At 38.4% G+C, this 288358-nt stretch overlaps 1 protein-coding gene and 2 long non-coding RNA genes across 4 annotated transcripts; all 3 read right to left on the bottom strand.

Annotated features, from left to right (window-relative positions):
* Positions 1 to 133518: 133518 nt before the first annotated feature.
* LOC132342416 (uncharacterized) lies at positions 133519 to 140607 on the bottom strand. Its single transcript, XR_009490782.1, has 3 exons — positions 139321 to 140607; positions 137277 to 137326; positions 133519 to 133823 (listed from the first exon to the last, which is right to left on the bottom strand). It is a non-coding gene; the product is annotated as an uncharacterized lncRNA (long non-coding RNA).
* A 1619-nt stretch (positions 140608 to 142226) lies between these two features.
* On the bottom strand, positions 142227 to 150569 carry LOC132342442 (uncharacterized). Its single transcript, XM_059875655.1, has 2 exons — positions 144389 to 150569; positions 142227 to 144110 (listed from the first exon to the last, which is right to left on the bottom strand). The coding sequence occupies exon 1, from the start codon at positions 149140 to 149142 to the stop codon at positions 148138 to 148140; it is 1005 nt and encodes a 334-aa protein (XP_059731638.1). The 5' UTR covers positions 149143 to 150569; the 3' UTR covers positions 142227 to 144110; positions 144389 to 148137.
* A 5603-nt stretch (positions 150570 to 156172) lies between these two features.
* On the bottom strand, positions 156173 to 261743 carry LOC132342441 (uncharacterized). Of its 2 annotated transcripts, none has more exons than XR_009490815.1 (5): positions 261595 to 261743; positions 238350 to 238540; positions 236925 to 237046; positions 229302 to 229399; positions 156173 to 156292 (listed from the first exon to the last, which is right to left on the bottom strand). It is a non-coding gene; the product is annotated as an uncharacterized lncRNA (long non-coding RNA). The 2 variants fall into 2 exon arrangements; XR_009490814.1 differs by lacking the exon at positions 156173 to 156292 and adding an exon at positions 220911 to 221071.
* Positions 261744 to 288358: the final 26615 nt, after the last annotated feature.

Here is a 288358-nt window from a genome sequence, read left to right as displayed (position 1 = left end):
GAAGTCGCTCAGTCGTGTCTGACTCTTTGCAACCCCATGGACTGTAGCCTATCAGGCTCCTCCATCCATGGTATTTTTCAGGCAAGAATGCTGGATTGGATTGCCATTTCCTTCACCAGGAGATCTTCCCGACTCAGGAATCGAACCCGGGTCTCCCGCATTGCAGGCAGACGTTTTACCATCTCAGAACCAGGGAAGCAAAGAGAAACTAAAAAGCCATTTGATGAAAGTGAAAGAGGAGAGTGAAAAAGTTGGCTTAAAGCTCAACATTCAGAAAACGAAAATCATGGCATCTGGTCCCATCACCTCATGGGAAATAGATGGGGAAACAGTGGAAACAGTGTCAGACTTTATTTTTTTATCACTCCAAAATCACTGCAGATGGTGACTGCAGCCATGAAATTAAAAGACACTTACTCAAGCAGAGACATTACTTTGCCAACAAAGGTCCATCTATTCAAGGCTATGGATGTGAGAGTTGGACTGTGAAGAAAGCTGAGTACTGAAGAATTGATGCTTTTGAACTGTGGTGTTGGAGAAGACTCTCGAGAGTCCCTTGGACTGCAAGGAGATCCAACCAGTCCATTCTAAAGGAGATCAGTCCTGGGTGTTCATTGGAAAGACTGGTGCTAAAGCTGAAACTCCAATACTTTGGCCACCTGATGTGAAGAGTTGACTCATTGGAAAAGACCCTGATGCTGGGAGGGATTGGGGGCAGGAGGAGAAGGGGACAACAGAGGATGAGATGGCTGGATGGCATCACTGACTCAATGGACATTAGTTTGAGTGAACTCCGGGAGTTGGTGATGGACAGGGAGGCCTGGCCATGTTGCAATTCATGGGGTCGCAAAGAGTCAGATATGACTCAGCGACTGAACTGAACTGATACTCTACCTCAATACAAAATAAAAAGTTTGAAGATTGGAAAAAAAAAACAAAACTTTTTTTTTTTTTTAATTTAAAAATAGATGGACAGAAATTTAAAAGAAACAGTCAAGAAAGGTCAAGAAAGAAACAGTCAAGGAAGGGTCTGATAAAATCATATGCATCCTAGTATCTGGAAGTCTGTCTGCATTTATAAGTATGAAGCCTTACAAGAGTGACAGGAAAGGATACCTCTGAGCCGAAGGTATTAAAACTAGTACATTTCTTGAACTTTGATGGAATGGAGTGGTAGTTTGGGAGTTTAAGATTTACATGTAAGCACAGCTATATTTAAAATGAATAACAAATAAGGTCCTACTCTATAGCACAGGGAGCTCTACTCAATGACATGGCAGCCTGGATGGGAGGGGAGCTTGGAGAAGAATGGATACATGTGTATTATATACGGCTGAATCCTTTTGTTGTTCACCTGAAGTGATCACAACATTGTTAATCAGCTCCACTCCAACATAAAAAAAAAAAAAAAAATCAGTAACGGAAAAGGTAAAACTCTGCCAAGTATATGACTATAATTATTTATAATTTTTCAATATAATACTAAAAAGACAAACCTTTTTTCATGGGAAAAAAAAAAAAAAAAGAAATCTGTTTATGAGCCACACACAGATCCAATGGTAAATGCTGTAGATCTTAAGGGTACAAAGGACTTGAGCTCACCTACTGACCAGTAAGTGACTTACCACTAAGCTGTGGTCAACTTCTATCTCACTAAAAGCAACCTTCCAATTTTTCTTCAGTCTTATATCTACTCCTATTTCTATAACAATTTATCTCTTTATGTGTCATATAACTGAACTTGTAGAAAATAAAAAAGTATCAATCATCCTCTATTTCTCTATTTTTAATTCATGTTCTACTTACTACTTTGACAAAGATGATCCTTAATAATGATCCTTTACAACATCAAAATCTTTTCTGCAAATCTTGCTCTCATAATTATGTGCATGTCCTGAGAATACAGGTTATTAGATTTAAGGTAATTTTCTCTCAAACTTTTGAAGGAATTTTCCTTTTCTTGCCTCTAACATTTCTGTTAAGAAAACTGAAACTCATTTAATTATGGATATTTAATATAATTGGTGATTAATCACTTTGTCTGGGCAATTCTGGTACACACTGATGCCTACAGGGTCTGTGACAGCCGTGTGCTGAGCAAATCTATTGGTGCCATTTTTTCAATAATAGTTTCTCACTTTATGTCTCTGTTTCACATTTGTGGAATTCTCACAATATTTCAAAATTTTTCATAATTATATTTATATGAACAGTTATCTTTGTTATTGTTGCAAAAAATTTAAACTCACTGAAGGCTGGCATTTTTGTTAATAAAATATGTTAACATATGTTTTGTAAATTTTTAGACATACTTACACTTTATATAGTGTAAACATAACTTTCATATGAACCAGCAACCAAAAAGTTCATATGACTTGCTTTATTCTAATATTCAATTTACTGCTGTGGTCTGGCACTAAACCTATAATATCACCAATGTATACCTTGTAAGTCCAGCCCCTCTGCATCTTTATGCATCTGCCACTTATATTGCTGGACTGATCACCCAATTTTTAAAATATAATTTCTGAAATTTTCCACTTTTATAAAAAACAAATACCTTACCAAATTATTTTCCAAACCTTTTTGTTATATATTAACTTTTATAATATTTTTAATTTCAAAGATATTAATATCTCTCATTTTGATTGCTCCTTTTCTCAGCACCACTTCTCCTCTCTCTCTCTCTTTTTTTTTAGTATACTTGACCCAAGGTCTGAAAAAATTAATAATTCTATTGCTCCATATCCAATGTTCACCTCCTTGGCACTCTTTTTTGCTCCCTTCTTCAAGTTTTTCCTGTTAATTTCTTCTTGGTCTTTTGTGTGAGAAGATACATATATATTTTTTAAGATATATATAAGATATCTTCAGATATATATATATATATATACACACACACACACACACACACATATATCTTAAGATATATATAAGATATCCTAAAATATATATCTTTAATAATATATATATATATTTAAGCAAAAATATATATAATTTTTGCTTAAAGAAAGAAAAGAAAGTGGGACACTACAAAGCTCTCAGCCAATGATGCACTGCCCCAATCAATCATGAAATCATGAGACTTAAATAACAATTTTCAGCCTATAGGAGACTAATGCTTGCAGAGTACAGTTATTTCTCTTCACATTTTTCTTCATTTTTACTGATGCCAAATTAGCACACATCTTAATTTCCTTAAATTTATTTTATTTTATTTTTTTAGTGCCATGTCTAATGAATAGTGGAAAATGGCTTTTATTTGGGGGGGGTGTCTGTGAAGAGAGAGATTGTATCTTGAAAGTAATGTTTTTATTGTTTAAAAATACACATAAGGATACATAAAATATGCATACATAAAAAAGACTTACTTCTAATAGCAGTTGTAGTCATAAGACACATATTTGTTCTGACAGTAACCTTAGTGAATGCTTTAACTAAATCAAGAAATTGGATTTGAAGAAAATTATGTGGAATTTTCCTCCATCTATAAACATTTGGGGAGAGGGGAGCCATTATGACTAATCATAAATGTTTATGAATATTTTACAGAAAAAATATAAATTTAAGGTCAGCTGAAAGATTGTAAATGCTTCTTCCAAGTAAAAGAACATTTACTTAGAGGAAAATGGGAATCAGTTCAGACTTCCTTGAACAGCATTTTTTTACATGGACAAACAGTGTTATAAAAAACTTCTATAGGGGAATAAAAGCATTATTAAGTGCATTTTAATGTCTATCATATGTATTCTAATGGACCAAATTTATGATAGAAGAATAGTATTTTTCCTTTTTGTACATTGGAAGCCAGATATAAGTGAAATAATTATATATATAATTATATATATAACTATATACATAAATATATGTATAAATATTATGATAATATATGTAAATAGTTATATATGTAATATATAATTATATATATGTAAATGTTATCATATGTCCATCCTATGGAATTTATAACATCTTGTACTATTCTAGATTCCTGAAAAAGCTAGAGTTGCTGTATCTTTGCTTTAAGAGTAGTTATTGATCCTATCTATTATTTTATATAGAGAAATTTGTGAGGAATGCAAACTCCTGCAATTCTATACCTATCTTTATGAGAAAGCATCATTCGCTTTACAAGAACTAAATTATGATGCAAGTTCTAGGAACAGAATGTATATAGATTGAAATTTATGTGCACTTTTGATTCTATGTAGTTATGTAGTTAATTTATGTTTTGTTGTTAAGATATGTAGAAGGAAAGTAGGTTCAAATGCAAGTCTCAATGTTTAAATGCTTTGAAACTGATTTCTATTTAATGTCACTTAAAGAAAGGCAATGACAAAGAATGCTCAAACTACCTCAAAATTGCACTCATCTCACATGCTAGTAAAGTAATGCTCAAAATTCTCCAAGCCAGGCTTCAGCAATATGTGAACCGTGAACTTTCTGATGTTCAAGCTGGTTTTAGAAAAGGCAGAGGAACCAGAGATCAAGTTGCCAACATCTGCTGGATCATGGAAAGAGCAAGAGAGTTCCAGAAAAACATCTATTTCTGCTTTATTGACTATGCCAAAGCCTTTGACTGGATCACAATAAAATGTGGAAAATTCTGAAAGAGATGGGAATACCAGAGCATCTGATCTGCCTCTTGATAAATTTGTATGCAGGTCAGGAAGCAGCAGTTAGAACTGGACATGGAACAACAGACTGGTTCCAAATAGGAAAAGGAGTATGTCAAGGCTGTATATTGTCACCCTGCTTATTTAACTTATATGCAGAGTACATCATGAGAAATGCTGAACTGGAAGAAACACAAGTTGGAATCAAGATTGCCAGGAGAAATATCAATAACCTCAGATATGCAGATGACACCACCCTAATGGCAGAAAGTGAAGAGAAACTAAAAAGCCTCTTGATGAAAGTGAAAGTGGAGAGTGAAAAAGTTGGCTTAAAGCTCAACATTCAGAAAATGAAGATCATGGCATCCAGTCCCATCACTTCATGGGAAATAGATGGGGAAACAGTGTCAGACTTTATTTTTTGGGGCTCCAAAATCACTGCAGATGGTGACTGCAGCAATGAAGTTAAAAGACGCTTACTCCTTGGAAGGAAAGTTAGGACCAACCTAGATAGCATATTGAAAAGCAGAGACATTACTTTGCCAACAAAGGTCCGTTTAGTCAAGACTATGGTTTTTCCTGTGGTCATGTATGGACATGAGAGTTAGACTGTGAAGAAAGCTGAGCGTCAAAGAATTGATGCTTTTGAACTGTGGTATTGGAGAAGACTCTTGAGAGTCCCTTGGACTGCAAGGAGATCCAACCAGTCCATTCTGAAGGAGATCAGGCCTGGGATTTCTTTGGAATGAATGATGCTGAAGCTGAAACTCCAGTACTTTGGCCACCTCATGTGAAGAGCTGACTCATTGGAAAAGACTCTGATGCTGGGAGGGACTAGGGGCAGGAGGAGAAGGGGACGACAGAGGATGAGATGGCTGGATGGCATCACTGAGTCGATGGACGTGAGTCTGGGTGAATTCCGGGAGTTGGTGATGGACCGGGAGGCCTGGCATGCTGCGATTCATGGAGTCGCAAAGAGTTGGACACGACTGAGTGACTGAACTGAACTGAACTGAACTGAAAACAATGTTGGAGCTATTTGAGCAGATATAAACTATCACAGACAATTTGCTGTATAATAACACTGCCTCATTGCAATACAGCCATTACATAACTTTACATGTAAATTAAGCTATAATAAGACATATGTTTTAGCTGCTTTTAAGTCTACTGCCCAGAAAGTCAAATTCATTTAAAGCTGCTGATGCTTTTATAATATATATAGCTATATACTAATCTTGGTTGTTTTTAGAAAAACAAAATCTGTATATGTCTACAGGTCAGCTCATGTTAGAATTTGACCTGGATCATGCATTTGCTTTGTCAAAAACATATTGTATTTTATGCTTTGGAAGTAATGGATGTTGAGGTTCATTTATCTAAGTCCACTGAAGGAATAAAACTTGAAAACTACATACATAACTTCCTTCATTAAGGGCGTACTGACCATTATCGAAAGAAAGAGGTATTCATTGCATTTAAAAACCTATGCAGTTTTTTAATGCAGAGGAGGTTGACTTCAGCTGCATTAAGTAAGGAGCTGCTGACACAGTGAGGATTATACTGTAATATGGAACAGGATGACTAAATGATGTACAAACTTCCTACCAGAGTGGTATGTAGGATACTGGAACATATGGTTTAGGACTATTTTTTCCCTCAATAACTATAGATTCTGGCCAGATATTTTTGTTGATTTGTACAAAATCTCTTGATTACAGTCCTCAGCCATCTGCTATAGGGTAGCAACATATGAAAATTTCAGCAGTAAGAACACCTTAAAACTTATTTGTGAAAAGGATTTGAAGTCAAAATAACCAAGGGCAAGGCAAGGTGATCAGCTGCAGTGCAGTCAGGAGCTAATTTATGCTAAGAGCAAAGAGGATGAAAATTTTACAAAAGTAAAAGAAAGACATGTATGTTCTCTTGTTATGTATAATTCACATAGATGCTGAGTCTTTGTTCATATCAACATATTTTACATTGTAATATTTGGAAATTATCAGAAATTATCTGAAATATAAAGCTAATAATAATTAAATTTTTATTATAGAGGAAACTTGAGTAGATTATTATCACTATTATATCATAGTTTTAATTACTTGATACTTAATAATCTAAATAATTCCATGATACTTAAGCTAGATTTAACAAGGTCACCATATCATTGAAATTTCACTTTCACTGATCACATGTGATGACTCAAGTTTACACACCTTTGTAAAATGTATATTCACTTTTCTCACTTGTCACCTCTCTCTCTTGTTCTTGCATTCTCTCACTCTAATTCTCCTCACTTGTATTTCAATTACAGCATAAATATTTCCTCCCACTTTTATAATCTACCCTTTTACATTTTCTTTGCTGATGGCACTTCCTATTTGCACTTCTCAATATATATAAATTTCCACATTTCTCACATTCTTGTTATTTGACAATTCCATTTACCATTTCATAATGTCAACTACCATGGTTATGCACAGAAATTCAGAATCAGTCTCAAATTTGATAATCCAATGCCAACAGTATAATCTTAAAATACAGACACTGAATTTCTCTAATAATTGTCAGTCATGAGCATCTTCTCAAGTGCTTCTTGGCCATCTGCATGTCTTCTTTGGAGAAATGTCTATTTAAGACTTCTTCCCATTGTTTTGGTTGGGATGGTTTTTGTTATTGAGCTGTGTGAACTGATTGTATATTTTGAAAAATAAGCCCTTAACATGGTGGAGGAATAGGACAGGGAGACCACTTTCTCCCCCACAAATTCATCAAAAGAACATTTGAACACTGAGTAAATTCCACAAAACAACTTCTGAATGTTGGCAGAGGACATCAGGCACCCAGAAAAGCAGCCCATTGTCTTCGAAAGGAGGTAGGAACAAATATAAAAGATAAAAAGAGACAAAAGAGGTAGGGATGGAGATATGCCCCAGGAAGGGAGTCTTAAAAAGAGAGAAGTTTCCAAACACCAGGAAACACTCTCACGGGTGAGTCTGTGGTGAGCCTTGGAATCTCAGAGGGCAACATAACTGGGAGGAAAAATAAACAAATAATTAAAACCCACAGGTTACGTGCCTAACCGTAACTCCCAGTGGAGAAGCAGCACAGAAGCCTACATCTGCCACTAGCAAGTGGGGGCTGGGCAGAGAGGCGTGGGCTGCATTGCTTAGAGTAAGGACCGGGCCTGAATGCCCCGAGGCCAATCTGAGGGAACTAACTTGAGATAGCAAACCAGACTGTGGGATAGCTACCCTGCGAAAAGCCCTAACCTAAGACACCGCCAGGCCCACCCACAGAACAAAGGACTGACTAGAGATAGCCGGCTGCAGACCCACCCGTCTCCTGCAGGAGACAGGCAGGTGAGGGCAGTTAGAGCCAGAAGTGGGCAATCGTGGCCCCATAGAGGCATTATCTACCAAATGGCAAGCAGGCTTTGTTGCTAACCAAAACTTCTTGGGATTCTGGATGGTCAACATCCGCCTGAGAAGGTGCACCAGTTATACGCCCAGAAAACCAAGTGGCAGGGATGGGGGAGGTGGTAAGTCACAGTGACTGCGCTCGCCAAACACTGGGTCACCTGAGCTGCTCGGACCTGGGAAGGGCACAAAACGCAGGCCCAACCGAGTCTGCGCCTTTGAGGAGTACTCAAGTACCTGAATCTGAGCAGCTTAGACCTGGGAAGTGCACACAACCCAGGGCCCGCCTCAGACAGTTCCTGGCAGAGCAACCAAGAGCCTGAGCAGTGTAGACTGGGAAAGCACACATGCAGTGAGTGGGGGCAAACCCAGTGTGGCCTAGACACTGCAAGCACAAGCCAGTGTTATTTGTTTGCAGTGTTCCTCCCTCCCCACAGCACGACTGAACAAGTGAGCCTAAAAAAGCGTCCCCACCACCCCCTTATGTCAGGGCGGTTATTAGACACTGAAGAGACCAGCAAACAGAAGAAGGTAAAACAGAGGGAACCACCTTGGAAGTGACAGGTGCAATAGATTAAAACCCTGTAGTTAGTTCCGACTACATAGGAAGGGGCCTATAGATCTTGAGAAGTATAAGCAGGATCAAGGAACTATCTGAAAATGAACTAACCCCACACTGTCCACAACAACACCAGAGAAAGCCCTAGATATATTTTTACTATTGTCATTCTTTAAATTAATTTTTTTAAATTTTTAAGTCTTCAATTACTCCTTTAATTTTCATTTCTATAACCTACTATTACTTTGCAAAAAAAAAATACCCTATTTTTTAAAGCAAACTTCATATATATATATATACACACACACACACACACACACATATTATAATTTTTGGCTTTTTTTTCCCTTTAATATTGTATTTTTGAGAATCCAACCTCTATTCTAGATTTTTAAGCTTTGCTTTTTGGTATTTGTTATCAATTTTGAACCTTTAAGAATCCAGTCTTCAGCATCCATTTTGACTTGGGAGTGAGATTACTGGCTGGACTGCTCTCTCCCGCTTTGGACTCTCCTTTTTCTCCACCGTGTTGCCTCTATCTCCTCTCTCCCCCTTCTCTTCTCTACCCAACTCTGTGAATCTCTCTGTGTGTTCCAGGCTGTGGAGAATACTTAGGGAACTTATTACTGGCTGGATCTGTCTCTCTCCTTTTGATTCCCCCCTTTTATCCTCCTGGCCACCTCTGTTTCCTTCCTCCCTGTTCTCTTCTCTGTGTAACTCTGTGAACATCTCTGAGGGAGCCAGACTGTGCAGAGCACATAGCGAAGTGATTGTTGGCTAGCTTGCTCTCTCCTCTTTTGATTCCCCCTCTTCTCCTCCTGGTCACCTCTATTTCCCTCCTGCTTCTTGTCTTCTCCATATAATTCTGTAACATCTTCATCTGAGTTTGCATAGTTGTGGGAGCTGAACTGTATGTTTGCTGGCAAGTGCCAGGTCAGAGGGCATACAGTTTTATCTATAATCATAGTACAAAAAATCATGGCAAAATTTAAACAACAATTGAATAGTGCCTATCACAGAAAATGGATTCTAGTTTAAAAATTGAGATTCATCAAAAATCTCACCAAAAACAAAATGCCAGCCTGGTCCTAATTCTGTCATTTTCATCTGTCTCCCTACAGTTTATATTCCTTCTTACTACCTACACTTAATGACATTACAAGTATAAGCACAAAGTATTATCCAATCCATTTTACTTTTCTACCACTATTTCTATTCTGCTAGGTTTTTTTTTTTTTTTTTTTTTAAATACAAGTCTCCATCATCCTGTTCTACATCTTTCTTTGCTTTATGGTGATTGATATATGTATATATTATTTTCTATGATAGTCATCATTACATATTCACCAGAATTAAAATATAACTTTTCCAAAGGAACATTTTTAGTTCAGTTCTTTCCAGAGAACACTGGGGTTGGCTTCTTTCTTGTTATCCAGTGCCTCCTGTAGCTTTTAAGCACCACAATACCCTGTATAGCCTTAATTTGAACATTCTTCTTCCTCCCAACTTCACTATTCATTTATATACATTTTTATATATTATAAATCTAAAAATGTTCCTTATCTTCTCATATCTTGATTTAGCATACTTGGTTTTCAATCAAAAATGTTTTTCCTGGACATAAGTATACCTATGTCTGATTCTTGTTGATGTTTGACAGAAAATCATAAAATTCTGTAAAGCGATTATCCTTCAATTAAAAAATGAATTAAGTTTAAAAAAAAGTTTTTTCCTTTTTCCCTGCAAAGGCTAGTTTAAAACTGTGAACTTTTCTGCCCAAGCCTTCAAAATCGTCCCAGTGTGTTTCTCAGTTTTTCATAGCAGTAGGTTCACTGATACAGAGAAGGCAATGGCACCCCACTCCAGTATTCTTGCTTGGAAAATCCCATGGATGGAGGAGCCTGGGAGGCTGCAATCCATGGGGTCGCTAAGAGTCAGACACGACTGAGCGACTTCACTTTCACCTTTCACTTTCATGCATTGGAGAAGGAAATGGAAGCCCACTCCGGTGTTCTTGCCTGGAGAATCCCAGGAATGGCTGAGCCTGGTGGGCTGCCATCTATGGGGTCACAGAGTCGGACACGACTGAAGCGACTTAGCAGCAGCAGCAGGTTCACTGATAATAAAATCAAAGATCTCCCTTTCCTTCCAATTCAAATAACTTTTCATTCACTTAAAAAACACTGTACTTTCATTCACAGTGCCTTTGTTCTGATATTTTTACTCCTGCAATAATTCTTCATTATAGTCTGTAAAACCTTTCTTATATTTCAAAGTCAGTTTGCATCACCAACTCTTCTATGATCGCTTACTGGTTGAGTTTAATTACAGTATATTCTGCTCCATTAAGCTAGTATATCACTTGAATTATTCACAATGATCAGACTCTTGCCTAATGGTGTTTTGCTTGTATCTCAAAACCTATAAATCACAAACTTTTTCAAGTTTATTATGACCTTGATGTGTACAACTTTATGTCTTTCTTACCATGGCTCTGTTTATGTAAGTAAGTAATCACCAAATGTTTGTAGAATCAATGAAAGAGCTACTGAAATCCAAGTAGATTAATTTGAGGGGCTATTTGGACTAAATATATTTAACTGCATGGAACACGTGGTGTTCAAATGTTCACAAATTGAGTTGTTCATACAATTGAAATTTGTTAAATTGATGTGTAATTAGTTTGGTGAAACTGATTCATAACTTAAATCTCTTGCTTATTAGGTCAACTGGACAGAATTAACATGCTAATATATGTATTTCCAGTATAACCTCTCAGTCTCCTGAAATTCAATGGAACCACAATTGATGCAAATGAAGGAAGGAATCAACGAATTATAAGTAGATTGTTTTTCATTTTTCAATTATATTTTCAAAATTCAAAGGCATAAATATTGATGCAAATCTCAGGATCTGACTACACAACATCAAAAATTAGCAAGAATAAGTAAAATATGTGATATATTATTCATATTGTTTATTTCTACTGAATGAACTATTTTTGACCTCACCTGTATTAAGTTGGCTGAATTGTGACATTCTACTTAAAATTAAATTGTCCAAATTATCTCTTGTATTTACTCTGAAGAATCATGTCCTTTAAAAGAAAGACCAAACAAAATCTCCCAATCCTAATGACAGATTAACTGAATGTGAACATATGGATAAATTATATGAATGTTTGAAACATTAAACTATTTGATATCTTCTGAGAAAAATATTGATTAATTAAATTTTTCTTTTCAAGCAAATCAAAATCTTTGGCCATGATAGTGTAAACACACAATAATTTTACATGTCACAGAGCTTAAATTTTAACACGTGATATAAATAGAAAATTTTGACATGTGATATAAATGTTTACTTAAAAACACATTATTTTTAAAAGAGCTCAAAATTTGAAAGAGCTAAGAGTAACCATATATATATATAAAATTGTTTTTGTCTCAACTTTTTATAAGTTTTTAGTTTTTTCATTTGTTACTACTTACTCCAGTGCTGAGAATACCATCAAAAACCATTGCCGTCACACAGTAGAACTGATTGTAAAAATGGCTTGAGTGTTCTATTTAGAAGAGTCATCCTTAATCTCATACCTTTAAAATGATAACTTTTAAATTTGGGATCTTATTTGATTTTAAATCAAAATTAAGAATTCTGGGTAGTTAAAATTTTGATATATCTCTTTAAATGTATCAGTATGGTTATTCTATCAAATAGGATGTTAGTTATAGACATGGAAATTAGTTTAAATTATCCTTTGAGAAAATCAAATATATAACCAAAGTTATTGATTTGCTAGCTTTATGTAGACCCAGTTCAAGACTAATTTCATTGATATCTTCTGAGAAAAATATTGTTTTTCTAAACTATTTAGAGCAGTTTATATTGAAACACCTTGATTTCCTGAGTTTTGTTCTTGAGAGCAGCTGAAACTTATTGGACTATAAAAGCAGAATTACCTGGAGCAGAAGGTATTTTTAAATACATGTTTTCCAAAAGTAGGCAGCTGCTCACTGCATGAGTTCCTTGAGCACTCCTATGCTCAGCAGTTAAGTGTCTTTACTTGAAGGTGTCAGGGCAAGGAAGATCACCTCAACACATTGTTTTTCTATTATTTTTACTATGGTCTTAGTACTATCAAAGGGCTGATATTTAATAGCAAAGAAATTTAAAAGATACTTGGAGTAAATTGAGGTTTCTATTTTAGAGGAAATATTAACAGCTAATCTTCACAGTCACTTTATGAGTATTTCCCAAAGACTAGGAAAGTCACTCTACATTTTCTGTACAGAGAAATAATTCTGCCTGGAACACTTCCTTTTCTTTGGCTGTTTTATCACCTTTTTTTTTTTTCCAAATATTAACTTGTAGTTTCATTCTATCCAATAACACACTGACATTTGTAGTACTGAACGTAATTAAGTTAAAATGAAGATAACATTTGTATTCTTATCATATTCTCTGCCTTTGTACTTAAAAATGTGTAAATACATTTATTAGATGATTGCTCATAGAAAATGTGAATAACACTTTTTTTAGATATGCTAACCTATCACCAACTATGATAATTATGCCAGGTTAGAATCATTAAAAATGTATCTCTGTATCATGAAAATATGCTTCAGGATTTGTAGCCTTTTTGGCCTGTATTGATAGGTGTATAAGGAGAATGACACTCTTTTGAAGTGCAAGTCAAGGAAGTCCTGCATTAGATAGCTAGAGAGCACAGAATTGTTGGATAAACAGAGAAAAACAAACTCTAAATTGACAGAGAATCTTAACAGTTGATGAATTACAGTTGTCTCCTCTCCCCCAGAAAAGTAAGAAAATAACTAAATGTTTATTTTTCCCATATCTAACATTGAGTGGTCAAGGGTATAATGCTTTCCTTACAGTCAAACATGAGGGAATGGGTGAACACTAATTAAAGTAACACAAGCCACCCTTTGGTCCCTTCCCAGGAAGTTGATACTGTCTTGTGAGTGGCAGGTACCTAGAATTAATTGAGCATCTCATTCTTCAATTATATCTTTTGCAAACTCCAATCTTAGTATTCTTTTTCAGTCTTTGAAATGTATTTTGCTGTCATATATACAGCTTTCTTTTTGGTTGGCTGTAACTCCCACACTCTTGCATACCTATAAAAAAGTAAATATATTATTTTTAATTGCTAACTCTTATAATGATTTAGTTGAGATTTATTAAACTAAGAAAAGGGTTTACTTTAAGTAATAGGTAGAGCAATTGTCCCCAAAGATGCTCATGCCCTAATCCCAGAACCTGTGAATGTCACCCTCACTGATATAAAAGAGACTGTGGAATCTTGTGATAGGAAGGTTATTCTGGATTATCCTAATGGGCCCAGTATAATCATAATAATCCTTTAAGAAGGAGTCAGAGGGCCAGAATCAAAGAGCTGTGACAATGGAATCAGATATTTAAATGCAGGGCATTGAAGATGGAGGATGAAACCACGGCCAAGAATGCAGGTGACCTCTAGTCTCTGGAAAGACAAGGAAACAGATTCTCCCCCAGGACCACCAGAAAGCAATGCAGTCCTAGGAGCAAACTTTTTACCCAGTAAGACCCATTTCAGATTTCTGACTTCCCAAAGTGTTAGGTAATAAAATTGTGCTGTTAAACTACCAAGGTTTTAGTAATGTGTTAAAGCAATAGAAGGTCTGTAATGGACTCTATGCAGAAAATTTTATGTGGAAAGCATAAGCTTCAAGAAAATTCACTAAAAAAATTCCCAGTGACAATGTATAGGATGATTAATTCAGAAATGGACTAAATTGCTAGATTATACTTTCCTTGTATTTCTCAGAGTCTAGAGGCTGTCCACATTCCTTGGCTTGTGGTCTTCTTGTTCCATCTACAAAGTGACCAACAGTGCATCTCCCTGAACATTTTTCAATACATCTTATAAACCTATCCAGAAAGTTTTAAATTTTAAGAATCCATATAATTAGGCCGATCCTTACTTGATCATCAGGGATAATCTCCTCATTTCAAGGTCCTTCATTTAATCACCCCCACAAACCCCCTTTTGTTATGGAAGGTAACATATTCACAAATTCTATGAATTAGGATGTGTATATTTTAAAAGTTCCTATTCTGCCTGCCGAAGAAGGCAATGGCACCCCACTCCAGTACTCTTGCCTGGAAAATCCCATGGGCAGAAGAGCCTGGTAGGCTGCAGTCCATGGGGTCGCTAAGAGTCTGACACTACTGAGCAACTTCACTTTCACTTTTCACTTTCATGCATTGGAGAAGGAAATGGCAACCCATTCCAGTATTCTTGCCTGGAGAATCCCAGGGACGGGGGAACCTGGTGGGCTGCCGTCTATGGGGTCGCACAGAGTTGGACACTACTGAAGCGACTTAGCAGCAGCATTCTGCTTGCCACAGTAATCTACAACATTTCATTTTTTGTAACATTAGTGACTTGAGAAAATTGTCATTTCCTCCTCCAGGGAATCTTCCCAACCCAGGGATTGAACCCATGACTGTTATGTCTTCTGCATTGCAAGCAGATTCTTCACAATTGAGCCATTGGGGAAGTCTGAGAAGTAAAGGAAACAAATTTAACTGTTGACAAAACTACTTTGATTGATAGGATATGAGCTATCATTACACTGTTGTTTCTGTTCAGCCACTCAGTCATGTCCGACTCTTTGCTACCCCATGGACTGCAGCATGCAAGGCTTCCCTGTAACTCACCATAACACGGAGCTTGTGCACACTTATGTCCATTGAGTCGGTGATGCCATTCAACTATCTCATCCTCTGTCATCCCCCTTCTCCTCCCCCTTCAATCTTTCCCAGGATGATGGCCTTTTCCAATGAGTCAGCTCTTCACATCAGGTGGCCAAAGTATTGGCACTTCAGCCTCAGCATCAGTCACTCCAGTGAATATTCATGATTGATTTCCTTTAGGGTTGACTGGTATGATCTCCTTGCAGTCCAAGTGTCTCTCAAGAGTCTTGTCCAATACCACATTTCAAAAGCATAAGTTCTTCAGTATTCAGACTTTTTCATGATCCAACTCTCACACTGATACATGATTACTGGAAAACCATAGCTTTGACTAATAGACCTTTGCTCTGCTAATGTCTCTGCTTTTTAGTATGCTGTCTAGGCTTGTCACGGCTTTTCTTCCAAGGAGCAAGTATCTTTTAGTTTCATTGTTACATAGATAACTGTAAATTTTAAATTTTTATTTTAAAAACCTAAACCAACCACCAAAATGAGAACACTAAGTATTAAATGAAGTATGTAGACAGATGAAGGCTTTTAGCTAACTCTAAAAACAATATGAAACAATTCAATTTGCAATCTATCTGTTCAAAAAGCTGAGACACTGTCTTGAACAGAATTTATGCAACTTCAACTGTCAGAACATGGAATATGGTAATTTAACAAATTTCTGAGCTGACCAGATGAGAAAAAAGGCAATGATAAATTAGAATGTGTCAAGAAGAGAGTGATTAGAATGAGAAACAAAATGAAATTAGGTAGGATGAGAAGCAATTTAGACAATTGAAAGTGGCAAACCAGGATTAATACAAATATGGTGGTTGTCATTACACATCAGAAGTCTATGAAAGAAATTACTGTTTAATAAGAAGTTTTTCTCTTACCATGTCAATTTTCTCATTTGATTGTCATAATCTTACTCTATTTTTATATTTGTATAGAAACCTCAAAATATTTTTGAAATAAAAGTAAAGACCTATGTAAATTAAAATCATAGGCATAAACTATGAAATTGAATTTATATGAAATAGTTATCTGGACAATAACATTTTATCAGAAACTAACATTCTCAACAAATAATTGAGTTACACAACTCTAAAATTCATTATACTTCTCATTTAGGACAAATTGAGATATAAAGTTGATGAATTTGTTAAAGGACACATCAAATCAACGTGTTTCTCTCAGTAACTTTATATTTCTAATAATTAATAGGTTTCACAGATAAATAAATAAAAATATAGAACCCTCAGTAAACTTTGAGTTTGAGATAAACAGAAAGCTTTTAATATATTCACATTCCATGCAATATTTGTTTCCTATCTGAAATTCAATATAATTCCTGTATTTATCTGGGCAATCCTAGTTGATTAAGAAAATATAACCATAAAAAAAAATCCACAATTACATGTAAAAAAGACCATTCCAAAACGTCAAGATTTACTTCAATGAGAAATAAAGACATGTGAATGAAGAAAGCTTGATGATTGCTCATTTTTATGAATATTTGCTTTCTAAGTATGTTTAAAATTAATGTTATCTTTTTATCTTCATTCTGTGTTTATGGGTGGCTTTTTATGTCTTGCTTATTATTATTTAATGAAAGGAAACAGAAGAACTTTGAAATATACAAAAATAATTTGATCTCAAAGCAAAAGTAGATCTAATTAAAAATTAATTAATCTGAAAGAAGATCCATCAAAGAAGTCAAAGCTATAATATTTAATAAATGGATAAAGATGATATATCCAAGATTTCTTCACAATAAGTTCAACATAATTACTTTATTTATGTTCCAAGAGTTTGGAATTTGCCTTTCATTTTGGATTATTATTAAAGTTGTTTCATTAATTACTATGTCTATAGAGAGAATCCTGGATTAACATAGAATAACAGTCTAGAATTTAGAGGTATAACACATGATCTCATGTTAAAACAAAAAAATGAAACTACAGATTATTTATGAAACATTGTTTCTATCACAGCCTGCATGTAACTCTGGAGAGTGTTAAATTACATTGGAAATGGCATTTACAACAACAGAAATGGATCTTGAGGTTTTTATTGTAAATGAAATAAATCAGAGGGAGAAAGACAAATATTGTATGTTCTCATTCATATATGGAATCAAAGAAAGCTGAAATCAAAGTAAGAGTGTATAATGGTAATTGCCAGGGACTGGGCAGTAGAGGAAATCAGGAGACATTGGTCAAAGGCAACTGATACCCAGCTATAAGATGAATAAGCTCTGTGGACCTAATGTGCAGCATGATAACTATAATTAACAATAATGTGTTATGTACTTATAAGATGTTATCAGAGGATCTTAAACATTATTACCACCACCAAAAAAAGTAATTAAGTGAGGAGACAGCAGTATTAACCAACTTTACTATGGTGGACATTTTGAAAGACATACATGAAACAAACTACAGTTTATATGAGCTTTAAAACATACATATGTTCTGTGTCAATAATATCTCAGGCTATCATACATAATAAAGTAAGTCAGAAAGAAAAACAAATATTGTAAATTATTGCATATATATGGAATCTATAAAATTGTGCAAATTAACCAAATTGCAGGCTAGAAATAGAGATACAGACATAGAGAACCAGGTATGTGGACAGCAAAAGGGGTATGGAAGGCTGAGATGAATTGGGAGATTTGGATTGACATATACAAATATCCTAAAGGAGATCAGTCCTGGGTGTTCTTTGGAAGGACTGATGCTGAAGCTGAAACTCCAATACTTTGGCCACCTCATGCGAAGAGTTGACTGAGTGGAAAAAACCCTGATTCTGGGAGGGATTGGGGGCAGGAGGAGAAGGGGACAACAGAGGATGAGATGGCTGGATGACATCACTGACTCGATGGATATGAGTTTGGGTGAACTCCAGGAGTTGGTGATGGATAGGGAGTCCTGGCATGCTGCAATTCATGGGGTCGCAAAGAGTCAGACATGACTGAGCGACTGAACTGAACTGAACTGATATACACTACCATGTATAAAATAGATAGCTGGTGGGGAGCTTCTGTATAGGACAATATGTTCAACTCAGTGTTCTGTGATGAGCTAGAGGGGTTGGACACAGGTGGGGTGGAGTGAGATCCAAGAGGGAGGTGGGACTAGTGGTAAAGAATCCTTCTGACAATGGGATGCAAGAGACACAGGTTCAATCCCTGTGTTGGGAAGATCCCTTGGTGTAGGAAATGGCAACCCAGTCCAGTATTCTTGCCTGGGAAATTCTATGAACAGAGGAGTCTTGTGGGCTACAGTCCATGGGACTGCAGAGTGTAGGACACAACTGAGCATGTACGTGGACATGCACACACACACACATACACACACACACCATAGCTGATTCACTTGTTCTGCAGCAGAAACTACCACTACAGTGTAAAGCAATTACATGCCAATAAAAAATAAATGAAAAAAGAAAAGACAAAAAAAATAATTCAACAAAGCTGAAACACATTTTAAATAAAGTAGGAAAAGTATCTAGTAGAAGTTTCAGTGGTTTGCAGGACAGACTCTAAAACTAGTTTAAATTTTTTGACAAAAGATCTAATGGAGTCCTATGAATGAAGCAGGAAATTAGGCCCAAAATCATGCTAAAATATTGCTTTCCTTCCATTTTAATTTAAATATGATAACTTAACATTATCTGATCTGAGTTGGCTTATTTTTTCCATGCTCACTAAGTCGGATCCCCAAGTTTGCTGTAGTCTCCTTTGTATATAATATTCCTATTATAGTTCATTGCAGGAATACTTGCCTCTTGTTGGTATTTGGTTATTGTTGTTATGCTCCAGATAAAGTTCCCTTTTGACTATTCTTAAAATAAGCCTGACAGATAATAGACAATACACACACACACACAGAAGTTGCTCAGTGGTGTCCGACTCTTTGAGACCCCATGGATTTTAGCCCACCAGCCTCCTCAGTCCATGGGATTTTCCAGGCATGAATACTGGAGTGGGTTGCTGTTTCCTTCTCCAGGACAATAAGCATTATACAAATTCTGAGTCTTTTTAAACAAATAGATTTTAATGACTATGCCAAAATACAATTGATACTTGCTTTGAGATGAATAGTGCAGGAGAGATAAACATTAAGACAACCCAGAATTAAAGATGATAAATTTCAATTACTAATTCACAAATTTTAAATGTTATGGTATTTATTAAATATATATGCCATGTAACAATCGCAGTTTTTAAGAGTTGCTAATTTTAAGAATAATTTTGTTAGTTAGAATAGGAAAAAAGAGTCCAAAATAGCAGCAGCTAAAAGACAAAGAAAGGAAAAAGCCCATTAAAAATAGAATGAAGGAAAGTCCAAGGACCAGAGTGAGAACCTCAGGTGCAGCAAATAGCCCTCCTGGCTAGCCCAATTTACATTGTGCAGGCTCAGGAGGAGGAGAAAAAAATATATATATATATGAAAAGAGGAGACAAAATTGAGCCTCTGGCTTCTCTTCTCTTCGTGTCTTTTGTGTTGGCCCACCCTCATGCCTTGAGGATGTATTTTCCTTTGCTTGCCAAATAAAACTGAGCTGTAACACTGAGCTGTAACACTGGTTGATCAGTTGCTTCAAAGTTTTACTGTGGCAAGACAAAACTGAAGAAATAACACACTCCCGCAACACAAACCAAGCTGTAACACTGAGCTGTAACACGGGTTCATCCGTCAGTTCAAATTTTTGCTGTGGCAAAACAGAACCAAGGAAATTACAAACTCCCCCAACATCTCTGGTGCCATGACTCAGATTTAACCTGGCTGAAATAACCTTGGCTTGGCCCCCACAAGGCAGAGGCCAACCACAGCAGAAGTCCAACTTAGCGAAAGCTCCTTTAGTGGAAACTGAACACGAAGAAAATACAGTGCAGGGAAAATGACATGAAGCCTAGAGTGCTGGAAACAGGTGGCAAAAACCAACTCAGCAGAAAGCTGACATGGCTCAGTCTCAGATTCCAGAAGACCTCTGGATAAGGTTGGAGGTCCTTGCTCCTATGGCTGGAACGATATATGGCTAACAAAATCTTAATTCCTTAACAAACTTTTATTTTTTGTTTCCTCGAACCCCCTGCAAACAGGCGAGTGGCAGTGGGTGTAATTTAGGGACCTGGCAGGGGCTACTTAGTAACTGTTGCCCAAGCAGGTGGGGGTTATTCTGTACTTAATCTTCTGTGTGCCAAGGACCAAGCCAACGAAAATTGTGAGCATAGGTCAGGTATTTAGTAGATTTTCCAGCAGGCATGAAGGGGATTCCTCTGCACGTTTTTCCTGCGCTTTTTCCTCCCATCCTTCAGCTCCTCTCTACATCTATGCCATTGTTTACAAAGCACTGGGCAGGTCATCATCTTTCCGTTTCTGAAAGTTGTTCTTAAAACCGTTTACCTCAGATTGGGACTCAAACCCACGTGGCAGGGACTCTGTGCTTTGCTTAGTCACTCACTCATTTCTGACCAGGACTTGAGCCCGGCCAAAACCCACGGTGCCTGGTTTCAGGACCTAATGAAACTCAGGTTCTTGATGTTTCACTGAAAAAAAAAAAAAAAATTTCATTGACAGACACAGCGATAGGCAAGATGTAGACTTGATTGGATTCAGAGAGAAACACACTTCAAGAATGTGGGCCATCACAGAGGGGAGTACAGTGGCCATGGAATGTGGTGTGGTTAGTTTTCAAGAGCTGGATGATTTCATATGCTAATGAGTGGGAGGATCATTCCAACAACTGGGGAACCAGTTACTCCTCATCTTTTAACAGTGACTTGGAACTGTTCTGGCACCTCTGTGTGTGTCATTTAGCTTATAGTTTGAGGATCAAGGTTTAGCTGAATTTGCCTTGTCTGTCATCCTGGACCATTTGGTTTTAATGGGTTTATATTATGCCCCTGTGCTATGTTATTCTTTCAAAAGTTGTGCCCTGCCCACTTCCCTCCTCTTTCATGCTCTTTTCATGTGCCCCATCCAGGCCCACAACGTTGCCTCTACAGTCTTCTGGAGGGACAACCAGAAAAGAGCTGGCCCTTGGGAGGGAAATACTGAATAATATCCTCTAGATATTCAGGCCTTCATCTTCCATGTTTCTTACAACATGTGCAACAACAGCATCTCTCAGTGAACCCGCTAGGGCGGGTGACAGGCACACAATGCCTGCCAGAAGCCCATCTATTGATGGCATCCCTTCAAACAATTGGGCTTCCAGGGATAATGTTTGCCACTTTGGGAGTTAGCCCTGCAGGCTGTTTGGGCCCAAACCCTTAAAACCCTTCTCCTAAAATTACAAACATACCCATGGATCAAATCTCCACTTCACTTTTATGGAACATTTGGTTTGTTGCCTCTTATCAATTTGTTCTTAAGCCATTTACTAACTCCTACAGCCAGGACCCTTCCCCCTTGTAGGCAAAATCGTTCCACCCTACTTATTATTAAAATACTCTTAATGCCCCTAAGAGGACCAGATAAATCATGCCTTTGTCATTACTTCTGTTATTACCTAAAGTATGTCTATGACAACAAAATGCTTACCATTGGAAACACCGTAAACTGCTTTTAGGTAGGACTAGGGGTAAAGAAGACAATGACAACACACTCCAGTACTCTTGCCCAGAAAATCCCATGGATGGAGGAGCCTGGGTAGGCTGCCGTCCATGGGGTCACTGAGGGTCGGACATGACTGAGCAACTTCACTTTCACTTTTCACTTCCATGCATTGGAGAAGGAAATGGCAACTCACTCCAGTGTTCTTGCCTGGAGAATCCCAGGGACGGGGGAACCTGGTGGGCTGCCATCTATGGGGTCGCACAGAGTCAGACACGACTGAAAGCGACTTAGCAGCAGCAGGACTAGGGGAGGAAATCAATGACTTACATCCCCTCAGAGCAATAAAAGGATAAGGCTTATGGCTGCTTCACCAGATTCCCAGTCTCACGGTACAGGCTTGAATTGCTTTACACCATTATACTTATTACCATCCATGGTGGACAAACCAGAAATGAGCTAAGATTACAACCCTTTAACCCTACCCATCACTGGTCATGCTAGAGACTTTTGTGATGCCCAACTCCAGTCCAGGGGTCCCAGGATATCGACCTGCCTTAACCTGCCTAGGGATCTGGTCCTTGGAAGGTTGCCATGCCTCAAGCTATTTGGGGATCCATCAGTCCAGGGATCCAAGGAGGTCAACATGCCTCAACCTTCCCAGGGACTCAATTCTCCGGAGGTCAACTGTCTCGACCTGCTCAGTGATTCGATCTCCAGGAGGCTGTCATGCCTTACCCTGCCTGGGGATCTGCACCCTGACTCGGGGACACCTAGCTCTCAGGTTGCAACAGTACTGGGTAAGATAAGCTTCAAAATGACTCACCCCTAAAGGAAGTCCACCCATAAAATAGAAGGAGGCCTATTAGTTTTTTCTTCTTTTCCTCCCTGTCATCACTATCTTTCAGGTGGGAAATAACCAATCCACTTCCCAACAGATGCCCTTGAGATGCATCCTTGATAACTGGAACCTGTTTCACCATCTAACTAAGGAGAAGCCGCTCAAAATTCTTTCATACCTCTGCATGGCCACAATATCTTCTGGGGGATAAGGAACACTGGCCTGAGGATGGGAGTTTTAATTACAATACCATCCTGCAGCTAGACTTATTCTGCAAAAGACAAGGTAAATGGACAGAGATCCCCTATGTCCAAATTTTCTTCTGACTAAGAGATAGGAAGGAATTCTGCCTTAAGTATGGGATTGTTGTATGTCCTGAAAGTGAGCCTACTTGGAAAATGGTGACAGACACATACAACAAAGAGAAGGAAGCCCCCTGTTAAGGCTCACCTTCCATGGCTCACAAGTTGCCTGGTGCTCAACCTTGTATCCAAACGTGCCCCCATATCCAGGAGCACCCCCTCCACAAAAGCCAACTTGAGTATATCCCTTAGTTGAAATTGGAGGAGAATTCAGACCAATCTGGGTCAATAAGCCCTTTTCCCTCTTAAAACTAAGACAGATCAAACAAGACCTGGGAAGCTATACAGATGACCCAAACAAATACATAGATACATTCCACCACATTATCTTGGCCTTTGACCTGATGTGGAAGGATATCATGGTCATATTTATTCAAACTTTATCTGACCTTGAGTATGCTAGGGTCTTAAAGGAAGGTCACAGTTATGCTACAGGGCTTCATATGTCAAACGATAAATACCCAGTGGGGAAAACTGTGGTCCCTTCCTCAGAGCCTAATTGGAATTATAATGACCCTGAGCACATCTTGGAAAGGGATCATTTTCTGATCACTGTAAAGGCAGGACTAAAAGCAGCCCAGCAAAAAGTAAACAGCTATACCCAGGTCTCAGCAATAACTCAGGAACCCAATGAGAACACCAATGCCTTTCTGGAAAGGCTAAAAGAAACTCTCCAAAAGTTTACCAATCTGGACTTAGACTTTTATGAGGGACAGGTGATTTTAAAGGAAAAATTCATGCCCCAATGGGCATCAGACATTGGGATAAAGTTACAACAGCTACAGCACCAGGACCCTGCTGCTTCTTTAGATGAGATGGTCCAGACAGCCACCAATACCTTTTATAACATGGAACAGGAAAGGGAGGCCAATGCCCAGGAATGGGAGAGAAAGAAAGAGACGAAGCATGCCCAGATGCTGGCTGCCCTCTAGGGAAGCCCTATGGCAAATCCTAGATCCTTAAAGGACAAGACACAGGGCAAATGCCTAATGTGTAGACAGTCAGGGCATTGGGCCAAATAGTGTCCAAACTGTGACGTCTCCTAAAATAGCTAGCTACAAATGCCATCATTTGGGACACTGGGTGGCACTCTGTCCTTGGGACCCAAGAGCCTCAAGGTCAAGTGCCAAGCCTTCCCTCATGATGGTTCAAAAGAACTGAAGCAGCCCACTCCAGCCAGCTCACCTGTCACAGATAACCATCATGGGGCTGGAGCCAAGGGTATAACTGGTTGTGGCAGGTAGGTCCAAGATTTTATTGGTTGACACAGGGGCAGCTATTCTGTCCTGATCTCCTACTCCAGAGCCTTCTCCTCCCAAATCTGTACCATTTTAGGTACCACATAAAAAACAAACACAAAACGATTCTTCTGAGCACTTGTTTGTTGCTGAGATGGACAAATATTTTTCCACAAGTTTCTGGTGGTCCCTGAATGTCCTACTCCCTTATCAGGAAGAACTTTCCCTGCATTTGAAATCTTGCACCTATTGCAGTCCTGATAGAAGATGCATTAAAACTCTCTTTTTTGGGAAAACTAAATCTCTTTACCAGCCACCAAGTGAAACAACTCCTGAATGGGAAAGACCATTTATGGATGTCTGATCAAAGGACCCTCAGATATCAAGTGGTGCTGATGGAAAACCCAGGCCTGACTATATCGCTTTGTGAGGTTATTAACCCAGCCACCCTCCTGCCTACCCCCAAGGCTCTTTCCCCTTTCACTCTTGCCTATAAACCTTGAACCACTGGACAAAACCCCGTGAGGGATTATCAGAGGATCCTCTGACCAATCCTGAGGAAATCTGGTACACTGATGGAAGCAGCTTTGTCTTGGATGGAAAAAGAAGAGCCGCATATGCAGTAGTCTCCAATTGTGAGACCACAGAGGCTAAACCTTTGCCACCTGGTACTTCAGCCCAATTACCTGAGCTCATAGCCCTGACTCGAGCTTTAGGGCTGGGAAAAGGAAAAATAGTAGCCATTTACACTAACTCCAAGTATGCTTTTCTGGTGATACATGCACATGATGCTATTTGGAAAGAAAGAGCCCACTTCACCACTGGAGGATTCCCAATCAAATATGGTGATCAAATCCTTAGACTTTTGGAGGAAGTCCATCTGCCCGCTGAGGTTTCAGTCTCCCATTGTAAAGGACACCAAAAGGGGAGCGCGGAAGTGGCACGAGGGAACCAAGCAGCTGATCAGGCAGCTAAGAGAGCAGCATTACAGAACAATGACCTAATAGAGGTTGCCACCTTAGTTCCACAGACTAATTTGCCAGAGACTCCTTTATATACTGAAGGTGAGACTCTTAAAGCTAAGAGTGAGGGCTTTCAAGAAGATCATATGGGGTGGTTCCAAAAGGAGGGACTAATTTTTCTCCCTGGGAACCTCCAATGGAAGTTGGTTAACTCCTTACATGCCACCCCACTTAGGGGAGAAGGTCTCCCAAAGAATACTAGAAAGGTCCTTCAGAGGAATAGGCCTCCAAATGACTATAAGGCAAGTGGTCTACTCTTGTCCCACTTGACAATTAAACAACCCCCATGGAGCTTGAAAACCCCAGCTGGCCCAGTCCATCCAAAGGCATGGGACCTCCCCAAGAGAGGACTGGCAGATGGACTTCACCCAGATGCCAGTTTCTCAAGGGTATAAATATCTATTCGTCATGATAGATACATTCACAGGATTGATTGAAGGCTTTCCCACCCGGACTGAGAAAGCTGAGGAGGTGGTAAAAAACTGCTGCACGAAATCATTCTGAGATTTGGTTTGCCCAGGTCATTACAAAGTGACAATGGGACACTATTTACTTCTAAGGTCACCCAAGGGGTCTCCAAAGCATGGGACATTATTTATTATCTCCATTGTCCCTGGAGGCCTCAGTCTTCAGGAAAAGTAGAAAGACCTAACAAATTCTTAAAATCAGTAATATAAAAAATAACCCAGGAGACCTCCTTGGAATGGAAGGAGACTTTACCAATAGCTTTTCTCCACACCCGTTTTGCCCTTAAGGTACAGGTTGGTCTTAGTCCTTATGAGATGCTATATGGGAGACCTTTTGTTTATGTCAATGACCTCTTCCTAGATCCAGAGGGTCAGATCCTCTGGTCTTATACCATGGCCACTGGGAAACTCTAATAAGATATACACTTGTGGGGTGTCAACCAGGACGCAAAAGATTCTAAAGAGCCACCACTATATGTTCCAGGGATTCAAATACTAATTAAAGCCTGGAAAGATGAGTCCCCAAAGGCTCAACTCCAGCCCACATGGAAGGGTCCCTACCCTGTAATACTTTCTACCCCCACATCAGTCAAGGTACCAGGACATGACTCCTGGATTCACTACTCATGAGTCAAGCCATGGAAGAAAGCAGAAGAGGACACTCAGACCTTCCTGGGAGATCTCAGATACCTATTCAGGACTACAAATGAATGCCATTCTAACGAACACCCCCAAAATTAGGTTTCTGGAGATAAGATTTCTCAGGATGGCTATAAAAAGCCAACATAGCTTGGCAGGGGTTATACTCCACAATAGACAGGAGACAAATCTCCTGATCCCTGAAAAAGAAAATCATCCCTACAGGATCTCAAAAACAAGCTGTAGAGTTCTATAAATAAATGCTATAATCATTTCCATTTTTAATTATGTTTTAATTTAAGGATAATTGCTGTATAGAATTTTGTTGTTTTTGATCAAACCTCAACATGAATCAGCCATAGGTATACATATATCCCCTCCTTTTGAACCTCCTTCCCATCTCCCTCCCCATCTTACCCCTCTAGGTTGATACAGAGCTCCTGGTTGAGTTGCCTGAGCCAAAGAGCATGGAATTTTACTCAGTTATACAAGGGGATATTACTCAGTCATAAAAAGGAATGCATTTGAATCAGCTCTAATAAGGTGGATGAACCTAGAACCTATTATACAGAGGGAAGTAAGTCAGAAAGAGAAGAATGAATATCATATTATAACACATATATACAGAATCTAGAAAAATGGTGCTGAAGAATTTATTTACAGGGCATAATCATCTCCATTTTTGAGATGAGGAAACTGAAAGTAAAAATCACTTTCTAAATTTTTTACACTGAGTATAATGGTGAGGCCACATTTCACAACTTTACTCTCTGGTTCCCTGGAACAGCTAATTTCTGATACCCATTAATATGTCTGAAATTCTGCTTTGTGTGTAATTATTGTACTATTATAAAACTGAACTTGATAAGGCTGTATTTATAATACTTTAGGTGCAGTAAAATCTCTAAATACTTACATGCAGCATTGTATCAATGAAGTCAAATAAGCATAGCCTGGCAATTCTGTAGTTGTAGAACACTATTTTTAGCAACTATATCATCACTACTCATTTGGAAATAAATATATAATTATTGGCAGTGATACAGATTGGATTAAGTGATTCCTAGCAATGTGGCTTCTCTGTGTTTTTCCAGTTCAATGACAACATAATAAAATTAATAACAAATTTGTTATAACAAATATCAATACTTTTATAATTTTCATATAAAACATGAATCAAGTGACTGTGAAAGAGCAGCATGCAAAGAGCAGGAAATAACAGCAAAGAGAGAGAGGGATAGAGAGAAAACAGAAGAAGAAAGGAAGTAAGATGGGAAAAAAGAGAGAGTGAAAAGATTAAAATTCATAATATGGCAATTGCAATCTCAAAAATGACAGAATGCTCTCTGTTCGTTTCAAAGGCAAATCATTCAATATCACAGTGATCCAAGTCTATGCCCCAACCAGTAACGCTGAAGAAGCTGAAGTTGAACGGTTCTATGAAGACCAAAAAGACCTTTTAGAACTAACACCCAAAAAAGATGTCCTTTTCATGATAGGTGACTGGAATGCAAAAGTAGGAAGTCAAGAAACACCTGGAGTAACAGGTAAATTTGGCCGTGGAACACGCAATGAAGCAGGGCAAAGACTGATAGAGTTTTGCCAAGAAAATGCACTGGTCATAAAAAACACCCTCTTCCAACAACACAAGAGAAGACTCTATACATGGACATCACCAGATGGTCAACACCAAAATCAGATAGATTGTATTCTTTGCAGCCAAAGATGGACAAGCTCTATACAGTCAGCAAAAACAAGACCAGAGGCAGACTGTGGCTCAGACCATGAACTTCTTATTGCCAAATTCAGACTGAAATTGAAGAAAGTAGGGAAAACCACTAGACCATTTAGGTAGGGCCTAAATCATATCCCTTATGATTATACAGTAGAAGTGAGAAATAGATTTAAGGGCCTAGATCTGATAGATAGAGTGCCTGATGAACTATGGAATGAGGTTCGTGACACTGTACAGGAGACAGGGATCAAGACCATCCCCATGGAAAAGAAATGCAAAAAAGCAAAATGGCTGTCTGGGGAGGCCTTACAAATAGCTGTGAAAAGAAGAAAAGCGAAAAGCAAAGGAGAAAAGGAAAGATATAAACATCTGAATGAAGAGTTTGAAAGAATAGCAAGAAGAGATAAGAAAGCCTTCTTCAGTGATCAATGCAAAGAAATAGAGGAAAACAACAGAATGGGAAAGACTAGAGATCTATTCAAGAAAATTAGAGATACCAGGGAACATTTCATGCAAAAATGGGCTAGATAAAGGACAGAAATGGTATGGACCTAACAGAAGCAGAAGATATTAAGAAGAGGTGGCAAGAATACACAGAAGGACTGTACAAAAAAGATCTTCACAACCCAGATAATCAACATGGTGTGATCACTGACCTAGAGCCAGACATCCTGGAATGTGAATTCAAGTGGGCCTTAGAAAGCATCACTACGAACAAAGCTAGTGGAGGTGATGGAATTCCAGTTGAGCTATTTCAAATCCTGAAAGATGATGCTGTGAAAGTGCTGCACTCAATATGCCAGCAAATTTGGAAAACTCAGCAGTGGCCACAGGACTGGAAAAGGTCAGTTTTCATTCTAATCCCAAAGAAAGGCAATGCCAAAGAATGCTCAAACTACCGCACAATTGCATTCACCTCACACACTAGTAAAGTGATGCTCAAAATTCTCCAAGCCAGGCTTCAGCAATATGTAAACCGTGAACTTCCTGATGTTCAGGCTGGTTTTAGAAAAAGCAGAGGAACCAGAGATCAAATTGCCAACATCCGCTGGATCATGGAAAAAGGAAGCGAGTTCCAGAAAAACATCTATTTCTGCTTTATTGACTATGCCAAAGCCTTTGACTGTGTGGATCACAATAAACAGTGGAAAATTCTGAAAGAGATGAGAATACCAGACCACCTGATCTGCCTCTTGAGAAATTTGTATGCAGGTCAGGAAGCAACAGTTAGAACTGGACATGGAATCACAGACTGGTTCCAAATAGGAAAAGGAGTACATCGAGGGTGACAAGTATATTGTCACCCTGCTTATTTTATTTATATGCAGAATACATCATGAGAAACACTGGACTGGAAGAAACACAAGCTGGAATCAAGATTGCCGGGAGAAATATCAATAAGCTCAGATATGCAGATGACACCACCCTTATGGCAGAAAGGGAAGAGGAAGTCAAAAGCCTCTTGATGAAAGTGAAAGTGGAGAGTGAAAAAGTTGGCTTAAAGCTCAACATTCAGAAAATGAAGATCATGGCATTTGGTCCCATCACTTCATGGGAAATAGATGGGGAAACAGTGGAAACAGTGTCAGACTTTATTTTTCTGGGCTCCAAAATCACTGCAGATGGTGACTGCAGCCATGAAATTAAATGATGCTTACTCCTTGGGAGGAAAGTTAGGACCAACCTAGATAGCATACTCAAAAGCAGAGACATTACTTTGCCAACAAAGGTTTGTCTACTCAAGGCTATGGTTTTTCCAGTAGTCATGTATGGATGTGAGAGTTGGACTGTGAAGAAGGCTGAGTGCTGAAGAATTGATGCTTTTGAACTGTGGTGTTGGAGAAGACTCTTGAGAGACCCTTGGACTGCAAGGAGATCCAACCAGTCCATTCTAAAGGAGATCAGCCCTGGGATTTCTTTGGAAGGAATGATGCTAAAGCTGAAACTCCAGTACTTTGGCCACCTCATGCAAAGAGTTGACTCATTGGAAAAGGCTCTGATACTGGGAGAGATTGGGGGCAAGAGGAGAAGGGGACGACATAGGATGACATGGCTGGATGGCATCACTGACTAGATGGACGTGAGTCTGGGTGAACTCAGGGAGTTGGTGATGGACAGGAAGGCCTGGCGTGCTGCGATTCACAGCGTTGCAAAGAATCAGACACGACTGAGCGACTGATCTGGTCTGATCTATTGATCAACTCACTGGGTATATGACATAAAGGAAGACTTCCATGTCTGTCACCAGTCTCAGCTCTTGGGCACTTCACAAGTTATAGAATATAGCCTCACAGGTTGTGAATTTCGTTTTTAAAGGTAGCGTTCAGGTTACAGTAAGATGATTTCAACTACTTTATCTGGAGCTTGAATAAAAAGAAAAAGTATTTGTTTCAGAATGGAAGAGAAAAAACTTGATAAAAATTTTTGAGAAACCTTATATTTTATTACGTCTGAATTGGGCTATAAGGAGTTGATGACCTGAGCCAGAGTCAGCTCCCTTTCTTATTTTTGCTGGCTTTATAGAGCTTCTCCATTTATGGCTCTAAAGAATATAATCAATCTGATTTCGGTGTTTACCATCTGGTGATGTCCATATGTAGAGTCTTCTCTTTTGTTGTTGGAAGAGGGTGTTTGCTATGACCAGTGTGTTTTCTTGGCAGAACACTGTTAGTATTTGCCCTGCTTCATTCTGTACTCCAAGGTCAAATTTGCCTGTTACTCCAGGTGTTTCTTGACTTCCTACTTTTGCACTCCAATCCCCTATAATGAAAAGGACATCTTTTTTGGGTGTTAGTTCTAAAAGGTCTTGTAGGTCTTCATAGTACGGCTCAACTTCAGCTTCTTCAGCATTACTAGTGGGTGCATAGACTGGTATTACTGTGATATTGAATGGTTTGCCTTGGAAATGAACAGAGACCATTCTGTCGTTTTTGAGATAGTATCCAAGTACTACATTTTGGACTCTTTTGTTGACCATGATGGCTACTCCATTTCTTCTAAGGGATTCCTGCCCACACTGGCTCAGATCATGAACTCCTTATTACCAAATTCAAAGCTAAACTGAAGAAAGTAGGGAAAACCACTAGACCATTCAGGTAGGACCTACATCAAATCCCTTATGATTATACAGTGGAAGTAAGAAATAGATTTAAGGGCCTAGATCTGATAGATAGAGTGCCTGATGAACTATGGAATGAGGTTCGTGACACTGTACAGGAGACAGGGATCAAGACCATCCCCATGGAAAAGAAATGCAAAAAAGCAAAATGGCTGTCTGGGGAGGCCTTACAAATAGCTGTGAAAAGAAGAGAAGTGAAAAACAAAGGAAAAAAACAAATATATAAGCATCTGAATGCAGAGTTCCAAAGAATAGCAAGAAGAGATAAGAAAGCCTTCCTCAGTGATCAATACAAAGAAATGGAGGAAAACAACAGAATGGGAAAGACTAGAGATCTCTTTAAGAAAATTAGAGATACCAAGGGAACATTTCATGCAAAAATGGGCTCGATAAAGGACAGAAATGGTATGGACCTAACAGAAGCAGAAGATATTAAGAAGAGGTGGCAAGAATACACTGAAGAACTGTACAAAAAAGATCTTCACGACCCAGATAATCAACATGGTGTGATCACTGACCTAGAGCCAGACATCCTGGAATGTGAATTCAAGTGGGCCTTAGAAAGCATCACTACGAACAAAGCTAGTGGAGGTGATGGAATTCCAGTTGAGCTATTTCAAATCCTGAAAGATGATGTTGTGAAAGTGCTGCACTCAATATGCCAGCAAATTTGGAAAACGCAGCAGTGGCCACAGGACTGGAAAATGTCAGTTTTCATTCCAATCCCAAAGAAAGACAATGTCAAAGAGTGCTCAAACTACTGCACAATTGTACTCATCTCACATGCTATTAAAGTAATGCTCAAAATTCTCCAGGACAGGCTTCAGCAATATGTGAACTGTGAACTTTCAGATGTTCAAGCTGGTTTGAGAAAAGGCAAAGGAACCAGAGATCAAATTGCCAATATACACTGGATCATGGAAAGAGCAAGAGAGTTCCAGAAACACATCTATTTCTGCTTTATTGACTATGCCAAAGCCTTTGACTGTGTGGATCACAAGAAACTGTGGAAAATTCTGAAAGAGATGGGAATAACAGACCACCTCACTTGCCTCTTAAGAAACCTATATGCAGGTCAGGAAGCAACAGTTAGAACTGGACATGGAAACACAGACTGGTTCCAAATAGGAAAAGGAGTATGTCAAGGCTGTATATTGTCACCTTGCTTATTTAACTTATATGCAGAGTACATCATGAGAATTGCTGGGCTGGAAGAAGCAAAGCTCAAATCAAGATTGCTGGGAGAAATACCAATAAGCTCAGATATTCAGATGACACCACCCTTATAGCAGAAATTGAAGAGGAACTAAAGAGCCTCTTGATAAAATGAAAGAGGAGAGTGAAAAATTTGGCTTAAAGCTCAACATTCAGAAAACGAAAATCATGGCATCTGGTCTCATCACTTCATGGCAAATAAATGGGGAAACAGTAGAAACAGTGTCAGACTTTATTTTTGGGGGATCCAAAGTCATTGCAGATGGTAAATGCAGCCATGAAATTAAAAGATGCTTACTCCTTGGAAGGAAAGTTATGACCAACCTAGATAGCATATTGAAAAGCAGAAACATTACTTTGCCAACAAAAGTCCATCTAGTCACGGCTATGGTTTTTCCAGTGATCCTTTATGGATGCGAGAGTTGGACTGTGAAGAAAACTGAGCACCGAAGAATTGATGCTTTTGAACTGTGGTGTTGGAGAACACTCTTGAGAGTCCCTTGGACTGCAAGGAGATGCAACCAGTCCATTCTAAAGGAGATCAACCCTGGATGTTCTTTGGAAGGAAGGATACTAAAGCTGAAACTCCAGTACTTTGGCCACTTCATGCAAAGAGTTGACTCACTGAAAAAGACTCTGATGCTGGGAGGGATTGGGGGCAGGAGAAAAGGGAGGAAATGGGGCAGGAGGGAGGAAAAGGGGACAACAGAGTATAAGATGGCTGGATGGCATCACCAACTCTGTGGATGTGGATTTGAGTGAACTCCAGGAGTTGGTGATGGACAGCGAGGTCTGGCGTGCTGCAATTCATGGGGTCACAAAGAGTCGAACACCAATGAGTGACTGAACTGAAGTGAACTGACTGATGTTTTATTAAATGTCTAAATATGGTCACCGTATTTAAATATGGTGTTGAAGGGAAATTTGAAATTAAAATTTAAAGGACTTAAAATTTCACCTGGAAATTTACATAAATAGTATTTCTCACTAATTTCTCTTTTCCAAACAGTTTTTTGAATAACATAAAAATTCGTTACATTAGAAAATCTACTTGTACAAGTTCAATTTACAAACCATAGACTACACCAAGATAAATGGTCATAAAAACTCAATTTTAGGCAGATTACTGAGATAATATAAATTTCAAATTTCTAGAAATCATGGGTTAAAATATTTGATGAGAAATATACAGTCAGCAAAAACAGGACCAGGAGCTGACTGTGGCTCAGATCATGAACTCCTTATTGCCAAATTCAGACTGAAATTGAAGAAAATAGGGAAAACCACTAGAACATTCAGGTAGGACTTAAATCAAATCCCTTATGATTATACAGTGGAAGTGAGAAATAGATTTAAGGGCCTAGATCTGATAGATAGAGTGCCTGATGAACTATGGAATGAGGTTTGTGACACTGTACAGGAGACAGGAATCAAGACCATCCCCATGGAAAAGAAATGCAAAAAAAAGCAAAATGGCTGTCTGGGGAGGCCTTACAAATAGCTGTGAAAAGAAGAGAAGCAAAAAGCAAAGGAGAAAAGGAAAGATATAAGCATCTGACTGCAGAGTTCCAAAGAATAGCAAGAAGAGATAAGAAAGCCTTCTTCAGTGATCAATACAAAGAAATGGAGGAAAACAACAGAATGGGAAAGACTAGAGATCTCGTCAAGAAAATTAGAGATACCAAGGGAACATTTCATGCAAAAATGGGCTCGATAAAGGACAGAAATGATATGGACCTAACAGAAGCAGAAGATATTAAGAAGAGGTGGCAAGAATACACTGAAGAACTGTACAAAAAAGATCTTCACGACCCAAATAATCAAGATGGTGTGATCACTGACCTAGAGCCAGACATCCTGGAATGTGAATTCAAGTGGGCCTTAGAAAGCATCACTACGAACAAAGCTAGTGGAGGTGATGGAATTCCAGTTGAGCTATTTCAAATCCTGAAAGATGATGCTGTGAAAGTGCTGCACTCAATTTGCCAGCAAATTTGGAAAACTCAGCAGTGGCCACAGGACTGGAAAATGTCAGTTTTCATTCCAATCCCAAAGAAAGGCAATACCAAAGAATGCTCACACTACCATACAATAGCACTCATTTCACGCACTAGTAAAGTGATGCTCAAAATTCTCCAAGCCAGGCTTCAGCAATATGTGAACCGTGAACTTCCTGATGTTCAAGCTGGTTTGAGAAAAGGCAGAGGAAACAGAGATCAAATTGCAACATCCGCTGGATCATGGAAAGAGCAAGAGAGTTCCAGAAACACATCTATTTCTGCTTTATTGACTATGCCAAAGCCTTTGACTGTGTGGATCACAAGAAACTGTGGAAAATTCTGAAAGAGATGAGAATACCAGACCACCTGATCTGCCTCTTGAGAAATTTGTATGCAGGTCAGGAAGCAACAGTTAGAACTGGACATGGAACCACAGACTGGTTCCAAATAGGAAAAGGAGTACGTCAAGGCTGTATATTGTCACCCTGCTTATTTAACTTCTATGCAGAGTACATCATGAGAAATGCTGGACTGGAAGAAATGCTGGACTGGAAGAAACACAAGCTGGAATCAAGATTGCTGGGAGAAATATCAATAACCTCAGATACGCAGATGACACCACCCTTATGGCAGAAAGTGAAGAGGAACTAAAAAGCTTCTTGATGAAAGTGAAAGAGGAGAGTGAAGAGTGAAAAAGTTGGCTTAAAGCTCAACATTCAGAACGAAGATCATGGCATCCGGTCCCATCACTTCATGGCAAATAGATGAGGAAACTGGAAACAGTGTCAGACTTTATTTTTCTGGGCTCCAAAATAACTGCAGATGGTGACTGCAGCCATGAAACTAAAAGATGCCTACTCCTTGGAAGGAAAGTTATGACCAACCTAGATAGCATATTCAAAAGCAGAGACATCACTTTGCCAACAAAGGTTCGTCTAGTCAAGGCTATGGTTTTTCCCGTGTTCATGTATGGATGTGAGAGTTGGACTGTGAAGAAGGCTGAGCGCTGAAGAATTGATGCTTTTGAACTGTGGTGTTGGAGAAGACTCTTGAGAGTCCCTTGGACTGCAAGGAGATCCAACCAGTCCATTCTGAAGGAGATCAGCCCTGGGATTTCTTTGGAAGAAATAATGCTGAAGCTGAAACTCCAGTACTTTGATCACCTCATGCAAAGTGTTGACTCATTAGAAAAGACTCTGATGCTGGGAGGGATTGGGGGAAGGAGGAGAAGGGGACAACAGAGGATGAGATGGCTGCATGGCATCACTGACTAGATGGACGTGAGTCTGGGTGAACTCCAGGAGTTGGTGATGGACAGGGAGGCCTGGCATGCTGTGATTCATGGGGTGGCAAAGAGTCAGACATGACTGAGCGACTGGACTGAACTGAACTGAACTGAACTGATATAGTGTTATTATGTCAAATTTATTTGAGTCAAATTCATCTGTTCAGATGCCATTCTTTTGCAAGTGTAATTTTTCACTTGTCTTCAGCATTTGATATTACTATGTTTATGTATTCACATTTTCTTAATCTTTTCATAAATTGCTTGGGTTATAATTTTTTTTAATTCTTCTACTTTGACACATTAAGGTCATTTCTAATCTGTCTCTGCTTTGACTCTTTGTGACCCCTTGGACTGTAGCCTGCCAGGCTCCTGTTTCCAAGGGATTCTCCAGGAAAGAATACTGGAGTGGTTTGCCATTTCATTTTCCAGGGGATCTTTCCTCCGCAGAGATCAAACCCAGGTCTCCCAGAGTGCAGGTAGACTCCTTACCATCTGAGCCACCAGGGAAGCCTCTGGATGCTACATAAAATTTACTTCCTACTTGAAGGACTAACTTGCTGTCTCAAATTGTATTTCCTTGAATGTTTTCAAATTTAGACATCCTTTTCTTTATTGAAGGGGCTTCCCTGGTGGCTCAGCAGGTAAAGCATCTGCTTGCAATGCAGGAGACCTGAGTTCGATCCCTGGGTCAGGAAGATCCCCTGGAGAAGAAAATGGCAAACCACTCCAGTACTCTTGCCTGGAAAATCCCATCGACAGAGAAGGCTGGTAAACTACAGTCCATGGGATTGCAAAGAGTCGGACACGATTGAGTGACTTCACTTTTCTGCCGGGGTCTAGCCCCAGCTGATCCAGGGTATTCGAAGCGGGGACGGTGTCGGCGAGGATCAGGATACAATAACTTCAATTAGGTATTAATTAGAGATGTAAAGAGTAATAGAATGAGGATAGCTCAGTAGGAAAATTCAGTGGAGAAAAGAGGCTGAGTAGCTTGGTTTACACGGGAGACCAATAAAACTTCAAGACAAGAAGTTTGCACCACTTACATAGGCCGCAGGCGTCCTTCCGTTCTCCCGAAGGAGAGGAGACACTGAGGCCTCCCTGGTCGGATCTTAGAAGCCCAGGCATAATTAGTAAGCATGGCGGGTTCCGCGCTCCAGATGGAGACTCAGCCAGAATTTGAGAGAGAGACATGGGGAGACCAGTCTTTAGAGGAAATGATCCCAATTCTTTATTTTCTGTGGTCTACTTTTATACACTGAGATGTTATGCAAGTCATGTGGGGTCAGCAGTCCTGACTTTTATCAAAGTCAGGTGCTTCATACAAATGTATACAGAGTTCTTAGGGGTGTTACATCATCTTCTGGTCAGGGGGCCTGCTGACAATTTATGACCCTCTCCTTGTGACAGTGGTCAGTCAACCAGGACACTTATTTCTCCAGGGGTGATTATTCTTAAAACAGACTCCACCTTCCGAAGGTACCAGATAAAGTTACATTCCTATAGGGTGAGGGTGTAGTGGGTTTTAATTAAGGATAGAATTTACTTAGCCTAAGGTCTAACATGATTAATATCAAAGGTTAATACTTGTTTCTTCTATATATTCATTAATGTGTATAAGGGCAGGGGATGTGGAGACCTAGCAACAAACATTGGCTCAACAAATGAAAAACCCTTCACCAATACAATTTCTAATCAGCCCACTATACTTATACTAATAATTTTCTAACTTCTCTAAAGAACCTGTTTTTAGAAGGTTTAAAGCATCTCGTGCCTCTCACAGTTGGGAGGCTGTGAGCAATCACATGTAGCCGGACAAGCTTGTCAGGTAGGCTAGAGAACCTTCAGAGGAGTTTGTAGGTTGAAACACTCCTATCACGCCCAGGAATTATTATTAACTGGAGCTTTAAGGTACTCCTTCTCTGAAAGAGGTGGTGGGGGACAGGCCCCCGTAAAGTCAGAGGTGTAGGTGAGAGCACAAAGTAGCATAGTAGGCAGGCTCTGGTTATGGGGGTAGATGCTCGAGGATTTCCAGGGCGACTCCTGAGGCTCGATCCTGCCTTTGCGTATGTCAAGCCTCCTTCCTCATGACCTTTGCCACGGGCCGAGTGCCTCACTCTGGCCCCCAATATCTCCCCCTTTTTTATTTCTTAAAACAGCCAGATGCAGCTCAGTTGCAAGCTTCCAAATACTCTGCCTAAAATTCCTGACAATACAAGGAAGTTTTCCCAAAACTCGAGTCTTTGACTTGGGAGTCAGCGTTTGTCCCAAGATATACATCACATCCTTCCAAGTGAGGTCATAAAGCATAGTAACACCCTTAAAAGCTCTAATATATTTTTCTGGGTCCTCTAAATAGTCTCCCAGATCCTCCTTGATTCTTTGTATTTCTTGATAAGAGAAAGGCTTATTAACTCTCACAGACTGATTATTTCTCCCGGTGGGTGTTTCAACTAAAAGGAGCAAAAGGGAGGGCACCATATTCATGAAAACAGAGGCATGGACCTTGCTCAGTATATCCTTTCCCAAAAGGGGTGAGGGAGATTCTGGCACAATCAGAAACTCGTGTGAAAACAGCACAGAATCCCAGTTACAAGATAAAGAATAACTGAAATAATACCTTTTGGCTAGTCCAGACAGTCCCATTATGGAAGCGGATGGGGAAGAAAGTGGGCCAGGGGCTTCAGTAAGCACAGAAAAAGTTGCCCCAGTATCTAAAAGGAAATCGATGGATTGGCCCCCCACAACTATTAATACCCGGGGTTCCGCAGGTGTAATTAGGACTGGAGCTTGTGTGGGGACCCCCGGGCACCTTCAGTCCTGATTGTCTTGAGAGTCCGACCCCTGAGACCTATGCCTCTGGGGGCAGTCTCTCTTCAGTGTGGTCCTTTGCAGACCGGACATAGAGCCAGGGGCGGCTTAGATGCCTGAGGGCAATCCCGCTTGAGGTGCCCCTCCTTTCCACAGTAATAGCAAGCCCGTCCCTTTTCACCTAGGCCCCTCTGGGAATTTTTCTCAGGCCGTTTAAGAACGTTTTTCATAGCCATGGCGAAGGTTTCTGCCTTTTCCTTTGTCTTTTTTTTTGCCTTTCTTTCTTTTCCTCATATTCCCTACCATAATAGACTGTCTGAGCCAGCCGTAACAGAGTATCTAAAGACTGATTTGGTCCATACGCCCATTTTGATAGCTTATGGCAGATATCTGGAGCCGACTGAGTGAGAAATCTATCCTTTAAGATCACTTTTCCCTCTTCACTTTAGGGATCAATCTCAGTGAATCTGCGAAGGCCTTCTCTCAATCTATCTAGGAACTTACCAGGAGCTTCCTTCTCCTCCTGTTCTATGTCTGCCAATTTGCCATAGTTTAAAGGCTTAGAACACGCCTAGGTCCTTCAAGAATACATCTAACAAAATGACTCTGATCCCATCTTCCTTTGGCTGTGTTGTAGTCCCAGTATGGCCCTATAGTAGTGATTATGAGAAGCAGGATTAGAACACCAATGACAGCATAACTATGGATATTAGACAGAATATTTTTTCCAGAAATAAAGTTAGAGAAGATGTGAAAAAAGTCATTAGCTGCTCCAGCGGCGGTAAAATCCAGTCGAGAGTGTTCCAAGGTCTGTATTTGATTATGAAGTTTCCCTAAGTCCAGGCCAATATCAGAACTATTCCAAACACCTGAGATATGATTCTTAATCTTTTCCCATTTATAATCTGTCTCATTTACCTACAAAGATGTCATGCATATCCACCTGTAATCAGCGTGGCATGTCAAAGCCATTTTCACCTTTAAAGCCTGTAACTCAGTCCCAATATGCATAATTGCCTCTTCTAAGGTGTCTACTCTCATCTCCAACTTTCTATCTATAGCTTCCTGTGTTGCTAGAGTTAGAGAAACATTTTTAGACATGGTATCAACATATTGGGCACTATGCACTTGTTGAGTCAATGATATTGCTGCCACAGTAACAGAAGTAATTGCTGCTATTAAAGCTGATATTCCTAAAATAAGTAAGCCCACAAACCATCGTGTACTACTACTCTAAAACTGTATATCCACATACTTTGATTAGTTTCCCCACCATCAGTTCAGTCACTCAGTCATGTCTGACTCTTTGCAACCCCTTGAGTTGCAGCACGCCAGGCCTCTCTGTCCAACACCAACCCTCAGAGCTCACCAAAACTCATGTTCATTGACTTGGTGATACCATTCAACCATCTCATTCTCTGTTGTCCCCTTCTCCTCCTGCCCTCAATCTTTCCCAGCATCAGGATCTTTTCAAATGAGTCAGCTCTTCGCATCAGGTGGTCAAAGTATTGGAGCTTCAACTTCAACATCAGACCTTCCAATGAACACCGAGGACTGATCTCCTTTAGGATGGACTGGTTGTATCTCCTTGTAGTCCAAGGGACTTTCAAGAATCTTTTCCAACACCACAGTTCAAAAGCATCAATTCTTCAGCACTCAGCTTTCTTTATAGTCCAACTCTCACATCCATACATGCCTACCGGAAAAACCATAGCCTTGACTAGACGGACCTTTGTCAGCAAAGTAATGTCTCTGCTTTTTAATATGCTTTCTAGGTTGGTCATAACTTTCTTTCCAAGGAGTAAGCATGTTTTAATTTCATGGCAGCAATCACCATCTGCAGTGATTTTGAAGCCCCCCCAAAAATGAATTATCTCACTGTTTCCCCATCTATTTGCCATGAAATGATGGGACCAGATGCCGTGATCTTAGTTTTCTCAAGTTGAGCTTTAAGCCAGCTTTTTCACTCTCCTCTTTGACTTTCATCAAGAGGCCCTTTAGCTCCTCTTCACTTTCTGCCATAAGGGTGGTGTCATCTGCATATCTGAGGTTATTGATATTTCTCCCAGCAATCTTGATTCCATCTTGTGCTTCCTCCAGCCCAGTGTTTCTCATGATGTACTCTGAATATAAGTTAAATAAGCAGGGTGACAATATATATCCTTGACGTACTCCTTTTCCTATTTGGAACCAGTCTGTTGTTCCATGTCCCCCATCTTAGTGAATTGTGTAGCCCTTTTCTTTTTTAAAGGTTATATATATATATATACACACACATATATACACATACATACATACATATATGTAATCCAGATGCACAATAATACTTACAATATCAAGCAATGAGTCAAAAATACTAAAAATGCAAAGAAGCAGGAAAATATTATCTACAAATCAAGAGAAAAAAAGTCAAAAGAAAATGGACTCAGAAATTTCAAAGATAATGAAACTAACTGACAATGACTATAAAGAAATTACTATAAATAAGATTATGATTATAAAGAAACCATGAATACAAAATAAAAGCTATATAAAGGTAAATGAAACTGCTAGAGATGAATATAAAATCTGAAGTAAAATATTCACTAGTTTTGATTAACAGTTTAGATACTGCAGAGAAAAATGAAGTGAATTGAAGACTTGGCAATAAAATTAGAATTAAGCAGAGAGAAAAATGTTGAAAATTTAACTTAATTTCAGTGAACGGCAGAAAAATATTGACCAGTTTAGAATACATGTTATTAGGTTCCAAAGGAGAGGGAAGTAGTAGTAAAATATTAGAAAAATTAATGACTGAATATATTCAAATTTGATTCAAAGCATAAAAACTTCAACGAAGGAGATTATGGGAGGCAGTTCAGAGACACATACTCTGTCCACATCTAAGAGCATACTTTAGGGTGAAAATAAAATAAAATAGAAATAAAATGCATTTCTCCTAAGACTGAGAATAAGGCAAGAATATCCATTTCAATATCTCTATTCATCATTTTAGTGATCATCATTAAGCTAGTGGAAAAAAGCAATAAAAACAAATTACATAGAGACTAGAAAGAAAGAAGTGATATGTTCTTTATCTCACAACATGTTATGTATTCAGAAAATTTTAAGAGTTGTGCACATTTTGCATAAAGGACCAGCTATTAAATATCTTAGACTTAGACTTTAGGTCATCAGTCTCTTTGGCAGTAACTCAACTCTGGAATTGTAGTTTGAAAACTGCTGTAAACAAATGTAGACAGATGGCTGTGGAAGTATTTCCATAAAATTTAGCTTGTAAAAACAGACCAGTGGTATCAGCAAAAATGGAGGTGTAAAAGCTTCACCAGGTGCCTCAGTGATAAAGAGTCCACTTGCCTGTTCAGGAGATGCAGAAAACTGGGGTTTGATATCTAGGTTGGGAAGATCCCCTGGAGCAGGAAATGGCAACCCACTCTAGTATTCTTGCCTAGAAAATCTCATTGACAGGGGAGCCTGGCAGTCTACGGTCCATGGAATCACAGAGTCAGACACAACTCTGTCAGATACGACTGATCACAACAACTGTCCTGTTGTTGTTGACAGGGAACTTTAGGTTCCATCGCTCCTCAGGAACAATAAAACACATGTCAAACTGCCAGAAACAACCTTCCTGTGCCTCTGGAAGATATTTACAGCAACAAAGCAAATGCTTAATCAGAATAAAGGCCACTGAAAGAGAGTAAGAGATTTTTGTGGCATACTAACTAACCCTCACCCTCAACCCTTCTCCACATGGTGGTTATCTTGAAGGTAGTAGCCTGTGTCCTCATGTGGACAGATAATTCTTGAGGGAGCAGAACAGACTTTGTGTATTGCTTCTCATCCTGCCAACTATGCCAATTATATCACTGATCCTGTTCCTGATATCTAGTGTCTTGCTGTTCACACCATTTGCACTGTGTGCTGAACCCAGGGAAGGCAAGGCGTGAGCTAAAAGACTGAAAGGAGACTCAAGGAGCCATAGCAACCTCAGACATTTTTATTCTTTCCTGGCTGATGAGCAGCCATAGGATAACCCTAACACAACACAACCTCTCTCCTGGCTAACATAACAGCTGTAGCAGTAGACATACTATCTTCTCTCCTTCCGTTGTTGACCCAACGGACACAGCTGTGATGCAGCAGTAATGCCACCACTTTCTAGGTGGAGGTCCTACAGGTATACCACACAAAGATGCCCAAGATCAAGCAAGTACCACGTGACACGCATGCACTGAGCTGTAAGTTAGCTCAGCTGTTATATAATCACTGTTTACAAAACATGGGGCAAGACAGTCTGATCACACCATCTTGGCTAATTGGCTGTCTCCCCACACTTTTTAGCCAGGGCATTGTATTTACGTATTTGCAACTGACTGGTGTTCCCAACCCTCCCTTAGGATTGCCACTGGGGGCTACCCTTATCAGGTCAGAGACACTTTGCAGTCCTCAAAATACAGCAAAAGCCAAATGGGAAGGAAAAAAAAAAAAAAAAAGATGCTACTGAAGGGGAAGGGGGCACAAGGGATGTGAACCAATAACAGAGCAAACAACGAACACATTAAATTATGAGAGGGGAAGCCAGGAAGTGAGTGTTTCAAGGGAATAGTGATTACTCTCAGAACAAACAAGAAAAAGAACCTAGGCAGAGTGGTGAATGTCCTGGTTCAGCACTAAAGTGTTGCCCAGGATCAATATGCAAAATTTTCGGGAGTATTATTTCTTTTCTTACTTTGCTTTTCTTTCCCTTAGCCTTTTTTTTCTTTTACTTTTTTCCCCCTCTATCTTCTTTCTTCCTCTCTTGCTTGCTCTTTTTTCTCAGTCTTTTTCTGCTCATCATCATATTAAAATTGTCCATTTTTGTAACAAAAATTTTTTAAAGATTGCAAAGAAGCAAAAATATTATACATTTATAGGAAAACAAAAAAATCATAGGAAAACTGTCCATAAGAAGTGCAAGATGTTGGATTTTCTAAATGAATACTTTAAATCAACATTCTTAAATATTCTCAATAAATTAAAGTAAGTCAGTAACAGAGAGTAATCAATGTATGAAGAAATAAAAAATCAATAAAGAAATGAGTATAAAAAGAAACAAGATAGGGATTCTGCAGCTGAAAAGTAAAATAGCTGAAATGAAAATTTCACTGGGGCTTTTCAAAAGATTTGAGAAAATAAGAGGGAACCAACAAAGTCCAAGATATTACAATCTTGGACTATCAATTCTATCAATCAGATGGAAAATAAGAAATGAAAATGAATAAAGAAAACTGAATGGGGTTTTAGAATCCTATGGGACACTATGAATCATACCTATATATTCATTGTGGAAGTTCAAGAAAGAAAGAGAAAAAGAAATAGAATATCTGAAGAAATAATAGCTGAAAAAATCCCCATATTTCTTGAAATACATGCATCTAGAAAGATCAGGAGTTCAAAGAACTCTACGTCATTTAAACAAAGAAATCCACACTAAAAATGCATTATTCTTAAGCTCTAGATATCGAAAGATAAACAGAATCTTGAAAGCAGCAAGAGATAAGTGACATCACATTCAAAGGCTACTCAATAAGATTAACAACTGATTTGTCCATAGGAACATTGAGGGGGAATGTCAAAGTGCAGAAAGTAAAACATTGTTGATCCTCAAGAATAAAAGAGAAATTAAGATTTTCTCAGATATACAGAGCTGAAAGAGTTTGTTTCTAGTATAACCTACTTATTAAAACTACTAAAGGAAGTCCTTCAGACAGAAAATAAAAGACACTAAGCAGTAACTTGAAGTCAAGTGAGGAAAGTTAAAGCACTGATACAAGTAACTACACAAGCCAACATAAAAGTCAGTATTATTTCATATTTTGCTTATCATTGCATATCACAATATGCATATTACATATTATTGCATATTTTGTTAATACCTTTTTACCATATGATTTAAAATATAATTACATATAATAATTAAGTCTATCTTAATGAATATACAATGTATATAGATATAATCTTTAAAATTTTAAAAAGTAGAGAATATGAAATTAAACAACTATGATGTATAACAGAAGTTTTGTATAATATTGAAACAAAGTTAGTACTAATTGCTATACATTTAAGGTGTTAATTTTAATCCCCAAAGAAAACATTAAGAAAATAATTTTAATTATACATAAAATATCAAAATGATATACTGAAAGGAAATTAAACACAAAAATAATGAAATGGAGGAATTCAGGACCAAAAAAGATATACAGAAAACAAGTAGCAGAATAGCAGAAGTCTGTACAAATAACTATTTAAAAACTAAACAGATTAAATTCACCAGTGGAAACACTGATACATGCAGGATGGATAAGAATTACAATACAACTACAAACTGTCTACAAAAGACACATTTTGAACCAAAAGACACAAATAAGTTGTGTGAAAGGACTGAATGATATATCCTAAGTCAACAGTAACTGACAGTGAACTGCAGTGGCCGTACTAATATCAGAGAAAATAAAATAAAGCAAAGGGGCTTCCCAAGTGGCACTAGTGGTAAGGAACCCCCTGCCAAAGCAGGAGACATAAGAGGCACAGGTTCCACCCCTTAGCCAGGAAGGTCTCCTGGAAGAGGGCGTGACAATCTACTCCAGTATTCTCGCTTGGAGAATCCCATGGACAGAGAAACCTGGCAGAATACAGTTCAGGGGGTCTCAAAGAGTCAGATACGACTGAAGTGACTTAGCACAAGCATGCACACATAAAGCAAAACAAGCAGAAGGAAATAAAGATTATAGTACTACTGCTAAGTCACTTCAGCCGTGTCCGACTCTGTGCGACCCCCATAGACGGCAGCCCACCAGGCTCCCCCATCCCTGAGTTTCTCCAGGCAAGAATACTGGAGTGGGTTGCCATTTCCTTCCCCAATATGTGAAAAGTGAAAGGGAAGTCGCTCAGTCGTGTCCGACTCTTAGCAACCCCATGGACTGCAGCCTACCAGGTTCCTTCATCCATGGGATTTTCCAGGCAAGAGTACTGGAGTGGGGTACCATTGCCTTCTCTGAAGATTAAAGTAGAGATACGTAAAAAGCACAGTAGAAAAACAATAGAGGAAATTATTAAAACTAAAAGTTTGGTCTTCGCAAAGAACAAAATTGACAAAAGTCCTAGACTGACTGAGAAAATGAGAGAGTATGCAAGTAACTAAAAATTAGAAGTTAATATAGGGACAACAGTAACATTTTAATTTTAAAAAGTATAAAAGGATCATAAGAGATTACTATACAGTTGCACAGGGTATCAGTTTTCTAAAGGGCTTCCATAGCAAAGTACCAAAGACTGGGTAGCTGACAAGATAAATTTATTATCTCCCGTTTCTGGAGACCAGCAGCCTAAAATTGTGTGTTTTCAGGGCCATACTCACTTTGAAACATATGGGAGAATCTTTACTATCATTTTTCTGGATTCTGATAGCTTTATGCCAATCTTTGTCATTCATTGGTACATAGATGTGCATGCATGCTTCGTTGCTAAGTCATGGCCAAGTCTTTTAGACCCCATGGACTTGATGGGGCCCACCAAGGTCCTCTGTCCATGGGATTTTCTTGGCAAGAATATTGCAGTGGGTTGCCACTTCCTCCTCCAGGGGTTCTTATATGTTACTCAAAGCCTCTATCTTCACATGGCATTTTCTATGTATCTCTTTACATAATCTCTCTGTGCATGTTTAAGTCTGACTTGCTATTTCTCTAAGAACACCGATCATAATGGATGAGGGTCCACTCTGCTGCTGCTCAGTCGCTTCAATCATGTCCAACTCTTAACAACCCTATGGACTGTAGCACATCAGGCTCCTCTGTCCCTGGGGTATAATTCCAAATAAGTGCCTCATTCTAATCCAGGACAAGATGAAGATGCCTGATTTTTGCCACTATTTCCCATTGTACTGGAAGTTCTACCCAGAGCAATTATCTAATAAAAGAAATAAAACAAAACTAAGATGGAAAGTAAGACATGAGACTATATCTGTTTGCAGATAACATGATCCTATAGGTAGAAAAATACAAGGAGTACACCCACAGAAACATATGCTACCAAAGATAATAAGCAAATTCAGTAAAGTTACAGAGCTACAAGGTCAAGTCAAACAAGTCAGTTGTATTTCAATACCCTATAAATAAACAATGGGAAATAAAATTAAGAAAACAATTCGATTTACAAGAGTATTCAAAATAATGAAGTATCTAAGAGTAAATTAAACAATGAGGATTAAAGACGTATACAATGAAAGCTATAAGATATTGTTAAAATAAAGAATACTCAAATAAATGAAAAACGTCCATGTTCATGGATTGGAAGACTTGATATTGTTAAGATGAAAATACAACCCAAATTTATCTATAGTTTCAATGCAGTCTTTACTTAATTTATTGAACCATTATTTCAAAGACTTTTTTTTTTGTAAAAAATGTAAAATCCAATTCTCAAACTCATCTGAATTTGCAAGGCATTCAAAATAGCCAAAACAATCTTGAAAATAAGATCTAAGCATTCATAATTTTACATTTCTAAACTTATGATAAATGTACAATTATCAAGACTTTGTAATACTGCCACAAGTGTAGACATGAATCAATGGAACATAATTAAACTCACTGTGGTTGTTGTTCAGTCCCCCAGTTGTGTTTGACTCTTTGTGACCCCATGAACTGCAGCACGGCAGACCTCCCTGTCTCTCACCATCTCCTGAAGTTTGCCCAAGTTCCTGTCCATTGCATTAGTGATGCTATTCAAGCATCTTATCCTCTGGTGCCCTCTTCTCATTTGCCCTCAGTCTTTCCCAGGATCAGGGACTTATCCAGTGAGTCAGCTGTTCACGTCAATTGACCAAACTACTGGAAGTTCAGCTTCAGCATCAGTCCTTCCAATGAGTATTCAGGGCTGATTTCCCTTAAGATTGACTGGTGTGATCTCTTTGTTGTCCAAAGGACTTTCAGGAGTCTTCTCCAGCACCACAATTCAAAGGCATCAATTCTCGGGCACTTTGCCTACTTTATGGTTCCTCTCTCACAACCACACTTGACCATGGGAAGATCATAGCCTTGACTATATGGATCTTTGTCAGCATATCTATGGTTAAATTATTTTTAACAAGGGTACCATAACCATTCAATGAGGCAAGAAAAGTTTCTTCAGCAGTGATTCCTGGGTCAGTTCAGTGCAGTTCAGTCACTCAGTCTTATCTGAATCTTTCCAACCCCATGAATTGCAGCACACCAGGCCTCCCTGTCCATCACCAACTCCCAGAGTTCACTCAGACTCACGCCTATTGAGTCAGTGATGCCATCCAGCCATCTCATCCTCTGTCATCCCCTTTTCCTCCTGCCCCCAATCACTCCCAGCATCAGAGTCTTTTCCAAAGAGTCAATTCTTCACATGAGGAGGCCAAAGTACTGGAGCTTCAGCTTTAGCATCAATCATCCCAAAGAACATCTAGGACTGATCTACTTTAGAATGGACTGGTGGGATCTCCTTGCAGTCCAAGGAGACTCTCAAGAGTCTTCTCCAACACCATGGTTCAAAGCAACAATTCTTGGGCACTCAACTTTCTTCACAGTCCAACTCTCACATCCATACATGACCACTGGAAAAACCATAGCCTTGACTTGACAGACCTTTGTTGGCAAAGTAATGTCTCTGCTTTTGAATATGCTATCTAGGTTGGTCATAACTTTCCTTCCAAGGATTAAGTGTCTTTTAATTTCATGGCTGCAGTCACCATCTGCAGTGATTTTGGAGCCCCCAAAAGTAAAGACTTACACTATTTCCACTGTTTCCCCATATATTTCACATGAAGGGATGGGACAAGATGCCATGATCTTCGTTTTCTGAATGTTGAGCTTTAAGCCAAATTTTTCACTCTCCACTTTCACTTTCATCAAAAGGCTTTTTAGTTCCTCTTCACTTTCTGCCATAAGGGTGGTGTCATCTGCATATCTGAGGTTATTGATATTTCTCGCAGCAATCTTGATTCCAGCTTGTGCTTCTTCCAGCCCAGTGTTTCTCATGATGTACTCTGCATATAAGTTAAATAAGCAGGGTGACAATATACAGCCTTGACGTACTCCTTTTCCTATTTGGAACCAGTTTTTTGTTCCATGTCCAGTTCTAACTGTTGCTTCCTGACCTGCATATAGGTTTCTCAAGAGGCATGTCAGGTGGTCTGGTATTCCCATCACTTTCAGAATTTTCCACAGTTTATTGTGATCCACACAAAGGCTTTGACATAGTCAATAAAGCAGAAATAGATGTTTTTCTAGAACTCTCTTGCTCTTTCGATGATCCAGTGGATGTTGGCAATTTGATCTCTGGTTCCTCTGCCTTTTCTAAAACCAGCTTGAACATCTGGAAATTCACAGTTCATGTATTGCTGAAGCCTGGCTTGGAGAATTTTGAGCATTACTTTACTAGCGTGTGAGATGAGTGCAACTGTGTGGTAGTTTGAGCATTCTTTGGCATTGCCTTTCTTTGGGATTAGAATGAAAACTGACCTTTTCCAGTCCTGTGGCCACTGCTGAGTTTTCCAAATTTGCTGGCAAATTGAGCACAGCACTTTCACAGCATCATCTTTCAGGATTTGAAATAGCTTCACTGGAATTCCATCACCTCCACTAGCTTTGTTCGTAGTGATGCTTTCTAAGGCCCACTTGACTTCACATTCCAGGATGTCTGGCTCTAGGTGAGTGATCACACCATCGTGATTATCTTGGTGAAGCTTTTATGTACAGTTCTTATGTACAGTTCTTCTGTGTATTCTTGCCAACTCTTCATAATATCTTCTGCTTCTGTTAGCTCCACACCATTTCTGTCATTTATCAAGCCCATTTCTTTGCATGAAATGTTCCCTTCATATCTCTAATTTTCTTGAAGAGATCTCTAGTCTTTCCCATTCTGTTGTTTTCCTCCATTTCTTTGTATTGATCACTGAGGAAGGCTTTCTTATCTCTTCTTGCTATTCTTTGGAACTCTGCATTCAGATGTTTATGTCTTTCCTTTTCTCCTTTGTTTTTCGCTTCTCTTCTTTCCACAGCTATTTGTAAGGCCTCCCCAGACAGCCATTTTGCTTTTTTGCATTTCTTTTCCTTTGAGATGGTCTTGATCCCTGTCTCCTGTACAATGTCACGAACCTCAGTCCATAGTTCTTCAGGCACTCTATCAGATCTTGTCCCTTAAATTCCTGGATAACTGGTAATCCATTTGTAAAAGAGTGATATTGGATCCCTAATTCATACTACATACAAAGTCAATTCGAAATGGAGTAATAATCTAAATATAAGATTTAAAACAATAAAACTTTTAGGGGAACACATAGAAGTAAATATTTATGACCTTGAGGTTTGCAATGGAGTTTTAGATATTACATCGAAATTTTGAACTGCAAAAGAGGAAAAAAACAGATAAACTCAACCTCATCAAAATTAGGAATTTTTTCAACATCAAAGGTTATTTCTAAGAAAGTGAAGAAATAATGTACAGGACAGGAGAAAATGTTTGCAATTTGAACATCTGATATGGGTCTAGAAGCAGAAAAAGGCAAGGAAAATGAATTTTCCACTAGGTCCCCTAGAGAGTAATTCAGAGTTTTAATGCCTTGATTTTAGTTCAGTGAAATCTACTTCAGAATATTGACATCCAGTAATGTAATATAATAAGTATTTTTAAAATGTAAGGTGCTAAATTGGTGGCAATACTTTCAGTAGCAATAGGGAATTAATGTTTCCTAACCAGGTAATATCTGGCAGCTATTTTAACCCATGACTTAATCTATATGTCAAAAATAAAGATAATAAGCATAATAAACTCAACAATTTATTAGCAAGATGAATGAAGCAATGCATACAAAATCCTTATCTTCATAACTAGCAATTGGAAGTGTTTAATAAATGTTCATTTACTCATTGAGATTAATCAAGCATCTACCATCTGTTAGAAATGCAAAAACACAAAATAATTGTCTGAGGAGGTCTTACAAGTAGCTAAGAAATAAAGAGTAGCAAAATGAAAAGGAGAAAAGGAAACATATACCCATATGACTACAGAGTTCCAAAGAAGAGCCAGGAGAGATAAGAAAGCCTTCATAAGTGGTCAATCCAAAGAAATAGAGGAAAACAATAAAATGGGGAAGACTAAAGACCTCTTCAAGAAAATAAGAGATACAAAGGGGACATTTGGTACAAAGATGGGCACAAGAAAGGACAGAAATAGTATGGACCTAACAGAAGGAGAAGAAATTAAGAAGTGGCAAGAACACACAGAAGAACTATACAAAAAAGATTTCAATGATCCAGATAATCATTATGGTGTGATCACTTACCTAGAGACAGAAATCCTGTAGTGCAAAGTCAAGTGGTCCTTGAAGCATCACCAGGAGCAAAGCTAGTGGAGATGATGGAATTCCAGTTGAGCTACTTAACATCATAAAAAATGATGCTGTGAAAGTGTTGCACTCAATATGTCAGCAAATTTGGAAAACTCAGCAGTGGCCACAGGACTGGAAAAGGTCAGTTTTCATTCCAATCCCAAAGAAAGGCAATGCCAAAGAATGTTCAAACTACTGCACAGTTGCATTCATCTCACATATTAGCAAAGTAATGGTCAAAATTCTCCAAGCTAAGATTCAACAGTACATGAACCAAGAACTCCCATATGTTCAAGGGGAACTTAGAAATGCCAGAGGAACCAGAGATCAAATTGCTAACACACATTGGATCACAGAAGAAGCAAGAGAGTTCGAGAAAAATATCTACTTCTGTTTCATTGGCTATGCTAAAGCCTTTAACTGTCTGTGTCACAACAAACTGTGGAAAATTCTACAAGAGATGAGAATACCTGACCACCTTACCTGTCTCCTGAGAAACATGTATACAGGTCAAAAAGCAAGTTAGAACTGGACATGGAAAATGGACTGCTTCAAAATTGGGAAAGGATTTCATCAAAGCTCTGTATTGCCACCCTGCTTATTTAACTTATATGAAGAGTACATCATGCGAAATGTCAGGCTGGATGAAGCACAAGCTGGAATTAAGACTGCTGGTTGAAATACAATTACCTCAGATATGCAGATGACACCACCCTTATGGTAGAAAGTGAAGAGGTACTAAAGAGCCTTTTGATGAAAGTGAAAGAGAGGAGTGAAAAAACTGGCTTAAAATTTAACATGCAAAAAATGAAGATCATGGCATCTGGTTCCATCACTTTATGGCAAATAGATGGGAAAACAATGGAAAAAGTGACAGACTTTATTTTCCTGGGCTCCAAAATCACTGCAGATGGTCACTGCAGCCATGAAATTAAAAGAAGTTTGCTCCTTGGATTCTTGCACCAAAGCTTTGATGCCTTTGAACTGTGGTGTTGGAGAAGACTCATGAGAGTCCCTTGGACAGCAAGGAGATCCAACCAGTCCCTCCTAAAGGAAATCAGTCTTGAATATTCATTTGAAGGACTGATGCTGAAGCTGAAACCCCAATACTTTGGCCACTTGATGCAAAGAACTGACTCATTTGAAAAGACCCTGATGTTCAGGAAGATCGAAGGCAGGAGAAGAAGTGGACAACAGAGGATGAGATGGTTGGATGGCATCACTGATTCAATGGACATGAGTTTGAGTAAACTCCGGAAGTTGGTGATGGACAGGGAGGCCTGGTGTGCTGTAGTCCATGGGGTCTCAAAAGAGTCAGACAAGACTGTGCAACTGAACTGAACTGAACTGAACTGTTCCTTGAAAAAAAAGCCATGACCAACCTAGACAGCATATTTAAAAAGCAGAGACATTACTATGCCAACAAAGGTCCATATAATCAAAACTATGATTTTTCCAGTAGTCATGTATGGATATGAGTGTTGGATCATAAAAAGGCTGAGAGCCAAGAATTGAAGCTTTTGAACAATGGTGATGGAGAAGACTCTTGAGAGTCATTTGGACTGCAAAGAGCTCAGACCAGTCAATCCTCAAGAAATAAATTCTGAATATTCATTGGAAATACTGATATTGAAGCTGAAGCTCCAATATTTTATGCACCTGATGCGATGAGCCAACTCGTTAGAAAAAATCCTGATGCTGGGAAAGATTAAAGGTAGGAAGTTAAGGAGATGACAGAGGATGAGATAGTTGGATGGCATCACTGACTCAATGGATATGAGTTTGAGCAAGCTCTGGGAGATGGTGAAGGACAGGGAAAACTTGCATGCTGCGCAGTCCATGGGTTTGCAAAGAATATGACATGAGCAAGTCACTGAACAATAACCATGTATTAGCTTCTATTCTAAGGGCTGAAAATACAGAAGGGAATAAAAGGGAAAAAATAATGTTCTCATGTTACTTAAATTCTGCTGCTGCTGCTGCTAAGTCGCTTCAGTGGTGTCCGACTCTGTGCGACCCTATAGACAGCAGCCCACCAGGCTCTGCCGTCCCTGGGATTCTCCAGACAAGAACACTGGAGTGGGTTGCCATTTCCTTCTCCATTGCATGAAAGTGAAAAGTGAAAAGTGAAAGGGAAGTCGCTCAGTCGCAACCGACTCGTGGCGACCCCATGGACTGTAGCCCACCAGGCTCCTCCATCCACGGGATTTTCTAGGCAAGAGTACTGGAGTGGCTTGCCATTGCCTTCTCCGTAAATTCTAGAAATAGCTTAAGTTTCTCTGTATTGATAAGTTTTCTAAATATTTTACATATATTAATTCATGCAGTTTTCACAATAACCATAGAATTTCTATTATCACTCTTGCTTTACAAATTAGAAAATTAACTTGCCTAATGTAAGTTGGAGAGCTAGAGTATGAATCCAGACCGCTTGTCCTGGAATGCATGCCCATAAATTTTATGTTTTCCTACCTCATATTGTACTCTGATTATATTATTATAATTATAAAATTTAATGTTTAATGTGAAGGGCTTGATCCTGACTTGATAAAATGTGTTTACAGTAAAGAATGAAAATGTTGCTTTTTGGAGGATAATCTGATGACAATGATAATGAATTAAATTAGCAACTGATAAGAGCACAGTCATACAAGATTCACCACTTAATTCATTATTCCAAACAACATATAGTTTATTTAGGATATAAAGATAAAATATTGAGTAACAACTTGATATTGGTGTACACATGATTCTGATATTTGAAAAATAATTTTTGAGACCAAAAGTGCATGTGGAAAGTAGATTGATGGTATTTGAAGATTTCTGGGATAAATGTTGAGTAATTTTTTATTAAAGTATTCTTTCTTATTTTCATACTTTAATGACAACTGTAGGAAGACACATATATTTCTAAATATTGAATATGGTTTTCCTTTCAGTTATGTTTTTGAGGAACTCTACCCTTTTCTATCTCTAAAATGAAAGTGAAGTCATTCAGTTGTGTCTGACTCTTTGTGACCCCATGGACTGTAGCCTACCAGGCTCCTCCATCCATGGAATTTTCCAGGCAAGAGTACTGGAGTGGATGGCCACTTCCTTCTCCAGGAGATCGTCCCGACCTGGGGATCGAACCTGGGTCTCTTGCATTGCAGGCAGACGTTTTACCATCTGAGCCACCAGGAATTTTGAATTTGTTTTATTTAGTTTTGTCATTCTTCTAGATTTTTTTCTACTTCTACTTTACCATCATGTGACTTTTTTCTGGCTTTTTTAAAGCCATCATGTAGCTATTTAAGAATATACATTTATATGTAAAGATGTTTAAACCACATTGAGAGAGTATTTAAAATTTTATGAAAGAAGAAGCACAGTAAGATATTTCTATATTTATAAATAACCACAATATGTATAAATATTAGCTTGCCATATATGCTTGGGCATATATATATATGCAAACACAATATGTCATGTTTTATGTATAACCTTACAGAAAAAGCATAAGTAAATATATATAATGCTTAAAAATAGCTTTTTTTCAATAATTAAATTAAATTTTTCCTTATTTCTTATATTTTTAAATTTTTCTACAATGAAGAATCCATTGTACATAATTAAAAAATAATTGAAATATTAACTTGTTGATCAACAATATACAGTGCTACAGGAGATCAAATTTTGCTACAGAGTAACAGCTGTTCATTGTCCTTAGCAGTGAGAGGGTTTGTTGACAAGTTTATGAGAGTAGTTTCAAAAGACTATGATGACTGAGACCACAGTAAGAATTAAAAGGCATTTATGCATCAATCATTGAAAAAATGAAATAAGTAGTAAAGAACATCTTCAAATGTGTGAATCTAGGTCCTGCCTTTCCAAAGAGGAAAGATTTGATATATACTTATGCTGATTTGTGAGAATGGTTGAAGATATAGATGAGAGGGAGTATACTTGTTAAGTAAGATTTTTGAGGAGAAAAAGAGTAGATGGTGTTTAGTTCACACATAGAGTGTTAGTCATTCAGTTATGTCCAGCTCTGCAACCCCATGGACTGCAGCCCACCAGGCTCCTCTGTCCATGGAATTTTCCAGGCAAGAATACTGGAGTGGGTTGTCATTTCCTACTCCATCATACATAGAGAGACAGATCTTTTTTGAAAAGAGAACACTTTCATGTTATCCAATTAACATGAATGAAGACAACTGACATTACAAAAATGAAGAGTGGGGTATAGATTTTGATCTATGAAAGAAATACAGAGTATGGTATTTTAAAATGTTTGTAGACTCAAAAATATCTTTATGTTTGTTCTATAATTTATACATAAGGAGCAGCATGTTTTTCTTGATGTAACAATGGAGATTCTCATGAAGAATCTTGGCTCACAGAAACGTTTTGTTTATGCTTCAGAGAAATTAGAGAATTCCAAATTAAAATATGGACTTCTTTCTTGTTTTCAAAAACTGAAATTGTTATTTTTTGATTGTATTTCTTAATTTGTTACTTTGTGATTCTAAAATTTCCCATAATAGCAATACTTTTTTTTTATTTTATTTTTTAACTTTACAATATTGTATTGGTTTTGCCATATATCTTGAAAATCACAAGCCTGGACAAGTTAAGCTGTTTTGATTTGGGGTGGGGGTGGGATGCATTTTAAGAAATCTACAGCCCTCCAATCTCTGCTGCACACCACTGCATTCTACTTCTTAAAACCTATGTAATTTTTCTCATTGTATGTAATTAATTAGAACCCTGGGAAGTATCAGTTATATTAACAAAAAAGATGCCTACTGTTTAGACAGCAAAGGAATACCATTGCTCTCATCCCCCCAAATCAATAACCTATGTGTAGGAATGTTATTGACTATGCCAAAGTCTTTGACTGTGTGGATTAAAATCAACTGGAAAATTCTGAAAGAGATGGGAATACTAGACCACCTGACCTGCCTCTTGAGAAATTTGTATGCAGGTCTGGAAGCAACATTTAGAACTGGACATGGAACCACAGACTGGTTCCAAATAGGAAAAGGAGTATGTCAAGGTTGTATATTGTCACCTTGCTTATTTAACTTATATGCAGAGTACATCATGAGAAACACTGGGCTGGAAGAAATACAAGCTGGAATCAAGATTGCCGGGAGAAATATCAATAACCTCAGATATGCAGATGACACCACCCTTATGGCAGAAAGTGAAGAGGAACTAAAAAGCCTCTTGATGAAAGTGAAAGTGGAGAGTGAAAAAGTTGGCTTGAAGCTCAACATTCAGAAAACGAAGATCATGGCATCTGGTCCCATCACTTCATGGGAAATAGATGGGGAAACAGTGGAAACAGTGTCAGACTTTATTTTTCTGGGCTCCAAAATCACTGCAGATGGTGACTGCAGCCATGAAATTAAAAGACGCTTACTCCTTGGAAGGAAAGTTATGACCAACCTAGACAGCATATTGAAAAGCAGAGACATTACTTTGCCAACAAAAGTCCATTTAGTCAAGGCTATGGTTTTTCCAGTGGTCATGTATGGATGTGAGAGCTGGACTGTGAAAAAAGCTGAGCACTGAAGAATTGATGCTTTTGAATTGTGGTGTTAGAGAAGACTCTTGAGAGTCCCTTGGACTGCAAGGAGATCAGCCCTGCATGTTCTTTGGAAGGAATGATGCTAACGCTGAAACTCCAGTACTTTGGCCACTTCATGTGAAGAGTTGACTCATTGGAAAAGACTCTAATTCTAGGAGGGATTGAGGGCAGGAGGAAAAGTGGACAACAGAGGGATGAGATGGCTGGATGGCATCACTGACTCGATGGACCTGAGTCTGAGTGAACTCCGGGAGATGGTGATGGACAGGGAGGCCTGGCGTGCTGCGATTCATGGGATTGTAAAGAGTCAGACACGACTGAGTGACTGAACTGAACTGAAGAATGTGGAGGGAGGGCCAATTATCTGCTGTGTTCTTTGATGAGGCCCTTATATCTCAAAGCTGCATTCAGGAAAGCTAGAATCTCCCATGAATGTTGTGGGTAGTCAGACTGAGAAATTTGTAAGGCTGAGGTGTACATTAACAATAACAGTTATCTTTGGACTCAAGTTCCAAATCAATGTTAGATTTATTTTCTTATATAGTTGCCTATTTCCCTTTTGTTGTGTTTTCAGTAATATTTCAATGGAAGTTTGGAGATGAATATATCAGGTTTCAGTATACCAAAGTAATGTAATTTCACCTAAGTAAGGCTCAGTAGTAAAGAATCTGCCTGCAATCCAGGAAAGGTAGATTTGATCCTTGTGTCAAGAAGATACCCTGGAGGAAGAAATGACAACCCACTCCAGTATTCTTGCCTGAGAAATCCCATGAACAGAGAAGCCTCGTGGCTTACAGTCCATAGGGTCACAAGAGTCAGACGTGACTTAGCGACTAAACCACCACCACTGAGAGTATATTTCTTACCAGTTTTGCCCCACTTTTTCCATCTAGGCATTGTGTGCTCTCTGTTTCTCTTAGTGAAATAATGTCTCATGAAAAGGTACAGAGTGAGGGATATGGAGAGAGATGTGTGATGTGGAAAAAGAGAGGAAAGTAGTAAAGAGGAAGGGGGAGAAGAGAGGGAAAGAAAAATAGGAATAAGTTCTTGCAACCTAATAATATAACACATTTATTTGCTCAGATGATGGATCTGAAAAATAAACAAAAACAACTTTTGCAACAGAAAATCTTTTTTCATATATTATCTGTATTTGGGCTGGAAAGAGAAGAATGCTGAGTGGAAGCAATGAAAGAAAAGGGCTCTAGGCCCAGGCAAGTGAGATAAATTCTGGAAGACTTTGTGGAGAAAAATGGAGAGACTATCATGAGATGACCAGTCCTTAGACCTGTAAGTCCATACCCAGCACCTGAGAGCCAGGTCAGCTCCCCCAAGGACTCCCTCTTCATGAGAACATGTAAACTACATGAATCCAAGAAGTTCCTCGGATTATTTTACCAGTTGGCTTCTAGTTCAAAGCAGATCCCCTACCACCTGCTGAATGTTTAATCTACACAGCCATTCCCTAAAACCTGAACTTCCTTCCACCTACTCAGTGTATCAAACAATCCTTCCATCACCAGGAACATGTAAAAGTCCCTCAAGAAAGTGAACAGGTACCTAGACATCTACGATTACACTCAGAACAGTGCTCCAAATTCTCAACCAATAATTAAGTCCTTCAAAATCTGGAATGATAATCCCCAGGTACGAGTCTACTTTCCAAGCCAGTATCAGGGTCATATTGATTGGCACTAGATGAAATCCTTTTCAGAACTGACACAGGGCAAAACCATACCCTTATCATACAAATTGAGGAAACTGGATATAATCCTGAAAGCAATTGGCAACACTTGCTCTGTTTTAAACAAGAGGCTAGAATAATTTTATTATTATTATTTTTTTTAATTTTAAGAATGTTGCTCTGATTCTAGTGTGGAAAATGGAGATAGCAAGTTGAGGTTAGGAGACATTCTAAGTAGAAGAAAGACCTGGAGGAAAAGAGGTTAAAATTTTAATTGACATATGTGACCTAGAATAAGGTACTTAATTTCTTGGAATTTAATCATAAAATGAAAATAATCATTGACACACAATTATGTTTTAAGATTTCATTTGTATGGTTCCTATGACCATCTGACATTGTGCAAACACATAATACAAAACTTCTACCACCAAAGTGTTAATTCTGTAAGGGGAGAGAGTACATGTATGCCCATATTAAGCACATAAATGCTTTTTCAATTAATGATGAATATCTGTATGTACAATATTAATTAATGTATCATACTGTTTAAAATAGGATCAATTACCATGAACTTCTAAAATTTATTTAAAAATTTTATTTCCTTGTACAGTTGATCCTTGAACCACACAGGTTTGAACTTCATGGTTCTAGTTTGTATGTTGTTTTTTTCAATAGTAATACTACAATACTACATAATTCATAGCTGGTTGAACCCACAAATGCAAAACCACAGATATGAAAGAGTGAATACTAAGGAACCAGAGACACCAAGGACAGATTACAAATTATGTACAAATTTTGGACTGTGCAGAGGGTTGGCATGCCTCACTGCATGTTGTTCAAGGAACAACAGAGTTTAATGACTTTTCATAAGAATGTATAATCTAGAACACATAGTTGAGTGTATAATTAAAGAATACATGAGGAAGATAGTAGGCTTTTAGTGACTCTTCTTTGATGCTTAAATACATGATGTGCACAGACTTAAGATAAATGCTAAGATGTATAAATGGAAAGAATCTATTCAATGATAAACATAATTTTCAAAATGTCAATGTGTTGAATGTCATAATTATTTGATTCTAATACATAGCAATTAGTAAATTTTCCCATAAGACTTAATTTTTCATACAGGTAGATAATTAATGACTTTACTATCATCCCCTAAATTAATATTGTTTAATGCTCAATCTTTCAAGCTTGGATGAAAACTTCCTTTTGGAAAAAAGAAACGTTTCAATTAAAAAATGTGGGATTATTATATGTTATGTCTCTTTTGAAAACGCAATTTTTCAAGAGTATATTCTTTAATTATATTTTAAAGTATGACTGCATCTATACAGGAAACACAGTGAAACTCATTGCCAATTTATTCCAAAACTCATTTTTTTTACAAATGGATGATAACTTAGAAGTTCATTACCAGTATCCATGACTGTCTGAAAAGAAATTTCCTATATGTAGAATGATATTAATTTCCAAGGATAGAAATTTCTTAAGTCTAAATGATAGCGTACCTCTCTGAAAAAATGAACATGTATTCAATTTTATAAAAATAGATACGTACACTAGTGGTGTTATTTTATTCTATGCAAGTCAAATATTCTTTCAAGTAATAAACAAGCCACAGGTATATTTAATAGAAGAAAAATTCCTTAAAATAAAATTAAATATTCATTTTAAATATTTATTAAATAGTTATTAATAAAATAAATTGTTTTTATTATTAAGTATTTATTCTCTAGTTACTGTTTGTATACTTTCTAATAAGGAACCAACATAGTGGTTAAAATTACAGACATATTCAAGGACCCAAGACCTCTAGTAATCTCTGTGCTCATTGCTAAGATGATAATAACAGTACATTTCTCATAAAATTATTAGTAAGATAAACTGTTTGTATATAAATCCTTAAGAGTGCCATATATATGTATAACTCCAGAAATAAACTTATGATTATGATTAATGGTTTATATAATACAATTATATCACTGACATTTTCACAAACCCAGTTATAAAACTAGGGAAAGAGTATGTGAAAACAATGTATTTTAATGTCATGTGCCATGAAAATTAAGCAGACATCTTATGGCAGACAAATGTGCATGCTAATTATTATTAGCATACTCATTAAAGCTTCAATATTCTAGCTAACTCGCTGTAAAGGAATTTAATTAGTTTGATCCTGTAAGACATCTTTACTCCCAGAGTGTCACACAAAGACTTTTCCATCACTGCTGTGGAGTAGCTATTAATTTGTTTGGCATAAAGTATGTGGACACCTTATCTTTGGCAAAGGAGGCAAGAATATACAATGGATTAAAGACAATCTCTTTAACAAGTGGTGCTGGGAAATCTGGTCAACCACTTGTAAAAGAATGAAACTAGAACACTTTCTAACACCATACACAAAAATAAACTCAAAATGGATTAAAGATCTAAACATAAGACCAGAAACTATAAAACTCCTAGAGGAGAACATAGGCAAAACACTCTCTGACATACATCACAGCAGGATCCTCTATGACCCACCTCCCAGAATATTGGAAATAAAAGCAAAAATAAACAAATGGGACCTAATTAACCTTAAAAGCTTCTGCACATCAAAGGAAACTATTAGCAAGGTGAAAAGACAGCCTTCAGAATGGGAGAAAATAATAGCAAATGAAGCAACTGACAAACAACTAATCTCAAAAATATACAAGCAATTCCTACAGCTCGACTCCAGAAAAATAAATGACCCAATCAAAAAATGGGCCAAAGAACTAAATAGACATTTCTCCAAAGAAGACATACAGAGGGCTAACAAACACATGAAAAGATGCTCAACATCACTCATTATCAGAGAAATGCAAATCAAAACCACTATGAGGTACCATTTCACACCAGTCAGAATGGCTGCGATCCAAAAGTCTACAAATAATAAATGCTGGAGAGGGTGTGGAGAAAAGGGAACCCTCTTACACTGTTGGTGGGAATGCAAATCAGTACAGCCACTATGGAGAACAGTGTGGAGATTCCTTAAAAAACTGGAAATAGAACTGCCTTATGATCCAGCAATCCCACTGCTGGGCATACTCACTGAGGAAACCAGAAGGGAAAGAGACACGTGTACCCCAATGTTCATCACAGCACTGTTTATAATAGCCAGAACATGGAAGCAACCTAGATGTCCATCAGCAGATGAATGGATAAGAAAGCAGTGGTACATAGACACAATGGAGTATTACTCAGCCATTAAAAAGAATACATTTGAATCAGTTCTAATGAGGTGGATGAAACTGGAGCCTATTATACAGAGTGAAATAAGCCAGAAGGAAAAACATCAATACAGTATACTAACACATATATATGGAATTTAGAAAGATGGTAACAATAACCCGGTGTATGAGACAGCAAAAGAGACACTGATGTATAGAACAGTCTTATGGACTCTATGGGAGAGGGAGAGGGTGGGAAGATTTGGGAGAATGACATTGAAACATGTAAAATATCATGTAAGAAATGAGTTGCCAGTCCAGGTTTGATGCACGATACTGGATGCTTGGGGCTAGTGCACTGGGACGACCCAGAGGGATGGTATGGGGAGGGAGGAGGGTTCGGGATGGGGAACACATGTATACCTGTGGCGGATTCATTTTGATATTTGGCAAAACTAATACAATTATGTAAAGTTTAAAAATAAAATCAATCAATGCAAAAAAAAGAAAAGAAAAGCTCTTTAAAATTGGCTTTCACTAAACAGAAATTCAGAGCTGAGCTGTGTTCAGAGTTGGGAATTCAGTAACACACTGATGACACCAAGGACCCTGATTATTTTTCACCCAACTTTGTTGCCTTTAAGGTGACAGCCTTGCCCTAAGCCTGGCTCCTTTCACAGACATAAAGTTTGCTAAGGTCATGCCAGTTCAGTTCAATTCAGTTGCTCAGTTGTGTCCAACTCTTTGCAACCCCATGAATCACAGGATGCCAGGCCTCCCTGCCATCACCAGCTCCAGGAATTCACTCAAACTCATGTCCATCGAGTTGGTGATGCCATCCAGCCATCTCATCCTCTGTTGTCCCCTTCTCCTCCTGCCCTCAGTCCCTCCCAGCATCAGAGTCTTTTCCAATGAGTCAACTTTTCACATGAGGTGGCCAAAGTTTTAGTGTTTCAGCTTTAGCATCATTCCTTCCAAAGAAATCCCAGGACTGATCTCCTTTAGAAAGGACTGGTTGGATCTCCTTGCCATCCAAGGGACTCTCAAGAGTCTTCTCCAACACCACAGTTAAAAAGCATCAATTCTTCAGTGCTTAGCTTTCTTCACAGTCCAACTCTCACATCCATATATGACCACTGGACAGACCATATCCTTGACTAGATGGACTTTTGTTGGCAAAGTAATGTCTTTGGTTTTTAATATGCTATCTAGGTTGGTCATAACTTTCCTTCCAAGGAGTAATTGTCTTTTAATTTCATGGCTGCAGTCACCATCTGCAGTGATTTTGGAGCCCCCCAAAATAAAGTCTGACACTGTTTCCACTGTTTACCCATCTATTTCCCATGAAGTGATGGGACCAGATGCCATGATCTTTGTTTTCTGAATTTTGAGCTTTAAGCTGACTTTTCACTCTCCTAAGGTCATGCCAAAACACAGTAATTATCTGAGGTATAAAGGGAACTAGTTTTTCTGTGGGTATCCTTAGAAAGAAAGAAGAGAGAAAGAAAAGCATGACCAGAAATACAAGCAGACTTCTCTTTAAATGTCACTGGCCAAAACTGGATCCTAACCCCTCAACCAATTACTGGTGAAGAGAATGGAAACCAATGCAGTCTTACATCCCAAAAAAAGAATGGTGAAAATATAAACACATTAATAAAAAGATGATTATGTTACTAAAAAGAAACAGGGAACTACATTTGTTAGACAACAGTACCTGCTTACATAATCAGGAACAGCTCTTTCTCCCAAAATCAGATATGACATTGTACATTATCAGTTTTATATTTGATTAGTTAGATAAAAAAATGGTAGACTTTGTCAAAGCCATTTGTAATACAATCTATCAAATCGATAAAATAAAATGAGATAAATGCATTAATAATTTATGAAATTAATTATTCATCTTTTTCTTGCCATAAAATTGACAATTACATCCCAGATCTGAGTTAGGTGTTTAATATAATTTGGTAAACAAAACACATATGGTGGACATATGATACTAAGAATCTTATAGTGATAAACCAAACATTAATATACAATAGAGATATAAATAGAGAATATAAATGATATGAAGGATAATTACAGGATACTATGACAGAGTGAAATATGAGGGAGGGGGAAAGGAGATATGCTAGACTGTGAGATCTGAGGGATTTCAATTGATCTCAAATGAGAAAATGACATTTGAGTCCTGAAAGATGAGTTGTTGTTCAGTTGCTAAGTTATGTTCAACTCTTTGCAGCTCCATAGCGCATTCTCCTCTGTCCTCCACTATCTTCCAGAGTTTGCTTAGATTCATGTCTATTGAGTCAGTGATGCTATGTAACCATGTCATCTTCTGTCACCCACCTTGTCCTCCTGCCCTCAATATTTCCCAGCATCAGGGTCCTTTCCAGTGTGTTGGTTTTTCACATCAAGTGGCCAAAGTATTGGAGCTTCAGCACTGATCCTTCCAATAAATATTCAGGGTTGATTTATTTAAGGATTGACTGGTTTGATCTCCTTGCAGTCCCACGGACTCTCAAGAGTCTTCTACAGCACCACAGTCCAAAAGCATCAATTCCTTGGTGCTCAGCCTTCTTTATAGTCCAACTCTGACAATGGTACATGACTACTGAGAAAACCATAGCTTTGACTATATGGACCTTTGTTGTTTAAGTAGGTATTGACATTCCTTTCTTGACCAAACTTTATTCAGGTTCTATAAACTTTTCAAAGGCCCACTTTGTGTCTTTCTCCGTGTCATCCAATCTTCACCAGACTCCTGATAGGTCAGTTTAACCAGAGTTCCCCTCACCCCAAGGCTTCCTCTTAGTTCTATTTTCCATCCACTTACCCCCTTACCCTGCTTCTGGGTTGTAAATCCCCTCTGACCCACAGTGTATTCAGAGTTCAGCCCAATGTCTACTTAAAATTCCAGCAGTGTCCTACACCTGTCCTGAGAGCCCTTCCCCTTGAGTAAAGTCTGATTTATTGTGCTTTAACTGTGACTCTACTTTTCCTCCACAACTCCAGGTCTAGGCTATAGCTAGTGGGTATCTTAGACCACATCGTTGTTTAGCTTTCCTCACTTACTCTACACTACTTTTCCCTATACCCTTATGCTGAGACCAATCCTTCATTTAAAATTTAAAGGATCAGCTAGAATATGATCTATACTACTACTGTTCCACTTTCTTCCCTTTTGTTCTCTTAAATCATTTCCAACTAGACTTTTCTCTAAAACTATTTGGGTAAATGTCATAAATGATATGCAGATTTCCCCCCAAAATGATCCATCTTGAATTCTCATTTTACTAGAATTTTCATCACTGCTTAATTCATCACCAATTCTTTCTTTAAATATTTCTTTTTTTCAATTAGCAAAATATTATTCTCCCCCATTTTCTTGCTGCTTCCTCATGCCCACTGCTTCACAAATACCTTGCTTTTCTCTTCCATCTTCTAGACTTCTGTTGGAGTAACTCAGGACTCAAAAAATGACCTCCTTTCTGCCTCTATTGTTACTGCACAGGAGATTGGAAACAAGCTTTAAATACCTTCTTTAAGCAATTCACTTCCACTTTATATTTTTACTCTTCCCATAAATTATAGAATCCCTGTTTATCATCTTTACTTGGATTTGCAATAATCGTCTAAAAACAAGAAACTCAAATATTCTAAGAAACTTAATTATCTGTCTTCAAATCCACTCTTCTATAAAATGTCCACAACACTGCAATACCACAATTCTCCCACTAGCCAAGGTACAAAATTTGATATTATCCCTGACTGATTCTTTCTCACAGATTTGATAAAAAGTCAGCCAAGAAATGCTGCCTAAATAACTTCATCATCACAAACCCAGGTCAAGCTTTTCTTCTCTCTCATCATTGAATTTGATTCCTTGTTTCCTCCCCTGGCACAGACAAGTTACTGTCTACATAGTAACAGGAATGATACTTTATAAGTAAGCTTCATTCACAATTATGGTCAGGACCCTTCCATATAGTTAATTTCACATAGAATAAAACTCAAATGTCTTGAGGTGTTCCATGATTCCTGAGCTCATTTTTGCTCCTCCCTCCCCTCTCTCTCCCCGTTTCCCCTCTCATTTTGTTCTAGAACTCCTCTAAACTTCTTGGCTTTACCCAAACAGTTAAGCCTGATTCCTACTCAACATTTTGCAAATGATATTCTCTCTTTCTTGAAGTGATGTCAAAAGGAAAAGTGAAATTGTGTAAGAAATACAAAGAGAAGGTATTGTTCTTTTACACAAGTGGTCAGGAAAAGATGAACTGATTGGTTGACTTTTAAAATGAAAGAGACGCATTTAAGTGAACACAATACACACATATATATTTACATCGAAACCATCATTGCGGTGTGCCTACTTTTTGCTGTTGTTCAGTCACTAAGTTGTGTCTGACTCTTTGTGACTCCATGGACCGCACCATGTCAGGCTTTCCTGTCCTTCACCATTTCCCATAGTCTGCTCAAACTCATGCCCATCGAGTCGATGATGCCATCCAACAATCTAACACTCTGTTGTCCCCTAATTTTCCTGCCTTCAATCTTTCTCAGCATCAGTCTTTTCCAATGAGACGACTCTTTGCATCACGTGGCCAAAATATTGGAGCTTCAGCACCAGTCCTTCCAGTGAATATTCAGGATTGATTTTTTTTAGGATTGACTGGTTTGACCTCTTTGCTGTCCAAGGGACTCTCAAGAGTCTTCTTCAACACCACAGTTCAGAGACATCAATTCTTCAGCTCTCAGCCTTTTTATTGTCCACGTCTCACATCCATACATAACTAGAGAAAAACCATAGCTTTGACTAGATGAACCTTTGTCAGCAAAGTAATGTCTCTGCTTTTTAATATGCTGTCTAGGTTGGTCATTGTTTTTTTTCAAAGGAGCAGATCAGATCAGATCAGTCACTCAGTTGTGTCAGATTCTTTACCACCCCGTGAATCGCAGCACGCCAGGCCTCCCTGTCCATCACCAACTCACGGAGTTCACTGAGACTCACGTCCATCTAGTCAGTGATGCCATCCAGCCATCTCATCCTCTGGCGTCCCCTTCTCCTCTTGCCCCAATCTCTCCCAGTATCAGAGTCTTTTCCAATGAGTCAACTCTTCACAGGAGGTGGCCAAAGTACTGGAGTTTCAGCTTTAGCATCATTCCTTCCAAAGAAATCCCAGGGCTGATCTCCTTCAGAATGGAATGGTTGGATCTCCGTGCAGTCCAAGGGACTCTCAAGAGTCTTCTCCAACACCACAGTTCAAAAGCATCAATTCTTCAGTGCTCAGCCTTCTTCACAGTCCAACTCTCACATCCATACATGACCACAGGAAAAACCATAGCCTTGACTGAACAAATCTTTGTTGGCAAAGTAATGTCTCTGCTTTTGAATATACTATCTAGGTTGGTCATAACTTTCCTTCCAAGGAGTAAGTGTCTTTTAATTTCATGGCTGCAGTCACCATCTGTACTGATTTTGGAGCCCAGAAAAATAAAGTCTGACACTGTTTTCACTGTTTTCCCATCTATTTCCCATGAAGTGGTGGGACCGGATGCCATGATCTTCGTTTTTTGAATGTTGAGCTTTAAGTCAACTTTTTCACTCTCCACTTTCACTTTCATTAAGAGGCTTTCGAGTTCCTCTTCACTTTCTGCCATAGGGTGGTGTCATCTGCATATCTGAGGTTATTGATATTTCTCCCGGCAAACTTGATTCCACCTTGTGTTTCTTCTAGCCCAGTGTTTCTCATGATGTACCCTGCATATAAGTTAAATAAGCAGGGTGACAATATACAGCCTTGACGAACTCCTTTTCGTATTTGGAACCAGTCTGTTGTTCCATGTCCAGTTCTAACTGTTGCTTCCTGACCTGCATACAAATTTCTCAAGAGGCAGATCAGGTGGTCTGGTATTCCCATCTCTTTCAGAATTTTCCACAGTTTATTGTGACACACCGTCAAAGGCTTTGGCATAGTCAATAAAGCAGTAATAGATGTTTTTCTGGAACTCCCTTGATTTGTCTATGATGCAGCGGATGTTGGCAATTTGATCTCTGGTTCCTCTGCCTTTTCTAAGACCAGCTTGAACATCAGGAAGTTCACAGTTCACATATTGCTGAAGCCTGGCTTGGAGAATTTTGAGCATTACTTAACTAGTGTGTGAGACGAGTGCAATTGTATAGTAGTTTGAGCATTGTTTGTCATTGCCTTTCTTAGAGATTGGAATGAAAACTGATCTTTTCCAGTCCTGTGGCCACTGCTGAGTTTTCCAAATTTGCTGGCATATTGAGTGCAGCACTTTCACAGCATCATCTTTCAGGATTTGAAATAGCTCAACTGGAATTCCATCACCTCCACTAGCTTTGTTCGTAATGATGCTTTCTAAGGCCCACTTGAATTCACATTCCAGGATGTCTGGCTCTAGGTCAGTGATCACACCATCGTGATTATCTGGGTAGTGAAGATCTTTTTTGTACAGTCCTTCTGTGTATTCTTGCCATCTCTTCTTAATATCTTCTGCTTCTGTTAGGTCCATACCATTTCTGTCCTTTATCTAGCTCATCTTTGCATGAAATGTACCTTTGGTATCTCTGACTTTCTTGAAGAGATCCCTAGTCTTTCTCATTTTGTTGTTTTCCTCTATTTCTTTGCATTGATCACTGAAGAAGGCTTTCTTATCTCTTCTTGCTATTCTTTGGAACTCTGCATTCAGATGTTTATGTCTTTCCTTTTTCCTTTGCTTTTCACTTCTCTTCTTTTCACAGCTATTGTAAGGCCTCCCAAGACAGCCATTTTGCTTTTTTGCATTTCTTTGCTATGGAAATGGTCTTGATCCCTGTTTCCTGTACAATGTCACGAACCTCATTCCATAGTTCATCAGTCACTCTATCTATCAGATCTAGACCCTTAAATCTATTTCTCGCTTCCATTGTATAATAATAAGGAATTTTATTTAGGTCATACCTGAATGGTCTAGTGGTTTTCCCTACTTTCTTCAATTTCAGTCTGAATTTGGCAATAAGGAGTTCATGATCTGAGCCACAGTCATCTCCTGGTCTTGTTTTTGTTGACTGTATAGAGCTTCTCAATCTTTGGCTGCAAAGAATATAATCAATCTGATTTCAGTGTTGACCATCTGGTGATGTCCATGTATAGAGTCTTCTCTTCTGTTGTTGGAAGAGGGTGTTTGTTATGACCAGTGCATTTTATTGGCAAAATTCTATTAGTCTTTGCCCTGCTTCATTCTGTATTCTAAGGACAAATTTGCCTGTTGCTCCAGGTGTTTTTTGACTTCCTACCTTTGCATTCCAGTCCCCTATAATGAAAAGGACATCTTTTTTGGGTGTTAGTTCTAAAAGGTCTTGTAGGTCTTCATAGAACCATTCAACTTCAGCTTCTTCAGCATTACTGTTTGGGGCATAGACTTGGATTACTGGGATATTGAATGGTTTGCCTTGGAAATGAACAGAGATCATTCTGTCGTTTTTGAGATTGCATCCAAGTACTGCATTTTGGACTCTTTTGTTGACCATAAAGGCCACTCCATTTCTTCTGAGGGATTCCTGCCCGCAGTAGTAGATATAATGGTCATCTGAGTTAAATTCCAGTCCATTTCAGTTCGCTGATTCCTAGAATGTCGACATTCACTCTTGCCATCTCTTGTTTGACCACTTCCAATTTGCCTTGATTCATGGACCTGACATTCCAGGTTCCTATGCAATATTGCTCTTTACAGCATCGGATCTTGCTTCTATCACCAGTCACATCCACAGCTGGGTATTCTTTTTGCTTTGGCTCCATCCCTTCATTCTTTCTGGAGTTATTTCTCCACTGATCTCCAGTAGCATATTTGGCACCTACTGACCTGGCGAGTTCCTCTTTCAGTGTCCTATCATTTTGCCTTTTCATACTGTTCATGGGGTTCTCTAGGCAAGAATACTGAAGTGGTTTGCCATTCCCTTCTTCAGTGGACCACATTCTGTCAAATCTCTCCACCATGACCCGCCCGTCTTGGGTTGCCCCATGGGCATGGCTTAGTTTCATTGAGTTAGACAAGGCTGTGGTTCTAGTGTAATTAGATTGACTAGTTTTCTGTGAGTATGGTTTCAGTGTGTTTGCCCTCTGATGCCCTCTTGCAACACCTACTGTCTTACTTGGGTTTCTCTTACCTTGGGCATGGGGTATCTCTTCACAGCTGCTCCAGCAAAGCGCAGCCATTGCTCCTTACCTTGGACGAGGGGTATCTCCTCACCGCTGCTCTTCCTGACCTTCAATGTGGGATAGCTCTTCTAGGCCCTCCTGTGCCCACGCAGCCACAGCTCCTTGTATGTGGAGTTGGCCCTCCCGGTCACTGCCCCTGGCCTCAGTCATGCAGTTGCTCCTCCCTACTGCTGCCCTTGGCCTCGGGCTTAGGGGCGTGGGGGCATCTTCTAATTTCATGGGTACAGTCACCATTTTCAGTGATGTTGGAGACTGAGGAAATAAATTCTCTCATTGTTTCCACTGTTTCCCCATCTATTTGGCATGAAGTGATGGGAACAGATGCTATGATCTTGGTGTTTTGAATGTTGAGTTTTAAGGCAGCTTTTTCACTCTCCTCTTTCACTTTCATCACAAGGCTCTTTAATTCCACTCTGCCTTCTGCCTAAGGATAGTGTCATCTGCATATCTGAGGTTATTGATATTTCTCCTGGCAATCTTGATGCCAGCTTGTGCTTATCCAGCCCAACATTTAACATGATGTACTCTGCATATAAGATAAATAAGTCGTTTGATAATATACAGCCTAGATGTACTCCTTTCCCAATTTGGAAGCAGTCCATATCTTGTTCTAACTGTTTCTTGTTGATCTGCATATAGGTTTCTCAGGAGGTAGGTCAGGTGGCCTTGTATTCCCATCTGTTCAAGAATTTTCCACAGTTTATTGTGATCTACACAGTCAAAGGCTTTAGCAAAGTCAATGAAACCGAAGTAGGTATTTTTCTGGAACTCTCTAGCTTTTTTTATGATCCAATGGATGTTGGAAATATGATCTCTGGTTTCTCTCCCTTTTCTAAATTCAATTGTACATCTGGAAGGTTTTGGTTCACACACTGTTGGAGCTAGTTTGAAGAATTCTGAGCATTAATTTACTAGTGTATGAAATGAGGGCAATTATGCAGTAGTTTGAACATTTTTTGGCATTGCCCTTCTTTGTGTTTGGATTGAAAACTGGCCTTTTCCAGTCCTGTGGCCACTGCTGAGTTTTCCAAATTTGTTGGCATATTGAGTACAGCTCTTTCACATTATCTTTTAGGATTTGAAATAGCTCTGCTTGAATTCCATCACCTCCACTAGCTTTGTTTGTAGTGATGCTTCCTAAGGCCCACTTTACTTCTCACTCCAGGATGTCTGGCTTTAGGTGACTAGCAAGCTCCGTTTCCATATTTTAAACTCTCTTTTGTGAAAATGAGAAACCTGACTCCCATTTAATATACATTAAAAATCAGTCCTACTGTATGCAGCAAACCTCCTATGTCCATAGTCACCTTGCCCACCACACACAGTTCAAACTCCCTGCCCCCACCCCAATCTCCTGTTTACCTGCTTGGCTTCTTCCACCTCTGCCAGGCTGCCTCCATCCTGTCCATGTTCTTTCTACCAGGTTTCCCCCTTCCATGGCATCCTTGCCAGCATGCTTGCATCCTTGGTCTGTGGTCCGTGGTCTCCCACCTCCAGGTAAGGCATGCACTGGCCCTCCTATGAAGATGTGCTCCTTACCACCCATCTCTAACACCTGCTCTGGGCTGCCTACCATGGCTCCCTGCCCACTCTCCCCATATGTGTGCTATTTTGTGAGTCTTCTCCTAATGGCTTTACACTGAACTAGATTTTAAATGCTATCATGCAGAGATAATGTTAACCAAAGATGAGCGTGAGCAGTTGTCTTATGCAGAGATAACCCTAACGAAATCTGTTAGGGTCAGAGCTCTCCTCATTTAAAAAGGGAAGGGATACAATAAAAAACACATTATAGGACTGGTGAAAGCAGCTTGAAATATGAAGTAATGGAGAACGTTTTGCTCAAGATGTGATAACAAGGCTATGGGTTACACAGTATTTAAAGAAATTACTGAGTATAACTATATTACATATTTGCATTAGGTTCTCTCCAAAATTTGTTTTTTGCATTAGTACATCATGAGAAACGCTGGGCTGGAAGAAACACAAGCTGGAATCAAGATTGCTGGAAGAAATATCAATAACCTCAGATATGCAGATGACACCACCTTGATGGCAGAAAGTGAAGAGAAACTAAAAAGCCTCTTGATGAAGGTGAAATAGGAGAGTGAAAAAGTTGGCTTAAAGCTCAACATTCAGAAAACGAAGATCATGGCATCTGGTCCCATCACTTCATGGGAAATAGATGGGGAAACAGTGGAAACAGTGTCAGACTTTATTTTTCTGGGCTCCAAAATCACTGCAGATGGTGACTGCAGCCATGAAATTAAAAGATGCTTACTCCTTGGAAGGAAAGCTATGACTAACCTAGATAGCATATTCAAAAGCAGAGACATTACTTTGCCAACAAAGGTCTGTGTAGTCAAGGCTATGGTTTTTCCTGTGGTCATGTATGGATGTAAGAGTTGGACTGTGAAGAAGGCTGATGCTTCAAAAGAATTGATGCTTTTGAATTGTGGTGTTGGAGAAGACTCTTGAGAGTCCCTTGGACTGCAAGGAGATCCAACCAGTCCATTCTGAAGGAGATCAGGCCTGGGATTTCTTTGGAAGGAATGATGCTAAAGCTGAAACTCCAGTACTTTGGCCACCTCCTGCGAAGAGTTGACTCATTGGAAAAGACTCTGATGCTGGGAAGGATTGGGGGCAGGAGGAGAAGGGGACGACAGAGGATGAGATGGTTGGATGGCATCACTGACTTGATGGACGTGAGTCTGAGTGAACTCCAGGTGATGGTGATGGACAGGGAGTCCTTGCATGCTGCGATTCATGGGGTCCCAAAGAGTCGGACACGACTGAGTGACTGAACTGAACTGAACTGAACTGTGAAAAGGCTCTCATGTAAGACAACTGACAGATTAATTGAAAAAGAGAAATAATAATAAATGATCATTTAAAAAGTAATTTAAAACAGAAAAAAGAGAAGGCTGAATGAGATCAAAAGAATGTAATGTACCTAAAACTCTAATGCTTAAAAAAGTAATTAACAGCTGAAACTCAGAAATTCAATCAATAGTGTATTAAAATTTTTTTTGAAAACAAACAAACAAACAAACAAACACTCTCACTCTTCTCAACCCTTCTGATAAAACAGCAGATTTCATTCTTTGGTTTCTCTGCTACAGCTCACCACCCTGTCCCATGAACCCACAGTGATAAGCATCCAGCCTGATCAATCATAATACTGAAGTCTAGCAATAATGAATGTTATAGGTCCTGCACATATCATCCCATGAGTGAAAGGTCTTCCATGGAATTCTCATTTAGAAGTTTAGAGACAAAAAAAAAAAAAAAAGACTGCAACTACATTTATTTGTTTAACTTTTTAAAAAATTATATATTTTTAGTTATAGGATAATTGCTATACAATATTGTGGTGGTTTATACCATATATTCACATTAATCAGCCATAGATATGCATATGTCCCCTCCCTCTTGAGCCTCTTTCCCACTTCCATCCCCATCCCACCTCTCTAGGTTGCCAAAGAGCATTGAGTTTGAGCTTCCTGCATCATACATCAAATTCCCAGTGGCTATCTATTTTATATATGTTATTATATATATATTTAAATGCTGCTGCTGCTGCTAAGTTGCTTCAGTCGTGTCCAATTCTGTGCGACCCCAGAGACAGCAGCCCACCAGACTCCCCGGTCCCTGGGATTCTCCAGGCAAGAACACTGGAGTGGGTTGCCATTTCCTTCTCCAATGAAGGAAAGTGAAAAGTGAAAGTGAAGTCGCTCAGTCGTGTCTGACTCCTAGCAACCCCATGGACTGCAGCCTAGCAGGTTTCTCCACCCATTGGATTTTTCAGGCAAGAGTACTGGAGTGGGGTGCCATTGCCTTCTCTGATTTAAATGCTACTCTCTCAATTTGCCCCACTCTCTTCTTCCCCAGCTGTGTCCACAAATCTGTTCTCTATCCTGCATCTCCATTGTGGAGAACGATATGGATGTTTCTTTTAAAAAAATCTAGGAATAAAACTACTATATAACCCAACAATCCCACTACTGGGCACATATCTTGAGAAAACCATAATTGAAAAAGACACACCTACCCCAGTGTTCATGTGGTGTGCATATATATATATATATATATATATATATATATATACTATGTATATACTCAGCCATAAAAGGGAACACATTTCAATCAATTCTAATGAAGTGGATGAACCTAGAGCATATAGAGTGAAGTAAGTCAGAGACCAAATTGCCAACATATGCTGGATCATCTAAAAAGCAAGAGAGTTCCAGAAAAAAATATCTATTTCTGCTTTATTAACTATGACAAAGCCTTTGACTGTATGGATCACAATAAACTGTGGAAAATTCTTCAAGAGATGGGAATACCAGACCACCTGATCTGCCTCTTGAGAAATTTGTTTGCAGGTCAGGAAGCAACAGTTAGAACTGGACATGGAACAGACTGGTTCCAAATAGGAAAAGGAGTATGTAAGGCTGTATATTGTCAGCCTGCTTATTTAACTTGTATGCAGAGTACATCATGAGAAACACTGGGCTGGAAGAAGCACAAGCTGGAATCAAGATTGCTGCAAGAAATATCAGTAACCTCAGATATGCAGATGACACCACCCTTATGGCAGAAAGTGAAGAGAAACTAAAAAGCCTGTTGATGAAGGTGAAAGTGGAGAGTGAAAAAGTTGGCTTAAAGCTCAACATTCAGAAAACGAAGATCATGGCATCTTGTCCCATCACTCCAAGGGAAATAGATGGGGAAACAGTGTCAGACTTTATTTTTCTGGGCTCCAAAATCACTGCAGATGGTGACTGCAGCCATGAAATTAACAGACATTTACTCCTTGGAAGAAAAGTTATGAGCAACCTAGATAGCATATTCAAAAGCAGAGACATTACTTTGCCAACAAAAGTTCGTCTAGTCAAGGCTGTGGTTTTTCCTGTGGTCATGTATGGATGTGAGAGTTGGACTGTGAAGAAAGCTGAGCACTGAAGAATTGATGCTTTTGAACTGTGGTGTTGGAGAAGACACTTGAGAGTCGCTTGGACTGCAAGGAGATCCAACCAGTCCATTCTAAAGGAGATCAGCCCTGGGATTTATTTGAAAGGAATTATGCTAAGGCTGAAACTCCAGTACTTTGGCCACCTGATGCGAAGAGTTGACTCATTGGAAAAGACTCTGATGCTGGGAAGGATTGGGGGCAGGAGGAGAAGGGGACGACAGAGGATGAGATGGCTGGATGGCATCACTGACTCGATGGACATGAGTCTGAGTGAACTCAGGGAGATGGTGATAGACAGGGAGGCCTGGCTTGCTGCGATTCATGGGGTCGCAGAGTCGGACACGACTGAGTGACTGAACTGAACTGAAGTCAGAAAGAGAAAAGCAACTATATTTAGATAGTGAAGAAGGTTGCTTCTGGCTCCATTAATTATCACACAATAGTTCTCTACTCTGAGAATAATAATCAAGAATGCATGCCAAGAGGTAAAAGACGGATGGAAAGAGAAAAGAGCAAAAGTCATTTCACATGGTAGGTCTAGCCTCCAACTCCTGAACCCCTGACTCCTTAGATGTTCTGAGCCCCCACTGAGTCTATTATATATTCCAATGTGTGCTGTTCCCACCTGCCCTCTGCCTCTTCTCTGTGTCTCCCCAAAATTTTTTCTTGCTCTCAGAACTTGTCTTTCACAAGGCAGGCTGAAGAGAGTAGGCATTTCTGCAGTCTCATTTCAGCTAAGCTATAGACAGAACCCTAGCTTATGGCTCCTGAAGAGAAACCTACTGATAAAATGAGAAAAATGTCAAAATAAAATTCTCCCATTGCTTAAGATTTGCATCTTGAGGGCGGTCCTAAGATGGCTGAGGAATAGGATGGGGAGACCAATTTCTCCCCCACAAATTCATCAAAAAAACATTTAAACACAGTAAACTCCACAAAACAACTTCTAAATGCTGGCAGAGGACATCAGGCACCCAGAAAAGCAGCCCATTGTCTTTGAAAGGAGCTAGAAAAATATATAAAAGACAAAAAGAGAGACAAAAGAGGTAGGGACAGAGCTCCATCCCAAGAAGGGAGTCTTAAAAAGAGAGAAGTCTCCAAACACCAGGAAACACTCTCACTGCCGAGTCTGTGGTGAGCCTTGGAACCACAGAGGGCAACATAACTGGTAGGAAAAATAAATAAATACTTAAAACCCACAAATTACGTGCCCAATGGTAACTCCCCCAGTGGAAAAGCAGCACAGACACCTGCACAGGCCACTAGTAATTGGGGGCTGGGCAGGGAGGCACGGGCTGCATTGCTTAGAGTAAGAATCGGGCCTGAATGCCCTGAGGCAATCTGAGGGAACTAACTTGGGGTAGCAAACCAGACCTGGGATAACTACCACGTGAAAAGCCCTAACCTAAGGCACCACCAGGCCTACTCACAGAACAAAAGACTGAGTAAAGCTAGCCCCCTGCAGACCATCCCCCTCTGGTGACAGGCAGCCAGAGCCAGAAGAGGCCAATCACAGCCCCAAAAAGGCATTATCTACCAAATTGCAAGCAGGCTTCTTTGGTAACTAAGACTTCTTGGGATTCTGGGCGGTCAACACCTGCCTGAGAAGGTGCGCTCATTGTACACCCAGAAAACCGAGTGGCAGGGACGGAGGAAGCAATAAGTCACAGCGAGCATGCTCGCCAAACACATCACCTGAGCTTCTCAGACCTGGGAAGGGCACAAAATGCAGGCTCAACCGAGTCTGCACCTTTGAGGACTACCCTAGTGCCTGAACCTGAGCAGCTTAGATCTGGGAGGTGCATGCAGCTCAGGGCTGGCCTCGGAAGGTTCCCAGTGGAACACCTTAGAGCCTGAGCAGTGTGGGCAGGGAGGGCACACGTGCCTTGAGCAGGGGCAGGCCCAGTGTGGCTGGGACACTGAGCACACACCAGTGTTATTTGTTTGCAGCATCCCTCCCTCCCCACAGCGAGACTGAACAAGTGAGCCCAAAAAATGTGTCCACCACTGCCCCCTTGTGTCAGGGTGGAAATCAGACACTGAAGAGACCAGCAAACAGAAGAAGCTAAAACAGAGGGAACTGCCTTGGAAGTGACAGGTGCAATAGATGAATACCCTGTAGTTAGTACCGACTACATAGGAAGGGGCCTATAGATCTTGAGAAATATAAACCGGACCAAGGAACTATCCGAAAATGAACTGACCCAACACTGCCCACAACACCAGAGAAAGTCCTAGATATATTTTTACTATCATTTTTTTTTAATTTTTAAGCCCTCTATTACTCCTTTAATTTTCATTTTTATAACCTACTATTACTTTGCAAAAAGAAGAGACCCTATTTTTTAAAGCAAACTTTATATATATATATATATATATATATATATATATATATATATAATTTTTGTGATTTTTTTCTTTCTTTCTTTTCTTTAATATGATATTTTTTAAAATCCAACCTCTACTCTAGATTTTTAAACTTTACTTTTTGGTATTTGTTATAAATTTTGTACCTTTAAGAACCCAATATTCAGTACCCATTTTGACTTGGGAGCGAGATTACTGGCTTGACTGCTCTCTCCCGTTTTGGACTCTCCTTTTTCTGTACCAGGTCGCCTCTATCGCCTCCCTCTGCCTTCTCTTCTCTACCCAACTCTGTGAATCTCTTTGTGTGTTCCAGACGGTGGAGAAAACTTAGAGAACTGATTACTGGCTGGATCTGTCTCCCTCCTTTTGATTCCCCCCTTTATCCTCCTGGACACCTCTGTTTCCTTCCTCCGTCTTCTCTTCTTTGTATAACTCTGTGAACATCTCTAAGCAACCCAGACTGTGGAGTGCACATAAAGAAGTGATTACTGGCTAGCTTGCTCTCTCCTCTTTTGATCCGACCTCATCTCATCCTGGTCACCTCTATCTCCCTCCTCCCTCTTCTCTTCTCCATGTAAGTTTGTGAACCTCTCTGGGTGTCCCCACTGTGGAGAAACTTTTCATCTTTAACCTAGATGTTTTATCAGCAGTGCTCTATAGATGAAGAAGTCTTGAGGCTACTGTAAAAATAAGACTGAAAACCAGAAGCAGGAGGCTTAAGTCCAAATCCTGAGAATACCAGAGAACTCCTGACTCCAGAGAACATTCATGGATAGAAGCTCATCAAATGCCTCCATACCTACACTGAAACCAAGCACCACCCAAGGGCCAACAAGTTCCAGAGCAAGACATACCACACAAATTCTCCAGCAACACAGGAACATAGCCCTGAGCTTCAATATACAGGCTGCCCAAAGTCACTTCAAACCCACTGACATCTCGTAACACATTACTGGACACTTCATTGCACTCCAGAGAGAATAAATCCAGCTTCACCCACCAGAACACCAACACAAGCTTCCCTAACCAGGAAACCTTGACAAGCCACCCGTACAATGAGGAAACTCCACAATAAAGAGAGCTCCACAAACTGCGAAAATACAGAAAGGTCACCCCAAACACAGCAATATAAACAAGATGAAGAGACAGAGGAATACCTAGCAGGTAAAGAAACAGGATAAATGCCCACCAAACCAAACAAAAGAGGAAGAGATAGGGAATCTACCTGATAAAGAATTCCAAAAAATGACAGTGAAAATGATCCAAAATCTTGAAATCATCACAGATAAATAGCCTGGAACAAGGATTGAGAATATGCAAGAAAGTTTTAACAAGGACCTAGAAGAAATAAAAGAGTCAATATATAATGAATAACGCAATAAATGAGATAAAAAACACTCTGGAGGGAACAAATAGTAGAATAACTGAGGCAGATGATAGGATTAGTGAAGTAGAAGATAGAATGGTAGAAATAAATGAATCAGAGAGGAAAAAAGAAAAACCAATTAAAAGAAATAAGGACAATCTGAGAGACCTCCAGGACAATGCTAAACGCTCCAACATTAGAATCATAAGAGTCCCAGAACAAGACAAAAAGAAAGACCATGAGAAAATACTTGAGGAGATAATAGTTGAAAACTTCCCTAAAATGGGGAAGGAAATAATCACCCAAGTCCAAGAAATCCAGAGAGTCCCAAACAGGATAAACCCAAGGTGAAACACCCCAAGACACACATTAATCAAATTAACAAAGAATAAAAACAAAGAACAAATATTAAAAGCAGCAAGAAAAAAGCAACAAGTAACATACAAGGGGATTCCCATAAGGATAACAGCTGATCTTTCAACAGAAACTCTTCAGGCCAGAAGAGAATGGCAGGACATAGTTAAAGTGATGAAAAAAAAAAAATAACCTACATCCCAGATTACTGTACCCAGCAAGGATCTCATTCAAACATGAAGGATAAATCAAAAGCTTTACAGACAAGCAAAAGCTGAGAGAATTCAGCACCACAAAAACACCTCTCCAACAAATGCTAAAGGATCTTCTCTAGACAGGAAACATGAAAAGGGTGTATAAACTTGAACCCAAAACAATGAAGTAAATGGCAACGGGATCATACTTATCAATAATTACCTTAAACGTAAATGGGTTGAATGCCCCAACCAAAAGACAAAGACTGGCTGAATGGATACAAAAACAAGACCCTTTATATGTTGTCTATGACAGACCCACCTCAAAACAGGGGACACATACAGACTGAAAGTGAAGGGCTGGAAAAAGATATACCATGCAAACATAGACAAAAAGAAAGCAGGAGTAGCAATACTCATATCAGAAAAAAACAGACTTTAAAACAAAGCCTGTGAAAAGAGACAAAGAAGGACACTACATAATGATCAGAGGATCAATCCAAGAAGAAGATATAACAATTATAAATATATATGCACCCAACATAGGAGCACAATATGTAAGACAAATGCTAACAAGTATGAAAGGGGAAATTAACAATAACACAATAATAGTGGGAGACTTTAATACCCCACTCACACCTATGGATAGATCAACTAAACAGAAAATTAACAAGAAAATACAAACTTTAAATGATAAAATAGACCAGTTAGACCTGATTGATATCTATAGGACATTTCACCCCCCCAAAAATGAATTTCACCATCTTCTCAAATGCACGTGGAACTTTCTCCAGGATAAATCACATCCTGGGCCATAAATCTAGCCTTGGTAAATTTTTTAAAAATTGAAATCATTCCAAGCATCTTTTCTGACCACAATACACTTAGATTAGATCTCAATTACAGGAGAAAAACTATTAAAAAATCCAACATATGGAGGCTGAACAACATGCTGCTGAATAACCAACAAATCACAGAAGAAATCAAGAAAGAAATCGGAATATGCACAAAAATGAATGAAAATGAAACCACAACAACCAAAAACCTGTGGGACACTGTAAAAGCAGTGCTAAGTGGAAAGTTCATAGCAATACAGGCATACTTCAAGAAACAAGTCAAATAAATAAACTAACTTTACACATAAAACAACTAGAAAAGGAAGAAATGAAGGACTCCAGGGTTAGTAGAAGGAAAGAAATCTTAAAAATTAGGGCAAAAATGAATGCAAAAGAAACAAAAGAGACCATAGCAAAAATCAACAAAGCCAAAAGCTGGTTCTTTGAAACGATAAATAAAATTGACAAACCATTAGCCAGACCCATCAAGAAACAAAGGGAGAAAAATCAAATCAACACAATTAGAAATGAAAATGGAGAGATCACAACAGACAACACAGAAATGCAAAGGATCATAAGAGATTACTATCAGCAATTATATGCCAATAAAATGGAAAACTTGAAAGAAATGGACAAATTCTTAGAAAAGTACAACTTTCAAAAACTGAACCAGGAAGAAATAGAAAATCTTAACAGACCCATTACAAGCACAGAAATTGAAACTGTAATCAGAAATCTTCCAGCAAACAAAAGCCCAGGTTCAGACAGCTTCACTGCTGAATTCTACCAAAAATTTAGAGAAGAGCTATGGCAGAAAGTGAAGAGGAACTAAAAAACCTCTTGATGAAAATGAAAGTGCAGAATGAAAAAGTTGGCTTAAAACTCAACATTCAGAGAACGAAGATCATGGCATCCGGTCCCTACACTTTATGAGAAATAGATGAGGAAACAGTGGAAACAGTGTCAGATTTTATTTTTAGGGGCTCCAAAATCAGTACAGATGGTAACTGCAGCCATGAAATTAAAAGACGCTTACTCCTTGGAAGGAAAGTTATGACCAACCTAGATAGCATATTCAAAAGCAGAGACATTACTTTGCCAACAAAGGTCCGTGTAGTCAAGGCTATAGTTTTTCCAGTGGTCATGTATGGACGTGAGAGTTGGACTGTGAAGAAGGCTGAGCGCCGAAGAATTGATGCTTTTGAACTGTGGTGTTGGAGAAGACTCTTGAGAGTCCCTTGGACTGCAAGGAGATCCAACCAGTCCATTCTGAAGAGATCAGGCCTGGGATTTCTTCGGAAGGACTGATGCTAAAGCTGAAACTCCAGTACTTTTGCCACCTCATTCAAAGAGTTGATTCATTGGAAAAGACTCTGATGCTGGGAGGGATTGGGGGCAGGAGGAGAAGGGGACGGCAGAGGATGAGATGGCTGGATGGCATCACTGACTCAATGGACGTGAGTCTGAGTGAACTCCGGGAGTTGGTGATGGACAGGGAGTCCTTGCGTGGTGCAATTCACGGGGTTGCAAAGAGTCAGACACAACTTAGTGACTGAACTGAACTGACTGAACTAACAAATATAAAAATAAAAGTCATATGATCATCTCAATAGATCCAGAGAAAGCCTTTGACAAAATTCAACATCCATTTATGATAAAAAGTCTCCAGAATGCAGGAATAGAAGGAATATCCCTCAATATAACAAAAGCTATATATGACAAACCCACAGCAAACATTATCCTCAATGGTAAGAAATTGAAAGCATTTCTCCTAAAGTCAGAAACAAGACAAGGGTACCCACTTTCACCACTACTATTAAACATAGTTTTGGAAGTTTTGGATACAGCAATCAGAGCAGAAAAAGAAATAAAAGGAATCCAAATTGGAAAATAAGAAGTAAAACTCTCACTGTTTGTAGATGACATGATCCTCCACATAAAAAACCCTAAAGACTCCACCAGAAAATTACTAGAGCTAATCAATGAATATAGTAAAGTGGCAGGATATAAAATCAACACACAGAAATCTCTTGCATTCCTATACACTAAAAATTAGAAAATAGAAAGAGGGAAAAAAAGGAAAAAAATCCATTCACCATTGCAATGAAAAGACTAAAATACTTAGGAATGCCTCTTGAGAAATCTATATGCAGGTCAAGAAGCAACAGTTAGAACTGGACATGGAACAACAGACTGGTTCCAAATAGGAAAAGGAGTAAATAAAGGCTATATATTGTCACCCTGCTTATTTAAACTATATGAAGAGTACATCATGAAAAACGCTTGGCTGGAAGAACACAAGCTGGAATCAACATTGCCAGGAGAAATATCAATAACTTCAGATATGTAGATGACACCACCCTTATGGCAGAAAGTGAAGAGGAACTAAAAAGCCTCTTGATGAAAGTGAACGAGGAGAGTGAAAAAGTTGGCTTAAAGCTCAATATTCAGAGAACGAAGATCATGGCATCTGGTCCCATCCCTTCATGGCAAATAGATGGGGAAACAGTGGAAATAGTGTCAGACTTTATTTTTTTGGGCTCTGAAATCACTGAAGATGGTGATTGAAGCCACTAAATTAAAAGACGCTTACTCCTTGAAAGGAAAGTTATGACCAATCTAGATAGCACATTAAAAACCAAAGACATTACTTTGCGAACAAAGGTCCGTCTAGTCAAGGCTATGATTTTCCAGTGGTCATGAATGGATGTGAGAGTTGGACGGTGAAGAAAGCTGAGTGCCGAAGAATTGATGCTTTTGAACTGTGGTGTTGGAGAAGGCTCTTGAGAGTCGCTTGAACTGCAAGGAGATCCAACCAGTCCATCCTAAAGGAGATCAGTCCTAGGTGTTCATTGGAAAGCATGATGCTAAAGATGAAACTCCAGTACTTTGGCCACCTGATGCAAAGTGTTGACTCACTGGAAAAGACTCTAATGCTGGGAGGGATTGGGGGCAGGAGGAGAAGGGGACTACAGAGGATGAGACGGCTGGATGGCATCACTGACTTGATGGACGTGAGTTTGAGTGAAATCTGGGAGTTGGTGATGACAGGGAGGCCTGGCGTGCTGCAGTTCATGGGTTGGCAAAGAGTCAGACACGACTCTGCAACTGAACTGAACTGAACTGAACTGAACTGAAAAAAACTAAAGACCTATATATAGAAAACTATAAAACACTGGTGAAAGAAATCAAAGAGGACACTAATAGATGGAGAAATATACCATGTTTATGGATTGGAAGAATCAATATAGTGAAAATGAGTATACTACCCAATGCAATCTATAGACTCAGTGCAATCCCTATCAAGCTACCAACGGTATTTTTCACAGAGCTAAAGCAAATAATTTCACAATATGTATGGAAATACAAAAAACCTCGAATATCCAAAGCTATCTTGAGAAAGAAGAATGGAACTGGAGGAATCAACCTGCCTGACTTCTGGCTCTACTACAAAGCCACAGTCATCAAAACAGTATGGTACTGGCACAAAGATAGAAATATAGATCAATGGAACAAAATAGAAAGCCCAGAGATAAATCCACACACCTATGGACACCTTATCTTTGACAAAGGAGACAAGAATATACAGTAGAGAAAAGATAATCTCTTTGACAAGTGGTGCTGGGAAAACTGGTCAACCACTTGTAAAAGAATGAAACTAGAACACTTTTTAACACCATACACACAAATAAACTCAAAATGGATTAAAGATCTAAACATAAGACCAGAAACTGTAAAACTCCTAGAGGAAAACATAGGCAAAACACTCTCTGATATAAATCACAGCAGGATCCTCTGTGACCCACCTCCCAGAATATTGGAAATAAAAACAAAAATAAACAAATGGGACCTAATTAAAATTAAAAGCTTATGCACGACAAAGGAATTTATAAGCAAGGTGAAAAGACAGCCTTCAGAATGGGAGAAAATAATAGCAAATTAAGCAACTGACAAACAACTAATCTCAAAAATACACAAGCAACTTCTGAAGCTCAATTCAAGACAAATAAACGACCCAATCAAAAAATGGATCCAAGAACTAAACAGACATTTCTCCAAAGAAGACATACAGATGGCTAACAAACACATGAAAAGATGCTCAACATCACTCATTATCAGAGAAATGCAAATCAAAACCACAATGAGGTATCATTTCACGCCAGTCAGAATGGCTGCTATCCAAAAGTCTACAACCAATAAATGCTGGAGAGGGTGTGGAGAAAATGGAACCCTCTTACACTGTTGGTGGGAATGCAAACTAGTACAGCCACTATGGAGAACATTGTGGAGATTCCTTAAAAAACTGGAAATAGAACTGCCTTATGACCCAGCAATCCCACTGCTGGGCGTACACACTGAGGAAACCAGAATCGAAAGAGACACGTGTACCCCAATGTTCATCACAGAACTGTTTATAATAGCCAGGCCATGGAGCAAAACCTAGATGTTCATCAGCAGATGAATGGATAAGAAAGCAGTGGTACATATACACAATGGATTATTACTTAGTCATTAAAAAGAATACATTTGAATCAGTTCTAATGAGGTGGATGAACTGGAGCCTATTATAGAGTGAAGTAAGCCAGAAAGAAAAACACCAATACAGTATACTAAAGCATATATATGGAATTTAGGAAGATGGTAATGATAACCCTGTATGCGAGACAGCAAAAGAGACACAGATGTATAGAACAGTCTTTTGGACTCTGTGGGAAAAGGAGAGGGTGAGATGATTTGGGAAAATGACATTGATACATCTATAATATCATATATGAAACAAATCGCCAGTCCAGGTTTGATGCAGGATACAGGATGCTTGGGCTGGTTCACTGGGATGACCCAGAGGGATGGTATGGGGTGGGAGGTGGGAGGGGGAGTTCAGGATGGGGAACACGTGTACACCTGTGGTGGATTCATGTTGATATATGGCAAAACCAATACAATACTGCAAAGTAATTAGCCTTCAATTAAAATAAATAAATTTATATTAAAAAAAAGAAAGAGAGAAAAAAAAGATTTGCATGTTGTTAATAATGATTGAATGCTAATAAAGACCTACTGTTTAGCACAGTGAACTCTACCCAATACGAGGTAATGACCTATATGGGAAAAAATCTAAAAAAGAAAGGATGTGCATATATATTAATGCTTCACTTTGCTGTTTGGCAGAAATAAATGCAACATTATAACTCAACTATACTTCAATCAAAATTTAAACAAAAAGAAAAGAATTATTGGGTGCTAGAGACAGGAATGAAGAGATAGAATCACAAAAATGTTGACTTTTGAGCCTCAATACCATGGAACTTCTCATATCATCTAATCTGAATAATATGTTCAATTTAAGAAAATGAAACCTCCATTATTTAAGCATTTTTAAATACATAACTTATTACATATAGCTATTTGAATGCTAAATGATATGTCTCTTCATTAATTTTAGCCTAAAAATAGAAGCCTACCAAAAATATAAAATTATGGCAGGAAAAGCAGTTTGTCTACAAAGATGTTACTAGGTAGCAAGATGTGAACAAGAAAACTTAAGAGATATAGCATTGCCACAATGTAAAGCACCCAAAGGAGAAATTAACAATAAAGGTGGAGGAATGGGGACATTTCAAAACAATACAGATCCTACCACATAATTTGTAGATTCCCCCAAAATTGTGGGTGCCCATGTTAAACATGGAGAAATCTTGTCTAAAAATGAAAACATTTTTTTTAATTACAAATATTATATATATATATATTTTTTCCTTTCCTCTGAAGTTACTGTCTCAAATTGGGAGGATGCATTTTATTAACAATATGCTATTTTTTAAAAAAAATGCTATAGACTATTTGCATCCCCCTAAATTCATTTGTTGAAGTTTAATCCTGGATGTGAGTAACTGGAGGTGACGCCTTTGGAAGGTGATTAGGTCATGAGGATGGACACCTCAAGACTGGGATAAGTGGCCTTATAAAAACAGGAGTAAGCTCTCCCTCATTCTGCAATGTGAAGACACAAGAAATGCCTACTGTATCTGAACCAGGAAGGGGGTTTTCACTAGACTCCAAATCTGCCAATGCCTTGATCTTGGACTTCCCAAGTTTCAGAACTGTGAGGTAAGTCACTGTTGTATATAAGACTATGGTACATGGTTGTTATTGTTATTCAGTCATTCAACCATGTGTGGAACTCTTTGTGACCCCATGGACTGCAGCACACCAACCTTCGCTATCCTTCACTATCTCCTGGAGTTTGCTCAAACTCATGTCCATTGAGTTGGTGATGCTATCTAACCATCTCATCCTCTGTCACCCCCTTTTCTTCCAGCCCTCACTCTTTTCCAGCATCAGGGTCTTTTCCAATGAGTCAGCTATTTACATCAGGTGGCCAAAGTGTTGGAGCTTCAACTTCAGCATCAGTCCTTCTAGTGAATATTCAGGGTTAATTTCATTTAGGATTTACTGGTTTGATCTATTTGCTGCCCAAGAGATTCTCAAGAGTCTTCTCCAGAACTACAGTTCAAAAGCATCAGTTCTTTGACACTCAGCCTTCTTTATGGTTCAACTCTCTATGGGGCATATAAATATAAATTTAAGACATTATTTAATATTGTCCTAGGAAAAGAAAATTTAAATTTTAAACATTTGTATGTATTATATTCTTCATCTTTACATTGTGTAATGAGGAGTTTAAAGGCAAATTACAATGCTGAATGACTTTCACTTTTTTTATTAGAGCATCCAACTTGTATGCAGAATTACAAATTGCACAATTTATGTTTTCTAGCTACTCCCAAGGGTAATTCCAGAAGGCCTGAAGAGACAAATGGAAGCCAGATCGGGAAGGTTGGACAAGGGAAAAAATATCATTCCAGACATGGAACGTGCTGAGAGAATACAGTTTAAGGAAGCATAATTATTCTTTGGCCAATAAGACTATCACAGACTTCGAGAGCCCCTCAACTGGCTTGACTATGGCCTAAAAGCTGAAGTATTCCACCTCCTGCCAGCATCCAGCCTCTGGATGGACAGACTGTAGCCCAGCTAAGGGTGGACACATGAAAACTTGAGTTAGTTGTTTTCCTTTTCCAAGAGCCCATTGTCCTGACCTACAGCAGAGACAACCCAAGGGATCTTAACCTCTGCTCTGGGACAGACTAGCTGGTTTCCTGGATTGGGGTTGGGCTGTAAGTTAGAGCCTCAACACTTCCAGGACACAGTCTCTGAATGGCTGCCAACCAGAGATGCAGGTGCTACCAGCTCAGATGGTCATGTTCCACTGAGACATCCAGGGCACAGGTACACAACTTGAACTCTCCTCTTCTCAGTCCTGGGCAGAGAGTGAGGGCAGAATGCACATCCTTCTCATGCCAAAGGGACCTAGTTCACCTGCAAGCAGGCCTAGTTATCTCTGGGCTCCTAGGAGGAGGGGAAAGCCAAGTAATGCCCAGGGATCCAAAGGATGTGGGAATAGGCATGGATAGTGTCCCAAGGAAGAGGAGGCAGGGAGAGGGACCCTGTGTGAGTGAAGTCTCCAAGCCTCCAGTACATCATTGTCCCATCAGATTTCAAGTAGGGAACACAAATTTCAAGATAAAATCATCAAGATGTTAAGATTTTGACAGCAGAGTCTTAAACCAAGCATGGAGGCCTCCTGAATGTGGCCTCAGGTGAGACTACAGAGGTTTTAAGCCCCAGAGTGCCATTCTGCCCAGAAGTCAGTCTTAAAGAACTCTCAGTGGACAGAGCTGGAAAAATGTGAACAAGATAAATATTTTAAAAATTAGAACCCTAAGTATAAAATAAATATTCATGAGTCCATGTTGGTAATAAGCAAAGGATAGATCTTCTTTGCAGGAGAATTATAAATAATACATGTATAGCTGCATCCCTTCTTTCCCAACTCATCCTTAGGTAGAGTTTAATTTACTTTGCCTTCATCATGGGCTGGATGTAGTGACTCAATTAAAGAAAAGATTATGGTAAGAGGAACTTTACATAAATCTGGAAAAGGCCATTCTAAACAAGGGCCAAATATTATCATCACCAACAATAAATAGAGGAAAGAACATCTTACAGAACAAATGTGGGAAAGAACTGGTGATGACAGTTTTGAAAAGTACCCAGTCAAGTGACATCTTGCAGTGTTTCTGTGTCAGGCTTCCCTGGTGGCTCAGCAGTAAAGAACCCACCAGCCAATGTAGGAAATGCAGGTTCAATCCCTGGGTCATCAAGGTCCCCTAGAGGAGGAAATGGCAACCCTGTGCATTATTCTTGCCTGAGAAACCCTATGGACAGAGGAGCCTAGTGGACTATAACCATGAGGTCACAAAGAATCAGATGCAGAAACAAAGAATATACAAAAGTCTCTACAAGAGAAATAAAGGGCACATTTCACACATGACAGGATCCTCACTCAGTGGATATGGTGTCCTGTCATGACTTTGTGATAGAATTCTGATAGAATTCTATCCGTGATAGAATTGCCAGCCCTTTCTGTTCACACTCCTGCCAGATATTTAGTTAAAAGTTTAGCTAAGTTCTGGAGTGAAGGGATTTTGCAGATGTAATTAAAGTCCACAGTTAGTTGAAATTAAAGAGATGTTAGGAATTCCTTGGTGGTGCAGTTGTTAGGTCTCTGTGTTTTCACTGAAAGGATGTAGTTTGATACCTGGTTGAGCTCAAAAATCACTGAAGATGGTGACTGAAGCCATGAAATTAAAAGATGCTTACTCCTTGGAAGGAGAGTTATGACCAACCTAGATAGCATATTCAAAAGCAGATACATTACTTTGCCAACAAAGGTCCATCTAGTCAAGGCTATGGTTTTTCCAGTAGTCACGTATGGATGTGAGAGTTGGAGTGTGAAGAAAGCTGAGTGCTGAAGAATTGATGCTTTTGAACTGTGGTGTTGGAGAAGACTCTTGAGAGTCCCTTGGACTGCAAGGAGATCCAACCAGTCCATTCTAAAGGAGATCAGCCCCGGGATTTCTTTGGAAAGAATGATGCTTAAGCTGAAACTCCAGTACTTTGGCCACCTCATGCGAAGAGTTGACTCATTGGAAAAGACTCTGATGCTGGGAGGGATTGGGGGAAGAGGATGAGATGGCTGGATGGCATCACTGACTCGACGGATGTGAGTCTGAGTGAACTCTGGGAGTTGGTGATGGACAGGGAGGCCTGGCGTGCTGCAATTCATGGTGTCGCAAAGAGTCGGACATGACTGAGTGATTGAACTGAACGGAACTGAACTGGGAAACTAAGATCCTTCAAGAATCACAATGTGGCCACAAATAAATAAAATAGGGAGATTGTTTCGGTAGGCCAGATCTAGTCACGTGAATGTCTTAAAACCATAAAGTTTTCTTCAACTGGTTACAGAAAAGGAAGTCAGGTAAACATGCTCTGTCTGGGCTGAAAGAAAGCAAACTTTCATGTTCCAAACTACCTTTCAGGGCCATGGAGCAAGGAACAGCCTCTAGTTGCTGAGAAGGTCACTGAACAACAGCTAACAAAATGGGAATCTTAATTCTGCAACAGGATGCAAATGAATTCTGCCAACCACCCATGAGCTTAGAGAAGAGCCCGAATCCAAATTAAGAACTGCATCCCTGATCAACATCTGGATTTCAGATCCAGTGCTGCCATCTTTGGATTTCTGACCCCTGGAAAATGTGTGATAATAAATGTGTGCTATTTAAACATTTTAAAAAATAATTTATAACCCAGTAATAGAAAACAAATGCACTATCTATTTCCTTAGTCAAGCTAAGGGAACCCACAATCTTATTCATGATTGGAAGCTGCTGTATAATAGTCCACTTCATGCAATAATAGTCATCATTTTGGAATTTTTTTAATTAAAAATGCATCAGTTCAAATCAGTTCAGTCACGCAACCATGTCCGACTCTTTTCAACCCCATGAATCATAGCACGCCAGGCCTCCCTGTCCATCACCAACTCCCAGAATTCACTCAAACTCATGTCCATCGAGTCAGTGATGCCATCCAGCCATCTCATCCTCTGCCGTCCCCTTCTCCTCCTGCCCCCAATCCCTCCCAGCATCAGAGACTTTTCCAATGAGTCAACTCTTTGTATGAGGTGGTCAAATTATTGGGGTTTCAGCTTTAGCATCATTCCTTCCAATGAACACCCAGGACTGATCTCCTTTAGGATGAAATGGTTGGATCTTCTGGCAATCCAAGGGACTCTCAAGAGTCTTCTCCAACACCACAGTTCAAAAGAATCAATTCTCCAGGGCTCAGCTTTCTTCACCATCCAACTCTCAAATCCATACATGACCACTGGAAAAACCAGAGCCTTGACTAGATGGAACTTTGTTGGCAAAGTAATATCTCTGCTCTTCAATATACTATCTAGGTTGGTCATAACTTTCCTTCCAAGGAGTAAGCGTCTTTTAATTTCATGGCTGCAGTCACAATCTGCAGTGATTTTGGAGCCCAGAAAAATAAAGTCTGACACTGTTTCCACTGTTTCCCCATCTATTTGCCATGAAGTGATGGGACCAGATGCCATGATCTTCGTTTTCTGAATGTTGAGCTTTAAGCCAACTTTTTCACTCTTCACTCTCCTCTTTCACTTTGATCAAGAGGCTTTTTAGTTCCTCTTCACTTTCAGCCATAAGGGTGGTATCATCTGCATATCTGAGGTTATTGATATTTCTCACAGCAATCTTGATTCTAGCTTGTGCTTTTTCCAGCCCAGCGTTTCTCATGATGTACTATGCATTTAAGTTAAATAAGCAGGGTGACAATATACAGCCTTGATGTACTCCTTTTCCTATTTGGAACCAGTCTGTTGTTCCATGTCCAGTTCTAACTGTTGCTTCCTGACCTGCATATAGGCTTCTCAAGAGGCAGGTCAGGTGGTCTGGTATTCCCGTCAATTTCAGAATTTTCCACAGTTTATTGTGATCCACACATTCAAAGGCTTTGGCATAGTCAATAAAGCAGTAATATGTTTTTTCTGTAACTCTCTTGTTTTTTTGATGATTCAGTGGATGTTGACAATTTGATCTCTGGTTTTCTAAAACCAGCTGGAAAATCTGGAAGTTCACAGTTCACATATTGCTGAAGCCTGGCTTGGAGAATTTTGAGCATTACTTTACTAGTGTGTGAAATGAGTGCAATTGTGCAGTAGTTTGAGCATTCTTTGGCATTGACTTTCTTTGGGATTGGAATGAAAACTGACCTTTTCCAGTCCTGTGGCCACTGCTGAGTTTTCCAGATTTGCTGGCGTATTGAGTGCAGCACTTTCACAGCATCATCTTTCAGGATTTGAAATAGCTCAACTGGAATTCCATCACCTCCACTAGCTTTGTTCGTAGTGATGCTTTCTAAGGCCCACTTGACTTCACACTCCAGGATGTCTGGCTGTAGGTGAGTGGTCACACCATCGTGATTATCTTGGTTGTGAAGCTCTTTTTTTGTACAGTTCTTCTGTGTATTCTTGCCACCTCTTCTTAATATCTTCTGCTTCTGTTAGATCCATACCATTTCTGTCCTTTATTGAGCCCATTTTTGCATGAATTGTTGCCTTGGTATTTCTAATTTTCTTGAAAAGATCTCTAGTCTTTCCCATTCTGTTGTTTTCCTCTATTTCTTTGCATTGATCACTGAGGAAGGCTTTCTTATCTCTTCTTGCTATTCTTTGGAACTCTGCATTCAGATGCTTATATCTTTCCTTTTCTCCTTTGCTTTTAATTTCTCTTCTTTTCACAGCTATTTGTAAGGCCTCCTCAGACAACCATTTTGCTTTTTTTGCATTTCTTTTCCATTGCTATGGTCTTGAACCCTGTCTCCTGTACAATGTCATGAACCTCATTCCATAGCTCATCAGGCACTCTGTCTATCAGATCTAGTCCCTTAAATACATTTCTCATTTCCACTGTCTAATCATAAGGGATTTGATTTTGGTCATACCTGAATGTTCTAGTGGTTTTCCCCACTTTCTTCAATTTAAGTCTGAATTTGGCAATAATGAGTTCATGATCTGAGCCACAGTCAGCTCCCAGTCTTGTTTTTTGCTGACTGTATAGAGCTTCTCCATCTTTGGCTGCAAAGAATATAATCAATCTGATTTCGATGTTGACTACCTGGTGATGTCCATGTATAGAGTCTTCTCTTGCGTTGTTGGAAGAGTGTGCTTGCTATGACCAGTGCATTCTTGTGGCAAAACTCTATTAGCCTTTTCCCTGCTTCATTCTGTACTCCAAAGCCAAATTTGTCTGTTAGTCCAGATGTTTCTTGACTTCCTACTTTTGCATTCCAGTACCCTATAATGAAAAGGACATCTTTTTTGGGTGTTAGTTCTAGCAGGTCTTGTAAGTCTTCATAGAACTGTTCAGCTTCAGCATTACTCATCAGGGCATAGACTTGAATACTGTGATATTGAATGGTTTGCCTTGGAAACGAACAGAGATCGTTCTGTCGTTTTTGAGATTGCATCCAAGTGCTTCATTTTGGACTCTTTTGTTGACCATGATGGCTACTCCATTTCTTCTAAGGGGTTCCTGCCCACAGTAGTAGATATAATGGTCATCTGAGTTAAATTCACCCATTCCAGTCCATTTTAGTTCACTGATTCCTAGAATGTTGACGTTCACTCTTGCCATCTCCTGTTTGACCACTTCCAATTTGCCTTGATTCATGGACCTGACATTCCAGGTTCCTATACAATATTGCTCTCTACAGCATCGTACCTTGCTTCTATCACCAGTCACATCCACAACAAGGTGTTGTTTTTGCTTTGGCTCCATCCCTTCATTCTTTCTGGAGTTATTTCTCCACTGATCTACAGTAGCGTATTGGGCACCTACCGACCTAGGGAGTTCCCCTTTCAGTATCCTATCATTTTGCCTTCTCATACTGTTCATGGGGTTCTCAAGGCAAGAATGCAAAAGTGGTTTGTCATTCCCTTCTCCAGTAGACCACATTCTATACATTAAAATTATAATTACATTCTATACATTAAAATAAAAAAAATTATGGATCCTATGTTTTCTTAAGTTCTAATCACATCACGTTAATATTAAGAAAATCATACAAATAGAAAGAAAATCTATGAATAGGCTATGAATATAAGGGAACTTTCATAATAAGATAAAGAATATCTGTCATGCATTAAAGCCAAAATCATATGTAAAACTGACAATAGAATAACAAGACTCTGTTGGCAGAAATGACCACTTTTGTTTAAAATGGCTTTTACGTCCCAACAATTCAGTTATAAAGAAAAACAAATAACTGTATAAATATAAAAAATGACAACGAATAAGATGGTGATGGCTTGTTCCAAACAGCTCTGACATTTCAAAAAAAATCAGTTACAAAGAAAATAAGAACACAAATCATTGTTTCTTACAGAAGAAATGCTTATTTGCCTGCAAAATCCCTCAAAATTACATGAACATTCTAAAGATTAATAAAGGAATTCATTATAATTTTGATTAAAATATAATTGAGAGAATAAATTGTTAGCATAATGAACATAAATCCTATTCATAATAGCAATCGAGATATAAAATACATAGAAAAAAACTTAATACAGTAGGATTATATCTAAAAAGTCATATTGTTGTGTAAATTAAAAGAAGGCAATCATGGGAATGAAGATACATTCTTAAATTTCTGTATTAAAGATTTTGATACATATTCAATGATTTTTTTATTCTATTTTTTACTTCAGCTATGTCAGTTTATCACTATTGGGATTTGTAGGGTTCCTCTATTATTAATCTCAATTATTCCCTTCCATCCCCTCTATTATACTCAGTTATTTTCCTATTACAATAGGCTACCTTTACTTTGTGCTAATTGTATAAACAGGGTTTCCCTGGTGGCCCAGTGTTAAAAAACAATCCACCTGCCAATGGAGGAGACATGGGTTTGATCCCTGGGCTTGGAAGACCCCCTGTAGTAGGAAATGGCTACCCACACCAGTATTCTTGCCTGGAAAATCCTATGGACAGAGGAGCCTGGTGGGCTACAGTCCATGGGGTTGCAAAAGATTCAGACACAACTTAGTGACTAAAAACAACAAATGATTATATACATCTTTTTTAGGTATATTCTGACACAGTGTGTATTTATATTTTATGGGCATTACATCACACCCAACTTTTTAAAGAGAAATCTGGTTTTAAAGCACAACTCTATTGTTATATTTACATCTAATATCTTGCTTCTAATTTCTGGACAGTAGTTCACAGTAGGCACCCACCATATTTTACCCATCTAGCCTTGCCTGGAGAATTCCATGGACAGGGGAGCCTGGTGGGTTATGGTCCATGGGATCACAAAGAGTTGGACATGATTGAGCACACAGCATGGCACCCTACAATGATGGAAACCACCTCACCTCCAAATCTCTATATCACATATAATGTTCAGTAAACATATTTGTAAATATCCCCTTTGGAAGACCATAGGGCTTTATTTGTGTTATTTATCCTGTCACAGTATTGCTAAACAATAAATATGTCTGTACTTAATTTCACTAAGTGATGCTAGACTGGTCTCCAGAATGGCTGTTCTGTGCTCTCCTTCCAGCCACCAACACGTTACGGTCCCTATTCCCATTATTCACCAACATTAAGTGTGTTAATTTCTTATTTTTGCCAATCTAGTATAAGGTTCTTATTTTTATTTTAATTTGTATGTCTGAATCTTAATCCAAATATTGTTATCATGTAAAATTTTTCTTTTATAAAAATTGCCTATTTATTCTATTTATGTTTTTCTCTTAAATTGTCCTTTTCTTATTGATTTTCAAAAATTTGTGTATTACAGATATTAGTCATTTTTTCAGTTTTAAACATTGTGAATATCTTTTTAAATGCTATCACTCTGTTAATTTTAACTTTGGGATATTCTTTATTAAATAGAAATGTTTATTATAATTCCATTCATTAATATTTTGCATTATGTTCTGCTTTTGAAATTTTGTTTTTTCAGTTTTATTTTATTCTATTTCATTTTACTGTGGTGAAGCACCTAACATGAGATGCTCTATCTTAAATTGCTGTTAAGTGTAAGGTACAGTATGGCAACCCACTCCAGTATTGTTGTTTGGAAAATTGGAGGAGCCTGGTAGGCTACAACACTTTCACAGTATTGTTACAGCAAATATGTAATCATATTCATCTTGCTGAACTAAAACTGTAACTTTTGATTATCAACTCTTCTTTCCCTCTTTGTCTTAGCTCCTGGAACCAGCATTTCACACTTGAATTCTATTAATTCGACTATGTTGTTTTTGTTCAGTCATTCAGTCATGTCTGTCTCTTTGTGAACCCATGGACTACAGCACGCCAGGCTTCCTTGTTCTTCACCATCTCCCTGAACTTGCTCAAACTCATGTCCATTGAGTCAGTGATGCCATCGAAACATCTCATCCCATTGCCCCCTTCTCCTCCTTCCCTCAATCTTTCCCAGAATCAGGGCTTTTCCCAAGCAATCCCATAGAAGTGGACTCATTCACTTTGTCTTCGGGTAGTGGCTTATTTCAGTGAATTTTAACTTACGAAATCCTTCCCCAACCTCAGTTCAGTTCAGTTGTTCAGTCATGCCTGACTTTGTGGCCCCATTGACTGCAGCACGCCAGGCCTCCCTGTCCATCACCAACTCCTGGAGTTTACTCAAACTCATATCCAATGAGTCAGTGATGCCATCCAACAATCTCATCTTCTGTCCTCCCCTTCTCCTCCTGCCTTCAATCTTTTCTAGCATCAGGGTCTTTTCAGATGAGTCAGTTCTTCACAACAGGTGGCCAAAGTATTGGAGTTTCAGCTTGAGATTCAGTCCTCCCAATGAATATTCAGGACTGATTTCCTTTAGGATGGACTGGCTGGATCTCCCTGCAGTCTAAGGGACTCTCAAGTGTTTTCTCCAACCACAGTTCAAAAGCATGAATTCTTCGGCCCTCAGCTTTCTTTATAGTCCAACTCTCACATCCACACATGACTACTGGAAAAACCATAGCTTTGATGAGAAGGACCTTTTTGGTAAAGTAACATCTCTGCTTTTTAATAAACATCTTTTAATTTCATGGCTGCAGTCACCATCTGCAGTAATGTTGGAGCTCCAAAAAATAAAGTCTGATACTGTTTCCACTGTTTCCCCATCTATTTGCCATGAAGTGATGTGACCAGATGCCATGATCTTAGTTTTCTGAATGTTGAGTTTTAAGCCAAATTTTTCACTCTCCTCTTTCACTTTCATCAAGAGGCTTTTTAGTTCCTCTTCACTTTCTGCTATAAGGATGGTGTCATCTGCATATCTGAGGTTATTGATATTTCTCCCGACAATCTTGATTTCAGCTTGTGTTTCTTCCAGCCCAGCGTGTCTCATGATGTACTCTGCATTTAATTTAAATAAGCAGGGTAAGAATATACAGCCTTGGCGTACTCCTTTCCCTTCTGGAACCAGTCTGTTGTTCCATGTCCAGTTCTAACTGTTGCTTCCTGACCTGCATACAGATTTCATAAGAGGCAAGTCAGGTGGTCTAGTATTCCCATTGATTTAAGAATTTTCCAGAGGGTGTTGTGGTCCACACAGTCAAAGGCTTTTGCATAGTCAATAAAGCAGAACTAAATATATTTCTGGAACTCTCTTGCTTTTTTGATGATCCAATGAATGTTGGCAATTTAATCTCTGGTTCTTCTGCCTTTTCTAATCCAGCTTGAACATCTGGAAGTTCATGGTTCACATACTGTTGAAGCCTCACTTGGAGAATTTTGAGCATTACTTTCCTAGCATATGAGATGGGATCAATTGTGCAGTAGTGTGAGCATTCTTTGGCATTGCCTTTATTTGGGATTGGAAAGAAAACTGCCTTTTTCCAGTCCTGTGGCCACTGCTGAGTTTTCCAATTTTGCTGGCATATTGAATGCAGCACTTTCAGAACATCATCTTTTAAGATTTGAAATAGCTCCACTGGAATTCCATCACCTCCACTAGCTTTGTTTGTAGTGATGCCTCCTAAGACTCACCTGACTTCGCACACCACGATGTCTGGCTCTAGGCTGGTGATCACACCATTGAGATTATCTGGGTCATGAAGATTTTTTTTTTTTGTACATTTCTTCTGTGTATTCTTGACACCCCTTCTTAATATCTTCTCCTTCTCTTAGGTCCATACCACTTCTGTCCTTTATTGTGCCAATCTTTACATGAAATATTCCCTTGGTACCTCTAATTTTCTCTAGAGATTTTCTCTAGAAGAGATCTCTAGACTTTCTCATCCTATTGTTTTCCTCTATTTCTTTGCATTGATCACTGAGGAAGGCTTTCTTATCTCACCTTGCTATTCTTTGGAACTCTGCATTCAAATGGGTGTATGTTTCCTTTTCTCCTTTACCTTTTGCTTTCCCATCCTATGTCAATGATATAGTCTATATTTTTATGCATGGACAGATTGTTCTGAGCCAAAGGTCAGTCCAACTAAACAGACTTACAAATTCAGGACTCAATACACATTTTAACATTGTGGAAATGACAACTGTTCAAAGTACCTTTTCAATCATTTCATGCTTGTAAGAGTAAAATTTTTAGGAACACTGGCTGTGTATAAAAAGTAAAAAAAAAAAAAAAAATTTAAAAAGGATAGTTTATATTTTCTGTTGAAATAGCCCAAACATATTTATATTAAACGTGAATCTTTCCCCAAGTCCTCAAGAAGCCCCACTGAGAAGCTTAAATGCACCAAACATGCAACACTATAAAATCTTTCAGAATTTTAATCTGCTAAAATTTATATAGGAATCTAATGTCTGAAACTACAAATATATATTTTTTAGGCATCTTATTTAAAATTTCTGAGATGTTTGAGGTGAAAACATCTATCTTCTTCCTCTACCTGCCTCCCAAGTGCATGGTGTTCTCCATACCTGCAATTGTGAACAGGAGTTTCTGGTATCAGGTGTTGCAGTAATGCTTTTAAGAGAACTAGGGGGAATCCTGTGGCCAGACATGTTTACTTATACTAGTAAAATATGAGTTACTAAGTCTAAATATGAAAGACATCAAAGACAGACTGTGAAAGCAAAAGTTTATTATATAGAAAAGGGAACATACTTTTTACATATGGCTTGGAGTATTTGATTTTTTTTTCTCTATTATAAGGAGTGTAACTTTATACATGTAATCCTGGACTCTACGAATAAATACAATTCTGAGCAATTTTTAGATGAAATAGTCACTCTTCTGAGACACATTTTAGTTTTTAAATTTTCTTAAAATTTTCCTCATTTAAGATAAATGGCCATCTAGCTGAACATTAATAACAAAGATTCCCCATGTCACTCTCTTCATTGATTTGCAAATGCAATCATTCTTGTTCTCCTTTGAATGTAGAGGATTGCGTTGCATTGCCTTACAGGCTGCAATTCTCATCAGAGAGTTGTGCAAAGAGCTAATACCCAGAAGAGAACTAATAAAAAATGTCACATTTTATATGTAAAGTTTATTCTATCCTCAACTAGAAAAGAAGAGTCTACCTTTCTAACTAAAGTGTAAGTAATACAATTAAACTCACGGTAAAGTGCCGAAGAATTGATGCTTTTGAACTGTGGTGTTGGAGAAGACTCTTGAGAGTCCCTTGGACTGCAAGGAGATCCAACCAGTCCATTCTGAAGGAGATCAGCCCTGGGATTTCTTTGGAAGGAATGATGCTAAAGCTGAAGCTCCAGTACTTTGGCCACTTCATGCGAAGAATTAATTCATTGGAAAAGACTCTGATGCTGGGAGGGATTGGGGGCAGGAGGAGAAAGGGACAACAGAGGATGAGATGGCTGGATGGCATCACTGACTCGATGGACGTGAGTCTCAATGAACTCCGGGAGTTGGTGATGGACAGGGAGGCCTGGCGTGCTGCGATTCATGGGTTCGCAAAGAGTCGGACACGACTGAGCAACTGATCTGATCTGATCTGAAGAGTCCGTATAAGAAAAAGAAGAAAATCTGGATCTAAGAGTCAAATTTGTTGTTCAATCACTAAGTTGTGTCAGACTCGTTGTGACCCTATGGACTGCAGCATGCCAGGCTTCCCTGCCTTCCACCATTGGAGTTTGCTCAAATTCATGTCCATCGAGTCAGTGATGCTTTCTAACCATCTCCTCCTCTGCCACCCTCTTCTACTTCTGACTTCATTTCAATCTTTCCCAGCATCAGGGTCCAAGAGTCAAATACAACAAGTCAAATGACTTAAAGATATTGGGGAATTCAAAACAATGGAGAAAAATGGAATTCTTTTCAAAGTTTAAAGAAAAATTAATATATATTACAGTTTTCTGTATTCCTTAAAGAACTGCCTCATAAGCAGAATGTCAGAGCTTATATATATATATATGTGTGTGTGTGTGTGTGTGTGTGTGTGTGTGTGTATTCTAATTTTGTAGCATATATTTTTCAACGTGCTTGATTATGACAGATCTTAAAAATGAAACAGATTTTAGTGATAAAAGATTATAGTGAATATATAGGTTATAGTTAACATTATAAAAGAGAAATAAACTTGGAAAGTTTGTTTAAAGCACCCCAAATGAGTATCTGGACCAATTAAATCCTTTTTTCAATATGTAACAGAGAATTGGAAAATCAGAAGATAAAAGTATTAAAACGTTATTAAGTCCAGGAGAAGCCTGGACAAGTGATTTCATTACTGTTTGTTGTCTTGAGTTTTTAACTAAAATCTAGTGCTGCTTGTCTATGAGCTAATGGTCAGAGTAACAGTAACAAACGTGCCCTGGTGGAGAAAATCTAAAACAGCATTGTTTCAAAAGTCTCTCCATACATGATATTATACATGTTTCAATGCCATTCTCCCAAATCATGCCCCCTTCCCTCTCCTACAGAGTCCAAAAGACTGTTCTATACATCAGTGTCCCTTTTGCTGTCTCGTACACAGGGTTATTGTTACCATCTTTCTAAATTCCATATATATGCGTTAGTATGCTGTATTGGTGTTTTTCTTTCTGGCTTACTTCACTCCATATAATAGGCTCCAGTTTCATCCACCTCATTAGAACTGATTCAAATGTATTCTTTTTAATTGCTGAGTAATACTCCATTGTGTATATGTACCACAGCTTTCTTACCATTCATCTGCTGATGGGCATCTAGGTTGCTTCCATGTCCTGGCTATTATAAACAGTGCTGTGATGAACATTGGGGTACACGTGTCTCTTTCCCTTCTGGTTTCCTCAGTGTGTATGCCTAGCAGTGGGATTGCTGGATCCTAAGGCAGTTCTATTTCCAGTTTTTTAAGGAATCTCCACACTGTTCTCCATAGTGGCTGTACTAGTTTGCATTCCCACCAACAGTGTAAGAGGGTTCCCTTTTCTCCACATCCTCTCCAGCATTTATTGCTTGTAGACTTTTGGATCACAGCCATTCTGACTGGTGTGAAATGGTACCTCATAGTGGTTCAATGCACGATACTGGATGCTTGGGGCTGGGGCACTGGGACAACCCAGAGGGATGGTATGGGGAGGGAGGAGGGAGGAGGGTTCAGGATGGGGAACACATGTATACTTGTGGCGGATTCATTTCGATATTTGGCAAAACTAATACAGTATTGTAAAGTTTAAAAATAAAATTAAATTAAAAAAAAAGTCTCTCCAACATCATTCTTGAGAAAAAGACAAATCTATATGGAAAGTAAAGATACATACACACACACACAAACCCAAATCTATTTCAGTACAAATTTACCAAAGGGTGTCTTTTCTTCCTATACATTGCTGTGAAAATTTCCTTAGTCTCAAATTCAGTTTAAATGAATGAAAATAAATGCTTATTGGCAAAAAATTAGGATATTTCTGTTTTTGTTTTGTTTTATAAGCTTCGATTGCCACTTGTTCAGCTGGTTCTCTTCAAAGCCGTTCAAATGATGTCTTGTATTCTAATTTAGAAAAAGTTGAATTTAGGATTTGGGTGCAATTTTAGGGCAGAGACATTTAAGTTTCTGATTTCAACTCCCTTTTAGAAAACTCAGCTGAAAGAGATGGGGAAACAGTAGTCATGTAATTATGCTTTTTACATAGAAGCTCCATGACTGGAATTTTTCTGTGAAAAATTGCCATATCATAATGGGTACTGATTTATATTTATCTTTTTTAATGTATTGTTTTCTAATTCTGAATCATTAAATGTTAAAATTATGGTTAATTTAGTTGTAGTGCTACAGGAAGTCATAACCACTTAAAGCATTTAAAATATTAATTTCAATAAAAAAGTCTTGCAAGGTTGAAATTTTGGACGTGGGCAATGGTGTTCTTGATGCTACATTTGCTTTCTTGGTAGATTAGGAATATTTAGAACTCCCAGTAGTTGTTCAGGGCACAAAAGCACCATAAATCTCTCCTAAAGTGTAATTTAATACTCTGAAAATAAGAGTGTCTATTCTCCAAGTCCAATACTTACTCTCTTGATTAAATTTATATCCTAGTGAGAACAAAGTTAGTAATCTTCTCAATCCTTTTTACTGTACTAAAAGCAGAGAAAAAGTTAACAAATAAAGGATAGATCAGGCTGCCTAATGTTAAAGGTACAGATGAATGTGGGAGAGATGATACCTGTCATATAAAGGGCCTGGCTCCCTGCCCTGACAGGGCCTCAGGCTGCAAACTCAGATGTGGTTCCATGATCTACTTGTAGTATTTTCATTGCTTGAAGGAGTGTGAATTTTGGGGAAATGGCTTGCATTACCCAAATTCAAAAGAGACTAACCTACTGACCAAATGACAAGTCACTAATGTGTAAAGAGGAATGTAAAATAATAAACCACTAATGCATAAAGAAAAATATAAATTGACAAATTATTAAGAAATTGAGAAAAATGTAAAATGATAAATCATTGATGTATAACAAGAAAAGCAACTCTCAAGGAAAGTATAACATTCATTTCCCTTACTTAAGACAGATACTCCCACAGAAAAATACTCATGAAAAACATAAAAAAGTTATAGTTGGATCATGGCAAAAATTATCACTTAAGACCAGAGATAACTGCATCTGCTGAGTAGGGGTGTTCTAATGGACATGACTGAAGACAAAAAAAAAAAAAAAATCCATATTCTTTTGAGTTTTACTTCTTTAAAGATAATATGGTTACTATTACCTTTCAGTTCATACAGCCTTCTTTTAGACGGTATATTATAATAAATTGAGAGGAACCAAGTTTGGTTAATTCAAATCTTTCATAGAATCTTGATATAGGGAGGGCGGGTAGTGTAACTGGTCAAAACGGAACTGAGGACTTCCTTGGTTGTCCAGTGGTTAAGAATCTGCCTGCCAATGCAGGGGACACAGGTTTGATCCCTGGTTCAGGAGGATTCCACATGCCACAAAGCAACGTGTGCCACAGCTACTGAGCCCAAGCACCTAGAGCCTTTGCTCCACAATAAGGGGAACCTCTGAAAATGAGAAGCTCAAGCACTGTAACAAAGAATAGCCCTTGTTCTCAGTAACTAGAGAAAAGCCCATGCAGCAAGGAAGACCCAGTGTACCACAGATAAATAAATAATGCTTTTTTTTTTTTTAATGGTTGAAAAGACCTTGAGGTCTCCCTCTCTTCTACCCTACAAACTCTCCCACTCACCACTGTCCTGTTTAGTCTCTAGAGAATTCTGGAACTTTGCCAATGGAAAACCACTGGATTAAAGGAAGCAGTATCCTCTGATGCCCAGGGATGAAATCTTATTTGCCCAGGATTTCTTTGCTCATAAAACAAGATAATGATATCATGTTCCTGTACCAGTTTGGATGAGCTAGTTTACCTTTTAGTAACAACAATTCTTAAATCTTAGTGATATCAAAAAAGTCTCATCACGATTTTTCTGCACTGATTTTGTTCTTACTCAGTCACTGAACACCACTGGAAAGAGGAAAAGGAGAGGATGTGGATGCACACACAGGTTGTAGAAACTTCTACCCAGAAGTAACATAGATTAATCCTGCTTACTTAGTCTTTACCAAAGACAGGAAGCCAATATCAAGGGTGACGGGAGTACAATACTGCTGAGAGGAATACTAATCATTCTAACACATACCCTAATATTAATTAACCTTTACTACAAACTTAAGAGGTGGTCAAGGAAATAACCTAAGTAGCTTAGGTAAAATATTGTGGCAATTATTCTGTTTATTCTGAGGTCTATGTTGGATGGAAGGGAAAAGTTGGAGATCATTTTGGAACACTTCAGAGCAGTTGAGTTTTATCTTTCAGCAGTGGTTGCTCAAGTGGGAAGTAGAATGGACACATGTCCAGCAGTGTTAGAAAGAGGACATAATAGTGCTTACTGACAACTTTCTTGCTTTATTGAGTTCTACCTTGTTTTCTTATTTTCTTTAATATTAAGTATGTTTATTGTCTCACTGGTCTGGAGAAATCAAATGGGCAATTTAATCAGAGCAACATCTTAGAAACGATGGAAAATTTGCACTCCACAGAGATCTGGGCAAGTTGGCAAACACTGGGTGCAAAATATCTGATGTTAGAAATGGTGCACTTGTTCTTCCATAATCAGTCATCAATGCCACTGAGAATTGACTACTGAAAATAGAGAGTATTTGGTGGACTTGTCAATGTCCATCCATCACTTAGACCTAAACACACATTTAAATGAAAAATCACTGAATTACATATTTTGATATATATTGTAGTTATAAAGTATGATATACATAGATTGCTGGGAAAGATTGAAGGCCAGGAGGAGAAGGGGGACCACAGAGGATAAGATGGTTGGATGGCATCACCAACTCAATGGAGATGAGTTTGAGCAAACTCCAGGAGATAGTGAAGGACAGGGAAGCCTGGCATGCTGCAGTCCATGGAGTTGCAAAGAGTTAGACACAACTTAGCAACTGAATGACAGCAACAATATATGTATAGATAATCTTTCAAATTTTTACAAATAATTTTCATCTGGATTAGTATTTTTAAAATGTGACCCAAAGTGGTATTTCACATATCCCCTTCATGGTCTGTACAACACTAAAATTGGATGGACTCAAGAGAAAATCATATCCTCAGACACCAGGGACCCTACCCTGCTTCAGATAGAGGAGCTACATTTATTTCTATCTATGTATGTCTATTTACATTTTTTGGGGGGGTTTCTATTTGAAGAGAGGCACCATAACTAACAGCAAAAACAAATCAAAAATTAGAAAAAAAAAAAATAAGTGATTCTATTAACCTGTATGACATGAAGCACTCTAAAGAGTCTGATAGTATGATGATTAAGACTGAAGCCTCTCATGCTAGTCTGCTTGAATTTATTAAAAACAGGTCTGTTTTTTAGTAGATTCAAGCCTTTTGCTTAGCCATTGATTTATTCAGAAGAATGGTAAATAAAGACCATTTTCAAGTTCATATTTACAAATCCAAAGAAAAAACAAAAATATTTACTAAAATGTTAATTAACTCTTAGGGAGAAGATTGGAAACAAAATGCATTTCCAAATTAAAAGGTGACTTAAGCTTAAAGTAAAATTTAAGTAAAGCTTAAATAAATAAATAAAATGATAAGTGACTTCACCAAATACAAGTAATTTTTATGTAAGAAAGGGAATGTAAAGAGTTTTTAAAATTCAATTAATATTTCAATTGTTTCTGATTCAGGATTCCTAAAATTTTATTTAATTTTGGACATTTTTGTATTTTTAGTGTTGTACTACACTTTTAAAGTTTGTGGGGATTACATTACTGGAGGTAAATCTTTTTCTTAAATTCTTGTTTTATATAATATGATCAATTAATAGCTTTGTCTTAAATAAAAATAGTTTGGAATTGACTCTATTTCTGAAGAAATGGAGCCTCTAAAATTTATATTTGCCCTGTAAATTCAAGATAAATTCTAGTTCAAAGTTTAAAGAAGAGGAGGATTTCACAGCAACCTCTACTTCCCTTGCAGCCAAAAATATTATAAAATATCCTTTAAAAGTAAGTTCCTGCATAATCTGTAAATATTCAGTACATTTGAGAGGAATGGCAACAGCATGCTGGCATAATGGCATACAGTAGCATCAGAAGATGCCTAGATTTCTAGTTTCTGCTGAGTATATAAAAAGCTGGAAAAGACATTGTTTCCAGCATTTCATCAAGGAAAAAACATATAATCTATAAAGGTCATAATTTTTTCTTGAGCTCATTAAAAATCTAAAGTCAAAAATAATCAATTAGTTTGAGATAGAAGCAAAGACAAAGCCCTGAAGGAGAGACAGAGATAGGAGCCTCCCTGGATCAGAGAACAAGATGAAATGAAGGCTGTCTTAGAAAAGAGTAAGGAGGTTTCAGCAACACTTTCACAGGATTTCTGAAGGTCAAGTATGGACTTCAGTGAGAAACTAGAGACTCTGGTAGTTGTGAGGGGGAGTTTTGCCTCACTAGCAGTTTCTTCTCCATTAACTTCAACTGATATCACAAATGACACTGAGAGCCAGGCAGGGTACCAGAGGGTTTCCTGGAGAGCTGGAGCTTCCTAGAAGAAAGCTACAAAAGAAGAACATGCCTCCACTCCATCATTTCCCCTTGGAAGGAACACCTTGCTCACAGTGACAAGAATATTCAATGTCCAGGTCTTAATCAAGATGTCACATGGGATGGTGGGGTAAGAAACTGGCTTAGACCTAGGGTGACACAGTCTTTTAAAAGGACTGGAAAATCCTTGTGACAGAAGACCCATAAAAGATTCAGGCAAGAACTGTTTGCCATGGAAAGAGGATGGAAATCACTGAGAAAGACCATTCCCAACCCAGAGAGATAAGGCCTGCTCACTAATGAGACTGAATGAATACAATAGAGGAAACCCTCCAGAATGAAAAAGTTTATAAATGCTAATCTAAGTATATCAATAATTGCAGGAAACATAAATAAATGTAAACATACAAACTAAAATACAACATTTGGTATACTGGATTTAAGAAAAAAAACAAAGACTAAGTATATGCTCTCTATAGGAAATTCACATAAATATAATAAAAATACAAACTAAAGGTGTAGACTTTAACGTTTCTGTTTCAATCAATAGAAGCAATAAAATCAGTAGCAATTTGGAAGATACAAACAAAACTATCAACCAGTTAGAGCTAACATATTTATACAACTCCCTACCAAAAAGCAAAATAATACACTTTATTTTTAAGTAAGCATAGGACATTAATAAAGGTAGGCCCAATTCTGGGTCATGGTCAAGTATCTGACATCATATAAAGTATATTTTGTGGCCACAATGAAATTATATAAAGAATCAATGACAGGAAAAAAAAAATACTTAGAAAATTCCTAAATATGTAGAATCAAATATCACTCTTACAACTTACTTACACACCAAAAAAGAAAGTATCAAATGGAAATTAAAAAATATTTTATGCTGATTGAAAATGAAACCACAACATATAAAATTTTATGTGATACAAGCAATACTATTTAGAAAGGAATTTAATAAAAAAAGAAGAAACATTATTATAAAGCAATATTCTAAGCTTTCATGTAATACCTAAAGGGAAAATGAGGATGTTAAACCTAATGAAAAAGAATAAAGAAAATAATAAGACAAAAGCAGAAATGAAAATATAAAAACAATAGATGAAATCAACAAAACCAATAAGAGGTTGCTTGAAAAGAACAATATAGCAGATAAACCAAGCCAGAATGACCAAGAAAAAAAAAAAATAAGTGAAAAGCATAAATTCAACATAGAAGATATAGCACATCTTACAGATGTTAAAGTGATGACAAGGATGAATTAGACTTATGTCATCCTGTTGCTGCTAAATCACTTCAGTCATGTCAGACTCTGTGCGACCCCATAGATGGCAGCCCACCAGGCTCCCCCATCCCTGGGATTCTCCAGGCAAGAATATTGGAGTGGGTTGCCACTTCCTTCTCCAATGCATGAAAGTGAAAAATGAAAGTGAAGTCGCTCAGTCGTGTCCGACTCTTAGTGACCCCATGGACTGCAGCCTACCAGGCTCCTCCTCCTTTGGGATTTTCCAGGCAAGAGTACTGGAGTGGGGTGCCGTTGCCTTCTCCATATGTCATCCTATATCTGTTTAATAAACTGAATTCCTAATTGAAAACTTTCCAGAAACACCAGTCTTTTCAGGCCAAGGTGTCTTCGATGGAGATTTCTACAAATTCACAGAAATAATAATACCAATTCTATTAAAACATTTACATAAAGTAAAAGTGCATTTAAAACTTTCAATTTATTTTATAAGGCTTGCATTTGTCTGATATAAAAATTAAACATAAACATTACAACATAAGTAAAGTGAAGACAAACTGTCACTATTAAAAACAGAAACAAAATTTTCAACAAAATATTAGTGAATCAAATCTAGCAATATATTAAAATAAATATAGAAATATTATCATGACCAATGGATTTTATCTGGGGAATGCAAGGCTGATTCAACATTTAAAAATTAGCATGATTCAATAAAACCAAAACAGGAGGTCAGGCAGAAATATGCATGTTAGAATTGCACATTAAGATTTCATAATACAGAAGTCAGAAAACAAAATGTTCGACTAAAGTCACTTATGCCGGAGTCTCAAATAAAAACCCCAAATCTAATATGCTGAAATTAGTAAATGTGTATATAAAGAAAATTTGGCCCTAATATACATATTTGAAAAATTCTTACATTATTTCACATATTTTCATTGAGAAGTTGGGAGAAGAGACACATACATAGTCATTTGATTCTCTTATTATTTTTACTAAGTTGGAATTTTAGTTTTAACTCTTTAATGCTCTTACTTCAACTTTTACTTCAGTTTTTTCCCATACCAAGAGTTGGTAGCAGCCCTTTGTATTAAAATATAATTTTATCATAAACTGGACAACTAATATTCTAGAAGCATACTTAGGTTATTTATTTAAGGAATTAAGAAAAAGAGGAAGTTGTGTGTCTGAAGAGCACTTAGTAACATTTAGTTCATACCATAATATTGTAGGTTATTAAAACAATGTAAAGAATTTGAGACAGATGCCTTGGTCCAAAGTTGGCCACTGTCTGGTTGGCAGTGTAACTTAGCTACATTGACTAAAGACCCACTGCTCCCCTCTAAAAGTAAATCAGAATATCTGACAACTGCTAAGACTAGTATGTTGACAAAACACAGAAACATTTGTAGTCAAAGCTATGGTTTTTCCTGTAGTCATGTATGGATATGAGAGCTGGACTATAAAGAAATCTGAGAGCCAAAGAACTGGTACTTTCAAATTGTGGTGCTGGAGAAGACTCTTGAGAGTCCCTTGGACTGCAAGGACATAAAATCTTTCAATCCTAAAGGAGACCAGTCCTGAATATTCATTGGAAGGACTGATGCTGAAGCTGAAGCTCCGGTATTTTGGCCACCTGGTACAAAGAACTGACTCACTGGAAAAGACCCTGATGCTGGGAAAGACTGAAGGCAGGAGGAGAAGGGGATGACAGAAGATGTGATGGTTGAATGGCATCCCTGACTCAATGGACATGAGTTTGAGTAAGCTCCGGGAATTGGTGATGGACAGGGAAGCCTTGTTGCTGTAGTCCATGAGGTCGCAAAATGTTGGACACGACTGAGCGGCTGAACTGAACTGAGGTGGTAAAGAACCCCCTGCCAACGTAGCTGATATAAGAGATATGGGTTTGATCCCTGGGTCAAGAAGATCCCCTGGAGGAGAGGACTGCAACCCACTCCTGTATTCTTGCCTTTAGAATCCCATCAACAGAGGAACTTGGCAGGCTACAGTCCATACAGTTGCACAGAATTGGACAAGACTGAAGCGACTTAGTATGCATGCATATATCTAAAACATTTTTTTTTGTTGTTAAAGTTGGAACATATTGAGAAAGGCTATGCATGATATTTTCTGTTTTCATTTTTTTGTCTGTGTGTGCTTTCTTAATAAAAGAATCATTTGTTAGCAAAGAACAATCAAGGGCTTAAAGTTACAAGTAATTATGATTTCCTTTACTGGTGTGTATGAATGAAGTTAATTTAAAAATTTTGTCTTTCCCAGAACCCCAAAGTCAGAAAGTATTCTTATTTTTTTTAACAAAAATTCCTTCTTAATAACAACAACAACAAAAGAGACAAATAAAATTTCCCTTTCAGAAGAACTAATTAACATAAAGTAGGTCTCAGAGACTGCTAGCATTGCATGGAGTATAGGCAACTTGGAAAAACTAATTAGGATTTGTTATTTAAACAGTACTGACTAAAATAGACTTTGAATAAATGCATTTTTGGAAACTCTTCCTTTTATGTGTATAACTTATGGATAAGCTCATTTGTCCATGTCACTAATTTTTGAGTCCTTCAACATTAAATGCTATAAGTTAAATACTTAGATATTTGAAGTTTTAAAACAAAATGTATTTTTCATATAATTAGTTAAAATATATTCACATTTTAGTTTCTAATAAAGAAATTAATCAGGTCAGAGTGTGTTGAGGTCCTTTAATGGACTGGAATCTGGTAGTCCGGAGTTGATGATAAGAAAGTAAAAGAGAGAGAGAAAGAGAAAGAGAGAGAAAGAAAGAAAGACACGGGGACTCAAGCAAAGGTATTTTATTCAGCACTGTATGAGTATTTATACTGTCTTACAAGGTAGCTATTTTCAGCAGAGATAAAATCAAAACTTATAAGTGACCAAGGAAACATGAGGTCATCCATATGAAAGAGAGAGAGGGTTGTAAATAATCACTTTAACCATATGGTTCATAAAAAGGAAGAGGGTCGTAAATAGTTACTTATCACCGTACAGAAAAACTAACAAAGGAAATACATGTATTCCTAAGCCCCGGAAGTAGTTTGTTACTCCACTTAATTCCTGAATATTTAGAAATTAATAAGGGTCAGAGGATTCAAGAAAGATCCAAAACAGCACACAGGAAGCCTCCTGTTAAATGCTTCCGGACAAGAGTGAAAGAGTGTTTTGATTTAAACTTGGAGAAACTTGTATAACTCATTCTGTGGCTTTTATTTTTAATTAGAGCCATATTACAACAGAGAATTAGGTGGGAAATAATAATTACAAAAATAAAAAATTTTGCAGAATATGAATATAAAATTTAGTAAGATTTTGTTATTAGATTCTGTTTAAACTCTTACCAGGAGAGAGTGAAGGACAGGGGAGCCTGGCATGCTATAGTCCCTGCGTTCCCAAAGAGTCAGACATAACTAAGGGACTGAACAACAATTCAACTCTTACCACTAGCAGAACAGTAAGTTAAAATACTCCCAAATTGACTTTCATATGCCAAATAATTAATTCCCTGTATCTATCTGTTTTTATGTTTTATTTGAATTTTAACTCATATTTAGTAAATTGTACTCATTTCAACTGTACAGTTCAGCAAACATTTAACAAGTGTTCATACCTGTGTACCTTCCACATAGTCTATTTCTTGAATCTTTCCTTTTTCTCTTATGCTTCTTTGCATTCAACACCTTCCCAACATGTTAACTCTTGGAAGCCACTGGTATGGTCTCACTAGATTTGATTGTTCTAGAATTTTATGTAAGCAGAATCATGTGAAAAGAAGTATCATGGATCCTGACTTCTTGTACTTTGCATAGTGCTTTTGAAATTTATCCACATTCATATAGCTAATTTGTTCTTTTAATTACTGCTGAGGAGTATTCCATTGTAGGCTAAACTGAAATGCGTTTACCCATTCATGAACTGAACTAATTCATGAGTTAACAGACATTTGACTGTTTCTTTTAGAAAGTTATTATGAAAATTTATGTTCAAATCTTACGTAAACATGAATGAAATTTAAACAGCTTCAGTTCTTATAAACCTTGTGGGCAAGCCTTTTTGCATTGCTATCGTTTTCTGAAAGTAGGTCCTGGTTTTCATTATTTTTCCCCCTTACAGTAAGTTTACATGGAATTAAAACTCAATCCTTAACTGATTTTTTGGTGAACTGTTCCTAAGCTGAAGCTGGTATGCTTCAGAATTAATTTTCTAATGACACAGAACTCCAGATTCTGTTGTTTTGTTTTTGCCATAGTGTTCACAAATATAGCTGCTGTGCTTTGTGAAATTTCCTCGCTCAACTTTTTTCCTCCTCCACTTTTTCCTGGATCTTTCCCCTTTCTTGTCCCTTTTTTGGTGTCTAAATTTCTTAGTTTTGTTCCACTTCAAGTAGTTTCTTTTCAGTGAGTATCCTAAAAGAATTTCTTATCTTAAAAGACATAGTTAGCTGATCAGTTTTGAGAGTTTCTTGTAGTTGTACAGATCACATCATGGGGAACTGGGACTTTCATATGCCATATTGAGTTCCACTGTTTTTTTCTCTGTAAATAAAATATTAACAATGAACTTCCTGTATGTGTTTGCCTATATCTGGTTTTGAGGCTCATGGGGAAATTTCATTGCAAATAGTATTCATAGGTTTTATATTGTGGATATATAACTGCTCTCTCATTTTTTGTCAGGATTTAGAAAACTCTGCTGTGCTCTCCTGGAGAAGGCAATGGCACCCCACTCAAGTACTCTTGCCTGGAAAATCCCATGGATGGAGGTGTCTGATAGGCTGCAGTCCATGGGGTCGCTAAGAGTTGGACATGACTGAGCGACTTCCCTTTCACTTTTCACTTTCATGCATTGGAGAAGGAAATGGCAACCCACTCCAGTGTTCTTGCCTGGAGAATCCCAGGGATGGGGGAGCCTGGTGGGCTGCTGTCTATGGGGTTGCACAGAGTTGGACACGACTGAAGCGACAGCAGCAGCAGCAGCAGCAGCAGCTGTGCTCTCCATCTGCCCAGAATCTCGTTATTTTCAAATGCCTTCATCCAGTTGGCTCAGAAAGTGCTTTAGTCACTGGTTTTAGTTCCCAAAGTCATTTTCTTTCATTTTTATGGGACTTCTAAGATGAATGTGATTAGCTATGGTCATTCTACCAGTAAATCATTAATATTGAGACAGGTTTCTTCTCTTCGATGACTTGCATCAGTGTCACCTTTAATAGGCACAAAGTAAAAATAGTTCTGCAAAGTTTTCAAGGAGTCATACTTAAATGGGACATATATGACCTCCTCCATAAGATCTGTATGGTATTAGAGAGTTCCTTATTTCTGTTGTTTAGAACTCTTATTAGCCACACTTTTTAGCTTCTAAGCCTATTCCTTCATATTTGAGAGTAAAGCCAATGTTCAAACAAGCAGAAAGAAAATGAGTGTAAAATTCAAACAATACTTATAAATTTAAAAAATCTACAGAAGTTAATTTCAGCATGTTTGGATAGGAAAACTATTCACAAAGTGAGAATATACTTAGTTTTACTATATATAATAGCTTGTTTTAAAGTATTTATTATGGGACTTAGTTTTGTTACCAAAATGCAAGTTCACATGCCAGACTACACAGTGAGGCCAAACAGTAGCAAAATACCAGAGTTTGGAGCAGAGAAACATTTACTGAGGTCCATGCAAGGAGAGGGGTGGCTCATGAATTTAAAGCATCAAACTCTCAGCAAAGCCCTTTTTGAGGACAGAGGAAGGAGGGCCATGAGGAGTGGTTGTAAACAACAGTGTCAGATCCCTCTTTCTGGAGGTCAGGTCATGGTCAGGTAACACGTTCCTGTAAATTGCTATCTAACAAGTGTTATCCTCCATCCTGACAAGAATGGGCACATCCCAGGGCACAACTTTCCCCCTCCAAGTTCCGGTCCTGCTGAGAGGAGGCAGCGCTAAGCTGGCAGCACCCTCAGGGCCAGGTACTCAGACCCTGCTCAGCTGTCATCGCTGAGGGAGCTGCACGCCCAGCCCAACTGGCCTGGTTTCTCAGGCCGCCCGTATAGAGGGTGGTGGTGGATGGGAGCTGGTAGGGGGCAGGTCTCACAGAAAGTATCCCAGGCAGAAGGCTGCTGCCATGAGGTGGCAGAGGTGGGAGTGGCCACTGCCTCAAGGCCTGGGTCTGGCCAGTGGGTGGCCTTGATGAGGGCTCTAGAGACCAGCAGGAAACAGTCCTCTACCTGTAACCTGGTTCTCCAGCTCACCCATTTTCCCAAGGCTGGATGAACTGGAGGGCCCCGGGGAGAAGGTCAGGATTCACTTCTTACCTCACTCTCCTCTGAGTGGTGATCATTGACGACTGACTGATTGGGATCTCTAGCAGTGCTAACTGACAGTTGCTCACTTGAGGGGAGAAGCCAATTGCCAAGTTTACTAATGGCTGAGCAGGACAACAAATGTTTGCTCGTTGACAGTTGCTCACTTAGGGGCAGGGCCCAAGGTTGCCTTGACCAATGGCTGTATGACATGAATGCAGGCTCAGTCACGTCCAACTCTTTGAGACCCCATGGACTGTAGCCTGCCAGGCTCCTTTGTCCGTGTAATTTTCTAGACAAGAATACTAGACTGGATTGTCATTTCCTATTCCAGAGAATTTTCCCAACCCAGAAGTCAAACCTATCGGTCATGGTCAGGTAACATGTTCCTGTAAATCTCTATCTAACAAGTGTTATTCTCTGCCCTGACAAGAACAAGTTTTATTATCCTGAGTTTCCTGCATTGGCAGGCAGATTCTTTATCCCTGCACCACCTGAGAAGCCCTAAGGGACCATTAATGGTCTTCTAGGTAACTACTGCCTGGTTACAGGGTGGGTGGGTAACAGCCCACAGCAATGCCCCAGTGCTAAGGTCTGCACACAGCTGTGCTCTATTATAGTCTAGCCAACTCATCCAGCATAAATCGATACTTAATATTCTAGGGAGGGTTTCCCTGGTGACTGAGTGGTAAATAATCCATCTGCAGTGCAGGAGATGCAGGAGATGAAAGTTCTATCCTTGGGTTGGGAAAGGGAGGGCAACCCACCCCAGTATTCTTGCCTGGAAAATCCCATGGATAGAGGAGCTTGGCAGCTCTGGTCCACGCAGTTGCAAAGAGTCAGACACAACTGAAGTGACTGAGCACATATCCTAGGAAGAAATGCTACACAGACACATGTTGATAATTCCTTCTCTTTGGTCTGAACTAGTGGGTTTCTTATTGAACTCTCATGATCAGTTCACATTCTCATATCTTAGGTGAACTATAACACATCCAGGGTAGAAAAAGAGAATATGTACAGTACTGTACAGCAGCCTTGAAATTGAACATCTTCAATATCTTCATTAGCCAGCCTAATTTATTTCAAACTTATCAACTACTTGTTGACACTTTTTACTCCTGATAATTCTGTGATTTATTATGATATCAGTTTAGCACAAAAGTTTGACAAAGTTTTACAGTATCTTATCCTTAAATTTCTCCGGTCCTTCACCACAATAGATGAATTAATATTTGGCTTAAAAAAGGAAATAAACAGCCATATATGTTGAACACTTCTGTTTTCCACTTACAAATTATTTATATGAGTACATGAGAAATATTTATGTTTGCCAATATAAAGGGAGATAGATTAAAAAATAGAATGTAACTACAGATTACCATTAAATAAAAAGAATGGTTAGATCCAGCAGACCAAAAAAAACTCAAATCTGTTGGATATTCCAGTTATAGAAATGTGTATTATTCTCATATGCTGGATGTTAGTAGAGTTGTCAAAATATGTGTCAACATTTTAAAGCAAAGTAGCAAGCAGGTGACTCAATAAATAATTGCTACTAACTCAATAAATTCTTAGAGTTAGAGATGGAATTTATTTTCTTCTTCCCAAGATCATGCTCACTGCACTTTCATGCTGACATCTTCTCCTTAGCCAGGAAACATCTGCCAAAAGGCTTTGCAAATAATTCCAAATGTGCCAAAAATGCAGATAAATATGTATATATATTAAGAAATATATGACTATAGGACACATATGTAATACATATTATAATATGCAATATATAGACATGGAGATAGTTGGATAGCATCACCAATTCATGAAACTGGGCAAACTCTGGGAGATAGTGAGGGGCTAACTCACTATCTCTAACTAAATCCTGTTAGTGCAGTAACAAATGTACATACTTACTATGAAATGCTCTTCTATATACTCATGAAGATTTATTTTACAATCATTAGGAGGAAAACAAGCCAAAAATTCAGTTCTCATGTTGATAGTGAGGGGCTGGAAGGCCTGGAGTGCTGCAGTCCATGGAGTCACAAAGAGTCGGACACAGCTTAGTAACAACATATGGAGTAGGAAATAGCACCCCACTCCAGTATTCTTTCCTGGAAAATTCCATGGGCAAAGGAGCATGGAGTCAGAGAGTCAGACTTAGCTGAGTGACTGAGTGCACAATATAAATGAGTATGTGCTGGCTCAGTCTCTTCAGTTGTGTCAACTCTGTGTGACCCCATGGACTGTAGACCACCAGGCTCCTCTGTCCAGCTCCTCCAAGAATGCTGGAGTGGGGTGTCATTTCCTCCTCCACAGGATCTTCCCAACCCAGGGATGAAAGTCATGTCTCCTGTGTCTTCTGCATTGCAGGCAGGTTCTTTACCTCTGAGCCACTAGGGAAGCCCCAATATATATGTATACTTACGTGTATTACTTTTGGAGGAAATTCTATCTGTAAGCTTTACTGACTTGATTAATCACCATATGAAAACTCTTCAGCTCACATTGCTGTTATTCTAGGAATATTCCAAGAAAAGAAGAGAAACATTAAAATCCAGCAATATTTTCTTCCTGTGAAGTTTTAGGCCCTGGACATATGGGAACATGCCAACTTGTGTGGTTGAACTAAACAGCTGAAAAGTAAATCCTGTTAGTGTAGTAACAAATGTACATACTTACTATGAAATGCTCTTCTTTATACTAATGAAGATTTATTTTACAAACATTAGGAAGGAAAACAGGCCAAATATTCAATTCTCATGCTGATATTGATCTATACAAATTTCCACCTCTGCACATTTAGCAAAGTGTCCTATAAGATATTCTGATCAAGTATAATATTTTACTATAATATTAACATCCTCTCATAAATAGAATTGTGAAACAAATTTCCTAAGACTTCTCTCCTTCATGCAAAGTCCTCTAGTGATTAAAGTATGTAGTACTGGGGCAAAGGTACAACTGAGATTAGATAAGCAAGTAAGGTACGAAAATATTTATTTATATAAAAGTAAATATGATTTTATTCTCAGGAAACCATCTTCAAATTTAATGTATATATTTTTAATCACACACCTGGTTTTGTCCTACATGATATTTTATTTGAAATCATTAGCATTTGTTCGCAATTTAATAAAAAATCTGGGACCAAATGAGAAATATATATATATATTTTTAAATTTTATTTAATTTTTAAACTTTACATAATTGTATTGGTTTTGCCAAATATCAAAATGAATCCACCACAGGTATACATGTGTCCCCCATCCTGAACCCTCCTCCCTCCTCCCTCCCCATACCATTCCTCTGGGTCGTCCCAGTGCACTAGCCCCAAGCGTCCAGTATCGTGCATCGAACCTGGACTGGCATCTCGTTTCATACATGATATTTTACAGGTTTCATTGCCATTCTCCCAAATCTCCCCACCCTCTCCCTCTCCCACAGAGTCCATAAGACTGTTCTATACATCACTGTCTCTTTTGTACAGGGTTATTGTTACCATCTTTCTAAATTCCATATATATGCGTTAGTATACTGTATTGGTGTTTTTCCTTCTGGCTTACTTCACTCTGTATAATAGGCTCCAGTTTCATCCACCTCATTAGAACTGATTCAAATGTATTCTTTTTAATGGCTGAGTAATACTCCATTGTGTATATGTACCTCAGCTTTCTTATCCATTCATCTGCTGATGGGCATCTAGGTTGCTTCCATGTTCTGGCTATTATAAACAGTGCTGCGATGAACATTGGGGTACACGTGTCTCTTTCCCTTCTGGTTTCCTCAGTGTGTATGCCTAGCAGTGGGATTGCTGGATCATAAGGCAGTTCTATTTCCAGTTTTTTAAGGAATCTCCACACTGTTCTCCATAGTGGCTGTACTAGTTTGCATTCCCAACAGTGTAAGAGGATTCCCTTTTCTCCACACCCTCTCCAGCATTTATTATTTGTAGACTTTTGGATTGCAGCCATTCTGACTGGTATGAAATGGTACCTCATAGTGGTTTTGATTTGCATTTCTCTAATAATGAGTGATGTTGAGCATCTTTTCATGTGTTTGTTAGCCATCTGTATGTCTTCTTTGCAGAAATGTCTATTTAGTTCTTTGGCCCATTTTTTGATTGGGTCATTTATTTTTCTGGAGTTGAACTGTAGGAGTTGCTTATATATTTTTAAGATTAGTTGTTTGTCAGTTGCTTCATTTGCTATTATTTTCTCCCATTCTGAAGGCTGTCTTTTCACCTTGCTAATAGTTTCCTTTGATGTGCAGAAGCTTTTAAGGTTAATTAGGTCCATTTGTTTATTTTTGCTTTTATTTCCAATATTCTGGGAGGTGGGTCATAGAGGATCCTGCTGTGATGTATGTCAGAGAGTGTTTTGCCTATGTTCTCCTCTAGGAGTTTTATAGTTTCTGGTCTTACGTTTAGATCTTTAATCCATTTTGAGTTTATTTTTGTGTATGGTGTTAGAAAGTGTTCTACTTTCATTCTTTTACAAGTGGTAGACCAGATTTCCCAGCACCACTTGTTAAAGAGGTTGTCTTTAATCCTTTGTATATTCTTGCCTCCTTTGTCAAAGATAAGGTGTCCATATGTGCGTGGATTTATCTCTGGGCTTTCTATTTTGTTCCATTGATCTATATTTCTGTCTTTGTGCCAGTACCATACTGTCTTGATGACTGTGACTTTGTAGTAGAGCCAGAAGTCAGGCAGGTTTATTCCTCCAGTTCCATTCTTCTTTCTCAACATTGCTTTGGCTATTCGAGGTTTTTTTGAAATTTTTATTCATACAAATTGTGAAATTATTTGTTCTAGCTCTGTGAAGAATACCGTTGGTGGCTTGATAGGGATTGCATTGAATCTATAAATTGCTTTGGGTAGTGTACTCATTTTCACTATATTGATTCTTCCAATCCATGAACATGGTATATTTCTCCATCTATTAGTGTCCTCTTTGATTTATTTCACCAGTGTTTTATAGTTTTCTATATATAGGTCTTTAGTTTCTTTAGGTAGATATATTCCTAAGTATTTTATTCTTTCCGTTGCAATGGTGAATGGAATTGTTTCCTTAATTTCTCTTTCTGTTTTCTCATTATTAGTGTATAGGAATGCAAGGGATTTCTGTGTGTTGATTTTATATCCTGCAAATTTACTATAGTCATTGATTAGTTCTAGTAATTTTCTGGTGGAGTCTTTAGGGTTTTCTATGTAGAGGATCATGTCATCTGCAAATAGTGAGAGTTTTACTTCTTCTTTTCCAATTTGGATTCCTTTTATTTCTTTTTCTGCTCTGATTGCTGTGGCCAAAACTTCCAAAACTATGTTGAATAGTAATGGTGAAAGTGGGCACCCTTGTCTTATTCCTGACTTTAGAGGAAATGCTTTCAATTTTTCACCATTGAGGATAATGTTTGCTGTGGGTTTGTCATATATAGCTTTTATTGTGTTGAGGTATGTTCCTTCTATTCCTGCTTTCTGGAGAGTTTTTACCATAAATGGGTATTGAATTTTGTCAAAGGCTTTCTCTGCATCTATTGAGATAATCATATGGTTTTTATTTTTCAATTTGTTAATGTGGTGTATTACATTGATTGATTTGCGGATGTTGAAGAATCCTTGCATCCCTGGGATAAAGCCCACTTGGTCATGGGATATGATCTTTTTAATGTGTTGTTGGATTCTGATTGCTAGAATTTTGTTAAGGATTTTTGCATCTATTTTCATCAGTGATATTGGCCTGTAGTTTTCTTTTTTTGTGTGGCATCTTTGTCAGGTTTTGGTATTAGGGTGATGGTGGCCTCATAGAATGAGTTTGGAAGTTTACCTTCCTCTGCAATTTTCTGGAAGAGTTTGAGCAGGATAGGTGTTAGCTCTTCTCTAAATTTTTGGTAGAATTCAGCTGTGAAGCCGTCTGGACCTGGGCTTTTGTTTGCTGGAAGATTTTTGATTACAGTTTCAATTTCCGTGCTTGTGATGGGTCTGTTAAGATTTTCTATTTCTTCCTGGTCCAATTTTGGAAAGTTGTACTTTTCTAAGAATTTGTCCATTTCTTCCACGTTGTCCATTTTATTGGCATATAATTGTTAATAGTAGTCTCTTATGATCCTTTGAATTTCTGTGTTGTCTGTTGTGATCTCTCCATTTTCATTTCTAATTTTATTGATTTTGTTTTCCTCCCTTTGTTTCTTGATGAGTCTGGCTAATGGTTTGTCAATTTTATTTATCCTTTCAAAGAACCAGCTTTTGGCTTTGTTGATTTTTGCTATGGTCTGTTTTATTTCTTTTGCATTTATTTCTGCTCTAATTTTTAAGATTTCTTTCCTCTACTAACCCTGGGGTTCTTCATTTCTTCCTTTTCTAGTTGCTTTAGGTGTAGAGTTAGGTTATTTATTTGACTTTTTTCTTGTTCCTTGAGGTGTGCCTATATTGCTATGAACTTTCCCCTTAGGACTGCTTTTACCGTGTCCCACAGGTGTTTGGTTGTTGTGTTTTCATTTTCATTCGTTTCTATGCAAATTTTGATTTCTTTTTTGATTTCTTCTGTGATTTGTTGGTTATTCAGCAGCGTGTTTTTCAGCCTCCATATGTTGGAATTTTCTAATAGTTTTTCTCCTGTAATTGAGATCTAATCTTACTGCATTGTGGTCAGAAAAGATGCTTGGAATGATTTCTATTTTTTTGAATTTACCAAGGCTAGCTTTATGGCCCAGGATGTGATCTATCCTGGAGAAGGTTCCATGTGCGCTTGAGAAAAAGGTGAAATTCATTGTTTTGGGATGAAATGTCCTATAGATATCAATTAGGTCTAACTGGTCTATTGTATCATTTAAAGTTTGTGTTTCCTTGTTAATTTTCTGTTTAGTTGATCTATCCATAGGTGTGAGTGGGGTATTAAAGTCTCCCACTATTATTGTGTTATTGTTAATTTCTCCTTTCATACTTGTTAGCATTTGTCTTACATATTGCGGCGCTCCCTTGTTTGGTGCATCTATATTTATAATTGTTATGTCTTCTTCTTGGATTGATCCTTTGATCATTATGTAGTGACCTTCTTTGTCTCTTTTCACAGCCTTTGTTTTAAAGTCTATTTTATCCGATATGAGTATTGCTACTCCTGCTTTCTTTTGGTCCCTATTTGCATGGAAAATCTTTTTCCAGCCCTTCACTTTCAGTCTGTATGTGTCCCCTGTTTTGAGGTGGGTCTCTTGTAGACAACATATGTAGGGGTCTTATTTTTGTATCCATTCAGCCAGTCTTTGTCTTTTGGTTGGGGCATTCAACCCATTTACGTTTAAGGTAATTACTAATAAGTATGATCCGATTGCCATTTACTTTATTGTTTGGGGTTTGAATTTATACACCGTTTTTGTGTTTCCTGTCTAGAGAATATCCTTTAGTATTTGTTGGAGATCTGGTTTGGTGGTGCAGAATTCTCTCAGCTTTTGCTTGTCTGAAAAGCTTTTGATTTCTCCTCCATACTTGAATGAGATCCTTGCTAGGTACAATAATCTGGGCTGTAGGTTATTTTTCTTTCATCATTTTAAGTATGTCTTGCCATTCCTTCCTGGCTTGAAGAGTTTCTATTGAAAGATCAGCTGTTATCCTTATGGGAATTCCCTTGTGTGTTATTTGTTGTTTTTCCCTTGCTGCTTTTAATATTTGTTCTTTGTGTTTGATCTTTGTTAATTTGATTAATATGTGTCTTGGGGTGTTTTGCCTTGGGTTTATCCTGTTTGGGACTCTCTGGGTTTCTTGAACTTGGGTGATTATTTCCTTCCCCATTTTAGGGAAGTTTTCAACTATTATCTCCTCAAGTATTTTCTCATGGTCTTTCTTTTTGTCTTCTTCTTCTGGAACCCCTATGATTCGAATGTTGTAGCGTTTAATATTGTCCTGGAGGTCTCTGAGATTGTCCTCATTTCTTTTAATTTGTTTTTCTTTTATCCTCTCTGATTCATTTATTTCTACCATTTTATCTTCTAATTCACTAATCCTATCTTCTGCCTCTGTTATTCTACTATTTGTTGCCTCCAGAGTGTTTTTAATTTCATTTATTGCATTATTCATTATATATTGACTCTTTTTTTATTTCTTCTAGGTCCTTGTTAAACCTTTCTTGCATATTCTCAATCCTTGTCTCCAGGCTATTTATCTGTGATTCCATTTTAATTTCAAGATTTTGGATCAATTTCACTATCGTTATTCAGAATTCTTTATCAGGTAGATTCCCTATCTCTTCCTCTTTTGTTTGGTTTGGTGGGCATTTATCCTGTTCCTTTATCTGCTGGGTATTCCTCTGTCTCTTCATCTTGTTTAAATTGTTGAGTTTGGGGTGTCCTTTTTGTATTCTGGCAGTTTGTGGCGTTCTCTTTATTGTGACTTTTCCTCGCTGTGTGTGGGTTTGTACAGGTGGCTTGTCAAGGTTTCCTGGTTAGGGAAGCTTGTGTCAGTGTTCTGGTGGGTGGAGCTGTATTTCTTCTCTCTGGAGTGCAATGAAATGTCCAGTAATGAGTTATGAGATGTCTATGGTTTTGGGGTGACTTTGGGCAGCTTGTATCTTGAAGCTCAGGGCTGTGCTCCTTCGTTGCTGGAGAATTTTCTTGGTATGTCTTGCCCTGGAACTTGTTGGCCCTTGTGTGGTGCTTGGTTTCAGTGTCAGTATGGAGGCATTTGATGAGCCCCTGTCTATTAATGTTCCTTGGAGTCAGAAGTTCCCTGGAGTCAGGGTTTGGACTTAAGCCTCCTGCTTCTGGTTATTGGTCTTATTTTTACAGTAGTTTCAAAACTTCTCCTTCTATACAGCACCATTGATAAAACATATACATTAAAGAGGAAAAGTTTCTTTACTGTGAGGGTCACTCAGAGAGGTTCACAGCATTACATGGAGAAGAGAAGAGGGAGGAGGGAGTTAGAGGTGACCCAAATGAGATGAGGTGGAATCAATTGTGGAGAGAGTGGGGTAGCCAGTAGTCACTTCCTTATGTGCACTCCACAACTGGACCACTCAGAGATGTTCACGGAGTTATACAAAGAAGAGAAGAAGGAGGAAGGAGACAGAGGTGGCCAGAAGGATAAAAGGGGGGAATGAAAAGGAGCGAGACAGATCCAGCCAGTAATCAGTTCCCTAAGTGTTCTCCACCATCTGGAACACACAGAAACTCACAGAGTTGGGTAGAGTAGAGAGGGGTTAGGGTGGAGACACAGGCGACCTGGTGGAGAAAAAGGAGAGTCCAAAGGGAGGGAGAGCAGTCAAGTCAGTAATCTCGCTCCCTAGTGAAAAATGGGTCCTGAGGATTGGGTTCTTAAAGGTACAAAATTGGTAACAAATACATAAAAGCAAAAATTAAAAATCTAGAGTAGAGTTTGGAATTTCAAAAATACGATGTTAAAGAAAAGAAGAAGGAAAAGAAAGAGAGAAAAAACGAACAAAGAAAAACAATCAGGGTCGCGAAAATTATAAAGAAAATACAGGTACAAAATTGATAACTAATGCCAAAAAGCAAAAATTAAAAATCTAGAGTAGAGTTTGGAATTTCAAAAATACAATGTTTAAAAAAAAGGAAGAAGAGACATAAAGAGAGAAAACAAACAAACAAACAAAAACAAACAATGTCGCAAAAATTATAAAGAAAATACAGGTACAAAATTAATATCAAATACCAAAAAGCATAAATTAAAAATCTAGAGTAGAGTTTGGAATTTCAGATATACAATGTTATATAAAAGAAGAAGAGAAAGAAACAGAAAAAAAAAGTCACAGAAATTATAAAAAAAACTATAGGTACAAAATTGATAACATATACCAAAAAGCTAAAATTAAAAAAACTAGAGTAGAGTTTGGAATTTCAAAAATACTTTGTTAAAGAAAAGAAGAAAAGAAGGAAAAAAAAAAAAAAAAAAACAAGGTCGAGAAATTATAAAATATATATATATATGGAGTTTGCTGAAGAAGAAAAAAAATAGGGTCCTTTTTTTTTTTTTTTTTTTTGCAAACTAATAGGTTATAAAAGTGAAAATTAAAGGAAAAACAGAGGACTTAAAAATTTTTTTTCTAAAAAATAAAAAGAAAGAAAGAATGATCGTAAAAATAGTAAAAATATATCTAGGACTTTTTCTGGTTTTATTTTGAGTATTGTGGGTTCAGTTCATTTTTGGCTAGTTCCTTGGTCTGACTTATATTTCTCAAGATCTATAGGCCCCTTCCTATGTAGTCCGTAGTAACCACGGGGTTTTAATCTATTGCCTGTAGCTTCCAAGGCATTTCCCTCTGTTATAACTTCTGTTTGCTGGTCTCTTCAGTGTCTGGTTACCGCCCTGACACAAAGGGGACGGTGGGGGAAACTTTTTTTTTTTAGGCTCACTTGTTCAGTTGTGCTTTGGGGAGGGAGGGAGGGATGCTGCAAACAAATAACACTGGCATGCGCTCGCAGTGCCTCAGCCACACTGGGTCTGCCCCCGCTCACGGTGCGTGTAGCCTCCCTGCCCACACTGCTCGGGCTCTAGGTTGTTCCGCCAGGAACAATCCGAGGCTGGCCCTGGGCTGCATGCACCTCCCAGGTCCAAGCCGCTCAGGTTCAGGCACTCAGGTAGTCCTCAGAGGTGCAGACTCAGGTGGGCTTGCGTTTTGTGCTCTTCCCAGGTCAGAGCAGCTCGGGTGATGAGGTGTTTGGCGAGCGCCAAGCTGCGACTTATCGCCTCCCCGCCACTCGGTTATCTGGGTGTAAAACTGGCGCACCTTCTCAGGCAAATGTTGACCGTCCAGACTCCCAAGAAGTTTCCGTTAGCAAAGAAGCCTGCTTACAGTTTTATAGATAATGTCTCTCTGGGGCTGCGATTGCCCCCTTCCGGCTCTGGCTGCCTGTCACCGGAGGGGGAAGGTCTGCAGCCGGCTATCTCTGTTCAGTCCTTTGTTCCGTGCGGGGGGCCTGGCAGTGTCTTAGGTTGGGGCTGGCTTTTCCCGTGGTAGATATCCCACAGTCTGGTTTGCTAGCCCAAATTATTTCACTCAGATAGTGCTCAGGGTATTCAGGCCAGATTCTTACTCTGAGCGATGCAGCCCGCGCCGCGCCTCCCTGCCCAGCCCCCGCTTGCTAATGGCGTGTGCAGGCGTCTGCGCTGCTTCTCCACTGGGGGAGTTACCGTAGGGCTCGCAATCTGCGAGTTTTACTTGTTTATTTTTTTCTCCCTGTTATGTTGCCCTCTGTGCTCCCAAAGCTCGGCACAGATTTGGCAGTGAGAAGGTTTCCTGGTGTTTGGAAACTTCTCTCTTTTTAAGACTCCCTTCCTGGGAAGGAGCTCCGTCCCTCCCTCTTTTGTCTCTTTTTTTGTCTTTTATATTTTTTCCTACCTCCTTTCGAAGACTTGGGTTGCTTTTCTGGGTGCCTGATGTCCTCTGCTGGCATTCAGTAGTTGTTTTGTGGAACTTACTCGACGTTTAAATGCTCTTTTGATGAATTTGTGGGGGAGAAAGTGTTCTCCCCGTCCTACTCCTCCGCCATCTTGGCTCCTCTCCTCGAGAAATATATTTTTAAAAATAAGTGTGAGCATCAAAAACATCAAACTGGAATTCAAATACCACATGAATATATTTTCCATGAAGGAGACTTAGTGTTGAGCTGTTGCTTTAAACTATTTTACTTTCTTTGTAAACCTGCAATACTGACCTCATGCCCAGTCAACTCATGTCTTTGTTAAATGCTGAGGAGGAAAGAAGTGATTATTTGTACTCCTAAAATTTCACTTCCAGTGGTTGGATAACACTATTAGCAGTAGAAGCAAGCTGAAGATTTTGTAAAGAGCAGTTCAAAAGGAATAGATGATCCTCTTTGATGAGAGGCGGTTAACATTTCCTCAGTAACCAGCTCTTAGCAGCTGCCTGGCTGTGGCAGCCACAAGGGTGCTGGAGATGGGGCAGTGGCCTCAGGGCCTTTCTCATTCAACCAGTCAGCAGTGGGGTAAATTACACACTTCACATTTCAATTTTAAAATTTGAGACATAAAGATAAATTTCAGAAGGCAGAAACGCCTATGATAAAGTAGGTTATTGTTGTTCAGTCACTTAGTTATGTCCAACTATTTGTGACCCCATGGACTGCAGCATGCCAGGCCTCCCTGTCCTTCACCATCTCCCAGAACTTGCTCAGACTCATGTCCTTTGAGTCAGTGATGCCATCCAACCATCTCATTCTCTTTCATCCCCTTCTCTCCCTGGCTTCAATACTTCCCAGCATCAGGGTCTTTTCCAGAGAGTCAGCTCTTTGCATCAGGTGGCCAAAGGATTGGAGCTTCAGCTTCAGCATCAGTCCTTCCAATGAATATACAGGATTGATTTCATTTAAGATTAACTGGTTTGATTTCCTTGCAGTCCAAGGGACTCTCAAGAGTCTTCTCCAACACCACAGTTCAGTAGCAGTGCCTTTATTCTTTCTGGTAAAATACACTTATATTTTGCATTGTCTTTAACATGTATTATATAGTCTTAAACATTTCTTTACATTAAAAAATTGATTTTTTTTGAGAATAAGTCACAAATCCAATTCTTCTTTATATTCATACATTTTTATAGTCACTGCACATAGACCAATGACTGGAGCACAGTAAATATTATATAGAAGTATCTATATTTAAATTCAGTCAGTTCAGTTCAGTCGCTCAGTTGTGTCCGACTCTTTGTGACCCCATGAATCACAGCATGCCAGGCCTCCCTGCTCATCACCAACTCCCAGAGTTCACCAAGAATCACATCCATCGAGTCGGTGATGCCATCCAGCCATCTCATTCTCTGTCGTCCCCTTCTCCTCCTGCCCCCAATCCCTCCCAGCATCAGAGTATTTTCCAATGAGTCAAGTCTTTGCATCAGGTGGCCAAAGTATTGGAGTTTCAGCCTCAGCATCAGTCCTTCCAATGACCACCCAAGAATGGTCTCCTTTAGGATGGACTGGTTGGATCTCCTTGCAGTCCAAGGGACTCTCAAAAGTCTTCTCCAACACCACGGTTCAAAAGCATCAATTCTTCCATGCTCAGCTTTCTTCACAGTCCAACTCTCACATCCATACATGACCACTGGAAAAACCATACACTTGACTAAACAGACCTTACTACTTTGCAAAAGCCACCAGAAATGAGCTTTTAACGAGAGATTTTGTGCCTAAATTAAATCACTAAAAAGGAAATTATGCTATAAAATGTGAATATCAACTCAATTAATGACAGCATTAGTTATGGAATGAGGTTCATGACATTGTATAGGAGAGAGGGAGCAAGACCATCTCCATGGAAAAGAAATGCAAAAAAGCAAAACGGCTGTATGGGGAGGCCTTACAATAGCTGTGAAAAGAAGAAAAAAAAAAGAGAGAAAAGCAGAGGAGAAAAGGAAAGATATAAGCATCTGAATGCATAGTTCTAAAGAATAGTAAGAAGAGATAAGAAAGCCTTCCTCAGTGATCAATGCAAAGAAATAGAGGAAAACAACAGAATGGGAAAAACTAGAGATCTCTTCAAGAAAATTAGAAATATCAAGGGAACATTTCATGCAAAGATGGGCTCGATAAAGGACAGAAATGGTATGGACCTAACAGAAGCAGGAGATATTAAGAAGAGGTGGCAAGAATATACAGAACTGTACAAAAAAGATCTTCACGACCCAGATAATCACGATGGTGTGATCACTGACCTAGAGCCAGACATCCTGGAATGTGAAGTCAAGTGGGCCTTAGAAAGCATCACTACGAACAAAGCTAGTGGAGGTGATGGAATTCCAGTGGAGCTACTTCAAATCCTGAAAAATGATGCTCTGGAAGTGCTGCACTCAATATGCCAGCAAATTTGGAAAACTCAGCAGTGGCCACAGGACTGGAAAAGGTCAGTTTTCATTCCAATCCCAAAGAAAGGAAATGCCAAAGAATGTTCAAACTACCACACAATTGCACTCATCTCACATGCTAGTAAAGTAATGCTCAAAATTCTCCAAGCCAGGCTTCAGCAATATGTGAACTGTGAACTTCCTGATGTTTAAGCTGGTTTTAGAAAAGGCAGAGGAACCAGAGATCAAATTGCCAACATTCGCTGGATCATGAAAAAAGCAAGAGAATTCCAGAAAAACATCTATTTCTGCTTATTGACTATGCCAAAACCTTTGACTGTGTGGATCACAATAAACTGTGGAAAATTCTGAAAGAGATGGGAATATCAGATCACGTGACCTGCCTCTTGAGAAATTTGTATGCAGGTCAGGAAGCAACAGTTAGAACTGGACATGGAACAACAGACTGGTTCCAGATGGGGAAAGGAGTTCGTCAAGGCTGTATATTGTCACCCTGCTTATTTAACTTATATGCAGAGTACATCATGAGAAACGCTGGACTGGAAGAAACACAAGCTGGAATCAAGATTGCCAGGAGAAATATCAATAACCTCAGATATGCAGATGACACCACCCTTATGGCAGAAAGTGAAGAGGAACTCAAAAGCCTCTTGATGAAAGTGAAAGTGGAGAGTGAAAAAGTTGGCTTAAAGCTCCACATTCAGAACACAATGATCATAGCATCTGGTCCCATCACTTCATGGGGAATAGATGGGTAAACAGTGGAAACTGTGTCAGACTTTATTTTTCTGGGCTCCAAAATCACTGCAGATGGTGACTGCAGCCATGAAATTGAAAGACGCTTACTCCTTGGAAGGAAAGTTATGATCAACCTAGATAGCATATTCAGAAGCAGAGACATTACTTGGCAACAAAGTTTCGTCTAGTCAAGGCTATGGTTTTTCCTGTGGTCATGTATGGATGTAAGAGTTGGACTGTGAAGAAGGCTGAGCGCCAAAGAATTGATGCCTTTGAGCTGTGGTGTTGGAGAAGACTCTTGAGAGTCCCTTGGACTGCAAGGAGATCCAACCAGTCCATTCTGAATGCGATTAGCCCTGAGATTTCTTTGGAAGGAATGATGCTAAAGCTGAAACTCCAGTACTTTGGCCACCTCATGTGAAGAGCTGACTCATTGGAAAAGACTCTGATGATGGGAGGGATTGGGGGCAAGAGGAGAAGGGGATGACAGAGGATGAGAGGGCTGGATGGCATCACTGACTCGATGGACGTGAGTCTGGGTGAATGCCGGAAGTTGATGATGGACAGGGAGGCCTGGCATGCTGTGATTCATGGGGTTGCAAAGAGTCGGACACGACTGAGTGAGTGAACTAAACTGAATGACAGCATTAAAATAATCATGTTGTTTTCTTCTATGGCATTTTTTTTGTCACAGTAAATGCTTTAATTGATAATATTAAATTCAGGAGAAGGAAGCATTTTAGAAAACACAGTATCAACAAAATTTATCTGGTATGACATTGTGAAATCTCTTATTATTTAATGTAAATTAATGCTTTATGGTTTGAATAAATAGCAACTTTCTGAATATTTTGACACTTTGTGGTGCTTTCTCTGATATAAAAGCAGAATTGTATTTTTAATCTACCAAGGTCAAAATAAAAATTTTGTATGTGTAAATTTGAGTTAGCCAATGAATACTTTTCAGACAAAGCACTTATAAGATGAAGATCATACTCCTTAACTCAAAATTTCACTAATAATAGAAAACACACACACACACACATTAGCATGGTGTAAACATTCATAGCAAATGAGGAATAAAGGTGGTAGCTATTTCCTTATCAAATTATTTTTTGTGCTGTGCCACAAAAATTATAATATAATAAATGTAATGTGTGTAATAAAATATAAATGCTGTCAAATTATTTAGAATGCATCATTTTTCATACCAATCATTGTATAATCAGTTATGACTATCTTTTCCAATCCAAAGTAATACAGAAGGTGGTAGTAATATAACCATGGTGTTAATAGTATTCTCTAACTTAAAGGAAAGCCAATTTTATTATGATTCAATACAGCAATAGTTTATTTATTTATTTTTTTCCCATTGGGGAATAGTTGCTTCACACTGTTGTGTTAGTTTATGCTGTACAACATGGTGAATCAGGTATACATATACATATGTTCCCTCCTAAAGCCTTCCTCCCTCCCCCTCATCCACCTGACTAGGTCATCACAGAACACCAGGCTGAGTTCCCTGTGCTGTATAGCAGGTTCCCACCAGCTTTCTATTTTACATATGGTAGTGTATGTATGTCAGTGCTACTTTCTCAATTCATCCCACTCCTCCCCCGATGTGTCCACACATCTGTTCTCTATGTGTGAGTCTGTATTCTTGCCCTGCAATTTGGTTCATCTGTACCATTTTTCCAGATTCCACATATATATGTTAGTATATTTGTTTTACTGTTTCTTTTTTCACTCTGTATGACAGACTATAGGTCCACCCACAGTTCTACAATGTCCAGTTTTGTTCCTTTTATGGTTGAGCAATATTTCATTGTCTATGTGAACCATATGCACGTACTCAGTAGTTCAGTTGTGTCTGACTCTTTGTGATCCCTGGATTGTAGCCCATCAGGCATCTCTGTCCGTGGAATTTTCCAGGTAAGAATACTGGAGTGGGTTACCGTTTCTTCTTCCAGGGGATCTTCCTGACCTAGGGATCAAACCCACATTTTCTGTGTCTCCTGCATTGGCAGACAGATTCTTTACCATTGAGCCACCTGGAAAGACATACATGTACCACATTGTCTTTATCCATTCAGTTTCTGCAAAGTTAAAGCTGACAATTAGAGCCAGAAATAGTGTGATTCCAACGCTGTGGGTGTTCTTCTCTATCTTCATCTAGTACACGAGAGATTTTTCTCATCTTCACTTAGCATTCTCTCCCTCAAGCAAGTTGCCATTCATCGCTTCAAGAGAAGTTTGGATTTAGCCTAGAAGATATAATTTGAGTAATGAATCCTAAAATCCATAGCAAATAGAATAACATGAAAGCAAAAATATTTTAACACATATTAAAATATATGTTGCTAAGTTTAGATTTATAGAATGCTGTAAAGATAGCAGTAGTTGCAAAAGATAGTAGAAAACCAGTTTCTCCTGTTGTTAATATATTACCATGGTGCATTTATAAAAATAAAGAAGCTGTCATTAACACATTAGTATTAACTAAACTCTAGATATTACGTGGATTTCACTTTTCTATTAATGTCCTCTTTCTGTTTCAGGATGGATCTGTTACAGAATCCCACAGTTCATGTGTTTAAGGTAGTTTTGCCAGATTTCTGAGCTCTAAAGTTACTACTTTTCTCTTTGCATACTCTCTTCTTTGGAAGCAAGTCCCTAAGTTTACTTCAACCAGGGGTGGGGGTAGGGGTGTGGGTGGAGGAGAAGGTGGAGGGTCTGATAATTAAGCATGTCTCCTGAAGGGAGAAGCACCTATATATGCTATTTTGAATTGCTCTGCAAAGAAGACTCGTCCTTTTAACTCTCATATGTTTATTTATTCAATAATTTATTTTTAGTTGGTATTTTTTAATATAAATCTATTTATTTTAATTGGAGTTTAATTACTTTACAATAGTGTATTGGTTTTGCCATACATCAGCATGAATCCACCACAGGTATACATGTGTTCCCCATCCCGAACCCCCCTCCCTCCTCCTTCCCTGTACCATCCCCAAGCAACCAGTGTCATGCATCGAACTTGGACTGGCGATTTGTTTCATATATGATATTATACATGTTTTAGTGCCATTCTCCCAAATCATCCCACCCTCTCCCTCTCCCACAGAGTCCAAAAGACTGTACTGTACATCTGTGTCTATTTTGTTGTCTCGCATACAGGGTTATCATTACCATCTTTCTAAATTTCATATATATGCGTTAGTATACTGTATTGGTGTTTTTCTTTCTGGCTTACTTCACTCTGTATAATAGGCTATTTTTATTTAAAACATTTCCTCAGGTTAATCAATATATAACTGACATATAATATTGTGTAAGTTTAAGGGGTACAACATGAAGATTTGACACTTAAATATTGTGAAATGATTATCACAATAGGGTTAGTTAACATTTCTATCACCTGTGTATTAACCCTTGTGTGTGCATATGTGTGTGGTTAGAATATTTAAGATCTAATCTCTTAGTAGCTTTCAGTTATATAGTATCAATATTATTGTTAACTTTAGTCACCAGGCTGTACATTAGAACCCAGAACTTACTCAACTTATAACCAGAATTGTGCATCCTTTAACCAACATCTCCCGTTTTCTTCACCCCTCAATCCTTGGTGACCACAATCCTTTCTTCTGCTTCAATGTGTATGACTGAATTTGGATTTTTAAAGTGATAGCATACAATTCCACTTAACTTAATGACCTCAAGGTCCATCCATGTCGTCACAAATGTCAAGATTTTCTTCTTTCTCGTGGCTGAATAATATTCCATTGTGTGTATAAAATATCTCCTTTATTCATCTGTAGAGAGACCCTTCATTTACATATCTTGGTTATTGTGAATAACTCTGCAACAAACATGGAAGTGCAGATGTCTGTTACTAATTTCATTTTCTTGGCTATACACCCAGAAGTGGGATTATTAGATCAGATGGTAATTCTACTTTTCACTTGATGATGAACCTCCATCATGAAGTGTTTTCCATAATTGCTGGAACATCTCATATTCCTACCTACAGTGCACCAGAATTCCTTTTTCTCCACATCCTATCTCTTGTCATATTGATGGTAGCCATTCTAACAAGGGTAACTTTACTTTTCTAACAGGTATTAAGTGATATCGGATAGGTACTTTCCTGATGAGTACTGATGTTATCTTTGGTGTTGAGCATCTCTTCAGGTATTTGTTGGGCACCTATATCTCTTCTTTCGAAATTTGTTTACACAAGCACTCTGTCCATATTTTAGTCATTGTTTTCTTGCTGTTGACCTCAATGAGTTTCTTATATATTTTGTCACCCCTTACCAGATTGATGTAGAATTTGCAAATATTTTCTCCCATTTCATAGGTTGTCTTTTAATTTTGCTAAAATTTAATTATTCTTTTCTTATCAATTCACTCATACTTCTCTTTGTAACATACCAATTTATGAAATACATATAATTTGTTAAATTATGAAATATTTGACAAATACTAAATGCTCCTGATGGTGATATTTAAAGTGATACTTTATTCTTTGCATTATTCTCTATCATGGGAGTTTATTTTATTTTTAAAATGAGCATTTATCACTGGATAAAAATTCTAACCTTAGAATTTTAAAATGTCACTCAAAACTCAAAATGAAGAGTATTTTCCTCTAATAGAAAGTTGAAATTTTTTATTCAAGCCATATTCATAAAGGTTAGGGAAAATTATTGATTGCATTTGAATTTACAAGATGTTAAACAATTACACCCTACTTTCTTCAATGGCATCTGGTCCCATCACTTCATGGGAAATAGATGTCAGACTTTATTTTTCTGGGCTCCAAAATCACTGCAGATGGTGACTGCAGCCATGAAATTAAAAGACGCTTAGTCCTTGGAATGAAAGTTATGACCAACCTAGATATCATATTGAAAAGCAGAGACATTACTTTGCCAACAAAGGTTCGTCTAGTCAAGGCTATGGTTTTTCCAGTGTTCATGTATGGATGTGAGAGTTGGACTGTGAAGAAAGCTGAGTGCTGAAGAATTGATACCTTTGAACTGTGGTGTTGGAGAAGATTCTTGAGAGTCCCTTGGACTGCAAGGAGATCCTACCAGTCCATTCTGAAGGAGATCAGCCCTGGGATTTCTTTGGAAGGAATGATGCTAAAGCTGAAACTCCAGTACTTTGGCCACCTCATGTGAAGAGTTGACTCATTGGAAAAGACTCTGATGCTGGGAGGGATTGGGGGCAGGAGGAGAAGGGGATGACAGAGGATGAGAGGGCTGGATGGCATCACTGACTCGATGGACGTGAGTCTGAGTGAACTCCGGGAGTTGGTGATGGACAGGGAGGCCTGGCGTGCTGTTCATGGGGTCACAAAGAGTCGGATACGACTGAGCGACTGAACTGAACTGAAACAATTACTCAGAAATAGACTAATTTTAGTATCTGTGTGCTATGTTGAGTTTAATTCATTTCTTGAATCTGTTGTGTAGCTTGTCATTTGTCAGTTGATTCTGTAATTGAACATTTTAATCACTTCTACTTTATTCAAGGAAAGAAGAGTTGACAACGAGTTTTCAAGAAGTCTAAATTTAGAGACACTAAGCTGTATCTGTAACAGTGGACTCATCACACACACACACACACACACACACACACACACGAACACACACACAAAGCGTTGAGCTTAGGTCAATGGATTGAATTAAAACTTTGTCTTTAAAGTTGCTAAGAAACTAGAACTTAACTTTTCTCACCACAAAAAAAGAGCTGATAATGATGTCATGTGATAGAGGAGTCAGCTAAAGCTGAGTGCTAATCACTTATTTCATAAATGTAACATATCAACGAATTGTACACCTTAAATCTGCACAATGTTACATGTCAGTGCTGCAACTAAAAAAACAGGAAAAAGAATCACACAAAACACATACACATATACACACAAAAACAAAGTAAGCTAGTATTGTTATCTTTAGGACAAATTCTAATGCCAGAATTGTGATATTTCCTACTGTACTGTTTCCAATAGTATGAGTTGGCATGTTTCTTTCTTTTTTGACGTCCTACCATTTTATTATATTCATTTGGTACAGATTTGTTTCATTCATTTTGCTCAGGACTTAGTATAATTTTTCCAAATTAAAAACAATTCTTAATCTCTAGGAAATCATTCTTTATCATGATAGAATATGTACTTTGCCCATTTTCTCTACAGTTTTATTTTGTAAGTCATTTTAAAAAATACGGAAGACCGATTCATCTCTGTGTCCCAAATTCTGAAGTTCTCTTTTTCCATCTTTGATTTCACAATACTGATTTCTGGGCATCTTCTCTATATAGAGCTTACACATTTCCGCTTGTTTTCCCATATCGATTTAAGGTCTACAATAAAAGTAGACATTAATTATTTATGTTTCAACATATATTGTTTCATATTATATAACTTCATTGTACTATATTTGGGGTACCTGTTCATATGATCGCTATTTTTCCTTTGAAGTTTCTCTGAAGTTTAATTAGCATATGATTTAAAACATAATTTTTGTAATCCACTTCAATATACCACTACCACTAAGAGATCACACTTTACAAGGTCAGTGTATATCTATTGGAAGATTGATTATTTTTTAGATATGTAACACCATCTTTCTTAACACAGAATATTTACTTGAAAACTTGAAATAACAGTTACATAGAAACATAATGTTTTATTTTGCATGACACTTAACTTACACATGTGTATGTGTTTGTTCCTCCGTCGTGTCCAACTCCACAGACCTCACAGACTGTAGCCTGCCAGATTCCTCTATCCATGGAATTCTCCAGGCAAGAATGCTGGAGTGGGTTGCGGTGACCTTCTCCAAGGGATCTTCCCAACCATGGGATCGAACCCACATCTCCTGTGTCTCCTCCATTGGCAGGGGGGATCTTAACCACTAATGCCACCTGGGAAGCCCTATCTCTCTCTAGTAGGGTTCAAAAAACTCTTTTTCTCTGTCAAGAGCTTATTAGGTTTTAATGAAATAAAATATAATATGTTTAAATATAAATTGAATTTCAGAAGAATCAAAATAAATTGTTCCCTTAAAACAAAATTTTAGAATTATACCCTTAAAATTTCACAGATGCATTACCTATGTGCTAATTATCAGTGACATTTGTTCTGATTGTGCCTTGTTGATTTAAAACATTTAATTATTGATATCCAAAATCAAACTATACCTAGCAAAATTAGGAAATGATAGCTTATGGGTTCCTGATCTCCAAAGATGATTTAGCTTTGGGTCCATGGACCAGGCTTGATCACTCAAGACCTTTTGTGTAGCAGTTTTATTAAATTATGAAAAGGGACAGAGCAAGCTTCTCACATGAACATCAGAAGGGGGACGGAGAGTGCCCCCTCACTAGTCTTAGCAAGGGAGGTCTATACTTTTTCAATTGGTTATTACAGTAAATCAAAAGAATGTCTCAAGGTTGTAAAGGTCTTACTAGACCCATTCCCACAATTTATATTTTAAGACGACAGGATTAGAACTAACAATAGAAAGATCTTATCAGACCCACTCCCATAATACACATTTTAAGATAACAGGATATCCTCATGGAAAAGAAATGCAAAAAAGCAAAATGGCTGTCTGGGGAGGCCTTACAAATAGCTGTGAAAGGAAGAGAGAAGTCAAAAGCAAAGGAGAAAAGGAAAGATATAAGCATCTGAATGCAGAGTTCCAAAGAATAGCAAGAAGAGATAAGAAAGCCTTCCTCAGCGATCAATGCAAAGAAATAGAGGAAAACAACAAAATGGGAAAGACTAGAGATCTCTTCATGAAAATTAGAGATACCAAGGGAACATTTCATGCAAAGAAGGGCTCGATAAAGGACAGAAATGGTATGGACCTAACAGAAGCAGGAGATATTAAGAAGAGGTGGCAAGAACACACAGACTGCTAAGTCACTTCATTCGTGTAAGACTCTATGCGACCACATTGACGGTAGCCCACCAGGCTTCCACGTCCCTGGGATTTTCCAGGCAAAAACAATGGAGTGGGTTGCCATTTCCTTCTCCAATGCATGAAAGTGAAAAGTAAAAGTGAAATCACTCAGTCGTGTCCGACTCTTAGCGACCCCACGGACTGCAGCCTACCAGGCTCCTCTGCCTATGGGATTTTCCAGGCAAGAGTACCAGAGTGGGGTGCCATTGCCTTCTCTGAAGAATACATAGAAGAACTGTAAAAACAGATCTCCACGACCGAGATAATCACGATGCTGTGATCACTGACCTAGAGCCAGACATCCTGGAATGTGAAGTCAGGTGGGCCTTAGAAGCATCACTATGAACAAAGCTATTGGAAGTGATGGAATTCCAGTAGAGCTATTTCAAATCCTGAAACATGATGCTGTGAAAGTGCTACACTCAATATGCCAGCAAATTTGGAAAACTCAGCAGTGGCCACAGGACTGGAAAAGGTCAGTTTTCATTCCAATCCCAAAGAAAGGCAATGTCAAAGAATGCTAAACTACCACACAATTGCACTCATCTCACATGCTAGTAAAGTAATGCTCAAAATTCTCCAAGCCAGGCTTCAGCAATATGTGAACCGTGAACTTCCAGATATTCAAGCTGGTTTTAGAAAAGGCAGAGGAACCAGAGATCAAGTTGCAAACATCCACTGGATCATGGAAAAAGCAAAAGAGTTCCAGAAAAAACATATATTTCTGCTTTATTGACTATGCCAAAGCCTTTGACTGTGTGGATCACAAGAAAGTGTGGAAAATTCAGAAAGAGGTGGGAATACCAGATCACCTGACTTGCCTCTTGAGAAACCTATATGCAGGTCAGGAAGCAACAGTTAGAACTGGACATGGAACAACAGACTGGTTCCAAATAGGAAAAGGAGTTCATCAAGGCTGTATATTGTCACCCTGCTTGTTTAACTTATATGCAGAGTACATCATGAGAAATGCTGGGCTTGAAGAAGCACAAGCTGGAATAAAGATTGCTGGGAGAAATATCAATAACCTCAGATATACAGTGAAGAAGAACTCAAAAGCCTCTTGATGAAAGTGAAAGTGGAGAGTGAAAAAGTTGGCTTAAAGCTCCACATTCAGAAGACGAAGATCATGGCATCTGGTCCCATCACTTTATGGCAAATAGATGGGGAAACAGTGTCAGACTTTATTTTTGGGGGCTCCAAAATCACTGCAGATGGTGATTGCAGCCATGAAATTAACAGATGCTTACTCCTTGGAAGGAAAGTTATGACCAACCTAGATAGCATATTCAAAAGCAGAGACATTACTTTGCCAACAAAGGTCCGTCTAGTCAAGGCTATGGTTTTTCCAGTGTTCATGTATGGATGTGAGAGTTGGACTGTGAAGAAAGCTGAGCGCTGAAGAATTGATACTTTTGAACTGTGGTGTTGGAGAAGACACTTGAGAGTCCCTTGGACTACAAGGAGATCCAACCAGTCCATTCTGAAGGAGATCAGCCCTGGGATTTCTTTTGAAGGAATGATGCTAAAGCTGAAACCGCTGTACTTTCGCCACCTCTTGTGAAGAGTTGACTCATTGGAACATACTCTGATGCTGGGAAGGATTCGGGTAGGATCAGAAGGGGACGAGAGGATGAGATGGCTGGATGGCATCCATGACTCGATGGACATGAGTCTGAGTGAACTCTGGGAGTTGGTGATGTGTGTGTGTATGTATATATATATATATATATATATATATATATATTTTTTTTTTTTTTTTGCATTTTCTTCCAGTTTCATGTATATATAATTGACACACAGACCTGACCAAGTTTAAAATATACAGCATAGTAATTTGACTTACATACATCAGGAAATGATGACCACAGTACATTCAGTGAACATCCATCATCTCTGATAGGAATAAAATTAAAGAAATAGAAACAACTATTTTGATAAAAAATCTCAGGATTTGCTCTCTTAATTCTCATATATGATAGATAGCAGTGTTAACTCTATTTATCATATTGCTATTACACCCCTTATTTATAACAGTAAGTTTGTTCCTTTTGATCACTTTCATTCAGTTCTCCCTCCCCAATAGTCCAGTCACCTCTGGTAACCACACATTTGAACTCTTTTTATGAGAGTAACATTCCATTGTATGCACTTAATATATATAATATGTGCATGTGTGCATGCTCAGTCACTTCAGTCATGTTTGACTGTGACACTATGGACTATTGCCCACAGGTTCCTCTGTCCGTGGGGTTCTCCAGGCAAGAATACTGGAGCAGGTTGCCATGGCCTCCTCCAGGGAATCTTCCCAACCTAGGGATAGAACCTTGGTCTCCTGTATTGCAGGTGGATTCTTTACCATTGAGCCACTAGGGAAGCCTTATATGTAATAGTTATATATGACATATATATAAAATATAATATATATGGTATATATTACATATTTTTTATCCACTCCTGTGTTGATGGAAAGTTAAATTGCTTCCATATCTTGGCAATTGTAAACAGTGCTGCTGTGAACACTGGGGTGTACATATCTTTTTGAATTATTATTTCTGTTTTCTTCAGATATATACTCAGGATTGGAATTGATGGATCAAAATAGTGTTATATTTGATTTTTTGAGGAATCTCTAGACTGTTTTCTGTAGTATTTCCTTCATATTTTTAAGTTCTTTCAAATATTTTCATTCATGAAAATAAAATCAATTATTTATCCACTTTTGTGTAGTTTTATCCAATTTTGTAAAACTAAAAACATTTCTACAACATTCATGTATAAATAAAATGTTCATGCTATATACTTTTGTTAGTACTCTTCACTTCAAGACTCTCAATATATTATTTTGATTTTTCCTACATTTAGTTGAATGAAGAAATGTCTGAAGGAAGACTGATATGCAGACATATTTCTTTGTATAATTAACATGCATGTGTTTGCCCTGTGTGTTTTCTCTACAATATTCTTTGTTTGATTATATTGCCCCTTGGCAATTACTAGCTTTTCTCTCCAATCCTCTGGAGTATTAATTCTTGCCTGACTCATCAAAATTTACTTTTACCTCAACTTTATTTTCATCTTTTTGTTGATGTGAAATTCACATAACATCAGATTAAGCATTTCAAAGTGAATAATTCAGGGACATTTAATTTATTCACAATGCAGTACAACTACTGCTTTAACTAGTTCAAAAACACTTCATCATCCCAAAATAAACCTTTTTACCCATTAAGCAATTATTCTCTATTTACACCTCTTCCTAGTCCCTGACAACCACGCATCTGCTTTGTCTCTACTGTATTAACATATTCTGGATGTTTAGTATCAATGAAATCTTGCAATATGTGACTTTTTGCATCTTGACTCTTTCACTTAGCATAATGTTTTCTACCTTCATTTTTGTCTTTAGCACGTATCAGTATTTAATTTCTTTTATGCTTGAGTAATATTCCATGGTATGTAAAATGCTACAATTTGTCTATTCATCTATCCATTGGTATTTGGGCTGTGTCCATAGTGACCTTTTTGCTACTGCAAGTAGTCTTGCCATAAACATCAGTGTACAACTATTTGTTTGAGTATCTGTTTTCAGTACTTTGGGCTATATAGCTTAGGAGTGGAATTTCTAGTCGTATAGTAATTCTGGTCTTAATGTAAGGACACTCAGAGATCCCCTGGAGGAGGAAATGGCAACACACTCCAGTATTCTTTCCAGGGAAACCCCATGGACAGAAGAACCTGGAAGCCTATAGTCCATGGGATTGTAGAGAGTCAGGTTCGACTGAGCAACTAAGCACACATGTAAGCTACTATATGTGATAGCAGCAAAGAAAATCATTTTACATCCCCACTAGCATTGCACAAGCACTCCTATTTCTCCAAATACTTACCAGCACTTGTTATTTTCTGTTGTTTTGGTTAGTCATCATAGTGGGTGTTTCAACTCAAAGTTTACTTTATAATTTAATCATTTTAGCTCTTATTTTACAGAACTCATCTTTCCTGTAGATTAAAAAAAAAAAAAAAACTAGGTACTTGATAAAATCATGTTTCCTATCGTTTCTCTCTTCAAAGAAAGGGTTGTTTAGAACCTTCATCAAAGTTTTTGCTTCCACGGACAATTTGGATTTTTCTAATCACTTATGTATGCTCAAGCATAATATCTGATGGGGAACAATGTCCTTCCTATCGATAGCTGCTGCAGTTTTTTCCTTGGTGCTATAGTTATTTCTAGAGTCCGTCAATGCACATTATTTAATGAGGAATTTAATGGACTGAGAAAACTGGGGAGAGATTCTGTGGTTTTAAGTATTATATGCAAGTGTTTAAACTCTCTTTTGAGTTAATTTTTGTGTGTAGTGTAAGATAGTGATTCAGTTTTTTTTTTTTTTTTTTGGCATGTGGCTGACCAGTTGTCTCAACACCATTTGTTGGACTGTCTTTCCCCACTGTATATTCGTAGCTCCTTTGTCATAAATTAATTGAGCAAATGCACTATTTACTACTGTAGCTAGCAGATGTACTAAAATAATATCAGTAGTAGTACAAATTCCAACAATCACCAAAGTCCTATAAAATAAACAGTATATGGCTAATATTAATTATAATCCAGATTTAAAATACAACACATTGTTTATCCCAATATATTCTTGTAAAAATTAATACAAAATCATATATATAATAAATATCACATATAACACATATACATGGAATCAAAACGATGGTATTGATGAACTTATTTGCAGGGAAGCAATGGAGATGCAGACATAGAGAACAGACTTATGGACATGTGTGGTGGGGAGGAAGGAGAGAGTCAAGGTGAAGGTCGCTCGGTCATATCTGACTCTTTACGACCCCATCCAGGCCAGAAGACTGCAATGGTTAGCCTTTCCCTTCTTCAGGGGATCTTCCCAATCTAGAGATTGAACCCAGGTTTCCCACATTGCAGGCGGATTCTTTACCAGCTGAGCCACAAGGGGAGCCCAAGAATACTGGAGTATGTAGCCTATCCTTTTTCAAGCGGATCTTCCCAACCCAATCATCGAACTAGGATCTCCTGAATTGCAGGCAGATTCTTTACCAACTGAGTTATGAGGGAAGCCCAGATGAGACGAATGGAGAGAGCAGCATGGAAGCATACGCAGTACCATATGCAAATTAGAGAGCTAATGGAAAATTTCTGTATGACTCAGGGAACTTAAACCAAGGCTCTGTAACAACCTAGAGGAGTGGGAAAGGGTGGAAGGTGGGAGGGAGGTTCAAGAATGAGGGGACATATGTATGCTGCTGCTGCTAAGTCACTTCAGTAGTGTCCGACTTTGTGTGACCCAAGAGACAGCAGCCCACCAGGCTCCCCCGTCCCTGGGATTCTCCAGGCAAGAACACTGGAGTGGGTTGCCATTTCCTTCTCCAATGTATGAAAGTGAAAAGTGAAAGTGAAGTCGCTCAGTCATGTCTGACCCTCAGCGACCCCATGGACTGCAGCCTACCAGGCTTCTCCATCCATGGGATTTTCCAGGCAAGAGTACTGGAGTGGGGTGCCATTGCCTTCTCCAGGACATATGTATACCTATGGCTAATTCATGTTAATGTATGGCAGAAACCAGAGCAATATTATAAAGCAATTATACTTAAATTAAAACTAAATAAATTAAAAAAAATCAGATACATAAATGTGTGTGTGTGTGTGTGTGTGTGTTTATGTATTTGCATGCCAACACAGAGATAGAAGTATGGAGCATTAAATGGCTTTTAGATTCCAATATTTCCCTGTTGAATCACAACTTGTTATTTTCCCAAATGCAAATCCATGTTTCTGAAAAGCTGACAGGTAAGGAGACTGTGAGAGTTTTGCAGCTTTGTGGTTTTACAACATGAACTTCACTGATCTATCAGGAAAACTTTGGGGAGGAACATCATGAGAGTGTTTGAAATCTGTTAGGAAAGTTGTGTACATGTTGAGGACAAGAATACCAGATTGGTAGTCAGGAGGCTCTGGAATGAATCCAAAATGTGCTACCTTATAAATTGCAAAGTTTGGAAATTACTGGCTTCCTAAGCTCGGATTTTCTTGTTTTGACTAATGGACAAAAATGATTGCTGTACAAGATTGTTGAGGAAGGAGCAACTTTAAACTATGGGACCTTCATAAAGATACACATATTTTTAATAGTCAGCAAACAATAACTACTTTTTTATACTTAAATAGGTAAGAATGGTTTCCAGGCTCAGTAGTTGGATAGCCTGTTTCACTTTGATTTGTTATAAACAATACCAGTAATGGACAGGCTTCCTTAAATACCAATATCAGTTATCTATAGTTACATTAAATATCTGTGGCCCTAAAGCACTGACTTTTTTTTTCACTTTCTGTAACACTGATCAATGATTTAGATGGATATTTTGATTATCGATTTAATCCCCCAACATGTTATTCGTTTGTTCAGATTTTCTGTTTTTCCATGATATGGTCTTGTTAGGATGTAAAAGAATGAAATATTTAGGAATACAGTTAACTTAAGATCGAATACTTGTACACTGAAAACTTCAAAATTTATAGAAAATATTAAATAGTATATAAATAAATGATAAGACAAGCCATGTTCATGAACTGAAAAACAATACTGGTAAATGTACTTACTATTCAAAGGAATCTATAGATTCAATATTATCTCCATTAAATCCCAACAGTATTTTTTTATAAAGAAAACAAACTATAAGGTTTATATGGGAGCATGAAAAACCCAGAATAATCAAAGCAATCTTGAAAAAGAAGAATGAAGCCAGAGAGATCAAATTTCTGACTTTAAAATATATTTCAAAGCTACAGTAATTAAAATGACATGTTCTGGACATAAAGACAGACATACAGACCAATGGAAAAGAAGAGCTGAGACAGTTAATTCTCAAGTAGGTTGATAAGAAGTCTGTGGTCTCCAAGGAGGAGGAAAAGGACAAATAATTTTTTCCTAGTCTTAGTCACATAAAATGCCTTTTTTTTTTTTTTCTCTTTAAGCCCAGACCTGATGATTATACAACAAAACAACTCACCTTAAACTCTGTACTAAGGATTATATAACAACAATGGATCTTACTTAATGACTTAAGGATCCTATTTTCTCCTTCTTGAGAACCTTCTGATTGATCCTGTTATCTTAAAATGTATATGGTGAGAGTGGGTCTGGTAAAATCTTTGTACTGTTAGTTCTAATCCCATCATTTTAAAATGCAAATTGTGGGAGTGGGTCTGGTAAGACCATTAAAACCTTGAGACATTCTTTTGATTTACTGTAATAGCCAATTGAAAAAGTATACAGTTCCCTTGCTAAGACTAGTGAGGGGTCACTCTCCATCCCCTTCTCTGTTCCTTTTCACTGTAATAAAACTTCAACCACACAAGAGTAGTGAAACCTGGTCCTGATACTGAAGCTAAATCTTTGACTTCACAGTTCCCAAATCTGACAATGTTAACTGGAAGCTATCATCTTGGGGGCTTGTCTGTGATCCTCAGGACGAGGTAGGTAAAGATACTCAGAGCTCTAGCTGGTTTCTTCTTTTACTCTACAGATGTTTCTCCTTTTACTCTACTAACTGTAAGGTGTGTTTATGTGAATTAAAGTTGCAAGTTTGAGACGCGCTCTCTGCAAAGCGAGTGATGAGCCCAGCTTTGATGTTTTGCGGTGCCTTCTAATGACTGAAGGCAACCCAAAAGTGGGAGCCTTGTCAGGGGTTCATACAGACCTACCAATGCCAAGAGACACCCAATATCCCTATGAGCAGAGTGGCCAGAAACGGGTGAAGCATGTGGACTAAACTTTCCTTTTTTGGTTATCTTTTCCTGGTCTCTTTAATCATTTGATAACTGCCTGGGGAGTTAGAATTACTAATCTAATCTGGCAGATCATAGACTTTCAAGGGATTTGTGATTCATTAGTCATTACTGTGTAATTCTACTTAGACCCCAAGCTTGGTAGTCATGGGGAACCCAGACTTGATGGAGCACATTTGGGAATTGTCACGCCGAGTGTATGTTCTATCTGCTATAGATGTTATGCAAGTGTATGTTCCTCGGTTCTTTGTCTCATCACAACAAAGATTTGGAGCAATGGGCATTAAAGCCCTCAGTGCATCACCGATCTCAGGTCTTGGACAAACTGTGTTACAGCTCTTAGGCAAATCAGTGTTACAGCTACATTTTATTTAGAAGATAGGAAGAGAGAGAGAGAGAGAAAGAAAAGAGCGCACGCACGCAGGAGAGAGAGTCCGTGAGAAAGCGCTTTGGCTCCTCCTTTTATATGTTTTTTTCCTCCACCTGGGCCTGCCCTATGCAAATAGGGCTTAGCCAGGAGTGCTGTTTGTTCTGCCTGAAGTCTTCACTCTGGTCCTCGGACCTTCCTTGTCTTTTAGCCACCGCCATTTTGGACTCCTTTTCCCTAGTCTACCTACCTAACATTCCCCCCTCAAGAAATGGGAGGCCCAATTCTTTGGGAATAGGGGCGTCGAGGTCTTTCTGGCTACTTCCTGCTGAACTGGGGCGGCGAGGGGTATTGGGCCTCCCCCTCTTGCTAGTCTCAATCCTCAGAGTCCTTCTAGCGGTGTCCAAGGGTGTGTGATATTTTCTATGATCAGCTGTAGTTTTATATCTTTGATGAACTGGCACTGCATGTTGTAGCTGGTTGACCTGGACAGAGACAAAACAGATTAGACAATTGACAGTACATGGAATAATCATAGGCATCATCAATATAGCATAACAAGGACTAGTAGGGACATTGGTCAATTTTAAATTCACATGGCCAGGATGGCTCAAGTCCCTCCTTGTTCAGGGATCAGAAGATCTGTCTCCTGTCTGTTTTGGAGTACAGTCTCTGTCAAGCTGTGTTGGCTCTTTAGAGTTATCCTGAGAAATCTTATTCCCAGAAACCAGATTGTGGGGGTGTTCATTAGAATGGCACTCACTAGTAGTCCTGAATAGGTATCTGAGATCTCCCAGGGGCTCACAGGTGTATTGAGTGTCCTCTTCTGTTTTCTTCCATGGCTTGACTTGTGAGTAGTGAATCCGAGTCAGGTCCTGGTATCCTTGACTGCTGTGGGGGGTAGAAGGTATTACAGGGTAGGGGCCCTTCCATGTGGTCTGGAGTTGAGCCTTTGGGGACCCATCTGTCCAGACTTTAATTAGGACTTGAGTTCCTGGAGCATATAGTGGTGACTCTTTAGAATCTTTTGAGTCCTGGTTCATACCCCACAAGCATATATCCTTTTGGAATTGCCTAATGGCTATGGTATAAGACTGGAGGGTCTGAACCTCTGAATCTAGGAAGAGGTTATTGACATAAACAAAAGGTCTCCCATATAGCATCTCATAAGGACTAAGACCAACCTGTTCCTTAGGGGCAATGCGAGTGCGGAGGAGAGCCATTGGTAAAGCCTCCTTCCATCCCAGGGAGGTCTCCTGGGTTATCTTTTTTATCACTGATTTTAAGAATTGATTGGCTCTTTCTACTTTTCCTGAAGATTGAGGCCTCCAGGCACAATGAAGATAATAATAATGTCCAATGCTTTCGAGACTCCTTGGGTGACCTTAGAAGTAAATGATGTTCCATTGTCCCTTTGTAATGACCTGGGCAGACCAAATCTTGGAATGATTTCATGGAGAAGTTTTTTTACCACCTCCTCAGCCTTCTCGGTCCAGGTGGGAAAGCCTTCAATCCATTCTGTGAATGTATCTATCATAACTAATAAGTATTTATACCCTTGAGAAACTGGCATCTGGGTGAAGTCCATCTGCCAATCCTCTCCTGGGTAGGCCCCACGTCGTTGGATGGGCTGGGACAGCTGGGGTCTTCGAGCTCCTTGGGGGTTGTTTAATTGGCAAGTGGGACAAGAGGAGACCACCTGTCTTATAGTTGTTTGGAGGCCTGTTCCTCTGAAGGACCTTTCTAGTAATCTTTGGAGGGCCTTTTCTCCTAAATGAGTAGTGGCATGTAAAGAGTTAACCAACTTCCATTGGAGGTTTCCAGGCAGAAAAAGGAGTCCCTCCTTTTGGAACCACCCCATATGATCTTCTTGAAAGCCCTTGCTCTTAGCTTTAAGAATCTCACCTTCAGTATATGAAGGAGTTTCTGGCAAATTAGTCTGTGCAACTAAGGTGGCAATCCCTATTAGGTCATGGTTCTGTAATGCTGCTCTCCTAGCTGCCTGATCAGCTGCTTGGTTCCCTCGTGCCACTTCCGTGTTCCCTTTTTGGTGTCCTTTACAGTGGGAGACTGAAACCTCAGTGGGCAGATGGACTGCCTCCAAGAGTCAAAGAATCTGATCACCATATTTGATTGGGGACCCTCGGGTGGTCAAGTGGCCCCTTTCTTTCCAAACAGCCGCATGTGCATGTAGCATCAGAAAGGCATACTTGGAGTCAGTGTAAATGGCTATTTTTCCTTTTCCCAGCTCTAAAGCCCGAGTCAGAGCTATGAGCTCAGCTAATTGGGCTGAAGTACCTGGTGGCAGAGGCTTATCCTCTATGGTCTCAAAATTGGAGACTACTGCATACCCGGCTCTTCTTTTTCCATCCAAGACAAAGCTGCTTCCATCAGTGTACCAGATTTCCTCAGGATTGGTCAGAGGATCTTCTGACAATCCCTATCGGGGTTTTGTCCAGTGGTCCAAGGTTTCTAGACAAGAGTGAAACGGGAGAGAGCCCTCGGGGGTAGGTAGAAGGGTGGCTGGGTTAAGAACCTCACAAGGGGATATAGTGAGGCCTGGATTTTCCATCAGCATTACTTGATATCTGAGGATTCTTTGATCAGACATCCATAAATGGCCTCTCCCATTTAGGAGTTGTTTTACTTGGTGGCTGGTAAAAATAGTTAGTTTTCCCCCAAAGGAGAGTTTTAAAGCATCTTCTATCATGATTGCAATAGCTGCAAGATTTCGAAGGCAGGGAGGTCAACCTCTGGAAGTTGGATTGAGCCTCTTGGATAAGTAAGCTACAGGCTGGGGCTCAGATCCCAACCTTTGAGTTAACACTCCCAAGGCTATTCCCTCTCTTTCATGGACATAAAGTTGGAATGCTTTTTCTGGGTCTGGCAACCTCAAGGCAGGTGCCTGAGTTAAGGCCTGTTTTAGTGTAGCCTCTGCCTTCTTTTGAGGAGTTCCCCATATCAGCGGGATTGAATCATCTCGTCCCTTTAAGCTTTCATATAAAGGCTGGGCAATTAGACCATAATTGGGTATCCAGATTCTACAATAACCAGTTAGCCCCAAGAAAGCTCGCAAATGTTTTCGAGTCGTGGGAGAGGGCAACTGGAGGATTCCTTGTACCCGATCAGAGGACAGCCTCCTGGACCCGTGTGTAATCTGAACTCCCAGGTAAGTGACCTTTGTCTCGACCATCTGTGCCTTAGCATGGGAGACTTTATATCCCCTTTCTGCCAAGAAGTTTAGAACCTGAATTGCGTGTTGTTGGGCACTTTTCTCATCTGGACAGCAGATTAGTAGTTCATCTACATATTGTAATATTTTCCCATTAGGTCCCAGGTCCAGATCTAGGAGATCCCAGCTCAGGGCCTGTCCAAACATGTGGGGGCTATCTCTGAACCCCTGAGGTAATACTATCCAAGTCATCTGTTGGTGTTTTTCTCATGGGGCTTCCCACTCAAAGGCAAAAAGGTATTGGGATTCTTTAGCCAGTGGTATGCAAAAAAAAAAAAAAAAAAAAATGCATCTTTGAGATCCAAGACTGTAAACCACTTGGCACTGGGTGGGATTTCTCCCAAGATTACATAGGGATTGGGTACTGTGGGATGGAGGGGGACTACAGCTTCATTTATAATCCGGAGATCTTGAACCATTCACCAGGTTCCATCTTTTTTCTTTACTGAGAGGATTGGGGTGTTACATGGTGAACTGGTGGGGACCAATAGCCCAAAAGCAAGGAATTTATTTATTAAAGGCTGTAGTCCCTCCCGAGCCTCTCTTTTGAGAGGATATTGTTTCTGGTTAGGAAACCGAGTGGGATCTCGGAGGACAATGATGACCGGTTCAGCTTGGTGGGCTTGTCCAGGAATCCCCTAGTCCCACACCTGGGGGTTAATTTTGTCTTCCCATAGTTTTTGGTTCCTCTCTATTGAAGGCGTAATGGGTTCTTCAGTAGTAACTAGGAGCTGTAGAGCTCTAGGGGTTGAAAAACTTCCCATCACAAGGGTGGTCCCCAGTTTAGTGAGTATATCTCTCCCCAATAAGGGGGTAGGACACTCAGGGACCACCAGAAACTGGTGGGAAAATATTTGTCCATCCCAGCAACAAAGAAGTGCTCGGGTGAATCTTTTAGTAGTTGCTTTTCCTGTAGCACCCAAAATGGTACAGGTTTGGGAGGAGAAGGCTCCGGAGTAGGAGATCAAGACAGAGTAGGTAGCCCCTGTGTCAACCAAGAAATTCTCAGACCTACCTGCCACATCCAGTTGCACCCTTGGCTCCAGCCCCATGATGGTTATCTGTGACAGGCGGGCTGGCTGGAGTGGGCCGCTTCAGTCCTCTTGAACCATCGTGAGGGTAGGCTTGGCGCTTGACCTTGAGGCTCTTGGGTCCCAAGTGCAGAGTGCCGCCCAATGTCCCAGTTGATGGCATTTGTGGCAAGCCGTTCTAGGAGACTTGTCATGGTTTGGACACTCTTTGACCCAATGCCCTGCCTGTCTACAGATCAGGCATCTGTCTCATGCCTTGTCCCTCAAGGACTCTGGGTTTGCCATAGGGCTTCTCTGGAGGGTGGCCAGCATCTGGGCATGCCTTGTCTCTTTCTTTCTCTCCTTCTTCTGGGCCTTGGCCTCCTTCTCCTGTTCTCTGTTATAAAAGGTATTGGTGGCTGTCTGGACCATCTCATCTAAAGAGGCAGCAGGGTCCTGCTGTTGTAGCTGCTGTAACTTAATTCTGATATCTGATGCACATTGGGACAGGTATTTGTCCTTTAAAATCACCCATCCCTTGTAAGAGTCTAAGTCCAGGTTGATAAACTTTTGGAGTACCTCTTTTAGCCTCTCCAGAAAGGCAATGGGGTTCTCATTGGGCTCCTGAGTTATTGCTGAGACCAGGGCATAGCTAATTACTTTTTGTTGGGCTGCTTTCAGTCCTGCCTTCATACAGATTAGAAAATGATCTCTTTCCCAGATGTGCTCAGGGTCATTATAATTCCAATTAGGATCGGAGGAGGGGACTGCAGTTTCCTCTACTGGGTATCTATCACTGGACATGGGGAGCCCTGTTGCATACCTCCAGGCTTCCTTTAAGACCCTGGTATGTTCAGGATCAGATAAAGTTTGACTAAATATGACCATGATGTCTTTCCATGTCAAGTCAAATGCCAAGGTAATATGTTGGAATGTATCTATATATTTGCTCAGTTCATCTGTATAGCTTCCCAGGTCTTGTTTGATTTGCCTTAGTTCTAAGAGGGAGAAGGGCTTATGGACCCGGGTTGGTCCAAATTCTCCTCCAGTTTCAACTAAGGGACATACTCGAGCTGGCTTTTGTGGAGGAGGTGCTCCCGGATATGGGGGCACATTTGGGTACGAGGAAGGAGCACCAGGCAACTCGGGAGCTGTGGCAGGTGAGCCTTCATGAGGGGGTTCCTTTTCTTGGTTGCCTGTGCCTAACATTATTTGCCTAGTGGGCTCACTTTTAGGGCGTACTACAATCCCATACTTAAGACAGAGTTCCTTCATATCTCTTAGTCGGAAGAAAATTTGGACATAGGGGATCTCTGTCCATTTCCCTTGTCTTTTGCTGAATAATTCTAATTGCAGGATGGTATTGTAATTTAAAGTTCCATCCTCAGGCTAGTGTTCCTCGTCCCCCAGTGGATACTGTGGCCACGCAGTGGCACAAAAAAATTTCAAACGACTTCTCCTTAGAGCTAGAGGGACAAACAGCTTCCAGTTATCAAGGATACATTTCAAGGGCGTCTGCCGGGAAGTGGATTGATTATGTCCCATCTGAAAGACAGTCATGACAGGGAGAAAAGAAAAATACCTCTTTCGATTTCCTTAAGGGTGAGTCTTTCTGAAGCTTATCCTACCCAGAACAGTTGCAACCTGAGAGCCAGGTGTCCCTGAGTCAAGGTGCAGATCCCCAGGCAGGCTGAGGCATGACAGCCTCCTAGAGATCGAATCCCTGGGAAGGTCGAGATGTGACGGCCTCCTGAGGACTGGGTCCCGGGCAGGTCGAGGCGTGACGACCTCCTGGGACCCCTGGGACTAGAGGATCCCCGAACAGGTTGAGGCGTGACAACCTTTCGAAGACCGATCCCTAGGCAGGTCAAGGTGTGATGACCTCCTGGGACACCCCGGACTGGAGTTTGGGCATCCCCAAGATCTCCAGTGTGACCAGTGCTGGGTAGAATTAAGAGATTCATAACTCATTGCTAGTTTGCCCACCGTGGATGGGAATACTTCATCTTACCCAGAACTGTTGCAACCTGAGAGCCAGGTGTCCCCGGGTCAGGGTGCAGATCCCCAGGCAGACTGAGGTGTGACAGCCTCCTAGAGATCAAATCCCCGGGCAGGTCGAGGCATGACAGCCTCCAGAGGATTGGGTCCCCTGGGCAGGTCGAGGCATGACGACCTCCTGGGACCCCTGGGACTAGAGGATCCCCGAACAGGTTGAGGCGTGACAACATTTTGAAGACCAATCTCTAGGCAGGTCAAGGCGTGATGACCTCCTGGGACCCCCCGGACTGGAGTTTGGGCATCCCCAAGATCTCCAGTGTGACCAGTATTGGGTAGGATTAGGGGGTTGGATATTATAGAGTATTTCCCTCCCAAGGCCAACTATTTTCTGGTTGTCTCTCCAGAAGATTGTAGAGGCAGCCTTGTGGGCCTGGATGGGGCTCAGGGAAAGAGCATGAAACAGGAGGGAAGGGGGCAGAGCACAACTTTTGAAAGAATGACATAGCACAAGGGTATAATGTAAACCAAGTAAAATCAATTGGGTCCAAGATGACAAGTCAAATTCAAGTAAACCTTAATCCCCAATCTATAAGCCAACAGACACAGCCAGAGGTGGCAGGACAGCTCCAAGGCACAAGGTCAAAAGAGGGAGGAGTGAGTGGTTCCTCAATGGCTGGGATGATCCTCTCACTCATTAGCATATGAATTCCATCCCCTCACAAAACCTAGCCAGGCCTAATACCATGGCCACAGCCCTTGCCCTCAGCAATGGTTCACACACTGAAGGGTGGCTTCTCTCTGGATCCTAAAAAATCTACCTCTTATCGCTTTGTCTCTCAATGAATTTTTGCAGTGAGACATCAGAGCCTGAGTTTCATTAGTTTTGGCCAGGCTTGAGTCCTGGGAAAGAGCTGAAGGACAGGAGGAAAAAGCAGTGGGGAAAACGTGCCACGGAATCCCCTTCATAGCCCGCTGGAAAATTTGCTAAATATCTGACCAGTGCTCACAGTTTCATTGGACTGATCTCTGGCAAAGAGAAGAGAAAGGACAGAAGAACCCCCACTGGGGCTCAGCAGATAGCGCCTTTGGGACATACTGAGGAGTAGCCTCTCCAGAGTCCCTCAGTTGTGCCCCTGCCACCCGCCTGTTTGCAGGAGGTTTGAGGAAACAAGAAATGAGAGATTGTAAAGGTCCCTCCAGCCATAGGAGCGAGGACCTCTTACCTTAACTGGAGGTCTTCTGGAATCTGAAACTGGGCCACATGAGCTTTCTGCTGAGTTCGTTTTTCACTGTCCTGGTTTCCAGCACTATGGGCCTTCCCCTGCGCTGGGTTTATTTGCCTTCTGCTTCTAGCGCGGGAGCTTCGCTGAGCTGGGCTCCTGCTGTGCTTGGCCTCTTCCACGCAGAGGTTGTTTCAGCCAGGTTATATCCGAGTCACGGCACCATAGATGACACGCAAGTGTATGTTCTATCTTCTATAGATGTCACGCGAGTGTATGTTCCTCGGTTTTTGTCTCGTCACAACAAAGATTTGGAGCAACGGACATTAAAGCCCTTGGCACATCACCGCTCTCAGGTCTTGGACAAACTAGCAAATCAGTGTTACAGCGCCATTTTATTTAGAAGATAGCAGGAGAGAGAGAGAGAGAGAGAAGAGCGCACGCACGTGGGAGAGAGTCCGTGAGAAAGCGCTTTGGCTCCTCCTTTTATATGTTTTTTCCTCCACCTGGGCCTGCCATATGCAAGTAGGGCTTAGCCAGCAGTGCTGTTTGTTCTGCCTAAAGTCTTCACTCTGGTCCTCAGACCTTCCTTTGACCTTCGTTGTCTTTTAGCCACCGCCATTCCTTTCCCCTATTCTACCTACCTAACAGGAATGAAGTGGAACTCTAGCTCTAGAAGCACGTTTGGGAACTCGGTGGAATTCTAGCTTCAGCAGTGTCTCTCTTAGCTACTTCCACATGGGGTCAGAGTCCCAAAGGTGAATCCTTGCCATAGATGTGCCTCCAAACAACATGGATGGAAATGCTGCTGCTGAGCATGAGGTTTCTAAGAACATAGGTCAGGAATCCCAGTTTGGAAGTACAGTGGGATTCTTCCTTTGATAGTTCTAGCTCTATTGGACTAGATAAAGCTCTTCAGTGGCTTACTAATGGGGTGATGACTCACTGCTTCTACTCCAGTCAGGACTGTACTCAAGAATGTGCATGGGCACATGGAAGATGGATGCTTCTGCTAGTAGTCCTAGCTTGCGAAACTTTCTGGGAAATTACTCTGTTACACCCCAGGTGGCATCAGAGGAAAAGAGCAAATCAAACAAAGGTTTTGGTGGTAAATAACTGGAAATCAATTTGGGATGTCGTCAGGTCTACCCCTGGTGCATCTCCACCCCACCTTGATAGTAGAACAAGTGCTGAAGGGAACAAATAAGAAGCCTGCATCGGTAAGGAAACAGGCTAAGATCAACCAGAGAAGGAAAGCTTCAGTGTAAAGTCTGTCTCCACCCCATCTAGAGCAGGGAGGGGCACCTCTGGTGGAAAAAAAAGGGGGGGGGGTACTGAACATCACATTTTTTTCTCTTATAGATGGGAGCTACTCAAAGTTCCAAACCGATACCCTTGGATTGTGTCCTAAAAAACTGGAGTAAGTTTGATTCCCAGAGCTTCAAGTAGACACATCTGACTTTCTTTTGCAAACCTGCATGGCCATAATATCCATTGGAGGGTGACAAACAATGGCCACTTAAAGGGTCTCTTAATTATGATATTGTTTAACAACTAGGTGTGCTGCAGTCCATGGCGTCACAAAGAGTCGGACATGACTGAGCCACTGAACTGAACTGAACTTTACCACTAGACCAGTTCTGTAGAAAACAAGGGAAATGGTAGAAGTGACAAATGTGTTGTCTTTTTCTTTCTGCAAGATATGCCAGACTTGTGTCCTATGGGCACAGATTTGGGTGTAAAGCCTTCAGCTTCCTCCTGTCCTCTTACTCTGCCCCTGCATCTGGGGCTACCAATTGAGGAAGCTGAGGGTCAAGGCATACCTTCAAGAAGCATTGCCTCAGTCTCCAGAGAAGTTCAAACAAACCCAGTTCCAATACAGTCTTAGACTAAACTGGTTTCAACAGGAATTCAGACAGTCAAATTAGAGAAGGCTCAGACAACCAAAACTAAGGGTAAAATACAAGATAGAAAAGATGAGACAGAGGATGAGATACAGGATGAGGATGAGAAAAAACAGGTTTCTCTAATCTATTCCTGGGAATGTATGCAAGGGTAGTTAGAGAAGCTGAGGAACAGCCACACAAGTTACTGCCTCTTCAGGAGGCCCCCAATGGGAAAAATAACCCATCCATAAAATTTTTACCCAGAGGTACAAGAAATAAAGAGAGATCTGATAGACTATCTAGAGGATCCAGAAGCCTTTACGAGACTAACTTTACTTTATAAGCTTACTTTGAGTGGTGCAATGTATGTCTTCAGACAGACGCTGACTCCTGACACAAGAGCTTGCGTTTTGGGGAAGCTACTACTTTTGGAGATGAATGGCTTGAATGTGAGGCAAGAGGAAAGAAGGAGCACAAAATAGCTCTCCTTCTTACTAGGGACCAAGCAGTTACCATAACAGAGCCAGACTAACATTATCACAAAGAGGAACAGAGATGAGAGCAGACCTACTTTGTCAATTGCATTATTGAATGGCTTAAAAGAGCCCAAACTAAGCCTCTAAATTATGCTAAGTTGGCTGACAAAACAAGGAGAGAAGTAAGTCTCTGGCAGATTCTAGAAAGACTTCAGGAAGGCCTTCAAAAGTTCACTAATATTTCTCTTGAGAGTGCAGAGGGAGAGAAGATCTTAAAAGATAAATTCCTCATACAGTCACCTCCAGATATTGACCGTAAGTTACAAAAACAGACATTTGGACCGAATCAGTCTTTAGAAAAAATGTTGCAGCTGACTCAGACAGATTATTAAAGTAGAGAATATGAAGAGGAGAAACAAAAACAGAAAAGAATCAAAGGCCGAGATCCTAGTGATGGCAGTGAAAACTGCTATGAATCAGACTGAGAGAAAAATGCCCAGAGGAACCCAGGTGAAAGGGACAGACTTGAAATTACTGTGAAAAGGAGGGGCATCTCACACAAGGTTGTTCTCAGATGTTTGAGCACCCTCAGCCCCCTGTCAAGGCTATAAAGTACCACACGCAAGGAGAAACTGCTCTGAAAGACATACACCTCAGGGGTTTAACTCTCAGGATAATCAGAACTGAAGATGCCTGGGGGTTCCCACACAAGCTCCCATCCTAATAACACCTGAGGAACACAGTATTAATAACTGTGGGGAGTGGGGGTGGGCAATCGGTTGATTTTCTTTTCAACACTGGGGCAACTTTCTCTGTGTTCACTGAAGCCCCGGTCCACTTTCCTCCTGATCCACTGCTGTAATGGAACTGTCTGGATGAGCCAAATAGTATTATCCAGTCATCCTTTAAGCAGCAACTGGGATTCTGTGCTGTTTTATCATTAGTTTCTGATTGTTCCTGAGTCTCCCTCACCCCTTCTGGGGAGGGATATACTGAGCAAGGTCCAGGTCTCTGTTTTAATGAATGTGGAGACTGCTCTTTCTCTCCCATTAACTAAACAAAATGTAAATCCTAGAGTGTGGGTTGATGGAAAAAGATGGGTTGAGCACAAAATGTTGCTCCTGTCATTATTAAGCTTAAAGACCCTCACCCATTTCCACATTAAAAGCAGTATCCACTAAAGCCCAATGTTAAGAAAGATTTAAAACTCATCATTGAAAATTTAAAGGAACAGAAGCTATTAATTCCCTTTAACAGTCCATGCCACAGTCCTATTTTGGGTGTAAAAAATCAAATAATAAATGAAGACTAGTTCAAGACTTACAAATAATAAATGAGGCTGTGGTTCCTTTATACCCTGTGGTGCCTAATCCTTATACTTTATTGTCTGAAATTCCTGAACAAGCCAAATATTTTTCAGTTACTGATTTGAAGCCTGCTTTCTTTACTATACCATTGTTGGAGGAAAGCAAATTTTCATTTGACTTTGAGGATCCTACCCAGAAAACTTCTCAGTTAACCTGAACAGTTTTGCCTCAAGGGTTTTGTGATCACCCTCACTTATTCGGGCAGAGCCTATCACAAAGCCTACAAAACTTTAATAGCCCCAAGGCAGTGGTGCTACGATATGTAGATGATATTCTGCATTGTGCTGAGACAGAGGAAGCTTGCTCACAAACCTCAAAAGATTTCTTAAACTTTCTCACCAGCTGTGATTATAAGGCATCAAGGGAAAAGGCTCAACTCTGTTAACAATCTGTTTAATATCTGGGCCTAATCATATCAGAAGGGAAGGGCCATAGGTCCCAAGAGAATTAAACTTATACTAAATCATCCCCTAACTATGACCTTGAGACAAGTGAAAGGATTCTTGGGTATCACAAGTTACTGCCTCATTTGGATTCCAGGTTATAGGGAACATGCCCAGCCTTTATCTAAATGTATAACTGAGACTTAGCAGGCCAAAATCCACAGGCTGGTTTGGTCCCCAGAGACTCAAATGGCTTTTAAGTCTCTTCAAACTGCTCTCCTGCAGGTTCCTGCTTTAAGCCTGCCCATGGGACCAGAGTTTAATCTATGTTACCAAAAAGAAAGGTATGGCCTTGGGAGTGATGACACAACCCCAAAGCCCTCACCAGCAAACTTTAGCTTACCTAAGTAGAGAATTAGATGTAGTTCCCCAGGGGCTGGCCACATTGTTTAAGAGTAATTGCTGTTATTGCTTTGTTAGTGTCTGAAGCTCTAAGTTTACTAATGGGCAAAATCTTACTGTACTGACGTCTCATAATATGAGTGGAATCTTAAACTCTAAAGTTAATGGATAACAGACAGCTGGCTTCTTAAATATTAGTCATTGTGTTAGAAGGATCAATAACTAAGCTCTAAGTTTGTAGAAACTTAAATCCTGCCACTTTTAAACTTTCTGAAAAGGAAGATGAAACCCCCGATCGAGACTGTTCCCAACCAATTTCTAACTACACAGCTCAGGAAGGTTTAATAAATATACCAATTAGACAATTCTGACATGGATACATTTACAGATGGCAGTTCTTTTGTTAGTAATGGGAAGCAGAAAACAGGTTATACTGTGGTTATATCTGAACAGGTTTTAGAGACAAAGTCTCTTTCCCCTGATAAAAGTACCCAGTTGGCTGAGCTTGTTGCTTTGACCCAAGCCCTAGAGTTAAGCAAAGGGAAGCAAGTAAATATCTACACTGACTCTAAGTATGCTTCTTTGACTTTATATGCTCATGTTGCAATATATCTGAACAGGTTTTAGGAAGTCTCTTCTCCCTGGTACAAGTGCCCCAGTTGGTTGGCTGAGCTTGTTGCTTTGACCGGAGCCCTAGAAATAAGCAAAGGACAGCGAATAAATATCTACACTGATTCTACATATGCTTATTTGATTTACATGCTCATATTGCAATACAGAAAGAAAGACAATTTAAAACAGCAACAGGGGAACAGGAGAACCTATTCAAAGAGATTGAGACTTTTAACTGATGTATATTGTCCTAAAGAAGCAGCTATTATGCATTTGAAAGGGCACAGTAGGGAGGGGAGTAAGGTAGCCAAGGGAAATCAGTTGGCTAACTCCCAAGCAAGAAAAGTGACACTTTAGGAATCCCATCCTGTAAACACGTCTAGTCTGGACAGGTCCTGGTGGACAAGGAAAACCACAACACACTGAGGAAGAATTAGAAAGATACGAAAAAAGAAGAGCAAAAATTACTGATAAAGGATGCCAAAGAATGCTCAAATTACTGCATAATTACACTCATCTCACACGCTAGTAAAGTAATGCTCAAAATTCTCCAAGTCAGGCTTCAGCAATACGTGAACTGTGAACTTCCAGATGTTCAAGCTGGTTTTAGAAAAGGTAGAGGAACCAGAGATCAAAATGCCAAAACATGCGCTGGATCATTGAAAAAGAAAGAGAGCTCCAGAAAAACATCTATTTCTGCTTTAGTGACTATGCCAAAGCCTTTGCCTGTGTGGATCACAATAAACTGTGGTAAATTCTGAAAGAGATGGGAATGCCAGACCACCTGATCTGCCTCTTGAGAAATTTGTATGCAGGTCAGGAAGCAACAGTTAGAACTGGACATGGAACAACAGACTGGTTCCAAATAGGAAAAGGAGTACATCAAGGCTGTATATTTTCACCCTGTTTATTTAACTTCTATGCAGAGTACATCATGAGAAACGCTGGTCTGGAAGAAGCACAAGCTGGAATCAAGATTGCCGGGAGAAATATCAATAACCTCAGATATGTAGATGGCACCACCCTTATGGCAGAAAGTGAAGAAGAACTAAAAGGAATCTTGATGTTATTTTCTCCCATTCTGAAGGCTGTCTTTTCACCTTCTTTATAGTTCCCTTTGTTGTGCAGAAACTTTTAAGTTTAATTAGGTCCCATTTGTTTATTTTTGCTTTTATTTCCAATATTTTGGGAGGTGGGTCATAGAGGATCCTGCTGTGATATATGTCAGAGAGTGTTTTGCCTATGTTCTCTTCTAGGAGTTTTATAATTTCTGGTCTTATGTTTAGATCTTTAATCCATTTTGAGTTTATTTTTGTGTATGGTATTAGAAAGTGTTCTAGTTTCATTCTTTTACAAGTGGTTGACCAGATTTCCCAGCACCACTTGTTAAAGAGATGGTCTTTAATCCATTGTATATTCTTGCCTCCTTTGTCAAAGATAAGGTGTCCATATGTGCGTGGATTTATCTCTGGGCTTTCTATTTTGTTCCATTGATCTATATTTCTGTCTTTGTGCCAGTACCATACTGTCTTGATGACTGTGACTTTGTAGTAGAGCCTGAAGTCAGGCAAGTTAAATCCTCCAGTTCCATTCTTCTTTCTCAAGATTGCTTTGGCTATTCGAGGTTTTTTTGAAATTTTTATTCATACAAATTGTGAAATTATTTGTTCTAGCTCTGTGAAGAATACCGTTGGTGGCTTGATAGGGACTGCATTGAATCTATAAATTGCTTTGGGTAGTATACTCATTTTCACTATATTGATTCTTCCAATCCATGAACATGGTATATTTCTCCATCTATTAGTGTCCTCTTTGATTTCTTTCACCAGTGTTTTATAGTTTTCTATATATAGGTCTTTAGTTTCTTTAGGTCGGAGAAGTCAATGGCATCCCACTCCAGTACTCTTGCCTGGAAAATCCCATGGACGGAGGAGCCTGGTAGGCTGCAGTCCATGGGGTCGCTAAGAGTCGGGCACGACTGAGCGAATTCACTTTCACTTTTCACTTTCATGCATTGGAGAAGGAAATGGCAACCCACTCCAGTGTTCTTGCCTGGACAGAGGAGCCTAGTGGGCTGCTGTCTATGGGGTCGAACAGAGTCGAACACAACTGAAGTGACTTAGCAGCAGCAGCAGTTTCTTTAGGTAGGTATATTCCTAAGTATTTTATTCTTTTCGTTGCAGTGGTGAATGGAACTATTTCCTTAATTTCTCTTTCTATTTTCTCTTTATTAGTGTATAGGAATGCAAGGGATTTCTGTGTGTTGATTTTATATCCTGCAACTTTACTATATTCATTGATTAGTTCTAGAAATTTTCTGGTGGAGTCTTTAGGGTTTTCAACGTAGAGGATCATGTCATGGGCAAACAGTTAGAGTTTTACTTTCTTTTCCAATTTGGATTCCTTTTATTTCTTTTTCTGGTCTGATTGCTGTGGCCAAAACTTCCAATACTATGTTGAACAGTAATGGTGAATGTGGGTACCCTTGTCTTGTTTCTGACTTTAGGGGAAATGCTTTCAATTTTTCACCATTGAGGATAATGTTTGCTGTGGATTTGTCATATATAGCTTTTATTATGTTGAGGAATGTTGCCTGTGAAGAGTGGAAAAGGGAAGGGAATGTGTGTGGGGGAGGGGGCTGTTAGAGGGGGACTTCAGTTTTATACATAAACATCAATTTCTCTTAAAAAAAAAAAAAGACTGTAGAAAATATATTGAGATACTGGTTAATTCTGGATTGTGGTATATGGATATCTTGTCTTATTTTTTGTACTTTTCTGTATTTTAAAATTTTCTCAAAATTAGCAAGAATGGGGGTGAGAATGGGAACACTGTACCTATAGAAATCATGTTCTAATGGATTCATTCCCAATCAACTACTAAACTTTTTATAGGAAATATTACTAAAAATTTATCAATGAGTGGATGGATCTGCTCTCCATGTAGTAGGAAATTATCTATTTTATTAAAATTAAAACTGACAGTACAATCCAAATGTTTTAATTTATATCTTCATATTTCTGACACTATTTTGTGACATATCATTCGAGCTTAGGAAGTTTTAAAAACATTTAGTTAAATAAAGATTAACATAGACTTCATATAATTTGTCATTTTCAGATGAACTGACTTTGGAATGACCATTAAAAAAAAAAAAAAAAAAAACTCAACATTCAGAAAACAAAGATCATGGCATCTAGTCCCATCACTTCATTGGAAATAGATGGGGAAACAGTGGAAACAGTGTCAGACTTTATTTTTTGGGCCTCCAAAATCACTGCAGATGGTGACTGCAGCCATGAAATTAAAAGACGCTTACTCCTTGGAAGGAAAGTTATGACCAACCTAGACAGCATATTGAAAAGCAGAGACATTACTTTGCCAACAAAGGTCCGTCTAGTCAAGGCTATGGTTTTTCCAGTGGTTATGTATGGATCTGAGAGTTGGACTGTGAAGAAGGCTGAGCTCCGTAGAATTGATGCGTTTGAACTGTGATGTTGGAGAAGACTCTTGAGAGTCCCTTGGACTGCAAGGAGATCCCACCAGTCCATTCTGAAGGAGATCAGCCCTGGGATTTCTTTGGAAGGAATGATGCTGAAGCTGAAACTCCAGTACTTTGGCCACCTCATGCGAAGTGTTGATTCATTGGAAAAGACTCTGATGCTGGGAGGAGACAGGAGGACAGGAGAAGGGGATGACAGAGGATGAGATGGCTGGATGGCATCACTGACTCGATGGACATGAGTCTGAGTGAACTCCGGGAGTTGGTGATGGACAGGGAAGACTGGCGTGCTGCAATTCATGAGGTTGCAAAGAGTCTGACACGACTGAGCGACTGAACTGAATTGAACTGAACTGATAGTCTAAGGATGGACGATTAACAATTCCTGAAAATGGTCAAAGGAAAATTCTTAAGGGGTTACACCAGAGTTTTCATTTATGTGTTAAGAGCACTTACCAGATGGCTTCTGACCTACTTGAGGGTAAAAATGTAATGAAAACTTTAAAGATCATTATCAAGAGATGTGAGATTTGTCAGAAAAATTAACCCAAAGACTGAAAAGCTAGCAAAAACTGGGTTACAACAAAGTGGAAAGTATCCTTCAGAGAACTGGGAAATTGATTTTACTCATATACCAAAATCAAACTAATTTTCTTACTTACAGGTTTTGATAGACACCTTTACTGGATGGATTGAGGCTTTTCTCTGCTGTAGTGAACAGGTTCAGGAAGTTATAAAAATTTTAATCCATGAAATTACTCTCAGTATTGGGTTGCCTCAGGGCCTCCAGAGAGACAATGGCTCCTCCTTTAAAGCTGTTGTAACTCAAGGGGTGTCAAAAGCTCTAGGAATAGAATGTCACCTGGAGATCCCAATCTTTAGGAAAGGTAGAAAAGGCTAAAGACATTTATTAAAAGACATCTGTGTAAATTAACTCAAGAGACTCAGGACAATTGCCTTAAAGTTCTACCCATAGCTTTAATGAGGACTCAAACTGCCCCCCAAAAAAGAGGGACTGTCCTCCTTTGAATGTATCTATGTAAGACCCTTCTTACACACAGACACTGTAATAGACCCTGAAGCCTTGGAATTAACTATGTGACTCAGGTTTCAGACCTTCAAAAGAAAAATCCAGGGGGTAACTACTGACCCAGCCTCTGAGTCAAACAAACTGCTGTTTGAGCCAAGAACCGAGGTTCTAATAAAGACATTGGGATCTGGGGGGGGCAACTGCTCAAGCTCCTCTGGGAAGGCCATTACCAGGTTATTCTTTCTTCTCACACAGCTGTCAAGGTGCCAGGAATTGATTCGTGGGTGCAACACACTTGATTTAAAAAGTGGCACCCTGACTGAAACTAAACAAAGTCATTTTATTTCTTTATCCTCTGTGCTTTCACCTTTAACTTTACAGATGGGCCTGATAAACTATGTGGGCCTGCTTCTGCTGATTCCAAAAGTCCTGAGTCTGCCGTTTGACCCTCAAGACAATGCCTTCCTGTCCTGGGCTCATTCCTATGCCACATTCCACAATTGGTCTAATTGATGGGTCTGTGGAGAACTCCCCTCTTTATCAGTTGAAGGCTTCCCATGGTTGGTTTTTCAACTTCTAGGAAAATACCTTCTTCATTTCTGTGAATACCTTCACCAACAATGGTCACATGTGATGCCTCTTTTTAATCCAATGACATCTAGCAGTCCTAAGATGGACTGGTGTAACACTTTGTACCTTATCTATGGGCATAAAGTGACTTTCAACTTAATTATAGATTATCTTGGTTTAATGACAATTTTGCTGCACATAAGAAGGTAAATGAGTCTAGATCTGGTGATTTTCTTCCTGATGTTTATCAAATGTGGGATGAGGTCATATGGCTAACTCTTGAAAAGGGATGCCTACTATCTAATGCTCCCATATGTTGGGAACAAATAGAACCATCCCCAAAAGTTAGCCGACAACTTAATTATAATGCTTGGAAAACAATTGTGATTTTGCCTCAAAAAATATACAATGTAATCATTCCTGTGTTTTCCAATCACAGTTCAGGTCCTTCTTTTCCGTACCCAGGGACTGACTGGATCCCTCAGTCACACTGGCTTGCTGCAAATGGGACCTACTGGATATGTGGCTCTTACCTATGGATGTGGCTTCCCCTGACTGGATAGGGAGATATACCCTAGGTCTAGCTTTTACTCATGGCTGCATATTTTCAGACCTTCCAGAGAAGCCTGCTAATCTTTCACACCTTAAAACTAGTTGGGCAAGGTCTGTATTTCACTGGCATGATTATCTGGCTGCAATATTTGTTCCCTCTCTGGGAACCACAGATGTTATTTAGTCAACAGAGTTGACTAATTTAGTCAACAAGCTTTACAGGATTCTCAAAAAGCCATTTCAGCCCTTAATGCTAAACAAATACAAATTAGAAAGGTGATTTTACAAAGCAAATTGGCCTTAGATATTCTAATGGCTGCACAAGGAAGAATTTGTGCCATTATTCACACCCAGTATTGTACATATATACCATTTATGAGCACTAACATTACTCACTTTACTAAACACATGAACACAATGATTGAGGCTATGGATACTCCTGAAGTATCAGTCACCTCACTTTGGGAAACGTTAACTAGCTCCTCATGGTGGAAAACTATCTTAATAATAATAATTCTAATTTGCTGGGAGCGAGCTCCACCCATGGCAAAGGTCATGAGGAAGGAGGCTTGGCATACGCAAAGGTGGGATCGAGCCTCAGGAGTTCCCCTGGAAATTCTCGAGCATCTACCCCCAAAACCAGAGTCTGCCTACTTTCTGCTTTGTGCTTTCACCTACACCTCTGAGTTTACAGGGGGCTGTCCCCCACTACCTCTCTCTGAAAAAAGAGTTAGCTTACAGCTCCAGTTAATAATTCCTGGGTGTGACAGTGTTTCAACCTACAAACTCCTTTGGAAATCCTCTAGCCTGCCTGAATAGGTTTTTCCGGCCACATGTGATTCTTCAGAGCCTCCCAACTGTGAGAGGCAGAAGATGTTCTAAACTGTCTAAACACAGATTCCTTTGAGTAGTTAAAAGATTGATTAGAAATTGTATTGGTGAAGGGTTTTTCACTTATTGGGCCAGTGTTTGCTGCTAAGTCTCCATATCCCTTACCTACTGTGTCCTTGGCAGTGTATTGATTGATATAATGGGTGTATAGAAATGTAAGTAGTAGCCTCAATGTTTGTAACCTTGGACCCTTGAGTTAATTCTTTTCTGGATTGATCCCACCTCACCTTTGCCCTATAGGAATGCAACTTTCTCCAATGCTTTTTGGAGGCTGGTGCCTGACTTTAGAATAATCACCTTTAGAGAAAAATAAGTTTCTTAAAATGTTAACAGGCCTCCTGGCCAGAAGATGATGTAAATCACTAAACCTTTGCATATGATAAGTTTGAAAGCCTGGCTTCGATTAGTATCAGGAACTGCTGTCCTTGCATGACTTCACCCCTTCCCCCATTATCCTCTATGCACAACTTAAGGTATAACTTTGGAAAATAAAGTACGCCCTTTTTTTTTCACTGAAATTTGGTCACTCCATGTCGTTCTTTCTTCCACCTTCTGGCTGAACTTTTCCTCTGAGGCGGGGAAGCTTGTCAAGCCTACTAATTTTGCCTGGGCTTCGGAGGCGTTGGTGTTTCCTCTCCTTCGGGATAACGGGAGGATGCCTGCGGCCTTCGTAGGTGACGTAAATTCCCTGCTTTGGAATTTTATTCAGCCTCTTTTCTTCACTGAATTTTCCTACTGAGCTATCCTTATTTCAGCCACTTTTCTCCACTGAATTTCCTCACTGAGCTATCCTCATTCTATTACTCTTTATATCTTTGATGAATATTTAAATAAATAGGTCACCAACACCGTCTCTCCTTCGAATACCCTGGATCAGCCGGGGCTGGACCCTGGCACTAATTGTTCTGTTTTTACTGTTTTCTCCCTACATCTGTAACTGTACAACTGGATTTGTTTCTATCTGAAAGCTTTTAAGTTACAAATGGTTGTCCAAGCACCAGAGTGCCACAGCCTCTCCCAGATATTACTTGGTGTCCCTGTATCAGAGACCCTCAATATGAGGGTTAGAGAATGTGTTGCCTCAAAAATTTAGGGACAGTGGCCATCCAAACAGGAAGGAGTTATGGAATGAAAATGATGCCCCTTTCCCTGGGCAACATAGTTCTCCTAAATGAAAAGGGGGGAATGGGAGAGTTAATTCTTAGGTAGGTTGATAAGAAGTCTGGGGACCCGAGGAGGAGAAAGGGGTCTTTGACTCTCAAGGGGGAGATAGGGGTCTGGGGTTCTCAAGGACGAAAAAAGGACAAATATTTCTTTTCTACATTCCTTAGTCTTAGTCACATAAAGCCCAGAGCTGATGATTACACACACACACAAAACTCAGCTTCAACTCTGTTCTAAGGATCATATAACAACAATGTATCCTGCTTGAGGACATGTTTCTCCTTCTTGAGAACCTTCTGACTGAACCTGTTATCTTAAAATGTATATTGTGAGAGTGGGTCTGGTAAGATTTTTCTATTGTTAGTTCTAATCCCATCATTTTAAAACGTAAATTGTGGGAGTGGGTCTGGTAAGGCCTTTACAGCCTTGAGACATTCTTTTGATTTACTGTAAGAACCAATTGAAAAATTATATAGCTCCCTTGCTAAGACTAGTGAGGAGGCACTCTCCATCCTCTTCTGATGTCCATGTCAGAAGCTTTTTCTGCCCCTGTTCACTGTAATAAAACTTCAGCCACACAAGAGCCCTGAGCAGTCAAGCCTGGTGCCTGACCCTGAAGCTAAATCTTCATCTTCACAGATCATGAATCCGACATTGCTCACTGTAAGGTATCAGAGCTAACACAGAAATATGCCCACACATATACATTCAATTGATCTTTGACAAGGCATCAAGAACATACCCTGTCAATGTATGCTGCTGCTGCTGCTAAGTCACTTCAGTCATGTCTGACTCTGTGCAACCCCATAGACGGCAGCCCACCAGGCTCCCCCGTCCTTGGGATTCTCCAGGCAAGAACACTGGAGTGGGTTGCCATTTCCTTCTCCAATTCATGAAAGTGAAAAGTGAAAGTGAAGTTGCTCAGTGGTGTCTGACTCTTAGCAACCCCTTTGACTGCAGCCTACCAGGCTCCTCTGCCCAAGGGATTTTCCAGGCAAGAGTACTGGAGTGGGTTGCCATTGCCTTCTCCGGTCAAATATATGGGGGAGGGCAATTTCTTCCAAAAAAAGTTGTTGGGAAAACTGGATATTTATATTTAAAAGATTAAATTTGGATAGTTAGCTTAAACTATACATAAAAATCAACTCAAAATTTATTAAAGACTTCAACACAGGCTGTAAAACTCTGAGAAGAAAAATCACAGAGGTTTCTTGACATTAGACTCAGCAATGATTTCTTGGAAATAACATCAAAAACACAGGAAAGAAAGATTAAAATAGGCAAGTAGGACTACATTGAACCAAAAATTTTTTGCATAACATACGGAATGAGAAACACAACGAAAAGTCAAGATACAGAACAGGAGAAAATATTTGCAAATCATATATTTGATAAATAATATCCATAATATATAATAAATTTATACAACACAAGAGTAAAATAAAAATACTATTTGAATACACATTTGTCCACAAACAACATACAAATGTCCCCCAATACATGAAAATGTGTTCAACATCACTACTCATCAGGGAAATGCAAATCAAAACCACAATGATACACCACTATGCATCAATTTTGGGAGGACTAATATTTTCATTATAGAAAATTTTTCTATGAATATCATTTGACTGGTTATGTTTTCTTAATGCTGGTAAATGAATTTTTATATTTTTCTCCATAAAGATTTTTCTACCTATTGTTACATTCATCCCTAGGTAAGTTAAATATTTGTATTTATATTGCAACTATATTTATATTAACAAATGTCTTTTTAAAAGCCATGTTTGTAAATATTTGTAGTCAGTGAGTAGATGATTACTTTTATATATTGCTCCTAATATAAACCTAACCTAGTAAATCCTTTTTTTTTTCTAAGCAAACTTTTTTTTTAACTGTCCTATAGTTTTGTTTTTTAAATTATTTTAAATGGAGTATATTTACTTTATAATATTCTATTGTTTTTGCCATACATCAACATGAATTTGTCATGGGTGTCATATGTATATTCTATTGGTTTTTATGTTATGTCTCCTATAAATGAGTTCGTTTTTGTACTTTCAGTCCTTGTATCTCCATTCTAGTGTGTGCATGATAAGTCACTTCAGGCGTGTCTGCCTATTTGTGACCCTATGAACTGTAGCCAGCCAGGCTCCTCTGTCCTTGCGATTTTCCAGGCAAGAATACTGGAGTGGGTTGTCGGTCCTTTCTCCAGGGGATCTTCCCGAACCAGGGATCAAACCCATATCTTTTATGTCTTGTGTACTCAGTACTTTTTATAGTCCAAATCTCACATTCGTACGTTACTACTGGAAAAACCATAGCTTTGACTATAATGACTTTTGTTGACAAAGGAATATCTCTGCTTTTTAATATGCTAGGATTGGCATAGCCTTTCTTCTAAGGAGGAAGAATTTTTTAATTTGATGGCTGCAGTCACCGTCCATAGTGATTTTGGAGGCAACCAAAATAAAGTTTCCATTGTTTTCCATCTATTTGCCATGATATGATGGGACTGGATGCCATCTATGATCTAGTTTTTTTTCAATGTTTTCTTTTAAGCCAGCTTTTTCACTGTTCTCTTTCACCTTCATCAGAAGGCTCTTTTTAGTTCCTCTTCACTGTCTGTCATTAGGGTGATATCATCTGCTTATCTGAGGTTATTGATATTTCTCCCCAGAATCTTGATTTTAGCTTGATCTACATCCAGCCCACCATTTCCAATGATGAAATAGAATTTGATAGTCATAGCACACACACTCTTCCAGCAACACAAGAGCTAACTCTACACATGGACTTCACCAGATGGTCAATACTGAAATCAGATTATTCTTTGCAGCTGAAAATGGAGAAGCTCTATAACATCAGCAAAAACAAGACCGGAGATGGCTGTGGCTCAGATCATGGATGTGGGATTGCAAAATTCAGACTTAAATTGAAGAACATAGGCAAAACCACTAGACCATTCAGTTATGACCTTAGTCAAATCCTTATGATAATACAATGGAAGTAAATAGATTCAAGGGATTAGATCTGATAGACAGAGTGCCTGAAGAACTATGGCTGGAGGTTCTTAACATTATACAGGAGACAGTGATGAAAATCGACCCAAGAAAAATAAATAAAAAAGAGTAAAATAGTTGTCTGAAGAGGCCTTACAAATAGCAGAGAAAAGGAAGGTAAAGCCAAAGGAGCAAAGTAAAGATATATCCATCTGAATGCAGAGTTCCAGAGAATAGCAAGGTGAGATAAAGTATTTTTAAGTGATCAATGCATAGACAGAGGAAAAACAAGAAGGGGAAAAACTAGAGACATCCTCAAGAAAATCAGAGATACCAAGGGAACAGTTCATGCAAAGATAGGAACAATAAAGGACAGTAATGGTATGGACCTAATAGAAGTGGAAGATATTAAGAAGAGGGCAATAAGATACAGAAGAACAAGACAAAAAAAATCTTAATAACCTGGATAAGCATGACTGTGTGGTCACTCACATAGAGCCAGATGTCCTGGAAAGTGAAGTTAAGTGGGCCTCAGGAAGCATCACTATGAACAAAGCTAGTGGAGCTGATGGAATTCCATCTGAGCTAATTTAAATCCTAAAAGATGCTATTAAAGTGCTGCACTCAATATGACAACAAATTTGGAAATTCAGCAGTGGCAACAGGACTGGAAAAGATCAGTTTTTCTCGAATACCAAAGAATGTTTAAACTACTGAACAACTGCACTCATCACAGGCTAGCAAAGTAAAGCTCAAAATCCTTCAAGCTAGGCTTTAATAGTACATGAACCGAGAACTTCCAGATGTTCAAGCTGGATTTAAAAAAAGGCGGTGATCAAATTTCCAAGATCCATTGAGTTATAGAAAAGGCTAGAGAATTCCAGAAAAATATCTACTTCTGCTTCACTGACCACACTAAAGCTTTTGCCTGTATGGATCACAACAAATGGTGGAAAATTCTTAAAAAGATGGGACTATAGGAAAAGGAACATGTCAAGGTTGTATATTGTCACCTTGCTTATTTAACTTATATGCAGAGTACATCATGAGAAACGCTGGACTGGAAGAAACACAAGCTGGAATCAAGACTGCCGGGAGAAATATCAATAACCTCAGATATGCAGATGACACCACCCTTATGGCAGAAAGTGAAGAGGAACTAAAAAGCCTCTTGATGAAAGTGAAAGTGGAGAGTGAAAAAGTTGGCTTAAAGCTCAACATTCAGAAAATGAAGATCATGGCATCTGGTCCCATCACTTAATGGGAAATAGATGGGGAAACAGGGGAAACAGTGTCAGACTTTATTTTTTTGGACTTCAAAATCACTGCAGATGGTGACTGCAGCCATGAAATTAAAAGACGCTTACTCCTTGGAAGGAAAGTTATGACCAACCTAGATAGCATATTCAAAAGCAGAGACATTACTTTGCCAGCAAAGGTCCGTCTAGTCAAGGCTATGGTTTTTCCGGTGGTCATGTATGGATGTGAGAGTTGGACTGTGAAGAAGGCTGAGCTCCGTAGAATTGATGCGTTTGAACTGTGATGTTGGAGAAGACTCTTGAGAGTCCCTTGGACTGCAAGGAGATCCCACCAGTCCATTCTGAAGGAGATCAGCCCTGGGATTTCTTTGGAAGGAATGATGCTAAAGCTGAAACTCCAGTACTTTGGCCACCTCATGCGAAGAGCTGACTCATTGGAAAAGACTCTGATGCTGGGAGGGATTGGGGGCAAGAGGAAAAGGGGACGACAGAGGATGAGATGGCTGGATGGCCTCACTGACTCGATGGACGTGAGTCTGAGTGAACTCCGGGAGTTGGTGATGGACAGGGAGGCCTGGCATGCTGCGATTCATGGGGTCGCAAATAGTCTGACATGACTGAACGACTGATCTGAACTGAAGTGATCAGATGACCTTATCTGCCTCCTGAGAAAACTGTATGCAGCTCAAGAAATAACAGTTGGAACCTAACATGGAACAATGGACTTATTCCAAGCTGGAGAAGGAACACATCAAAGCTATATATTATCACCCTCACCCTGCTTATTTAATGCTGGAGACCGGGTTTCAATCCCTGGGTCAGAAAGATCCCCTGGAGAAGGAAATGGCAACCCACTCCAGTACTCTTGCCTGGAAAATCCCATAGACAGAGAGCCTGATAGGCTACAGTCCATGGGCTCACAAAGAGTCAGACACGACTTAGCGACTTTGCTTTACTTACTTATTTAACTTCTATGCACAGTACATCATGGGAAATGCTGGGCTGGATGAAGCACAGCTGGAATCAAGACTGTGGAGAGAAATATCAATAACCTCAGATATGCAGATGGCAGCACCCTAATGGCAGAAAATGAAGAGGAATGAAAGATGAAGATGAAAGAGGAGTGTAAAAAAGCTGGCTTAAAACTCAACATTCAAAAAACTAAAATCATGGCATCTGGTCCTGTCACTTCATGCCAAATAGAAGGGAGAAAGTAGAAATAATGACAGATTTTATTATCTCTGGCTCCACAATCACTGTTGTTGGTAACCACAGCCCTGAAATTAAAAGATGCTTGCTCCTTGAAAAAAAAAAGCTATGACCAACCTAGACAGCATATTAAAAAGTAGAGACATTACTTTGCTGACAAGGTCTGTCTAGTCAAAGCTATGGTTTTTCCAGTACTCATAAACGAATGCAAGAGTTGGACCATAAAGAGAGATGAACACCAAAGAACTGATGCTTTTGAACTGTGGTGTTCAACAAGACTCTTAAGAGTCCTTTGGACTGCAAGGAGATCAAACCAGTTAATCCTAAAGGAAATCAGTCCTCAATATTCATTGGAAGGACTCAATATGAAGCTGAAGCTCCAATACTTTGGCCATCTGATGTGAAGAACTGACTCATTGGAAAAGACTCTGATGCTGGGAAAGACTGAAGGCAGGAAGAGAAGGGGACGATAAGAGGATGAGATAGTCGGATGGCATTACCAACACAATGAACACGAGTTTGCACAAACTGAGGGAGATATGGAAGGACGGGAAGCTTGGCATGCTGCAGTCCATGGCATTGCAAAGAGCCAGATTCTACTGAGAGACTGAACAACAAATCAAACAAGGATATGAAACCCAATTTTCCTATTATACTCTGTAGACTGTCAGACTATTCTTTATAAACTTGAGAGGAAGTCTGTTTTGGTAGCAGGGTGATCCAAGGGCAACAGTACTTAATCTTGAGGGAAAATCTTCAATGCATTTATTGTAGAAAATTTTACTTTGGGATTCTTCATTAAAATAAATACTAAAATAACTTTATATTCAAGTAAATCCCCTTTTCAAATATAGTGTTTCTGTTATTTTCTTAGAGTATTAAAATATAAGGACATGGATATACTACATTTTATCTGAAAATTTAACAAATTTGTAAAAGCACAAATAATAAAAGCACAGAATAATAAAAGCACAAAAGATAAACTCAAAGAACTTCCTTTCTGATGACCACTGATAGGTAATTCTGCTGCTTGGAAATCTTTACCAGGTTTTTCTATGCATTTAAAACAATATATGGGAATATATTTGATTTGCAATTTGTGTTAGTTTCAGGTGTACAGCAAACTGCTTCTGTTGTACATATATCCACTCTTCCTAGAAGATCCTTTTCCCATACAGATTGTTGCAGATTGTTGAGTAGTGTTCCTGGTGCTATATCATAGGTCCTTATATTGTTATTATTATATATTATATATTATTATATACCTATTGTATACATAGCAGTGTATACATCAATCCCAGTCTCCCAATTTATCCTTCTCCCGTTACTCTCTGCTAACCATAAGTTCCTATATCTGTGACTCTTTTTCTGTGTTGTAGATAACTTCATTTGTATCCTTCTGATATTCCACATACATATATACACTTTTTTCTTTTAGTTTTTCATTATATTTGCTTTAATTTCTTAAATGAGAACACTCAACGTACCTCATGACATCCCCACAGCCTGCTCTACTTAATCATGACTGCTCCTCTTGCTCCTCACACTCCAGACTGTGGATATTTTTTCTCAGGTCTTAAATGTGTCAAATTCTTTTCTGCTTTATAGCTTTTAAACATGTAGTGCTGTCTGGAATTCTCTTTCCTTAAAACTAATAATATTTCTTTCCAGACAGCCTTGATTTTTTGTGCTAAATACATTTTTTTTTTAGAGAAAGCTATCTTTGATCTTGCAGTCATCCATATTTTCATGAATTTTCCTGTATCATATTAAATATGATGTCTTTAAATATTTACTTTGTGATTATTTGTGTAAATTCTGTCTCTTGCATTAGATTTTAGATTTTAAGAGGGAAATCTGAACTTAGCTTTCCTCACTGTTGAATTCCTGGACCTAGGACTGTGGCTGCCAGATAAGAAAAATAATTTTTGCTAAATGTGATGCATAGAAGAGTCTGTGAATGAGTGCATGGATTAGTGAAGAAGAGAGAGTTCCTAATGACTCCCAGGATTATGATCTTACTACCTCATCAGTTTTATTCCTACCTGAAACTTCGTTATCTAGAAGAGTGCCTGGTACTCAAATATAGGTTAAAAAAATACTTATGAAACAAACATAACTTTGTTTTGATGGGAGTGAGGCTGATCAAAACTTCAGCAGTCTCTATTTTCCAATCATTCTTACTCTGAAATATTTTTCTGTCTCAGAAATAAGAAGCAATCTACATTGTCCAGAGCAATATTACATTTAAGTCATACTTTACTGAGTTTTATAAATCTTAAATTTACAACATATGCCTTACTTACTTAAAATATACTATAATAATATACCTTAGTATAAATATAACACTAACATAAACAATATAATACCATTATAAATGCATTGCACAATTCAGGTTTTGTAATTTTGAAGGTGCAAGTATTAAACTCAAAATGGATGAAAGATCTAAACGTAAGACCAGAAACTATAAAACACCTAGAGAAGAACATAGACAAAACACTCTCTGACATAAATCTCATCTTCTGTCATTCCCTTCTTCTCCTGCCTTCATTCTTTCTCAGCATCAGTTCAGTTCAGTTGTGACTCCATGAACCACAGCATGGCAGGCCACCCTGTCCATCACCAATTCTCAGAGTCCACCCAAACCCATGTCCATCGAGTCGATGATGCCATCCAACCATCTCATCCTCTGTCATCCCCTTCTCCTCCTGCCCTCAATCATTCCTAGCATCAGGGTCTTTTCCAATGAGTCAGCTCTTCGCATCAGGTGGCCAAAGTATTGGAGTTTCAGCTTCAACATCAGTCCTTCCAATGAACACCCAGGACTTATCTCCTTTAGGATGGACTGCTTGGGTCTCCTTGCAGTCCAAGGGACTCTCAAGAGTCTTCTCCAACACCACAGTTCAAAAGCATCAATTCTTTGGTGCTCAGCTTTCTTTATAGTTCAACCCTCACATCTATACATGACTACTGGAAAAACCATAGCTTTGACTAGATGGACCTTTGTTGGCAAATTAATGTCTCTGCTTTTTAATATGCTGTTTAGGTTGGTCATAACTTTTCTTCCAATAAGTAAGCTTTTTTTTTTTTTTTTCATTTCATTGCTGCAGTTACCATCTGCAGTGTTTTTGGAGCCCCCCAAAATAAAGCCTCTCACTGTTTCCACTTTTTCCCCATTTATTTGCCATGAGGTGATGGGACCAGATGCCATGATCTTTGTTTTCTGAATGTTGTGTTTCAAGCCAACCTTTTCACTCTCTTCTTTCACTTTCATCAAGAGGCTCTTTAGTTCTTCTTTGCTTTCTGCCATAAGGGTGGTATCATCTGCATATCTGAGGCTATTGATATTTCTTGCAGCAATCCTGATTGCAACTTGTGCTTCATCCAGCCTGGCATTCTGCATGATGCACACTGCATATAACTTAAATAAGCAGGGTGACAATATACAGCCTTGACATACTCCTTTCCTGAATTGGAACCAATCTGTTGTTCCATGTCTAGTTCTAACTGTTGCTTCTTGACCTGCATACAGATTTCTCAGGAAGCAGGTCAGGTGTCCTGATATTACCATTTCTTTAAGAATTTTACACAGTTTGTTGTGATCCACACAGTCAAAGGCTTTGGCGTAGTCAATAGAACAAAAGTTTTTCTGGGGCTCTTGCCTTTTCAATGATCCAGAGGATGTTGGCAATTTGATTTCTGGTTCTTCTGCCTTTTCTAAATCCAGCTTGAACATCTGGAAGTTCATGTACTATTGAAATCTAGCTTGGGGAATTTTGCACATTATTTTGCTAACATCTGGGACGACTGCAGTTGTGCAGCAGTTTGAGCATCCTTTGTCATTGCCTTTCTTTGGGATTGGAATGAAAACTGACTTTTCTAGTCTTGTGGACACTGCTGAGTTTTCCAAATTTGCTGGCATATTGAGTGCAGCACTTTCACAGCATCATCTTTTAGGGATTTGAAATAGCTCAACTGGAATTCCATCACCTCCACTAGCTTTGTTCATAGTGATGCTTCCTAAGCATCTTTCCTAAGCACTTGACTTCACATTCCAGGATGTCTGGCTCTAGTCCAGTGATCACACCATCATGGTTATCTGGGTCATGAAGATCTTTTCTTATAGTTCTGTGTATTCTTGCCATCTCCTTAATATCTTCGGTTTCTTGTTAGGTCCATATCATTTCTGTCCTTCAGTGTGCCCATCTTTGCATGAAATGTTCCCTTGGTATCTCTAATTTTCTTGAAGAAATCTCTAGTCTTTCCCATTCTATTGTTTTCCTCTATTTCCTTTCATTGATCTCTGAGGAAGGCTTTCTTATCTCTCCTTGCTATTCTTTGGAACTATGCATTGAAATGGGTATATCTTTCTTCTTCTCCTTTGGCTTTAGCTTCTCTTCTTTTCTCAGTTATTTGTAAGACCTGCTCAGTCAACCATTTTGCCTTTTTGCAGTTCTTTTTCTTGGAGATGGTCTTGATCACTGCTTCCTGCACAATGTCATGAATCGCCATCCACAGTTTTCAGGTAGTCTCTCTATTAGATCTAATCCCTTGAATTTATTTGTCACTTCTATTGTATAATTGTTAGGGATTTGATTTAGGCCATACCTGCAACGTCTCATCATTTTCTCTAGTTTCTTCAATTTAAGTTTGAATTTGGCAATAAGGAGTTCATGATTTGAGTCACAGTCACCTTCCAATCTTGTTTTTGCTGAGTGCAGAGAGCTTCTCCATCTTTGCCTGCAAAGAATAAAATCAGTCTAATTTCGGTGTTGACCATCTGATGATATCCATGTGTAGAGTCTTGTGTTGTTGGAAGAGAGTGTTTGCTATGACCAGTGCTTTCTTTGAGCAAAATTATTTTTGCCTTTGACCTGCTTCGTTAGTTTTGCCAAGCGTACAAAACACACATATATAATTATGACTGATTTGCATTGGTTTATGGCAGAGACCAGCACAGCATTGTAAAGCAATTATTCTCCAGTTTAAAAGAAAAAAAAAAATTAGCAGAACTTAAATTCTTGATTTTTTCCTAAATGTCCAGATGGGATCAGATGCCTGTTTGCGTGTTTCACACACCTTATCCTAGCCCTGTCACAGCCCTATGACTACACCCCCTTTCTACTTTTTCTCACTTTTTCTCACATAATAAGCTCAGTATGTCTCTAATACCTCTTTATCCCCATGCACGCAGTCAGCAATCAATAAATATTTGTCAACTGAACACATGGATGAGGTTTTAGCTGGAAATATTAGAATATCCTACAGGAACTTTTATTAATTTTGAGTCATGCAAGAGTTCAGAAAATCACTACAGGAATAACCTGCTGTTTCTTCTGACATATCTTCATCTGTTTATTAACCTGACAAATTTTATTAATCATCAAAGACTCCTCAAATAGGCCTACCCAAGTGCTCCCAAATGTATTCTGTTCCTCATCTGCCTTCCCAAAATATTTTGTTCAAAATGGAATCCATAAACATCTTACTGTGGACTCAACAGGAAGCTAGAGACTCAGGATGAAAGCCTGACAATCTTTCCAGTGTAGGAATTTACAACAGTACCCTATAGTTGTGCTATTATGATATTGTATTTCTGTGCATTGTATGAGTTTTTTTTTTTTTTTTTTTCCCAATGAAGATGAAGCAGCCCCAGAATCATATTCTTCATCTTTGGGGTCCTATGTATTATGTTCCTTTCTGCATATGTTTTCACCTTGTTATAGGGCATGAATAGACTCCTAGGTGATTTTTCTTCCTCAACAAAGATATTTTTATTCAATATCAAAACAATTTTAATCATAGTAACAATGTATCTATATAAAATAAATTGGTAAAACTCATTTTAGCAGTTAAATGTATGAGTCAGGATGCTATACAAAATAGGCTTTGTAGGAATGAAATTATGGAGGTATGTTGAATTTGTCTGGGATTCTTAAATGGAAGCAAACAAGAACCTGAGTAACCTTGTGGAGTGAGAAAGTGGCCTTAATGGATTTAATTGAATTACACTAAAATAAATGAAAATTAAGGCATCATTCTTGTCTGAACTGAATTATTTGCATGGTTTTAACTGCAGTTGTGATGGCTAGAAAGTCTTAGAGCAGATGGCAAGTTTATATAACTTTTGCCCCTATGGAGAAGAAAGAAGGAGAAAATATAGTGCAGGAACTGTGTTTCAGAGTGCAAGGGGCTGGAACCATTTCTAAATGGTGTGTGAAATTTACTATCATTTACTCTGAAACTATAAAAACAACACATATTTTTATGCTTTGATAAACTTTTTCATAAAAAAGAAAAAGGAAATTGTTCTCTGAAATACTAGCAATGCTTTCATCAGAAAAAGTGGAATAAAGAAATTGTGTATTTTTTCTGATTAAATTTAAATATATAAGCATGCTTTTTTGAATTAAGTTTAAATATATAAGCATGCATATACATATATATTTATATATACATACACATAAACATTCTGTACATAAACATGAAATATATTTCCCTGAGTTATTATTTCACCATATCCAAAATGACAACTATATTTGGAAAGTGCAATACATGCCAAGAAACTTGCTAAAACCCCATATATATTTGTATGCATATAACTTGATTATTAAATTTTTTAAAATTAATATTTATTGGAGAACAATAAATAAACACAACATTTATAATGTGTTAGTTTCTGCTGTGCAGCAGAGTGATTCAGTTATACACATGTATATACCTATTCTTTTTCAGATTCATTTCTCATATAGGTTACTACAGAATATTGACTAGAGTTCTCTGTGCTATATAACAGATCCTGGTTGGTTATCTACTTTCTATATTACGTCAGTCACTCAGTCGTGTCCAACTCTTTGCAACCCCATGAATCGCAGCACGCCAGGCCTTCCTGTCCATTACCAACTCCTGGAGTTCACTGAGACTCACGTCCATCGAGTCAGTGATGCCATCCAGCCATCTCATCCTCTGTCGTCCCCTTCTCCTCTTGCCCCCAGTCCCTCCCAGCATCAGAGTCTTTTCCAGTGAGTCAACTCTTCGCATGAGGTCAAAGTGCTGGAGTTTCAGCTTTAGCATCATTCCTTCCAAAGAAATCCCAGGGCTATTCTCCTTCAGAATGGACTGGTTGGATCTCCTTGCAGTCCAAGGGAGTCTCAAGAGTCTTCTCCAACACCACAGTTCAAAAGCATCAATTCTTCAGTGCTCAGCCTTCTTCACAGTCCAAATCTCACATCCATACATGACCACAGGAAAAACCATAGCCTTGACTAGATGAACCTTTGCTGGCAAAGTAATGTCTCTGTTTTTGAATATGCTATCTAGGTTGGTCATAACTTTCCTTCCAAGGAGTAAGCGTCTTTTAATTTCATGGCTGCAGTCACCATCTGCAGTTATTTTGGAGCCCCCCAAACTAAAATCTTACACTGTTTCCACTGTTTCCCCATCTACTTGCCATGAAGTGATGGGACCATATGCCATGATCTTCGTTTTCTGAATGTTGAGGTTTAAGCCAACTTTTTCACTCTCCACTTTCACTTTCATCAAGAGGCTTTTGAGTTCCTCTTCATTTTCTGCCATAAGGGTGGTGTCATCTGCATATCTGAGGTTATTGATATTTCTCGCAGCAATCTTGATTCCAGCTTGTGTTTCTTCCAGCCCAGCGTTTCTCATGATGTACTCTGCATAGAAGTTAAATAAGCAGGGTGACAATATACAGCCTTGATGTACTCCTTTTCCTATCTGGAACCAGTCTGTTGTTCCATGTCCAGTTCTAACTGTTGCTTCCTGACCTGCATATAGATTTCTCAAGAGGCAGGTCAGGTGGTCTGGTATTCCCATCTCTTTCAGAATTTTCCACAGTTTATTGTGATCCACACAGTCAAAGGCTTTGGCATAGTCAATAAAGCAGAAATAGATGTTTTTTTTCTGGAACTCTCTTGCTTTTTCGATGATCCAGCGGATGTTGGCAATTGATCTCTGGTTCCTCTGCCTTTTCTAAAACCAGCTTGAACATCAGGAGGTTCATGGCTTACATATTGCTGAAGCCTGGCTTGGAGAATTTTGAGCGTTCTTTTACTAGCGTGTGAGATGAGTGCAACTGTGTGGTAGTTTGAACATTCTTTGGCATTATCTTTCTTTGGGATTGGAATGAAAACTGACCTTTTCCAGTCCTGTGGCCACTGCTGAGTTTTCCAAATTTGCTGGCATATTGAGTGCAGCAGTTTAATGGCATCATCTTTCAGGATTTGAAATAGCTCCACTGGAATTCCATCACCTCCACTTGTGGTGTTTGTTCATAGTGATGCTTTGTAAGGCCCACTTGACTTCACATTCCAGGATGTCTGGCTCTAGGTCAGTGATCACACCATCGTGATTATCTGGGTCATGAAGATCTTTTTTGTACAGTTCTTTTGTGTATTCTTGCCATTTCTTAATATCTTCTGCTTCTGTTAGGTCCATAACATTTATTTCCTTTATCGAGCCCATCTTTGCATGAAATGTTCCTTTGGTATCTCTGATTTTCTTGAAGAGATCCCTAGTCTTTCCCATTCTTTGCATTGATCACTGAAGAAGGCTTTCTCATCTCTTCTTGCTATTCTTTGGAACTCTGCATTCAGATGTTTATATCCTTCCTTTTCTCCTTTGCTTTTTGCTTCTCTTCTTTTCACAGCTATTTGTAAGGCCTCCCCAGACAGCCATTTTGCTTTTTTGCATTTCTTTTCCATGGGGATGGTCTTGATCCTTGTCTCCTGTACAATGTCACGAACCTCATTCCATAGTTCATCTGGCACTCTATCTATCAGATCTAGGCCCTTAAATCTATTTCTTAATTCCACTGTATAATCATAAGGGATTTGATTGGTAGTATGTAAATGTTAATCTCAATTTCTTTATTCTCCACTCACTTTTCCCTTTAAGTTCTGCTTTATAAATTAGTTCATTTGTACCATTTGTTAAGATTCTACATATAAGTGATATCATATGGTATCTCCCTTTGTCTGACTTACTACACTTAGTATGATAATCTCTGGGTCCATCCATGTTGCTGCAAATGGCATAATTTCATCTTTTTCTTAATGGAATTTTGTTCTTATAGTAAATCTATTTCATTAAAATTTTAGATATTTATTATATAATACAAATAAACTATATTTTTCTCCAAGTGTTACTGTTTTCATTTTAATTTCATTATAATTTTATTTGAGTTATTTAAATATTAGAAATATCACAGTTGTTGCACTGACTTTACCTGGGCACATAATTGAGACAGGTATTACATATGAATGGAGCAAGTCACATGCGCTCTTTCCACAGGAATACTGACCAACAGCCGCTTCACTCATGCCAAGCTTTTTTTTAGTTTTTCTTGCTCAATGTGAAAGTTAGAGCTGCCTAATCTCTCTGTTAGTTAACATTAAAGCAACTTAGAATTCCAGTAAAGTGTCAAAAGGCCCTTATTCTAATTAAAGAAATAGTTGAAGCCAGAAATTCAATTCTCACTAATTAACTTTTAAAATGCTCTATCTGGCCAATTTGTATGGTTTCCCATCTTCTAGAACAGGGGTGTCCCCAACCTCCAGGATCTAATGCTTGATGATTTGAGGTGGATCTGATGCAATAATAGAAATAAAGTACACAATAAATGTAATATGCTTGAATCATTCTGAAGCCATCCCCCTACCCCTTCGTCTGTGAAAAAACTGTCTTCCTGTTTCTCCCATAAAACAGGTCTCTGGTGCCATAAATGTTGGGGACCACTGCTCTAGGAAATATTTGTTCCTGGAGGTTAACAGTAGACTATTCAGAAATAGTCTGCTGCTGCTGCTGCTAAGTCGCTTCAGTCGTGTCCGACTCTGTGCAACCCCATAGACGGCAGCCAACCAGGCTCCCCCATCCCTGGGATTCTCCAGGCAAGAACACTGGAGTGGGCTGCCATTTCCTTCTCCAATGCATGAAAGTGAAAAGTGAAAGTCAAGTCGCTGAGTCCTGGCCGACTTTTTGCCACCCCATGGACTGCAGCCTACCAGGCTCCTCCACCCAGGGGATTTTCCAGGCAAGAGTACTGGAGTGGGGTGCTATTGCCTTTTCCACAGAAATAGTCTACTCTTAGACTATTTTGATTTTTCCAGTGTTTTAATTGTATTTATACAGTGAAGACTCACAGGATGGGCAACAAACCAAGGTGAATGGGTATAGCCTTACAAATCAGATAAACAATTAGTGGTCAGCAATGGCAGCTGACCCCAGTACTCTTGCCTGGCAAATCCCATGGACCGACAAGCCTGGTAGGCTGCAGTCCATTGGGTCGCTAAGAGTCGGACACGACTGAGTGATTTGACTTTTACTTTTCACTTTCATGCATTGGAGAAGGAAATGGCAACCCACTCCACTGTTCTTGCCTGGAGAATCCCAGGGACAGCGGAGCCTGGTGGGCTGCCATCTATGGGGTTGCACAGAGTTGGACACAACTGAAGAGACTTAGCAGCAGTGGTTACTATACTAGGTCTTATGATCTAACTCCTTATTGATATTAGAAGTATCAGGACCCATATATGAGGACCTATGACCAAAATCCACAGATCCTCTCAGTGAAAGTGTTTTAGGGTTTCAGACAGGAAATCCACCTGAAGCAGCTACTAAGATCTAATTAAAGGTAATGTCTTTCTTGCTCCTACTGCACTTTGTTATCAAAGTCATCCCTAAGGAACACAATGATTTTTGACTTGGAATTTTGACCTAGTCTTAAGTGCTGTCAGTTCAGTTTAGTTCAGTTCAGTCACTCAGTCATGTCTGACACTCTGTGACACCATGAATCGCAGCACGCCAGGCCTCCCTGTCCATCACCAACTCCTCGAGTTCACTTAGACTCACATCCATTGAGTCAGTGATGCCATCCAGCCATCTCATCCTCTGTTGTTCCCTTCTCCTCCTGACCCTAATCCCTCCCAGCATCAGAGTCTTTACCAATGAGTCAACTCTTCGCATGTGATGGCCAAAGTACTGCAGTTTTAGCTTTAGCATCATTCCTTCCAAAGAAATCCCAAGGCTGATCTCCTTCTGAATGGACTGGTTGGATCTCTTTGCAGTCCAAGGAACTCTCAAGAGTCTTCTCCAACATCACAGTTCACAAGCATCAATTCTTCGGCACTCAGCTTTCTTCACAGTCCAACTCTCACATCCATACATGACCACTGGAAAAACCATAGCCTTGACTAGACAGACCTTTGTTGGCAAAGTAATGTCTCTGCTTTTGAATATGCTATCTATGTTGGTCATAACTTTCCTTCCAAGGAGTAAGCGTCTGTTAATTTCATGGCTGCAGTCACCATCTGCAGTGATTTTGGAGCCCCCAAAAATAAAGTCTGACACTGTTTCCACTGTTTCCCCATCTATTTCCCATGAAGTGATGGGACCGGATGCCATGATCTTCATTTTCTGAATGTTGAGCTTTAAGCCAACTTTTAAGTGGTGTCAGAGAGACAGTCAAAAAGGCAGCGAACCTTGTAACAAAGTTTGGTCAGAAAGTGGAGTGAATCAGATATACTCCCTAGGGAAGAGGCTTAGGAGAACTTACTTATCCATCCATAGTATAAAACACAGAGGCCTTATGAGACCACCCTGCAGTATCAGCACTGTAGCATAAAGTATTCAGTCTCTCCCAGACAAGGCAAGGCAGGTTGTCTGGTTTACCAATGGGAGAGCCTGGAAGGAGGGCTGTGCTGCTATTTGGAAACCAGCAAACATATGCTTTCAGTACAATAAATCCTTAATGGGAAAGGCAAGGCAAGATGCTTTCTAACTGTGGTGCTGGAAAAACTCCTGAGAGTCCCTTGGACAATAAGGAGATCAAACCAGTCAATCCTAAAGGAAATCAACCTTGAATCACTCATGAGAAGGACTGATGCTGAAGATGACACTCCAATACTTTGGCCACATGATGCAACGAGCTGACTCATTGGAAAAGACGTGACTCATTGGAAAAGACCCTGATGCTGGGAAAGACTGAGGCCAAGAGGAGACGGGGACAACCTTCTCCTTTTGAGTATGAGACGGTTAGATGACATCAATGACTCAGTGGACATGAACTCGAGCAACCTCCAGAGACAGTGGAGGACAAAGGAACCTGGCATACTGCAGTCCATGGGGGTAGCAAATATTCAGGCATGACTCAGTAACTGAACAACACTGAAGGAGCGAGATGACAACTGAATAATTATCAGTGAAATAGGAGGTCTCACCCTTTAGAAAATATTTGGACATTCACAGTCTCAGTCTTTAGCCAATAGCTTTGCTGTACAGTTGCATAAATCAGCTCTGTGTGATTGGAGAGTAAAGGTTATCCCAAAATTGATCTGTTATGAAAAAAATATCCTGCTTGGCACACTCACAGTTAAAAATCAACACAATATGTTAGATTCAGTTATGGACATGTTTGGGGGAATTTAGAAGTATTCAAGTGGACCATGTATATGTCCACCAAAAGGTAACAAGGAGGAAAAGTGAAAGTGAAAGTGAAGTCATTCAGTCATGCCGGACTCTGCAACCCCATGGACAGTAGCCTGCACCAAGCTCCTCCGTCCATGGGATTTTCCAGACAAGAGTACTGGAGTGGGTTGCCATTTTCTTCTCCAGGGAATCTTTCCGACCCAGGGATCGAACCCAGGTCTCCCACATTGTAGACAGACGCTTTACCGTCTGAGCCATCAGGGAAATCCAGGGAACAAGGAGGAAGAGAAGAAAAAGAGAGATGCTGCTGGTAACTGCAAGCTCAGTGGGGACTAGAATCCTCTTTGTATAGCCAGCTTCCTAAATTCACAAGACAAACAGGTATTTGAGTTTTCAGGCCATCCATTGTAGGGCCATAAAGCTGCACATTCCCCTTGTACTGACCAAATGACCAGTGTAACAAAGAACTGCACCCAATGACAATGACAAATAAATCCTATGAAAGTGGCTGTGGGTAAAATTCTCTAGGGACAAATGTTGGAACAGAGCTGGTAAGTGAATTACATCTGACCTCTTACCAGTAGCCTAAGGACACTATAAACTGGGTGTTATACTTATTCAACTCTAGGGTCATTTGTTCAGCAATAGAAATAACCTACAGTTGAAGCTCTGGAAAAGTGACTTCTCTAGCCATTAAGCTCCTCCTTGAAATATTTCTTCTGATTAAAATGTACACAATATACATTAAATAAGTAATTAGAAGGGAGTTTCTAGGTGCTTTGAAAGCACTCTTATACAAGTTAGGGCATAATCATGATCAAATAATTGAATACATTCAAAAAAGTTGATATTTTCCCTTACGAATACCTTGAAGTGTAAATTGCTTGGATGAGACGAAAGGAAAACTAAGGTTCTTTTTTTCTTTTTTCCTATGAAAGTGATGCTCATCTCTTGGTTATCTATCTTAATGGGGAGGCGTAGCAGTGTGAAATATCCAGGATGCCTGATAATCATAAAGTCATGACGCTTGTAAAAAAATTAGATGCTATCTATTTGAGTAGCTTCACTTTCTCGGTAATATTTTGCTTCAGTGCACGTTATGATGAGTTTACATTCTCTGTGTACACACCATCTACGTGACAAGGGAACATATCCAGGAAGGTGCAGTACAGTTAGCAGTAGCCTGTCAATAGGTAATACACAGAGAAGAAAACCTGCATCCTTAACACACAATTGGGACTACATCTACATGGATCTTCTGATACGCCCACAAGCCAGGCAAGAATGTTATTTTTATTACTATCAGGTACATGTATCTTCTCTTAACCACATTTAAGAGAACCTAAAGCAACTTACCTCTGAAAGCATACTGCAAAATTTTGTTTATTGCTCAAACAGAAATAAAACTTATCTAAGGAAAAGTATCAGGCTATACATGAAGAGTTTAATGAATTAGGTCATTGATTTTTCTCTAAGTTTTCTGATTTAGGGAAAAAAGAAAGCAATTTTAGCTAAATTTGGTGTGACAATGTCCTGCTTTCATTTCTGAAATTAAAAATAATGACTGTTTATTTTAGAAAAATTTTAAATGGTAAATTGTTGAAGAAAAATCACAAAAATTCACAGTAACTTCATCAACAGAGAATAGGATTATTAGTGAAGTCTTATGAAACTATTTTCATTTACAACAAATTTGGTCTTACTGAGCATTATGTTTTCCAATTTGTTTTCTTATATATCTTGCTCTTTGAATGTAATTTTAATGTTATCATATTATATACCAAAATAGTTAAATATTTTATTTAATTAAGGTTTTATTACTGAATAAGAAGTTTGTTTACACGTTTCTAAAGAACAAGCAGATATTGTCTAGTGGTTACGAATTTGATCTTTAAAAGCAAAATGCCCAGGTTTAAATTCTATTTCTATACCTTCTTGTCATTCATTAATAATTTGTTTCCCAGTTTTGCCTTTTCTATGTAAATTATTAAAAAGTTAATAATATATTTCTTTATTATTTGGGGACTATTTGTATTTAATTAAATCCAAGAGTAGAAGGTAAAATCAAAGAAAGTAGTTAAAATGAAGGGACATATTCAGTATGGCCCATTAGGAAGCTGAATGGACTCAAAATTACTGTCCTGGTTTTGATTAAAAGAGGACATTATTTGAATTATAATTTTAAAAAATCATCCTGAAAGAGATGGTAGGGAGGCAAAGGCAAAAACAGGACAACCACTAGGAAACTATTACAATTTGAGAAATCATAGAGACTTGATGTAGAGGTAGAGATGCTGAGTGGTGATTAAGATAGAAATGGAAAATCCCATGGATGGAGGAGCCTGGCAGGCTGCAGTCCAGGGGTCGCTGAGAGTCGGACACAACTGAAGTCACTTAGCAGCAGCAGCAGCAGATGATGATTATGAAGTCCCTCAGATCTAATTCTCTCAAGACAAGGTTCTCTGGCTTCCTTTGACTGGCTTTCTCTATTAAATCAATGGGATATATAATTTATTATTATTTTTTTTTTTGGCTACAACCCACAGCATGTGGGTTCTTAGTTCCCTAAGCAGGGATCAAACTCATGTCCTGTGCAGTGGAAGCATAAAGTCCTAACAACTGAACCACCAGAGAAGTCCCTTTCTTTCTCATTTACTAGTTCATTTAGCATGCTGTAGCACAAGTTATCTTTCCAGTTATCCATTTGCTCTGTTCTAAACTAATTGAGTGTGCTTAAGTACACTCGCTTCTTGACACTCTTTTGAAAAAGGTATTTTGTCTCATTTTAAAATGTCTTGCACCATTTCATAAATACCCTCATTACTGCTCTCATGATTTGATGGTCTTTGTTTTATATTAATTTACTCAGTAAATATTTATTCAATTCATATTACATACATAATAAGATAGAGTCCTGCCCTGAAGACACTCACATTGTCACTGAATAAATGCAGTTCTCAGGGGAAGGGTATGGACACATAAAGAAGAAAAGAATAGTTCCTTCCTACCTAGTTGGGATGGAGAGGGAGGGAAAGCTCAGGTGGTGATGTTTATGTTCATCTTCAAAAATTAGTATGTGCTCACCCAGCAAATGAGGCATAAAAGATGAGGTGTAAGAAGAAGTGTGAACAAAGGCATGGAGAAGGGAATGTTTCATGAAATGACAGTATTTGCTCTGTTCAGATAAGCACCAGAAGGTTTTTGTAACTCAAATAAGGAAATAACATAGAAAAGGGTCTGTGCGCTCATCTGAGATTCCAGAGAAAGGAGATGGGGGAGGCTAAAGGGGCTGAAGTCGATTGTAAGGTCTGTAAGGAGTTATTAAAAATAGTAAGCAGTAAAAATAGTAAGCAGAGTGGATAATATGATCAGATGAAATTTTAATGTGTGGGGTAAGAATATATAATGGAAAATTCATAAACAAACATATATATTTATCGGAATTTAGTACTTTAAATCTGTGGGAAAAGAAAATTGTTTTAGAAGGCTGAATAGTATAGGGTCATTCTGCTAGGGTTAGAATCCTGATTCTACCAATTAACATATATATGAATTGTGCAAAATAAGTAACCATTTGGTGCCTTACTTGTGCCTTCATCTGAATGCTGTGTTTAATCCTCAAACCTCAGGAAAGTGAAATTAAATTGAAAGCTTCTGGAACAATTAAGGGTTGTCAAATATTAGTGATTACTATGATAATCACAAATTGGCTATCCATTTAAAATGTTTAGATTAATATTTCACAGCATTCATAAGAATGTATTTCAGGTGGATCAAAAACTTATTTTTTTTTAAATTATGGAAGCAGTAGGACAAAAAACAGACATGAGTTTATAACTTTTGGATAGAGAAAGTCTTTTTAAACAGTTATGCAGAAAACATCAAATAAAAATGTTTAAGTTTGAGAATACTACAATTAAGGATTTCTGTGTAAGACATTCCCTGCTATAAATGAAGACAAATGACAGACCAGATTTTCCAAACATTTAAGAAGTGGTGGCAAGGTTGTGGGGAGGTAGGTATTTATGTAGAGGTCAAAGAAGGGCAAATAGGTGTAGTCCTTTTTGACAGCAGTGTGGCAGGACTCCTTAAAATAAAAACAAGAGACAAATTCTGTGAACCCATTTCTATTTCTTGGTTATTTATAGGCATCACACAGGTAACTTACTTTAAAATATCTCAGCATAAAAAGTGATATAAATGTGTAAAGAAGCATTCACACCTATGCTTAAGGAAGCATAGAGAAGGATCTTCAAAGCACTGTTATTGGTTAAGAGAAAATAAATTTTAACTGCCTAATTGTCCACCAATGGGGTTTTGACTATACTATGTCTAACCTATGGAATATCATGAACATTTTAAGAGATTGAGATAGAGCTAGATTATTTATATAAGAATAAAACTCCATGACATATTGTAAAGAGAAATAAAAATTTTAAAACAGGTATAGTGTGAGATCTGTTTTAAATCAGAGAAGTATATAATCTTATTTACATAGGAATATGCACATATTAATGGGTAGAAGAAGGTTTGAAAACAGTGTCTTCCCTTCCCACCCTTGTCTGGCTTTTATTTAATTGTACAACCAAGCTTAATCTTTACGGTTTTCTTAACCAACAAGGAGAAGAAGTGGAAAAAGAGAAATCCAATTTTTTAAAAGCATAATTTTAAAAAATACATTAAATTGCATCATCAGAAATCTTAGAGATCTCAATATTTCAATATTTCATTATATTTACACTTAGAATAAATTAAAAGAAACAAATGCAGAAAAGGGGGTAGAAGAAGAATTAATGGTGCATAGAAAATATAAAATAAGATAGTAGGAATAAATTCAAAGACAAGTTAAACTTTGTTTTTAAAAGACAAATGCTCATATTTGATATTTTGCAAACCATCTGGTTCCATGGCATTTATAAGACACCTTTAAAGTAGAATGATATCATAAGACTCAATAATACCTCTTAAAATAAAAAACATGTCCACAAGATTACACACACACACGTATTTTTATATTATCTTTCTTCATAACATACAAAAACTGGAAACAAATGATGAAGCTGAGCAACGAAGCCAGAAACAAAAGAATATACACTAGATGATTTACTAGAAAATTTTAATCTATGTATAGAAAACAGTCATCAACCAACCAGATGGGGATGAGGTGCGTGTGGTCTGAGGCAATTTAAATAAGTGATGAAAATGTTCTCTGTTTTGATTGTCCTGGTGGTTACTTGAGTATATTGATTTTTCACAACTCCTTGAAGTATACACAAAATCAATGTTTTTGTATCCAAATTTAAATTCAGTAAATAAAGAGATGAGAAAAGGAAAAATATATAGAAGTATAGAAAAGAAGTAGTTACTCTACTTTTTGGAGGCTAAGTGCAGGCTTTTCTCTGTGGAGGAATCAGAACATGTTTATTTTTTATCTATATATATTTTTAAGTGAGATCTTAAGGAATAGCAAGGCTGAACGAAAGAGAAGAAAGCAGCATGTTTCAGACAGAGGAAGCCATAAGCTGGATTCATGGGACAGACGGCAAAATCTGAGGTTCTTATGAGGAACTGGGAGGAGTTCAACTGGACCAGAGAGAAAGGTGTAGCAGAAGAAGAATCAAGTGAGGTTAATGGTCCTGAGCTTTGCATAAGCAAGACTGTCTTTATTTAGCCCTTGAACATGAATGTCATTTTGTTCATAGAATTCTTGTCTCATGTTCGTTTTCCTCATAATATTCTGCAGGTTTGTGTCTAAGGTTGCCTGGTGCTTGTTCCTCTGCAGGTAAACAAACTTTGCTCCTTTATTGAATATAGTGCATATTTTGATCTTGTTTCATTATTTTCCCTGATAGTCAATGAGTCTGAAGAATCCACTATTCATGTTACCAATGACGATCCCTTTATCACAAATTGTCTCCTTTTGGAAATCTTACCACCCATACATCAGAACTCTCACACATTCCCCATGTTTCATCTTTTCTAATGACTTATAGTCTGCATTTCCACTTCTAATGACTTTTGAGGGGAAGTTTGTTATGACTTTTCTTCTCCCTTAATTTGATTTTGGTCCTATTAATAACTTAGTGTTTTATTCCTTTATTATTGTTTTAAATTCAGAAATTGTTTTCCAGTCTTTCCCTTTTCATTACTATCAGAGCTTATTCCATAAGCACAATGTCCTCTGAAATGTTATAAAGGAATTAATGTAAATTTGTATTTATATTTTGTATCACTCAGGATTCTTCAGAGAAAGAGAAACAGCACAAATAAATAATTAGAGAAATAAAGAAAAACAAGGAAAGAGGGAGAGAGAAAGGAATTTTAAGAAAGTGGCTCACATAACTGTTGTTGTTGTAGTAGTTGTTAAGTCATGTCCGAGTTTTTCGTAACCCCAAGAACCGTAGCCCGCCAGGTTCCTCTGTCGATGGAATTTTTCAGGCAAAAATACTGGAATGGGTTGCTGTTTCCCTTTCCAGGTCACATAAATGTGGAGGCAAGCAAATATGAAATCTATGTGTCAGGCTTGTACCGGGAGATGCAGGATGGATTCCTATGTCACAGTCTCATCCCTAATTTTTTCCCCATCTCTGTTTTTGAGGGGAATCTTTTAACTTAAACCAACTGATTGTATATGTTAATCACATCTACAGAGCACCTTCACAGCAGCCAACTAGAGGAGTGTTTGACCGAAACCTGGGACCATAGCCTAGCCAACATGACACACAAAGCTGACCAACATTATACTTTATACCAGTTACTGTCATATTAATATGAAACATTATAGTTACTTATGATACGAGAAGTCCTCTGGATTTGTGTGCTATTTTACTTTTTACCAAATCATCAGTTCTGATTCTTCCATGCAGGTTCCCTTGGATGAAACATACCATCTTTTCATTTGCCCACATGTTTGCTTGTATATTGTGTGTATGTGTGTGTGTGTGTGTGTGTGTGTGTGTGTTTAATTAATACAGAATTTTTGTGAATGCTTGTCCAGATTTTGAGGTTGAAATGAATTCTTTCATATCAGACCCCTTTGGGTATTCTATCTCAGTTTTCCATTTTACAATCTCTTATAAGCAGTAAAAAAAAAAAAAAAAAAGTAATAATCCTTTTAAAAGAAATATACTTGTAATAACCGCTTTGTAGTCTCTGTCAAGCTGAAAATTCATTTCCAGCTTAAAGTGATAACTTTGAGTAAAAAGTGTTTGGATCCTCATTCAGAACTGTCCAATAAAATTGAAGCCCCAAAAGTCACCATCACAAGCAATCAAAATGATTGATTTGATAAGCTAGATAAAAGCTATTTGGGAACTTCATTAAAATAGTTAAAAATAAACTATCACTGATAACTTTTATAAAAATAAATAAGTGGTCAGTGGTTATTAATAAAAGAAAGAGTGCCATCTACTGACTACAAAATTCTCTGGTGAAAGCTGCCTTCAAAATCAACGTAATACCACACAACTTCCCAGTGTGATAGTACTATCATCATTCATTTGATATTCTGAATTTACTAAGAATTTTTGCTCATTTTAAAAGCTCACATTTTAATCTCTAGTTCTGCTAACTGAAGTGAAATTTACATGTGCTTGAATCAAATGACTGCCACTTTACAAAATCACTGTCATCAAGAAGCAATTTTTTTAAAGTGCCGCTTTGTGCTCAGAACTATGTAATATAAAAGAAATATGACTATATTCCCCTCACACAAGACTCAGCAACAGTGGTGGAGACTGCAGAAATGTAAGAATAATTAGACTCCATCCCTCCCAATGAAACCCTCCTGAGATAATTAAGAAAATGAAAGCATTGATGTAACTTCCTGATAAAGGAGACACTGAAGTATATTTCATAAGGAGGATTAGAGTTAGCACCTATCACTTTTTAATTCAGATGATTTTATAGAGGAAGTAACATTTTAGAGTTTTGAAGACAATCATAATAAGACAATAATTGGAGGAGAGTATCATGTACTGCATTTACTACAATTGCTGTTGTTGTTTAGTTGCTCAGTTGCATCCAGTTCTTTGCAACCCCACGGACTGTAGCCCACCAGACTCCTCTGTCCATGTGATTTCGCAGGCAAGAATACTGGAGTGGGTTGTCATTTTCTTCTCCAGGGGATCTTCCTGACCCAGGGATGAAAGCCACGTCTCCTGCTTGGAAGGTGGATTCTAAATAGGAGTCAATATTTTAAAAGTGCAGAGGATGAGCTGGTTGGATGGCATCACTGACTCAATGGATCTGAGTTTGAGCAAACTTCGGGAAACAGTGAAGGACAGAAGCCTGGCATGCTGCAGTCCACAAGGTCTCAAAGAGTCAGACACAACTTAGCAACTGAACAACAATTTAAAAAGTGTAGAAACAAAGCTTCCTCATGTGGTCCACTAGAGACACTGTGAAATTTCTCTAAAGTAGAGCAGGGATAAGAGGGCTGTGCTTCCAGGGCAGGATTATGGTGTTTAAAGGAATAAATCACTTCAGAAGCAGACACATGGGGTCAAGAAGGTTCATCTCCAGGAGACACTTTTCATTCTCACCACTGGCTTCAGGATCCCAGGTGGGACTAGGTGAATACATGATCCTACACCTTATACCCCTTTATATGTTAATAGATCAGATGCCATGACAAGAAACAAAATTGGGACTTCCCTGGTGGTCCAGTGATTAAGGCTTCGTTTTCCAATTCAGGGGTGAGGGTTCCATTCCTGGTCAGGCAGTTAAGATCCCACATGCCTTGTGGCCAAAAATCAAGCACATAAAACAGAAGCAATACTGCAACAAATTCAGTAAATTCTTAAAAATAAAGAAACTAGTCATGTTCCTACAAAAGTGCAAAATGCTAATAATCTCTTCTGTCAACTTTGACATCCTGGGCTCTCCCCCCTGATGAAGGCTTCTCCTGGAACACTGCTAGGCTTTCTCAACAAGGGAGTAATCATGTGAAAGTCTACAATAAATACAGTATTGGCAGTATATTCCAACTTCATTTCTTTGTTCACTCATTTCATAGAGTACTTCAAAGCAGAATGGGTTTGCATAACACATTCATCGGTATAATAATGTTTTGTCCCAGTTAGAATTTTTTTGTTGTTAAAATAAATAAATTAAACAATAGTACATGTTTCCAGTCCCAGGGCCCACCTGAAGGATGCAGAGTGTGTAGGGTGTTGACTCAAACCCAAGGCCAACAAAATTCAGTAAAATCTTACATTCTCCAGTGGATGAAGAAGATAAAACTGTAGGAGTTTACAAGAACAAAGTAGATTAAATTCATAGCTATAGGGTGTCTCTTGAAAAAAGACTTATACTTCATATGCATTTTGTGATGAGGAGAGAATGGTGAGAAACTGATAAAAATTAATTGTAATTTGGGATCTTATAAAGCAAAACCTTCTCTCTCCATGAAATGGACTTTTACCAAAACATTGCTTTACCCTCCCTGCAAGGTAGACATGCCATGTGGACAATCAAACATAAGATTGCTAGAAAGATTATAGGATGTCAGTATCCATCTTAATACCAGTAGGGCTTCAGGTTAGTTGGAACAGAGTGGTCCCAACAAATTTTATAGGTAAAATTTAGAACTAATTTTATCCCTTTAAAAATTGTAATGATACTCTAATTTCCTAATCGTTTGTGGTCAGCCAAGTAACAGCCCACACATAATTTAAATGTTTATCACAATAAGTTAGAGGTTGCAATCCTACCAAAATGAATTTTAACTGAGTAAAACATGACTCATCAAATCTTTTTGTGTGTGTGTGTTTTTTTTTTTTTTAATCATTTTGATTGGTGTTCTATGCTAGTTAAAGGCTCAAAAAATAAATTGGATCATAAACTCTTGCACACATATATATTACCTTATGTGGAAAGAGTGGTTTCAAGATGTGATTAATGTAAGGAGCTTAAAGGGGACATTGTCTTGAATTATCTGAGTAGGTCCTAAACACAATCTCAAGTATCCTTATAAATGGGAAGCAGTTGACACACACAAAAGAGAAAGCAACGTGAAAACAGAGAGATTTGAAAATGCTGGCCTTGAAAATTTGAAGATGCTGACTTTGAAGACTGGAGTGATTTGGCCATAAATTAAGGAATGGGTTTCCCTGGTGAGTCAGATGGTAAAGAATCTGCCTGCAATGCAGGAGACCCGGGTTCAATCCCTGGGTCAGGAAGATCCCCTGGAGAAGGGAATAGCAACTCACTCCAACATTCTTGCCTGGGAAATCCCATGGACAGAGGAGTTGATGGGCTATAGTCCATGGGTGGCAAAGAGTCAGACATGACTGAGTGACTAACACTTTCACTTCTTTCAAGGAATGGTAAAGCCACCAGAAACTGGGAGAGGCTAACACCTTGATTTGAGTCCAGAAATATTGATTCATATATGGGGGCTGAGAAACAGTGAGAGAATACATTTCTGTTGTTCTAAGCCTCCAATTTTGTAGTACTTTGTAATAACAGCCATGGGAAACTGATATATTCCAGGTAACTTTGTCGTTCTATAATCCAGGTTTCACAGTATAGGATATCATTTAAATATCTTTGGCATTATTCAGATCAGATCAGATCAGTCCCTCAGTTGTGTCGGACTATTTGCGACCCCATGAATCGCAGCACGCCAGGCCTCCCTGTCCATCACCAACTCCCGGAGTTCACTCAGACTCACGTCCATCGGGTCAGTGATGCCATCCAGCCATCTCATCCTCTGTCGTCCCCTTCTCCTCCTGCCCCCAATCCCTCCCAGCATCAGAGTCTTTTCCAATGAGTCAACACTTTGCATCAGGTGGCCAAAGTACTGGAGTTTCAGCTTCAGCATCATTCCCTCCAAAGAAATCCCAGGGCTGATCTCCTTCAGAATGGACTGGTTGGATCTCCTTGCAGCCCAAGGGACTCTCAAGAGTCTTCTCCAACACCACAGTTCAGAAGCATCAATTCTTCAGTGCTCAGCCTTCTTCACAGTCCAACTCTCACATCCATACATGACCACAGGAAAAACCATAGCCTTGACTAGACAGAACTTTGTTGTCAAAGTAATGTCTCTGCTTCTGAATATGCTATCTAGGTTGGTCGTAACTTTCCTTCCAAGGAGTAAGCGTCTGTTAATTTCATGGCTGCAGTCACCATCTGCAGTGATTTAGCGCCATGCTAAATCTTTTACACAAAGTGTCTCCAATCCTTCTCTTTTTCCAGAAATCAAACTGCTCCTTCCCTGCTCTCTGCTCCAGCCATACTTCATGTCTTAACACACAAGAGTATTTGAGAGTGGGCTGTGGTTGTTTTCTCTGATTGGAATGCTTCTACTCTGACATCCTAACAATGAACTCTTAACCTTCTTCAAATCTCAGATCAGATTTGCCTTCTCATTGGGTCTACTTCCCAACTAGCCTATTCCACACTGCAGCCTCCTTCTCTAACCAGTAACTGCATCTGTTCTCTTTTATTAATCTCTAAAATGGGATGTTTTTGGGGAATGGCATTGAAATATGTATAATATCATATATGAAACGAGTCGCCAGTCCAGGTTCAATGCACGATACTGGATACTTGGGGCTGATGCACTGGGATGACCCAGAGGGATGGTATGGAGAGGGAGGAGGGAGGAGGGTTCAGGGTGGGGAACACATGTATACCTGTGGCAGATTCATTTTGATATATGGCAAAACCAATACAATATTGTAAAGTTAAATAAAATAAAATTAAAAAAAAAAAAAGAAAAAAAAATATGAGCCAAGTATTCTGGAGATAAATCACACATGAGTCAGGTACTTGACTCACACTTTTGACAGTAATCCTTCTTAATGCTCTAATTTTATGATGTAATTTTAGTAGTGGAATTAACTTGGAACAACTCAAAATTATGTTATTAATTGCATTAGCTTCAATTATAATTACTGTTTAATCTCAGCCTGACACCCCAGCCGAAAGCCAGTACACACAGTGGCAGTCACGGTGGAGGTGGGAGGCCTGTCCAGCTGCTGGTTTGTATGGAATAATTATATAAACTATATTTATTTTTGTTAAAAAATAATCTCAGGAACTAATGAAGCATATGCCATTTATTTGGACATAAGGGCTCAGAGAAGTCAAGGGATAGAGAATAAAGGGAAATACTTTCAGCAATTCCTAATTGTATTTCCCTCAACATTCATTTTGAAAGGGTTTAATTGTTGTAATTTTTAAAAGTTTCTGTGGTCACATAAATGTGGTTTATGCTGGATTAAAAAATTAAATAAAAAATTAAAAAATTTAAATAAATAAATAAAGTCATCTCACCCTGAAAATAAAATAAAATAAAATATTGAATAAATTATGTATTGTTTATTTTATATCTTCTTTTTGTTTCCTTGAGGATGTAAACTTTCTAAGGTGAAAGATTTTCTCTGTTTCACTAATTTATTCTCACTGCATAAAACAATACCCAATATCAAGCATATATCAGGCACACAATAATTTTTTTTATTGAATGAATAAAATTGAAGGAATGCATTTAAAAGTTTATCACAATAAGTTAAAGAGCTTGCAATCCTACCAAAATGAATTTTAACTGAGTACAACATGACTCATCAAATCTTCTTGTTTTTTTTTTTTTTTTTTTTATCATTTTGATTGGTGTTCTATGCTAGTTAAAGGCTCAAAGGTCATTAACAGGGTCACAGAACTGTCAACTATTCTTCTAGTTATCAGGAAGGCTGATAACTTTCTATGTACATAAATCTTCAATGGTGCTCCACATATAACTATCCCATGGGTAAGGGCGAAAATGCCAGGGAATGAGTTTCAGCAGTAAAGTTGGATCTTAAGCCTACCACAGACCCTATCAGATAATTCCCTAATAAGCAGAAACTCATACCAAATGGGTGTAAAGAATGTCTGAACAGTTTCCAAGTAAACTGGATAAGAAATGATAGAGGTGAATTCCCTTTGCAGACTACTTATTTAAAATCTCCCCTGATCTATTAATAAGGAAAATCAAGAGGAATTTCCTATTTCCTTAGGGAGAAGGGCTGAAATGCTGAAAGGGTAAATCATTTTACATTTTTTAAAATATATTTTATTGAAGTTTAGTTGATTTATAATGTTAGGTTCATTTCTGCTGTACAGCAAAGTGATTCAGTTATTCATATATAAACATACATTATTTTTCATATTCTTTTCCATTATGCTTTATCACTGGATATTGAATATACTGTCCTGTGCTACACAGTAGGACCTTGTTATTTTTCATTCTATATATGTTTGCATATGCTAACCCCAACCCCTGCCCCCATCCTTACCCTGGCAACCATCAGTCTGTTCTCTGTGTATCTGTGAATCTGTTTTGGTTTCATTGATAAATTCACTTGTGTCATATTTTAGATTCCACATATAAATTATATCACATGGCATTTAAAAGATTGAAAAAAAAACCAATTTGCACTATGTTATAAAATTGTGCCTTAAGAAGTTCAGAGTGAGCCTGGAGAGGACCATGCTCTGAAGAGAATCGTGGGACCATCACTAACAACATTCAGGAGAGCAAGAGTCAATACAGATGCTGAGACTGAGGAACTTCAGTGATTGTCAAGTGGTAGATAAGCAACACAGGTTACACGGCAGCAAAAAAGAATGTCCTAACTACTTCAATATTGAGGCCAGAACAAATGAAGTTTTCAGTATCATTAGCTAATATCTTTTCTTCCTTGATTGCCTTTTCCAGGGTTATTGAAAACTAAACTTTACAGTGTTTGGGTTTGGCAATCTGGGACACATTTTTTCCTTTTATTCTTTAGATATGCATTTCTACAATAAACAGATCCAATTAAAGAGAATTTGTGTTCTATTTTTTTTTTAAAGAGTGAGATATTTATTCAAATTAGAATTAACACTGTTAACAGGTTTTGAATATCATTTTAAGAAGAGGCGAGAAATTTATCATTTATTTTGAAAAGGTGTGTTTTAACTTACATATTTATAATTTAATGATTAAAGAAGATACTCTCAGGGAAAGTGAAGAAAGTTGAGCACTGAAGAATTGATGCTTTTGAACTGTGGTGTTAGAGAAGACTCTTGAGAGTACCTTAGACTTCAAGGAGATCCAACCAGTCCATTCTAAAGTAGATCAGCCCTGGGTGTTCTTTGGAAGGAATGATGCTAAAGCTGAAACTCCAGTACTTTGGCCACCTCATGTGAAGAGTTGACTCACTGAAAAGACTCTGATGCTGGGAGGGATTGGGGGCAGAAGGAGAAGGGGATGACAGAGGAAGAGATGACTGGATGGCATCACTGAGTCAATGGATATGAGTCTGAGTGAACTCTGGGAGTTGGTGATGGACAGGGAGGCCTGGCATGCTGTGATTCATGGGGTCGCAAATAGTTGGACATGACTGAGCGACTGAACTGAACTGAACTGAGCTGAATATATTACAGTGAGCATATGATGAGGCTCAAAGTGTACTGGAAGTTAACTCCTTTGCCATCTTGGATCTATTTGGTTGTAATCAGATAATATTGTGTCTTCAGCCTACATCATTCTTTCAAAGGTTGTACTCTGCTCCCTTCCATCCTGTTTCAATAGATATCCAATATCCAACTAATTATATAACAGTAGGTAGTATGTGGTATGATCATGATAGAAATGTCTATTTGAAACAAATTATTTTAAGTATGATTGAACAGAACTGACTCAATGGGCATGAATTTGAGCAAACTCCAGGAGATAGTGGAAGACAGAGGAACCTGGTATGCTATAGTCCATTGGGTCTCAAAGGGTTAGACACAAATCAGCAACTGAACAATATCAACACAGAATATTAATTACACAAAGCATAATTATCAGATCACTAGTACAATCTAGAATTTGGATAGGGAAGAAAAAGAGTAATTTAGATAAAATGTTAATAAATCAAATTGTTTATGCATTTGTTTTTAAAATTAAGGATGGTAAGATCCTATGCTAAACTGCATTCATTCAGGAGTGCAGTCATTGAGGGCAAGTGAGGTCAGTTGCTCAGTTGTGTCCCATTCTTTGCAACCTCATGGTTGTAGCCTGCCAGGCTCTTCTGTCTACGGAATTTTCTAGGCAAGAATACTAGAGTGGGTTGCCATTTCCTTCTCGAGGAATCTTCCCAACATAGGGATCAAATCTGTCTCCTGCATTGATAGACAGATTCTTTACTGCTGAGCCACTTGGGAAGCCCAGATGGTCACTGAGTGAGGCCCCGTAAATATAAATATGAGTGAAAACAATCTCTGTTCTAAGCTGCTCCAGGTTAGGCAGAAAAAGGTACATAGATTGACTAACATCAGAATACAATTCAAATTAAGACAATCATGTTGGGACTTCCCTGGTGGGGAAAACTGGTGACATGAGTTGTGGTACAATTACAGCTTCTGGAAGACTAACTAGAGACATGGTCCTACTGAACAAAGAATGCAATTAGGTAATGAGATTTAAAAGTCAACAAAGATTAAGAGAAAGTATTTCTCTCAAAAGTGAGTGTTGCAAAGTTTCTACTGTTAGTCAAACCTTAAGATCATGCAAATTTTATCTCATGTGCAAAGAAAAACCACTGCTTTTGACTGAACATTGCTGAATAGTGCAGATCAAATCAATTAGGATTTTTTTAAATCGCATTAAGCCAAAAAGCCATAAAAGAATATGAGATGAAAATTCATAAGCTTGTTGTGTTACTTAAAGGAAATATACTGAGAAGACTTACACTTATATGAAGCAGTTGACAGCAATGAAAATTTATCTAATAGAAGACTCCTTTCTCAATCTCAATTTTCCCTAATGAAAAATTTGCCTATGTATGTATTTTCACAAATGAAACAACTTCTAATCAAGGACTTTTTGGTTGCTACTTATTCTGAATCATTTTGAGAGTGATTCTGAATTTTTTTTAATTAAAAAAATAGTTTAAAAAAATCCAACAATGAAGTTTTTAAAAATTCAATGATAAAAATTCATTCAGTTTCATCCGCCTCATTAGAACTGATTCAAATGTATTCTTTTTAATGGCTGAGTAATACTCCATTGTGTATATGTTCCATAGCTTTCTTATCCATTCATCTGCTGATGGACATCTAGGTTGCTTCCATGCCCTGGCTATTATAAATAGTGCTGCGATGAACATTGGGGTACACGTGTCTCTTTCCCTTCTGGTTTCCTCATTGTGTATGCCTAGCAGTGAGATTGCTGGATCCTAAGGCAGTTCTATTTCCAGTTTTTTAAGGAATCTCCACACTGTTCTCCATAGTGGCTGTACTAGTTTGCATTCCCACCAACAGTAAGCCAGAAAGAAAAACATCAATACAGTATACTAACGCATATATATGGAATTTAGAAAGATGGTAACAATAACCCGGTGTACGAGACAGCAAAAGAGACACTGATGTATAGAACAGTCTTATGGACTCTGTGGGAGAGGGAGAGGGTGGGGAGATTTGGGAGAATGACATTGAAACATGTAAAATATCATGTAAGAAAAGAGTTGCCAGTCCAGGTTCGATGCACGAAACTGGATGCTTGGGGCTAGTGCACTGGGACGACCCAGAGGGATGGTATGGGGAGGGAGGAGGGAGGAGGGTTCAGGATGGGGAACACATGTATACCTGTGGCGGATTCATTTTGATATTTGGCAAAACTAATACAATTATGTAAAGTTTAAAAATAAAATCAATCAATGCAAAAAAAAAAAAAATTCATTCAGAATTTAAAAACTTTAGAAGAAAAACTATAAGTAGTTTTATTGTTGTTTAGTCACTTCACTTGGGTGGGACTCTTTTGCAACTCCATGGACTGTAGCCTGCTGGGCTCCTCTGTCCACGGGATTTCCCAGGCAAGAATACTGGAATAGGATGTCATTTCCTTCTCCAGGGGATCTTCCTGACCCAGGGATTGAACCTGTGTCTCCTGCACTGGCAGGCAGATTCTTTACCACTGACCCACCAACCTAAATTGAAATGAGATGAAGGTCCTAAAAATTACATAGTCAAAATGAAACTATGAGAAATGAAAAATAATAGTATATTCCACCAACTCTAATTTATAAGCCATAAAACAAAGCTAATTATCCCTGTATTTGATCTGCAATTTCACTGGTATTTTTGATCAACATTAAAAAATTACTAAGAATTTCCATAGGTTTGCTCTTATACTTAATCCCCCAACAGATTTTTATCCACCAAAATTGATTACTTAATGTTATCTTCCTAAAAAGAGGAACTTGAGTAATGCCATCTTACTATTACCCGCCTCAAAATTTCTTTAGAGCCCAGTGGGCTACAAGGAAGTATTTAATGATAGAAAAAAAGAATAACAGGAAGAAAGAAGGAAGGGAAGGAGGAAGAAAAAGAGCGGGGACAAAAAGAGGAAAAAGTCTTAAGACTGAGGAAGTTAAAGTCTTACATAATATGGTGCAGAGGAAATTTCAATAAATGAGGAAAAGCACCAACAGCCAAACTTCATAGTTCACATTTTAATGAAGGAATAACTTTGATTATATACATCATTCTAGATATACATATATTTTTTTCTGTAGATTGTTATTTTTTATATTTTTACATTTTCACTATAATTTCACATTTTCATTTTTTAAACATAATTTTAGGTACAACAGTTAATTTTCTATTTATGTCGCTGCACAGAAAGATAAAGATTCATAATGTCAGGGTATAATTCAAAATGGTTATACATTATAGAAATGAATTAGTAATAACTAGGAGACCCCCAGGAGGAGGGCATGGCAACCCACTCCAATATTCTTGCCTGGAGAATCCCATAAACAGAGGAGCCTGGTGGGTTACAGTCCATGGGGTCACAAATTTTCAGACACGACTGAAGTGACTTAGCATACATGCATGATGAGAACAGCAATCATTTTCTGAAATGAGGTTAGAAGCTGCAAAATGAGAATTAATTAACTAAGTCATTCACTAATTAAACAGATTTTTCCACATAATACAATTCCAACCTCAACTAATAAAATGTGTAGAAAGTAAAAATGAAAATTAGCATTCTAATGGTAGGCATAATAGAAACTGAATCAGTTCAAACCATGAGCAGTCTACCAGCATTTTCAAAATCATAAAATATAGTCTTTATACTGTAATTCACAGATTATCCAAATTATAGCTATATTTATTCCATTGTTCCTGTCCTCAGGTCCTTTTGGCAGTTTTAGTTTTCTGGAGATATTATCTACATCTTTAAATATATGTTTTAAATACAATTTATAAAGTCATCCAGGAATAGGAATAGTAGTTTCAAACCTATTATTAACATGTTTTAATGTGGTCCATTACCAAAGCAAGTGTGCCATGTGTCACATTATGAATTATTAAGGTAATAATAAAACCTTCTCTCCTTATTTCTCTTTTCAGGGCAATTATTCTCACAAAGTTGCTTTTATCTGTTGAAATAAGCTGAAGATATTAAATAAAAAGAAACTAATTCAAGCAAAATGGCAAACATATTGATTAATTATAAGCAAAACTGAAAGTTGTTCTCTATCATATTAAGAAATATCAGGCAAGACTGCATTTCATTTATGTAAGAAGACTGTGTAATTGTAAAGAAAATAATGTATATGTGTATTTGTATAAAGATGTAATTTTATTCATCAGACTTCTTATAAGAAACACTGTGTTGCTGGAAGCAAAAGTTCAATAAACTGCTATGATAAACAGCTAGGTGAGAAGTACATCATCAAGGGCCTACTCAAGAAAAAAGAAAAAAAAAAAAAACTCTATTAAAATGTTATATAAAACAAAAAGAGAAATATCTTTCTCCGAGCAGTGGAGGGAGGAGACTGTAGGAGGGAGCGCCCAAAGTACTGATACTGAATTTTTCATTGACCTTGAGACAAATTCAAGACAGACTGAGCTTGATTTAAGAAAATAAAGAAATATAATATTTCTAGAACCTGGAGAGTCATGAACCTGACCATGCTTGTTACATTTACATAATAAACTTAATTTAGGTGATTCATAGCTTCTTTTTGTTAATTATAAAAATGGTAAATGCTACTGTCTCCTCTGTTTATTGTTTACTTATTCATAAATTTATATTCATCCTCTCAAGAGCTTTTTAAAAAAATAAGTATGCTATAAAAACACTGCTTAACATTTAAATATAAAGGAACTTCACAAAATATGTCTATGGAAACATTAGAAGACAAATACTGTACTTATAATACCACTGAGAAATATTACAAAGAAAGACTTCAAGTTCATTGACAACCCTCCCATTTAAAAGTAGGGTCTATGAAGTGAAGTCACTCAGTCATGTCCGACTGTTTGCGACCCCGTGGACTGTAGCCCACCAGGCTCCTCTGTCCATGGAATTTTCCAGGCAAGAATACTGCAGTGGGTTGCCATTTCCTTCTCCAGGGGTTCTTCCTGACCCAGGGATCGAACCCAGGTCTCCTGCATTGCAGGCAGATTCTTTAACCTCTGAGCCACCCCATCCCTTTTATTCTGACTGCTTCAGCCTATAGCCCACAGAGGAATGGAAGCTATGTGACTTGCAAAGGTAGGTCGTAAAAAGCCATTCATCTTCCACAAGCTTCTCCTGGAAGACTCGATCTTCGGAAGCCCCCTACTTGCACACTCCTACTGAGAACCCAGATGACACGCTCTGAGAGACACAAGCGACATGGAGAGGTCACAGGTAGATACTCAGATCAATACATCCAGTCCAGTAAGTCCACCAGCCTAGCCCAGAGACTTGTGACTAAGAAGCTATCTTGAAAGTCTTTCCAGCTGAGGACTCAGATACTGTGCAGCAGAAAAGATGCATCCTCATTATGTCATAGCCTGATCCTGACAGATTCCATGAGCAAAGTAATTGATTCTTCTTTAAACCTTCACTCTGGGGTAGTATATATTAATAACATAGCACATTTACTATGAAAGACAGGAATAAAATAAATGAAACTAGTTTAAATCAAGAACAGGCTACAAACATTTGCAAAATTATACACACACACACACACACACACACATATGTAGGTTTCTATGTTGCAATCCACTAATTTTCCAAATATAGCCATATTTAATCCACTGTTCCCATATTCTTCAATCAGGTTAACTCAGAGAGAGAAAGAGTACACTGTATTCAACAGTGTCTAAAATTTTACTGATGCAAGGCTTAATTCATTTTCAAATTTTTACAGTTAAATTTACCTCTTTTTGTAAACCTTAAAATTTCTGTATAAGAGAAGTAAATAAAGTGTCTTATAAAGGGTATTTAAGCTAGTTATTCAATATTCTAAACTTCATTCAATGAATATTTAAGAGCCCACTAAAAGCATTCTGTAACAAGTTAGAAATAAAATAATATAAAATTATAATGGTTATGGCTGTGGAAGTGACCTCCAAGTTCTGGGAATGTGGAAAAACTCAGCATCTAGGTGACTAGACTAACAGAGGGGCATGGAAATAAAAGCTACAAGTTCAATTTAGAGACAGCAAACTGAGCAGCCCTATTAAGTTGAAGAACAGACAGCATTTAGGATCTTTTTTTTGTGTGACATGGTTCTAACATTATTTACATTGCACCACATACAGCAATTCAATGAGCCTATCAGCTGTACTGCCTATCAGCTATCAAACATATACAAAAAGGATATTTTTATTACTCTTAATAATTTTCAAAGGAAGAACAGAAAAATAAAAATGATGTGACTTGTAAAACTTAAATGATAATGGCTTAGAAACAATGTTTTGCCTTTATTTTTTCTTTCACGTTTAAGATAAATAGGTTATACTAAAAATCCATTTTAAGAATCACTGTAAGACCATTCCTGTATGTAAAGTATACATGGAGTTATTGTAATATGATAACTTGATAGGAAAATGAATTGTATACATTAACATAACTAATATATCCCAATTTATAAGATTTTAACATGTAGCCAAGAAAAACTCAGAACAGATTCCCATAATAGGCTACTTTAAATATTTAAGAAGATAACAAAAGCTTTGTGGATCACTGTTATTTATTCTTAAATAATTTATTAAAACATGTATATTTTCATCCCTTCTCCTTTCTCCAAATCATTTTTCCTTCGAATAGATAATATGAATAAACTATGGCTTACATTGTCCAATATTTATGCAGGGGCTAAATCCAAAATTGGCAGGGTTAAAAACAAATATATGACCATATTATAAATGTATATAAGCAGAGCAGTGCTTAGCTACACACAGTACATCCAACAAAAAGTATCGTGATCATTCTATACGGGTATCTCCTGCAAAGCCTCTCTCTCTCTAAGTCACTCAGTCATTTCTGACTCTTTGCGATCCCATGGACTGTAGCCTACCAGGTTCATCTGTCCAAAGAATTCTCCAGGCAAGAATACTGGAATGGCTTGCCATGCCCTTTTCCAGGGGATTTTCCCAACCCGGGGATCGAACCTGGGTCTCCTGCACTCTAGGCAGATTCATTACCATCTGAGCCAACAGAGAAGTCCATACCCTGTCACCCATCAATTCCACTATGTCACTAGATTTAAAAAGAATCACACTCTTAAGTCCTTCATTTAAGCTGCTTTCTCACTGCCAAGCTATTGTATCATGCAATCTCCTCAAAATATTATAAATTTTCCTATAAAAAGATATTCTGGAGTTTGTACTGAAGTAAAAATCACAGGAAGAAAAACATTTTTACAGTAGATTGCTTATTTTTTGAAGAAAAGCAGTATTCTATAAAGCTCCAAACACTAGTGACGACACCCTCAATGATTTGACATTACTTGATTCCAAGAATTCAAGTAGGGGATTGATTGTGTGAGTATAGGTTATTGAAAGTCAGTGGGAGGCTATTCACTAACCTTGGTGGGAGAAAATTAACTTGCAGACATGTTGTCAGATTGAATATATTTCTTTAGCACTATAGAATAACTTCTATAGTGTTTTATAATTCTATACATTTTATAATTGAATAAAACAGGATAAGTAGATTAAAAATGTCAGGTGACTTCTTTTGAAGAGTGGGTATTTTTATCTCAATGTAAAAAAAATTACTAGACGTTTAGATTCACTGATCAGAGAACATAATTCCATTTACATGGACCTGTAATGTCTACAGCTTCTAGGAAAGCCTCCAAGTTTAAAGGCAAAAATAAAAATGAGTAAAAATGTAACTTCCTTTAAACTCATGATTTATATTCTCATTGTGTCTTGAAACAAATTGAAATAATTATTTGCACACCTAAAGCAAATAATAACAGTAATAATCTGTTCCTTAGATTTTATCAAATCTCAACGATTTAAATCCAGTCTGATATGATTTATATCCAAGTGATATGACTTTATTACTTGAAACACACAATTCTGAGTGAACATACAGAGCTACTTGAAATTGATCTCTTTATCAAGATTTAATATTTCTCATGTTTGAATAATGATTTCCTTTGGAGAATTGATAAAGTTTGCACCCTTTTTTTCCCATTGTTTCTTTCATCAATCACAGAACTGCAAGTAATTGGATGCCTTTTTGGGGACAGAGACAATGAGAAAAAGCATAACTGTTAGTGATTTAAAAACTTTTTAATTTTAAAAATTAATCTCACATTAAATTACATTTTGAGCAAAGTATTAAAAGTTCCTGGTTCGAAACTCAATTTTGAAGTATCTGTGTTATATCTCAATTGCAGTATATGTAAGAAATCATAATTCATAATGAACAATTCAATTAAGCACAAATGACTTAGCATTTGAAAACATCCAGCCAGTCTCTTATTAGATTTTAATGATGTTGAATTATGTAACAAATATTTTTGCATTTTTTATTTCCAAGATGCAGTTGAAAACTTGTTTTTACATAAACATGCTGAAAAACTGACTTCAATTGAATCATAAATATCTGATGACAGAATTTATGTAAACAGATTAAGAATAAAAAAGAAACTCAACAATTTTTAAAAGAATATTTACTTTTACAGACTAAACTTGCACTAGTCCACTTTACTGAGAAGGTAGCTAAAATCTTTTCCATGTACAGTCATTTGTAAAATCATTTTAATGTTTGGTTTACGATATAAAATCTCTGTAGTCCAAATTCAGAATAATATTTAAATATAATTAGTTCAGCTCATATTGCTAATAAGCTACCATATGAAAAGTGGGAAAATAAACTGTTGATTTACTTATCTACAATTGACCCTGGTTGTATTAAGTAAATGGATGTTTAAATATATGATTCTTAAGATATTGTGTTATTTCAAAGATTTCCCTCATTGCAACTTCTGCTTATGCATTTATATAATTTTAATTTACTTAATTTATTGGTCCATAAAAATTAAACACTTCATATTACTGTAATGAGCAACATATCACTAAAATATTAGCTTTGGTTATATTTGGCTACAGAGAGAGCTCATTGTTGAATTCAGTGAAAATAATTTCTCTATACCATAAAACTTATCTGAAAGTAATGACTGACTTTTTATTCATTCAATGTCTAATAAACAAGCCAAAAAAATTACAGTATTTATTATTTATGCATACAATAAATGTAGATTACTTATCAAGGTAAAATTCACATAACAAAATTAGCCATTTAAAAGCCTATGGCTCATTGGCATTTGGTACAATGTTATTCAAACCTTTATACATACACATACATACTGCATTTGCATACTGCTAAAAGCTAACTTAATTCAGAAAGATTTTAAAAATCTTTCAATTTTTATGACTCCACTCAATTTGTCGCATGGGTATATGTTGCCTTAAGTTGTCTCTGTTCAATTAATGGGTAGATGCCTCACTTTCTTAATCATGTTGCAAAAACACTTCAAGGCAAAATAAAAATGGGTTGGATTTTTCTGTATTCACATAAAGCAGTTTTTCATAGTGGTAGGGTGATCCTCTAGAATGTATCTAGATGTTCCCAGGGGTCAGCATCTGCCCCTTAGTGGAACGCTGCTAAAAACCAAACTTTTGCAGGATCACTTAATTCTTACATTTTAAATTAAATAAATGCCAACTTGAACACAGATACCAGGTAGCAGTGCTCTTTAGTAATATCATCTCCCAGGAGATCTGAAGGTAAATGTGTGGAATACATTAGACAGTGGTTAAATTAAAAAGAAGTGTAGAATTTCACTACTTTACTTTGTAATTTTTTTGGAGTAAAGACATTTCAAAGCCCATAAGAACTAATTGTCATTGTTGTTTAGTTGCAGTCATGCCCAACTCTGCAAACCCATGGACTGCAGACCAACAGGCTCCTCTCCACATGGATTTCCCAGGCAAGAACATTGGAATGGGTTGCCATTTCCTTCTTCAGGGGATCTTCCTGACCCAGAGATTGAATCTGCATCTCCTGCACTGGTAGGTGAATTCTTCACTGTTGAGCCACCAGGAAAGCTCCCCCGACCCCACCACCAAATAATTATGATATGTACTACCCAGATAAACATTATACAGATGTTAACATCTTATACCAACTAGCAGAAAGGTTAAGTCCCCACTGCACTGGAGCCAAACTTGATGGACTAGAATATTAACTTAGTACTTGATAGTTATATGGACTCTAAGAAACTCTTGAACCTTCAAAAAATTCAGTAAAATGGGAAAAATTATAAAATTCATATACCATAGGCTCATTGTGAGAACTGAGTGAATCTATTTAAAACTGAGAAAGGTTACATTATAAATCCTAGAAGCTCAGTTTGTTGGAAGGCAGACCTAAATTTTGTTAATCTTGCCACAACTATACAGAAATGCATAAAATATTCTTTTAAAAGTGACAAAGGAGGGTTCAAGGAATTTGCTTTGAAGTTCAAATGGGGTAGGGGGACAATTACAGTCTATCTATAACCAAGAAAATTGTTTTAAAAGTTTAAGATAAATATCCCAGAAATAAAGCAGAATAACAAAATAAGGAACAACTCAAAAATAGGTCTAGATTCAAACACAAAGTACTAGGAAAAAAAAAAATCACCAGCAATTTGAGGATTTAGATATATTATAAAAAATTCGGGCAAACACTTTTTTCAATTCTACTCTTAAAATTTGACATGTACTTTTTAAGATTAAAAATACTATAATTTTACAGATCAGGTTTAATAGACAAATGAATTAGAGACACTACAATAATACTTAACAATGTTCTTAAAAATTGCTGCATTAAACTTTTTTCTGATTTATTTATAGGACATGCCTCCCATGTGACCCTAAAAAGTATCTCAGGGGAAAAAAAGGAAGAGATTTGGCTCTTTTTTTCCTCATTGTCACATAATTTCACCTTCCTTTGGGGGAAGATGTTGATGCAGTTTTCAAAAACGAAGGTCCAGGTCCTTTATTACATTAATGAAATAAATACCATTTAAAAATGGAAAGACTCCAAGCAGGAACAGGATGGCAGAGGAGCAGGTGGACACGGAGTTCATCTCTCTCCCCAGATATATCAGGAATACACCTTCAGAAACAGAAGTGCTTGCAGAACACCAGCTGAGGGTGGGCAGGAGTATCTAACCACTGGAAAAGAATATATAGAACCATGCAAAACTTGGTAGGATGAAGGAACTAGGGGGAGTGTTCGTAGGACTGGACCTGCTCTTGGCAGGTGGGGGAACTGAAGCAGGGGTCTGATGCCCACATCGGAGCAACTGACTGGGTCAGAGGAGAAACATTTAAGGCTGAGAGTGAAGCAGCCACTCTGTGGCAGCCTAAATGAGAATGAGAATCAGACAGTCCTTGCCACAGCCATACATACCCCAGACAGGAATGAAGGTCCCCTAGAAGGTGTAGTGGCTGGGAGCTAGAGCACAGGAATTGTGGAGCAATTCCAGGGCAAGAGCTACTGTTGACTGCAGAGACAGACAGACTGAGGGGACGTGAGGGAGGACATTGTGGTGGGAAACACCTGTGGAGGAAAGCCAGGCAGCCATGGAAGCAAGGTGATACTTCTGAGTATCACTTTGGCGGTGAAGCCATCACTGTAGCCTCTCTCTCCCCACCCCCTCAGCATTGGTGGCTGAACAACAGAGAGGTTGGTCCATCAAGCACCTGACATGTGGAACAACAGAGTAGAACCCCACCCAGGAGGCCATTTAAGTGCCTGACATGCCAGAACAATACAGTAGGACCCCACCCAGGATGCAGTATTAAGTGCCTGACATACCAAACAACAGAGTAGGACCCTAGCCACGGGGCCCCCTTATGTGCCTGATGTGATGAATAACAGAGAAGGACCCCAAGAAGGGTTGCATGAACCCCTCTCAGTGCATGAACAGGCAGAACAATGGAGAAAGTCTAGCCAGAGAGGTCTTCTGATCACCAGCTGACAGAGGCTTGAAAAACAGACTCTGATGGGGCCATAACTCCTGTGGCTGAGGCAGTCCATGTCCCTGCACTTTGGTACTTCCAGGGTCCCCACGACCCAAGCAGCTATGCCCCCTTCACACTCAACCCCCACTATGGCAGAGCTGCAACAGGCAAAAAATGTCTGGCATCTATGCATGCTGGGTTGCTTCGGTTATATCCAACTCTTTGGGACCCTGTGGACTATAGCCTACCAGGCTTCTCTGTCAGTGGGATTCTCCAGGCAAGAATACTGGAGTGGGTTGTCATACCCTTCTAAAGCTCTATATTTCCTGTGCCCTAGCCACCAACTTCCGTAAATACCAGGTGCTGCTAGGGCCCCTGCATCCAAGTAGCTGTACCACCTCTTAACCTAGCCATCACTGGGTCAGTCAGAAGTCCTCCAGGGCAGCCTCAGGAGAAAACCCTAGTGGACGACCCACATGCAAAGGTGGAGATAAAGCCACAATTGAAACCCAGGGGCAGTGTGGCTAAGTGAGAGGACTCAAAACCTTCCCACCAGCTGTATAAGCTGCAGATTAAATCCACATGATCAACTAGGCAGACTCTGTGTCTATGGAATATATAAAAGGACATTGAGAGATCCCACAAAAGAAAACAGATGAATTCTGGTAGCTGTGGACACTGGAGGTGAGAATACGCAGGAGTATGACCACATTAGAGTGAGCTGCCTCCAAGCAGGTCCAGAGACCAGTGCAGTGTTGGAGGGCATCGTAGGGAGGTGAGGTAGACTGTGGCTCCCAGTGAGGGAAAGAATGCTAACAGCAGAGACTCAAGAAACCATTCATTATTCTTGTGTTTGGACTTGTTCTGTAGTTTCTTCTGTATTTTTTTTTTTCCTTTCCTTTTTTCCCCCCTCTGCTGTAGCTGTCAACTTTATTAGCACTATGAAATCTACTTAAGCTTTCCATATTTTTTTTCAATCACAATTTTCATTGCTGTTATAAACCTCTTCCTCTACACTGGACTTCTGAAATTCTATGGAATTTTCCCTTTTTTCTCTTAATATTTAAATTATTTAAACTTATTATTTTTTCTACATTTATTCTTTTGTTTGCTTTTCCTATTGTTCTTTCCCCCTTGCAGTTAATCTTTAATATATACAGATTTTCTTTATCTACCTCTATCTAACTTTGCATTTCTATTCTTTCTTTTTCTCGTCATATTTGTTAGTTTTGTTTTTATTGCTTAGTTTCCCAGTTGGCAATTTGCTTTAGTTCTGTTTTCCAGTTTGTACTTTCCTTTTGTTCTTAACTAGTGGATATCACTTTTGGTTTCCTTTGTTCACTGAGTCAATGTATTGTACGTTATATTTGTTGGACCGTTTTGATTTTGCTTATGGCTGTATATGTATATGTGTATATTGTTAGTTTAATTATTATTTGACTGGTTTTGTAATTGTCATTCTTCTGGGGTTTGTCTTTACTTTCTCATTTTGGGGTATTTGTTTTAATCCCATTTAATGCATTCAGAAAACTAAGGTCATGGCATCCGGCCCCATCACTTCATGGCAAATAGATGGGAAACAATGGAAACAGTGGCTGACTTTCTTTTTTGGGCTTCAAAATCACTGCAGATGGTGACTGAACCCATGAAATTAAAAGATGCTTATCCTTGGAAGGAAAGTTATGACCAAACTAGACAGTCTATTAAAAAGCAGACATTACTTTCCCAACAAAGGTCCGTCTAGTCAAGGCTATGGCTTTTCCAATGGTCATATATGGATATGAGAGTAGGACTATAAAGAAAGCACCAAAGAGTTGATGCTTTTGAACTGTGGTGTCGGAGAGGCTTCTTGAGAGTCCCTTGGACTGCAAGGAGATCCAACCAGTCCATCCTAAAGGAGATCAGTCCTGGGTATTAATTGGAAGGACTGATGTTGAAATTGAAACTCCAATACTTGGGCCAACTGATGCAAAGAGCTGACTCATTTGAAAAGACCTTGATGCTGGGAAAGATTGAAGGCAGGAGGAGAAGGGGACGACAGAGGATGAGATGGTTGGATGGCATCACCGACTCGATAGACATGGGTTTGGGTGGACTCCAGGAGTTGGTGATGGACAGGGAGGCCTTGGCGTGCTGTGGTTCTTGGGGTCGTAAAGCGTCAGACACGACTGAGCTACTGAACTGAACTGAACTAATACCATGCTCAAAGATAAACTCAAAATGGATTAAAGACCTATACGTAAGACCAGAAACTATAAAACTCTTACAGGAAAACCTAGGCAGAACAGTCAATGACATAAATCAAAAAATTCAAGATCCTTTATTCCCCACCTCCTAGAGCAATGGAAATAAAAACAGAAGTAAGTAAGTCGGACATGATTAAACTTCAAAGCTTTTTCATAGCAAAGGAGACAAAAAGCAAGTTAAAGACAACTCTCAGAATGGGAGGAAATAATAACAAGTGAAACAACTGACAAAGGATTAATTTCCAAAATATACAAGCAGCTCATAAAATTCAAGACCAGAAAAACAAATAAGCCAATCAAAAAATGGGGAAAAGATCTAAACAGACATTTCTCCAAAGAAGACACACAGATGGCTAACAAACAGATGAAAAGATGTTCAACTTCGCTCATTATTAGAGAAATATAAATCAAAACTACAATGAGATATCACCTCACATTAGTCAGAATGGCCATCATCAAAAAGTTTACAAACAATAAATGCTGGAGAGGATGTGAAGAAAAGGGAATGCTCTTGCACTTTTGGTGGGAATGTAACTTGATACAGCCACTATGGAAGACGGTATGTAGATTCCTTAAAAATTGAGGAATAAAACCACCATATGACCCAGCAATCCCACTCCGAGGCATATACCCTGAAGAAACCAAATTTTAAAAAGACACATGTATCCCATTTTTCCTTGCAGCATTATTTACAATCGATAGAACATGGAAGAAACCTAGATGTCTATCAACAGATGAATGTATAAAAAAGTTGCAGTACATATACACAGTGGAATATTACCCATTAAAAGGAACACATTTGAGCCAGTTCTAATGATGTGGATGAATCTAGAATCTATTATACAGAGTGAAGTAAGTCAGAAAAAGAAAGAGAAATATCATATATTAATGCATACATATGGAATCTAGAAATATGTGTACTGAAGAATTTATTTGCAGGGCAGCAATGGAGTAACAGACAGAGAACAGATTTATGGACATGCGGAAAGGGGAGGATGGGGAGATATGTATGGAGAAAATAACATGGAAACTTACATTACCATATATAAAATAGTCAATGGAATTTTGCTGTATGTCTCAGGAAACTCAAACAGGGGCTCTGTATCAACCTAGAGTGCTGGGATGGGAAGGGAGAAGGGAGGGAGGTTCAAGACGGAGGGGATGTATGTATACCTATGGCTGATTCATGTTGAGGTTTGACAGAAAACAACACAATTCTGTAAAACAATTATCCTTCATTAAATAATATATTTTTTTAAAGTGGAAAGACTCTCCTATTATCAGAAGCATGTACAAGTCATTCACGTGGAGAAAAGCATAAAACAGTCTGGTTGCCTTCAGCATTTGTTTAGATAAAATTGGAATGGTGTCTTAGAAAACTAAAAATCTTTTAATGCACAGAAATGGCCACAGAGGATCTATTTTTCTTTCCATAAAAAATAAGCTGTCTGTTGCCTTGAAGAAAAGAAAATAATGAATTTGGAAAGTGACCTTAATATCTTAAATATTGCCAGACTTGGTGTTTTGTTTTTTATTTGCTATGTTCTAGTGAAACTTGGAAGAAACTGGAAATGAATACTGATTAGAAATTTAATCAAAGACTAACGAAAGCTTTTTTGTCCTTTTTAGACCAATGATACTACATTTTTTCCCCCAAAGCCCATGTTTCCTTTAAAAAATGAAATCAGGACTGTGATGCAAATTCACAAATGGCCATGGATTTGTAAATGTGACTAAAATCTGCCAAGAGACTCTGATATGAACATATTTCAAAATAAGTTTGTATCATAAAATAGTTTGCAATCCAGATTAACTAGTGGGTAAAAGTCAATGATGTAATTCTAAGATCTAATGAATGAATTTACAGTTTTCTCTCTCCTCCATTTTCGGACCCTACCTGACATTCAGCCTAGACAGACAGGCAACAGACTAGTCACAATATTATGTGTATTAACTCTGACAGAAATGTTTTGAAAGTTATAAAGGCCATATACAATGAACATTGAACCAACCCTTGTGGGTTGAGGGCAAGTCTTCTAGAGAAAATTATTTATATCAGAGCCTTAACTTCTAACCTTAAATTCTTCCCCAAGGGAACCAGTCATCATTTGATGATTTCTAACATATAGTCACATTTATTAAAATCAAATTTTAATATGTCAGAGTTTCAATAAGTATTTGATGATGACTTATTTTTTTTGTCTTCCAACAAATTTCAACCCATTTTACGCTATTTTTAAAACTTTTATCAATGCAACACATCTACACTATTTTAAAAATCATAAAAAAAAAAAAAATCACAAAATATTGGCAGATATATAATGCAAAGTCTACCCCATATCCTAACAGCAACTTTCAAAAGCAATCATGTTAAATATTTTAACCATTTCTTCACTTCCCTACATACAAATTCTCAACATTACTCTTATCCTATGCTCTCTCTTGACTTTTCAATTTTGGACACTATTGTATTTTCCCTATAGAAGATGAAAATTCAGCACTCTTTTCAACACGTCCTTCTCCACAAAACATTCACACATAAACAGAACATACTCTCACACACATAATCACAAACGCATTTTCTTACCTTATTTCCTTACTATGGTTATATCACAATGGCATCGTTATTTGTATTATAATGACAATGATAAATCCTGTAGTAAAGTTCCATTTTCTATTGTATTATCATTTTCTACCCAGGATGAATATTTGCTTAAATATTTGAATCTGATTACTTGTTAATATGGGGCTTCTCTGGTTGCTCAGTTGATACTCTGCCTGCAATGCAGGCGACCCAGGTTCAATTCCTGGGTCAGGAAGATCCCCTAGAGAAGGGAATGGCAACCCACTCTAGTATTCTTGCCTGGAGAACCCCATGGACAGAGTAGCCTGGCAGGCTACGGTCTATGGGGCGGCAAGAGTTGGACACGACTGAGTGCCTAAGCACATAACACATTTGTTAATATGGGGCTTTGCTGGTGGCTCAGTGGTAAAGAATCCACCTGCCAATGCAGGAGACGCAGGTTCAATCCCTGAGCAGGGAAGATCCCCTGGTGAAGGAAATGGCAAATCACTCCAGTATTTTTGCCTGGGAAATCCCATAAGAGCCTGGAAGGCTATAGTCCTTGGGGTTGCAAAAGAGTCAGACATAACTTAGTGACTAAACAACAACAATTCTGATAAATATTCAAGTATTTATCTTACTATTCATTATTTTTTTAACATTTTCTCCACTTCTCTTTACCTTTGTAAAATTGGACTCTTTGAACTGTTTTATTTTTTTTTCTGAAAATTTAGAATGGCATGAAGATAAACATATGTATTCAATTTATCATGTTTAATCAGATATCTGCCTTTATGTATTTGTATAATCTTTAGGTTAAATACATACATGTTACATACACACATATATACAGACATATGTTTGGGGATGGATTTCCTTATTTAAAATATTTCAATATTGAGTCAATCTTAAGTCATTACACTATTATCTATCACAAATCAGCAACAGCATTGACCTTACATCAACACAATTCATGTGAATGTTAGAGTCTGCCTTTCTTTGCCATTAGTGTTTCCCCAGGGGTTGACTCATAGTGTTTGGTGAATACAGATGCCTGACTGACAAGCTTATGTACCATCAAGAAGTCTCCAGTCGCTGGATTCTGTGGCTTCTACCTTTATAATTATTATGGAGTGATTGTTTTTTAATAGAATAGGACTGTCATAAACCAATTCAGTGAAGCCTACTGAAAGTCAGACTTTCTCTTGATACTGCAAGTATTTATTATTTAATTTAGTTTCAACTTATTATTATACTATGGATAGACAAGATGAACAGGCAAGATGGTGGGGCAGAAGGATATGCATACATCTTCATCATCTTGGATAGGAAAGATGATGAAGTAGAAGGATGTGCACATCTTCTTTTGTGAGAACTCCAAAACTGCAACTCGCTGATGAACAATCATCAGTAGTAGAATGTTGAATCCCACCAAAAAAAGATACGCCATGCCTAAGGGCAAGGAAAAGCCCCAGCAAGAAGGTAGGAGGGGCGAAATCACATTTAGAATCAAATCCCGTATCTGCCAGAGACACTTGGAGGGCTCATACAAAACCTTGTGCACACAAGGACCCATGACACCACAGAGACTTAGCCAGACCAGCATTTGAATGTTTGAGTGTCTCCTGTGGAGGCATGGGTCAGCAGGCTTCAACAGTATGTGAATCGAGAACTTTCAGAGAGTCAAGTTGGATTTAGAAAAGGCAGAGGAACCAGAGATCAAATTGCCAACATCCGTTGGGTCACACAAAAAGCAAACAGTTCCAGAAAAATATCTGCTTCTGCTTTATTAACTATGACAAATACTTTGACTGTGTGGATCACAACAAACTGGAGAATTCTTAAAGAGATGGGAATACCAGATTACCTTACCTACCTCCTGAGAAATATGCATGCGAGTCAAGAAGTAACAGTTAGAACCAGACGTGGAACAATGAACTGGTTCCAAATTGGGAAAGGAGTATGTCAAGGCTGTATACTGTCACCCTGCTTATTTAACTTACATGCTGCTGCTGCTGCTGCTGCTAAGTTGTTTCAGTTGTGTCCAACTCTGTGCAACCCCATAGATGGCAGCACACCAGGCTCCACCGGCCCTGGAATTCTCCAGACAAGAATATGCAGAGTACATCATATGAAATGCTGGGCTGGAAGAAGCACAAGATGGAATCAAGCTTGCCAGGAGAAATATCAATTACTTTAGATATACAGATGACACCACCCTTATGGAAGAAAGCGAAGAAGAACTAAAAAGGTTCTTGATGAAAGTGAAAGAGGAGAGTGAAAAAGTTGTCTTAAAAGTCAACATTCAAAAAACTAAGATCATAGCATTCAGTCCTATCATTTCATGGCAAACAGATGGGGAAACAATGGAAATAGTGGTTGACTTTATTTTGGGGGGCTCCAAAATCACTGCAGATGGTGACTGCAGGCATGAGATTAAAAGACGGTTGCTCCTTGGAAGAAAAGCCACGACCAACCTAGACATCATATTAAAAAGCAGAGACATTACTTTCCCAACAAAGGTTTGTCTAGTCAAGGCTATGATTTTCCAGTACTCATGTATGGATGTGAGTTAAGACTATAAAGTAAGTTGAGCACTGAAGAACTGACTCTTTTGAACTGTAGTATTGGAGAAGACTCTTGAGAGTCCCTTGGACTGCAAGGAGATCAAACCAGTCAAACCTAAAGGAAATCAGTCCTGAATATTCATTGGAAGGACTGATGTTGAAGCTGAAACTCCAATACTTTGGCCACCTGATGCTAAGAACTGACTCCTTAGAAAATACCCTGATGCTGGGAAAGACTGAAGGCAGAAGGAGAAGGGGACAACAGAGGATGAGGTGGTTGGAGGGCATCCCTGACTCAGTGGACCTGAGTTTGAGCAATCTTGGGGAGTTAGTGATGGACAGGGAAGCCTAGCGTGCTGCTGTCCATGGGGTCGCAAAGATTTGGACAAGACTAAACAACTGAAATGAACTTGAACTATTATTATACACCAAGCTCTGTGATAGACCCTGTACTCTACCCTCAAGTACAGAAGAGTAAGGCTTTATAAAGAGCTTGGCATTAGCATATTTATACTATCATATATAAAATAATCAATGAGGACCTATTGTACATCACAGAGAATTATACACAATATTTTTTAGTAACTTATAAGGGAAAAGAGAAACCTATATGCAGGTCAGGAAGCAACAGTTAGAACTGGACATGGAACAACAGACTGGTTCCAAATAGGAAAAGGAGTACGTCAAGGCTGTATATTGTCACCCTGCTTATTTAACTTCTATGAAGAGTACATCATGAGAAATGGTGGGCTGGAAGAAGCGCAAGCTGGGATCAAGATTGCGAGGACAAATATCAATAAACTAAGATATGCAGATGAAACCACCCTTACGGCAGAAAGTGAAGAGGAACTAAAAAGCCTCTTGATGAAAGTGAAAGTGGAGAGTGAAAAAGTTGGCTTAAAGATCCACATTCAGAAAACGAAGATCATGGCATCTGGTCCCATCACTTCATGGCAAATAGATGGGGAAACAGTGGAAACAGTGTCGGACTTTATTTTTGGGGCTCCAAAATCACTGCAGATGGTGATTGCAGCCATGAAATTAACAGACGCTTACTCCTTGGAAGGAAAGTTATGACCAAACTAGATAGCATATTCAAAAGCAGAGACATTCCTTTGCCAACAAAGGTCCATCTAGTCAAAGCTATGGTTTTTCCAGTGGTCATGTATGGATATGAGAGTTGGACTGTGAAGAAAGCTGAGCACTGAAGAATTGATGCTTTTGAGCTGTGGTGTTGGAGAAGACTCTTGAGATTCCCTTGGACTGCAAGGAGATCCAACCAGTCCATTCTGAAGGAGATCAGCCCTGGGATTTCTTTGCAAGGAATGATGCTAAAGCTGAAACTCCAGTACTTTGGCCACCTCATGCAAAAAGTTGACCCATTGGAAAAGACTCTGATGCTGGGAGGGATTGAGACCAGGAGGAGAAGCGGACGACAGAGGATGAGATGGCTGGATGGCATCGCTGACTCGATGGACGTGAGTCTGAGTGAACTCCGGGAGTTGGTGATGGACAGGGAGCCTGGCGTGCTACAATTCATGGGGTGGCAAAGAGTTGGACACGACTGAGCAACTGAACTGAACTTACTGATAAGGGAAAAGAATCTTTAAAAATATATATAGATATCGACACTGGTAAACTGAGTCACTGCTCTATGTACCTGAAACTAGCACAACATTGTAAATCAGGTATATTTCAGTAAAAAATAAGAAAGTGTAAAATGTATTTTAAGGCTTGCTTGGTGGCTCTGATTGTAAAAAATCTGACTGCAATGCAGAAGACTGGGGTTTGTTCCCTGGGTTGGACGATCCCCTGTGAAGGGAATGACTACCCACTCCAGTATTCTTGCCTGCAGAATCCATGGACAGAGAAACTTGGCAGGCCCATGGGGTCACAAAGATTCAGACACAAGTGAGCAAGTAAGCACATAGCACAAAACATTTTTTAAAAACAAAACCCAAAATAGCTACTTTATATGATTCATGAAGTCTCATTGCTTTCGGCGGAGTGGGCACACAATTTGAAACCCTGATTATATATAGAATCTGTTGTGCTCTCTAGACTTACTGTAATGTTACTTATCAAGTCCTGTCTGACATTTCACCCCATATTCAGTTCAGTTCAGTTCAGTCGCTCAGTCGTGTCCGACTTTTTGCAACCCCATGAATCGCAACACGCCAGGCCTCCCTGCCCATCACCAACTCCTGGAGTTCACTCAAACTCAAGTCCATCTAGCCGGTGATGTCACCCAGCCATCTCATCCTCTGTTGTTCCCTTCTCCTCCTGCCCCCAATCCCTCCCAGCATCAAAGTCTTTTCCAACGCATCAACTCTTCACATGAGGTGGCCAAAGTACTGGAGTTTCAGTACTTTTGCAGCCTGGCATGCTGCGATTCATGGGGTCGCAAAGAGTCGGACACGACTGAGCAACTGAACTAAACTGAAGTGATTAAGCATGCACGCATGCACTGACAAATGAACTTCTATGTAACTCTTCAAATATGGCATGGGCATTCAATTTTAGACAACTACCACTAAATTATTGTACAGTTTGATTTTCTGGAAAATTCTCTTATGTTAGATAAATGTGTTTCACTGTAATTTCCTCCATAATTGCTATCAGTGTTTAGATACTGCAGGGGGGTGGGTGGCGGGTATCATTCACATTACCTCCCAATCATGAATGTCTCAAGCTCAGCAGAGTAGCTGTCTCTTGACACACTGGATGCACAGTATCCTTAAGTTAGCTGGATTTGGTACCTCTCATTGGCAACAAAAAATTCTTGATCTATATAGAGATATTTAACCTTTAACCAGCATGCTACATATATTTTTCTTGACCAACTAGAAAAGCCTCCGTTTTGATGTAGCCTCCAATGCATGTTTCACCATTTTAATTCACAGGAAGTTGTGGTCAAAGATCCTGTTGAAATGAAAATTAATTAGCCTTGGGATCTCCCTGGTGATTCAGTGGTTGAGACTTCACTTTTCAATACAGGAGGTGCAGTTTCAATCACTGGTTGGGGAGCTAAGGTCATACATGCCTCATGACCAAAAAAATAAATAGATTAACACCCAGAACATAAACAGAAGCAATACTGTAACAAACTCATTAAAGACTTAAAAAAAAAAAAAGGTCCACACCAAAAAATATCTTCAAATTAGAAGACATCTGCCCTATTTTCAACCTTCTGTAATCTGTGAGCCCAAGGAAGCCATCAATGAAGTGATCAACAACAGACATAGCTGTATTTAAAATCAAGTTCTGAATCAGTAAACCTATGGGTCACTTGAAGTAGAGGAATATCTCAAGAGAAACCATCACACACTGTGATCACACAAGCAAAAATTCTTTTGGCGATCAAGAACATATCGTGAGGGAAAATGAGGAACAGTGGTCCTATGAGAATTTAGCCAAACTAGGTCCTTTATTATCGCAAAGAGCACATCTCATTTTATGTCTAATTAGGTCAATCCAAACTATATTTCTATGAAAAGAAAATCATTAGTAAAGGAAACTAAAGACTTTCATATTACCAGAACAGAATGCTTCAATTTAAGGGTATTTAACACCACTTTTCTGAGAGCAAACCTAATTCCTTTTATTTAACTCTGTGACTCCTGCACTGCTAATAACATTGTGGGTTTGTTGTTTTATATTATTGCAGCTCACAACTTTCTTTACTTAGATAAAGATAAAGGGCTCCAAAGGCTTACAATGGAAAGTTAAGTCACATTTCATTTGGTTTATAATTTATTCATTCAAAAACCATACATTTCTAATTAAAATTGAGAGACAGTAAGTGCAAAAATGGTCACACTCATAATTCCAACTATTATCTACTTCTTTTATTGTTTAAATTGATTCCATTAAAACTTGGTCATCCCAGGGGATATAAACAAACATCAAGGATTTTTTGCAGTATATACATTCATGGTTTACAAGGTCATAGCTCTGGCTCCATCTCAAAATATTTGGACATTGTGTTCATCAATTTGCAAATGTTGTATGGAAATTCAATAGGCATTTGAGTTTTCTTATTTAAGGGTTTTTAACTTTAAAGCTCTCACTGAGGCTAATTTGAATAAATCTAACTGTGAAAACAATGTTATAACATTATTCTTTCATAGTGAGCCAATCCAGGGGATTCAGGTTTCTGAACTACTGCAAGGTTCTTCAAAAGAGATTGAATGATTTTTGCTGTTTCAGCAAAAGCCTCAATATAACACCAAGCACCTTACCTCGATTCAAACTGAACATCTCTGCTTCATGGTTAGGTAAGCTATAACAAATACCATTTTCTCTTTCTACATTTCACCTGCTATTTCTATCATATTTCATTCATTTTTCCACAGTAAAAATTATTTCCCAGGAGTGAGCTACTTACCAGATCCTAAAGATAAAAATAACATTTTCAGTTTAGGAATGATGTAATTATAGAAAAGAGATATTATGTTTGTCAAATCACTGTTTAGAGTACATTTATACACTATCATAAAATGTAGGCTCTATAAGCATAATGAAAAGGCAAAACAAAAAACTTAAAAAAGCTTCATGGAAGTAGCACAAAATAAGATTTGGGCTTAAGGATTCTATTTAAGAAATACATTTCATAGCCTGTATATTTCATTGGCATTTTGTAGAGATAACCTATCTTTTTCATCTTATTTTGTACTCTTTGTCTTTTGGAAATTTATGAATGTGTTGTTACACCTTATGATCATGTTATGAAACCATATTATTATTGCCAATTCTCCTGCTGCTGAAATATCAATGACTATTACTATATAAGACTAAAGCATATATTTATTTTTTTTGGAAAGTATTTTTGGACTCCTATATCCCCCCTTAAGCAAACTTTTTCTGTATAATAACTACCATTGGTTTCTACCCTGGATATTATATTCTGGTGGTGTTCAGTTGCTCAGTCATTCTGACTCTTTGTGACCCCATGGACTGTGGCATGCCAGGCTTCCTTGTCCTTCACTATCTCTCAGAGTTTGCTCAAACTCATGTCTGTTGAATCTGTGATGCCATTCAACCATCTCATCCTCTGTCAACATTAATGTTATTATATGGCCAACATCATTTTCTGGGTTAGCTATGAGCACGGATCATTTGATTAAGTTAGTATTTTTGAAATGGTATTGGTATTTTTAGATCTCTAATGTTCTTTTTTTAAATTTATTTAATTGGAGGTTAATTACTTTACAATATTGTATTGGTTTTGCTAACGTTCTACTGAAAATATAACAACTGAGATTTGTAGCACAGAACCTAGATGTATTTTTAAAAGTTTAAATTAGGTTGTAAATTTATATCTATATCATCTATATCAATGTTAATAAAAATGTAAATTAATTTCTCATGAGCATGCTCAGGTGTATTTCTGAGTTGAGAAGTCTTAATTCTTAATAAAGATGCACACACAATAAAACTATATTTAAAACTTTGTTTCCAATGCTTTGTAGAACTTACCTGATACCTAATATCAGATTAAGCATAGAGAAACATCATCCTCAGAGCTAGTTCCAGAAGCAGTGAAGTAATCAGGTTCACTTCTTTTCACTCAATTGGTATGAGCAATAAACTTAATAAACACATCAGCAGTGGTGGGATACAACAAAGAACACGTTCTTGAGTATATTATAATAATATAGTATTCTAAAATATTATTCATATGCAAAATACTATTTTCAGGTAATGTCTCTACTCTATTGATTACAAAATATTCTAGGAAAAATCTCATATTACCTTCCTCATAAAGCCCTCTCTTCCTTTGTTGTTCAGTCACTAAGTTGTGCTGACTCTTTGCCACCCCATAAACTGCAGCATGCCAGGATTCCCTGTCCTTCACAACCTCCCAGAATTTGCTCAAACTCATGTCCATTGAGTCGGTGAGGCCATGCAACCATCTCATCCTCTGCTACCTGCTTATACACCTGCCTTAATCTTTCCCAGCATCAGGGTCTTTTCCAATGAGTTGGTTCTTGGCATCAGATGGCTAAAGGACTGGAGCTTCAGTTTCAGCATCAGTCCTTTCAATGAACATTCAGGGTGGACTTCCTTTAGGATTGACTGGTTTAATCTCCCTGCTGTCCAAGGGACTCTCTGTCTTTAGGCAGATTCAAAATGTGATCTCAAAAGGATGGTCTGAAGGACACGATGTGACCAAATCAAGTTCTTCTTGCTGGACAATCCAGTCCATGTCCTAAACACAATGAGAATGGAGGATATATGGATGCTAAGGAGGAGGTGGTTGATCCAGGTAATGATCAAAGTGGATGAGGTCAGGAGAGCCCCTCTGAGTTCCTAGGTCACTATGTAAATGGAACTTTATTCCTTTCTCCAGAAATGTTTTTGCTGGGCATCCAGGTTGTGTGACCCACTTAGAAACTTCACCATTTACCCATTTTGTATACACCTCTTCTCTCTCATGATTATTAACATTTATTTAACACTTCAAAAACAATCTAGCAACACGGTACTTTGACATTTGGAGAGAACTGATTTACAGTTTGCTTGATTTTTAAATCCTGGGAAAAAGAAGAGCAGTGGAATACATGAGCCATTTTGAGTTTGACCACCGAGATGAGTTTCTTCACTAATAGTTTGCACTGTCCCAAGCAATTCATCAACATAAAATTGGATAAAGGATTTACCGAGCATGACCTTGCCCATCAGAACAAGAACCAGTTTCCTCTACAGTCAGTCTCTCCCCTCAGGAAGCTTCCATGAGTCTCTTATCCTTATCAATCAGATGGCAGACAGAATGAAAACCATGATCACAGAAAACTAATCAAATATTCACATAGACCACAGCCTTGTTTAACTCAATGAAACTATGAGCCATGCTGTGTAGGGCCACCCAAGATGGATGGATCATGGTTAAGAGTTATGGCAAAATGTGGTCCACTGGAGAAGGGGATGGCAACCCACTTCAGTATTCATGCCTTGAGAACCTGATGAACAGGATGAAAAGGCAAAGAGATATGACATGGAAAATTGAGCTCCTAAAGTCTGTATGTGCCCAATATGCTACTGGAGAAGAATGGAGAAATAACTTCAGAAAGAATGAAGAGATGGATCCAAAGTAAAAACATCGTCCAGTTGTGGATGTGATTGGTGATGGAAGGAAAGTCTGATGATATAAAGAGTAATATTGCATAGGCACCTGGAATGTTAGGGCCATGAATCAAGGTAAATTGGAAGTGGTCAAAGAGGAGATGGCAAGAGTGAACACCAACATTGTAGGAATCAGTAAACTAAAATGGACTGGAATGGGCAAATTTAAGTATGTCTAATACTGTGGGCAAGAATCCTTAGAAAAAAATGGAGTAGCCCTCATAGTTAACAAAAGAGTCTGAAATGCTGTACTTGGGTGCAATCTCAAAAATGACAGAATGATCTCTGTTTGTTTCCAAGGTAAATCATTCAACATCACAGTAATTCAAGTCTACACCCCAACCCACTGCCGAACAAGCTGAACTGAAATGGTTCTATAATGACCTAAAAGACTTTCTAAAAATAATGCCCCCAAAATGTCCTTTTCATCATAGGGGACTGGAATGCAAAAGCAGAAGTCAAGCGATACCTGGAGTAACAGGAAAGTTTGGCCTTGAATTACAAAATTAAGAAAGTAGGGAAAACCACTAGACCATTCAGGAATGATTAAAATCAAATGCCTTATGATTATACAGTGGGGGTGACAAATAGATTCAAGGGATTAGATTTGATATTGTACAGGAGACAGGGATCAAGACCATCAACAAGAAAAATAAAGGCAAAAAGGCAAAATGATTGTCTGGGGAGATCTCACAAATAGCTGTGAAAAGAAGAGAGGTGAAATGCAAAGGAGAAAAGGAAAGATATAACCATCTGAATGCAGAGTTCCAAAGAATAACAAGGAGAAATAAGAAAGCCTTTCAGTGATCAATGCAAAGAAATAGAGGAAAACAATAGAATGGGAAAGACTAGAGATCTCTTCAAGAAAATTAGAGATATCAAGGAAACATTTCATGCAAAGATGGGCAAAATAAAGGACAGAAACAGTAAGGATCTAACAGAAGCAGAAGATATTAAGAAGATGTGGCAAGAATACACAGAACTGTACCAAAAAGATCTTCATGACCTAAATACTCTTGATGGCATGATCACTCACCTAGAGCCAGACATTCTGGAATGTGAAGTCAAGTGGGCCTCAGGAAGCATCACTACAAACAACGTTAGTGCAGGTGATGGAATTCCAGTTGAATTATTTCAAATCCTAAAAGATGATGCTGTCAAAGTGCTGCACTCAATATGCCAGAAAATTTGGAAACTCAGCAGTGGCCACAGGACTGGAAAAGGTCAGTTTTCATTCCAATCCCAAAGAAAGGCAATGCCAAAGAATGTTCAAACTACCACACAATTGCACTCATCTCAAACACTAGTAAAGTAATGCTCAAAATTCTCCAACCCAGGCTTCAACAATACATGAATCATGAACTGCCAGATGTTCAGGCTGGATCTAGAAAAGGCAGAGGAACCAGAGATCAAAATGCCAACATCCACTGGATCATGGAAAAAGCAAGAGAGTTCCAGAAAAACATCTATTTCTGCTTTATTGACTATGCCAAAGCCTTTGACTGTGTGGATCACAATAAACTCTGGAAAATTCCTAAAAAAGATGGGATTACCTGACCAGGTGACCTGTCTCTTGGGAAACCTGTATGCATGTCATAAAGCAACAGGTAGAACTGGACATGGAAAAAAAAAAAAAAAAAAAGAACTGGACATGGAACAACAGATTGGTTCCAAATAGGAAAATGAGTATGGCAAGGCTGTATATTGTCACCTGCTTATTTAACTTCTATGCAGAGTACATCATGAGAAACGCTGGGCTGAAGCACAAGCTGGAATCAAGATTGCTGGGAGAAATATCAGTAACCTCAGATATGCAGATGACATAACCCCTATGGCAGAAAGTGAAGAGGAACAAAAGAGCCTCTTGATGAAAGTGAAAGAGGAGAGTGACAAAGTTGGCTTAAAGCTCAACATTCAGAAAACTAAGATCATGGCACCTGGTCCCATCATTTCATGGCAAATAGACGGGGAAACAGTGGCTGACTTTATTTTTCTGAGCTCCAAAATCACTGCAGATGGTGATTGCAGCCATGAAATTAAAAGACGCTTACTCCTTGGAAGGAAAGTTATGACCAACCTACACACCATAGTAAAAAGCAGAGACATTACTTTGCTAACAAAAGCCCATCTAGTCAAGGCTATGGTTTTTCCAGTAGTCATGTATGGATGTGAGATTTGGACAATAAAGAAAGTTGAGCACCAAAGAATTGATGCTTTTAAACTGTGGTGTTGGAGAAGACTCTTGAGAGTCCCTTGGACTGCAAGGAGATCCAACCAGTCCATCCTAAAGGAAATCAGTCCTGAATATTCATTGGAAGGACTGATGCTGAAGCTGACACTCCAATACTTCTGCCACCTAATGCGAACAGTTGATTCATTTGGAAAGACCCTGATGCTGGGGAAGACTGAAGGCAGGAGAAGGGGATGACCAAGAATGCGATAGTTGGATGGCATCACAGACTGAATGGACATGAGTTTGAGTAAGCTCCAGGAGCCGGTGATGGACAGAGAGGCCTGGCGTGCTGCAGTCCATGGGGTCACCAAGAATTGGACATGACTGAGTGACTGAACTGAACTGAACTGATGTGTAATATCCCGAAGCAGCAAACAACTCTAATGGCCATCAACACTAATATGAATAAATGAATGAGATTACTAATAAAAAACTACATTCATAAGAGCAAAAATAAGACTTCAAAAATGTAAATTTGAGCAAAAACCAGAATAGAATGCTTTTTTATTATTTGATTTATATAAATTTCAGGAACATATATTATGGTGGGCTAAAGGTCAGAGCAACCTTTACTTTTATAAAATAAATGAAAAGCTCGTAAGTTGAAGGGAGCATGAGAATTGCTTCTAACTTTCTGGAAATACTCTATTTGTTGAACTGGTGGTACTTACATGGTTGTGTTCATTGTCTGAATGTTTACTTAAATGTACACTCATGATTTGTGTACTTCTTCTGTATATAAATTAAATTTCAATTATTATCTTAAAATTATGAATGCTGTTTATGTAGATGGTTTTAAGAATATGTCCTAAGTTTTCGAACAGTTATTTTACGAAAGCCCAACTTTTTTTCTTCTTTTTTCAATTACAGTCCTTTCTTTTATTGGAGTTCCAAATTTTAAAAACTGAAAGTAAAGCAATCATTCAGTGGTTCAGATAAAAGAAAAGCATCTTTACCTGAGTTACCCATCAGGCCTACTCTCACCTGCCCTAGCTCTTCCCAGAACAAGTTTCTGGGTATCTGAACAAAACGGTTTGCATGTCGACTCCATTAAAAGTCATCTCTACTACAGGGGTCAACTAACTATGAGAACAGTTCTTCTCGTACCTATTAAACGTACACAGTCCACAGTTAGACCTCCATAGAGGTCTACAAAATGCTCTCCAGAGTAGTTCTTTGGGGCCCAATAAGGTAGAGATTTCCTGCAAGGACTTTTCCCCTCCCCCTAGACTTAGGGTTATTTATAGGGTCTTTCACTTATACAAGTTCCCTGGTGTACAAGAACTGATCATTGATAGAAGTTTTTCTCATTCAGATAATTCATAAGGTCCTTCATCAGATTTTTTTTTTTGGGGGGGGGGTTGCAAACCCAAGAAGGCTCTCCACTTAATGTTTTTGCCACATTCAAGGCATATACACAAATTTTCACCAGTATGGCTTCTCTGATAGGTAATAAAGTCACAGTTATATTAAGAGGCTTTTTCACAACTGTTGGGGTTTCTTTCCAGTGGGGCTTTCTGTCGTCCAATGAGATGTGCATATTGTCTGAAGCACTGTTTCACAGGGCATTAAAAAAATATCATCCTCTGATCTGAATTCTCTTGGAATGAGGAGAGGTGAGCATTGCTAGAGAGCTTTCTCACATTCACTGAACTTGTAAGTTTCCCACCTGTATAAATCTTCTTGTGGGTGATCAGACATGAGCTTGGACTGAGGTTTTCCAAAAACTCAAGGCATTTGTAAGGTTTCTCACTGGAGTGATTGATACGGTTCTGTAAAGACAGCTCTCTGGTCAAACAATTTGTCGAGTTCCTACAACTACAGATTTTCTGGTCCCCAATAAAGTCTGAGCTCTGAGGAAAGTCTGAGATTTGCTTTGAGTTCTCCATCTTAAATGAGTTCTCTTACATTGTAAATACATATTTTTTTTTAATGGTATAATAACTTCTTGTCTGGTCAAGACATCTGTGAGGATTCTGATACATGGGGAGGGCTGAGCTCAAGACCTTTCTCAGCCACATTAGAGATATATGGTTTTTCACCAATGTGGATTGTCTGATGTTGAAGAAGGGCTGAGCTCTGATGAAAGCTTTCATCACAGACACTGTATTTATAATGCAGCTCCTCTGTCTGAGTTCTCATTTTCTGTTGGGCAATGAAGTCCATGCCTAGGAGGAAGCCACTCTCACATGCAGACCACTGATGCGGTTTCTCTTCCATGTGAATTCTTTGATGAACAATAAGGTCTGAACTACAGCTGAAGCTCTTCTCATATTCAAGGCATTTAAAAGTGTGAGTGTGAGTTGCTTGGTGCCTGATGAGGTTGGCACTCCAGGTAAAACTTCTCATATGTTCCAAGCATTTATATGGCTTCTCACCTGTGTGGACTATCTGGTGTACAATAAGATCTGATTTCTGGGCAAAGCATTTCTCATAGGCACCGCACATAGGGCTTCTCCCCAGTATGTACTGTTTTATGAACAATGAAGGCTCACTGGTGTGGGTAAGTTTTCTCACACTTATTACATTTGTAGGGTCTTTCACCATTATGAGTTCTCTGGTGGCTAGTAAGATCGGATTTCCCACTAAAAGCTTTTTCACACTGCAGACAAATGGTTTCTCACCCGTGTGCGTTCGGTGCCTAATGAGGTTTGTACTTCGGCTGAAGCATTTGTCACACTCACTACAGAGATACAGTTTCTCACCTGTATGGCTTCGCTGGTGGACAAGCAGATCAGAGCTCTGACCAAAATTCTTGCCACAGATATAACATGTATACAATTTTTTACCTGCATGCATTCTCTGATGTCCTGAAAGGGCTAAGTGGTGCCAGAAGCTCTTCTCACATTTGCTACATTTATAAGGTTTCTCATTAACTGTGAATCCTCTGATATGAAATAAGATCTGAGCTTTGGATGAAGGTTTTCTCACACATAACAATCTACAAGTTTTCTCCCCAGTGTGGGTTCTCTCACACATAATAAGTGCTAAGTTTTCACAAAAGTTTTGCTCAAGTTCAAGGCACTGGTATATCTGATCATCTATTTGAGTAATCTCATGCACATGAATAAATTTTTTTTTTTTTAACCCTTCTGAGGGCATACCTGGTATATTTTCCTTGAGTTCTCTGATTATATTTCTCTTCTGAAGTGTACATTTTCGATGGCTCTCTTCTAGGGAGTTTTCCACTGGTATTACTGACCCATCATTTTCTTCATAGTCATTTTCTCGATAAGAACTTGAAAGATACATCTGTCTTAGGCCTTTCCGTCACGAGCAGTTCCTCTTTACAAGTTTCCAGCATTACATGCACTTGTTCTTTATGTGGTATTTACAACCCATAACAAGAAAGACTCAAGACTGTCTTCCTTTTGGCTCCAAAAGGTCTCTAGTCCATAGTTATTAACAATACTCAATTCCTTCCTCTCCCTGGCTACTGCCGGCACCACCCCTCTGCCTGGAAGGGCACTTCCGGTTACTCTCCGGACTCTCGGACACTTGGGGTTTGGCTTTCCCTGCGGCCACAGGCTTTGTACGGTGAACCCAAGGGCCCACCTTCAGGAAAAGAAGGAAAGCAAGCCTGGGAGGCCGACGAGAGCCAGGAGCATCCTTCTTTGCATGGCTCGGCGAGGGTAGCTCCGGCCAGGCCATCCAGTGTGCGATTTAAGGGCCAACAAGGCCAGCTAGCTTCCCGAGCCCTTTCAGCTTGGGTGGGAAGCGGCAGGCACAGCCCTGTCCCAAGCCCAACTTTTTAAGAACAATTTTTTCTAGCTTCTTAAACTGTTTTGTGTCCTAGAATATGAGAATGATCACGATTTTTCATTTTATGTATACTTCATTCAAAATTACTATGTTCAATGTACATGAACAAGAAGTGCAAAACATCATTTTATATGTGAAACACCACTGGGTGACTAGCCCTATATGTATCTTGTATGACATAATCATATTTTATATTTTGGGAAGGATACAGAAGAGCTCAAATAGATAACAAAAATGGTTTCCCAGTGAATATCTGACTGACTGTAGCCATTAATCTATTCCACAATATAGTTTTGAATGTCATATTAAGTTTTAAGTTATTAATTCCTATAAAACTATAACTTGCTGCAACACCAAAACTACTGGTGAATAACTGATCAGGATACAATAATTTAATTACAAATTTAAAAATATTTTCTGTGCTATTATGCCTGCTGATACAGCACATTCCATCTTTGAAAACTGTCTTGTGAAACATCTTCTAAGATTCTGAAATAAATTCTAAATATCATTGGAAAAAAAGCAGCAAAATAGGAACAAAGCTAGTAAGTTTCCTTCAAAAAAGAAAGGTCGGGTTTCGCGTTAGAAAAATAAAAGTTCTAGCTAAATGGCAATTCACAGCAGTCATTATCATATAACTCTGGATGCAATACTGAAATACAAGTTAAAGTATTCCTGGTCACTGAGTAATGCCACAGACCTTGTATGAGAAGCAACAGGAAAGCAAGAGGGTGAGCCTGAGGTCACAGTCTGTCACTTTACCAGATGTGTTGCTGTGAGACCATTTAGCTTCTCAATCTAAAAAGAAAAAAAAAAAAAAAAGAAGAATATTGAACTCCAAGGTGTTTGATAAGCATGCTTTAGAATTGTTGCTTTCTTTCTCTAGCGCACTGCCACAAACAGACAGAAAACTATGTAACTTTGATTAAAGATCTCTAATGTTTTTTGAAATGTTTTTACATTTTATTAACTGATAGATTAAAATACAGTTATGTGTCTGATTCTTGAATTATAATTAGAAATGCTCTATTTTTGTTTCTGGCTATCCTAATTATAAGTATTTTTCTGTGTAAATAATACATGTTCCATGCCAATAACACATTTATTTACTTCCCTAATTTCTTATAACTACTTTGGTTTAAGCATATGTTGTCTGAATATATCCCCCTGCATAAATGATAATTTTATAATCAAATTGTATCTCCAATTATAAGTGGTATTAAATTTATTCATCCATAGAGACTTCTTTTGCTACAAGTACATTAATCAGTATAATAAATGCAGGTGAGCAAAACTGTAAATATGCTAGAGAAAATGAAAGAAAGATGCACGAGTAATTATACAGTATTAACTATTTCATGTTTTTGTATATTAACTAAGAATAACAATTAATGGAAAACATTCTGGGAGGAAATATGATTTAGCTATAGATGCCTGCTCCTTGGAAGAAAAAGCTATGACTATACATAGCTACACGGTGTAGCCACATGTGTAGCTACACCTACACGGTGTACTAAAAAGCAAAGACATCATTTTGCTAACATAGTTCCCTATAGTCAAACCTATGGTGTTTTCAGTACTGTTGAGGTCCTTTAATTGACTGGAACCTGGTGGTCCTGAGTCGATCAATAAGAAAGTAAAGGAGAGTGAAAGAGGCTGATATTCCTTGGTTTATGCAGAAAGCCAGTAAGTCCCTGACACGGGGCTTGCTCTGTTCACAGAGGCCTCAGGTGCCCTCTCGATGGGGTGAAGGCACAGAGCGCCTTCTCGAGAGGGTCCTAGAAGCTCGGGCAGGAAAGTGAACTCAGAGAGCCTCTGCACTCCAAAGAAATAGCCTGAGAAAGAGAGAGAGAGAGAAAGAGAGATAGAAAGCAAGACACGGGGACCAAAGCTCTGATGGAGCAAAGGTGTTTTAATCAACATGGTGTGGGTATATATATTGTAGTTATTCTCAGCAAAGACAAAGATTAAAATTCCAGACTTACAAAACATAGGCGATCCATATTAAAGAGAGAGAGAGTTGTAAACAATCACTTTTACCGTATGGTTCACAAGAAGGAAGAGGGTACTTTTCATTGTATTGAAAAACTAACAAAGAAAATGCCTGGATCCCTCAGCCCCAGGAGAAGCTTGCTTCTCCTCTTAGTTCCTGAATTAATAAGGAACAGAGGATTCCTGACAGATCCAAAACAGCACACAGGAAGCCTCCTGTAAAATGCTTCCTGACACAGTACTTATGCATGGATGTGAGAATTGGATCATAAAGAAGGCTGGGTACCAATGAATTGATACTTTTGAAACCTAGTGCTAGAGAAGAGCCTTTTGAGAGTCCCTTGGACAGTAAGGAGATCAAACAAGTCAATCCTAAAGGAAATCAACCCTAAATACTCATTGGAAGGACTGATGCTGAAGCTGAAGCTCCAATACTTTGGCCACCTGATGTGAAGAGCTAACTCATTAGAAAAGAATCTGATGCTAGGAAACTTTGAGGGCAGGAGGAGAAGGGAATGACAGAGGGTAAGGTGGTTAGATAGCATCACTGACTCAAAGGATATGAGTTTGAGCAAACTCTGAGAGATAGTGAAGGACAAGGAAGCCTGGCATGCTGCACTTCATGAGGTCACAAAGAGTCAGACACGACTTAAGTGACTGAACAACAACATTACTTTAGTAAAATATTTACTGACCACCTACTTTATGCTAGTAACTGCAATCTATAAAGTAGGAATATAAAAAGAACTAGAGATAAGAATCTCTGTTTTAACAAAACTTAACATTTGTGGGAAGGAGAGAGAGGGTAAAAAGAAAGCAAATGAACAGATAACCTATATTCAGATAGTGATAAATGTCATCAAGAAAATGAAATGAATGACTGACGATGGTGAAATCCAGCAGGACCCTGTGGGACTCCTGAGCACAAAGCCTTTCTGTTTTCCCATTTCTTGATTTCAGGAAATAGGCTTCATTTAGTGTCCATGACCTTCCTGAGTTCCAAAGGGGAGATTCAAGCAGTTGCTCATTAGGTAAGGAGGGGATGGAGACAAAGGAGAAACTGACAGTCAAGAGAAATAGTGCAGCCTTGGGGCAGGGTCCTGGTTCCCCATCAAGAGATACATACAACAATATCTTGAGCTGTTTTACAGAGACCAAAACCCCTACTGCGTAGAAGAAGTTAACTGTATGCTGCCCATAAGCACATAGACCTCAGATTGGTTAGAACCAGAAGGTTGATGATGCTGACTCCCACTTACCTCACCACCAATCAGAAGAATGTCCACAAGCTGATCATGCCATTTGAACCATGATTATAAAACTTCTCACTGTCCGTTCCAGGTTGGGACACATAGTTTTGAGGGCATTAACCCAGTGTGGCCCTCTTTGCCTGGCAAAGCAATAAAACAATTCTTTTCTACTTCAATTGACAATCTATCTCTGAGATTTAATTAGATGGTGGATTATAGAGGCCGAATTTCTGGTTCAACGCTAAGCAGAGAAGTAAACTAAAGTGGTCCCTTATCCCAGGTAAGATGGGTTGAGCTATGCCAGATCTAAGAGACTGATGTAGATTTGAAAATTAGAGTAAAGCATGACTTGAAATTTGTTCTGTTGGTCTTCACTTAGTTTTACTGTTAAAGTATCAAAAACTTACACAAATAAATTCAGAAAAAAGATGGTATGAATGTATGTGGCTATGACAGAGGGACCTGAAGTTCACTGTGCCTGGATTCCAAGGGGAGAAAGATTTTGCCTCATGTCCGTGGAACTCTTCTGCTTTTCTTACTGTTTTAGAACAAATTACTTAAAGATTCTCCTTAAGATAAAAAAAATATATATATTGCTTGTCAAATTATATATATCCAACGTTTATACGGACAAAGCCTTTTTGGTTTCCGTTTCTTGATTATAGGAAATTCACTGAAAATTTTTGTGACAATCTTGATCATGCCCAGATAATGTTTGTGTTGAGGTCTAAATGATAACCTAGACACAAATATTTGAAGATCTGGGGGAAAAGGGTAAAAGAATCAGGACACATATTTGAATAAGAGGTGTGTCCATATAGGTGGTATCTTGAATACCATCAAAGGAATACATATGTTCCTTTAAGAGCAATGAAAAGTCAATGAAGATGTTTAAACAGGAGAATTAAGTAATCCAATTTCTTTGTTTAAATTTAATTTTTAATTGGAAGATAGTTACTTTACTATACTGTGATGATTTCTGCCACACATCATCATGAATCAGCCACAGGTATACACATGTCCCCTCCCACTTAAGCCTCCCTGCCACATCCCTCCCCACCCCACACCTCCATGTTATCACAGAACACCAGCTTTGGGTTCTGCTTTGGGTTCCCTGCATCATATAGTAAATTCCCACTTGCTCTCTAATTTACATATGGTAATGTGTATGTTTCACTACCATCCTCTCAAGTCATCCCCACTCCACCTCTTCCACTGTGACCAATAGTCTGTTCTTTATGTCTGCTAATGATCCAATTTCCATATTTGAATTATCACACTGGCACTAAAAAGGAAATGCACTATCAGGTTACATGGGGAAGCACTGAGTCCAGCTGGGAAAGAAGAGATAATCCTTCTCTAGAAATGACAGAATGGTCCCACTGGAAATGGAGATCATATGGAGAGAATGTGGTAAAATCAAGTTTCATTTTGGAAATAAAGGTGATAAGACTTACTAATTGAATAGATGTGCAGATTAAGGAAATGGGAATAATTAAGGATGCTTCTGATATTAGGTGATTTAGTACCAGAGTAGATGATGGTGCCATTTACTAAACTGTAGGTAACTTGGGGTACACAGTTACAGAGCAGGTTAAATGGAGAATGCAAAGCTACCTTATTAAGCTTAGATATCTGGAGAACATATCCAATTTGAGATACCTGTACTCTATTCATTTGCCTGAAATTTAGGAATTTTTATCATAAAGATGATATTTAATATTCATGAGGTTAGAGGAGATCACCAAACTGTGGCATATTAAAAATACACCAGGCAAAAGAACTAAACAGACATTTCTCCAAAGAAGACATACAGATGGCTAACAAACACACGAAAAATGTTCAACATCACTCATTATTAGAGAAATGCAAATCAAAACCACAATGAAGTATCATGTCATGCCGGTCAGAACGGCCACCATCAAAAAGTCTACAAACAATAAATGCTAAAGAGGGTGTGGAGAAAAGTGAACCCTCTTACACTGTCGGTGGAAATGCAAACTAGTACAGCCACTATGGAGAACAGCGTGGAGATTCCTTAAAAAACTGGAAATAAACTGCCATACGGCCCAGTAATCCCACTGCTGGGGATACACACCAAGGAAACCAGAATTGAAAGAGACACATGTACCCCAACGTTCAATGCAACACTGTTTACAACAGCTAGGACATGGAAGCAACCTAGATGTCTATTGGCAGATGAATGGATAAGGAAGTTTTGGTACATACACACAATGGAATATTATTCAGCTATAAAAAGGAACACATTTGAGTTAGTTCTAGTGAGGTGGATGAAATAAGTCAGAAAGAGAAACACCAATGCACTATATGAATGCATATATGAAGAATTTAGAAAGACAGTAATGATGATCCTATAAGCAAGGCAGCAAAAGAGACACATATGTAAAGAACAGACTTTCAGACTATGTGGGAGAAGGCTATTGAGAGAATAGCATCGAAACATATATATTACCATATGCAAAATAGATGACCAGTGCAAGTTTGATGCATGAAGCAGGGCACTCAAAGCTGGTGCTCTGGGACAACCCAGAGGGATGAGGTAGAGAGGGAGTGGGGGAGGTTGGGGGGGGGGGTTCAGGATGGAGGGTGACACATGCACCTGTGGCTGATTCAAGTCAATATATAGCAAAAAAACTATCACAACACTGCAAAGTAATTATCCTCCAATTAAATATTTTTAAAAAGAAAAATATATGTTTGGTTTTATTAATGTGAAGCTTAACTATATGATTTGCAAGTGTGTTTGCCAGTGTGTAAATTTAAGCCTGAAACTCATTTCTATTAAAAATTAAAATGGAAAAACTTGAAAAAAATGTAGAAGTGGTGAGAAATAAATAATGATTAATTTTCAAAATAAATAAAAATAAAAATATAGCAGAGACAGACTTGAATCAAGCTCTGTGGATTCTTGCATTAAAAATACAGGTGAGGAGAAAGCACCACTAAAGGGATGTTGACAGCAAGTGAGAAAATTATTTCATATCTGCGAGTAAGGCAAGTTTGTGTCTCAAGGAGACTGCTAAATATGGAGATCAGACAGCAATATTGAATTTGAATTCACTATGACTTAAAGAGAACAGTTCCAGGAAACTATTATTCTCTACTTATTCTCACTCAGTATGTATTTGAAAAAACCTGTAAGCTGCTATCTATAAGTAAGATAGCATCTTTCCCTTAACTTCGCATAATGTTCTCTCAGTTTGTTTTTGACAAAGTCATGGACTTGGAATTGCTTCGCAGCATTTTAATTTATTGATGTAATGAGTTTTTAAAAAATACTTGTCTAGCTGTTAAAATATGGGGTATTATTAGCTTAGCATGAAATAAAGCACATTTCTACAAGTTACTAAGAAAAAAAATGGATTTCCACTTGAAATTCAATTGGAGTGAACTGGCTAGAGAACAGGTGGTAAGGACTGGAGTCAATATCATAGAATATACTTTCTAAAATGCTCACTGTGAAAGAGAGGAAAAAACAGGGTGATAAACATAAGCAAAGGCAGATTAAAGGTTTTATAACTGCCATTTTTGTTTGATTTTTTAGAGAGGTATTTCTTTTATTTTATGTTAATGAAAATGATTTAGTACCATAGGAGAAACTTAGGATTCTGCATGAAGGTTATTTCAGGAATGAATTTTTTAAGAGGTCTAGAGGTTATGAGAATTCGAGAAAAAATGGAGGATCTGGACAAGACTTTGATAGTAACAGGAATTATCTTTTTTCTTCGTATGAAGCTTAAAGGCAGAACTATGAGTGGAGAGGCAGATAGTGTAGGATTGCAAATATGAAGCATTTTAGGAGTCTTGCTTATATTCATTTTTGTTTTATTTATTTTATTTTTTAACTTTACAATATTGTATTGGTTTTTCCATAATTATGAGGTAAATCTTGGAGGAGGAGAAGAGGATTCAATTATTCAAAGTGTATAAAAAGGAAGGAGGGTCTGAACTATTCTCATTAGCTAGCGAAATAAATTTCCTTAAAAATGAAGACAGACTAAAAGTGATATGTTTTATTTATTTGATTATTTTATACTCTGACCATATTTGAAGGATTTAACTATAAATATTCATGATTTCTGGAATTCTTAGAAATCAAATGAATATTTCAACATATAAAATTATTATTAACCTAAGATTTTGAAGTGAGTTTACTTCTTCTTGAATATAATATAAAGACTTAGATTGAGTTTGTCTAACCCCAGCTATATTTAAAGTGAGTTGTTTAAAATTTCTTTAAAATTAATTACAGACAGGTTTTAATTCAACAATTTTCCCCCATGAAAGGAAAAATGTGATTTTGTCTCTTCCTGGACTGGCTTCATGTCGGAGCTTGACTGCCTCTGTCCTCACCTCTAGACAAGCATGGGTTCCCAGAGATTTCATATATTTTAGTCTAATATTTTGTCTTTCAAGTATACATTAATTTTGAAAATATATACATTGGTCTAATACTAAACTGACTTCTTTCTTGCTTTCCAATACCCTTTATTCTATTTTTCTATCAATCTACCTAAACTAAATTATAAACTTTATACATAATTATGTTAATCACATAATTATTTTAATAACTGTGTGGAGATTTGTTCAATGAACTAGAAGGAAGTGACAAAGTAAATCATGGAGGAATGTAATCTCAGGTAGTCATTGAAATATGATATTATGAAAAGTTCTAATAAAAAGATTTTTGTTACAATGCTGAATGAAAAACCATGAATTACATTGCATTACTTTTCATATTATCTACTTTGTTGCAAAAATTTTAAGGTAGCTTACAAAACTGCACATTATTCAACATGACAAAAATATGTTATACCGCGTAAATGATTGAAAAGGGAAACTTATTAGGTAATAAAGTGAAACATTATTCAACTTTACTTGTGAAAATTTGCCAAAGGATGTTTTACACACTTGCTGTATTTGGACCCATAATTTACTGTAAGCATCCTCAAAACCAACTTTTCCTAATAAAAACCAAGTTCAGTTATATGATTTAGAGCATCTGCAAGAGAAGGCAAGCTGGCTGTTTTAGTAAGAGCCAGATAAACTTGACACATCACCTGCTAGACTTTTCTGTGCTGTCTCAGACTCCTCAGCACTTTATGAGCAAATTTAGTTCTCTTCAGCAGGAAGGGAGATGAAACAGAATAGAAACATTCAACCAGTTTTCTTAAAAGCATCACTGTAATAAATGGACAAATAAAAAGAGTTGAATTATTCTCTGGCTCATCGAGAGACAATCCCAAAGATCCCAACTTATTTATTTGCAATTAAGTGAAAATTCCCTTTGCTGTTGCTGCTAATGATGGTGATTACTTATTATGTCTACACTATTGTTTAAGCAGAAAGAATAAGGCACTGATATGCTGGCCTATAATCATACTCTCTCCCTGATGCAGGAGGGACACAGTCCCGTAATTCTATGATCCCAAATCCATGGGGCCAGATATATGTTTGAATCTATTTTTTAAACATTTTGATAAGTATTACATTACACAGTTTGCAAGCTATGTTACACCTCATAAACAAACCTATTAATATTTCTTTAGGGAAGCAACTGGATACTCTCACTTGGTCAGATGAAAAAAAGACTATGAATAACATTAACAGCATCACAATTTAAAGTATGATTTGCTAACCAAATACATTTATAGATGTTTACAATCAAAACAAACTCAGTTTTTACCATTTTTTTTGTTGTTGTTGTTTATTTGTTTGTTTGTTTTTAGGAATGGTTGGATGTGGGATCTTGACCTGAGCATTCTGTGTGGGGTTGTTGTGAAGGTTAAGTGCGGAGATTTAAATCATTTGATTGACACTTGCTGAAGGCTCAAATACATTACTTATTTTGCCTGCCTTTCTGGCAGACCCTGGGTCCTACCCTGCTTGCTGTTTTATAGGCCTGTGTTATTGCAAACAGGGAGTGTGAGACAAGTATACATGCACACGCAGCTGTTTTTTTTAATCATCTATAATTCATCTATCACCTACCCACATACTACATAAAATATAAACATTTGATAGAATCTGTTCCCCTTCTCTCTCTGTCTTTCTGCATGTTTTAGGTATCTTTAGTAACTTTTCTATTTCAGAAATAAAAACTGTTGATAATCTATTTGCAACAGATTATTAGACTCCTAACTCCCAAATCGTATTTATTACTATTTTAATCACAAGATTTCCAACTGATCTGCACTAGAAACATAGTTATAAGACTTCAGTGGGATGAACTGAGCCAGTAGTTCTGGCATATATACACTACCATGTGTAAAACAGACAGCTGTGGGAAGCTGCTGTATAGCACAGAGAACTCAGCTCAGTGTTCTTCATGACCTAGAGGAGTGGGATGTGGGGGCTGGACAGAGGCTCAAGAGGGAGGAAATATATGTACACCTATAGCTGATTCACTTCATTGTACAGGAGAAATTAACACAACATGGTAAAGCAATTACACTCCAATACAAATAAAAAATAAAATTAGTCACCATTATCAACCTCAAGTGGTGCTTCTCAATGAATGAAGTGTTAGTCACTCAGTTGTGCTTGACTCTTTGCGACCCCATGGACTGCAGCCCACCAGGCTCCTCTTCCAGACCCAGGGATTGAACTCAGGTCTCCTGAACTTCAGGCAGATTCTTTACCGACTGAACTACGAGGGAAGCCCACCCCTCAATATCTGTAATAAAAATGATTTGACTTTATCAATTATACACATCTATTGAACATCTACTCACAGTAAAAGATCCACTGCTGAGTTTTTGTTGCATTGCTCTCTGTAGAGAAATCTAACTGCACATGTTTCTGCATTGCTTAAATCATTATTATTCTTTATAAATCCACAGAAGTACTAAGATAGATTTGCCAAGGAATAATAAGTCATCTTTCGCTGTAATAGAACCCACTCCATTAAGGCAAATGTTCATTAGTAATGTGTTTGTGCCTTGAGTGAGGACTACGTTATGAATCATTATTTCATTTTGGAGCAGACAATGTATGAAGAAATTCCAGGAAAACATCAAACCATCATCATTTGGGCTAATCCAAGTGTTTCCAGAAAGCATTTTAACATCACAATTTTATATATAATGGACCAAGAAGGGAGAAATCTTGTTTCTGATTTGCAAGGTTGCTGTGATCAGCTCCCTGAGGTCACAGGAACCGAGGAAAATTGGCCAAAAATGACCTTTTGAAGGTGATGAAGTGAGGCTGGTCATCATGAAGGACATTGCCTCATACCAGTAATTATTATGATGGTTCTTGCAAAAATAAGCCCTGATGCCACTAGAATAGATGGAACTTTAGACCAGCCAGATAATATGTTTAGTGTACCTACTCTTACAGTTTTAGAAAACAAACATTTGAAACATTGTAAAAATGAATACATTTGTCTCTAAATGTTACTGAAATTATTTTGAAATGGTTTTATGAGTAAGGCTGATTTTTTTTTCTGTTTTCTTTATTGTGATTTACTAACCTGAACTTCACACAACCCTAGAAAGTAAGCACAATGTATATCACTGTATTACTGTGGAGGGAAAACAGCATGGGAAGATTAAATACCTTGCCTAATACCTCAACCAGAATTAAAATTCTAAAGGTCATGTTCATAAATACTAAACAGTAGATATACCTGTTCATCTCAAAAAAAATAAAAATCAAACTTAAAAGTACGGAGCAGATTTTAATAAGCTAGAAACACTTTTTAAGGCTTTTTATTTTATTCTTGGTCATGCAATACAGCATGTGGGGTCTTAATTCCCTGACCTGGAATTGAACCAATGCCCTCCCTGCATTGGAAGTACAGTCTTAACCACTGGGCTGTCAGGGAAGTCCCTAGAGACTCTTTTTAATAGTAGGACAAAAGTCTGGGAGTGTAGAATGGAGATCGAATCAGAGTTTAAAAATGGATCAGTAAATCAAGTCATTGTCTTATTTTAATCTTGATATTACATATACTGTCTGATACTTTTATTTCTCTTTTATGGTTTCTACTCTTTCCAAAACCAATTTGGCCAAAAAGAAAAAAAGAAAAATTTGGAAGATGCCAGGAATAAATAAGGGCTATTCTAAATTTTAAAACCACATAAATTAGCTTTCACTTGCAGCCAATATGAGCAGAGAACAGATTTAACTAGCTGATAGCACTTTAAAGCAAACAGATCCTTGGCCAGGGAGAGAAGGAGCACAGGACGGGGAGTTCAAAGGGAATGAGGAAACTCTTGGAGGTTAGAGGCTCAGAATCTTGATTGTGCCAGTACTTTCACAGATGTAAAAAGGGAGAATTTAGACAAAACATTGGTTACCCCCCATATATCTGGCATTTGATATACTGAATATTGATGAGATAACCAAGAAGGTGGAAATTTTTATCTTCATGGATACTGAAACCATGTGTTATCACAGTAGAAATTATGAAGATTAGATATCTAACCAAGAATTACAATCATAGAGTGAGAAGCCAACTTGGGTATCTGAAAAAAGCTTTCAATATGAAAAGTTACAGGGTGGTTTACACTGACGGAAAATACAAACCTGAATGCTTTAAGGAAGACCAGAATAAGGAGGTTCCAGAAGCACCATTGGGGAGAAAAGCATCGAGATGCAGATACCAGGAATTTTAAAACAGTGGGGTGCACAGAAAAGTCACAAGAATATAAGAAGGGAGGTGCAGCAGGTACTGGGAATCAATGAAAATTTTAGTGTATTTTTTATAGGAAGTCCTGTATATTAAGATAGTTGAAGAGTCTAGTTGAGTTTCTTGGCTTTAACTTGTATTCCCTTAGAAACTATATACTTGAAATTTACTCTCAGATAATGTCTATTATTATTTGGAAGAAAAAAAAATTTAATCCTATACTTATGAAAATAAATCATTTTCCAACATAAAAAGTTAACATAACTTCAGGTAACAGTGCGTTAAATTGCTAATATCCACAGAGAATTTAGATTAAATTAGATGTGACATCTTTATCAACCAAACTGTGGTTCAGATCAGTTCAGTTGTTCAGGCGTGTCCGACTCTTTGCGACCCCATGAATCGCAGCACGCCAGGCCTCCCTGTCCATCACCAACTCCCAGAGTTAACTCAAACTCACGTCCATCGAATCAATGCTGCCATCCAGCCATTTCATCCTCTGTCATCCCCTTCTCCTCCTGCCCCCAATCCCTCCCAGCATCAGAGTCTTTTCCAATGAGTCAGCTCTTCGCATCAGGTGGCCAAAGTACTGGAGTTTCAGCTTCAGCATCATTCCTTCCAAAGATATCCCAGGGCTAATCTCATTCAGAATGGACTGGATGGATCTCCTTGCAGTCCAAGGGACTCTCAAGAGTCTTCTCCAACACACTTCAAAAGCATCAATTCTTCGGCGCTCAGCTTTCTTCACACTCCAACTCTCACATCCATACATGACCACAGGAAAAACCATAGGCTTGACTAGAAGGACCTTTGTTGGCAAAGTAATGTCTCTGCTTTTCAATATGCTATCTAGGTTGGTCATTACTTTCCTTCTAAGGAGTAAGCGTCTTTTAATTTCATGGCTGCAGTCACCATCTGCAGTGATTCTGGAGCCCGCCAAAAATAAAGTCTGACACTATTTCCACTGTTTCCCCATCTATTTGCCATGATGTGATGGGACCAGATGCCATGATCTTTGTTTTCTGAATGTTGAGCTTTAAGCCAACTTTTTCACTCTCTACTTTCACTTTCATCAAGAGGCTTTTTAGTTTCTCTTCAGTGTCTGCCATAGGGTTGGTGTCATCTGCATATCTGAGGTTATTGATATTTCTCCCACCAATCTTGATTCCAGCTTGTGCTTCTTCCAGCCCAACGTTTCTCATGATGTACTCTACATAGAAGTTAAATAAGTAGTGTAACAATATACAGCCTTGATGTACTCCTTTTCCTATTTGGAACCAGTCTGTTGTTCCATGTCCAGTTCTAACTGTTGTTTTCTCACCTGCATACAAGTTTCTCAAGAGGCAGCTCAAGTGGTCTGGTATTCCCATCTCTTTCAGAATTTTCCAGTTTATTGTGATCCACACAGTGAAAGGCTTTGGCATAGTCAATAAAGCAGAAATAGATGTTTTTCTGGAACTCTCTTGCTTTTTCCATGATCCAGCAGATGTTGCCAATTTCATCTCTGATTCCTCTCCCTTTTCTAAAACCAGTTTGAACATCTGGAAGTTCACGGTTCACATACTGCTGAAGCCTGGCTTGGAGAATTTTGAGCATTACTTTACTAGCGTGTGAAATGAGTGCAATTGTGCGATAGTTTGAGCATTCTTTGGCATTGCCTTTCTTTGGGATTGGAATGAAAACTGACCTTTTCCAGTCCTGTGGACACTGCTGAGTTTTCCAAATTTGCTGGCATATTGAGTGCAGCACTTTCACAGCATCATCTTTCAGGATTTGAAATAGCTCAACTGGAATTCCATCACCTCCACTAACTTTGTTCGTAGTGATGCTAAGGCCCACTTGACTTCACATTCCAGGATGTCTGGCTCTAGGTGAGTGATCACACCATCGTGATTATCTTGGTTGTGAAGAATTTTTTGTATAGTTCTGTGTATTCCTGCCACCTCTTCTTAATATCTACTGCTTCTGTTAGGTCCATATCATTTCTGTCCTTTATTGAGCCCATCTTTGCATGAAATGTTCCCTTGGTATCTCTAATTTTCTTGAAGTGATCTCTAGTCTTTCTCATTCTGTTGTTTTCCTCTATTTCTTTGCATTGGTAGCTGAGGAAGGCTTTCTTATCTCTTCTTGCTATTCTTTGGAACTCTGTCTTCAGATGCTTATATCTTTCCTTTTCTCCTTTGATTTTCACTTCTCTCCTTTTCACAACTATTTGTAAGGCCTCCCCAGACAGCCACTTTGCTTTTTTGCATTTCTTTTCCATGGGGATGGTCTTAATCCCTGTCTCCTGTACAATGTCATGAACCTCATTCTGTAGTTCATCAGGCACTCTATCAGTTCTAGGCCCTTAAATCTATTTCTCACTTCCACTGTATAATCATAAGGGATTTGATTTAGGGCATACCTGAATGGTCTAATGGTTTTCCCTACTTTCTTCAATTTCGGTCTGAATTTGGCAATAAGGAGTTCATGATCTGAGCCACAGTCAGCTCCTGGTCTTTTTTTTTTTGTTGACTGTATAGAGCTTCTCCATCTTTGGCTGCAAAGAATATAATCAATCTGATTTTCATGTTGTCACACCTGGTGATGTCCATGTGTAGAGTCTTCTCTTGTGTTGTTGGAAGAGGGTGTTTGCTATGACCAGTGCATTTTCTTGGCAAAACTCTATTGGTCTTTGCCCTGCTTCATTCCATATTCCGAGGCCAAATTTGCCTGTTAGTGTGGTTAGCATGCATCTTGGGTTAGGTACTGGTGAAAACAAAGCCATTTAGAAAAGATTACTAGATAGGAATGCTTGATCTTTACCTTTATCAATAAAATTGTCAACTTGGATTCAGTTCAGTTCAGTTCAGTCGCTCAGTCGTGTCCGACTCTGTGCGACCCCATAGACGGCAGCCAACCAGGCTCCACTGTCCCTGGGATTCTCCAGGCAAGAACACTGGAGTGGGTTTCCATTTCCTTCTCCAGTGCATGAAAGTGAAAAGTGAAAGTGAAGTCACTCAGTCGTGTCTGACTTTTAGCGACCCCATGGACTGCAGCCCACCAGGCTCCTCCATCCATGGGATTTTCCAGCCAAGAGTACTGGAGTGGGGTGCCATTGCCTTCTCCAATAATATATACTACTACCTTCAAAAGAACTGGTTTCTGGCTCACTGCTGTGCTGTAAAAATAATAAATAAAGAACAAGAGAAGATATCACATTTTAATCCCACTAGAGTTGACTCACTGGAAAAGACTCTGATGATGGAAGGGATTTGGGGCAGGAGGAGAAGGGGACAACAGAGGATGAGATGGCTGGATGGCATCACCGACTCGAAGGATATGAGTTTGAGTGAACTCCAGGAGTTGGTGATGGACAGGGAGGCCTGGTGTGCTTTGGGGTCTCAAAGAGTTGGACACAACTGAGACACTGAACTGAACTGAACTGAATCCAAGTTTACAATTTTATTGATAAAGGTAAAGATCAAGTATTCCTATCTAGTAATATTTTCTAAATTGAATATGTATTTTCACCAGTAACTAACCCAAGATGCTTGCAGAGAAATACATGTGTTAACTTTTGTACATAATTATCAACCCTGTACATTATGTAGACAAAGGGTGAATATTTATCTTATTCTGTAAATGTTCCACTACTGAATGAATGCTAACATGATAACACAGTTCTCACCTTAGGGCTTTTGAACCTGGAATGTTATTCCCCAGTCTCTGTACATGACTTGTTTCTGCTTGTCTTTCACCCTAGTTGTATATATATTATCATCTTGGTACAAATTCAAAGAAAAATACTAATCTGTGAGTTACAGAAATTATTCAAGCAATACAATAAATAAATACCATCATCAGACATCAGGTTTAACATTGATTCTTAAATTACAAGCATTGATGGTTTTTTTTTTTTTTCTTTTTCCCCTTCTTTGTGATTTTCCTTTCTGTTACAAGAGCAACAATACCTGTATTGAGAGGCCTCCACTGGATTGAAAATATAATGATCTAATAGTTGCAGATCATTCAAGGATCATTTTGGCAACATTATAATTCCAGGCAGACCTTCCTCTCCAGTTTAGCATCATTTTGAACTTCTGCTGACATTCCTTTAATTGTTCTTTATCAAAGAATTGCTGAAAAGTTATGAAATAATTTTTTTAGTCTGAGAAAAACTTGATTACAAAAATAAGCCACTGACATCAATAAACCAAGTATTTTATCAACTCAGTTTTCAATAATATGCCTGTCTTCTTATTTTCCTTTTAATTTGTATCATGATTGGTAATGCTTAAACAAGTCAATTTAGATAATAGGTCTAATAGTGTTACCTGTTGATCTTAACTCTAAAATGAGCCAAAAATTCAGTTTTTCTTCCATGGCAGTACTCAGGAAAATACATTAAAGTAGCCCTTTAATTTAATGAGGGTTTTAATGTGAACCTATATGTTGCTGATTGCTGTTTATTAAGTGTAAATGAAATAAATTTCTTTAGATTCAGGTAAATAAGGTGAAAAAAGGTGAATTTTGCTTTTTTCCACTTCTCAGAATACTTTAAATGTGATTTAGTGTATTTAAATAATTTCTATGATACAGGGCCAATGCTATTGGAAGTGTTATTTCCCAGTTGTACAAAACAGTATTTAAAGTAAAACAACAAAAATCATTTTGATGGGCAGTTTTACATATTTACTTTGCTTCAAAAATTTCTCAGTTATTATTAAAAAAATCAGACAAGCAAACATAGGATGTCACAGAGCAGGCTATATCCTACCTTAGACACTGTGTAAAAAAAAAATAACTACTAGCCTGACAGAAAAGAAATGCTATGAGGTCATCATAAAAAAGAAAGAAAAATAATTGTTTAAAGATGCATGTTCATGTATGGCGAAACCAATACAATATTGTAAAGTAAAAAAAGAATAATAAATAAAAGAACTAAAAAGTTACACAAGTTTAGTGTTTCATATATTTAGAAGTCATTCAGAAACCTATTTTTTTATTGTGATATTTTCATTGTAGTTTTCCACCTGATGTGAAGAGCTGACTCATTTGAAAAGACCCTGATGTTGGGAAAGATTGAGGCCAGGAAGAGAAGGGGATGACAGAGGATGAGATGGTTGGATGGCATCACCGACTCAATGGGCATGGGTTTGGGTGGACTCCAGGAGTTGGTGGTGGACAGGGAGGCCTGGCGTGCTGTGGTTCATGGGGTCTCAAAGAGTCAGACACGACTGAGCGACTGAACTGAAACTGATTGTAGTTTTCCACTGAAAATAGCTAGATCATTAGAAGAATATAAAGTTAGGACAGAATGAAAGATGGATTATGTTTATAGATTCAATTATGAGCTAAGATACATAGGATTGAAGAGCAAAAATAACTACTAAATTTAGCATATGATTTTAGAGTTAAGAGATCTTATTAAATGGTCTTATTTGACATTCAAAATGACCCTGTCTGATGGTCACAGATCTCATTCTCTTTTACTGATGAAAAATAGGGGAGAAATCATCTGAAATCATGTAGCCAATAATTATTAGAGTCTGGACTTAATATCAGGTCTCCTGAATTTAGATCCAGTCTTTCATATATGAAGGGAAATTTTCAGCCACTAAAAATATGAATGTCTAAATAAATACCACTGCAGTTTTTAATGTTATGTAGTCAAATTATGGGGGCTTCCCTGGTGGCTCAGCGGTAAAGAATCACCTCCCAATGCAGGAGACATGGGTTTGATTCCTGGGTTGGGAAGATCCCCTGGAGAAAGAAATGGCAACCCACTCCAGTACTCTTGCTTGGGAAAATCCATGGACAGATGAGCCTGGCAGGCTATAGTCCACAGGGTCATAAAAAAGTCAGATATAACTGAGAGACTAAACAACAATTCAAATTATGAGTGAAGCCGAGAATGTGTTGCTGTTATTGCTTGGTTATTTTTATTAGTTTTCTTCATTCCAGTAGCAGGTTCTCTTGCAATGTTTGGTCACCATGATTCTTGCAGCATTCAGAAGTCAGCCTGAGTGTTACCAATAATTTCACTGTGATTATACAAATTACAACTTCTATTTGTTTACATTCTGATTTGAAAAAAAATAGGAGGTAATTAATTAATTTTTCAGGTACCTATAATCGTTTAACTCTACTCTTTTGGGTTTTGCCCAGTTTTACCATGGAGAGAGGAGTTCACTTCATTGTTGTTCAGTTATGTCAACTCTGTGTGACCCCATGGAATGCAGGACGCCAGGTTTCCCTGTTCTTCACTATCTTCCAGAACATGCTCAAACTCATGTCCATTGAGTTGATGATGCCATTCAATCATCTTGTCCTTTGTCATCCCCTTCTTCTTCTGCCTTCAATATTTCCCAGCATCACGGTCTTTTCTAATGCGTCAGCTCTTCGCATCAGGTGGCCAAAGTGTTGGAGCTTCAGCATCAGTCCTTCCAATAAATATTCAGTATTGATTCCCTTTAGGATTGACTGGTTTGATCTTCTTGCAGTCCAAGGGACTCTCAAGAGCCTTCTTCAACACCACAGTTCAAAAGCATCAATTCTTCAGTGCTTAGCTTTCTTTATAGTCCAACTCTCACATCCATACATGACTACTAGAAAAACCATAGCTTTGACTATATGGACCTTTGTTGGCTAAGTAATGTCTCAGCTTTTTAATATGTGGTCTAGGTTTGTCATGGCTTTTCTTCCAAGGAGCAAACATCTTTTAATTTCATAGCTGCAGTCACCATCTGCAGTGATTTTGGAGCCCAAGAAAATAAAGTCTGTCACTGTTTCCACTGTTTCCCCATCTATTTGTCAATAAGTGAGCGGACTGGATGATGCCATGATCTTCATTTTCTGAATGTTTAGTTATTTCAGCTTTTTCACTCTTCTCTTTCAGTTTCATCAAAAGGCTCTTTAATTCCTCTTCTCTTTCTGCCATAAGAGTAGTGTCATCTGCATATCTGAGGTTATTGATATTTCTCCCAGCAATATTGATCTCCTCATAACCACCAAACAATTTTCCAGACACCAGCTGTGTCTCCTATAATCAAACACCATTCACCTGATCTACATGGAGACTGCATCATACTCTACAAGTTAGAGAATCAGCCTTAGGACACTGCTCTCCTCCACATATCTGAGACACCAGTCACAAGCCCAAGGTATCACCTGTACTTCTACCTGACTGGCTGTACGTCACAGGTTCCCATAAATTCCTTTTCGAGTTCTATTACTTGCTAGAGTAGCTGACAGAACTCAGGAAACCCACTGACTCACTTGGCTACCAGTTTTCTAATAAAAGGATATAACTTGGGATGTGCCAGACATGTAGGGCAAGGTATGAGGAAGGGCAGGAACTTCTACAACTTCTGAAAGCATCACTCTCCCAATGTGTTCACCAGCCCAGAAGCTCTTACAAAGTCATTCTGGATGTTCATGAAGGCTTCCCGACTAACCATGGCTGAGTAAATCACTGGCCTTCAGTGACTACTTTAATTTCTAGCCCCTCTCCCTCCTCCAGATATCCTCAAGTGGGACTAAATGTTCCAACTCTCTAACCACAATGTTGGTTCTCCAGACCACCAGCCTCCACCTTTTGATGCTTTCAAAAGTCACCTCATTAATTTAAACCCAGTTGTGGCAGAAAGGGGCTTGCTATAAATAATAAGACACCCATTTCACCTTTATGGCTCTGGAGTTTTCTAGGAATTGAGGACAAAAGACTAAATATTATAAGAAAAAATGCTACCACTGCTCTTGTTCTCAAGAACTTCCTCTTGTCCCATTATCTCTACATGGCATGACAAACATTTGTTTTCCAGACACTGGTTTTTCCTATCTCCCTGTAAATTGTATTCCTCCCCTTTATAGTCCCAGACCCACACATTTTCTCCCTAGCTCAGGATGGCACATAAGCCTCAGTCACCTGTCTTGAGTCCTCTAAAGTTTTTGTGAGGTTCCATATACACAAAACCACATTTGTTTTTCTTATGTCAACTTAATTATTAGACCAAATTAACCATCATGAGAAGAGGAAAATTTTTCCTCTTTAACAGTGCTAATGTAAAATTTCTTAGCTGTACTATAATTATTTAAGTGGTTATCACTAGCAGAAATTTGGTGAATGTTACAGAGTAATCAATGTACTATTTCTGGAATTTGCAATGATTTCATAATTATTCCAAAACAAATTTTTAAAAATTTATCAAATGTAAAATAATATTTATTTTTCTGGGGTTGCCCTTTTACACAGTACATAAGCCAGCTAAAATGATGTAATCTGAAATGTAACAAATATATCAGCTTAGATGATTATATATGCCAAGTACTACACAAAAATTAGTTAAGTATTATAAAATTTCCTAAGTATTCTTTTATCCATTAATGAATAAAATATTTACTCATAAGCTAAGTCTGAAAGAGAGTAATTTGTTCAGTCTTTCTTTAATGAACATTAATTGAAAGCTTACCAAGTGCTTAGAGTTTATTTGATAACCATTACCTGGACTACTTTTGGAGTGATGAAATAGGTATATAAAGAAACTATAGCAGGGAAATTAGAAAAATGGAGAACTGGAAAGAGTAGTCCTAAATTTTCAGTATAAGTAGTTATCACAAAGGCCACATGGACACCTGAACTGCTACGTGTCAACAAAAATCACAAAGATCAGACTGCTCACTCATAGGGTATAGCCTTATTATAAATTTCATTGCATTTTTATGCTTGAATTTTTCATATTAGCTTAATGGAAAGCAGGAGCATAATAAATATTTTTTAACTAGGTCTTCTTATTCTTTTCCAACCCAGTGACTGTAGCCCACCAAGCTCCTCTGTCTATGGGATTCTCCAGGCAAGGATAATGGAGTGGGTTGGCATTTCGGCCTTCAGGGGATCTTTTAAACCCAGGGACTGAACCCAAGTCTCCTCCACTGCAGGCAGATTCTTTACATCTGAGCCACTAGGGAATCCCATTCATTTAATAAGAATATTCAAATGGTCCCCGCTACTATTAAAATCTTGGAAGCTTTATCATTATTTGAGAATGTTATTCTTTTCCCTTTGTTGCCTGGATCAACTATTTGCATTTGTAGATTCTTTGATTTTATAAATCTCTCTCTCATCACTTTTGAGATGAAGCTTTTCTATCCCAGAAAAACTTATTTTTTTTAAATAGATTTATCTGTTTAAAAAATACAATTACAATCATGAATATATTAGAGAAGTTTGTTTTTTATTCAAACTAGTTTAACAGAAGAGGGCTTTTTTTATGTAATGGACTTGATTCTCAAGAACAGTTTTTTTTTTCCAGTAACTGTATAATATAAAACATGCAAAATAAGTACTGCTAAAAATAACATGTGATATTTAGGGAAAATGAAACATTTTTTCAAGTATAATTACAGAGATTGCTTTGCTCCTTTTATGTTTTTGTTTTCTTCCACTTGTTTTGCCTTGAGTTAGAAAAAATGCTTTTGATAATATTCCTTTTGTAGTGTTTTGAAAGTCTTTGGAGAGACAGGAATGTTACACTTGTGAAATCATTTATAGGGAAACTAGTATGTGGACTGTAATAGCGCTGCACCCATTTGCATTTTATTTTTCTGACCAGTGTTCCTGAATTCATCACAATATAATTATAGTGACTGCCAAAACGAACACTAGCTCAATAGAAATAAGAAAATGGGCCTAGTCTTGCTTCTGAAAAGTAATTACATAGCAGGATCAAGAAACTAAGAATCATCATGTAAAAATTACTAAATAGAAATACTGGAAAATTCTATGGCAGGACATAAAGACTATTTTAAATATCTTGCTAAAAGAGGTCAACAAAAACTATTCCACATAATGTGTTTGAAATATCTAAGTCTCTCTGGATTGCTTTTTTCCATTGTGTGCTGGCTTTCTTAGAAGGCCAATTTTGGTCTGACATGGAGAGATAGAAGAAACATTGTTTAAAGTGTTTCTTAGTTTAGAAACCCTGACTCACAACCATTATATCCAAAATTAACCTTAGGATTATAGTTACTGCCTCCTCAAAATTAGTTTTCTCCAGCTATGCAGTTTTGCAGTTTCTAGTGCATAACTGAGTGCTTCTAGCATTGATACAAAAAACACTCTAGGGTTCCTAGGGCAGTTTTCAGCATTCATGGGAAAGGATTCCTGTTATTCTAGCAATTTACAGATGAGGTGCAACCCACAATCTTATGATCTGCCACCTCAGAGGATCAGACATCCTCCCTGCTTTAAGATCCTGATGCTGGGAAAGACTGAGGGCAGGAGAAGGAAGCGACAGTGGATGAGATGGTTGGATGGCATTACTGACTCAGTGGACATGAGATTGAGCAAAGTCTAGGAGATAGTGAAGGACAGGGAAGCCTGGCATGCTGCAGTCCAAGGAGTCGCAAAAAGACAGACACGACTGAGCAACTAAACAACAACTGCTCTGCTTCTTCCTCTCCCTCCAGACAGACAGCCCTCAAGAGAACTCTTCACTCATGGGGCAACACTAGTCTGATAGATATAAGATTTATTATTCAGTTCAGTTCAGTTCAGTCGCTCAGTCGTGTCCGACTCTTTGCGACCCCATGAATTACAGCATGCCAGGCCTCCCTGTCCATCACCAACTCCCGGAGTTCACTCAAATTCACGTCCATCTAGCCAGTGATGCCAACCAGCCATCTCATCCTCTGTCGTTCCCTTCTCCTCCTGCCCCCAATCCCTCCCAGCATCAAAGTCTTTTCCAATGCATCAACTCTTCACATGAGGTGGCCAAAGTACTGGAGTTTCAGCTTTAGCATCATTCCATCCAAAGAACACCCAGGACTGATCTACTTTAGAATGGACTGGTTGGATCTCCTTGCAGTCCAAGGGACTCTCAAGAGTCTTCTCCAATACCACAGTTTAAAAGCATCAATTCTTCAGCATTCAGCTTTCTTCACAGTCCAACTCTCACATCCATACATGACCACTGGAAAAACCACAGCTTTGACTAAACGGACCTTTGTTGGCAAAGTAATGTCTCTGCTTTTGAATATGCTACCTAGGTTGGTCATAACTTTCCTTCCAAGGAGTAGTGTCTTTTAATTCATGGCTGCAATCACCATCTGCAGTGATTTTGGAGCCGCAAAAAAATAAAGTCCGACACTTTCCATTTTTCCCCATCTATTTCCCATGAAGTGATGGGACCAGATGCCATGATCTTCATTTACTGAATGTTGAGTTTTAAGCCAACTTTTTCACTCTCCTCTTTCACTAAGAGGCTTTTTAGTTCCTCTTCACTCTCTGCCATAAGGTGTCATCTGCATATCTGAGATTATTGATATTTCTCCCACCAATCTTGATTCTAGCTTGTGCTTCTTCCAGCCCAGCGTTTCTCATGATGTATTCTACATAGAAGTTAAACAAGCAGGGTGACAATATACAGCCTGACATACTCCTTTTCCTATTTGGAACCAGTCTGTTGTTCCATGTCCAGTTCTAACTGTTGCTTCCTGACCTGCATATAGGTTTCTCGAGAGGTAGGTCAGGTGATCTGGTATTCCCATCTCTTTCAGAATTTTCCACAGTTTATTGTGATCCACACAAAGGCTTTGGAATAGTCTATAAAGCAGAAGTAGATGTTTTTCTGTAACTCTCTTGCTTTTTGATGATCCAGCAGATGTTGGCAATTTGATCTCTGGTTCCTCTGCCTTTTTTAAAACCAGCTTGAACATCTGGAAGTTCACGGTTCACATATTGCTGAAGCCTTGCTTGGAAAATTTTGACCATTACTTTACTAGTGTGTGAGATGAGTGTTAATTGTGCGGTAGTTTGAGCATTCTTTGGCATTTCCTTTCTTTGTGATTGAAATAAAAACTGCCCTTTTCCAGTCCTGTGGCCACTGCTGAGTGTTTCAAATTATTACTTACTACTTAATTAAGTATATGTGTTTACAAGGATAGTTTACTTCAAAAGTTAATTAAAAATATTAATGTAAATATTCCCATACTTTCAAAAATCACTCCAAACACAGTAGAAACCAAACCTTTTTGGGAATTAGACTGGGGTTCTCACCAGTCATGTTCCTAACTCAGGGTCCTGACTGCCTAGTGTAGATATGGATCAAGACACTGGAAGTCCAATTTGCTTTTATTAGCATCATATTCAAATTAAGTCACAAATTCCATATGGACACATACAGAATTATTTCAGAAGTATATACAAATGAGAGATGCTGACTCCCTTCCACAGATCCAAAATGCCTTCTCCTAAAATGACTGGAACCAGACCATAACCACTTTAGAACCACTGCCTGCTGGAGCCTGGATAGTTTTGTTTGAGGTGACTCAGTTGATGATGGATTTCCTTGGAGGCTCAGTGGTAAAGAATCTGCCTGCCGATGCAGGTGACATGGGTTCAGTCTCCAGGTTGGAAAGATGCCCTGGGGAAGGAAATGGTTACCCACTCCAGTATCCTTCCCTAAGAAATCCCATGGACAGAGGAGCTTGACAGGGGGTCGCAAAAGAGTCAGATATGACTTAGCAACTAAACAACAACAGCTGATGATACCTTCAGAAAGGGATAAAAGAAAACAAAAACCCTCCATAACTTTCTTTTTGTATTAATTGTTGACCGTTTTTTAACTATATAACTTAGAATGGACAGAATTGCAACATTCTCTATTTCTTTTTCAGTAATATCATCAAAGAGCTGTATGTTATTCAAGAAAAAAAACTGCTTCATCAAATACTTGATGTATGGCAAAACCATACAATATTGTAAAGTAATTAGCCTCCAATTAAAATAAATAAATTTATATTAAAAAAAAAAGAATTGCTGTATGGAATTTTTTCTCTAGAAAAGCATTTATGCTATTTAAATTTTTAAATTTATTGACATAAACATATATAATATGCTCCCACGATTTTATCTACTCTGTCTTTACTTTTTGATTTTTAAGGTTATGTGTACTTATAAGTGATCAAATTTGCCAGTATTTCTTTTGTTTGTTTCCCAAAAGACTAATATTGAGTTTTACTGCATATGAAAGTTTTTTATTCTATTTAAAATTATTATTTTTTGTCTTTTAGGATTTCTCTTGCCTTGAGTTTATTATATAAAATAGGCTTTCACAGAATAAATCTTGTTTTAGCATTAGCCATTTTTTATTTATATATTTTCCTGTTATACTACTCATATCACATATTTTTGTTCTTAAAAATGATAATTTAAATTTTCTTCTTATTCAATAACTATTTAGAATAGTGTATTTTAATTAATGGTGAAGCATAATTTTGTGTAGCATTTTGCATTTTTAAAATGTATTAAGTAAAATTAGGCTTTTTCTTTTAAAATTACTTGACAGTTCTTTTAAGACTATGTACACAGAAACTACTAGTGTTTCTATACATGCTTCAGAAGAGTGTAAATGCTGAACTTGTGAGTGTATGGTTCAATATACATTCATTAGATCAAGATTTACAGTTGTGTCAATCAAATTTCTTATTCCTATTCTTTTGTTATTGTTTTTTCTTTTCTGAAAGAAGTTCAGTGTCTTCAATTTTATAGTGACTTTTTTGCTGTAATACATATCTAGTTACATGTATAAAGACCCATGAATATTATGGATTTTATCTCAAAATAACTGTCTTAGTTTGCTTGACCTATCATAATAAAATACCATGGACTGGGCAGATTAAGGGGCTTTTCAGGTGGTACTAGTGGTAAAGAACCTACCTGCAAATGCAGGAGACATAAAAGACATGTGTTCAATTCATGAGTCAGGAATGTCCCCTGGAGGAGGGCATGGCAACTCACTCTGGTATTCTTGACTGGAGAATCCCACAGACAGACAGGTTACCAGGCTATGGGCCCTAAGGTCGCAAAAATTCTGACATGACTGAAGCAACTTAGCATGCATGCATGCACATCCAGATTAAAAAATATAAATTTCTCTCTCACACATCTACAGGCTGGCCAGTCCAAAATCCAAGTGCCATCAAGATAGGGTTCATTCTGAGGCCTCTTCTCTTGGCTTGGAGGCAGTTTCCATCTCATAATGTGGTAACATGACCCCTCTTTCGTGTGTGAGTGGAAAGACAAAGACTATACTCTTGGGGTCTCTTCTTAGAAGGGAAATAATCCTAAAATCTAGAAGGATCCCACTCTCATGACCTCATAAACTCTAATTACCTCCTAGCAGTCTTATCTCCAAATACCATCACACCGGGGATAAGGGCTTCTACACCTGAACTTGGTAACACAAGAATTTAGTTCATAACAATAATCTGAACTGTCCTCTGTTGTATTAAAGTTTTTTCTTAAATTCTTTTTTATCTGACAACATTAATATAGCTGTCTGCTTGCTAGCCTGAAACCTTTTAACTCTTCATTTTCAACTTTTCTGTATATCTATTAATATAATTTAGTGAATCATTTGCAAAAATGCATATGGTTGAATTCATTTCCATAAACCTTTTTACCTTTCACAACAGAAATTTAACATATTCAGACTTACTATATTGACTGATTCTTAGATTCATACCTATTGTCTTAATTTATGTTCTATCAATTATATTTGTTTATTCTTATTTTTTCTACCTTTTCTGTATTTATTCTATTAGTTCCATGTCTAAGCTATAAGACAGCAATATGCATTCAGTTTATTTTTTCCAGGGCTTAGTCTTGAATCACAGACTCTCCTTCTGACTTTTTTTTTTTTTGGAATATAAATGTTTTACAATGTTGTGTTAGTTTATGCTGTACAATGAAGTCATTCAACCATATGCATACATATATCCATCCCTTCTTAAGACTCCCTCCCACCCCAACCCCATCCCATCCCTCTACATCACCACAGAGCACCAAGCTGAGCTTCCTGTGCTTTATAACACATTCCTACTAGCTATCTATTTTACACATGGTAATGTATATATATATATATATATCTATCCCAATCTCCCAATTTGTCCCAGTCTTCCCTCCCAATCTCTGTGTGTCCATATGTCCATTCTGCACATCTGTCTCTTACCCTGCCTCAGAATTAGGTAATTAAGATGGAAAGACAACCCTCAGAATGGGAGAAAATATTTGCAAACAAAGCAACAAAGGATTAACCTCCAAAATATATAAAATAGCTCATAGAGATCAACATCAAAAAAGCAACCCAATCAAAAAATGGGGGAAAGACCTAAATATACATCTCTCCCTGATGACTTCTTACAAATATTTCTTGCACTTTCTTTTCCTTTATCTCTTAGAGATATGTGGTTTCCAGATATTTTTCAAGCCTGGTTGAAACATATCTTCATTTTTCGGGTTCATTCCTTAGGGTTCTATTCTCTGGGTTTCCATGTCATTTCATTTCTCTTTGGTTGTAAAAATAGAGTCAAGGCAAAAGCTTAGTTTTATAATTCTGGGACAGTCACAGTACATCAGGAACAGATATGATTACATGGTGTTACACCTGGTATCAAAAAATATTATATATTTTTTTACTCAAAAAAAGAATTTAAGCCAATTTTGGGTGGGGGGAAATGTCATGATTGATCATGTGTCCTGGGTACAGCGTATAGAAGAACCTGCCAAATGTTTTCAATTTAGCATTTAAGTTTTGCTAAATGTTTGCCATTTTATTGCAGTCTTCCATGACCTCTTGTTTTTTTAAATGGCAAAGCATTATAGACAGAAAGCACACATTTTAGCAGTTTTCTTTGCTGACTTTCATCCAGTTCCTGGAAAAGTGCCTAGCAGATAGAGCTTAAAAAAAAAAAAAAAGATTTAATAAATAAATTGAAAGTTTTAAAAATACTAAAACTTAGTGAAGCTTAGGTAACTTTTCACATATTAAGGAAGAAAGCACATGTCAACTGTGATATCTCAGTATGAACTGTATTATTTCTTTGAGGTGTATTTAATGTGATTAATGCAAACATAATTAGTGGTACTATACTGATTTCTCTGTATTTATAATATAAGTTAAGAAAAAATTATTTGAATGAAATTGATTATATATGTCCCCTGTGCTTCTTACAAGACTTTCTCCTGACATAAAGGAAAGTTAAAAATGCTGAAAATCTAGCATCCTTTTTGGCAATGATCATATAGTTTTGATAAACTTGCATATTTTGATAAACTATAATTTCCATAATATTATAAAAGTTAAATGCCTATTTAAATATGCTGTATTTTTTCTCTTGAACTTCTTATTTTTAGAATTTTAAATAGAATACAAAATCTGAAAGTGGGTAATGTTTAGTATTGAAGGCAAAAGAAGAAGAGGGTGGTAGAAGATGACAGTTGAGTTGGATAGTATCACTGACTCAATGGACATGAGGTTGAGCAAACTCCAGAAGATAGTGAAGGACAGGGGAGCCTGGCGTGCTGCAGTCCATGGAGTCACAAAGAGTACGACATGACTTAGTCACTGAAAAACAACAACAAGCCTTGATTTATAACAAAACTAAATATGATGTTGAAGGATATTAATAGATTGCTTTAAAGGGCTCTATTGTGTTTTGCTTCAAAGTATTCTAAGATTTCCAGCTTAATGTTAAGGATCCTATTCTCTCTTGGATCAATGTAATCAGGATTTTGCTTATAATACCGCTAGGCAACTTTTTATCATATGCCACCCCTGGTTTTCATGTTGTTAAATTCAATGATCAGTTCTCATCTTATTGTTGACAAAATTTGACATAGAAAATCAGCCCTACTATTTTTCACTTGACCTAATAAACTCAGAATCCCTTTAATGAACCTCTACTTCACTGTTTGCTTCTTCTGGTGTCTTTTCTTCTTTCTCTTCTGCCCATCTTCCTAATATGGGAAGGGTCTATGTGTGTATTTAAGTATGTATTTTCTCTTCTTCTCAATCTATACACACTCTGCGTCTAACGATGAGGAACTCCTTATCTCTAGCATCAACTCATCCCTCAAGCCTGTCCAATATATCCCATTCAACTACATACATAGTATCTTATGTTATGGATCTAAAAGATACCTCAAATGTCCTGTGTAAAAACTACACTGATCTTGTTCAAACTTATACAAAGTGGAAACTATTATCATTAATGGTAATATTGTCATGTCAAAAGTTCAGGTCAAGAACTCTAGAGTCTTCCTACACATGTCTTTTTCTCACAGCATCCATTCAACCAGTTAGAAATTCCTAAGAACTCTGTCTTCTGAACATATCTAGCAATTAATCACTTTATCCTATCAAGCCATCTGCTACCAGGGCTTCCCAATTGGCATGGTGGTCAAGAACCCACAGGAGATGCAAGAGATGCAGGTTCAATACCTAGTTCAGGAAGATACCCTGGACTAGGAAATATATTAACCCATAATAGGTTACTTAGTGACACTTTTAACCAAATACATTCATTCTATCATTTTTGGAATAAATAAATATTTATTCTCTAAGTCTAATATTTAATATTGCAAATGTCAATAGATATCCACAAAGAAGTTTTCTGTGATCTGCAAACATTTTAAAGAGTGTATAGAAATACACTTTGCACAAAAATATGTAAATAAATTTTCTTTTTAGAGAATGTATGTCACTTCCTAAACTGGACATGGAACAACAGACTGGTTCCAAATTGGGAAAGGAATACATCAAGGCTGTATATTGTCACCTTGATATTTAACTTATATGCAGAGTACATCATGAGAAACGCTGGACTGAATGAAGTACAAGCTGGAATCAAGATTGCGAGCAGAAATATCAATAATCTCAGATATGCAGATGACACCACCCTTATGACAGAAAGCAAAGAAGAACTAAAAAGCCTCTTGGAAGTGAAAGAGGAGAGTGAAAATATTGACTTAAAACTCAACATTCAAAAAACTAAGATCATGGTATCCAGCCCCATCATTTTATGGCAAACAGATGGGGAAACAATGGAAACAGGACAGACTTTATTTTGGGGGGCTCCAAAATCACTGCAGATGGTGACTGCAGCCATGATATTAAAAGACATTTGTTCCTTGGAAGAAAAGCTATGACCAACATAGACATCATATTAAAGAGCAGAGACATTACTTTGCCAACAAAGGTCCATCTAGTCAAGGCTATGGTTTTTCCAGTGGTCATGTATGGATGTGAAAGTTGGACCATAAAGAAAGCTGAGTGTCAAAGAATTGATGCTTTTGAACTATGGTGTTGGAGAAGGCTCTTGAGAGTCCCTTGGACTTCAAGGGGATCCAACCAGTCCTAAAGGAAATCAGTCCTGAATATTCACTGGAAAGACTGTTGCTGAAGCTGAAACTCCAATACTTTGGGCACCTGATGTAAAGAACTCACTCATTTGAAAAGACCCTGATGCTGGGAAAGAGTGAAGGCAGGAGAAGGGGATGACAGAGGATGAGATGTTTGGATGACATTACTGACTCAGTGGAATGAGTCTGAGTGAACTCTGGGAGTTAGTGATAGACAGGGAGGCCTGGCATGCTTGCAGTCCACGAGGTTGCAAAGAGCCAGACACTACTGAGCGACTGACCTGAATGAGTATTGACTTTTGTAGCTATTCTTTCTTCAGTTTCTGAACAAAAATATTACCAAGATAAATTTTTATCTTGACTTCAAAAAAATTATGCTTAATACATCCATGTGTGGTAGGAAACATTTTCTCAAATTCCTAAAAGCTGCTAATGTGAGGCATTAATCATTTTTCTTATTGAAAATAAATAAGTTTTCTGGTTTCATATAGAGTTTAAGTCTCTAACAACTGACTCTGGACTCATGAATCATGAAAAGTAAAAACAAGAGAACATATGGTGGCCTTTGCATATTTTCTCCAGAGAGTTCATTCTGAAGTTTTTCACAATTTGTCTTAAAATCTGACAGTATTACTAATCTAATTTCCATGGAGAAAGAAAAATATCCCCATTTTAACTTCTTTTTGGAGACTAGAGAGGAAAATTGCAAGTAAATTTTGGTGTTATATATATGTATACATCCGTTCACTTCAGTTCAGTCGCTCAGTCAGTGTCCAACTCTGAGACCCCATGGACTGCAGCACAACAGGCGTCCCTGTCCATCACCAACTCCTGGAGCTTTCTCAAATTCATGTCCATCGAGTCGGTGATGCCATCCAAGCATCTCATTCTGTCATCCCCTTATCCTCCTGCCTTCAGTCTTTCCCAGCATCAGGGTCTTTTCTAATAAGTCAGCTCTTTGCATCAGGTGGCCAAAGTTTTGGAGCTTCAACTTCAGCTATCAGTCGTTCCAACGAATATTCTGGGTTGATTTCCTTTAATATTCTTTATAATCCAGCTCAAATTTTATCTCCTTGAAGCCTACAGAGCAGTAATCTCTTCCAACAATGGAAGTGGTATGACATTTTTATATATTTGTTTTATACATTCATTCATTCATCCTACATTCTGGTTACTATTGTAGAGAGTGGGGATACAGATTGAACAAAATGAAGATGCACTTTAGGCAAATCATAAACAAGTAACCATTTGGATCAGTCTCTAAGGGTATAAGAGGAAAGCTGCGGCTGCAGCTGCTAAGTCACTTCAGTCGTGTCCGACTCTGTGTGACTCCACAGACGGCAGCCCACCAGGATCCCCCATCCCTGGGATTCTCCAGGCAAAACACTGGAGTGGTTTGCCATTTTCTTCTCCAAGGTGTGAAAGTGAAAAGTAAAACTGAAGTTGCTCAGTCGTGTCCAACTCTTAGCCACTCCATGAACCACAGCCTACCAGGCTCCTCCATCCATGGGATCCTCCAGGCAAGAGTACTGGAGTAGGGTGCCATTGCCTTCTCCTAAGAGGAGAGCAAGCATGGAGTATATGTGCAAGGGGCTTCCCAAGTGGCTCAGTGGTAAACAATCTGCCTGCCGATGCAGGAGATGTGGGTTCCACCCCTGTCTGGAAGACCACTTGGTGAAGGAAATGCCAACCATTCTTGTATTCTTTCCTGGGGAATCCCATGGACAGAGGGCTACAAGAAGATATGACTTAGAGACTAAAATCAGATATGACTTAGAGATTAAATGACAACACAAGTAGATAAGAACACTATCTTCTGTTGGGTAGTCTACAAAGGCCTTTCTGCTCAGGTGTCTTTTCTCAACTATTTATGGACTTATCACATACTTGTCACACAGTATTTAAGGTTAATATTTCTTTATACATCCTACAGAGTTCCAGCTCTTCCATGGGTTGTCTGTATCTGTTCACACACATATGCAATGTTTCCTTCCACAGAGAGGAAACAGCACTGCTGGGTTCTCTTTTTTTTTCCTCCTACCATGGCATATATTCAGTTTAGGATAATGATCCTGCTTAAGCTTAGCTCTGGGCTTCCTGGCTCAGCTAGTAAAGAATCTTCCTCCAATGCAGGAGACCCCAGTTTGATATCTGAGTTAGGAAGATTCCCTGGAGAATCCATAGGCTACTCACTCAAGTATTCATAAGCTTCCCTGGTGGCCCAGATGGTAACAAATCCTCCTGCAATGAATGCAGGAGACCTCAGTTTGATCCCTGGATTGGGAAGATCCCCTGGAGGAGGGCATGGCAACTCATTCTAGTATTCTTGCTAGAAAATCCCCATGGACAGAGGAGTCTAGCAGGCTATCTATTCCATGGGGTTGGTCACAAAGATCAGATAGGACTGTGCCACTAAACACAGCACAACAGAAGCTTAGCTCTCTTCTTTCCTCCTCTCTTTTTCTTGGGAGCCAGCTTCCAAAAGAGCCGGGCATGTAGAAAGGCTCTAACCTGTTACTGTCTGAGTGACTGGGTTCATATCTAGGATCTGTTACTGGGAAGACCATCAGTCCACATACTTAAGCCACAGTGTTAAACGTTGACTTTTATTTTATTCCCATTGACTTTAATATTTTATTCTCATTTGCTTAACTCACTTCTTTTATGTCTTTATTCATTTGAAATCCAATGAGGAAAAGGGAGATTATTCGAAGCACCTTATTTAAGAATTACGAGGAAAGGATAGGGAAAAAAAAATTATCGAGAAAAAAAAATTATCTAGAAGAAACAGAGATGAATGAGGAAACCATCAAGGAACTTAAACAGCAGAAGCTCATTTGACAAAAGGAGAATCAACCATTTAATTAAACATCTCTGAAATACTGAGTAAAGTGAGATTAAAACTACATACCTGTGGAGCGGCCAACACAGAGTTCCTTTGTGACAGTGGAAGAAATGGTTTTAGTGTATGTGAGAAGCACAAGCTGGCTGGAATGAGATGAAGAGTGACAGACTGTGAAGCCTGTGCCGATAGCATATGAGGATGACTGCCTCGTGACCGCAAAGACGGAACGCGTCTGTGAAATGAAAGTGTAACGGCGCAAGCGCGAGGCTGTTATCGCGAGACCATTAGCATGGGGGTTAAAGGTCGGGGGCTCTGGATTCCCTGGTAGCTCAGAGGTTAAAGCGTCTGCCTGGAATGCGGGAGACCTGGGTTCTATCCCTGGGTCGGGAAGATCCACTAGAGAAGGAAATGGCAACCCACTCCAGTACTACTGCCTGGAAAATCCCATGCAGAGAGGGAGAAACCTGGTAGGCTACAGTCCATGGGGTCGCAAAGAGTCATACACTACTGAGCGACTTCACTTACTTACTTAAAGGTCAGGAGACCGTTAGCCTGGTGGTTAAAGGTCTTCCTGCTCCACTGATGATTAGCCTAGCGGTGGTCCTCTTGGCAGAGTGCAGCAAGACGTGGCCCTGGGTCTTATTCCGTGGCCCTCCAGGCCCTTTGGCCTCAGCACCATTGGGTGAGCTGGGGGCCCAGGACAGGCTGAGGACCCAGAACAGGCTGAGGATTGTGTCTCACAGAACTCTGGAGCCCCCGTGAAGGCCGGAGCCTCCCTTACCACCACCCACCGGCCAGGTCCAGACCTGGAAGCAGCCAGGAACCTCACCCCCTTCCACGCTCTGATCCCTGGAGTCCTCAGCAGCTGGAGGATATTACAGGATCATTAAGGTAAGAGCTTCAACCAACTTCTGTGTCTCCATTCAAGTTACCAAACTTGGTCCAGCATTGATCAGTTGTCCACCTCCAGAAGATGGCCAGAGGTCAAGGTTCAAGTGCAAGGACCTTGTACATCATTACTTCAGACCCACCTCTATGGTTGGGACTTCTCTCAATGAAGGGTGACTGTTGTGAGCTGGAGATTAACCTGATTGGTATTTGCTACAAATGATGCACTCCAGTTTAAATGAAAAGCCTAGGGACCAGCCTGCTATGAAGTTCCTCTCTGTCTAATATCTTAAAAAAATGTGTTTAAGACCCTTTGCTGAAAATAGGGAAACAAACTTATAAGAGCAAACCAGAAAAACAGAGTAGAATCACTGGGTATGGATCAGGACCTATTTGAATTTCCTGTTATTTCGTTGTAATACTCCTCAGCTCTGTAGTGTCTGCCAAAGATTCTCCTTGACTCAATGACCTGTCTTACTGGACTCACATCCTCCATGAATTATCCTCCGCTTCTCGCTAGTTTTACATTTTGCCCTTCATTGTTGTTGTTCAGTTGCTAAGTTGTGTCCAACTCTTTGCAACCCCATGGACTGCAGCATGCCAGGTTCCCCTGTCCTTCACTGTTTCCCCAAGTTTGCTCAAATTCACATCCATGAAGTCAGTGATGCCATCTAACCATTTCATCCTCTGTCACCCCCTTCTTCTCCTGCCCTCAGTCTTTCCCAGCATCAGAGTTTTATACAATAAGTTGGCTCTTGGCATCAGGTGGCTAAAGTATTGGAGCTTCAGCTTTAGCACAGTTCTTCCAATGAATATTCAGGGTTGATTTCCTTTAGGATGGACTGGTTTGATCTCCTTGTTGTCTGAGGGACTCTCAAGATTCTTTTCCATCACCACAATTTGGGAAACATCAATTCTTTGGTGCTCAGCCTCCTCTTTAATTTCTTCTTTATCCAGCCCTTCCTTAGAGAAACAGCCTTACTACCAATGACACCATTTAATTATATGTGAAAATATTTAGCAGTGTTCCTGACAATCAATTGCTTAATTCTAGTTAAATATTAGGTTGTTTTTCTTTTTTCCTAGAGACAGTTTCCTTTGAGAGTATACTGTTCATATGAAAGAGAGCATCCTTCATACTAATGAAGGACAAATTCTTCAGTAAGTGCTGTGATGCTTTTTAGACATTATACAGAGAGACAGCTGCTAGTCATTTATATAGAAATCTGTTTAGACTGACATCTGCCATATTCCCAATAAAAGCAAAGCATTTATCTAAACCTATGAATGTTTTAGTAAATGCTTTCTTTGAAATTCTAGAGTACTTAAATCAGAAGCCTTTTGCTAAATTAATAACAACTTGTTGAATCAAAGTAGGACTAAGTCAATAATAAATAGAGAAGAATTTTATTGATTACCACTTAAAAAAATAAAATTACACTCCAGTTGGCATAAATTTTGTAGCTGCTCAGTGAGCACATTTCCTCTCCTCCTGCACATGGCCATGCATTCTGGAGACTGGGTGTGATGGAAATGATCCATGCCACTTCTGTGTTCCATTAGTAATTCCCAAATTGCTCCTTCATGATCATTTCCCCCTCAACAAGCTGGAGGAAGACAAGCAGGACTAGCCTGGAATTCACATGTTGAAAATAACAAATGTACAAGGAAGGGTTCTAGGTCCTTGAAGATCCTCTTAGAGTAAATCTACCCAGTGCACAGGACTGTTTGGGACTTCATGTAATTAATAAATAAATTCAGGTGGTAAGTCCGCCATGGTCTGGGTTTATCTTTGGAGCTGTAAGCATCACCTGCACCAGTAGTTCCGTATCCTGTCTTTCTTATTTTCCCAAGCTGAAATATACATGCTTGTTTGAGAGCCAGCCTTCAACAGTCTTAGAATGACAGCAGCTGGGTCTATGAGCAGAGTCTCCTGTAACAGTGGCACCATGAACTATTATGAACTCCCCTCCTGCACCTAGACTCCTGTTTAAAAGAAAATCAAATATCTGTTATCTTTGAGCTGCTGTGTTATGGGAGCCCTTTCTTCCAAAGATTGACCCTACACCCTAAATCTGTACTGCTCATGGCTTTGATTGCAACAGGATTGCCTGTAAGGCATGTTAAAAGCTAGATTTCTGTTAATCATTGATGTTAACCCCCAACTTGAAACAATAAATACAAAGATAGAATTATTTTATCATAATTGCTGAAGCAGATTTACGCATAATAAATGAGGCATGAAAGAATATAAAGCTAACCCTTAAAATACAGTTGTGACACTAAACATGCTACACATTAGTTACACTTTGAAGAAGTAGGGCCTGTGCACTATGATTGAAACACTCTTCAAAGTAGCAAACTTGGCCTTTGTCTCACCTGTTCTACCTTTTCAGTCTAGATAAATTTCACCAGGAATGATAATGACATTAGAATCATGGCTTCTTAATATTTGGATATAAGTATCTTCATTTGACTCCTTGGTCACTTTTTTTTTTTTTTTTTTGCTTTAAAGCGGTAGAAATTTTAAAGAATTCTGAGAGCCAAGTATAAACATGTTCTTATATCAGTGAAACCAAAGCCAAATTCACAACCTACTGATAATATGTGTAGACTAATATACGGAATAGAGAAAAATACCAGAACAAAATGAATTAGGGCATTATTCTTGACCCTGGAATTAAGGGACAAGTCAATTCATGATGTTGGATTTTCTCCTCTTCATTTACAAAATGGCAGCAGTGCTTTTTGCTGTCATCTCATTAAGCTATATTGTGTGTGTGTGTTCAGCCATGTCTGACTCTTTGTGATCCAATGGACTGCAGCCCACCAAGTTCTTCTGTCCATGAGATATTCCTGACAAGAATATTGGAGTGGGCTGCCATTTCCTTCTCCAAGCTTGTACTAAGTAGGTGGAAATGTAAAGTTCTAAACAAACATGTTTATTTGGATAACCAAGCTCATAATTTAAGTATGTTAAGCCAATTAATTTATTTTTGAACATTATCTGCTAATCTAGAATAAGAAGCAAGCTAAAGAGGAAAGAAGTTACTTGATTTGCACTTGTATGTGTTCAGATTTACTCACTTATTACTCTTTCCTTTGCACAACAAAGTGAGCAAAATACTGTTTGCAAATGTGGTAAATCGAAGTATCCAAATGAAAACATTTACTCCAAAGGGAATGGTTTTGCCTTACAGACAAATTAAAAACCAGCTGTGCCAGCCTTCATGGAAAACATTATACAGCAACCAGTTTGTGCACAAATGAGTCATTTTAATGAACATAATACATAATACTGCTGGTGGCATTATTTTGACAGGCTAGGTTTATTAAGGTCATTGAGTTAAAAACAATAAAACATTTTGTGTAAAATAACTGAAAATTGCTCTAAAAAGTATCTTTTAAGTTCAAAAGGAAGGGTTCTTCCTACATTAAGTTCAGTTTCTTGCATTTGCTATTGTAACACATACATAACACATAGACAATACAAAACAGTGCATAGTAGTTTAGTAAGAGTTTTATAGTTCAAAGCAGAAAATCCAACAGGAGTGCTATTGGCAAGCTATTATTATATAAGATAAATTAATGGAAATATAGCCATGTACTCAACAGTACTGAGTTAATTCCAGGAATGAACAGTGTCCAGACTGCTAAAACTTCAGTACTGAATAATTCATTGCTTCATAGAGCTAGCCTTCTAATAAAGAAGAACAGATACTAAACAACAAATTATGTTACTGACATTCAGTCATAATTTTAATAATTTAATTTTGTATTTCCTTAGGTGACTTAAATTACTTCATTTTAATTTGATTCAGTTTAAAAGTATGCATTTTTAATTGTGTCATACATGACTATAGTAGTTGGGAATGTAACAGTAAACTGAAAAAAAAAATTAAATCTCTGCTCTAATAAAGTTTCAATTTTCATGAGGCTGAGAATCCTAAAATTGTATGTTACATAGACTATTACTAGGTGCCTCTTCATGGTTCACAGCTTTGTCATGGTGAGGGGTTGTGCATAGCTGAATGAAGCTATGAGCCATGCCATGCAGGGTCACTGGTGATTAGTGCTATGAAAGAAAAGAAATGAATTTAGGAGAATTAGAGTGTTATAATATTCAAGAGCAGATTTAGGGAATTATTTACTGAGATGAGTCAAATATTGAAGGAGCTGCAGGATGTGGAAAATGGGAAGATATTTGAAATGTATTTCCAGGCAGACGAAACAAGAAGTATTAAAGTCCATGAAGCAGAAGTGTGTTCAGTGAAAAGTAAGTTCAGTAGGGTGAAGAAAGGTATCAGGGGAAGATGAATAGAAGATAAGGAGATAAAGTGTTATGGACTGAATGTGTCCCCACAAATTGATATATTGAACTCCTAACTCCCAATATGATGATACTTAGATATGGGGCTTTGAGGAAGTAATTAGGGTTCAGTTCAGTTCAGTTGTTTAGTTGTGTCCTCTAGTCTCTGTGACCCCATGCACATACCAGACTTTCCTGTCAGTCACCATCTGACACTATATAAGTAAGATGAAGGAAGCACATGTGATGTAAATTACTGTAGAAAACCCTAACGATGACAAACTCTGACAAACATGATTTTAAAAACATAATCTGAAGATAATAAATTGGGACATGTTGCTAATGCAGTCAAGAACAAAACCAAGAAGATGAATGAGAGGATTTCAAGAGCAAAGACATTTTTACTTCCTTTTTTAAATCCAAAGTTCGGAACAGAAGGTCTATTTGCAAAGTGTACAATGTCCATTTCAAAAGAACGATTTTTGACACATTTTCTATACCTAGAAAAGCACCATTATGTTTTGTTTTTGTTTTTGTTTTTGTTTTGTTTGTTTTGTTTTTTAAAGGACACTCCTAGAAAAACTGGAAAAATCAAGATTTGGTGTTTTGTATTAAATTCTGCTTTAAGTCAGTTTTAAGCAGTTTGCTATTATATAGTAATTTAGTTACTTTCCTTCAGTTCAGTTCAGTCACTCAGTCATGTCTGACTCTGAAACCCCATGGACTGCAGCACTCCAGGCTTCCCTGTTCATCACCAACTCCGGGAGCTTGCTCAAACCCATGTCCATTGAGTCAGTGATGCCCTCCAAGCCTCTCATCCTCTGTCATCCTCTGCTCTCCCGCTTACAGTCTTTTTGAAAATCAGGGTCTTTTCTAATGAGTCACTTCTTCACATCAGGTAGCCAAAGTATTGGAGGTTCAGCTTCAGCATCAGTCCTTCCAATGAATATTGAGGACTGATTTCTTTTAGGATTGACTGGTTGGATCTCCTTGCCATCCAGGGGACTCTTGAGAGTCTTCTCCAACACCATAGTTCAATAGCATCAATTCTTTGGTGCTCAGCTTTCTTTATGGTTCAACTCTTGCATCCATACGTGCCTACTGGAAAAACCATAGCTTTGACTATACAGACCTTTGTCAGCAAAATTATGTCTCAGCTTTTTAATATGCTGTCTATGTCTGTCTGACTAATTAGGGTTAGATGATATACAGTGGAAGTGAGAAATAGATTTAAGGGCCTAGATCTGATAGATAGAGTGCCTGATGAACTATGGAATGAGGTTCGTGACATTCTACAGGAGACAGGATTCAAGACCATCCCCATGGAAAAGAAATGCAAAAAAACAAAATGGCTGTCTGGGGAGGCCTTACAAATAGCTGTGAAAAGAAGAGAAGCGAAAAGCAAAGGAGAAAAGGAAGGATATAAGCATCTGAGTGCAGAGTTCCAAAGAATAGCAAGAAGAGATAAGAAAGCCTTCTTCAGTGATCATTGCAAAGAAATAGAGGAAAACAACAGAATGGAAAAGACTAAAGATCACTTCAAGAAAATTAGAGATACCAAGGAAACATTTCATGCAAAGATGGGCTCCATAAAGGACAGAAATGGTATGGACCTAACAGAAGCAGAAGATATTAAGAAGAGGTGGCAAGAATGCACAGAAGAACTAACAAAAAAGATCTTCACGACCCAGATAAACACGATGATGTGATCACTGACGCAGAGCCAGACATCCTGGAATGTGAAGTCAAGTGCGCCTTAGAAAGCATCACTACGAACAAAGCTAGTGGAGGTGATGGAATTCCAGTTGAGCTATTTAAAATCCTGAAAGATGATGCCATTAAACTGCTGCACTCAATATGCCAGCAAATTTGGAAAACTGAGCAGTGGCCACAGGACTGGAAAAGGTCCCTTTTCATTCCAATTCCAAAGAAAGGCAATGCCAAAGAATGCTCAAACTACCGCATAATTGCACTCATCTCACATGCTAGTAAAGTAATGCTCAAAATTCTCCAAGCCAGGCTTCAGCAATATGTGCACCGTGAACTTCCTGACGTTCAAGCTGGTTTTAGAAAAGGCAGAGGAACCAGAGATCAAATTGCCAACATCCGCTGGATCATCGAAAAAGCAAGAGAGTTCCAGAAAAAAAAAAAAAAAAAAAAACATCTATTTCTGCTTTATTCACAAAGCCTTTGACTGTGTGGATCACAATAAACTGTGGAAAATTCTGAAAGAGATGGGAATACCAGACCACCTGACCTGCCTCTTGAGAAATCTGTATGCAGGTCAGGAAGCAACAGTTAGAACTGGACATGGAACAACAGACTGGTTCCAAATATGAAAAGGAGTACGTCAAAGCTGAATATTGTCACCCTGCTTATTTAACTTATATGCAGAGTACATCATGAGAAATGCTGGGCTGGAAGAAGCACAAGCTGGAATCAAGATTACCGGGAGAAATATTAATAACCTCAGATATGCAGATGACACCACACTTATGGCAGAAAGTGAAGAGGAACTCAAAGCCTCTTGATGAAAGTGAAAGTGGAGAGTGAAAAAGTTGGCTTAAAAGCTCAACATTCAGAAAACGAAGATCATGGCATCCAGTCCCACCACTTCATGGGAAATATATGGGGAAACAGTGGAAACAGTCAGATTTTATTTTTGGGGGGCTCCAGAATCACTGCAGATAGTAACTGCAGCCATGAAATTAAAAGACACTTACTCTTTGGAAGAAAAGTTATGACCAACCTAGATAGCATATTCAAAAGCAGAGACATTACTTTGCCAACAAAGATCCGTCCAGTCAAGGCTATGGTTTTTCCAATAGTCATGTATAGATGTGAGAGTTGGACTGTGAAGAGAGCTGAGTGCCAAAGAATTGATGCTTTTGAAGTGTGGTGTTAGAGAAGACTCTTGAGAGTCCCTTGGACTGCAAGGAGATCCAACCAGTCTATTCTGAAGGAGATCAGCCCTGGTATTTCCTTGGAAGGAATGATGCTAAAGCTGAAACTCCAGTACTTTGGCCACCTCATGGGAAAAGTTGACTCATTGGAAAAGACTCTGATGCTGGGGTGGATTGGGGGCAGGAGGAGAAGAGGACGACAGAGGATGAGATGGCTGGATGGCTTCACTGACTCGATGGACGTGAGTCTGAGTGAACTCCGGGAGTTGGTGATGGACAGGGAGGCCTGGCGTGCTGCGATTCATGGGGTTGCAAAGAGTCAGACACGACTGAACGACTGAACTGAACTGAACTGAAATGATGTCATTAGTGGCTCAGTTGTGTCCAACTCTTTGTGACTCCATGACCTGTAACATCTATCCATGGAAATCTCCAGGCAAGGATATTGGAGTGAGTAGCCTCTCTCTTCAGGGGTTTTTCCCAACCCAGGAATTGAACCCAAGTCTCCTGCGTTGCAGGCAGACTTTTTACCATCTGAGGTCATTAGACTGGAAAATTCAGGAATTCAGCATAAGATGGTGTCCAGCTCTAAGCCCACTAGGAAGATGTCATGTATATGATGAAGCATTCTTCCTCTAAATTGGAATTTGTTCCAAGCCATGACCTACCCCCAGATGGCAGAGAGCCCAGAAGTTTAGGCATCCTTGTGGAAGAACACTAAAGATGTAACCCGCTCCATGTGAAAGCAAGCTATCCTCATCATCCCAGTGAAAGGAATGCTTAAAAGTGCCTTTGGAATGTCAGTTACTAAGTACCTTCAGCTTGGGCCATAGCGCATAGGAATCACAATGTCTAGGAAACACTTTAGGCCCCCAACTGCTGAACTGTGGTGTTGAGCCATTTATTACCCAAAGTGATTCACCAGGTGCCTGAGGCCTTCCACACAGGTGAAACGGGGCTGCTGAATAGATAAACAGTCTCAGAGAGGGCTTCTCTTCCTGGGGCTCAGCAGTGAGGACAACTGTTTATTTCTCCCTCAGGCAGCCAGTTGGAGAAGAAAATGGCAAGCCACTCCAGTATTCTTGCCTGGCAAATTCCATGGACAGAGGAACCTGGCAGGCTAAAGTCCATGGGGTTACAAAGAGTTGGACATGACTGAGTGACTGAACCAGGCAGCCAGTATTTTTTTAGCTATTTATTTTCTTTCTTTCTTTTTTAAAATTTTTATTGGAGTATAGTTGCTTTTAGGTTTCACTGGTGGTTCAATGGTGAAGAATCCGCCTGCCATGCAGGAGACTTGTTTTCCATCCCTGGGTTAGGAAGATCCCCTGAAAAAGGAAATGGCAACTCCAGTATTCTTGCCTGGAGAATCCCATGGACAGAGGAGCTTGGCAGGCTACAATCCATGGGGTTGCAAAGAGTCAGACATGACTGAATGACTAAAAGCAAACAACAGCTACTTTATAGTGTTGTATTAGTTTTTGTTTGTTTGTTTTTACTGTACTTCAGAGTGAAATACACACACACACACACAGATATATATGTGTATACATATATCCTCTCTTTTTCCAATTTCCTTCCCATTTAGGTCACCTACAAATGGGTAACAAATGCATGAAAAGATGCTCAGCAATCACTAATTATTAGAGAAATGAAGTCAAAACTTCAATGAGGTATTACCACACACAGATCAGAATGGCCAGCCTAAAAAAAGACTATGAAAAGTAAATGTGGGACAGTGTGTGGAAAAAAGGGAACCCTCATGCTCCATTGGTGGGAATGTAAATTGGTACAGACACTATGGAGAGCACTATTCAGGTTCCTAAGAAAAACTAAAATAGAACTACCATTAGACCCAGCTATCCCATTACTAGGCATATACCCAGAGAAAACTGTAATTCAAAAAGACAACCTGCCAGTTTTGTATTTGAGAGCCAGAAGCATTAGGTGCAGGTGTAGGTAGTAGGGTGGGTATGTGGTCTTCCATATACCCCACAAGGATGGCCCTGATTACAGTACTTCCTGACAGGAACTTGGGGCAAAAGTGAGCAGGAAGGCACATAGATAATAGACCTATTCATTCAGTGGCAGGATATACAGCTTTGGGAATTGGTAGGAGCCCTAGAGAACCCACCTATAGTCAGGCTTGCACAATGGTCCCAGAGGTGGTGGCCTCAGTGCCCATATCAGAAGCTATGATTCTTCCCCACTCCCCTTTGGACTCTAATCCTCGCATAGACCCTTCTGTTCTCCTGGAAACAGATGGACCTTGGCCTAACCTCTAGTACTATTTTATTTTTTTCTGTTTTGTCTTATTTTTTAAAGCCCCAAAGACCTGGGTCAAAGTTGGTGAGGTGCTTGATGCACCTCCAGATTCATGGGGCAGGTGAGAGGGAATAACACTCATATTAATCATAGGACAATCATAAGGGCCTTAGCAATGTTGCCTGTGGCAACCAGATACTTGGCCTCAGGAGCTTAACCATCTACTCCGTTGAGACCTCATGTTCGAATAACCAGACCTAGGCATTCCTTTGGGAAGGTTTTTGCCCAGATGGTCCAGGAGAGGGTACCTAAATATCATTTGTACCTGTTTATATTTTATTTTTTTGTTAGATTTTCTATTTTGACTGAAGCTGCCTTTTCTGTGTCCATGTTTGTCATTTAAGATTTGGGTTGTGTTGTGGATAGATAGAACTGACCTCATCAGGAGATTTAATTGGACTTAATAACCAGAATGAGCTGCTTGAGCAAATATGGAAATCTGACTGTGGCTAATAGTCTCATCACCTGCTGTTCCCACTACCTAATTATAGAATCAAGAGACAACCAGAGTGGCTTTCAGGGTCACTCTGGCCTCAGTGAGGATGGTCTAGACTGTTTTTCAGTGACAGGGACCTCATCTCATATGAACAAACTAGTGAGAGCCGAAGTAGTACCCAAAGGAGGAAGAGGGTCTGGAATGCTGTGATCCACATGTTCTTCTTCCTCCTTAGGCAGAGAGGCTGATGTCAAGGCACTCTAGAGGAGAGGGTCTATTTCCAGGAATGAGTTCAAAGTTGCAAATTAATTAGTCACCAATTTAAAAACAAATTAACCAGCTAAAGACCAGGAACAAGACAAGGATATCCACTAGAAATCTACCCAGAGCAATTAGTGAAGAAAATGAATTAAAGGCATTCAGATGGAAAAGGAAGACCGAAAAATATCTCTATTCCTAGACAACAAAATACTGTATATAGACAACCCTAAGGAATGCGGTAAACTGTTTTGGAACTAATAAACAAATTGAGCAGTTTTGCTGGTCCCATGATGAATATACAAAAATCAGTTGTATTTCCACACACTTGCAATGGAAAATCCAAAATAGAATTAAGAAAGCAATTCCAGTTATGATAGCATCAGAAAGAAAAATATAATAAATTTAACCAATATACTGCAAACACATAAACTGAAGACAATGAAAGAGTTGAAATAAACAAAAAATGATTCAAATAAATGGAAAATGTTCACTAAATTCAATATGGTACATAAGATTGCCTTCACTCAGTCGTGTCCAACTCTTTGCGACCCATGGACTGTAGCCTACCAGGATCCTGTGTCCATGGGATTTTCCAGGAAATAGTACTAGGATGGGTTGCCGTTTCCTTTTCCAGGGGATCTTCCTGACCCAGGGATCGAACCCGGGTCTCCTGCATTGTACACAGACACTTTACCATCTGAGCCACCAGGGAAGTCCTACATAAGATTGCAGTACTCACCAAATTGTCTTATGATTGAATACAATCTCTATAAGAGGCCCAACTGGTTCCACTGCAGAAATTGACAAACACAGTCTAAAATTCATGTAAAGTGGCAGGGGACTTAAAAAGCCAAAACAGCTTTAAGAAATAAAAGTTGTTAGACTCATAGCTCCCAGTTTCAGATCTTATTACAAACCATAGTATTCAAAACAGTGTGGTACTTGCATAAAGATAGACACATAGACCAGTGGAATAGGACTGAGAGTCCAGAAATAAAACTATATCTGTAGTCAATTGATTTTTAGCAAAGGAATCAACACCGTTCAACTGGGCAAGAATAGTCTTTTCAACAACTGATGCTGGGACAACTGGATAGCCACATGCAAAATAATAAAATTGGACTCTTACCTCATGCTATTACACAATTTATCTAGAAGTATATGTAACATCTAAAAATAAAAACTGAAACTACAAAACTTTTAGAAGAAAACACAGGGACAAATTTCTGTGACCTCAGATTTCACAGACGATTCTTAGATATGACACCAAAAGTATAAGCAACAAAAGAAAAAAAATTAATTAGATTTCATCAAAATTAAAAACACTTCTGCTTCATGAGAAACTATCAAGGGAAGTGAAAAGATAAAAGAAATTATTTAAAAATTAAATTTGTGATAAGGTTCTTTTTATCTAGGATATGCAGAAACATTACAGTTCAAGTAGAAGAAGACAACCCAATTAAAGAATGAGTGAGGAACCTGAATAGATATTTCTGTAAAGAAGTTATGTGAATGACCAATAAGCACATGAAAAGATGCTCAGCATCATTAACTACCTGGGAAATCCAGACTGAAACCACAATGAGTTTTCTTTCACTTTATACTCACTAATATGGCTATAATCAAAAAGTCAGATTATAAGTGGTAGCAAGAACGTGAGAGTTGGACTGTGAAGAAAGCTGAATGCCGAAGAATTGATACTTTTGAACTGTGGTGTTGGAGAAGACTCCTGAGCGTCCCTTGGACTGTAAGGAGATCCAACCAGTCCATTCTAAAGGAGATCAGTCCTGGGTGTTCATTGGAAGGACTGATGCTAAAGCTGAAACTCCAATACTTTGGCCATTGGAAAAGACTCTGATGCTGGGAGGGATTGGGGGCAGGAGGAGAAGGAGATGACAGAGGGTGAGATGGCTGGATGGCATCACCGACTCAATGGACAGGAGTTTGAGTGAACTCTGGGAGTTGGTAATGGACAGGGAGGCCTGGCGTGCTGCAATTCATGGAGTCGCAAAGAGTCGGACATGACTGTGTGACTGAACTGAACTGAACTGAAGGATAAGAAGTATCAAACTCCTTATAGACTGCTGGTGGGAATATAAAATGGTATAGCCATACCTGAAAACAATCTGGTGATTTATGAAACATTTCCATATGTAACCTTATTACCCAGAAATTCCACCCCTTGGTAGACACCTAAGAGAAACTAAAATGCATGTCCACACAAAAATTAGTAGAAGAATATTTATACCAACCTGCTTGAGAAGATCCCCTGAAGAAGGAAATGGCAACCCACTCTAGTACTCTTGCCTGGAAAAGTCTATGGACTGAGGAGCCTGGTGGGCTACAGTCCATGGGGTCGCAAAGAGTCGGACACGACTGAGCGACTTCACTTTCACTTTATTAATAATAGCCAAAAGATGGAAACAACCTGAATTCTATCACCTGAAAAATGGATAAATGAAATGTAGTATATCTATACACTGGAGTATTATTTAGTCATAAAAAAGTGATGGAGTAGTGATACATGCTACAATATTTATGAATTTTGAAACCATGATGTTAAGTGAAAGCAGCTAGTCACAGAATGCCACATAATATGTGAATTGTTCAGAATGGGTAAATCTATAGAGATAAGAGGGGTTTCCCTGGTGGCTCAGTGGTAAAGAATTCACCTGCAATGCAAGAGACCCAGTTTTGATCCCTGGGTCAGGAAGATCCCCTGGAGAAGGACATGGCAACCCACTCCAATATTATTGCCTGGCAAATCCCATGGACAGAAGAGCCTGGTGGCTACAGTCCAGAAGGTCACAAAGAGTCAGAGAGGTCTAAAGTGACTAAGCAGAGACATATTCATAAAGATAGAAACCAGGTTAAGGGTTACTTAGGTTTGAGTTGAGGGCTTAATGTGAATATAAGATGGTAATACCTAAAGAGTTCATGGTTTCTTTTTGTGGTGGAGAGTATAAAATTGAGAATAATGATGGTTGTGTATTTCTGCCTATATAGTAAAACAGTGAGTTATACCCACTAAGGAGGTAAACTGTATGTTATGTGAATTATATTTCAATGAAGCCACTATAAAGAAAAATAAAGCATTTGGTGAAGAATTGATGATAGGAAAAACAGTTTTTTAGAATTTGTATAATAAAAAGGAATTTAATGAGGTCAGAACTAGATGAAATAACATGGTCAGGGGAAGTTTTGGGGGTTTTATTTATTTATTTTTTTTAAATAAGGAAGCACAAAGTGGAGAAAAATGAGCAAGAAATTTATGGAGGTTGTTTAGGTGCTGAAAAGAGCATGTGAGACAATTTAACAAATACAATGGCTTTATGACAAATATTCTATTAGAAAACTTAGTTACTTCTACTTAAATGAACATTGATTTTGACCCTAAGTAACTTGAGCTAATCAAGCCAAGTTTACTACTCCTTATTTATGAAACTTGGATTTTTTTACTTTTTTAGCCCTAAAATCAGTTCCCATTCTATTTCATAATCTGAGATTTGGATAATGCTGTTTATTTTTCCAAATTTATTTTTACAAACTCTGATCACTCTTTTGGGTCCCCAATTTCAAATATATATATTCAAATATATATATATCACTCAAATACATCTAGAGTGATATAAACTCTACTGTATATATAAGTTGATATGTATATTTCCAATAATCATGCTGAGTATCTTATGTTGTCATTTTGGCAACTGTGTCAGAGTTGTATTAAAATTATGACCCTTTTACAGATAAGGAAATTGAGGCTCAGTTACACTAAAAACAAAACAAAAATTGCTCAAAGTTATACATTTAGTAGATGTCAGAAATGCAACATGAGTGAGTCCTGAACATGGGATCACTTAGTGACCAAGTTAGAATTGTTGTACATGGTCAAATTTACTTTCCCTAGTTCAGTTCAGTTCAGTCACTCAGTTTATTGTGATCCACACAATACGGCTTTGGCATAGTCAATAAAGCAGAAATAGATGTTTTTCTAGAACTCTCTTGCTTTTTTGATGATCCAGCGGATGTTGGCAATTTGATCTCTGGTTCCTCTGCCTTTTCTAAAACCAGCTTAAACATCAGGAAGTTCACGGTTCACGTATTGCTGAAGCCTGGATTGGAGAATTGTGAGCATTACTTTACTAGCATGTGAGATTAGTGCAATTGTGTGGTAGTTTGAGCACTCTTTGGCATTGCCTTTCTTTGGGATTGGAATGAAAAGGGACCTTTTCCAGTCCTGTGGCCACTGCTTAGTTTTCCAAATTTGCTGGCATATTGAGTGCAGCACTTTCACAGCATCATCTTTCAGGATTTGAAAGAGCTCAACTGGAATTCCATCACCATGCTTCCTAAGGCCCACTTGAATTCACATTCCAGGATGTCTGGCTCTAGGTAAGTGATCACACCATCGTGATTATCTGGGTCGTGAAGTTCTTTTTTGTACAGTTCTTCTGTGTATTCTTGCTGTCTCTTCTTAATATCTTCTGCTTCTGTTAGGTCCATACCATTTCTGTCCTTTATGGAGCCCATCTTTGCATGAAATGTTCCCTTGGTATCTCTAATTTTCTTGAAGCTGTCCCTAGCATCAGCTTGCTTTAAAGAAAGGAGTCTGAGATTTTTAAATGTTTAAAGACCATCATGGTCTGTTTTCTTGCATTTAGATAGGAATCTTCAGCCAAACGTAGGCTACTCCATTTCTTTTAAGGGATTCCTGGCCGCAGTAGTAGATATAATGGTCATCTGAGTTAAATTCACCCATTCCAGTCCATTTTAGTTTGCTGATTCCTAGAATGTTGATGTTCACTCTCACCATCTCCTGTTTGACCACTTCCAATTTTCCTTGATTCATGGACCTAACATTCCAGGTTCCTGTGCAATATTGGTCTTTACAGCATCAGACCTTGCTTCTATCACCAGTCTCATCCATAACTGGCTGTTGTTTTTGCTTTGGCTCCATCCCTTCATTCTTTCTGGAGTTATTTCTCCACTGACCTCCAGTAGCATATTGGGCACCTACCGATCTGGGGAGTTCCTCTTTCAGTATCCTATCATTTTGCCTTTTCATACTGTTCATGGAGTTCTCAAGGCAAGAATACTGAAGTGGTTTGCCATTCCCTTCTCCAGTGGACCACATTCTGGCAGACCTCCCCACTATGACCCGCCCATCTTGGATGGCCCCACAGGGCATGGCTTAGTTTCATTGAGTTAGACCAGGCTGTGGTCTGTGTAATTAGATTGACTAGTTTTCTGTGAGTATGGTTTCAGTGTGTCTGGCCTCTGATACCCTCTCCAAATAATTACTGTCTTACTTGGGTTTCTCTTACCTTGGACATGGGGTATCTCGTCATGGCTGCTCCAGCAAAGTGCAGCTGCTGCTCCTTACCTTGGATGAGGGGTATCTCCTCACCGCCGCCCCTCCAGACCTTGAACATGGAGTAGCTCCTCTGGGCCCTCCTGCGCCAGTGCAGCCACCGCACCTCTGGGCCGCCGCCCCTGACCTCAGGCGTGGGGTAGCTCCTCCTGGCTGCCGCCCCTGGCCTCGGGCATGGGGTAGATCCTCTCGACCACGCTTCTGCGAGGTCCGTCGCAGCCAGTGCGCTTCTTCTATGCAGTCCGTCACAGCCCCAAATAGAAACAAAATAAAGTCTTATTAGCAAGAAAAGGAAACGGTGAATCATCTCTTGCTCTTAGATGGGGAAATAAGCAAAAGTTAAAACCTTAATAAGTCCTCTGGTTCATATATTGCTTCCTAGAATAAACTTTTACAACCTGAAGAAACTATTCAAAACCCTCATTAAGATCTCCCGCATCTCACCATGGTAGTTGAGTAAAAGCAAATTGACCTGAGGCAGGAGAGAGTGCTTTCTTGAATAGAATAGTGCTTTGCTGCAGGCACAAGTACTGCTGTACCTCAAGAGCTAAATAAGTGGAAGGTGACAGGATATCCTTGGTGGCCACACAGCTCGGAGAAAAATAGTGAAAGGAACTCTCCAGTCTTTGTGAAAGTGCCAGCAGGAATCCACCAGCGGTGAGAGCTGCTAAATTTAGATATAGAGCTAACAGAAGACCAGTCTGAACTTACTTGGAAATGTGGTTAATTTATAAAGACAGAGGCCTTGACTTTAGTGCACAGAAACAGAGATCATACAAGCCACCATGGAATAAGTGCCCTAGAAACGTCAGGGCAGGGAGAGGCAGAATCTAAAACATGCACTGCCCTTGACTTGAGATTTCTCAACACAGATACTCTCTGGATTGTTTGCTTTAGTGTTTGTGATGGTGAATCTTAGCCTCTGTGCACCAATGCCTAATCAAATCTTAGAGGCAGAAGATGGGTGAAGTAAAAAAAAAAAAAAAAAAAAAGCTGTATTTCTTTGCCAGGCAAAGGAGGGCACAGTGCGTTAAGGTCCTCAAAACTGTGTGTCTCAATCCAGAGGGATTTGGTGAGCAGTTTCATAGCAATGGTTCAAGGATGAAGTTCCTTATAGCAATCAGAGGGTGCAAGGTCTGGCCTCATCTGGTCTTCCGATGAGTTTCTATGGTTCTCCAGGTTATCAAACTGTGACCTTCTCTCTGATATGAAGACTGCTTCCTCAAGTAGTTAACATCTTTGATTGTTGGGGTTTTAGTTCCGCAAAAGAGCACAAAAATGTTATGTGTATCCCTTGAGGAGGAACTAGCCCTATCCCAAGACGGCTCTCTTGTTTCCTGGGTGCTCTTTGTCTCTGCGTTCCCTCCCTTACCTGACTAGCAGCTATTTGAACCTGCAGTTTGGAACTCAGGGAAGGTTGCTGAGGCTGGAGACTATTCCCTACACACAAGAAACTGGGGACAAAAAGGCTTCTGTGCTTGGGAGCCCCAGAGCATTCTCCTCAGTTTCAGTAGGGGGAAGGTTTCCTCTAACCACTCAATTCACCAACAGTCATGGCAGGCACTCACTGTGGGGCCACCATTAGGTTTGGGAAGAGTAAATGTCACAGGAAATATCTCAAAGCAAAAGCCCAGGTAACCTGAGGTATTCTCTCACAATTCATGTTTGAGGAGCTGTCCTCTGTCTTAAAAAATAGGATCTATCACCTTTAGATGAGTTTGATTCTGAATTAGTGAGAGGAAGGCACAGGCTCTAGCTTTCACAATCTGTCTGAAAGCAAAGTACAAGTAATAGCAAGTTAGCATGCAGTATCTTCATTCCTTCTTTCTTTTTCACTCATTTTCTGCTCTCTGAACAGAACTCCAACTTTATCATTGAGATTTTTAAGAAATTCAACTCATCCACAGAAAAGTATAACTTCTTGGGGAAAATATTATTATGAACTAGTTTATCACTTTTGGTCAATCAAATCATTTAATGTAAATTGCTATTTAAAGATTGGTCACCAAAAAATGGCTAGTGTCTATTTCAGTTTGCAGAAATCCACTGGTGTTTTTTAACATCAGCATTATTTTAATTAATAATGTTCTAAAATTCATGAAGTTACTGGAGACAGTAAAACCCCGATGAAGGAATTTCTCTGGTAACTGAATCTGACTAATCAGGGACCCAAGATATTAATGCTGGCCTAAGAACCTTCTCCAGGCTTCATGGAGAGGGAGCAGGAAGGTGACAATGACTGTGTTTGCTTTGTCAGCATCAAAATAATGTTCTGGCTTGTGTGCTTTGTGTATACATGTTTCCAGATAAGAGAGCCCAACCTTGAGGGCACACAATGATTTCTCAAGTTCCCTCAGCAGCCAGTGGTGATGGTTTCTTGTTTTCATATTTCATTAATCATCAGTCAAGCTTGGCCTTGGGTAGGACTTGTGATACATGTGAGTCTTTGACAGTTCAGCCTCTTGTACTCATGCAGAGGTTTTGCCTGTAAACATAAGAGCAGAACTCAGGAGGTAGTTAGAGTAAATTAATATCCATCTTTAAATGAGCCCAGATCCTTTTCTGAAATAGAGGCTCACAGGTAGCCTACATGAGAACTACTGAATCAGAATGTTAGTGATGTGACAAGCCATAGGTACTCTCATAAAATTCCCTTAGATGACACTGAAGGTTAAATGTGTGGTTAGAATTGTAGTTTTTAAAGTGTCAAGAAGTTGAGGGTTTAACTTCAGCAATCAAATATAAGCACATTTATGGGCTCTGTTCTATTTTTTTGTTTGTTTTTTAACTATAATACATCATGTCAGTGAGTTTTAGTGAGTGTAGGGGGATATGATTTTATAAGTGGTAATGTGAAATTATAAAGTTATTATAGAAGATATTGTGACATTATGCATCAAAATTCTTAAAATATTTATATAACACTTTGACTCATTAATTTTACTCTGACAAGTATATTATTAGGTTTCAGCCATACAAGTGATACCAAATTGTTTGTCAGTAATCCAAAATCACTGCAGATGGTGATTGCAGCCATGAAATTAAAAGACACTTACTCCTTGGAAGAAAAGTTATGACCAACCTAGATAGCATATTGAAAAGCATAGACATTACTTTGCCAACAAAGGTTCTTCTAGTCAAGCCTATGGTTTTTCCAGTGGTCATGTATGGATATGAGAGTTGGACTGTGAAGAAAGCTGAGCACCGAAGAATTGATGCTTTTGAACTGTGGTGTTAGAGAAGACTCTTGAGAGTCCCTTGGACTACAAGGAGATCCAACCAGTCCATTCTGAAGGAGATCAGCCCTGGGTGTTCTTTGGAAGGAATGATGCTAAAGCTGAAACTCCAGTGCTTTGGCCACTCATGCGAAGAGTTGACTCATTGGAAAAGACCCTGATGCTGGGAGGGATTGGGGGCAGGAGGAGAAGGGAATGACAGAGGATGAGATGGCTGGATGGTATCACCGACTCGATGCACATGAGTTTGGGTAGACTCTGGGAGTTGGTGATGGACAGGGAGGCCTGGCGTGCTGCGATTCATGGGGTCGCAAAGAGTCGGACACGACTGAGCGACTGAACTGAACCGAACTGAATAACAGTAGGGTAAATCATCTATGTTTAGTCACACCTACCATCCTTCCTATATAGAATATGCACAGTTCCTTTCCATAAGAGCAGATGTTGTATCTTATTTATTTTTGTAATCCTTTATAGTTCCTGGAAATTAGGTATTTCCTGAGTGAATGAAAATAAAAACTATATCTAACTCCTTAGGTTAGTAAAGTTATATGTCAAATTAGTTTACATATTTTCTTTCACAGATGTTTATCATGTATATTTTATTTTATTAATTAAAAAATACCCCCTTTTAAAAAATGAATACCTGCAGTGATTTTGAAATAAACTAGTAGTTTATATTTTCTCTCTTGCATATATTACTTGTACAAATTTGTGTCTAATAATAGGTTCTCATTGAAACCTGAATGTCCTAGGCTAAGGATGTTATTACTCTCCAACCAATCAATCAATTGAGCCAACTTTTCTGTTTGAATATTTGTTTTTTTAATTAGCCTGATGGATATATTGTCAGCAACCTCTTGCCTCTCGGAAATGGCTTAGTGAGTTCATTTGGTTTTTATCATACAAGTTAAGTGTCCAAAATTACTTAGGGATTAATTAGTTATTATTTTTAATTAAAATGTTGCTGTTGATTTTTGGGATACTGCAAGAGAGTTCTTAGCTGCTTGAGACCATATCTAGAAAGTGGATGGAATTAAATTTTCCCAGAGGAGTGCAATTTGGGTACCTATGTGTCTTTTTGATGGTTTGAGTTTATGAGCAATGACACAAAAAAGAGGATGAAGACGAAATAACCCTGCCAAGTCTTCTTTTTTAATTATCTTTATATCCAGACCAAATGTTTATTGGAATAATGATTTCTAGCAATGGCACCCCACTCCAGTACTCTTGCCTGGAAAATCCCATGGATGGAGGAGCCTGGTGGGCTGCAGTCCATGGGGTCGCTAAGAGTAGGACACAACTAGGCGACTTCACTTTCAATTTTCACTTTCATGCATTGGAGGAAATGGCAACCCACTCCAGTGTTCTTGCCTGGAGAATCCCAGGGACGGGGGAGCCTGGTGCACTGCTGTCTATGTGGTCGCACAGAGTCGGACATGACTGAAGCAACTTAGCAGCAGACATTTTCAAATGAACATAAAAGCATATAATGCAGCAAGAAGTATAAAATCCCTATATTGTGCTGAGGTACGAAATAATCCCAAAACACACACACAGTGTTACTCAGTCCACGCTGGCTCTGCTTGCCACATGAGAGCCCAGTGAATCTGAGGGAGGAAGTGTTGAAGCAAGGAATAGGACTTTATTCAGAAAGCCAGCTGATAGTGAAGATGGTAGACTAATGTCTGCAAATAACCATCTTGTTGGAGTCTGGATGCCAGGTTCTTTCATGGATCAAAGATGAGGGAGGTGAAACAAAGTAAAAAGGTCTTTAATCTTGCAAGTATCTCCAAGAATGGCAAGCCTCTGGCTGGGGACTGTGTTAATTTCTTCCTTCCTGCCATCTACAGGTGGATGGGTTTCTGAACAAAGGCACTTTACTTTTACAGTCAGGCAGAGGGGCAGGATTCTCTGTGTGATTACAATCACAAAAGCAACCAAAGAAACACATCTAGCTCACACAGAAGAGTCAAAATAGACTTTTGCAGGTTAGGTTGCAATAATACATGTGCAGCTGTCTCAGAGTTGAGCACTGGCTGACACGTTACCTGAGACTGAATGTCATTTTTGTGGCTACTTTAAACAGAAATGGATCAGTGGACAACATATCAGGGAGGCAACTTTTATCTCTGCAGAAGAGAATTCTCCCAACATGCAAAGCTGTAGAGAAAGGTAATGTGCATTGTTGGGACATGACCAGTGCTGATTGGAAGTTTGTATAATTCATTTCTTTATTAATGTGCAGTAAATTTCATTCTGAGTGGTCTTCGGCTGTGTGTTTTGGCAAATGTGGTATTGCTTTGTTATTTTTTAGCCTTTGTAACACTTATGCAGTGGTATAACCCTGAGTTAACTTGCATTTCTCTGATGACTAATGACATGGAAGTTGAGTACCTTTTCAGGTCTTTATTTACTGTTCATAAATCTTCTTTGATGGAGTTTCTATCCAAATGCTTTGCACACTTTTTTATTAGGTTGTTTGCTTTCTTATTGTTGAGTTTTGAGAATTATTTAAGTATTCTGGATATGTTTTACAAGTCGTTTCTCAAATACGTCTATTACAAAATATTTCTCCCAGTCTGATGTTTATTTTTAATGGTACACTTTACAGAGCCAAATTTTTCTTTCTGATAAAGCCAAATTTATTGTTTTTTTTTCTTCCATAGATGGTGGTTTAATTCATATATTCAAGACCTTTTTACCTATTCCAGAGTTGCAAAGATTTTTCTTCAGAAGTTTTATAAATTTGTTTATAGTTAGGTTTGTGATCCAAATTTAATTTTTGAATAGGTTCAAAATTCATTTTTTAATCATGTAGACATTTCATCTTATAGCACTAATTTTTTAATTTAATCAATTTATTTTCATTGGAGGCTAATTACTTTACAATAGTGTGGTGGTTTTTTCCATACATCGACATGGATCAGCCACAGGTGCATATGTGTCCCCCCATCTTGAAACCCCCTCCCACCTCCCTCCCCATCCCATCCCTCTGGGTTGTCACAGGTACTGGCTTTGAGTGCCTTGCTTCATGCATTGAAAGACACTTCTTATTCTACTGATTTGTCTTTATACCTTTGTCAAAAATCAGCTGATTATATTTCTGTGGGCTGTTTCTGGATGCTCTACTCTGTTTCACTGACATATGTATTTATTCCTTGATAATTCCTACTATCTTACTGCAGCTTCATAGCTCTTAAGTCAGGCAGTATGTATCCTTTTTTCTTTTTGAATAAATTCTCTTGGTTAGTCTTGTTGCTTTGTCTTTCCATCTATATTTTAGAATTAGCTTGTTGTGGCCTACAAAAAAAAATTCTTCTAAATTTTATTAGAACTGCATTGAATCTATAGATTTATTTTTTAAAAAATTGACACCTTGTTAGTACACAGTCATTCAGTGTATGAACACAGCCCAACTCTATTAAATAGAGTTCTTTGATTTCTTTCATAAATGTTTTGTAGTTTTCAGTGTACAAATCTTATGCATATTTGACTGCTTTTTTTACCTGTTTTCTTCATTTTTGGTGCTACAATAAGTGATAATATTTCTTAAAATAACAAATGTCCATTGCTGGTATATAGAAATGAGTGGATGTTATATTTTTCAACCTTACTAATTTACTTATTAGTCCTGGAATTATCTGCATTCCAAATTATTGCATTTTCTATGTAAAAAATTATGTTCACTGTAAATATTTAGTTTTACTTCTTCCTTTATATCCTATATGTATCTTTAATTTTTTCTTGTGACATTTTGCTGGTTTTAAGTTTCAGTATGATGTTTAACAGGAGTGCTGGAATAGGATACCTGTACTTTGTCCCTGATCTTTAGAGAAAGCAATATGTCTTTCACTACTAATTAAATTATCTGTAAACATTTTAGGAGAAGGCAATGGCACCCTACTCCAGTACTCTTGCCTGGAAAATCCCAGGGATGGTGGAGCCTGGTGGGCTGCCGTCTCTGGGGTCGCACAGAGTCGGACACGACTGAGCATCTTAGCAGCAGCAGCAGCAGTAAACATTTTACTGCTTTTCTTTATGGGGTTAAGGAATTTTTCTTCTATCCCTTCCCTCTTGTCAGTGGTTATAATGCAAGTTATTGAATATTGTCAAATATGGTTCCTGTATCTATTGAGATAAAATTTCTCTTCTTTATCAATTTGCTGACTTACAGTGTTAATTTTTCACGGTTGAACCAGACTTGCATTCCTGAAGTAACCCTCAGTCTTAGACAAAATGAGTCTAAGATTTTATGAAGAAAATTATTCCAAAATAGAGACGAGTCAAAGATCTACTCCTATTTGAACAGTTATGATAATGGACAGTATAACCAAAGAATGGGAAAAAAAAAAAAATTAAATAAGAAAATATGCAAAGGACAGCCAGGAAAAGTCTCATGTCTTATCTCTTGAAATCTTTAGTTTTTCTTCTCTCCATATGTCCTCTAACTCTACATATAAAATTAAATCATAGTAACTACCCTCATACATATCTCAGCCACACACATACACACATGCATGCACAAAACCCTAAAATGTAAATGTTTCTAAATATGAGAGGCATTTATTTTGTTTCTGTACAGAATTGAAGCTGTTATTATTGCTGGTAGCCAGAGCTCTCCTGATTGGTACCACAATACCTTAGTGTTCAACAATGAGCTCTGCCATGATAATTGCTTGGCTTCTGGGTCACTGTGTCTTTCAGCAGCAGGCTGGCAAACAGCATGAAAGGGCACATATGGAAGGTCATTATGGGACAGATCTGGGTGAGGCCGGGGTTCTGACCTTTGCTGACCAATGGAGGGCACTTAGTCACATGACTATGCCTTACTGCACAGTAAGCTGGTTAGACTGTATGTCTAGGAAAAAAGCAGATGAGTAGAATAGGTCTGTCTCATAGCCACTGATGATTTCATTACCCACTGGTGATTTCATAGTTGACTGTGAATATTAACATTCTAGTAAACGTATTTATAAATACATAATATAATTTGGGGGGTTTTCTTTGTTTTTAAAAATAGCATCCTGAAAACACACACAATAGTGTTAAGCTTCCATTTTGAACATGAAATTCTGAATAATGGTTGAAGCAGTATCAACTTATATTTATGAGTTATATATTTATACATTATATATACATATATAAAATTAAATATACACTTATTAAAAAACTAAGATCATAGCATCCAGTCCCATCACTTCATGGCAAATAGATAGGGAAACAATGGAAACAATGAGAGACTATTTTCTTGGGCTCCAAAATCACTGCAGATGGTGGCTACAGCCATAAAATTTAAAGGTGCTTGCTCCTTGGAAGAAAAGCTATGACCAACCTAGACAGCATATTAGAAAGTAGAGACATTACTTTGTCAACAAAGGCCCATATAGTCAAAACTATTGTTTTTCCGTTAGTTATGTATGGATATGAGAGTTGAACTGTAAAGAAAGCTGAGTGCTGAAGAACAGATGCTTTTCAACTGTGGCATTGGAGAAGACTCTTGAGAGTCCCTTGGACTGCTAGGAGATCCAACCAGTCCATCCACAAGGAAATCAGTCCTGAATATTCATTGGAAGGAGTGATGTTGAAACTGAAGTTTCAATACTTTGGCCACCTAATGTGAAAGATTGAAGACAGGAGAAGCGGGTAACAGAGAATGAGATGGTTGGCGGGCATCACCAACTTGATGGACATGAGTTTCAGCGAGCTGTTGGAGTTGGTAATGAACAGGGAAGTCTGGCTTGCTGTAGTCCATGGGATGACAAAGAATCAGACACGGCTGAGTGACTGAACTGAACTGATATTTATGCATTCTTATGCATTGCCTTTCTTATATGAAAATGCTTAAATTTTTCTTCATAATTGCATAGTTTTAAATCTAACATAGAGTGATTGCCTCTTCCATACATTTAAACATTTTTTGTCACATGTGAGGATATAAAATATATAAATACACATCTGGCATTTGTTTCAATATGTCACATATGAAAGAACTAGTATAAGTACCAAAGATAAGAATGAGTGGAAGTATGACTTAGTGATGAAATTTGGTAAATTATTAATAGAAAAAAATGATCTCAAAACTAAGATTTAAATAGTCAAATATCCTGAATAAATGAGATATTGCTAATATTGCCATAATATAAATTAAATCACATAAACTTATGCTTAGTAGAACCAAGTGATTATTTTCTGAATCATAACTCAGATGAAGTATTTGGCCTCTAAGATGAGCCTAACATATTTGAATTCAATGCTCTTAGGGAAAAAAAGAAAAAAGCATCATTTTCAAATTATATATCATGCAAGGTTGGATTTTAATGTGCTTCAGAATACCTCAAAAATGATATCAAATACAGTAATGCTACAGTAAAAATGTTAACAGGCATCCTGTTTGTGCTTCATAATAAAATCATATTTACATTGAGATTTGGATTTTATTATGTTGGTGTTTTATTTACACTTTGAGTTGTAACATTAATAACATTAGGTTAAATCAAGTATAGCCTAATTTCAGTTTTCACAAACTTTGCTTTTATACATATTTGCATAATTTCCAGCAAACAGTAATCACAGTAATTCAACTCCCTGTAACCTCCTCTAACCATGTCATTCATAATTGCAGAAAATAGAAATTAACCTTTTTGAAAGCTCAATAGCATAGTACTCTTTGTTGTCAGGGAAAAGGCAGCAGGTGTGGCAGTGGGCTGCAGTCATTTGTCAACTTAGGTAACCTTTGATGGTGGCATCTACATGAAAATTATACTAATGCAAAAGTAAGGCTTCTCAATGCTGTTATTAACACTCTGCACCAGCAGAATGATAATGAGACTCAAAGCACTTCTGAATTTCCAAGTTATTTGTTTCCAATGGTGGAGTGTTCCTTAGATTCTTTTTTAGGTGCTGTGCATATGGAAATAAACACATTGAAGTTGCTTAATAAATTATAAAGTGGTTGAGTGCAACCTAAAGATCAGTCACAATTAGGTAATATTAATATAATCTCTCACATGATGAGATTATTAATTTTTTATAAATGTAACAATTACTTCAAAATTTAGTAACACATTAGGATCCCTTCTCTCCTTTACACACCTATTG

Source organism: Bos taurus, chromosome 16, assembly GCF_002263795.3.
Source record: "Bos taurus isolate L1 Dominette 01449 registration number 42190680 breed Hereford chromosome 16, ARS-UCD2.0, whole genome shotgun sequence".
NCBI classification, from domain to species: domain Eukaryota; kingdom Metazoa; phylum Chordata; class Mammalia; order Artiodactyla; family Bovidae; genus Bos; species Bos taurus.
Note: the sequence above shows the minus strand (reverse complement) of the source record. Positions and strands in the feature narration are given on the sequence as shown.

Bases quoted from the DNA above. Each gene is read 5' to 3' on its own strand.
- LOC132342442 (XM_059875655.1), bottom strand. From the start codon at position 149,142: ATGAAGGAACTCTGTCTTAAGTATGGGATTGTAGTACGCCCTAAAAGT.